Raw genomic sequence first — 288358 nt, forward strand, 5'->3', positions numbered from 1 at the left:
AAAGGGAGGGTGTGTGTGTGTGTTGAAAAAATTCTTCAGCCATTCAGATGTCTTAAACATTTTTTTTTCTTTTGCAAATGATTTGCACAGTTGAGATTACATTACATCTTTTTTCCTGCGTTACAGCATAGCCATTATTTTGTAGATACTGGCAGAGAGTGAATTTCTCTTTAGATTACTATCCAAATGTTTTAAAATTCAAGACAGATTGAAGAAATGCACAGGTTTTGATGGCACCTAGATTTTGTTAAAAACGGATGGCGTATTTACTTTGATATTGGTAAGATAAATTATTAAATAAAGTAAGAAATAGATTTATACAAGTGCACTTACAAAACAGAACTTCCATGTTCCATTAAAGCCACCAAAGCAAAGGCCAACTTTTGCAAAAAAACCATGACATCATTAAAAACTAAATTATCAGCATGCCTCTACTGCTGTAAAGAAAATTAAAATCGTCACTATTGATAATTGATACATAAACGTCACTGCAACACACAGCAGAGGAGATTTGATTTTGTTATAATTTTTTCTAAATAGAATAATGGAAGTCGTTCTCAGAACAGTGACAGGAAACTCTGTACATGTCTTGGAAAATAACATTGATGGCAGATTTAAATAGCTGAATTAATATGCTGTGTATATCCAACAAAATCCAGGTGGGTGGCAACTTTAATTTTATTAGAACTTCACGAATGTTAGAAATGTGATACAGTACTTGGAATACTACTCTTCATGATGCACCAGTTTTAAGAGGTATAATAATATAAATAATAGGAATGCTGGAAGAATAAGTCTGAAGTTCATAGATAATGTCAACACATATAATTCACATTAAATAATTAAATTATTAGGCACTGAAAGTAAAATTTGGACGATACTGACGCTAACATAATAGCTTTAGAACTGGAGAGGTGTAAGAACACAATACGTGATATAAAAGACCTGACATTTTAGTAAAGTTCAATGGTGTCAATTGTTTTTAGGTTAAGGAGGTGTATTGAGTGGCAGAAATACAATGTAATGCATAGACGTGAAAAATAGCAATGAATCCTAATGTCCAGAAGACCTCTTAAAATATGAGGTCTGCACTTTAAAATTTGAGAGATTTTCCAAATATAAGCGATTTCACAATTTTGGGATTTATTATGTGTTGCTTTAATAAAAATAAATGTTGCCTTATTAAAAGAGTAATGGAGTAGGCTTAATGCAGTAGGGGTATTGCAATTATTATTCAGAATTCTATCTCTGCACTTACATTTGCTTGTTTTTGAAAGACATTATACCTGATGTTGTTTGAAGTACAATAATTGCGTGTGTGTTTTTTTTTACTGGAATGTGACACAGAAAGCAGCCATTCTTTGGTTAGCAATGATTGTGACCAAGCAGTGGCAGGAGAACACACATATAAAAAAGGCACAGTACTCTTAAATAATGTGACACAGAAAGCAGCCATTCTTTGGTTAGCAATAATTGTGACCAAGCAGTGGCAGGAGAACACACACATAAAAAAAGGCATTACATATGCATGCTTTCGGAGCCAGTGGGTCCTTCTTCTGGCAGAAGGGTTGTAGGGGAAGGAAGAGGGGTAAAGGAGGAGTAGAGAGGTTTAAGAAAAGTGTCAAGTTCGGAAAAGTCGCCCAGAACACTAGGTCTGACCCTGGGTCCTAGGTGACTGTGGAATTGAATCAGACATGGGGTTCTGGATGACTTTGGAATTGGCTCAGGCGTGGGGTTCTGGGTGTTTTTTTCTGGACTTCTTTCATAAACTTCTCCATTCCTGTTACTTCACACCTCTTCCTTCCCCTTCAACCCCTCTGCCAGGAGTAGTAGTCACTGGCACCCAAAGCTTGCATATGTAATGTCCTTTTTTATATGTTTTTTCTCCTGCCACCACTTGGTGAGGAATTTTTTATTCATCCAATTACACTATATTTTCAAGAATCTATTATTTTCATTGATATAGTAGCAATTGTGAAGAGCAGGCATGTTGAATGTGGTGTTGCGTAATGTTCAGTCTTAATTTATGAGTGTGTTATTGGGTAGGCTTTACTCTGAAGGAAACTTGCGTAATGTTCAGTCTTAATTTATGAGTGTATTATTCGGTAGGCTTCACTCTGAAGGAAAAACAATGTAATAAAAAGGCCTTGTCATGAAAGAATTTACTTGGAATCTGCAATTGTTGCACTTATTTTGTTATTACTTGTCAGTGATTTGCACTAATGAGCTGCTTTCTTGGCTGTGTCTGGCTGTACCATTGTTTTGCTGATGCATAAACAGTCAGCTTTTGCTCACAGCTAGTGGAGATTGGCTGTTGGGTAGTCAAAGCTGTGCACATCCAAAAATCTTTGTTGCACTCACTGTAATCAGCTAGGAAAATATTGTTACACTTGTAAAATGTTTATTGTAGCACTTCAGTATAGTTTTGAAGTGAAGGGACATATTGTTTAAGAGCAGCATTAAAAACAACCACCACCAAGGTGACACAGAAACAAACTTCCAAATCCAAAACACAATAATGATCTGTACCACTTTTAACAACAGAAGAAAACTGCTACATCCAAAACCACACACACACACACACAAAATAGAAGCAAAAAGAAGAAATTTAAAGATTGAGACCATCACAGAAAAAACAAATCTGAAATAAATGACATCTAAAAACGTATCACAAACGTAAGCTGTGCTGTGAAAAAGTGTGTCGAAGTCGCAGAAACATAACAAGGTGCAGGTTTTACAAATGAGCAGAAGGAATGGATTAGCAGATGTCAATACGTTTATAGAAGCATAATGCCATGATATGTCCAAAATATAGAGATATAAACACAGTTTGACAGATTCTTAATTTAAGTAAATAAATTGCATTTATGTACATGTAAAGCAGTTGTGCCAGTAATGTGGAACATATATAAAAGCGTAACTAAGTTACATAAAGTAGTCATATCTGAAAAAACATGGCACATAATTTTTAGATACAAAACAACTGGACTGATTTTCACTTTTTAAAGAGATGGTATGCAATCAAAACAGTGTCTGTTTTTTAGTGCAAGTCAATGATTCAACAAATCTTTTGAATTTAGCTGGGAATTTTCATATATTTCAAGTTCTTCTGAAAAGTTCATTTTGTGCCCCATGAAAAATTATGCAAAATTTCCATCTTAGGCAAGGTTTGGAGGGGAAGTGTTGGTTTCACAATTTTGAGATGTTCTGCAAAAGTTGTCTTATATGAGTTATCACTGTCTTGGTTAAACAAGTATCAATGAAAGTGGGTCTTAAATACCTTCCCTGTCTGTCCTATATAAATACTGAGCCACGTACATTACATTGCATTTTATACACCAAGGATTTGAAAAATTTGTTAGTTGAAGGTTTGTCATTATGTATGAAGAGCAACTTGGTAGCATTACTTGTTGTAAAGAACACAGTGTTGCCTTATTTTTGAAACAAATTAGCTATACAAAATGAAATGCTACCTATAAATGGTATTGTACCCTATTTCTTAACAGTAAGATCATTTTTATTGAGTGTAGAGGAATCTATAATCTTGTTGGTATTATTTGTATCAAATTTTTGCACAAGGTCTGCTTGATATCCAACTTAATTCTCTCTATCAATTGCAGAAGGGGGTAGAGTCATCTCAGTAATACAGTCAATCATAGTGTGAAATAACACCAATTTGTGCTTAAGGGGGTGACAAGAAGAGGCATATATGATGTTATCTGTTGTGATAAGCTCCTATAAACATCAAAATTAATTTACCATCTACTAAACAAAGTGCCAGGTTGTAATGTCTCTTTCTGCTGTAAGTTATATGAGGATTCGTGAAGTTAAATTTCATAAATCTATCTTTCATAAAACCTTCATAAGAAACAATTACAAATAAGCGATATTATATTTGCAGGTTGCCACATTAAACTTTACATTCTGATTGAAAACGAGTGCCAGGCTCCCTACAAATAATATCAGATGCATTAGCGTAATAAAATTTATGCAAAGAGGCACCTGAGCTATAATAAATTGTATCACTGAAAATAGTCACTTTATGATAAAATAAATCTTGTGATTTGATGCTAATTAATTTTGATAGTATTTTTAAATAAGTTCTTCTGCTCCGCCTTTGTCGTATTTCCTGTGGAAATAAGAAGTTTAAATGCGCCGCTTAATGGCGGCCAACTTTCTCAGTCAAAGATGATTGCACCTGCAAAAAAAAAAAAAATATGCTACTCAAACTCTTGCGTTTTAACAAATGTGGCGTGTGCTCCTTAAATGATTACTCTGCACTCCAGATTAGCTTATTATATTTTCGTAACTATTTTACACATCAATTGTGTTCTAGTAATTAAACAAGAGAAAGACTAAAGCTATCACAATACAGTCGTAGCTTCTGCATTCAAACAATAGCTAAGACACAAGAAAAACAAAGATTCTTCAGTTTACACGTATGATCTTATTTCATGGAGAATAATGTCTTCTTTTCTATTATCAGAATCGATAAATTGTCTTTAAAGTTATTTCGTCACTTTGTCCGTATCACAATTAGGCATTCAAGTTCACATAACATTACGCATGTATAGTTCTTTTGTCATTATTTATATTGTTCATGTCAAATATATGGAAAGGGACACTGTAAGGTCCATAAAACTAAATTCATTATGTTGATTTTCTATTTCATATGTAACTTTAATTTTAAGGTGGAAGCAGTTCAGTGACTCACTAAGTGATTTGATGTCCTTCACATGTTTTAAATACAATAAAGTTATCATCAGCATAATGTCTGCAGAAGGAAATACTATTGGCTGGAATGAGGTGGGAATTACAAAAATGTATTTCAATATTATTATGAAGATAGATAGAAATCCAGCAAGGTAATTCCCCACAGCAAGACCCTCATCTTGTTGATACGCTGACTTTGATACTGAAGTAGACTTATTCTTGACAGTCTTACAAATTCTTAATTTCATTTGGATTCAATTTCTTGTGCTTGGAGAAATTGTTTTCAGTAATGGGGATTATCTCATGTATGGGAATGATAGACATTTATAATATCAAAAGATATTTAGCCATGTACTACTTATTACAATCTTCAGAAAGACTCGCGAAGTAGTTATGCTATAATATTTTATTTTTTTATTGCAACAAAAATCTCATATTAACATTGAATCAATAACAACAGAACTGTTATATATAATCAAAGAATAAACAATCTGTCCTTTGTGCACACCGCCACAGAATAATGCTATCCTTCACTATGCGTTTACGGATGTTCTGCTGGCGACTCCCGCAGATGCAAGTATATGGCCGCAGGTCAATCCAGCTACACAAAAATGATAAAAATACCAGACACAGAGTTAAAATTAAAGATAAAGTGAAAACTACGCATGATTCGTGAAATTTCTCCAGCATAAAGAGTATTCCATGAGTTTTCGGTTAACATCGACTTCTTGCCATATTTCGGTGGGCAACAATTGAGCCGTCTTCAGGTGCCTTTTGTAGCCCAGTAACTCAGCCATTGCTGAGCATTGTACCTTTGCAGAACATTCCATCGATTACTCACTCAGTCATAGAAATCCTGTCCCCAACAAGATCCTTCTGGGATTCAATGGAAAAACGTATGGCACAAGATCATTTAACGTGATTGTGAGCTTCCAACTGGACAAGGCGTGTGACCCTGTGATATATTTAATTTCTTCAGAAAGAAAACATTTTATGACCAATGATATATCTAGCGCTATTTAATTGTATTCACTTTGACTTCTGAATTTTAACTCCAAAAGTGCACATTCCGACAGAGAGCACGCATACGTAGTACCTCATTACACATGTTTGTGCGACGTAGATGGACCCATATTTGAAGAGGGCAAATAACTCTACAGAGGTTGCTCATGTAGCGGCTGTCTTAGCACATGCATTTTCGCGTCAATTTTTTTGTATAAAGGTAGATGTGAACTAGCAGTCTCCACTGCAAAACACGTGCCTGAAGGTGGCTGAATGGTTGGCAACCAAAATATGGCAAGAAGAAGAAGCAGAAGCAGAGTACTTGTGGTGTGCACACGAGGGTTTTAAGGCTAGGCTGAGGTGTCCTGATGATCACTCACCAGTCGACGTGCAGGCAGGGAAATTAGGACGCGCTCAGTATAAAAAAACTTCATCTATCAAGATATTAGCAGTAAATTTTCAGTGTGTTCGGAATAAAGTTCCTGACTTTACTGCCCTCCAGGAAGCATGTGGCGGGCAAATTATTCTCGGGACTGAGACCTGGCTGAATCCTGAGATAGGAAGTTCTGAAACATTCAGTGAAGGTTGGAACGCGTATCGGAAAGACAGATTAGACACCGTAGGAGGTGGTGTCTTCATTACAGTTGACAAAAATATTGTGTCTACTGAGGTCAAAGTAGAGTGTGATTGTGAAGTTATCTGGACACGTTTAACAGGGCTTGGGGAAATGAAGTTAATTGTGGGGTGTTATTACTGGCGACCAGGTTCCACCGTGACAGTTCTAGAATCATTCAAAGGGAGTCTACATTCTGTATCGCAGAAGTACCCGGATCATGCTCTATTAGTCAGAGGCGACTTCAACCTACCTAATATAGACTGGGATGTCTATGGATTCATTACAGGTGGTACAGACAAGCCGTTGTGTGAATTACTTTTGAACACATTATCCGAAAACTGTCTTGAGCAGCCAAATCGACAGCCAACGCATAATGGAAATATTTTAGATCTGGTAGCCACGAACAGACCAGACCTCATTGACGGTGTCAGTGTTGAGACAGGGATTAGTGATCATGATGTTGTCATTATGACTACGGTTACGAAAGTTAAAAAGGCTAGGAGAGTATTATTTCTAGAAAGAGCAGATAAGCAGTTGTTAGCATAACACTTAGTAAATGAATCGACTGCATTTATTCCGGTACGATGGACGTGGAAGAATTATGGGCAAATTTTAAAGACATTGTAAATCACGCATTGGACAAGTCTGTGCCAAAATAGTGGGTTACGGACGGAAAAGACACACCGTGGTTTAACAGCGCAATTCGGAGAATGCTCAGGAAGAAAAGACAGTTGCACTCGCGGTACATGAAAGATCGGTAGAATAAGGACAGGCAAAAGTTAGTAGAGGTTCATGCTGGTGTAAAAAGAGCGATGCGCAAAGCATTCAACCACTACCACCGTCATACCTTAGCAAAAGGTCTAGCAGAAAACAAAAGGAAGCTCTGGTCTTACATAAAATCGGTAAGCGGGTTGAAGGCTGCAGTCCAGTCACACACTGATCAGTCTGGCCTGACAACAGAAGACAGCAAAACGAAAGCTGAAATTTTAAATGTAGCATTTAAGAAATCTTTCACACAGGAGGAGCGTACAAACATACCGCCGTTTGAGTCTCGTACAGATTCCTGTGATAGACATCCCTGGGGTTGTGAAGCAGCTGAATGAGTTGAAAATAAATAATCGCCAGGTCTTGATGGGGTTCCAATTCGGTTTTCAGAGAGTACTCGACTGCATTGGCTCCTTACTTAACTTGCATTTATCGCAAATCTCTTGCCCAACGTAAAGTCCTGAGCATCTGGAAAAAAGCACAGATGATGCCTGTATATAAGAAGGGTAGAAGGATGGATCCTCAAAATTACAGAACAATATCCTTAACGTCAGTTTGTTACAGGATTCTCGAACATATTCTCAGTCCGAATATAATGAATTTCCTTGAGACAGAGAAGTTGCTGCCTGTGCATCAACTACTCGCCCTTTTTTCACATGATATCTTGCAAACCATGGATGAAATGTATCAGACAGATGCCATATTTCTTGACTTCCAGAAAGCATTTGACTCGGTGCCCCATTGTAGACTCCTAACTAAGGTACGAGCATATGGGATTGGTTCCCAAGTATGTGAGTGGCGCAAAGACTTCTTAAGTAATAGAACCCAGTACATTGTCCTCGATGGTGAGTGTTCATCGGAGGTGAGGGTATCATCTAGAGTGCCCCAGGGAAGTGTGGTAGGTCTGCTGTTGTTTTCTATCTACATAAATGATCTTTTGGATAGCAATGTGTGGCTGTTTGCTGATGATGCTGTGGTGTACGGGAAGGTGTCGCTGTTGAGTGACTGTAGGAGGATACAAGATGACTTGGATAGGATTTGTGATTGGTGTAAAGAATGGCAGCTAACTCTTAATATAGATAAATGTAAATTAATGCGGATGAATAGGAAAAAGAATCCTATAATGTTTGAATACTCCATTAGTAGTGTAGCGCTCGACAGTCACGTCGATTAAATATTTGGGCGTCACATTGCAGAGCGATATGAAGTGGAACAAGCATGTAATGGCAGTTGTGAGGAAGGCGGATAGTCGTCTTCGGTTCATTGGTAGAATTTTGGGAAGATGTGGTTCATCTGTAAAGGAGACTGCTTATAAAACACTAATACGCCCTATTCTTGAGTTCTGCCCCAATGTTTGGGATCCCTATCAGGTCGGATTGAGGGAAGACATAGAAGCAATTTAGAGGCGGGCTGCTAGATTTGTTGCTGGTAGGTTTGATCATCACGCGAGTGTTACGGAAATGCTTCAGGAACTCATGTGGAAGCCTCTAGGGGAAAGGAGGCGTTCTTTTCGTGAATTGCTACTGAGGAAATTTAGAGAACCAGCATTTGAGGCTGACTGCAGTAAAATTTTACTGCCACCAACTTGGTGTCACATTTTGCGGAAAGACCACAAAGATAAGATAAGAGAAGTTAGGGCTCGTACAGAGGCATATAGGCAGTCATTTTTCCCTCGTTCTGTTTGGGAGTGAAACAGGGAGAGAAGATGCTAGTTGTGGTACGAGGTACCCTCCGCCACGCACCGTATGGTGGATTTAGGAGTATGTATGTAGATGTAGGTGTTACCCAGCAGCAATCCTGAGCCTTCATGGAATTCACATTGTGTAACTTAAATAACAACAAAATCTGTTGGAACATATTTCCTAACTTAATCTGTATATATGTATTTTAGAAAAATACCAACTGAATGTGTCACAACTGTCGTTAAACATTTTTGGATATTAAAGAAAGATAATAATTGTGTGCTTACCAAAGGCAGACCTACTCATAATTCATTGTTACGTATTGTCTTGCTGAACATGTAGGTCTTAAGTGGGATACTGTATGTGGACATATTAGTGCACATGATATGTAAAGAAAGAAGACTGATGGTAGAGGTTCCACACAAACATTATGCACATGATTATTGCCCCACCAGTCTGAGCTGCTCAATATAGTCGTAAGCTTTTCAAAATAATATTGCGATGCAACAAGGAACTGAGCTCACATTTGCGAGGACATAATTGCAAGTCCCCCTATGGCTATCCCAGATTAGTTTTTCTGTGGGTTTTCCTAAATTGGCTTATGCCAAATGCCAGTATGCTTCCTTTGGAAAGGGCACAGTTGACTTTTTGTTGCTCTTCTCACAGTTTTCATTTTATTTGTTGATTTTGAAATACTGTCATTAACTGATTTGTCTTTTTCTTGTTGTATCTACTGTGTGTATGTCAAGTGCTGTTCGTAGGTTTCAGTACTTTCTCACTGTTTTATTACTCTAAAGGATGCCTACAGCTCTATTACTCCGTTGTGATCCACAGCTTGTTTTGGAGAATTTTTCTTTTCCTCTTCGTTTTTGTAAATGCTGTACTGAAGTTTTTTGAAGAACATTGTATTTTTCATCTGTTCCCTGAACTTGAAGAGTGTCTCAATATTACTTTAAATATGTTGATGTTTTGTTGGCTGAAAAGCTTAATATCTCTTTCTATCTTCTGTTTGTGTGTTTAAATTTCCATATACTTCAGGTAGTTGTCCAAAAATGATCAGAAAGTCCTGTTTGAAGAACCTTTGTTATATATGCATATTTGTGATAATATTATCAATAGTTGACTCTGGTTCCAAAAGTTGCTCTTGTAGGTTCCATTACAGTTGTCTTCATATTGTACTGTATCAACAACTCCTCAATTTTTTTTCTTTGTGTGTCTTCCCATATCAATGTTAAAATTACCACATTCTATACACAGTCTTTCACTTTCTTTTTGTTCTAGTATATTAGACGTTTTTTGAGGTAAGTATTTATTTTGCCATATGGTGATCAGCAACCACAGAACCTCTTTAACTCGTTGTGCACAATGCCTGTAATTTCAAAGCCTTTTTCTTTAGTTGTAGGTAAATTTCTGTATGTATTGTACATACTGGTATCATAATTCTCAGGTGTAATAACAAATTCTGGTGCTACTCCTCCACCCTCATATTCTGATCTACATAAATAGTTAGCAAGAACACAGTCTTTTACAGTAAATCTACATATTTCATTTTGAGAGAGAATTTCAAATACATTTTTCTAGTAAGTTATTAAACAAAAAACATCACATTTGTTGCTGTGGTACCATAAGAAAAAAGTGGGCTGGTCTTAGCTGCACTTGATGCTGCATTGACCAATTCAGTAATTTCTTAATGACAAAGTGGTAATAATGAGGATGGAACAAAGTAAACTCAAGCTGTATCTCTACAGTAGACATTCAGGAGCATGAGAAACAAATAAAAGACTAAATTTTGAAGATAAGGATTGGTACTACTGATCTATATCCAGAAACCGATATCGTAAATATTCAAATGTGTAGTATGTTTCAGCTATTGACTGACTAATTTTCAAGTTACATGTTACGCTATGGTAACTAGTTTGAGTGGGACTATATCATATGTTAAGGATACTGTACAGTATGAACATGGGCATTGTTACACAAATTACTGAAGCATCTTACTTTGAGATAGCCATAAGGTTTTAGACATTTTGGACTGATAATTCTGATGAATATGTTCCAAGGATAAAATAGTTTATATTTTTATTCTGGCCATTTGAACACAGTTCACTTTAACACCCTCATCAGTCCCAACTCCAGAATATACTTCCTTGTCGTATAAGACTGTAAAATATTTATATTTCAACACTTTGTTGTGCTGGACATTATCTTGCACATCAGAGAAACATGCTGAATCACCATCAGATTCCAGCACCATTTCATTTTCATTTCCCGATTACTTTGGCCCAGACTAAAGTAAGAGTATATTTTTAAACAAGTGCATTATTTTGCAAAATTGTTAAATGACCGAAATTGAATTTCACATTAATGACAGTTTCTGGCCTTATTACTTAATACAGATGGAATGCAAAATTATACTCACTATATCTTTAGCCTAACTGATGTGAACACTCCAGGCCAAAGTTATTGGGGTGTAACAGCTGTTAAAATACTTACGATTGACATTGAGTCTAGCATTACCAGTACAGTCTAATAATGTAAAATCCAGGATGGAGTGTAACAATACCAGAGAAGGAAAGTTGCTACTCACCTTATAACAGAGATGCTGAGTCATGATAGGCACAATAAAAAGATTCACACAATTAAAGCTTTTGGCCATTAAGGCCTTTGTCAGCAGTAGACACACACACACACATATATATATATATATATATATATATATATATATATATATATATATATATATATATATATATGTTGCACACACATCTGCAGTCTCAGAGAGCTGAGACCACACTGCGAACAGCAGCACCAGTGCATGATGGAGTGGCAACTGGGTGGGGGTAACGAGGAGGCTGGCGCGGGGAGTGGGAGGAATAGTATGGTGGGAGTGGCAGTCAGTCAAGTGTTGAAGTTTAGACAGAGGGCAGGAGAGAAGGTGGGGGGAGGGAGGAGGGGTAAGCAGTGGAAGGGAGAGAAGTAAAAGAAATTAAAAGACTGGGTGTGGTGGTGAAATGAAGGCTGTGTAGTGCTGGAATGGGAACAGGGAGAGGGCTGGATGAGTGAGGACAGTGACTAACGAAGGTAACGCTCCTGGCCTCAACCTAAGTTAGTCGCTGTCCTCACTCATCCAGCCCTCTCCCTGTTCCCATTCCAGCACTACACAGCCTTCATTTCACCACCACACCCAGTCTTTTACTCCTTTCCGCTACCTACCCCCTCCGCACCTTCTCTCCTGCCCTCCATCTAAAGAGCAAAACTTGACTGTCTGCCACTCCCACCATACTATCCCTCCCAGACCCAGCCTACTCCTTACTCCCAGCCAGTCACCACTCCCATCATGCACTGGTGCTGCTGTTTGCAGTGTGGTCTTAGATCTCTGAGACTGCAGTTGTGTGTGCAAGTTGCATTTATGTGAGTGTGTGCGCGTGTGTGTCTGTGTGTCTACTGCTGTCAAAGGCCTTAATGGCCGAAAGCTTTAATTGTGTGAATCTTTTTATTGTGCCTATCGCAACTCAGCATCTCCGCTATATAGTGAGTAGCAGCTTTCCTTCTCTGGTATTATTACCAGTACAGTATTACTTCAAGGAACTCAGAAGCTTGTAGATCATTCTCTCACAGTAAATGCATAAGAACTTGTTTACTCCATGCTAAAGATTAATTTTAGCAGGGGAAAAAATTTAAAACTTTTTCTGACCAGTGGACCAAAGTTACCCACAAAGGGCAAAAATAACTGCCCTTATAGTACTTATACTGCTGTTTTTTTATTGCTCATGTATTCTACATTTTGGTGCAGAATTTTGAGCCTTATTTCTTTTTCCTTAATGATAAAATTCTCAGTCTGTTTGATTTCGTGTTCACATTTCTCACCATTCCCCCTCCTCCGTGACTGTGCTATAAAATATAAAAAATCAACAGACAAATGCTGAGATGCCATCTTTTTCCTTACTGAAAATGTTGTAGGCACTATTTCACTTGACTTTCCTTTTCTCTTTCGTGCAATTGCTGCTTGCTGATGGTCATCAGCTTCATTGTTTTTTGTGTAATTAGTTCCCACGATATATGCTCGTCTGCTGAAGTGGATTTTGGGTTTTTATTGACTGTCTATAATGTTAATATATTACAGTTCAGCTCAGTCTCCTATCATATTAATGTAAAGAATAAAATGCCGTAAGTTTTGAAGTAAGAAAACAGAGAAGAATAAGTCAGAAACTTATGAAAAATGCATCTGAAAATTGTTGATGACTATTCATGCTGTAGTGGCTTAATACACTACTGGCCATTAAAATTGTTACACCACGAAGATGACGTACTGCAGACGCGAAATTTGTTGTTGTTGTTGTCTTCAGTCCTGAGACTGGTTTGATGCAGCTCTCCATGCTACTCTATCCTGTGCAAGCTGCTTCATCTCCCAGTACCTACTGCAACCTACGTCCTTCTGAATCTGCTTAGTGTACTCATCTCTCAGTCTCCCTCTACGATTTTTACCCTCGACGCTGCCCTCCAATGCTAAATTTGTGATCCCTTGATGCCTCAAAACATGTCCTACCAACCGATCCCTTCTTCTAGTCAAGTTGTGCCACAAACTTCTCTTCTTCCCAATCCTATTCAATACCTCCTCATTAGTTACGTGATCTATCCACCTTATCTTCAGTATTCTTCTGTAGCACCACATTTCGAAAGCTTCTATTCTCTTCTTGTCCAAACTAGTTATCGTCCATGTTTCACTTCCATACATGGCTACACTCCAAACAAATACTTTCAGAAACGACTTCCTGATACATAAATCTATATTCGATGTTAACAAATTTCTCTTCTTCAGAAATGCTTTCCTTGCCATTGCCAGTCTACATTTTATATCCTCTCTACTTCGACCATCATCAGTTATTTTACTTCCTAAATAGCAAAACTCCTTTACTACTTTAAGTGTCTCATTTCCTAATCTAATTCCCTCAGCATCACCCGATTTAATTTGACTACATTCCATTATCCTCGTTTTGCTTTTGTTAATGTTCATCTTATATCCTCCTTTCAAGACACTGTCCATTCCGTTCAACTGCTCTTCCAAGTCCTTTGCCGTCTCTGACAGAATTACAATGTCATCGGCGTACCTCAAAGTTTTTACTTCGTCTCCATGAATTTTAATACCTACTCCAAATTTTTCTTTTGTTTCCTTTACTGCTTGCTCAATATACAGATTGAATAACATCGGGGAGAGGCTACAACCCTGTCTCACTCCTTTCCCAACCACTGCTTCCCTTTCATGCCCCTCGACTCTTATTACTGCCATCTGGTTTCTGTACAAATTATAAATAGCCTTTCGCTCCCTGTATTTTACCCCTGCCACCTTTAGAATTTGAAAAAGAGTATTCCAGTCAACATTGTCAAAAGCTTTCTCTAAGTCTACAAATGCTAGAAACGTAGGTTTGCCTTTTCTTAATCTTTCTTCTAAGATAAGTCGTAAGGTCAGTATTGCCTCATGTGTTCCAACATTTCGACGGAATCCAAACTGATCCTCCCCGAGGTCTGCATCTACCAGTTTTTCCATTCGTCTGTAAAGAATTCGCGTTAGTATTTTGCAGCCGTGGCTTATTAAACTGATAGTTCGGTAATTTTCACATCTGTCAGCACCTGCTTTCTTTGGGATTGGAATTATTGTATTCTTCTTGAAGTCTGAGGGTATTTCGCCTGTCTCATACATCTTGCTCACCAGCTGGTAGAGTTTTGTCATGACTGGCTCTCCCAAGGCCGTCAGTAGTTCTAATGGAATGTTGTCTACTCCGGGGGCCTTGTTTCGACTCAGGTCTTTCAGTGCTCTGTCAAGCTCTTCACGCAGTATCGTATCTCCCATTTCGTCTTCATCTACATCCTCTTCTATTTCCATAATATTGTCCTCAAGTACATCGCCCTTATATATAAACCTTCTATATACTCCTTCCACCTTTCTGCCTTCCCTTCTTTGCTTAGAACTGGGCTGCCATCTGAGCTCTTGATATTCATACACGTGGTTCTCTTCTCTCCAAAGGTCTCTTTAATTTTCCTGTAGGCAGTATCTATCTTACCCCTAGTTGAGATAAGCTTCTACATCCTTACATTTGTCCTCTAGCCATCCCTGTTTAGCCATTTTGCACTTCCTGTCGATCTCATTTTTGAGACGTTTGTATTCCTTTTTGCCTGCTTCATTTACTGCATTTTTATATTTTCTCCTTTCATCAATTAAATTCAATATTTCTTCTGTTACCCAAGGATTTCTAGCAGCCCTCGTCTTTGTACCTACTTTATCCTCTGCTGCCTTCACTACTACATCCCTCAGAGCTACCCATTCTTCTTCTACTGTATTTCTTTCCCCTATTCCTGTCAATTGTTCCCTTATGCTCTCTCTGAAACTCTGTACAACCTCTGGTTCTTTCAGTTTATCCAGGTCCCATCTCCTTAATTTCCCACATTTTTGCAGTTTCTTCAGTTTTAATCTACAGGTCATAACCAATAGATTGTGGTCAGAGTCCACATCTGCCCCTGGAAATGTCTTACAACTTAAAACCTGGTTCCTAAATCTCTGTCTTACCATTATATAATCTATCTGATACCTTTTAGTATCTCCAAGGTTCTTCCACGTATACAACCTTCTTTCGTGATTCTTAAACCAAGTGTTAGCTATGATTAAGTTGTGCTCTGTGCAAAATTCTACTAGGCGGCTTCCTCTTTCATTTCTTAGCCCCAATCCATATTCACCTACTATGTTTCCTTCTCTCCCTTTTCCTACACTCGAATTCCAGTCACCCATTACTATTAAATTTTCGTCTCCCTTCACTATCTGAATAATTTCTTTTATTTCATCGTACATTTCTTCAATTTCTTCGTCATCTGCAGAGCTAGTTGGCATATAAACTTGTACTACTGTAGTAGGTGTGGGCTTCGTATCTATCTTGGCCACAATAATGCGTTCACTATGCTGTTTGTAGTAGCTTACCCGCATTCCTATTTTCCTATTCATTATTAAACCTACTCCTGCATTACCCCTATTTGATTTTGTGTTTATAACCCTGTAGTCACCTGACCAGAATTTTTTTCCTCCTGCCACCGAACTTCACTAATTCCCACTATATCTAACTTTAACCTATCCATTTCCCTTTTTAAATTTTCTAACCTACCTGCCCGATTAAGGAATCTGACATTCCATGCTCCGATCCGTAGAACGCCATTTTTCTTTCTCCTGGTAACGACATCCTCCTGAGTAGTCCCCGCCGGGAGATCCGAATGGGGGACTATTTTACCTCCGGAATATTTTACCCAAGAGGATGCCATCATCATTTAATCATACAGTAAAGCTGCATGTCCTCGGGAAAAATTACGGCTGTAGTTTCCCCTTGCTTTCAGCCGTTCGCAGTACCAGCACAGCAAGGCCGTTTTGGTTAATGTTGCAAGGCTAGATCAGTCAATCATCCAGACTGTTGCCCCTGCAACTACTGAAAAGGCTGCTGCCCCTCACACGTTTGTCTGGCCTCTCAACAGATACCCCTCCGTTGTGGTTGTACCTACGGTACGGCCATCTGTATCGCTGAGGCACGCAAGCCTCCCCACCAACGGCAAGGTCCATGGTTCATGGGGGGAGGACGCGAAATTTAACCAACAGAAAAAAGATGATGTGATAGGCAAATGATTAGCATTTCAGAGCATTCACACAAGGTTGGCGCCGGTGGCGATACCTACAACATGCTGACATGAGGAAAGTTCCCAACCAATTTCTCATAAACAAAAAGCAGTTGACTGGCGTTGCCTGGTGGAACATTGTTGTGATACCTCGTCTAAGGAGGAGAAATGCGTACCATCGCGTTTCTGACTTTGATAAAGGTCGGATTGTAGCCTATCACAATTGTGGTTTATTGTATCGCAACATTGCTGCTCGTGTTGGTCGAGATCCAATGACTGCTACCAGAATATGGAATCGTTGGTTTCAGGAGGGTAATACGGAACGCCTTGCTGGATCCCAATGGCCTCGTATCATTAGCAGTCGAGATGACAGGCATCTTATCCGCATGGCTGTAACGGATCGTACAGCCAAATTCCAAGACAACAACCATCTGCACGAACAGTTGGATGACATGCAAAATGGCTAAGCAGGGATGGCTAGAGGACAAATGTAAGGATGCAGAAGCTTATCTCACTAGGGGTAAAATAGATACTGCCTACAGGAAAATTAAAGAGACCTTTGGAGAAAAGAGAAACACTTTTATGAATATCAAGAGCTCAGATGGAAACCCAGTTCTAATCAAAGATGGAAAAGCAGAAATGTGGAAGGAGTATATAGAGGGTCTATACGAGTGCAATGTACTTGAGGGCGGTATTATTGAAATGAAAGAGGCTGTAGAAGAAGATGAGATGGGAGATATGATACTGCTTGAATAATTTGACAGAGCACTGAAAGACATAAGTCGAAACAAGGCTCCAGGAGTAGACAAAATTCCATTAGAACTACTGATACCCCTGGGAGAGCCAGCCCTGACAAAACTCTACCATCTGGTGAGAAAGATGTATGAGACAGGCGAAGTACCCTCAGACTTCAAGAAGAATATAAAAATTCCAATCCCAAAGAAAGCAGGTGTTGACAGATGTGAAAATTACCAAACTATCAGTTTAATAAGTCACAGCTGCAAAATGCTGACGCGAATTCTTTACGGATGAATGGAAAAACTGGTAGAACCCAACCTCGGGGAAGATCAGTTTGGATTCCATAGAAATATTGGAACACGTGAGGTAATACTGACCCTACGACTTATCTTAGAAGAAAGATTAAGGAGAGGAAAACCTACATTTCTAGCATTTGTAGACTTAGAGAAAGCTTTTGACAATGTTGATTGGAAGACTCTCTTCCAAATTATAAAGGTGGCAACGGTAAAATACAGGGAGCGAAAGGCTATTTACAATTTGTACAGAAACCTGATGGCAGTTACAAGAGTCGAGGGGCATGAAAGGGAAGCAGTGGTTTGGAAGGGAGTATGACAGGGTTGTAGCCCCTCCCCGATGTTATTCAATCTGTATATTGAGCAAGCAGTAAAGGAAACAAAAGAAAAATTCGGAGTCGGTATTAAAATCCATGGAGAAGAAATAAAAACTTTGATGTTTGCCGATGACATTGTAATTCTGTCAAGGATAGCATAGGACCTATAAGAGCAACTGAATGGAATGGACAGTGTCTTGAAAGGAGGATATAAGATGAACATCAACAAAAGGAAAATGAGGATAATGGCATGTATTCGACTTAAGTTGGGTGATGCTGAGAGAATTAGACACTTAAAGTAGTAAACGAGTTTTGCTATTTAAGGAGCAAAATAACTGATGATGGTCGAAGTAGAGAGGATATGAAGTATAGACTGGCAATGGCAAGGAAAGTGTTTCTGAAGAAGAAAAAATTAGTTACCATCAAATATAGATTTAAGTGTCAGGAAGTCGTTTCTGAAAGTATTTGTATGGAGTGTAGCCTTGTGTGGAAGTGAAACATGGGCGATAAATAGTTTGGACAAGAAGAGAATAGAAGCTTTCGAAATGTGGTGCTATAGAAGAATTTTGAAGATTAGATGGGTAGATCACATAACTAATGAGGAGGTATTGAATAGAATTGGGGAGGAGTTTGTGGCACAACTTGACTAGAAGAAGGAATCATTTGGTAGGACATGTTCTGAGGCATCAAAGGATTGCCAATTTCGTATTAGATGGCAGTGTGGAGAGTAAAAATCGTAGAGGGAGACCAAGAAATGAATATACTAAGCAGTTTGAGAAGGATGTAGGTTGCAGTAGGTACTGGGAGACGAAGAAGCTTACAGAGGAAAGAGTAGGATGGAGAGCTGCATCAAACCAGTCTCAGGACTGAAGACCACAACAACAACACAACTAAACAAGGCTTAAACACTTCCATTTTGAAGTAATATTTGAATTTTGAATCTCTGTTCCCCTCTTGTTTACTTGTATGTAGGATCTAATGACTCTGATGTGATGTGCTTTAAATCAAACTACTCCAGTATAAGCCAGCATCTTGTGAAACTTACCATCCACATTTGTTGATTGTAATAGTGGTGATTTTACTTGAGTTGAGAGACAAATACATCCTGGTATTGCTGTTCATTAAACCCATAGTGGTACATGTTTAGGGAGTGGAGGGCTGAGTTTATTTGACCATAAGCTATGAGGAGCTTCTGGTGCCTCTCGTTCCTATCAGCAAGGAAGTAACTCCACCATACAGATTCAAATTTAATAGACTCTTCTGACCAGGACCCACAATGTTGTCGGAAACAGAGATCTGTATAAGTCACAACTGGCAATGCCAACAACAGTTCACTTTCTGGCATCTGGCAGAGAAGAAAGAAGGAAGGTCATTTATCAAAACACTATGATTTAATAGCTCTAGATTATTGGGCTGTCATTCTTTCTCAAGCTTAAGTAACTCACTATTATATTTACGAAACTTTAAAATTCTAAAGTGATTTGCGATACTTAGATCTGAATTTTATGATTCTGAAAACTGTATTACTTTAAAATTGACTGCAATTCTTAAAATGTTTCAATAATTTGAAAACGAACTCTGTGGCCAGAAAGCATATCATGGTAAGGTCTCCATTGATTTTAGTGGCTCTAAATTTCTTAAGCCTTGAAATTTGAAAATCATTCTTAATTAACAATACATCTCACTTAAAGGATATGTAGATATACTTCCCTTATCAGCCTTGGCCACAAAGATGCACACACTCCACCACAATGACGTAGTGCACACAATACTGCACAGAGAACCAATCATACTAGCCACTCAAAGGACACCCAGTGTCTATCTAATACATTCCAATCTGGGCCACTAGCATACTTAGCTACAACTGGAAAGCACTACTAATACTTGCCTGTGTATGTGATAGTAACTTAGTACTAGGCAGTCACGGGTTTTCAGCACTAGCATTTGTAATAACAACTCGACTTAAACAGGTAGAAACATGCCTAGTCTTACATGAGTAATAAGTAATTTAAAAACCGTTCACACACCAGAATCGTACAAATGCGTGTTTTGACCATCACACAAAGTGCCGAATGGATGGCATAGTAATAAGCATCCCTGGCATAGAGAAACAGTGAAAGAGTTGAAAACATGTCACCAGGTCTGGATGGAATCACAGTTTGGTATTACAAAGAGCACTCTGCAGCATTGGCCCTGTACTTAGCTTGCAAATCTCTCACTCAGCACAAAGTCCCAAGGACTGGAAAAAAAGCGCAGGTGACTCCAGTATAGAAGAAGAGTAAAAGAACGCACCCACAAAATTAAAGACCAATATCCTTGACATCTTTTTGCTGCAGAATTCTAGAACGTATTCAGAGGTTAAAAATAGTAAATTTAATAACTTGAATAAAACATATTAATGTTCCACAATAATTATTAAGAATCGATGGAATATTCTGTAAATATTATATTAAATATCCTATAGACCAAAAAGCTTATGCCCACAAATCAGCACGGTTTCACAGAGCATTGCTTTGGTGAAACTCAGCTTGCCCTTTTCTTACTTGATTTTCTGTTAACTACGAATGAAGGATAACAGGCAGATTCCATATGCAGCGATTTGCGGTTATTTGCTGATGATCTACATCTACATGACTACTCTGCAATTCACATTTAAGTGCTTGGCAGAGGGTTCATCGAACCACAATCATATTATCTCTCTACTATTCCACTCCCGGACAGCGAGCGGGAAAAACGAACACCTAAACCTTTCTGTTCGAGCTCTGATTTCTCTTATTTTATTTTGATGATCATTCCTACCTATGTAGGTTGGGCTCAACAAAATATTTTCGCATTCGGAAGAGAAAGTTGGTGACTGAAATTTCGTAAATAGGTCTCGCCGCTGGGGATTTATTATGTGTAAAAAAGTCAACAGCTGATGGTCCTCTCACTGAAATCTTAACAGATTTTGTTTGCAGATAAGCACTCCTAACTTCAGTCTTCAAGCAGGAACACAACAGGGTAAGACACTGATCACTCACCAAAAGACTAAGCGACCTGGTAGCTGGAGGGTACCAGCACAACCTCACACAGCAAGCAACATAATTACAATTTAAATGAACCAACTGTCCAGTTCAGAAGCTGCCTCAGCACAATGTACACAGTTTTAGCCAAACACATGTCATGCCTCAGTCTGACTGACTATAAACCATACAACCAAAGTAATTGACTCAGATCCCAATTCTGCAATGTGATAAGGACAGTAGCAACCTACACTGGTAACAGCCAAGGTGAAAGACAAGCAATGTATAACACCACCACAATACCAATTTGCACTTGCTCTATTCATCACAGAAATCCTTGCTAGCATCCATTGTCCATGTGCTTATTTTACACACAACGTAATTACGTTATGACTGATGCCTAAGTGAGTGTCCTATCAAGAAACTGCTCCTTATAGTAAAAGTTTTGCCAAACCAGTCCTGACCTGACATATTTTATTGAATATCTCCTGATTCCGAATTTTACCTCTCCACACTATTTTTCATATTCTCGTGTAGTACTGCATTTCAGATGGTTTAAATTTTGTTATTCTCATTTTCTAAGTGTACAAATGGCTGTTCTAGAGACTGATGTACTCAGAAATGTGATAAAACCCACTGTTTTCATTATCAAGATTTGTTAGTAACTATTAAATTCCTCCTTGTGGACAATATTTCTTAAAATGCCATTTTTTCTTATTCTTGCTTCAGTTGGCTTGTGTAATTTCATTTACTGAATCCTATTCATTCATGTACTGAATTCTGTTGAATGCTTCTCATAACAAATGTGAAAAAAAAGTCGCCAGAAAACTACAAAATCACAAAGAAACAGAATGGCTGACTGGAATTTACCTTCAGCAGACGATGTTCTAATTCTGTCACTAGACACACATCTGTTCAGTACCTACTACAGCCATGGATTTTTGCAACTTGAGAAGACAAGAACAGGGTGCAGCCAGCCTTTTGATGATACCTGAGTGAGAAGTGGCTCCGAGGTCCGGGAAACTCACAGTGGCTGGTAATCATCATTCCAGCCCTAAACATTCAATAGCATATGTGAATGGTGAATGATGCTATTGATGTTGTTGGTATTGAATGGGCCATCTGGGCTGGAATGTAGAGCTGGTAAGAAATTTTAGTTATTACTGCTGGGTACGTAGATAGTACCAAGTATTTATTTTAATGTTCAAAATTTCAATTTTGTTTAATACGCCTTTAATGGTAAAAGTTGTTTCATCGCTTTAATTGCTACGCCCCTACATATACAGGTGGAAGTTCAGGTGCTGTGCCCATAAATACATAGGCTCACTTTTCGATTTCATATGCTAGTTTTCTGTGCTGCACTGGGGTTTTGCATCCACTTTTCTTATGCTGGAATGAAAGTAAGTGAGATGATATACTGTTTCTGCTGACAACTTATTAGGCAGATTTGTGTTGTGTGTAAAGGTTGAAACCATACATATTTGAAGTTATTGTACGGCACTAGGGTGAAACAAAAACAATAATAAAACTGTTGCATGGTGTTAAGTGGAGCCCAGTTATCACATTTTTAATGATGTTTAAGTGTAGTTAAGATGGTTTACGTCGGGTGCCCAACCTTTCAGCTTACATGTGCGACCCTAGAAGAAGGCAAGGGGAAGAAGAAAAGTTTTGGGCCACATATAATAATAATTGTTTGGGGGGGGGGGGGGGGGGGATGAGAAAATAGCATCATGTGGTGGATGTTTTAGCTTGAAAATATTCAATTTATCATAACTGCAATTTTATGGATTCCCCTCCCCCCCTCCTCCTCCCCCGATCATGTAATAGATCCTCACTTATTGGGCCACATTGATACTTGATTTGGGCCACATTGAGACTGGCTTTGGGCCATGGGATGAACACTCCTGGTTTAGGTATTAGGGTTTTTTTGTATGATATCAGCAAAATGAAAATGTTGCCAATTTTGATAGTTGTGAGGAGATGAAGATGACTAGGTGAAGCAGTACGATTGGATCACTGGAGCGGAGTATATGACATCTGTGCTTGAGAAAGTTCATTTTGGGTCTTTGGTTTTCATGGTTTTGATTTATGAAGTACAGGGTGTGGCAGAAAAATGGGCCAATTTAGATATTGTGAAATAGGCCAACGATTTTATTATAAAACATTGTCATCCGCAACAAAATCCTTACGTATTGCCATTTCATGCACTTTTCATGTTTTGAAAATTATGTTTTCTAGATGGCCACCTTTGTTACATTGATACCCAGAGAATCTGTGCTGCAAATCATTGGTGGCATGTTCTAACATCTGTATAAGAACGTTTCTGATTTGTGCCTGAATGATGTCTTTCAGTTCCATACTTGTGTGTAGAGGTCTAGCATCCACACTTTGTTTGAGCAATCTCCGAAGGAAGTTAGTCAGGTGGTCTTTACGCCATCCAACGTCAGATATCCATCAGACCGACGAGAATGTTGGCCGACAGCATTGTTTAGAGGCCAGTGACCCATCTCAAAATTACACAGTTTGCGTAATTACCTTGCCCAGTTACTGGTAGAAAAGATCGGTAAAACAGATCTCAGGGATGCTGAAATAAAAGTTTGATAAAGTAAATGCCAGTTGAACAGTAGTAGAGTTTGGCTGTGGCAACCAAACAATTTGTTGGCAATTCTCCTTCACTGCAGCCCGAAAAAGTTCTAAAATGCAACATAATAAATTGAGATGTGGCATTAGTGGAAGAGGAAAGTAGTTTTTCAATTCAAACATGACTGTTGTAATTAAATTATTTAACCAAAAGTTACAGATAGGAGAGCGGCACTTACATTGTTTGAAACAACCATCGAAAACAAACGAGAGAGAGCTTTACTTTTATATAATCCAAAAACAAACTATGGTGCCTGCCTTCAACTTGCTTTACAGAGCGTAAAGTTTCAATATATAAACATTTGTCTGGAACATTCTTTATCAGAAATGCAAAAAAATACATTCCTTACATTAAATCGTGACCTTTTCTCCTTACTTTACAGATTTATTCACACAGAGAAAATTTATTCTTAATTTATGTTAGCCTTAATTAAACAATTGGGGCATATTCTATTAATTATTCAAAAAGCAACATTTCATGGTTTAAGGGGTGTTGCTGGAGTTTGCAAGGATTATTGTCGCACCAGTAAAGGCAGTGTGGTGGGTGTCCACTGCACTGACAATGAGATGAAAATGTGTCTTTTCACTCACCCATAGGTAATTTAAATGGTCTTCATTGTTCCCAAGTTTAGTCAACAGTTCAACAGCAAGAGTCATTCACTTCTCATAATCAGTTTCATTTAACTGTCACACAACATGTACACTGAGGTGACAATAGTCATGGGATACCTCCTAATATTATGTCGGTCCTCCTTTTGTCTGGCATACTGCAGCAACTCAAAGTGGCATGGACTCAAAAAGTCTTTGGAAGTCCCCTGCAGAAATATTGAGCCAGGCTGCTTTTGTAGCCATCCATAACTGTGAAAGTGTTGTCGGTACAGAAGTTTGTGCACAAACTGACTTGTTCTAAATGTTCGATGGGATTCATGTCTGGTGACCTGGGAGGCAAATCATTTGCTCGAATTGTCCAGAATTTTCTTCAAACAAATCGCAAAAAATTACGGCCCAGTGACATAGCATTTTTCCATCCATAACAATTCCATCATTGTTTGGGAACATAAAGTCCATGACTGATCTCCAAGTAGCTGAACATAACTTTTTGCAGTCAATGATCGGCTCAGTTGGTTCAGAGGATACAGTCATTTCCATGTATCTACATCTACATCCATACTCCGCAAGCTACCTGATGGTGTGTGGCGGAGGGTACCTTGAGTACCTCTACCAGTTCTCCCTTCTATTCCAGTCGCGTATTGTTCATGGAAAGAAAGATTGTCGGTATGCCTCTGTGTGGGCTCTAATCTCTCTGATTTTATCCTCATGGTCTCTTTGCGAGATATACGTAGTAGGAAGCAATATATGCTTGACTCCTCTGAGTAGGTTTGTTCTCGAAACTTCAACAAAAGCCCGTACCGATTTACTGAGCATCTCTCTTGCAGAGTCTTCCACTGGAGTTTATCTGTCATCTCCGTTATGCTTTCGCGATTACTAAATGATCCTGTAACGAAGCGTGCTGCTCTCTGTTAGATCTTCTCTCTCTCTCTCTCTCTCTCTCTCTCTCTCTCTCTCTCTCTCTCTCTCTTCTATCAACCCTATCTGGTACGAATCCCACACCGGTGAGCAGTATTCAAGCAATGGGCGAACAAGTGTACTGTAACCTACTTCCTTTGTTTTTGGACTCATTTCCTTAGGATTCTCCCAATGAATCTCAGTCTGGCATCTACTTTACCGATGATTAATTTTATATGGTCATTCCATTTTAAATCACTCCTAATGCCTACTCCCAGATAATTTATGGAATTAACTGCTTCCAGTTGCTGACCTGCTATATTGTATCTAAATGATAAGGATCATTCTTTCTATGTATTCGCAGCACATTACACTTGTCTACATTGAGATTCAATTGCCATTCCCTGCACCATGTGTCAATTCGTTGTAGGTCTTCCTGCATTTCAGTACAATTTTCTATTGTTACAACCTCTCAATATACTACAGTATCATCTGTAAAAACCCTTAGTGAACTTCCAATGTTATCCACAAGGCCATTTATATATATTGTGAAGAGCAACGGTCCTACGACATGCCCGTGCGGCGCACCTGAAATCACTCTTACTTCGGAAGACTTCTTTCCATTGAGAACGATATGCTGCATTCTGTTATCAAGGAACTCTTCTTATCCAATCACACAATTGGTCTGATAGTCCATATGCTCTTATTTTTTTCATTAAACGACTGTGGGGGAACTGTATCAAGTGCCTTGCGGAAGTCAAGAAACATGGCATGTACCTGGAAACCTGTGTCTATGGCCCCCTGATTGTCATGGACGAATAGCACAAGCTGGGTTTCACATGATCGTCTTTTTCTAAACCCATGCTGATTTCTACAGAGTAGATTTCTAGTCTCCAGAAAAGTCATTATACTCTAGCATAATACGTGTTCCAAAATTCTACAACTGATCGACATTAGAGATATAGGTCTATAGTTCTGCACATCTGTTCGACGTCACTTCTTGAAAACGGGAATGACCTATGCCCTTTTCCAATCCTTTGGAATGCTACGCTTTTCTAGAGACCTACAGTACACCGCTGCAAGAAGGGGGGCAAGTTCCTTCACGTACTCTGTGTAAAATCGAACTGGTATCCCAACAGGTCCAGTGGTCAGCAGTCTTTCCTCTTTTGAGCTACTTCAATTGTTTTTCTATCCCTCTGTCATCTGTTTTGACATCTACTATTTTGTCATATGTGCGACAATCTAGAGAAGGAATTACAGTGCAATCTTCCTCTGTGAAACAGCTTTGGAAATAATTTCGGCCTTTAATCTGTCATCCTCTGTTTCAGTACCATTTTGGTCATAGAGTGTCTGGACATAAGACCAAAATTTCTTAGGATTTTTTGCCCAGTCAGTACATAGAATTTTACTTTCGAATTCGTTTAATGCCTCTCGCATAACCCACCTCACACTACATTTCGCTTCGTGTATTTTTTGTTTGTCTGCAAGGCTTTGGCTATGTTTATGTTTGCTGTGAAGCTCCCTTTGCTTCCGAAGCAGTTTTCTAACTCAGTTGTTGTACCATGATGGCTCTTTTCTGTCTCTTACAATCTTGCTTGGCACATGCTCATCTAATGCATATTCTACGATGGTTTTGAACTTTGTCCTCTGGTCCTCGACACTCTCTGTACTTGAGGCAAAACTTTTGTGTTGAGCCGTCAAGTACTCTGAAATCTGCTTTTTGTCACTTTTGCTAAACAGAAAAATCTTCCTACCTTTTCTAACAGTTCTATTTACAGCTGAAATCACCGATGCTGTAACTGCTTTATGTTCGCTGATTCCCTGTTCTACATTAACTGTTTCAAATAGTTCGGGGCTGTTTGTCACTAGAAGGTCTAATATGTTATCGCCACGAGTTGGTTCTCTGTTTAACTGGTCAAGGTAGTTTTCATATAATGCACTTAAAAAAATTTCGCTGGATTCTTTGTCCCTGCCACCCGATATAAACCTTTGATTCTCCCAGTCTTTATCTGGTAAATTAAAATCTCCACTCAAAACTATAACATGGACAGGAAATCTACTTGAAATATTTTTCAGATTTCCTTCAAGTGTTCAGCCACAACAGCTGCTGAGCCAGGGGGCCTGTAGAGACATTCAATTAGCTTATGTTTGAGCCTGCTTTAACCGTGACCTTCACCCAAATTATTTCACATTTTGGATCTCCGTCAATTTCCTTTGATACTATTGCACTTTTTATCACTATAAACATGCCTCCCCCTTCACTGTCCAGCCTGTCTCTGTGGTATAAATTCCAATCTGAGTTTAGAATTTCATTACTATTTGCATCTGGTTTCAGTCAACTTTCCATCCCTATGTGGACATTGTGGCCGTTTATAAATGAGAGCAGTTCTGGGACCTTTCTATAGACACTCCTGCAGTTTACTATTACCACATTAATATTGTCATTCTCTGTTGCGTTTTGCCTTCTGCTACCCCCCCCCCCCCCCCCCCCTCATGTGCCTCCTCAGACCTCGCTGAGGGAGCAGCCACATGTACACTCACAGGCAGAGCGGGCGATGATGAGCCTCCACATTGACCCTCTGCCTCATGCAACACGAACGTCATGGAACCTGACACTCTTCTTGGGGAGAGAGTGGCCCAACCGCACCCGGTACCTGCGAATATGTCTTGACAGCGGGGACCGTGGGTGAAGCATTTAACACCTGAGGTGTAGCATGCGATGCACCAGACTGCCGCCACACTCCGAGGCAGCAGACTGAAGACAGCTGACTGCGGCCATCAGCACGTTCAGCTGTTCGCGAACAGTCGCCAGCTCCTCCTGTGTCCGTACAGTCACACATTGTATTCATCCTAAGAAATCAATAATTTCCTGTAGAGAGTTAATCAGCTTTTATCTAGACTGCTAATTCACTAAAGGCGGCTGATAACTGACGAAACTGTGGTTAGTAGACACTTCTTGTTGGAAACAATGAAAATAAGCACTAACTGTCTCTGGACTGTATTCAAAACAAACCCGAAATCTATGGAACACTAATATTGGTACTCGAAAATTAAAGCTTCCCAAAAGCAAAACACATGGAAAAAAGAAGTAACAAATAAGAAAAACACAATTAATTTTTAAATTTACGTAGCTTGCTGCACAGGAGATGTGAAGCAGATGGCAATTACAATGACACTGGCAGTACTGGCGCAGTACTGTAAAAACAGGACACACATTTATACAGCCACCACCAGTTTGCATAGTGCCTTGTTGGCAACTTATTTCTATGGCTTCATTGTGTGTGCATCACACTCGAACCCTACCATCAGCTCTTACTAACTGAAACTGGAACTCATCTGACCGGGCCAGAGTTTTACAGTCTTCTAGAGTGCAACTGATATTCTGACTAGTCTGTGAGAGGTGCTGCAGGTGATGTGCTGTTAGCAAAGGCACTTGTGTCGGTCATCTGCTGTCGTAGACCATTAATGCTACATTTTGCGACACTGTCCTAATGGATATGTTCATCATACACCCCATATTGATTTCTGTAGTTATTTCACACAGTGTTGCTTGTCTGTTACGCAAAAACTGCTGCTCTCGGTTATTAAGTGAAGGCCGTTGGCAACTCAGTTGTAACTGGTGAAATTTGGTATTCTTGGCACGCTCTTTCTTGGCAATGTGGATATTGGAATGTTGAATTTCCTAATGATTCTGAAATGGAATGTTCGACATGTCTAGCTCCAGTTATCATTCCGTGTCCAAAGTCTTTTAATTACCACTGTGTGGCCATAATCACCCAAGTACAAAAGCTCCACCAATGCCCTGCTCTTTTATACATTGTGTATGCAGTACTGCCGCCATCTGTATATGTGCCTATCACTATAATGTGCACACCACAACTGGAATTCCCATTACTGCTGCAATTTGTCTCACTGAACACTTTGGACTGTTGATTACAAGATTTTGCACCTCATCTTGCACCAAACCTCAAGGCCTTCAAGGCGGTTTCAGCCTAAATGCACTTTCTTTTGTTCCAAAGTTGTTCACCCATAACCTCATTGTATGTGCTGATGGTAGAGGAACATTCTGTCTAAGATTGGTATGGTGATGATATTCCCGACCACCAGCAGCAATAGGGTTAGTTTTCACAAAAGATCTTCACAGCAACAACACATTCAGGCCCCCTCCTGTACTTCATATCAGCAAATGGCATATCTACCTGAAATATGTGAATAACATTCAGTGTTGTCAATAATACCATTCCACATCTAGAGACTAATTGAAAGAACCCACTTTTCTGCCTCACCCTGTGTATATGATACACGAGAATGACACAAATCAGTAACAGAAACAAGTAAATGAACACAGCCACCTCAGCTGTATGGTCAATGAATAAGAGTGCCGTGCAGTGGGCCTAGGTTCAATCCCAGCCAGGGCAGATATTTTATCCACTCAGAGCTGGGTGTTGTGTTGGCCTCATCATCCTTTTATCATCATCGACATGCAAGTTGCCCAGTGAGGCATCAGCTGAAAAGATTTGCAACACCCAAGAGAGAGATTAAAAAAAAAGAATTTTAATGTTGAAATGATACTTGCTAAGTGAAGACAGGACCAAAAGAATGATAGAGATTTGACTCAATAATCCAACTTTGGTATACTTGGTGGCTCTGATTAAAGCATCCCCCTTTTTTCAGTTCCTTACTGCATGTGTGGTATATTAATGCTATATTTTAAAATTTGAATTGATTGCTTGACTGACTCTGTATCTTGTTAAGTAAGGCATTTGAGAACGGTGTGTCAAAGAACTTATTCAATCTTGAACATCTAGCTTTTAAAACAGTTGAGCTTATAATGTAGACACTATAACATGGTAATCAACCATGATCATAAACAAGCAAGAAGAGCTGCATGGAGAAGAGAGGTGTGAGGTAACAACCCTTGCCTCCCTGTCCAGGGCCATGTATCTGTGATAGAGGAACAACCCATGGATAGCAATTGCTGAACTATTCTGGAGTTGTGGGAATCACATCTGAACCATGTGATGGATAATGATTAATCTCTTCATTCATTTCAAAATAAGAAAACAACAAGTAACACATAACAAAAAGCAAAACACAGTACACAAAACATTTTGTAACGACTACCTATAATTGCTTGCTGAAGTTGGCAGCCTCATAAACAAGATCCTACAGGAAAAATAAAAGTCTTTTTTATGTATTTTGCTAATTATTTATATCTTAAGAAATTGTGTAAATGGGCAGCATGTCATCATATCTATCTTCTTTTTTTCTAGGAAAGTGTACTGTAATAGAAAAACTGACTTGTCAATATTTTAGCAAGGTGTAGCAAATATAATCTATGGTACATGCAGTTAACTAATTGTAACTTTGAATGAATTTGTAAGTCTGCCTGTCACTGTAGTAGAAAAGTTATCAAGGTTTATTTTACCTCTGTGTACTACTTAAGAAGCGCTAAGGTACTGTCTTGGCACAGGTAGCACTAAGAATTTACAGTTGGGACAACTTAACTGGCATAGTGGTAATACATTATGTACATAAACATTCTTCAAGAATCTATCAGTGAAAACTGTATCAAAATCCCTACAGTAGTTCTGACATTAGCCTTCATTTACACATAGGCAGAAAAATGCAGAAGAGAGCTTTAATTTATAATTTATACAGAAGGAGAAATGTGTAGATGTACAGATTGTGGAAATGATAATTTCATGTGGCTCAATGGACTGGTGGAAGTCTTTCAATTGGACACCGCTGTGGTTCTTCCACTAAATTTCGATTATGTGATAAGTCACACAAATCGTGAAGGCTGTAAATCTAACTAAATACTTGGGAATTACAATTACTAATAACTTAAATTGGAAAAATTACATAGATAATGTTGTGGGTAGAGCAAACCAAAGACTGCAGTTCATTGGTGGAACACTTTGAAGGTGCAACCTGCTTACTAAAGAGACTGCTTACACCATGCTTGTCCGCCCTATTCTGGAGTATTGCTGTGCGGTGTGGGATCCATATCAGGTGGGACTGACATATGACATCAAAAAAGTTCAAATAAGGTCAGCTTGTTTTGTATTATCATGAAATAGGGGAGATAGCAGCCATTAAAAAAAAGTCATTTTTTGTTGCGACAGGATCTTCTCATGAATTTAAATTGCCAGTTTTCTCCTTCAATCGCAAAAACATTCTGTTGGCACCCACCTACATAGGAAGAAATTATAATCACGATAAAATAAGAGAAATCAGGGTTCGCACAGAAAAACTTAAGTGCTCTTTTTCCTGCGCACCATTTGAGAGTGGAACGATAGAGAGAAAATTGCAGGTGGTTAATTGAACCCTCTGCAGGAACTTTATTGTGAATAGCAGAGTAATCACATAGATGTAGATGTACTGTGGAGTCCATAACAAACCACAATTATCCAACCATGGATAGGGAACCTACAGTTTAATGTGAAATAAGAACTGCCAGTTGTTTCTGATAGTTTGTCACATCATTGAGAGGTGAATGGTAGCTTAGAAAGCAGACTGAAGTAATGGTGGCCTGGCTGGGTCCTGCAACTTATTAAATTACAGACACATGCTTACTGCTACACCTGCAGCCCTGACGTAGATGTTATTCAAGTTTCAATGTTCTCTGGAGTTTTGGCAACTGTTTATTGCTTTTCCTATCAGATCCCCCTACTCTGAAACTGACCAATTAGCATCCATCATTGCCATGAGATGTGACTCCAGATTCCAGTTGAATATGGAACAGATAACAATACATAAATTACACATTTATCATACTTAGCAGTTAATAATTATACACACAAATCTTCTTTGTGAATCAGTCCATCTATTAGTGAAAATTGTATCAAAATTCCTAAAGTAATTCCTAAGATTAACTTGAATATACAAACAGAAACTGCGGTGGTGGACTGTAATTTATAATATGTGTAGACAGATGTGGGTGGATGTGAGACAGAGCAGTAGCAAGTTTGTTAACAAGTAAAGCTTTAAATTGTTTACCAGTACTAGTTGATTAAGAGAAAAGTTTTAGGTTGTTTGCTAACAGTTATTATATGCATAATTAACATACTGTTTGCCACAAGGCTGCTCCCACCCACCGCAGACCCTCGCACAATGTACCCACTGGTGCCACAGCACCGTGGCCTGGCAATGAAACATCCATCACTATGCATGTGGCAGTCAACATGTAAAGTTGTACTTCCCCTACCTAGATATGTGAGGTATCATTCCACACCACGTGATATTTTACCAGGGTGGCGACTTCTGGAAAACCTGGAATTCTGAGGAACTTATATTTTACCTGGAAAAATCAGAGAAATCTCAAGGAATTTCATAAGATGTTGAAGAATTCTGCATTTTTACCCAGCACTGAAACTGGATGTTATTGTATTTTATAAAGTACAAGTTTTAAAAATACTCAATATCTCAAAGTGTGTTAAATATATGAATATCATTTAATATAAATTGTCAGTGTTGAAAAAACTGTGGTTAAGCTTCTGTTAATGGAGTGTGGTATATAACTGAGCTGAGATAAAAGTCATTATTGTGGTACACTTCCCCCGACACCATATTCCTGCTCATACCTGGAATTATCGCAAGACTTCAGTGACAGTGGGTGGTACTTAAGAAAAAAAATCACAGTAGAGCTGTGTATGGATAAGCACAGTAGGCTCCTGGTATTTTAGATTATTATTCACATGATATATGGTGAGACTGCTATGGCTTCAATGACAGACTACTTTATGAGTATACATTATAGGACTATCATCCCAGTATGGATTAAACTGGAAGGTCTATATGCATTTAAATGAACTTCAAAGAATATACTGGAAAGAAAGCTGAATAGCCTTTGAACTTTTTTCTGTTAAATGTTTTCCTTTTCCCCCAGAAAAACTGCGAATGATTTATTGATTCATGAGATAATGACTGGGTGTTAACCAATTATTTCTTATTTCTGCAGTTGCGATCTAGAAGGCGTGTCTCCATTGATAGTTTCAGGAACCTTCTTTGTTCTTGGCAGACAAACAAGGCCATTGGGGGATCTTATATAAAATAATAACAGAAAATAAAATAGAAAGAAACTTCCACATGGGAAAAATATATTAAAAACAAAGATTCCAAGACTTACCAAGTGGGAAAGTGCCAGCAGACATGCACAATGAACAAAACACACACACAGAATTACTACCTTTCACAACCGATGGTTGCTTCTTCAGGAAAGAGGGAAGGAGAGGGAAAGACGAAAGGATGTGGGGTTTAAGGGAGAGGGTAAGGAGTCATTCCAATCCCGGGAGTGGAAAGACTTCCCTTAGGGGGAAAAAAGGACAGGTGTACACTCACACACACACACATCCATCCGCACATACACAGACACCATAATAACAGAAAAGACACATTCACAGATGATTTTGGTAGGTTACTACCTAATGAAGTATTCACAGCTTTCCGGATTAACCAGTTTCAGGTAACCACTTCCCTCTGTAAGTTCACTGTCATATCTCACATTTCTTAGTGTCCATTTCTCTGTGACCATAGTATATGGTGGGACATGATCATGATGTACACCATTAATCATTGATATTATTGGGTTCTTTCTCTTTCTTACAGACATTATCACACATGTATCCACATTGAAAGAGTGCTGCCATTAATTACACCAAGTGAAAATTTTGTCCAAGTCTTTCTACACTTTCTTACAAACATACGATGTTGACACTTTTCTATCGATAACAGCGTCACCAATGAACATCTTACAATGCTCCCAAGCCTATCTAATAACAATGCATATGTTACACATTCATCATTACTTAGCTGTTATTAGTTGTACACACAAGCCTACCTTGTCTGATAAGTGGTTAGTGCATGTTGAGAATGTTTTAAGTCTATATTTCCCATTCGCACAACTGATTTAGTTTCATTTCTTTTGAACATTTGTCATCCAGTATAATGTACTGGGTTCTATTAGTCAAATATTCCTCAGTCAAGTTACATTTCTGCACAAATATGCTGCATTATCATATATTGGTTTGTAACCAACATTGTGGTACATTGTCAAATGCTTTCTGAAATCTAGGAAGATGTAAACTGTATGTGAACTTCAAAATTTTCCCAGCGAATTGAATATTGAAACAAATTTTGGTCATTTGTCATTCAATTCATACAATGATGTTTCAGCTGGGCATCTGCCAGTCACCCTAATGTGAGCCATCAAAGAAATCCTTAGTTTCACATTATGAAGCATGCTGGAAGTATTCTGCATCAAAATCAGTTTGACAGATGGACCACACTACCCTCACTGGTGTAACTGGGACTCAGCTGTCCTCTGTGTTGCTCTGGCCATTGGCACACATTGTTATCTTCAATTTGAATCCACACATCGACAAACTGGTAGCTGCTGTCACAATTCATCAGATTTTCTTTCATAATGGAATTCCAAAAAGATGTTGCTGTGGTCAGAATCATTGATTTATCAAACTCCATTGACTGTCAAATGCAAATAAAGTGTTTGACAATAGTGGATTTGTTGGATTGCAAAAATTGATTGCAGCGTTGATTTTTAGTGCAACGTTCCTTCACGGTGCATGTGATCATTTAGGTGGGCACACTCTTTTGGCAAACTATCTAGGTCTGAGACTTTGTGAGCTCTCACCAAAGTGTTTCAAGCACACTTGTAATTTGCGATGGGTGATGACAACTTGATGCTTTGTAAATACAAATCAGTCTATCTGGTCTTCCTAAGAAACACAGGCAACCATCTTTATCTATTTCCATTGTGAACTGGATGTTGTTATGAATGGAGATGAAGTGATGTAGAAATTCCATTAATGTATATTGTCTATGAGATGTACACTCCTGGAAACTGAAATAAGAACACCGTGAATTCATTGTCCCAGGAAGGGCAAACTTTATTGACACATTCCTGGGGTCAGATACATCACATGATCACACTGACAGAACCACAGGCACATAGACACAGGCAACAGAGCATGCACAATGTCGGCACTAGTACAGTGTATATCCACCTTTCGCAGCAATGCAGGCTGCTATTCTCCCAAGGAGACGATCATAGAGATGCTGGATGTAGTCCTGTGGAACAGCTTGCCATGCCATTTCCACCTGGCGCCTCAGTTGGACCAGCGTTCGTGCTGGACGTGCAGACCGCGTGAGACGACGCTTCGTCCAGTCCCAAACATGCTCAATGGGGGACAGATCCGGAGATCTTGCTGGCTAGGGTAGGTGACTTACACCTTCTAGAGCACGTTGGGTGGCACGGGATACATGCAGACGTGCATTGTCCTGTTGGAACAGCAAGGTCTCTTGCCGGTCTAGGAATGGTAGAAAGATGGGTTCGATGACGGTTTGGATGTACCGCGCACTATTCAGTGTCCCCTCTACGATCACCAGAGGTGTACGGCCAGTGTAGGAGATCGCTCCCCACACCATGATGCCGGGTGTTGGCCCTGTGTGCCTCGGTCGTATGCAGTCCTGATTGTGGCGCTCACCTGCACGGCGCCAAACACGCATACGACCATCATTGGCACCAAGGCAGAAGCGACTCTCATCACTGAAGACGACACGTCTCCATTCGTCCCTCCATTCACGCCTGTCGCGACACCACTGGAGGTGGGCTGCACGATGTTGGGGCGTGAGCGGAAGACGGCCTAACGGTGTGCAGGACTGTAGCCCAGCTTCATGGAGACGGTTGCGAATGGTCCTCGCCAATACCCCAGGATCAACAGTGTCCCTAATTTGCTGGGAAGTGGCGGTGCGGTCCCCTACGGCACTGCGTAGGATCCTACGGTCTTGGCGTGCATCCTTGCGTCGCTGCTGTCAGGTCCCAGGTCGATGGGCACGTGCACCTTCTGCCAAACACTGGCGACAACATCGATGTACTGTGGAGACCTCACGCCCCACGTGTTGAGCAATTCGGCGGTACGTCCCCCGGCCTCCCGCATGCCCACTATACGCCTTCGCTCAAAGTCCGTCAACTGCACATACGGTTCACGTCCACACTGTCGCGGAATGCTACCAGTGTTAAAGACTGCGATGGAGCTCCGTATGCCACGGCAAACTGGCTGACACTGACGGCGGCGGTGCACAAATGCTGAGCAGCTAGCGCCATTCGACGGCCAACACCGCTGTTCCTGGTGTGTCCGCTGTGCTGTGCGTGTGATCATTGCTTGTACAGCCCTCTCGCAGTGTCCGGAGCAAGTATGGTGGGTCTGACACACCGGTGTCAATGTGTTCTTTTTTCCATTTCCAGGAGTGTATGTTGTCTATGAGATGAAAGTATCATCCATATACCTCCAAAATACGTTTTTATGGAGGATTTTTAGGAGAGCATGCTTGAATCAGCTGTCCTTAAACCAAATGTATTTTGGAGATATGTGGATGGTTCTTTCATAGTATGGCCTCATAGAGAAGATAAATTAACTCCTTAATACTTGAATAAATTTCTAGATGAAAGATAAAAATAAAAAATTGTCACACTTTAGAGGTACCCGAAACACTCACACAGTGCTGCACTTGTTAGAAGTGTTGCTAGCTTCATTCAGAGGTAGCACCTGCCGGCATGGGTGCTCAAAAACATTTGACCTACCAATTATTAGTACAACAATGTTATAATGCGAATTCACATCACTTGGCATTAAGGGTTAATGGAATTTCTACATCACCTCATGCCCTTTTATAACATCATCTGGTTCACTATAGAAGTAGAGAAACATGGTTGCCTGCCTTTCTTGGAAAGCCTTTTCATGCTGATATATGTTTACAAGTGTCATTACCCATCGAAAACCATGAGCATGCTTAAAACACTTGCACACAGAGCTCACACAGTCTAAGACTCAATAGTTTGCCTAAAGAGTTCATCCACCTAAAGACAGCATTCAGGCAAAATATATATTCTACCCAGCAAATTAACAGGGCACTGTCAGTTAAAACCAAGAAGCAGAAAGTGAAGAAAGAGGAGAACACGAAGGTAAAATCTTTAGCTTTTCTTCCTTTATTTGGCAACATTTTGTTTAAGATAGCAAGAATAATTCATAGATATCAGGTGAAAGTGGTTTTTGTGCCAACCATCAAAGACTGCAGGCCTTCTGGGATAATTTGTTACTGTGTAATGTTGGAATTCACAGAATACTTTCTCAATGTGGTATAGCTTACATAGGTCAGACCATACCTATTGTGAAAGAACCCTGCTCTGAAATCAACATACACTTGCCTTTTACAACCAAGGAAGTCCACTATTGCCAAAAATTGTATTTCCACTGAACATTAAATGGGTTATGTATGATAAAACAATGATTCTGTACAGAGAAACAACTTTTTGGGACGCCATTATTAAAGTATCCATGTAACTATGTTTTGTAAACTGTTGTCACCAGTTTTGTAAAGGCCTTGCCGCTACTGCTGAGGAGGCCGAGTTGTCACTGTTGTTACAGTAGTTCGTGAAACGGCTTCTGGTGCAGCACACCACTAAGACAATTTCTCCCTGCCACTATTACACAGTTATACCACAGGCTCAGGTAACAGGGCAGGGGAACGAAGGTTCTACAACACACTGACAAATTAGTAACAAAGTCAAACAAGTGAGTTAAAAGTGTGTGCTTATCTTTGTGACTTGTTGAATAATGAGGCCTGCAACACTTCATGTAATTAATTAATGGAAAGTCTCATATAAAGATGTGAAACAAATACTAACAAAGAGATAGAGGGGCTGGCCAGTACTTACCTCAGCTCAGTACAGCCGATAGATACACAAAAAACAACCGAAAATTTACATTCCTAGCTTTCGAAATAAATGTTCCTTCATCAGGGAGGCGAGAGGGGAAAGAATGGGAAGAAGGGAAAGTGGATTTAGTTGCTCACAACCCAGATTATGAAGCAACAGGGAAAGGAAAACAGGGAGGGTAGCAAGGATTGAGGCATGGTTGTCAGAGGGAAGCCAAGGATATTCTATTGTAAGTACTGTGTCAGCTTCAAACCAAAGAGGATGCATACAGAAGTTAAGAGGTATATAGTATAAAGATGTAGGATGAAAAGATGCATGAATGGCTAAAGAGGAAAGGGAAAGAGGAGAAGACTGAAGAGTAAATGGGAGTGAGGTTGTTTAATGTAGGTTCAGTCCAGGGGGATGCCGGGATGAAAGGATGTGTTGGAGTGCAAGTTCCCATCTCCGCAGTTCAGAGGGACTGGTGTTGGGTGGGAGAAGCCAAATGGCACATATGGTGTAGCAGGTTCCTAGGTCCCTAGAATTGTGCTGGAGGGCATGCTCCGCTACTGGGTATTGGATGTCTCCTAGGCGGACAGTTCGTCTGTGTCCGTTCATGCGCTCAGCCAGTTTAGTTGTTGTCATACCAATGTAAAAGGCTGTGCAGTGCAGGCATGTCAGCTGATAAATGACATGTGTAGTTTCACACGTGGCCCTGCCTTGAATTGCGAAAGGTTTTGCAGTGGGTTCGGTTACAGGGGTAGGAACCACTGGGTAGAGAAGGTAGTCTGGGAATATTAAGGGTTTAACAAGGATGTTACGGAGGTTAGGGGGGCGACGAAAGGCAACTCTGGGTGGTGTGGGGAGAATTTTGTCAAGGGATGATCCCATTTCAGGGGTTGACTTGAGAAAGTCATATCCCTGGCAGAGTAATTTATTGATGTATTCGAGGCCAGGATAATATTGGGTGACAAGGGGGATGCTTCTGTGTGGTCTCAGAGTAGGAACATTGTTGTTGGACGGGGAGGAATGTATTGCTCGGGAGATCTGTTTGTGGACAAAGTCTGCAGGATAGTTGCGGGAGAGGAAAGCACTGGTCAGGTTATTGGTGTAATTGTTGAGGGATTCGTCACTGGAGCAGATACATTTGCCACGAATACCTAGGCTGTAGGGAAGGGAGCGTTTGATGTGGAATGGATGGCAGCTATCAAAGTGAAGGTACTGTTGTTTGTTTGTGGGTTTGATATGGACAGAGATGTGGATGTAAGCTTCAACAAGATGAAGGTCAACATCCAGGAAGGTGGCTTGGGTTTTGGAGAAGGACCAGGTGAAATTCAGATTGGAAAAGGAGTTGAGGTTATGGAGAAAAATAAGGAGTGTTTCTTCACCATGAGTCCAGACCACAAAGATGTCATCTATAAACCTATACCAGGCCAGGGGAAGCAGCTGTTGGGTCTTCAGGAAAGCCTCCTCCATGCGGCCCATGAAGAGGTTGGCATAGGACGGAGCCATCCTGGTTCCCATGGCCGTTCCCCTGATTTGTTTGTAGGTCTGGCCTTCAAAAGTGAAGTAATTATGGGTGAGGATGAAGTTGGTAAGTGTGATAAGGAATGAGGTTTTTGGAAGATCTTCGGGTGGGCGTTGGGAGAGGTAGTGCTCAAGGGCAGAGAGACTATGGGTGTGTGGGATGTTTGTGTAAAGGGATGTAGCATCTATGGTGACAAGAAAGGTTTCAGGTGGGAGAGGAGTGGGAATGGATTTGAGGCGTTCTAGGAAGTGGTTTGTGTCCTTGATGTAGGATGGAAGTCTGCGGGTGATAGGTTGGTGGTGTTGGTCTACCAGAGCTGAGATACGTTCTGTTGGGGCTTTGAAGCCTGCTACAATGGGATGGCCAGGATGGTTCTCTTTGTGGATTTTGGGTAATAGGTAGAAGGTAGGGGTACGTGGCTCAGGTGGAGTGAGTAAGTCTATGGAAGCCGTTGTGAGACCTTTTGAGGGACCTTGGATTTTTAGGATTTTCTGCAGCTCAGTCTGGATTGAGGGAATGGGATCCTCGGTAAGAGCTTTGTAGGTTGAGGTGTCGGAGAGTGGCGACACAGAGGACAGCCGAGATCCACAGCTACATGAGGGAGGTCGCTGCCACCGGGTAGTGTGGTACATCTGTCAAAATTATTTTGACACATGCATGAAATATTGACAGCACACTATATATTGTGGAATGGGGGACGTCTTCATCACTCTTTGATGATGGCTCACCTGAGGACGACTGGCATATGCCCAGTTAAAGTATAGTGGAATGTATTGGACAACCACTGGCTGCAAGCCCAAACTGGTTTTAACCATCCGTTTGGCGGGAAAATTTTAAAATTCACATCAGACGACTTTAAGGGAGGAGTGGCCTCTTATGTGAAGTTTTGATAAGCTAAGTGGCTAAGAGCAAATTTTTTAAAGTTGTTTAACCTTTTTGTGAAATGTGAGGACCATGGCATAATACCAAAATTTCCCAGGGTGATACAGTCTATTATGGCTGCCACTGCATGGAAGATAACAGAGAAACCTGGTAATGTTACTGTTGAGGAAATGATTTGCTGTACAAAATGAAGGCTGGGCATAATTTCAGAAGAACTGTACCAGTTACATTTAATGGTTGCAACACATCTTTGTTCTGTATCATGATGTTGGGTTGACAGAGTATCTTTTCTTTCTTTATTTGTTTATTTATTTATGCATCTGTAGACAATCAGGATTGCATGGATGTTGTCAACATAAGTAAATACAATAGGTACACAAATTTATAATTATCACAATCAGAATTCTGGCGTTATGGCCAGCCTCCCTGGACATTCTTCATGTGCAACACTACCAGTACGCTGGAATTCATTGACTAGGGTCTTGATAGCAAGCCTGGTAGGGCCTGTTTTCTGGAATCGATGGGCAAAGTCTGTCCACATCTGTTATTCCATAAAGAAGAGCAGAAACAACAGCGATTCGTTCTTCTTTGGTTAGCATTCTGTTGTAGTACCTGCAAGAAACAAATATTCCGTTACTATATCACTGAAATGTATAGTGACTTTAGAATCACCTTGTATTTACATCATTCCAAATAATCCTTGACGGTATAAAAACACTTTTCCAATAGATATTTTTTTAGCAATTTCCTTAAGTTATCTATTTCGCTTGTGTCTCTGATCCCTTGTGGAAGATTGTTGTACAATTTAATTCCGTCATATAACATGCTATTTGAGTTTTTGATTTGTTTTTCCTATAGAGGTGTAAGTGTTGTCTTATCTGGTTTCATGTGCATGTATGCAACTGTTTATCGGGAATTGGTCAATGTGTTTTTTTTATGTGTATTACTGTCTGCAAAATGTATTCACATGGAACTGTCAATATACCCAAAGATTTGAATAACTCCATGCAATTGGATCTATTGCTACTTTCCATTATGATTTTTACAGCCCTTTTTTGCAATTTAAATATTGTTTGTCTGTTCTGCTCTGTTGTTCCCCAGAAGGATATGCCTTAACTAGTTATAGAGTGGACATACACAAAATATGTAGTTCTAGTACACAAGCTACACACACTGAATTTATTATCCTAAGTGCATAGCATGCTGAAGCTGTTCGCTTTCCAAGTACCACAGTGTGCTCGGTCCAATTTAGTTGAGAGTTGACATGTATGCCTAAAAATTTTGTTGATGGTTCACATTCTATGTGCTTGTCATTAACTTTTAGCTTGGTACCCATTTGGTTTTCTGTTTAAGTGGAAACTAATACTGCGTTTTTTTTTTTTTTTTTTTTTTTTTCTTTCCATCTATGGTTTAATTATTAGTCTCTATCCACTGGCATACATGCTGAAGTGTTTTCTTAGCTTTTTCATTGAGCACACTTGGTGACTCAGCTTTGACTAAGATGTTACTGTCATCAGCAAACCATACTGATTCACCATGTTTGACACTTTTTGGAAAATCATTGATGTATATTAAAAAGAGGATTGGGCTCAGCACACTTCCTTGGGGGGACTCCTATATTGGTGTATTCTGGGCATGAAAGGTATGATTGGAGTTAGTTTGAGTGATCTCCACCTGTTGGACCCTGTTTTGCAGGTATGAATGAAACCACATGTTTGTTGCTCCTCTTACTCCTAGTGCCTTTAGTCTGTTCGGCAAAATTGTGTGGACTACTATGTCAAACGCTTTGGTCAAATCAAGGAAGATTCCTCCCTGTTACATGGTCCCCTTTGTCTAGTGCTTCGAGGATAACGTTTGAGAAAAGAGCTACAGCTGAATTTGTGCTTTTGCCAGCCCAGAGAGCAAATTGCTCTTTACTCAGAAGATTGAACTTTGTTAAGTGCCCCACGAGCCTGTTTTTCATTATGCTCTCTATGACTTTTGAAAAGGATGACAGTAACGAGATTGGCCTGTAATTTTCTATGATTTCTGGGTCACCTTTCTTATATATAGGTAGAATTTTTGTATGCTTTAGTATGTCTGGGACGCAACCTGTGGAGAAGGATTCATTGATGATGTGCACTAGGGGTCTTTGCTGTTGTCTATGCAGTTCTTCAGTAAGCACACAGGTTCTTCATCTATGCCTTCAGAATTTTTACATTTTAGGTTACTCACAACATTGCATACTACTCCTGCTGTGGTTGGTCGTAGCATCATTGTCTGTGGTATTTTGTTCAGAATTTGTAAATGCTTTGTTTTGTTGAACTTCTGTTGTAGTTTGGTTGCTATGTTGCTGAAATCCTGATTGGCAAAGTTTGCTAGTTTTTTGGGGTAATTTATTTTGGTATCATTGTTTTGAAACTGCATGTTAGTGGCTTTAGTGTTTTCCTATTATTTTCCTGTTTGGTGTTTATCTATGCTGCTTTGATTTTATTATTAGCTTTTTCTATAAATTTGTCTTTTTGCTACCTTTTAGCTGCTAACAATACTTTTCTATATATCTATATACAGGGTGTTTCAAAAATGAGCGGTATATTTGAAACGGCAATACAAACTAAATGAACAGCGATAGAAATACACCGTTTGTTGCAATGTGCTTGGGACAACAGTACATTTTCAGGCAGACAAACTTTTGAAATTACGGTAGTTACAATTGTCAACAACAGATGGCGCTGCGGTCTGGGAAACTCTATAGTATGATATTTTCCACATATCCACCATGCGTAGCAATAATATGCCGTAGTCTCTGAATGAAATTACCCGAAACCTTTGACAACGTGTCTGGCGGAATGGCTTCACATGCAGATGAGATGTACTGCTTCAGCTGTTCAATTGTGTCTGGATTCTGGCGGTACACCTGGTCTTTCAAGTGTCCCCACAGAAAGAAGTCACAGGGGTCCACGCCGCCTCCTGTATGTTTCGGATAGCCCAAAGCAATCACACGATCATCGAAATATTCATTCAGGAAATTAAAGACGTCGGCCGTGCGATGTGGCTGGGCACCATCTTGCATAAACCACGAGGTGTTCGCAGTGTCGTCTAAGGCAGTTTGTACCGCCACAAATTCACGAAGAATGTCCAGATTGCGTGATGCAGTAATCGTTTCAAATCTGAAAAATGGGCAAATGATTCGTTTGGAAGAAATGGCGGCCCAGACCAGTACTTTTTGAGAATGCAGGGACGATGGGACTGCAACATGGGGCTTTTCGGTTCCCCATATGCGCCAGTTCTGTTTATTGACGAAGCCGTCCAGGTAAAAATAAGCTTCGTCAGTAAACCAAATGCTGCCCACATGCATATCGCCGTCATCAATCCTGTGCACTATATCATTAGCGAATGTCTCTCGTGCAGCAATGCTAGCGGCGCTGAGGGATTGACGCGTTTGAATTTTGTATGGATAGAGGTGTAAATTCTGACGCATGAGACGATACGTGGACGTTGGCGTCATTTGGACCGCAGCTGCAACACGGCGAACGGAAACCCGAGGCCGCTGTTGGATCACCTGCTGCAATAGCTGCGCGTTGCCCTCTGTGATTGCCGTACGCGGTCGCCCTACCTTTCCAGCACGTTCATCCGTCACGTTCCCAGTCCATTGAAATTTTTCAAACAGCTCCTTTACTGTATTGCTTTTCGGTCCTTTGGTTACATTAAACCTCCGTTGAAAACTTCGTCTTGTTGTAACAACACTGTGTTCTAGGCGGTGGAATTCCAACACCAGAAAAATCCTCTGTTCTAAGGAATAAACCATGTTGTCCACAGCACACTTGCACGTTGTGAACAGCACACGCTTACAGCAGAAAGACGACGTACAGAATGGCGCACCCACAGACTGCGTTGTCTTCTATATCTTTCACATCACTTGCAGCGCCATCTGTTGTTGAAAATTGTAACTACTGTAATTTCGAAAGTTTGTCCGCCTGAAAATGTACTGTTGTCCCAAGCATATTGCAACAAACGGTGTATTTCTATCGCAGCTCGTTTAGTTTTTATTGCCGTTTCAAATATACTGGTCATTTTTGAAACACCCTGTATGTGGCACACTCTTGTATAAGTCTATGTTCCTGTGATATCCATTTCCATTCTTCAATGAGAGCCCATGATAATTTTGGAGAGTCTGTGGTAGGGCAAGATGACCACAAACACTACTGTTAAGTGACCACACATATGCACAATAGGGTTTATGTCAGAATTCATTCCATTTCTTCAATGTACGACCTTGGCAAGACATCTCTGCTGATGCCTGCCACATGGGTCCTGGCATTAGAAGGATTCCAGAGCCACCACTTTATGCTGCAGTCACTATGCAATCCAACAGGACCTGCTTTATGGACTGCCTGATAGTAAGGCGACCACAGATAATGTTAAGATCTGTATGGAGGTCAACACTGAAGTCTGAACATCAAACAATCTTGGCTCGTTTCGCCAATGGCTAAGTTGCCAGTTGACATTGGAATAGCAGACCTGAATGTGAGTTGCATGATGTTATCATGTCAAGTGGAGTCCTTGAACAGGATGTCTGGGTCATAAGGTCCTTTCCCATAAACTGTTTATTACAGTGTTATCGGAGACAGCAGCTCCAGTGGCCCTTCTGAGAATACCTTTCAGTGCCCTGGCAGTATTCATATGGTACCACATACAGAGATGGCCAGACATTGGTCCTCATTTGGGGTTGTAATGCATCAGTGATCTTGTCCAACCTGTCTCCCTGCAGCATGTTTACATCCAATGGATGGGCAGCTGATTTAAGTGTGCTTACCTCAAAAACCTTCATAAAAAGGTTGGCCACCAAGGGAGAAAAAGGCCTACCCATGGCAGTGCTGTAAGTCCGTTCAAAATATTCTGGTTGATTATAAAATAGGTTGAGGAAAGAGCATGCTAAAACAAAGCTGTCAAGTCCACCTGAAACTTATTATCAACTAGTGTCGAAGAATGAGAGGTGATACCACATGAGTGCTGACTAAACAATCCAAACTGCTTACACAGAAAGTTCCTAGTCTATTGACAAAGTCACCTGAGTTATCTGTGTGATGTGAGCATCTGCCCATCAGTTGTCTCAGTAAAGAAGCATATGTAAGAGCTCCAATGTTGCTCACTACTGGACTTCATGCATTTTTGGAAGGCCATACTGTTTTGGTGTTACAAATCTTAACCTCTTGAGGTGAGGAAGAGGAATTCAAACGTGCAGAAGTTTTTTGCTGCTCACTTCCTGAATGGTAATAATCAATTGTCCTGTAGGGAGAATTACTCAGCAGAGCATGCATCTTATCATCATGCACATTACAAGGTAGCAAAATGGTTGCATTACCTCTCTCAGCTTTTGGTACTACTATGTTCAGGTCCTCTCGTAGATTTCTTAGAGTGACCCTTTTTTTGGCAATTAAGTTACTGCATTGAGAAGAAGCCATCTAAAGAGCACAGCAAGTTTCCCTTTTCACTTCTTCTGAGGCATTCAAAGGGAGACATCTTCAACACCACTCACAAAACTCATACAGACGGTTTCAAATCATCCAAATTTTTCTCCATGGGATGGGTAATGAAATGTCATGCAGTTACTTCTTGTAGTGATGGCTGATAAGGCAACAGACAATCAAATTTTGACATCATCTGAAAACTTGCATCCTTATGGGCCCAGCTGAACTAGGTCAAAGATAATAACACTAAAATACACAAGTACAGTATGGTTTTCTCTAAGTCAAAAAGAGCTCTATTTACCTCACTAATTAACTGTGAAACATGGGAGGATGTTTAAAGAGAAACATCTATAAATGGGAAGTTATCAAAGTTTCTGTCAATGTTTAAATTCAGATTTGGAGAAGTATTTCCTTAAGTTCTAAGAATCACCAAATCATGAACAATAACAGCTAGGTAACCAATGGGATAAGGAAATCCTCTGAAAGCCTGAAGCACCTTAGCTCAGTGAAAAACTACTGTAACAATTCAGCATTTCGTAACTGTATCATACATACATAAAGATACAGGGTGTTTCAAAAATGACCGGTATATTTGAAACGGCAATAAAAACTAAACGAGCTGCGATAGAAATACACCGTTTGTTGCAATATGCTTGGGACAACAGTATATTTTCAGGCGGACAAACTTTCGAAATTACAGTAGTTACAATTGTCAACAACAGATGGCGCTGCGGTCTGGGAAACTCTATAGTACGATATTTTCCACATATCTGAATTTAAACATTGACAGAAACTTTGATAACTTCCCATTTATAGTTGTTTCTCTGTAAACATTCTCCCATGTTTCACTGTTAATTAGTGAGGTAAATAGAGCTCTTTTTGACTTAGAGAAAACCATACTGTACTTGTGTACACTCCTGGAAATGGAAAAAAGAACACATTGACACCGGTGTGTCAGACCCACCATACTTGCTCCGGACACTGCGAGAGGGTTGTACAAGCAATGATCACACGCACGGCACAGCGGACACACCAGGAACCGCGGTGTTGGCCGTCAAAGGGCGCTAGCTGCGCAGCATTTGTGCACCGCCGCCGTCAGTGTCTGCCAGTTTGCCGTGGCAAACGGAGCTCCATCGCAGTCTTTAACACTGGTAGCATGCCGCGACAGCGTCGACGTGAACCGTATGTGCAGTTGACGGACTTTGAACGAGGGCGTATAGTGGGCATGTGGGAGGCCGGGTGGACGTACCGCCGAATTGCTCAACACGTGGGGCGTGAGGTCTCCACAGTACATCGATGTTGTCGCCAGTGGTCGGCGGAAGCTGCAAGTGCCCGTCGACCTGGGACCGGACCGCAGCGATGCACGGAAGCATGCCAAGACCGTAGGATCCTACACAGTGCCGCAGGGGACCGCACCGCCACTTCCCAGCAAATTAGGGACACTGTTGCTCCTCGGGTAACGGCGAGGACCATTCGCAACCGTCTCCATGAAGCTGGGCTACGGTCCCGCACACCGTTAGGCCGTCTTCCGCTCACGCCCCAACATCGTGCAGCCCGCCTCCAGTGGTGTCGCGACAGGCATGAATGGAGGGACGAATGGAGTCGTGTCGTCTTCAGCGAGGAGAGTCGCTTCTGCCTTGGTGCTAATGATGGTCGTATGCATGTTTGGCGCCGTGCAGGTGAGCGCCACAATCAGGACTGCATACGACCGAGGCACACAGGGCCAACACCCGGAATCATGGTGTGGGGAGCGATCTCCTACACTGGCCGTACACCTCTGGTGATCATCGAGGGGACACTGAATAGTGAACGGTACATCCAAACCGTCATCGAACCCATCGTTCTACCATTCCTAGACCAGCAAGGGAACTTGCTGTTCCAACAGGACAATGCACGTCTGCATGTATCCCGTGCCACCCAACGTGCTCTAGAAGGTGTAAGTCAACTACCCTGGCCAGCAAGATCTCCGGATCTGTCCCCCATTGAGCATGTTTGGGACTGGATGAAGCGTCGTCTCACGTGGTCTGCACGTCCAGCACGAACGCTGGTCGAACTGAGGTGCCAGGTGGAAATGGCATGGCACGCCGTTCCACAGGACTACATCCAGCATCTCTACGATCGTCTCCATGGGAGAATAGCAGCCTGCATTGCTGCGAAAGGTGGATATACACTGTACTAGTGCCGACATTGTGCATGCTCTGTTGCCTGTGTCTATGTGCCTGTGGTTCTGTCAGTGTGATCATGTGATGTATCTGACCCCAGGAATGTGTCAATAAAGTTTGCCCTTCCTGGGACAATGAATTCACGGTGTTCTTATTTCAATTTCCAGGAGTGTATTTTAGTGTTATTATCTTTGACCTAGTTCAGCTGGGCCCATAAGGATGCAAGTTTTCAGATGATGTCAAAATTTGATTGTCTGTTGCCTTATCAGCCATCACTACAAGAAGTAACTGCATGACATTTCATTACCCATCCCATGGAGAAAAATTTGGATGATTTGAAACCGTCTGTATGAGTTTTGTGAGTGGTGTTGAAGATGTCTCCCTTTGAATGCCTCAGAAGAAGTGAAAAGGGAAACTTGCTGTGCTCTTTAGATGGCTTCTTCTCAATGCAGTAACTTAATTGCCAAAAAAAGGGTCACTCTAAGAAATCTACGAGAGGACCTGAACATAGTAGTACCAAAAGCTGAGAGAGGTAATGCAACCATTTTGCTACCTTGTAATGTGCATGATGATAAGATGCATGCTCTGCTGAGTAATTCTCCCTACAGGACAATTGATTATTACCATTCAGGAAGTGAGCAGCAAAAAACTTCTGCACGTTTGAATTCCTCTTCCTCACCTCAAGAGGTTAAGATTTGTAACACCAAAACAGTATGGCCTTCCAAAAATGCATGAAGTCCAGTAGTGAGCAACATTGGAGCTCTTACATATGCTTCTTTACTGAGACAACTGATGGGCAGATGCTCACATCACACAGATAACTCAGGTGACTTTGTCAATAGACTAGGAACTTTCTGTGTAAGCAGTTTGGATTGTTTAGTCAGCACTCATGTGGTATCACCTCTCATTCTTCGACACTAGTTGATAATAAGTTTCAGGTGGACTTGACAGCTTTGTTTTAGCATGCTCTTTCCTCAACCTATTTTATAATCAACCAGAATATTTTGAACGGACTTACAGCACTGCCATGGGTAGGCCTTTTTCTCCCTTGGTGGCCAACCTTTTTATGAAGGTTTTTGAGGTAAGCACACTTAAATCAGCTGCCCATCCATTGGATGTAAACATGCTGCAGGGAGACAGGTTGGACAAGATCACTGATGCATTACAACCCCAAATGAGGACCAATGTCTGGCCATCTCTGTATGTGGTACCATATGAATACTGCCAGGGCACTGAAAGGTATTCTCAGAAGGGCCACTGGAGCTGCTGTCTCCGATAACACTGTAATAAACAGTTTATGGGAAAGGACCTTATGACCCAGACATCCTGTTCAAGGACTCCACTTGACATGATAACATCATGCAACTCACATTCAGGTCTGCTATTCCAATGTCAACTGGCAACTTAGCCATTGGCGAAACGAGCCAAGATTGTTTGATGTTCAGACTTCAGTGTTGACCTCCATACAGATCTTAACATTATCTGTGGTCGCCTTACTATCAGGCAGTCCATAAAGCAGGTCCTGTTGGATTGCATAGTGGCTGCAGCATAAAGTGGTGGCTCTGGAATCCTTCTAATGCCAGGACCCATGTGGCAGGCATCAGCAGAGATGTCTTGCCAAGGTCGTACATTGAAGAAATGGAATGAATTCTGACATAAACCCTATTGTGCATATGTGTGGTCACTTAACAGTAGTGTTTGTGGTCATCTTGCCCCACCACAGACTCTCCAAAATTATCATGGGCTCTCATTGAAGAATGGAAATGGATATCACAGGAACATAGACTTATACAAGAGTGTGCCACATACAGGGTGTTTCAAAAATGACCGGTATATTTGAAACGGCAATAAAAACTAAACGAGCTGCGATAGAAATACACCGTTTGTTGCAATATGCTTGGGACAACAGTACATTTTCAGGTGGACAAACTTTCGAAATTACAGTAGTTACAATTTTCAACAACAGATGGCGCTGCAAGTGATGTGAAAGATATAGAAGACAACGCAGTCTGTGGGTGCGCCATTCTGTACGTCGTCTTTCTGCTGTAAGCGTGTGCTGTTCACAACGTGCAAGTGTGCTGTGGACAACATGGTTTATTCCTTAGAACAGAGGATTTTTCTGGTGTTGGAATTCCACCGCCTAGAACACAGTGTTGTTACAACAAGACGAAGTTTTCAACGGAGGTTTAATGTAACCAAAGGACCGAAAAGCAATACAATAAAGGAGCTGTTTGAAAAATTTCAATGGACTGGGAACGTGACGGATGAACGTGCTGGAAAGGTAGGGCAACCGCGTACGGCAATCACAGAGGGCAACGCGCAGCTATTGCAGCAGGTGATCCAACAGCGGCCTCGGGTTTCCGTTCGCCGTGTTGCAGCTGCGGTCCAAATGACGCCAACGTCCACGTATCGTCTCATGCGTCAGAATTTACACCTCTATCCATACAAAATTCAAACGCGTCAATCCCTCAGCGCCGCTAACATTGCTGCACGAGAGACATTCGCTAACGATATAGTGCACAGGATTGATGACGGCGATATGCATGTGGGCAGCATTTGGTTTACTGACGAAGCTTATTTTTACCTGGACGGCTTCGTCAATAAACAGAACTGGCGCATATGGGGAACCGAAAAGCCCCATGTTGCAGTTCCATCGTCCCTGCATCCTCAAAAAGTACTGGTCTGGGCCGCCATTTCTTCCAAACGAATCATTGGCCCATTTTTCAGATCCGAAACGATTACTGCATCACGCAATATGGACATTCTTCGTGAATTTTTGGCAGTACAAACTGCCTTAGACGACACTGCGAACACCTCGTGGTTTATGCAAGATGGTGCCCGGCCACATCGCACAGCCGACGTCTTTAATTTCCTGAATGAATATTTCGATGATCGTGTGATTGCTTTGGGCTATCCGACACATACAGGAGGCGGCGTGGATTGGCCTCCCTGTTTGCCAGACATGAACCCCTGTGACTTCTTTCTGTGGGGACACTTGAAAGACCAGGTGTACCGCCAGAATCCAGAAACAATTGAACAGCTGGAGCAGTACATCTCATCTGCATGTGAAGCCATTCCGCCAGACACGTTGTCAAAGGTTTCGAGTAATTTCATTCAGAGACTACGCCATATTATTGCTACGCATGGTGGATATGTGGAAAATATCGTACTATAGAGTTTCCCAGACCGCAGTGCCATCTGTTGTTGACAATTGTAACTACTGTAATTTCGAAAGTTTGTCTGCCTGAAAATGTACTGTTGTCCCAAGCACATTGCAACAAATGGTGTATTTCTATCTCTGCTAGTTTAGTTTGCATTGCCGTTTCAAATATACCGGTCATTTTTGAAACACCCTGTAGATGTCAGATAGTGATAAAGGCTCATGTAGGGCATACACATTATTGAAACTGTCAAAGTCCAATGAAAAGTGCCCTGAATAATGGGATGAATGATTGTTTCCACTTTGTTTTCAATACCTGTTGGAGATTTCAGTTCTTTTTATGTAGATAATCAAGAATGTAATGATGTTTTGTTGTGTACTTAATTTTGTGAAAGATGAAGGTATAATTTGGTAATATACTCAGTCCACAATTATTGCTCAATGGATAATGGCAAATGCACAAAGTCACGTTCCCTTATTTCTTTTTAGCAGTGTATGAGCATACTTAAAACTACACGCAGAGCTCACAGTCTCAGATCTACATAGTTTGCCCACCTGAAAACAATTTTATGGGAATATGGATATTGTACCCAACAGATTAACCGGACATATTAGTTAAAAACCAAGAACCAGAAAGAACATTCAGGCAAAGCCTTTAGGTTGTCTTCCTGTTGTTGGCAGCATTTCGCTTAAGACAGAAAGTATCCTCTGTAAATTTCAGGTGAAAGTGGTTTTCCATCCACTATCTAAGACTGTACACTACCTGGAACAAACGAAGGAAATTTGTTACTGTGGTAGGCCAGAATTTACAAAATACCTTGCCAATGTGGTATGGCTCATGTAGCCCAGACAACATACACCGTTAAATGATGCTGCAGTGAGCATCAACAATGCACTTGCCTCTTGCATCCAAGCAAGTCCGCTATTACTGAACATTGTATTTCTACTAGACAATGGAATATGATAAAACAATGATTCTGACTGCAGCAACTCCTCTTTTTTATTTTTTTATTTTAGGGTTCCATTAGTAAAGAATCTGTGGAAATACACCGGGTGGAAAATCTGATGAACAATGACAGTGGTTGCCAGCTGGACAATGCAGGGAATGTTATCATCCCCACAATTTGCTCAGCTTGAGGACAACATAGTACACCAATGTGGAATTATTTAGCTCATAATGTACATTTGTAATCATCTGGTTTGCATACAGGAAACATGTCAAAAATGTATAATACAGTTTTAATGGTTTTTACACTAACAAATAATAGCATTAAAATAAATAACAACATGGTAATGATATTTCTTGGAATATATAAGACATTACCTTCTGCTCAAATTTCCATTTCGTTCTGCATAAATTCATCCACTGAGTAATAACATCTTTCTTTTAAGGGGACCTAATTTCATCTGCATTAACTTGTACCCTTTTAATTTATTACAAATTTCCATTCCCGTACCTCCTTTCGCATCTACGATGTTTGCCATGACTGTGTCAATGCACGATCGCACTTTGCTTGTAAAGCTGTGTTACAAAAATGATGACTGTGCACACATTGCTCTGCAAAAGTTCTGGACACTGAAGGGTTTGAAAAAGGCATTGGTCTGATAACTGCCGTGGGTCTGGAGCAAATGATTCGGAAATTCAAAAAGATGAAGCCCACTTCCATCTGACAGGATAAGTCAGTACACAGAATTGTCAAATATGGCAAATGGAAAATCTACACACAAATCAGCCAGTACCACTTCATCCTGAAAAGGTGTGGGTTTATGGCATGATTTATCATAGGATGATATTTTTTGAAGGGACAGGTGCTTCTGGTCCTGTTACCATCACTGGTAAGCGCTATGAGTGTGTTTTGCGCAACCATGTCATTCCAGGTCTCCAACAGCATGGATGGGATCATTTATATGCAAGATGGCAAACCTCTGCACATTGCAAATCCAGTTAAGAAGCTGAAGCACCATTTCCCTACAGCCTGAACATTACCCCGGAAACACTTCGATCAGTTGTGGAATGTGCTGTTTCTTGATTTCAACTTGTTGCAGAAAATGGTGGACAGCATATTGAACATATTTTGTGCCAGTCACGGAAATTAATAATCTGATTTGATTGGTGCTTTTCATGTGGTTTTTGGCCTCAGGACAATTAAAAACCGATGTGAGTGATACTTTTTATGTGGTTTTTGGCTTGAGGACAATTAAAAACCAATTTTTCCTATCCAGTGTGATATGACCTTGCCGTGGTGGATGGGCTTATGCAACTAACAATATCACACATGTACACCCATGCACACCGAGTAGTACAGTTTGTTTAATGTCAGACTTATACCTTAGGCATTGTTGTATGATTCACTTGTCATTTATAGTCAACCACTATTCAATTATGATGCTTACAGTGCCATCTATTGTGACATTTTGTAACTATTTATTTTTCTTCTGCTATGTTTGCACCCTCTTCTATAATATTCCGTTGCAATTTGACGTCATTCTGACCAGTGGTGTTATTTCTACAGCAGTTTGAAAGTTTAACTTTAATTATAATCGCTCTGTATATGTAGTATCCACACTATGTTTGTCGAGTTACCCCAAAAAACAACACCTTACTTAATAATGGATTCAATGTAGCTTGTATATGCTACTTTATGTGTGTCCATGTCAGTTGCAGTTGATAATTCTTGCACTGCAAATGCAAAGCTGCTCAGTTTGTTTGCTACGTATTCAACATGTACCTGCCAGCTCAAATTTTTATCCACATTTAAACCTAAGAATTTGACTGAGTCAACTTCTTGTATATCTTGTTTGTCATGAACAGTCTTAGCTGTGGCAACATAGAGAACAATCGAGTTCCGCAATTCCACCAGTGAAGGCATTGCCTCTACATCTACATGACTACTCTGAAATTCATATTTAAGTGCTTGGCAGAGGGTTCATCGAACCACAATCATACTATCTCTCTCCAATTCCACTCCCGAACAGCGCGGGGGGAAAAACGAACACCTAAACCTTTCTGTTTGAGCTCTGATTTCTCGTATTTTATTTTGATGATCATTCCTACCTAAGTAGGTTGGGCTCAACAAAATATTTTCGCACTCGGAAGAGAAAGTTGGTGACTGAAATTTCGTAAATTGATCTCACCACGACGAAAAACATCTTTGCTTTAATGACTTCCATCTCAACTCGCGTATCATATCTGCCACACTCTCTCCCCTATTACGTGATAATACAAAACGAGCTGCCGTTTTTTGCACCCTTTCAATATCCTCCGTCAATCCCACCTGGTAAGGATCCCACACCGCACAGCAATATTCTAACAGAGGACGAACGAGTGTAGTGTAAGCTGTCTCTTTAGTGGACTTGTTGCATCTTCTAAGTGTCCTGCCAATGAAACGCAACCTTTGGCTCACCTTCCCCACAATATTATCTATATGGTCTTTCCAACTGAAGTTGTTCATGATTTTAACACTGAGATACTTAGTTGAATTGACAGCCTTGAGAATTGTACTATTTATCGAGTAATCGAATTCCAACGGATTTCTTTTGGAACTCATGTGGATCACCTCACACTTTTCGTTATTTAGCGTCAACTGCTACCTGCTACACCATATACCAATCTTTTCTAAATCGCTTTGCAACTGATACTGGTCTTCGGATGACCTTACTAGATGGTAAATTACAGCATCATCTGCGAACAACCTAAGAGAACTGCTCAGATTGTCACCCAGGTGATTTATATAGGTCAGGAACAGCAGAGGTCCCAGGACGCTTCCCTGGGGAACACCTGATATCACTTCAGTTTTACTCAATGATTTGCTGTCTATTACTACAAACTGTGACCTTCCTGACAGGAAATCACTAATCCAGTCGCACAACTGAGACGATGCCCCATAGGCCCGCAGCTTGATTAGAAGTCGCTTGTGAGGAATGGTGTCAAAAGCTTTCCGAAAATCCAGAAATACGGAATCAATCTGGGATCCCCTGTCGACAGCGGCCATTACTTCGTGTGAATAAAGAGCTAGCTGCGTTGCACAAGAACAATGTTTTCTGAAACCATGCCGATTAAGTATCAATAGATCATTCCCTTCAAGGTGATTCATAATGTTTGAATACAGTATATGCTCCAAAACCCTACTGCAAACCAACGTCGATGATATAGGTCTGTAGTTCGATGGATTACTCCTACTACCCTTCTTAAACACTGGTGTGACCTGAGCAATTTTCCAATTTGTAGGTACACATCTATCAGTGAGCGAGCAGTTGTATATGATTGCTAAGTATGGAGCTATTGTATCAGCGTAATCTGAAAGGAAACTAATCAGTATACAATCTGGACCTGAAGACTTGCCCGTATCAAGCGATTTGAGTTGCTTCGCAACCCCTCAGGTATCTACTTCTAAGAAACTCATGCTAGCAGCTGTTCATGTTTCAAATTCTGGAATATTCCATTTGTCTTTCCTGCTGAAGGAATTTCAGAAAACTGCTTTCAATAACTCTGCTTTAGCGGCACAGTCGTCGGTAACAGTACCATTGGCACTGCGCAGCAAAGGTATTGACTGCGTCTTGCCGCTTGTGGACTTTACATACGACCAGAATTTCTTCGGATTTTCTACCAAATTTTGAGACAATGGCTCAGTAATGTGGTCCATCTCTCAATGTGATTTTGACGCACACATGGAATAATTGCAGTACATTATATAGTGTAGCATGGAGGACGTATTCATCAGTCTTTAATAGCTTACCTGGGAATGACTGGGAGGTGAACCACTGAACTATTGTGTAATGGATTTAGATGACCAGCCCGCTAGTCTGAAATTTGCTTGAACACATAATCTACTTGTTCTCTGCATCTTGTGTTTGCAAGATATTATACCTGTCTCACAAAAGCTTTGCTTCAGATGAGTGGTTTTCCTGAATCAATATTGATTAATCGAGAGAAGATGGTTTTGCTCCGGATACGTTATAATGTTTGAGTTTAGAGTATACTATAGGGTCCTGCAACTGACAAATGTGAGCGATGTTGGTCTGTAATTCTGTACATCTTAAATATGAGCTGGGAAAGGGGCTAGTCCACAGCATTTTAATGCAAAATCTAATTTGAATTCTGTCTAGGCCTGGTGCCATGTTCACTTTAAGCAGTCTTAAATTGTTTTCCAATACTGGTGGTGCTTGTATCAATAGCTCTCATTCATGATGCTGTGTGATGGCCAAACATTGGTACAGTAGTAAACTCATGCATAAAAATATTTTAAATTTGGAATGTAATGTTTTTGCTTTCTATTTGTTGTCTTCAATTTTACCTACACACGGGTCTACAGGAGATTGAATGGAAGTTGTGGATCCATTCAATGACTTCACTTATGACCAGAAATTCCTACAATTTTCTGATAATCCTTCTGCCATGCTGTGACTGTGAAAAATGTTGTAGGCTTCATGCACAGTCCATCTTACAGATGCTCGAACTGCTATTAAATTTTCTGTTAATTTCCTGTAATCTCTTGTGTAGTAATAGTATATTAGTCTCTGTTTTATATCTGAATGGTAACATTAAACGGAGATGCACCTACATTTATTATTACTGTACTTGGTATATATCTATCTTGATAGCATTTCATAATGAATGGTTTCAAATAGCAAGTGCTTCAGGAAGCTCAGTCTTCAGTGGCTTCGTTTAGATTTGGCAAACCCAGGGTTTCTGATCTGGGACGGGTCAGTGCCATCAGATGTATGGAGCATTTAGCTCTAGGCATACTTCAGCAACCACTGCAAGGCAGTGATGTAACATTGTGCGTTGCCGAGAATGGTGCCCGTGGCTTCAGAGTACAGATCACATGGATGATACAGGCATCTATATAAGAAATCTCAGTGCTTGAAAAAGCTAAATAGTGAGCAACTACTGGCAAACCTGCTATGTGCCAGTTGTATTAAGTTTATTCATACAGTGTGGAAATCTCTCTGGCTCAGTCTTTATTTCCCCATCTTGTGGGAACTAATAGCAACAGCCAACTAAAAAGAATACTCTTAATGATTCTGATAGACCATTGGTCATTTGAAATGCTTAATAACCAAAGAGAAGCAAGAATGATAGCCCTCCTATTGCCATTAATTAAAAGTGTCAGTGGCTGTTTGCGATGAAGTAGGCAAATTCCTTGGCTGTAACTGCTGCCTGAGCTACTCAGATAATCGCTTAGTATTGCTTAGCAAATGCCTTGTGCTTAAGTAAGAGAAGAGAATACAGGATGACTAAATACACATTGTATGGATAGTTGCTGTAGACATAAAAATCACCCCCCCCTCCCCCCCTGCCCCTAGATCTGTAAAATATTATGGAGTCATCCTCAAGAAGGAGGGGGGGATAGTGAAAATGTGGTTATTGATGCAGATTCAGGCCATCCTTTCTAACAAAAATGTGCACCTGACAAAGCAAAGTTGCTGATGAACCTGTAGTTGACTCTGATCAGCATAACTTCATCTGAACTTGCAACACAAGTACAATAACACATCAAAAAGAAAACTTGCCTTAATTGAAATCAGTACCATAAAAACAGGATAAAACAAGAGAGGATTAATGGAACACCAGGAAAAAAGACCAAATGTCACCTGCTACATTAAAGAAGAGGACTATGTGATGCAATCTGTGATCTGTTTGAGTGAACCCTCTACCCCATCTTAAATATTCATAAAGAGAGACAAAAACCCAATGAATAAACAAATGGAATATGAATGAGCTTCAAACTAAAATTGAGTGATTGAAACTGTAAGCCAGGGGAATCTCTGTGGCTGTGCCTACAGGTATACATTTTAAACCAAAGGACACATGTGTCCATTGATTGCATTCCCCCACTGAGGACCTCAGTTGAAATATGGCTAAAGCCAGATTTGCTACTTATGTAAATTATGCACACCACTGCACTCTGCTCATGACTCACAACTGCTGTTCAAGTGGCTGATATGAAAGTTTACATTCATCATAACATTACAAAGTGTAATATTTATTTGCTGTCCAATAAAGCTCTGGGTAGAGAAGTTCTCTTTGACCATATTTCATGACTCTTCTAAACACTCCTGCTTCAAAGAGTTCAGTGCTAACAAAGTACTATGCACCTATGGGAATCCATGCATCCTGCCCCAGATGTTGAGTTGCTGAGAACTTCATTGGGACTGAAAGATCTCGATTTCTCAATATGGATGGTGATATGTACCCCTGTACTGCAACTGGATCATTTTCTGCCATTGACATCTCATTCTGATGTGCTGCCTTTGCAAATGCTGCACTCATTTATTTATTCATTCACACACTGTTTTCTGTAAATCAAGGATGTAGAACAAAGCCAGAGAAAAGATTACCCAATTAACAAGCATAAGCAAGGAATGCTGGTGACTTCTCTGATTTATTCACATTGATGACTGTGGGAATTACTTCTAGACTAGTTTATATAAGTACCTGGCAATGCTTCACAATTGCTAAATATGTGTGCGATTTGGATGCACATCCTAATTTCTATCTAACATCCACTCTCTGCCTATTTCTGCCTCCTCCCCCCCCCCCCCTGTCTTTCCCATCTCCTTTTATTCCTCCTTTCTCTTTCCATAATCTTCTCATCCCTCTTTTTGTCATTCTCTCCTTCCCCCTCTCTAAGTCACTTAAAATGAATGAGCAAATCGGTTGGGATCATTAGTATATGGAGTAAGAGAGAGACTTCTGAGGCTGCAGAATCTGTGAGGATAGTAGCTTCAATGACAGTATATATTTATATACCTTATTAAAAATCGTGTAGCCTCATGGAGCCTGTGTCTATCTGAATATTTATTACAGCATCTTGTAAAAATTTAAAGTAAATTAGTTAATAAACTTTCCAAGATTTTTGTTAAAGACCTTTCGCTTTTATTACAAGGGTGCCCATACTCAGGGGCAAGGGGGCTGTGTACACTCTCCCCCTTTCCAGATCTCAGGGAAAGGTAAAAAAAAAAAAAAAAAAAAAAAAACGATAATGTAGTCAAGAAAACAAGTTAAAAGTCAGTATTTTGCTGATTTTTAACGCGGTCAGAACTAGAATTTTTTTAACGGTTACTTAAAAGTAAATATTAATAATTTAAAATACTCCATATCCTTAGGTCTAACACCACCCTGCCCCCCCCCCCCCCCACCCCAAAAAAGAAACTGCCACATGAATGCCCTTGCCTTCATGTAACATACTGGTATACAGATTTACATACCATATGTATTCAAAATATGCAGTCTATGCCTGCCTGAATGATTATTGGAATAATGCGTAAAAATCTGAAAATCCATCAAGAATGGTTCAAGATTTTTGGTAACAATGTTAAACTATGACTTGTCTGTATAGAGTAGTGTAGATGATAGGGGAAAAATAGCTACTCTGAAAAAAAAAAGGCACTGCTCTTTATAAAACTTTAAATAGACAACTATTATCTGTCTAATACAAATATTAGTTATGCAGAATTCACACCCCAAGCCAAAATATTCTTTCTCTATGTTTTTGAATATTTGGGGATTTTCAATTTCCTGCCCAATGTTTACTGTCCACCTATTAAGGGTCTTCAGCACTAGAGTATACAGCTCCATTATGAACCCTAGAGAGGGACATATACGAAATTTATTTCTTCTTCCTGTTTTGTAGGTGTGAAATGCAGATGTCATCCTAAATTAACTGTTGTAATTAGCAGTAAGTACCATTGTCCTTGGTGTTGCTGTGATCCTCAGTCTGAAGACTGGTTTGTTGCAAATTTCCCTGTACTCTATCTTGTGCAAGCCTTTTCATCTCTGAATAACTACTAAATTCAACATCCATTTGAATTTGCGTACTGTACTTGTCTCCTGGTTTCCCTCTGCTATTTTTACCACCCACACTTCCCTCCATACTAAATGGTCAGTTCCCTGGTATCTCAGGATGTGTCTCATCAACTGGTCCCTTCTTTGAATCAAGTTATAGCGCAAATTACTTTTCTTCCCAATTCTATTTAGTACCTCATCATTGGTTACACTATTAGCCCCTCTAATCCTCAGTATGCTTAGGTAGCACCATATTTCAAGAGCTTATATGAAATATGTATAGGATAACCCAAAAGTCGATTAACATTTGAAAATTCAAAAGGTCTTGGGGTAACGTAGGTAGATAGGTAAAAATTGACACACATGCTACAAATAAAATGGGGGTTTTATTGAAACGAAAAAATGTACAAAATGACCAACATATGGCGCTTCATATGATACAAAAGCAATAATTAATTACTAACAAAGAGATAGAGGGGCTGGCCAGTACTTACCTCAGCTCAGTACAGCCAATAGAAACACAAAAAACAACCAAAAATTTAAGTTCCTAGCTTTCGTAATAAATGTTCCTTCATCAGGGAGGAAAGAGGGGAAAGAAAGGAAAGAAGGGAAAGTGGATTTAGTTACTCACAACCCAGGTTATGAAGCAACAGGGAAAGGAAAACAGGGAGGGTAGCAAGGATGGAGGCATGGTTGTCAAAGATATTCTACTGTAGGTACTGTGCCAGCTTCAAACCAAAGAGGATGCATACAGAAGTAAAGAGGTGTATAGTATAAAGATGTAGGATGAGAAGATGCATGAATGGCTAAAGAGGAAAGGGAAAGAGGAGAAGACTGAAAAGTAAATGGGAGTGAGGTGGTTTAACGTAGGTTCAGTCCAGGGGGATGGCGGGATGAAAGGATGTGCTGGAGTGCAAGTACCCATCTCTGCAGTTCAGAGGGACTGGTGTTGGGTGGGCATGCTCCGCTACTGGGTATTGGACATCTCCTAGGCGGACAGTTCATCTGTGTCCATTCATGCGCTCAGCCAGTTTAGTTGTTGTCATACCAATGTAAAAGGCTGTGCAGTGCAGGCATGTCAGCTGATAAATGACATGTGTAGTTTCACACGTGGCCCTGCCTTGAATTGTGTATGTTTTACCAGTAGCGGGGCTGGAGTAGTTGGTTGTGGGGGGATGCATGGGGCAGGTTTTGCAGCGGGGTCGGTTACAGGGGGTAGAAACCGCTGGGTAGAGAAGGTAGTCTGGGAATATTGTAGGGTTTAACAAGGATGTTACGGAGGTTAGGGGGACAACGAAAGGCAACTCTGGGTGGTGTGGGGAGAATTTTGTCAAGGGATGATCTCATTTCAGGGGTTGACTTGAGAAAGTCATATCCCTGGCAGAGTAATTTATTGATGTATTCGAGGCCAGGATAATATTGGGTGACAAGGGGGATGCTTCTGTGTAGTCTGAGGGTAGGAATATTGTTGTTGGACGGGGAGGAATGTATTGCTCGGGAGATCTGTTTGTGGACAAGGTCTGCAGGATAGTTGCAGGAGAGGAAAGCACTGGTCAGGTTATTGGTGTAATTGTTGAGGGATTCCTTACTGGAGCAGATACGATTGCCACGAATACCTAGGCTGTAGGGAAGGGAGTGTTTGATGTGGAATGGATGGCAGCTATCAAAGTGAAGGTACTGTTGTTTGTTGGTGGGTTTGATATGGACAGAGGTGTGGATGTGAGCTTCAACAAGATGAAGGTCAACATCCAGGAAGGTGGCTTGGGTTTTGGAGAAGGACCAGGTGAAATTCAGATTCGAAAAGGAGTTGAGGTTACGGAGGAAATTAAGGAGTGTTTCTTCACAATGAGTCCAGACCACAAAGACGTCATCTATAAACCTATATCAGGCCAGGGGAAGGAGCTGTTGGGTCTTCAGGAAAGCCTCCTCCATGCGGCCCATGAAGAGGTTGGCATAGGATGGAGCCATCCTGGTTCCCATGGCAGTTCCCCTGATTTGTTTGTAGGTCTGGCCTTCAAAAGTGAAGTAATTATGGGTGAGGATGAAGTTGGTAAGTGTGATAAGGAACAAGGTTTTTGGAAGATCTTCGGGTGGGCGTTGGGAGAGGTAGTGCTCAAGGGCAGAGAGACCATGGGTGTGTGGGATGTTTGTGTAAAGGGATGTAGCATCTATGGTGACAAGAAAGGTTTCAGGTGGGAGAGGACTGGGAATGGATTTGAGGCGTTCTAGGAAGTGGTTTGTGTCCTTGATGTAGGATGGGAGTCTGCGGGTGATAGGTTGGAGGTGTTGGTCTACCAGAGCTGAGATACGTTCTGTTGGGGCTTTGAAGCCTGCTACAATGGGACGGCCAGGATGGTTCTCTTTGTGGATTTTGGGTAATAGGTAGAAGGTAGGGGTACGTGGCTCAGGTGGAGTGAGTAAGTCTATGGAAGCCGTTGTGAGGCCTTGTGAGGGACCTTGGATTTTTAAGATATTCTGCAGCTCAGTCTGGATGGAGGGAATGGGATCCTGGGTAACAGCTTTGTAGGTTGAGGTGTCAGAGAGTTGACGCAGTCCTTCTGCCACATACTCCACACGGTCAAGTACCACAGTTGTGGAGCCTTTATCCACCGGTAGGATTACAATAGAGCGGTCTGTTTACAGCTGCTTAATGGCACGGGATTCAGCTGGGGTGATGTTGGGGGTTGTCGGGATGTTCTTCAAGAAGGACTGGGAGGCAACACTGGATGTGAGGAATTCCTGAAATGTCTGCTAGGGATGGTTTTGGGGGAGGGGAGGAGGATCCCATTGAGAAGGCGGTCGAAACTGTTCTAGACAAGGTTCAACACTGGGTCTAGTATTTGGGCACTGTGTTTGGGTAGTGAAGTGATATTTCCAGTTGAGGTTCCGGGTGAATGAGAGGAGATTGTTAACCAGGGCAGTGTGGTTGAATTTAGGTATGGGGCTAAAGGTTAAGCCTTTTGATAGAACACATGTCTCTGGAGGAGAGAGAGATCTGTATGAGAGGTTTAAAACTGAATTGGGGTTGGTGATATGTGGCATTTGACTGTGGTTATAGTTGAGATTTGGTCTGTGTGGGGTATGTGCTGGGATGGGGAGATTGAGTAGGGTGGCTAGGCTAGGTTTGTTGGCTATGAGGGGGGGTTTGTTGACGGTTCTGTTGTGTTTGGTGAGGGATAGGGAGAGGGACCCCAGTTCTTAGGTGTTGCACTAGCACTGTGGATAGTTTTTTCAGGTTGTGTGTGGCATGGGACTCAAGTTTGCAGCTGGCTTCTAGGATGATGTTCCTGAGTGTGTTCTCCAAGCAAGGGTTTGAGTTGCCTTTCGTCGTCCCCTTAACCTCCGTAACATCCTTGTTAAACCCTACAATATTCCCAGACTACCTTCTCTACCCAACAGTTCCTACCCCTGAAACCGACCCCGCTGCAAAACCTGCCCCATGCATTCCCCCACAACCACCTACTCCAGCCCCGCTACTGGTAAAACATACACAATTCAAGGCAGGGCCACGTATGAAACTGTCCGCCTAGGAGATGTCCAATACCCAGTAGCGGAGCCTGCCCTCCAGCATAATTCTAGGGACCTAGGAACCTGCTACACCGTATGTGCCATTTGGCTTCTCCCACCCAACACCAGTCCCTCTGAACTGCGGAGATGGGTACTTGCACTCCAGCACATCCTTTCATCCCGCCATCCCCCTGGACTGAACCTACGTTAAACCACCTCACTCCCATTTACTTTTCAGTCTTCTCCTCTTTCCCTTTCCTCTTTAGCCATTCATGCATCTTTTCATCCTACATCTTTATACTATACACCTCTTTACTTCTGTATGCATCCTCTTTTGTTTGAAGCTGGCACAGTACCTACAGTAGAATATCTTTGACAACCATGCCTCCATCCTTGCTACCCTCCCTGTTTTCCTTTCCCTGTTGCTTCATAACCTGGGTTGTGAGTAACTAAATCCACTTTCCCTTCTTTCCTTTCTTTCTCCTCTTTCCTCCCTGATGAAGGAACATTTATTCCGAAAGCTAGGAACTTAAATTTTTGGTTGTTTTTTGTGTTTCTATCAGCTGTACTGAGCTGAGGTAAGTACTGGCCAGCCCCTCTATCTCTTTGTTAGTAATTGTTTCACATCTGTGTATGAGATTTTCCATTAATTATTTAAAAGCAATAATTAGCATAATTGATTTTTAGCAAAGATAATGTTCTTCATAACAAGTGCTCAATATTTTGGCTGTCATTCATCAACAATACCTGTAGTCGAGGGGCAATGTTGTAACAGCACTGTACAGGATGTTGGTAGGCGTGGTGAGATATTGCCGTCATATGTTTTCTTTTAGCATCCCTAATGAGGTTGGACAGTCATGGTAGACTTTAAACTTTGGGTAACCCCATAACCAATAATCGCATAGATTGAGGTCTGGAGACTTCGGAGGCTAAGCATGATAAAAGTGGTGTCTAGGCATGTGATCATCACAGCACAATGTGTGCAAAACACCTTTCACATTTGTTGTGATATGGAGTGGAGCACCATTCTGTGTAAAAGTTGTACCTTCCAGCACATGTTTATCAGCCAGGCTGGGGATGATGTGATTCTGTAAAATATCAGCATACCTCACATTGATCGTGCTGACAGTTTAGAAAGCAACATCACACATTTCCTTGAAGAAAAAGCGTCTGATTACAATTGTTGTTATAAATTCACACCTCACCATGACTTTCTTGTTGTGCAGTGGGTTTCCAATACAGTTCTAGAATGTTCAGTAGCCCAGCTTCTGCAGATGCAGACTTTACAATTGTGAAATGGGCTTCGTTGATCCAGCACTATGTGTTGGCCGGTTTTTGCACTCATTTTTGGTTTCAGTAAAACACCATGATATTTTAGGCATGTGTGTCAAGTTTTACCTCTGTATGTACATTATTCTGTGAATTAGTGCACTTTCAAATGTTAACAGACTTTTGGGTCACCCTGTATATAGGCATGTAAGTGTAAGAATTCCTAAGCTGCTGAAGAGGCTTCTGCAAGATGTTTGCTTATCAATTTTACATGATATTCTTATGACATTTCTGTAGAGTAAATACTTTTTTGACTTAAAACTGTGTTGCCCTAGAATAACATGCCATAACACAGTATTGAATTGAAGTATGTAGCAATTGTCTCTGCAGAATTATTAATCTATTTATTATCCTCTGGGATGTCTAGGGACTGCGTACTTGGAGATTTGTTGAGTGTCTAACTATTGATCTCTTTTTCTGGTACCTGTAACAGATTTTGATTTGTTTGAGAGATAATCATATGAATTTTTGTATGATTAAGGCTTAAGCTGTTGCCTGTGAAGAAGTTTTAATCCTGTTCTGTTATTTTCCTGGTGGTATGGATATATTTGGATCTTTATGAAGATACTCATGTCATCAACAATTATTACAATTTTTGGAGGTTCCTTGAATATCCCAGGTAAATCATTTATGCAAACCAAGAATAAGAGCAGGCCAAGCACCAAACCACAAAGGAACATCATACATGATATTTCCCCTCTCTGAATTTAATCTAATTCCTGCCTTATCATTTCCTAACGAGACCCTCTATCCTCTTTTGCTAAAATGTGACTCCATCCATGTGAGGGAAATGACTTCAACTCCATACCTTTTTTGTTTCCCTAACAGAATTTTGTAGTCTACACTTTCTCCACTGTCATGGGCATTAGGCAGGATCACAGAAAACAGCAGCAGGATAATTTTTCAATAGTTCTAAAAACTAAACTTAACTCCATCCAAACCATTCTCAGAAGGTCCAATGGTACGATCGACTGCTGTGTCAACCTCATCAGAGGCATCATTGAGTGCAGATATAGAAGGGTTTCTCTTTTGGAAAAGCATTTCTTTAAATGTTTTTAAAAATTAATAGAGAACTATTGTAGTTTTAATCTTGTTTTAAAGTCATTAAGGACAAAGTAAAACTGATTTCTCGCTAGCCAAGAAGTTTCCCACACTATGTTAGTACATGATAGCTTATAGTTGTGTCTGCTGTTCGTATTTTTTAAAGTTTGATTTATTTAAGTCATGTGAGATTTTAGAGTATTATGTAATACAAATAGCTAAATAATGTTAATTTACTGTAAGTGAAATGAATACTGTAAATAATTTGATTCATAGGTATTTTCCTGTAGGTCCATTTAAAAAATGTTTTTGTCATTGTGCCACACACATTTTCAAGAGGACATTAATTTGACTAAAGAGTTAATTGAAAAAATCAATAGAAACTGTGTGGTAGCAGTTGCACAAGCCATTGGGTGGTTGTGGTGGTATGGTTTTATGAATGCTAAAGTCTTTGGCTCTTCATCATCATTGTAGAGGATGTTGTAACTGTACTTGACACTTTCGTAATAAAAAATAATGGTTCGTGATGTACAAACCCGACCAAACAACAGTAGTGTTGTAGACAGGTGCAGTACGCAAATAATGTTCAACTAGGAGTTTAAAATTTAACATTGATGGTTTATTCAACTATTTCTCAAACTAAATAACAGGCTGGTAATTAATATTATTGCTGTTGTTACTAGAACCACACGTAATGGTAGAGATGTCATTATAAACTTAAAATAACCAGTAAGACTGCATGTGTTCTATGCCCAAATCAACACTAGTCACTATAAATGCAAGTCCATCAGAAACTTGATGAAATAATTGTAAGTGTCAACTGTTGCTAAAAGTAATTACACTCCCCACTAAACAGTATGAGTTACACCTCAGCTTGATATGAGAACCTCAGACAAAATAATTCTAAGTGTTGACCACTGCAAAATTGTCAGAGGTCCCTCTGAACCATTGTGTGAAATAGTTCTGTCACTAGTGTCATTCTGTAAAACTTCACGTTTGTAAATGGCTAGAGCAGCATAGATCCTGCTGTTCAACCAACTGCGGATGAGGCAAAATGGCCACTGCCATTTTATATGTGGCGTTCCCCTGCTCCCAAAAATTCCAAGAATTTACATCACTTAACATTTTAGACAAACCACTAGTCTGAATTACATCTTTTTATACAGGAATCCAATCTTAAAGCTACTTGCATCATTAAAAGTGTGCTGAAAACCTGATTAAAATGACATATTAACACTTAGTAATACATGAAGTAGTTTGCTCACAAATCTAAATCAAATGATTACACATTTCAATTGCAGTGATTTATTTTCAGTCTTTGCTCTCTGTGCCTTGAATAATTACAGTTCACACAAGTACAGTGCCTGTATCTTGTGGAAAATTGCATGCTCTTTTTACTGCTACAATCCACATTTATGTAACTTTAATGAAATTTAAATTACAGGCAAAACTATGCAAAATTCTGATTAAATAATTAGAAATAACCATACATATAAAACTTGCAGTCTAACTGTTGCATGTGAAGCATGTTTACATTTGCTAACACATACTGCCATCAGGTACCTGTCTTGGTTCATTAATTGTGCTGACTTTAATGAAATGTCTGATTAAATTGCCTTTCAGTGGCTACATAAGAGTATAATCAAGCACATAAATAGCTCACTCAATACTTATGGATAACTTCTATGACGTGTTAGCTCTATCCCTGTGGTAGTTCCATAATTACAGTAAAAATCCATTACAGATACGTTTTTGGGTCTATATCTAATTACAAATATCACTTGCATAGTTGATCTGTATTCCAGCTGAACTGTCTCTCTCTGCTCTAGAAGTATGTGCATTGTACTTCACTGTTAAGTAATATATTTACACTACATGTGAGTAAACACATGCAAAGATATATAGTCCTTTGAGCATGCTGCCAGGGCAGATGTGCTGTTCCATCCAGGCCTGTGCGAATCTTACCAGCTCCACATGCACTCAGTGCCTCGCCTCACACAGCCCAAACTTTTGTTTTCTATTCCTCTTCCAATCGTAAATTGCAGGTGTACATCTCATGAACCGCATTCGGGAGGACGACGGTTCAATCCCATCTCCGGCCATCCTGATTTAGGTTTTCCGTGATTTCCCTAAATCGCTTCAGGCAAATGCTGGGATGGTTCCTTTCAAAGGGCATGCCCGATTTCCTTTCCAATCCTTCCCTAACCCGAGCTTGTGCTCCGTCTCTAATGACCTCGTTGTCGACGGGACGTTAAACACTAACCACCACCACCACATCTCATGAAAACACTACTACTTTCTTCTGACTTCCTGTACTACTTTTCCTAAGTATGTACTTATTCATTACTTAATGTAATCTGAAGGAACTCTGGTAGAATAAAGTGTTCACTTCTTTTGACACTTGTAAATCTAAAACGAAAAAATGCTAGTGCTGCATAGAATTCAAACTTACCAGACTCATCCCTTTAAACGTGTGACTTCTGTCATGATACTGCTCTTTTTCCCTTTAGGAACAGCACCTATATCTTAGATGGGTTGATCCTACAGGGTGTTTCAAAAATGACCGGTATACTTGAAACGGCAATAAAAACTAAACGAGCAGCGATAGAAATACACAGTTTGTTGCAATATGCTTGGGACAACAGTACATTTTCAGGCGGACAAACTTTCGAAATTACAGTAGTTACAATTTTCAACAACAGATGGCGCTGCAAGTGATGTGAAAGATATAGAAGACAACGCAGTCTGTGAGTGCGCCATTCTGTATGTCGTCTTTCTGCTGTAAGCGTGTGCTGTTCACAACGTGCAAGTGTGCTGTGGACAACATGGTTTATTCCTTAGAACAGAGGATTTTTCTGGTTTTGGAATTCCACCGCCTAGAACACAGTGTTGTTGCAACAAGACTGAGTTTTCAACGGAGGTTTAATGTAACCAAAGGACCGAAAAGCGATACAATAAAGGATCTGTTTGAAAAATTTCAATGGACTGGGAACGTGACGGATGAATGTGCTGGAAAGATAGGGCGACCGCGTACGGCAACCACAGAGGGCAACGCGCAGCTATTGCAGCAGGTAATCCAACAGCGGCCTCGGGTTTCCGTTCGCCGTGTTGCAGCTGCGGTCCAAATGACGCCAACGTCCACGTATCGTCTCATGCGCCAGAGTTTACACCTCTATCCATACAAAATTCAAACGCGTCAATCCCTCAGCGCCGCTACCATTGCTGCACGAGAGACATTCGCTATCGATATAGTGCACAGGATTGATGGCGGCGATATGCATGTGGGCAGCATCTGGTTTACTGACAAAGCTTATTTTTACCTGGACGGGCTTCGTCAATAAACAGAACTGGTGCATATGGGGAACCGAAAAGCCACATGTTGCAGTCCCATCATCCCTGCATCCTCAAAAAGTACTGGTCTGGGCCGCCATTTCTTCCAAACGAATCATTGGCCCATTTTTCAGATCCGAAACGATTACTGCATCACGCTATCTGGACATTCTTCGTGAATTTGTGGCGGTACAAACTGCCTTAAACGACACTGCGAACACCTAGTGGTTTATGCAAGATGGTGCCTGGCCACATCGCATGGCCGACGTCTTTAATTCCCTGAATGAATATTTCGATGATCGTGTGATTGCTTTGGGCTATCCAAAACATACAGCAGGCGGCGTGGATTGGCCTCCCTATTCGCCAGACATGAACCCCTTTTACTTCTTTCTGTGGGGACACTTGAAATACCAGGTGTACCGCCAGAATCCAGAAACAATTGAACAGCTGGAGCAGTACATCTCATCTGCATGTGAAGCCATTCCACCAGACACGTTGTCAAAGGTTTCGGGTAATTTCATTCAGAGACTATGCCATATTATTGCTACGTATGGTGGATATGTGGAAAATATCGTACTATAGAGTTTCCCAGACTGCAGCGCCATCTGTTGTTGACAATTGTAACTACTGTAATTTTGAAAGTTTTTCTGCCTGAAAATGTACTGTTGTCCCAAGCATATTGCAACAAACAGTGTATTTCTATCGCTGCTCGTTTAGTTTGTATTGCCGTTTCAAATATACTGGTCATTTTTGAAACACCCTGTAGGAGTACCCTTTCTCCTTCCGTTTTTGGTAGGTACCCCCCTTTCTTATTCCTATCCTCTTATGGTACAGGACAATACCCTTCTTGGTGCCCATGTCCATGCAGTGTAGGTCAGCCTTTCATAGGTCTGCCTATCTGCCCTTTTTCTCATCCAATAAATGTCGGGTGCGCCCTCCATGTCCTTCTTGAGTAGTCCTCGTGGTTCATTGTCCTAATACATCTTTATGTATATTATTCTTAAATATTCTCTGGTAAAATTACAAATCTACTTTACACTCCTATTCCACTTTCTAATACTTCATCTAATACCTTAGAGTCCTCTTTCACTCCTCACTGCTACCATATAAACAGATATCATGCCCACACATAGTGGATGCTATGTTGAGTAGTACTTAAGATAGGTAAATAAATTAGTAAAATCAATGTGAAGTCAGGGCATCGCCTGACCGGCTCACGCGTTTCTCAATTGTCACATGTGATCAAAGGCCCTCGCCTATATTCCAAGAGCCAATGACTAACATTAAGAAGATTCTTTGAGAAGCTTTTCAGCATCACAGAAGAGGCAATGACCATGAAGTCGTTCACCTCCAGTGAACTGAAGTGAATAAATACGCAAGACGCAGTGGGCCCGACAGGAGTAGTTTTCAGTTCAGTTTCGGTGCTGAAGACCATCATGCAGGAAGAGACTACATCGTACACAGAAGCTTCAAGTCCGCCACTATAATGGAATAGGAAGCAGCAGCCTCGCCACCAGAAGACAGGAGTTAGAAGGTATTTAAAGACAGATTTTTACGTACCCAGGTGACTCGTGAGGACGGGAAGGAGACGGCCTCACATCAGCAGTCACCTGTGAGCTGGTGATGAAGATCTGAAAGCTAAAGACTGGCAAGCTGGAGTCTGTTGTTCGAGTCCGGGACACTGGCCTCCCCCCCCCCCCCCCCCCCCCCCTCTCCCGGGCCGCTCCGCTGGCCGGCGCACAACACTGACACACGCGGCCGCTTAGAAAAGAGAAACACTGTGACGCCACATTCGAGGTATCATCATACGATTCATGACTTCCTTCTCCATAATTAAACGGGCCACCTAATGATGCGCATCTCCAGTCAACTGGGCGAGATGGCGACACAAGATACACACCGCCAGGTGTAATCAGACGCCGGCACTCATGCAGCAAACGGCTTCGCAAATGACACAGCTGCCGTTCTCCCAGCCAGAACAATCCAGTAAGGAAACCTTTGTACAAATGTCTCAATAAAAGTTATCTTATGTAAAAATGCTGTTTCATTCTACCTCATGCCTGAGCCAAGGAAGAACCCACCCTGCCCACATGTTGTTAAGAGAGAAAAAGTAATTTATTTAGTGTTTGTCACCCTGATATAATGCTTTAGAATCAAATGCCCTTTGGAGTAATGCTCATCCTGACAATTGACTAGCATCAAAAGAGGTCACCCAGTTACATTTGGTGCCAGAGAAAAAACCCTTGGCTCAATATGAGGTGTGAATGACAGTCACTAAAGGTCCACAGTTAGTATTGTTTAATGTGAGAAAGGATAGAGGTTTGCATAGCAGTCGTAATATTTTCTTTATTTAGAAGTGTATTTTCTCTCATAATTTTAAGAGTTTGTCGAAAATATTTAAACATCTTTTTAATTCAGTGTAGTAACATTGTGTAACCAACAGCTTGTGAAATGATGACATGAAATCGTACAAAGTCAGAGTCCGCACCACAAGCGGTTTCTTTCTGAGAAAGCTATTCAGAGCGTAGTTAATCAAATAGCACAGCTTAAAAATGATAATAATACATGATTTAAACAATTGTGTGAGGTTAGGCAAACTGTTTCAATCCCTCCCACACTAGATTCTTCAGCAGCAGCCTTGGTACTTTTTTCAGGTAAATCTGGCGAGGACATAACAGCCTTTTTTGATGATTTAGTAGCAGTTGCAAAGTTAGGATCGTGGTCAGATGAACAGCTCTTACAAATGACAAAGTTAAGGTTGACAGGAGAGGCTAAAGCACACATTTTTCAAAAACGGAACAGCTATAGATTTTATAGGGAAAAATTAAACACTATCGTTCAGAGGCAAAACGAGTTGTTGGAAAGCTTTGCAGATAGGACAAGAAAAGTTAATATTAACACCTATCAGTTGACAACTACTGATGAAGCAAATAAAGTTATTTTACAAAAGGCACAAGATAGATCTCTGGATACATTTTTACGTGGGTTACCTCCTGAAATGTCCCGTTGTGGCAGGGCAGAGTTTCCTAAAAATTTAGTAGAAGCTGTGTCTGTGGCGACAGCTTTAGAAGAAATAGACATTGCCACCATATACAAGGAGAAGCAAAATGTATTTTCAGTGGGAGTATGATGTTTTAGGTGCAATCGACAGGGACATATAGCAAAAATTGCAGCCAACCCCAATGCACTAATTGTCAAATAGTAGGTCACACATTCAAGGAATGCAGGTCTAAGAAAATTATTGGAAATAGAAATCAGTTAAACTCAAACGGGAATGTCGGAGCCGCTGCCAGGCATTCCCAATAAAATTTCATGCCATTTAGGCAAATGTGAAGGCAGAATGCTGGTTATCTGCTACCATACAGGATAAACAGGCAAGGATACTGGTGGATACAGGTGCAAACGTATCAATAGTGAGTAATAATACATTGGAGAAAAGAAATACGACCCTCCAAGGTATAGATTGATTGGGGTAGGAGGAGGTACAGTGAAGTCATTAGGATGTACATAATTAGTTTTCTATATTCACGGTATACAATTTCAAGAAGGTATAGAAGTGGTAACAAAGGTAACTGACAGGTACGACACGATCCTAGGGCTGGATTTCCTGAATAAACATCACGCTAAAATCAACCTCAGACAGCAAACCATAGAACTTAGCGGAATAGTGTTTCAGCTAGGTGACACCGCTGCAAAGGGCCCGCTGCCGCAAGATTTCCCCAACCGGAAGGCAAAATCAACTACACTGCGTGCAACGTCCTTGAAGGTTGATTCGCGGGATAAGATACCATTTGGCTCAGGAAAACTTTTCTGGATGACCGTTGATCCCGAGGTACCTACAGATACAATGTGTCTAATAGAGCCATTAGAGGAAAATGAGGAATTAGATGTATCACATTGTTTTTTACATAGAAGTGTTGTACGGGTTCAAGACGTTGAGGGAGAAAGAAAAGTACTGGTACATATTGACAATTTCAGAGTGGAGGACAAAGAGTTGCATAAGGGAATATTAGTAGCTACAGTCAGTACTTTTGAAGAAGAAGATTTCATTTGGTCAGATATTACTGATGGTCAGAAACCAGACGCCTATAAAACCGCATTACGCCAGAAGATTGAGATTTGAAAGGAAATGATAGAGACATGATAGAAGGAGTTTTAGCTGAGTTCCAAGATTTATTTAAAGCAGAAGGTCCACTGCCAGCAACAGATATCACACAGCATAGGATCCCAACAGAAAAAAAGCCCCCCCCCCCCCCCCCCCCCCAGCTCCCAGTTTATAGGAAGTCTTACAGAGTTCCAAGTCACTTACAGTCAGTACTGGATGAATCAAACAAACTATCTCAGATGTTTATCCTCTTCCAAACATTACAGATATCATTGACGGTTTGGGTAACAGTAAATACTTTTCAACAATCGATTTACGTAGCGGATATCATCAATTGGAAGTTGCACCTGCAGATAGGCATAAAACAGCATTTTCTACCGCTGAAGGCCATTGGCAATTTAAAAGAATGCCTTTCGGTTTGAAAAACGCACCAGCAACTTTTCAAAGACTACTCAATGGAGTATTGCGAGGACTCAAAACTCAGCAATGTTGTGTATATCTAGACGATATTACTGTATTCTCCAAAGACATTAATGAACATGCTGTGTGTCTGTGTAACGTTTTTTAGAGACTTAGAAAAGCTAAATTAACATTAAATATGGAAAAATGTAGTTTTGCATTGACAGAGGTTACATACCTTGGGCATGTCATTAGTGAAAAAGGAATTAAAACAGATCCTTGATTAATTTCAGCAGTTAAGGACTTCCCAAGATCACAACGCGTTTAGGAAGTACAAAGTTTCATTGGTCTCGCATCGTATTACCAAAAATATGTTCAAAATTTTTAGAAATTGCCCGAGCCTTAACCCAATTATTGAAAAGGGTGCAAAATTTTATTGGTCTGAAGATTGTGAATCAGCATTTCAAACCCTTAAAGATAAGTTAATACACAGTCCAGTATTAGCCTGCCCAGATTATAATAAAGAATTTATTTTATCCTGTGACGCAAGTGGTCATTCAGTAGGAGTTGTTTTGAGTCACAATATTAATGGCGCGGAACACCCCATAGCCTATGCTTCAAGACAACTAACAACGGCAGAAAGAAATTATTCCATAACGGAGAAAGAATTGTTAAGTGTTATTTATGGCATCAAATACTTTAAATGCTACTTGTATGGTAGGAAATTCAAGGTTATTAGAGACCACACAGCTTTAAAATGGTTGCTTGTGTTAAAGGATCCATCTAGTCGTCTCACACATTAGGCCCTATGTCTTTCCGAAATGGATTTCGAAGTTTTCAATTTTTTTTTTTTTTTTTTTTTTTTTTGGTCATCAGTCTACTGACTGGTTTGATGCGGCCTGCCACAAATTCCTTTCCTGAGCTAACCTCTTCATCTCAGAGTAGCACTTGCAACCTATGTCCTCAATTATTTGCTTGACGTATTCCAATCTCTGTCTTTCTCTACAGTTTTTGCCCTCTACAGCTCCCTCTAGTACCATGGAAGTCATTCCCTCATGTCTTAGCAGATGTCCTATCATCCTGTCCCTTCTCCTTATCAGTGTTTTCCACATATTCCTTTCCTCTCCGATTCTGTGTAGAACCTCCTCATTCCTTACCTTATCGGTCCACCTAACTTTCAACATTCGTCTATAGCACCACATCTCAAATGCTTCGATTCTCTTCTGTTCCGGTTTTCCCACAGTCCATGTTTCACTACCATACAATGCTGTACTCCAGATGTACATCCTCAGAAATTTCTTCCTCAAATTAAGGCTGGTATTTGATATTAGTAGACTTCTCTTGGCCAGAAATGCCATTTTTGCCATAGCGAGTCTGCTTTTGATGTCCTCCTTGCTCCGTCCATCATTGGTTATTTTACTGCCTAGGTAGCAGAATTCCTTAACTTCATTGACTTCGTGACCATCAATCCTGATGTTAAGTTTCTCGCTGTTCTCATTTCTACTACTTCTCATTACCTTAGTCTTTCTCCAATTTACTCTCAAACCATACTGTGTACTCATTAGACTGTACATTCCGTTCAGCAGATCATTTAATTCTTCTTCACTTTCACTCAGGATAGCAATGTCATCAGCGAATCGTATCATTGATATCCTTTCACCTTGTATTTTAATTCCAGTCCTGAATCTTTCTTTTATTTCCATCATTGCTTCCTCGATGTACAGATTGAAGAGTAGGGGCGAAAGGCTACAGCCTTGTCTTACTCCCTTCTTAATACGAGCACTTCGTTCTTGATCGTCCACTCTTATTATTCCCTCCTGGTTGTTGTACGTATTGTATATGACCCGTCTCTCCTTATAGCTTACCCCTACTTTTTTCAGACTCTTGAACAGCTTGCACCATTTTATATTGTCGAACGCTTTTTCCAGGTCGACAAATCCTATGAACGTGTCTTGATTTTTCTTTAGCCTTGCTTCCATTATTAGCCGTAATGTCAGAATTGCCTCTCTCGTGCCTTTACTTTTCCTAAAGCCAAACTAATTGTCACCTAGCGGATTCTCAATTTTCTTTTCCATTCTTCTGTATATTATTCTTGTAAGCAGCTTCGATGCATGAGCTGTTAGGCTGATTGTGCGATAATTCTCACACTTGTCAGTTCTTGCCGTCTTCGGAATTGTGTGGATGATGCTTTTCCGAAAGTCAGATGGTATGTCGCCAGACTCACATATTCTACACACCAACGTGAATAGTCGTTTTGTTGCGACTTCCCCTAATGATTTTAGAAATTCTGATGGAATGTTATCTATCCCTTTTGCCTTATTTGACTGTAAGTCCTCCAAAGCTCTTTTAAATTCCGGTTCTAATACTGGATCCCCTATCTCTTCTAAATCGACCCCTGTTTCTTCTTCTATCACATCAGACAAATCTTGACCCTCATAGAGGCTTTCAGTGTATTCTTTCCACCTATCTGCTCTCTCCTCTGCATTTAACAGTGGAATTCCCGTTACACTCTTAATGTTACCACCGTTGCTTTTAATGTCACCAAAGGTTGTTTTGACTTTCCTGTATGCTGAGTCTGTCCTTCCGACAATCATATCTTTTTCGATGTCTTCACATTTGTCCTGCAACCATTTCGTCTTAGCTTCCCTGCACTTCCTATTTATTTCATTCCTCAGCGACTTGTATTTCTGTATTCCTGATTTTCCCGGAACATGTTTGTACTTCCTCCTTTCATCAATCAACTGAAGTATTTCTTCTGTTACCCATGGTTTCTTCGCAGCTGCCTTCTTTGTACCTATGTTTTCCTTCCCAACTTCTGTGATGGCCCTTTTTAGAGACGTCCATTCCTCTTCAACTGTGTTGCCTACTGCGCTATTCCTTATTGCTGTATCTATGTTGTTGTTGTGGTCTTCAGTCCTGAGACTGGTTTGATGCAGCTCTCCATGCTACTCTATCCTGTGCAAGCTTCTTCATCTCCCAGTACCTACTGCAACCTACATCCTTCTGAATCTGCTTAGTGTACTCATCTCTCGGTCTCCCTCTACGATTTTTACCCTCCACACTGCCCTCCAATGCTAAATTTGTGATCCCTTGATGCCTCAAAACATGTCCTACCAACCGATCCCTTCTTCTAGTCAAGTTGTGCCACAAACTTCTCTTCTCCCCAATCCTATTCAATACCTCCTCATTAGTTACGTGATCTATCCACCTTATCTTCGGTATTCTTCTGTAGCACCACATTTCGAAAGCTTCTATTCTCTTCTTGTCCAAACTAGTTATCGTCCATGTTTCACTTCCATACATGGCTACACTCCAAACAAATATTTTCAGAAATGACTTCCTGACACTTAAATCTATATTCGATGTTAACAAATTTCTCTTCTTCAGAAACGCTTTCCTTGCCATTGCCAGTCTACATTTTATATCCTCTCTACTTCGACCATCATCAGTTATTTTACTTCCTAAATAGCAAAACTCCTTTACTACTTTAAGTGTCTCATTTCCTAATCTAATTCCCTCAGCATCACCCGATTTAATTGGACTACATTCCATTATCCTCGTTTTGCTTTTGTTGATGTTCATCTTATATCCTGCTTTCAAGACACTGTCCATTCCGTTCAACTGCTCTTCCAAGTCCTTTGCCGTCTCTGACAGAATTACGATGTCATCGGCGAACCTCAAAGTTTTTACTTCGTCTCCATGAATTTTAATACCTACTCCAAATTTTTCTTTTGTTTCCTTTACTGCTTGCTCAATATACAGATTGAATAACATCGGGGAGAGGCTACAACCCTGTCTCACTCCTTTCCCAACCACTGCTTCCCTTTCATGCCCCTCGACTCTTATGACTGCCATCTGGTTTCTGTACAAATTGTAAATAGCCTTTCGCTCCCTGTATTTTACCCCTGCCACCTTTAGAATTTGAAAAAGAGTATTCCAGTCAACATTGTCAAAAGCTTTCTCTAAGTCTACAAATGCTACAAACGTAGGTTTGCCTTTTCTTAATCTTTCTTCTAAGATAAGTCGTAAGGTCAGTATTGCCTCACGTGTTCCAACATTTCGACGGAATCCAAACTGAACCTCCCCGAGGTCCGCATCTACCAGTTTTTCCATTCGTCTGTAAAGAATTCGCATTAGTATTTTGCAGCTGTGACTTATTAAACTGATAGTTCGGTAATTTTCACATCTGTCAGCACCTGCTTTCTTTGGGATTGGAATTATTATATTCTTCTTCAAGTCTGAGGGTATTTCGCCTGTCTCATACATCTTGTTCACCAGCTGGTAGAGTTTTGTCATGACTGGCTCTCCCAAGGCCGTCAGTAGTTCTAATGGAATGTTGTCTACTCCGGGGGCCTTGTTTCGACTCAGGTCTTTCAGTGCTCTGTCAAACTCTTCACGCAGTATCATATCACCCATTTCGTCTTCATCTACATCCTCTTCCATTTCCATAATATTGTCCTCAAGTACATCGCCCTTGTATAAACCTTCTATATACTCCTTCCACCTTTCTGCCTTCCCTTCTTTGCTTAGAACTGGGTTGCCATCTGAGCTCTTGATATTCATACACGTGGTTCTCTTCTCTCCAAAGGTCTCTTTAATTTTCCTGTAGGCAGTATCTATCTTACCCCTAGTGAGATAAGCTTCTACATCCTTACATTTGTCCTCTAGCCATCCCTGTTTAGCCATTTTGCACTTCCTGTAGATCTCATTTTTGAGACGTTTGTATTCCTTTTTGCCTGCTTCATTTACTGCATTTTTATATTTTCTCCTTTCATCAATTAAATTCAATATTTCTTCTGTTACCCAAGGATTTCTATTAGCCCTCGTCTTTTTACCTACTTTATCCTCTGCTGCCTTCACTACTTCATCCCTCAAAGCTACCCATTCTTCTTCTACTGTATTTCTTTCCCCCATTCCTGTCAATTGCTCCCTTATGCTCTCCCTGAAACTCTGTACAACCTCTGGTTCTTTCAGTTTATCCAGGTCCCATCTCCTTAATTTCCCACATTTTTGCAGTTTCTTCAGTTTTAATCTACAGGTCATAACCAATAGATTGTGGTCAGAGTCCACATCTGCCCCTGGAAATGTCTTACGACTTAAAACCTGGTTCCTAAATCTCTGTCTTACAATTATATAATCTATCTGATACCTTTTAGTATCTCCAGGGTTCTTCCACGTATACAACCTTCTTTCATGATTCTTAAACCAAGTGTTACCTATGACTAAGTTGTGCTCTGTACAAAATTCTACTAGGCGGCTTCCTCTTTCATTTCTTAGCCCCAATCCATATTCACCTACTATGTTTCCTTCTCTCCCTTTTCCTACACTCGAATTCCAGTCACCCATTACTATTAAATTTTCGTCTCCCTTCACTATCTGAATAATTTCTTTTATTTCATCGTACATTTCTTCAATTTCTTCGTCATCTGCAGAGCTAGTTGGCATATAAACTTGTACTACTGTAGTAGGTGTGGGCGTCGTATCTATCTTGGCCACAATAATGCGTTCACTATGCTGTTTGTAGTAGCTTACCCGCATTCCTATTTTCCTATTCATTATTAAACCTACTCCTGCATTACCCCTATTTGATTTTGTGTTTATAACCCTGTAATCACCTGACCAGAAGTCTTGTTCCTCCTGCCACCGAACTTCACTAATTCCCACTATATCTAACTTTAACCTATCCATTTCCCTTTTTAAATTTTCTAACCTACCTGCCCGATTAAGGGATCTGACATTCCACGCTCCGACCCGTAGAACGCCAGTTTTCTTTCTCCTGATAACGACATCCTCCTGAGTAGTCCCCGCCCGGAAATCCGAAAGGGGGACTATTTTACCTCCGGAATATTTTACCAAAGAGGTTGCCATCATCATTTAATCATACAGTAAAGCTGCATGTCCTCCGGAAAAATTACGGCTGTAGTTTCCCCTTGCTTTCAGCCGTTCGCAGTACCAGCACAGCAACGCCGTTTTGGTTAATGTTGCAAGGCCAGATCAGTCAATCATCCAGACTGTTGCCCCTGCAACTACTGAAAAGGCTGCTGCCCCTCTTCAGGAACCACACGTTTGTCTGGCCTCTCAACAGGTACCCTCCGTTGTGGTTGCACCTATGGTGCGGCCATCTGTATCGCTGAGGCACGCAAGCCTCCCCACCAATGGCAAGGTCCATGGTTCATGGGGGGGGGGCTGTATCTATAGCGTTAGAGAACTTCAAACATATCTCGTCATTTCTTAGAATTTCCGTATCCCACTTCTTTGCATATTGATTCTTCCTGACTAATGTCTTGAACTTCAGCCTACTCTTCATCACTACTATATTGTGATCTGAGTCTATATCTGCTCCTGGGTATGCCTTACAATCCAGTATCTGATTTCGGAATCTCTGTCTGACCATGATGTAATCTAATTGAAATCTTCCCGTATCTCCCGGCCTTTTCCAAGTATACCTCCTCCTCTTGTGATTCTTGAACACGGTATTCACTGTTACTAGCTGAAACTTGTTCCAGAACTCAATTAGTCTTTCTCCTCTTTCATTCCTTGTCCCAAGCCCATATTCTCCTGTAACCTTTTCTTCTACTCCTTCCCCTACAACTGCATTCCAGTCGCCCATGACTATTAGATTTTCGTCCCCCTTTACATACTGCATTACCCTTTCAATATCCTCATACACTTTCTCTATCTGTTCATCTTCAGCTTGCGACGTCGGCACGTATACCTGAACTATCGTTGTCGGTGTTGGTCTGCTGTCGATTCTGATTACAACAACCCGGTCACTTAACTGTTCACAGTAACAGACCCTCTGTCCTACCTTCCTATTCATAAAGAATCCTACACCTGTTATACCATTTTCTGCTGCTGTTGATATTGCCCGATACTCATCTGACCAGAAATCCTTGTCTTCCTTCCACTTCACTTCACTGACCCCTATTATATCTAGATTGAGCCTTTGCATTTCCCTTTTCAGATTTTCTAGTTTTCCTACCACGTTCAAGCTTCCGACATTCCACGCCCCAACTCGTAGAGCATTATCCTTTCGTTGATTATTCAATCTTTTTCTCATGGTAACCTCCCCCTTGGCAGTCCCCTTGGCAGAGGTCTACGATCATATCCTTGCAGGACACGGTGGACAGTGGACAACTGAAAGATGCATAGCAGAGCAATTTTGGTGGCAAACCAGAAAGCAGGATGTTGCACAGTACGTTCATAATTGCATTGCGTGTGCACAATGAGCTGAACTTTCTCGTTTAAAAATACCCTGGGCTTCATGTCCATTTCAAATCTGTGGAGTACATATCTATGGACCTTTTCATATAACACCGGCTGGTAATAAGTATGTTCTTACGATTATAGATCACTTTTCACGCTATCTAGCTATGGGGAGTCTCCCAGGTCGGGAAGCAAATACAGTTGCCCAAGCTTTAGTTAACAACTGGATACTTAAATTTGGTGTACCTGAAGCTATTATCACAGATCAGGGGTCTAATTTTATGTCTGAATAAATGAAACAGCTATGCCACTTACTAAAATTACGCACAACTCCGTTATACCCTCAGTGCAACGGATGCACAGAAAGAGTTCATCGGACAATTGGCAAGATGCTTAGTTGTTATGTTAACGAACAACATTCTAATTAGGATACGTGTTTACCAAGAATCGTGTCAGTATACAATGCCAAAATGCATGAAGCAACTGGCTTGTCACCTTATGAAGTGGTCTATGGGAGAAAAATTCCATCCCCTTTTGATGTAATCAGGCAAAAAAACGGAAAAGTTGGAGAAACAGTAAAAGATTTCTATCGAAGGATGAAGGATGTATGGAAAAAGGTTAAAAAATCCAATACAAAGGCTTTGGAATGACAGGAAGGATTAGGTAATGCTCAAGCTAAATATCCAAATTACAAAATCGGGCAGTCGGTGATGCTGTCAACCTCATACATTGCGAAAGCGAAAATGAAGAAATTGGTAACAAACTACAGAGGTCCTTATCAAATTATTGAGATCATGTCACCAGTCAATGTTAAACTGCAACTGCCCACCCGAACTACTATTGTCCACGTGAGTCGTTTAAAACTTTTTAAGGGTGCTCCAGATGTAATTCCTTCAACGATAGTGTCTGCTTTTCTGAAGGGTGGAGGAAGTGCCCAAAAAGGGAAAAGAGTGGCCATGCCAGCTCAACATACAGACATGGCACCATACAGTCTTCGATCAAAGGTGTGAATGTCCTAGTTGAATCATTGTAGACTATGGATAGTATACAAATGTAAATAATTAATAAATGACAATGGTTCAAAAAAAAAGTTGAACATAGAAACATGTAGATTTTGTAGTTAACAATGTATTCCTTCTTTTCTTTGTTTTTGTTTTTACTAGGTTGGTAGGTCTATAACCATGTTTGCTTTTTCAGGTAACGCCTCTTGCATAATAGATAACTAATGTTCATTCATCCTTCCCTCTAATTTATTGCCCAGAAAACGCCATGCAAGCATTTCCTACACAAAACCTATCCTACCTCAATGACTCCCTTGACATTTCCCTTCTGAAGTAATTAGATTTTGTTCATAAACTCACAGCAAGGCAAAATTGATGCCAATGTTTGATGCAACATGTCTTCAAGTTAAAAAGTGAACACAAAACTAAAATTATAATACTAGAAATGGGTATATCTGGAACCTTTGTGTTGGTGTTTCTGCTTTGTACAGTTTTGTTTCATTCAAGACGAAAAAATAAGCCAAATAATAATATACCATTCCTCAAATCCCTGTTAACTGGATATCACACTCTTAACTGGTATACTTCAGTGGTTACTTTTGAGTATTAGTGTATTAATTTTGTTTATTGTACTTCAGTCTGTATTAAACAGTCTCATGTTAAAATACACAATACTGTAGAATAGATATTCTTGCAATAACATAGGGTATATTAAACAGGTGTAATTTTCTAAGTGAAAAATCTATTTTTGTTTATTCATTGTCATCAAGATTTGTTACACTTATTATAACCATTTATGTGTGAACTATGTGATGCATGAGCATACAGTGCTTTATTAAAGTGATAAAGTATTTTCATCATACTTAATGTGAAGCGTGTGTAATTGTCTAAGTCGAGAGTTTGCATTGTTTGTGTTAGTGCGTTTGCCGTGTGAAGAGTGGAGAAATGTTGAGTGGTAAATTCGAGGGCAAATTTCTCCGAAGAGTGGAGGAATTTTGAGTGGTACTTAAGATACGTAAATAAATTAGTGAAATCAGTGTGAGGTGAAGTAGAAATTAGAAAATAAATGAAAAACTTAGTTTAGTTTAGAAGAATTACCCACTGGCAAACAGCAGGCAGAGCAGCAGAGGCAATGACCGTGAAGTCAGCATGTTCAGGAGAAGCCATCGCCCTCCCCACATAAGCGGAAGCTGTCGATTCAGCCGTCAGGGCATCGCCCAACCGGCTCACGTGTTTCTCAGTTGTCACATGTGATCAAAGGCCCTCGCCTACATTCCAAGAGCTGTAAATTCAGGCGTCAGGGCATCGTCCGACCGGCTCAACGTGTTTCTCAATTGTCACATGTGATCAAACGCCCTCACCTATATTTCAATAGCCAATGACCAACATTAAGAAGATTCTTTGAGAAGCTTTTCAGTGTGACAGAAAAGGCAATGACCGTGAAGTCGTTCACCTCCAGTGAACTGAACTGAATAAATACGAGAGACGCAGTGGGCCTGACAGGAGTAGTTTTCAGTTCAGTTTTGGTGCTGAAGACCGCCATGCAGGAAGAGACTACATCATACACAGAAGCACCAAGTCCGCCACTGTAATGAAATAGGAAGCAGCAGTCTCGCCACCAGAAGAAAGAAGTTAGAAGGTATTTAAAGACTGATTTTTACGTACCCGGGTGACTCGTGAGGATGGGAAGGAGACGGCCTCACATCAGCAGTCACCTGTGAGCTAGTGATGAAGATCTGACAGCCAAAGACTGGCAAGTTGGAGTCTGTTTGTTCGAGTCCAGGACACTGGCCTTCTCCTGCTGCGCCAATCCACTGGCCGACGAACAACACTGATTCACGTGGCCGCTTAGAAAAGAGAAACACTGGGACACCACATCCAAGGTATAACCATCCGATTCACGACTTCATACTCAATAATTAAATGGGCCACCTAACGATGCACGTCTCCAGTCAACTGTGTGAGACGGCGACACGAGATACACACCGCCAGGCGTAATCAGACACCGGTGCTCATGCAGCAAATGGCTTTGCAAATGACACAGCTGCCGCTCTCCCAGCCAGAACAATCCAGTAAGGAAACCATTGTACAAATGTCTCAATAAAAGTTATCTTATGTGAAAATGCTGTTTCATTCTACCTCACACCCAAGCCAAGGAAGAACGCACCCTGCCTACGTGTTGCTAAGAGAGAAAAAGTAATTTATTTAGTGTTTGTCACCCTGACATAATGCTTTAGAATCAAATGCCCTTTGCAGTAACGCTCATCCTGACAATTGACTAGCATCAAAAGAGGTCGCCCAGTTACAGCTATGTGTGCCTGTATTTACCAACTCCCAGTAGATACTATGCATTTTCTCAAAGGACTAGCGCAGCACTTGTAAATATATATTTGAGAGTGACAAAAAATAGCAATGCAGAACCATCAAATATCACAATGTAATATGTGCATTGACTCAGATGCACATATATCTTTATTCCCCTACATCCCTTGGCGGTTCTGGCATCACTTTGTAATTGTTCTGTTAGTGCTTAAGTATATCTTTGTGTGTATGTAGATGTGTGTGTGTGTATCCTGATTCATTGGCCTGTTTATGTGAAATAAGTTGAAGGTTATTGGAAACCATGGAAAATAAGGAGGACTTCAGCGATAGAAGTATATGCATATGGAAAGATAGACCGGTACTCAGAAGTGAAGTAAGAAAGGAAAAAGTAGAAACGGTTGCTAAGATCGAAGAAGAGAAAGCGGATAGCACCAAAGATAGGGAATCCCTTCCCACCCCCCCCCCCCCCTTTCCCAAGATCCCTACTTCACCGGCACTTGAGTGAGAAGCTGGATGAGGTATGATTTAAACGTCTCCTACAGAAGGGACATTCTCACTTTCACCTCTGAAGCTCCCAAAGAAAAATCTTAGCAACATCTATGGAATGACAAATGGTGAAGAGTCAGTTACACTTGTCTGCAAGGGTTGTCTGAAAGGTGGGGTGTGTGATTCTGTTAGTCATGCTTGTACTTACACTACCCATCCCTTCCAAAAATGATACAAACCCTCCCATTTACATTATATCTCACAAAGGGTAAAAATTATGTATCATGTTGTCACAATTATGTAATGATCATATAAACTTCCATTATCTATTAATCTAATATTCCTTGATTACTTTCAAAGAATAACTTAGGCAAAATTAAGGTGTAACTATACTCTGATGCTGGGATTTGAGATCACCGCTGACCAGAGCAGAGCATGCAGGCGACTTAAATACTTATTGGGCACTAAAAACTGAGTACTGGAGAACACAGACTGTTCTGGATGTAATTGCAGATATATCAAATCGGAATCCAACTGCTTTTAAGGAGCATATTATGAAAAAAGTAATAGATGCTACAGTCCTGACTCAATATAACAACAAAATTTATCACATTGATTACATAACATGGAACAGAAGCCCACGTAACCCATTTGAGACCATGAATAGTTATATGATCACTTATTGCTATTACTACAAGAAGCAGTATGGCCTTGATATCAATGACTTTCAGCAGCCATTGCTTGTCAGCCAAGTAAAGACAAGAATGCAGAAGCAATAGGATAGTATAAGAATTCAAGAATTGACTACAGAATAGTTTAAGATTTGAAGGGAATTCGTGCAGGAAAAATAGTGCAAAAGAAACACAACTAGGGATCCGATGGTAGTCACACCGCCCGTTAACACAGAACGTTAATGTCCCTGGGAGACAGATGTGACTCTGCCCAGATCCCATGGGTCTGACCTTAACCTCACTTGAGCAAATGGAAATTGGTACTTCTCGTTAAATTTTGTGGGAAAGTCTCCCCGCAACAAAACAATCACCACTTCCCTCAGTAACACAACATAAGGTAAAATTATTCTACGTTCTATTCTGTCATGGACAAGTTTGAATTCATCGCACAAGAGATCTATAACCTTGTTAGAATCATTAGGTTTGGAAAAAGCAACGGTTGCAACATTTCTGGAGATTATACTCTTGGTAATTTCTCGATCGATAATTAGCTCAAAAGGTTCTGCCAACCTACTTCCATTTATAACATCAAAGTTGGCTGATTTTTCTTTAAAATTTTGCTTTACATTATTTACTTACGAATTGACAGCTCGTGTAGTGACACCTCGTATACTAACACCTGGAATTTTTTATTGAGTATTCGATATTAATTCCTTAGGTCGCTCTGTGCTCTCTTTCAAGATATTCATTTCCTTTCTTACGGAATTAAATTTAACATTACATACATTTTCACAAGATGCTAATTTTTCATTAAGCTCAGGTTCTTTATTATTACTTTTGACATCAAATTATAGTTTCTTTGTAAACTTCAGAAGTCTCTCATTCTATCTCTGGTCAAAGACAGTAAACAGTTAATTTATGTGAGTATTCGAAGAACTAGTGAGTTCACTTTTTAAATCTAACTTCAGATTTTCTACCTTATCATTTAAAGAGTCAAATTCAGTCTTTAATAGAAAATGACTGTTCAGGGTTTCACTTTGAGAATTTAAACTGAAATGTACTAAACCTATTTCTCTCCTTAAAGCTTCATTCAGAGCATTTAATTTTTCACTTAGAGTGCCTGTATAAGCCTTCTGGTCATCCAACTTAGCATTGTGGTCATCTACTCTGGCATTTAGTTCTTGTCTCAAGGAAGTATTTTGAGCATTTAACTCTGTTCTTAAGGAAGCAATTTGAGTGTTTACAGCTACTGAATCTGCCCACTGGGCTTTAATTAACTTCACTAATTCAGACAAGTCTGGCATTTCCTTTTCACCTTGATGGCCGTGGTTTGTTCTGAAGTTTGTTGCTGTTCTTGATCCATAATCTTATTGATCTTAGACATAGTAATCATCTAAAAGAAAATTCACCACCAAGTACAATAACTACACTAACGGTTTGTGATTTAATCGTCCTCTCAACTTTACCAAAAAATTATTGTTTCTCGCCCACCCGGCATAGAGTTTTTGCTGCATTGGTGAGCAAATGCGTAATCATCACTGGTGGACAGCACTGGCGACGGCAGCGTCGGGTGTTGGTTTCAGCATCGTTGTTGGTGAGCAGACATGGAGCAGACACTGGTGAGCAGCAAGTGGTGCAGTTGGTGTTGGTGGCAGGTTACTGCGTCGGTGCAATGTACGTGTGTGAAGACTGCTTACTCCCCACACCCAATCTTCTTGGTCGAAAAGTTGAGGTCTTCTCTCCAGTTTTCTCCACTATTACTACATCAAGTCTTTTACAGCGTTGCACTCGCAACTTTCTTCCATTTGTTTATTGGACTCAATATGATTACTGGAAACAGTTCTCGTACATTGTTAGGCTTGGTTGCTATTGGAAATACCTAATATCTTATTTCTGTTTCTGTCTTTAAATTCCTGTTTTCTTTGCGGCCTGTCACTTACGTCACCACGTTCAAACATTTTTCGGATCACAAGAGACAGTGTGATATTGGGTTGAAAGGCACAGAGGTCTCTCAATTCAGTTAACATGCACGTTGTGTGTAGCTGATCCTTTTTCTGGGTAATCAGCTATGTCAATCTCCCACAACCTTTTTCTCCGAAGACTATAGCTGATTAAGGGAATTTATTAAAATACTTCTCTATCCTTGAAATAATTTTGGTACTTGTATAATACTTTTCAGTCAATCACTTCATATTTTCAACTTTCACAGATAATAACTTCTGCAAGCTAACTTATTCCTTACATGTTAGACTCATTACACTTATTCAAATAGCATACATGTGTCTTGTTTCATTCATAGCCAAGACATGAAGTAATTCAAAAGTCTCTAGTCTCAAGCGAGTCCAATAGTCTTTTTAGAATCACCACAGACACTAACACATCAAAGAATATGACATAATTATTAGTTGAGTTCTCCTCACGTCTTCTGTGGTACTGGCAGCAAACACTTCTCATCATCAGTGACCCTGCCCCTCTTACATATTTCTAATAACAAACTTCCAATCTGCACACAGAAACAGGTGGATCAGTAGAAACGTTCTCACTCTCCCGCACTCGTACCTAAAATATCAGGTGTTCGAGACGGTGGAAGGATGAGTGTTTCTAGAACTTACCCCAAAATTCTTGAGGCACTACAAACTCAATTATAGCACACTGTTTCTCATGCATTGACATAGTTACAGTACACATTGCCATGTTGCACAGTACAATTCAGAGGCCTCTAGCAGTAGACGGCATGAAGAATAAAGATGTAGAATGTTATTGAGATTTGCTTTATTTAAAAATCTGTAAAAGTTTTGACATAAAACATTCAGAGACATTACTTTTCAGCACCACCTTGTACATGTTTACATGATAATAAAGCAATCACTGTACCTACCTACAGCTTGCCACCATCTTCGCACCTGCAGGTGCACCTAACACACTTGCAGTAAGCACCATCATTTAGTTCAATAAATTGCTACATGTAACTGATGTCACCCACTTAACTAGTTTGAGAATCAGTTCCTAACAACAAGTTCATGCGTAGATTAGGGACTACTAACAAGGAAAGTATTTGCATTTGAACAAATATATCTGTATGGAATTTCGGTTACAGCTCCCTTACACACCTCTAATAGTGCTGGCAGATGTTGCTTTTCTGCAAGATGTCATTGTAGAAGCCAAATGCAATACAGGTATCTTGATTACAAATACAAGTGAAGACTTCAATAAAATGCTCAGAACAATATGAATGATTACAAAATCCACAGAGAATAAAAGTGAGTTGATCACATGTGATAACTGAACAGTCTGTAATATCAGAGGTGAATACCACATTAGTGACACTTTTGAAGTTGTCCACAGATTCACCAATATTTTTGCCAGCATTCTACCATGTATAACGAAACATTGGCCTATATGTTGTTGCTGCTGTGGTCTTCAGTCCTGAGACTGGTTTGATGCAGCTCTCCATGTTACTCTATCCTGTGCAAGCTTCTTCATCTCCCAGTACTTACTGCAACCTACATCCTTCCGAATCTGCTTAGTGTATTCATCTCTTGGTCTCCCTCTACTATTTTTACCCTCCAATGCTAAATTTGTGATCCCTTGATGCCTCAAAACATGTCCTACCAACTGGTCCCTTCTTTTTGTCAAGTTGTGCCACAAAATCCTCTTCTCCCCAATTCTATTCAATACTTCCTCATTAGTTATGTGATCTAATCTTCAGCATTCTTCTGCAGCACCGCATTTTGAAAGCTTCTATTCACTTCTTGTCCAAACTATTTATCATCCATGTTTCTCTTCCATACATGGCTACACTCCATACGAATACTTTCAGAAACGACTTCCTGACACTTAAATCTATACTCGATGTTAACAAATTTCTCTTCTTCAGAAACGCTTTCCTTGCCAGTGCAAGTCTACATTTTATATCCTCTCTACTTCGACCATCATCAGTTATTTTACTCCCTAAATAGCAAAACTCCTTTACTACTTTAAGTGTCTCATTTCCTAATCTAATTCCCTCAGCATCACCCGACTTAATTTGACTACATTCCATTATCCTCGTTTTGCTTTTGTTGATGTTCATCGTATATCCTCCTTTCAAGACACTGTCCATTCCGTTCAGCTGCTCTTCCAAGTCCTTTGCTGTCTCTGACAGAATTACAATGTCATCAGTGAACCTCAAAGTTTTTATTTCTTCTCCATGGATTTTAATACCTACTCTGAATTTTTCTTTTGTTTCCTTTACTGCTTGCTCAATATACAGATTGAATAACATCGGGGAGAGACTACAACCCTGTCTCACTCCTTTCCCAACCACTGCTTCCCTTTCATGCCCCTCGACTCTTGTAACTGGCATCTGGTTTCTGTACAAATTGTAAATAGCCTTACGCTCCCTGTATTTGACCCCTGCCACTTTCAGAATTTGAAAGAGAGCACTCCAGTTAACATTGTCAAGAGCTTTCTCTAAGTCTACAAATGCTAGAAACGTAGGTTTGCCTTTACTTAATCTTTCTTCTAAGATAAGTCGTAAGGTTAGTATTGCCTCATGTGTTCCAACATTCCTGCGGAATCCAAACTGATCTTCCCCAAGGTCGGCTTCTACCAGTTTTTCCATTCGTCTGTAAATAATTCGCGTTAGTATTTTGCAGCTGTGACTTATTAAACTGATAGTTCGGTAATTTTCACAGCTGTCAACACCTGCTTTCTTTGGGATTGGAATTATTATATTCTTCTTGAAGTCTGAGGGTATTTCGCCTGTTTCATACATCTTGCTCACCAGATGGTAGAGTGTTGTCAGAACTGGCTCTCCCAAGGCCGTCAGTAGTTCTAATGGAATGTTGTCTACTCCTGGGGCCTTGTTTCGACTCAAGTCTTTCATTGCTCTGTCAAACTCTTCACGCAGTATCTTATCTCCCATTTCGTTATCATCTACATCCTCTTCCATTTCCATAATATTGTCCTCAAGTACATCGCCCTCGTATAAACCCTCTATATACTCCTTCCTGCTTTCCGCCTTCCCTTCTTTGCTTAGAACTGGGTTTCCATCTGAGCTCTTGATATTCATACAAGTGGCTCTCGTTTCTCCAAAGGTCTCTTTAATTTTCCTGTAGGCAGTATCTATTTTACCCCTAGTGACATAAGCCTCTACATCCTTACATTTGTCCTCTAGCCATCCCTGCTTAGCCATTTTGCACTCCCTGTCGATCTCATTTTTGAGACGTTTGTATTCCTTTTTGCCTGCTTCATTTACTGCATTTTTGTATTTTCTCCTTTCATCAATTAAATTCAATATTTCTTCTGTTACCCAAGGATTTCTATTAGCGTCTTTTTTACCTACTTGATGATCTGCTGCCTTCACTACTTCATCCCCCAGAGCTACCCATTCTTCTTCTATTGTATTTCTTTCCTCCATTCGTGTCAATTGTTCCCGTATGCTCTTCCTGAAACTCTCTACAACCTCTGGTTTAGTCAGTTTATCCAGATACCAACTCCTTAAATTAGCACCTTTTTGTAGTTTCTTCAGTTTTAATCTACATTGTCCTATATACTACAGCAGATAGTTGACTGTAAAGGACAGAATGCATTTTCATGATAAATAATGCGTCACATAATTTTGACTCATGTAACTGGAACGTAGTTTAAGTAAGTCTTATTCTCTTGGCATATATTTTATATTGCCTAAGAATATACATGTCCAGAGGTTAGCTTAAGGCGGACTGATTTTTAAAACTACATCATTTCCTCCAGAGACTTCCATTAGTACTTGTTCATCCTTACATCCACATCAGGAGTCACAAAGTAATAGAGACTTTCTCAGCAAATATGGATTCAAAACTGACCAAAAAATATCTCCAGATGTTCTTTCATTATCTTCCCACTAACACTTGCATCTACAAAGACTTTAGTCAGCCGCCATTTCTTTATTTCCCTTGACACACTGGGTCCACACTTTCCATTTGGTTCTTGGAATCATATACAGTTTGTCTGCCAACCATCTGTCCATTGATGTAGCAAAATTGATCGTGTAGCTGTGTGTTGCACTGTTAACTGATTGTGGCATTGAGACAGTGTTTCTCTCCCCTTTTTGCATAGCGTTCTTTCTGAAGAAAGCTCATAAGTGAACTGACTCTGAACACAGTTCCATATAGAACCCATTTGGATGACTTCAGTGACAAATGTTTGAGCTATTTGAATCATCACTTCTTTGTTGTCCTTATCTTTTCAGGATTGGAGCATAGTTATATGGCGTGATGTTATCCTAAACTCATTTTTCAAATTAGCAATAAATACTAGTGATTATGTAAAGTTTGTGTGTCTGAGAGTTCTGGCAATGCCCAATGTTGTAAATGCCAATAATGAATGGAGGTAGAAATACATTCTTGTGCTCCTTCAGTACAGGGTATATTTAAAGATGCTTGTCATATGTGATGAAACGGTAGTCAGATGGCATAGTGGCAGGCAAAGGTTGAATTTGGCAAGGGATATTCAGCAGCCTCTAATGGATGACTGCAGAGGTTTGCAGATAAACGAATATCACAGGTGTGATAAGGGATCACAGGTGTGATAAGGGACATTTAAATGACCTCTCATGGGACTGTGGTGTAAATGTGTTTTCAGTCCAAATGCTTTCCTTGTAAGAACCCTGGAACATAAATAACACCCATCAATTGTTGTTGTTGTTGTGGTCTTCAGTCCCGAGACTGGTTTGATGCAGCTCTCCATGCTACTCTATCCTGTCCAAGCTTCTTCATCTCCCAGAAACTGCTACAACCCACATCCTTCTGAATCTGCTTAGTGTATTCATCTATTGGTCTCCCTCTATGATTTTTACCCTCCACACTGCCCTCCAATACTAAATTGGTGATCCCTAGATGCCTCAGAACATGTCCTACCAACCGATCCCTTCTTCTAGTCAAGTTGTGTCACAAACTTCTCTCCTCCCCAATCCTATTCAATACTTCCTCATTAGTTATGTGATCTACCCATCTAATCTTCAGCATTCTTTTGTAGCACCACATTTCGAAAGCTTCTATTCTCTTCTTGTCTAAAGTATTTATCATTTATCGTCCATGTTTCACTTCCATACATGGCTACACTCAATACAAGTACTTTCAGAAACGACTTCCAGACACTTAAATCTATACTCGATGTTAACAAATTTCTCTTCTTCAGAAACTTTCCTTGCCATTGCCAGTCTACATTTTATATCCTCTCTACTTCGACCATCATCAGCTATTTTGCTCCCCAAATAGCAAAACTCCATTACTACTTTAAGTGTCTCATTTCCTAATCTAATTCCCTCAGCATCACCTGATTTAATTCGACTACATTCCATTATCCTTGTTTTGCTTTTGTTGATGATCATCTTATATCCTTCTTTCAATACACTATCCATTCCATTCAACTGCCCTTCCAATTCCTTTGCTGTCTCTGACAGAATTACAATGTCATCGGCAAACCTCAAAGTTTTTATTTCTTCTCCATGGATTTAAATACCTACTCTGAATTTTTCTTTTGTTTCCTTTACTGCTTGCTCAATGTACAGATTGCATAACATTGAGGAGAGGCTGCAACCCTATCTCACTCCCTTCCCAACCACTGCTTCCCTTTCATGTCCCTCGACTCTCATAACTGCCATCTGGTTTCTGTACAAATTGTAAATAGCCTTTCACACCCTGTACATTGCCCCTGCCACCTTCAGAATTTGAAAGACAGTATTCCAGGCAACATTGTCAAAAGCTTTCTCTAAGTCTACAAATGCTAGAAACGTAGGTCTGCCTTTCCTTAATCTAACTTCTAATGTACGTCGTAGGGTCTGTATTGCGGTGTTCCAATATTTCTACGGAATCCAAACTGATCTTCCCCGAGGTCGGCTTCTAATAGTTTTTCCATTCGTCTGTAAAGAACTAATGTTAGTATTTTGCAGCTGTGACTTATTAAACTGATAGTTCAGTAATTTTCACATCTGCCAACACCTGCTTTTTTTGGGATTGGAATTATTATATTCTTCTTGAAGTCTGAGGGTATTTCGCCTGTCTCATATATCTTGCTCACAACATGGTAGAGTTTTCTCAGGACTGGCTCTCCCAAGGCTGTCAGTAGTTCTAATGGAATGTTGTCTACTCGGGGGGCCTTGTTTCGATTCAGGTCTTTCAGTGCTCTGTCAAACTCTTCACACAGTATCGTATCTCCCATTTCATCTTCATCTACATCCTCTTCCATTTCCATAATATTGTCCTCAAGTACATTACCCTTGTATAGACCCTCTATACACTCCCACCTTTCTGCTTTCCCTTCTTTGCTTGGAACTGGGTTTCCATCTGAGTTCTTGATATTCATACAAGTGGTTCTCTTTTCTCCAAAGGTCTCTTTAATTTTCCTTTAGGCAGTATCTATCTTACCCCTAGTAAGATAAGCCGCTACATCCTTACATTTGTGCTCTGCCCATCCCTGCTTAACCATTTTGAACTTCCTGTCGATCTCATTTTTGAGACGTTTGTATTCCTTTTTGCCTGCTTCATTTACTGCATTTTTATATTTTCTCCTTTCATCAATTAAATTCAATATTTTTTCTGTTGCCCAAGGATTTCTATTAGCTCTCGTCTTTTTACCTATTTGATCCTCTGCTGCCTCCACTACTTCATCCCTCAAAACTACCCATTCGTCTTCTACTGTACTTCTTTCCCCCATTCCTGTCAATTGTTCCATTATTCTCTCCCTCAAACTTTGTACAACCTCTGGTTCTTTCAGTTTATCCAGGTCCCATCTCCTTAAATTCCCACCTTTTTGCAGTTTCTTCAGTTTTAATCTACAGTTCATAACAAATAGGTTGTGGTCAGAGTCCACATCTGCCCCTGGAAATGTCTTACAACTTAAAACCTGGTTCCTAAATCTCTGTCTTACCGTGATATCATCTATCTGAAACCTGTCAGTATCCCCAGGCTTCTTCCATGTATACAACCTCCTTTTATGATTCTTGAACCAAGTGTTAGTTATGATTAAATTGTGCTCTGTGCCAAATTCTACCAGGTGGCTTCCCCCCCCAATCCATATTCACCTACTACGTTTCCTTTTCTCCCTTTCCCTACTACCAAATTCCGGCCACCATTGGCTATTAAATTTTTGTCTCCCTTCACTATCTGAATAATTTCTTTTATTTCATCACACATTTCTTCAATTTCTTCGTCATCTGCAGAGCTAGTTGGCATATAAACTTGTACTACTGTGGTAGGCGTGGGCTTTGTGTCTATCTTGGCCAGAATAATACGTTCACTATGCTGTTTGTAGTAGCTTACCCGCATTCCTATTTTCCTATTCATTATTAAACCTACTCCTGCATTACCCCTATTTGCTTTTGTATTTATAACCCTGTAATCGCCTGACCAAAAGTCTTGTTCCTCCTGCCACCGAACTTCACTAATTCCCACTGTATCTAACTTTAACCTATCCATTTCCCTTTTTAAATTTTCTAACCTACCTGCCCGATTAAGGGATCTGACATTCCACGCTCCGATCCGTAGAACGCCAGTTTTCTTTCTCCTGATAACGACGTCCTCCTGAGTAGTCCCCGCCTGGAGATCCGAATGGGGGACTATGTTACCTCCGGAATATTTTACCCAAGAGGACGCTATCATCATTTAACCATACAGTAAAGCTGCATGCCCTCGGGAAAAATTACGGCCGTAGTTTCCCCTTGCTTTCAGCCGTTCACAGTACCAGCACAGCAAGCCCGTGTTGGTTATGTTACAAGTGCAGATCAGTCAATCATCCACACTGTTGCCTCTGCAACTACTAAAAAGGCTGCTGCCCCTGTTCAGGAACCACACATTTGTCTGGCCTCTCAACAGATACCCCTCCATTGTGGTTGCACCTACGGTTCGGCTATCTGTGTCGCTCAGGTACACAAGCCTCCCCACCAACGGCAAAGTCCATGGTTCACGAGGGGGGGGGGGGGGGGGGGTTTACACCCCATCAATAGTTACATCAAAAATACTTTTGTACTTAACTGATCTGTATACCTGCCAGTTACAGTTTTAATTTTCAATCTAGTTACAGGGTACACAACACAATCTTTATTATTAAATTATACTTATTGTTATATTAAGTTGTTTGTTCAGATCCTATGTGCATCAATTGAGCTGAACAGATATGGTATGGAGGGGCACACCACCTTCTCTGTTGTCGTCATGTTTCCTGACCTTGGAACTGTTACTAAATGGTCCAGTAATTCCTCAGTTGGCCTCATGAGGCTGAGTGCACCCCATATCAGTCACAGTCCTCCCAACAAGAAAAAAAGCCTTGGTACCACAAGGAATCAGCTTGAAGTCTCCCACATGACAATCAGCCACACTGCCCATTCAGCTATGGAGGTGGACATCGATACTATTAAGGTGGTTAAAAAATGACTCTGAAGCATGTGACACATCATTGCTGGTGTTGACCAGGCAATTCACTTCAATACTGTTAACAGAAACATTTATGATTGGCTGAATTTTCTCTTCTGACTCCTTTTTTCAACTAGCAAAAATTGCTTTGTGGCTCAGTTTTGCTGTCTTTGCCAAAAATTAAATGAAAAGCTGCACAAAACTCAGGCTGATTCTCGCCTAGACTGCGTAATTTTCTGGCTACCTTATATTTTTCTGTGGTATCATCATCTCCATTCTGGGGTGTGCAGTGTAATCACTTAGTTGTCAATCACATTCATCTTTATTGAGCCACTCACTGTGTAAATCATCAATAACAAATTGTTCACTTTCATGAACAATGATTAATGTCTTAATTCCTTCACAGCTGTCAGAAATGTTTATACTATTATATTGATGATCAGATTCCAGTGTGTCTCTTACTGAATCTATAATAAGGTCCACTGCAGCAACCTCTACACAGTGGTAATTTCGTCAGTACATATAAGTTCCTTTTTGTGCCTGGCTCCTGTCCTTGCAGCCATAGGTTCCACTTCCAGTCTGTTATTAACTAAGCACTGTGACGCCACAACTGTCTCAGACTGTGCCATATAAAAATTAATATTGGCTTCGTTGTTTGCTGTTGATATTGACCCACTCACCTGTGTCCAGCTCTGCTGCTACAAATCTTGTTAAATGTCATTCATTATGATCTTTGTGATTAAATAAACACTAAATTTACATCTACAGATGGCGTACTTTGGCCCTGTCTTCTGTTTCCACCACAACTGTGCTGTCTCCAGCTTCCCCATAATTATTTGTTGCCCAAATTGGCATCAATAATACATATTTCTGACTCTTTGTCTGTGTTATAGCTGTTGCTATGATCCCTTCTCCTCATTCCATCTCTGGTCCTATTCATAGCAAATTTTGTCCTGCTCCCTTGTCAGACCTCATCCAGGAGAAAATTTAGTTATACAGCTGCTGCCTGAGTTGACTATTACTCTGCAACACATTGCCTTTCTGTCTCCCATTATACAGGCTTCTATTATTCATCTGATTCCGACTACAGGAATTTTGTTCGTAATTACTTATATCTCACTGGAAGTGCTCTTTCTCTAGTTTTGCACTTCCTGCCTTCTTTCTCCCATTACTGTTTTGATAACCATTTCCCTCATTTCGACAACGAAATTGTGTTATCCACACTCTCCACAAAATCAGGTATCAGTTCAGTGGGGCTATGGACTAGGTTCCACAGCAGGTAATCCAATGGTGCTTTTCAAAGTAGATACCTCTGTCAGAGTGCACAAGGGTTTGTCAAAATGCACCAGTTTCTGCAGTTTGGCATGGCAGAACTCATATGTACTTCCATGACTGCTGCTGAAGCATGGCCCATTTAGCAAAGCATTCTGCAACCACAGATGCTTTACTACCCCCCACCCGCAGTGTTTATTCAAGAGCCTTTCATATATATATATGTGACATAATCACAAAACAATGATACATTCTGGTTCGCTCAAATCAGGGCACTGCTATCAAATTGTCACTTGATAAACTTCATTTTCGAGTAGTCCTGTCATGTTTGATGAAGCAATCTTTGCACGATGCTACAAAGTCCACCATGTGGTACTTGTTTTCGCCAGTGAAGTACTTCAAATTTGGGTTTGCCACAAATTGCATATCTTCAGCACCCCCTCTCCCACCTTGATTCATTACTATATTACTTAATGTATTCTCTAAAGATGTAACCTCCTCCTCACTGATCTCAGCCTCCCTCATTACAGCAGTAGGCAGTTCTGTTGCAATTCCTGCCCGGTTCTGTATTACCTAGCCGACACTTTCGGTCATTGCTTTTATCACAGATTCTGTCTCTTTTGCTTTGCTCTCACACACCATCTGCACATTAGCTATCCTCTCCTCAGAATCCTTTACTATTGCTGTCACCCGATCTGCCAGCTTCTTTTCAACTTGACTGACCTTAGGTCCAATTCCTTTTAATGTACACTGGGATTTCATTGTCTGACCATTGAAGTCATTTTGACTTTTTATTTAATTTTCACCTAATTATCCCATAAACATAAACTCCCCCCCCATCTACAAGCCCTGGTGGGACCACTGGTACCATCAAATGGTGTGTCTTGCAGTGTGGGGTCAGTACACCACTCTCCTGGATGTTGTCACTTTTTGTAACCTGCAACCGGTATTGCTTGGTCAAGTAGCTGCTCAGTTGGCATCATGATGCTGAACTTGCTCCATCCCAGTCCTCCCTAAAAAAAAAACACCTGGCAATACCTGGAATCAAACTTGGGTCTTCTGCATGGCACTCATGTGTGCTGACCACTCAGCTACGGGGGCAGGCATCCGATGCTCCCAGTTTCTACATTATATTCATCATTTGTGCTCAAAAACCTTCTAACCCATGATATTTTCTTTCTTCCCCCTCAGGCCTAACTCCCAAGCTCACTCCCTACATGATCAGAACCACATTCACAAGGTGACTGCTTAATCCCCTCTGCCACAGCTAACAATCAGCAATGACAACATTAGAGCAACTACAGGCGCTTCTTGCACTTAATGTTTGGTCTGTAACTAAACTCTGCATGAGCGTGTGCGTGTGCGTGTGGGTGTGCGTGTGGGTGCGCGTGCCCTACGTTGTCGGGGAGTCCATACCTTTGCTGTTGCTGTTGAAATAATTACTTATATAATTTTATTTTAATGAGGTGGTAATTAAAACTTTATGACTACCTGACATGTTGTCCAAGCTGCCACTTTGCAACTGTGTTTGTAGTTACTTGGTACCTTTGTCTTTCATAAACATTTACCTTAACAAGGCCAACTGAAGATACTCTGGGATTGGTTAAACGGTGCTGTGGCTACACTGAATGTTTCTAGAAATTAACTTTGCAAGGAATCTTTTACCAGAAACATTCATATTTAGATCCTGCCATATACACAATTTGAGGTGAAACAAATCAGCCACACTTTACACTCATGTGTTATTGCTTCCACTCTGTTGAGCAACTCCTAAAGCTCTGCATTTACATGCTTGACGGAACATTTCTCCCAGTGCTTGTCATTTTGATCGAAGTGTGATATAATCTTCATAGTTGTTTGAAGAGCATTCATTATCAGCAATGCGTGTTGATATTATCTGCAATTATGTATTCGATGTTAGAGCCCAAACTGTTCGAAGCACCTTCAATAATCAGTACATGATTTTCTTTACCAAGATCTTTCCCCAGGCCCCCTAAACCACAGGTGACATTGCTGAGCACTGCACATCGCTTAAATTGACTATTTGCCTGTTATTTGCTACCCATGTCGTTCTGGCATTAGTTTAGACAATGGGCCTCTGCCAACTACTAACCTTAGCTTACACTTTTTCCCAGTCTGGTCAGGGTGTTTTTGTCTGCACACTTTTGTTCACACTTTCCAGAGCAGTGAAACTGTCAGTTGTCTAGACTAAAAATTGCAGACATAAAGCATCTCTTGAACTTCTTGTGTTTTGCTCCTCCTAAACAACTGCTTCACAACTTGATAACAGCCTGGACTGTATTGACACTCAACCATTTCTCACTGCTCTGCAGCAGTTTCTGACTTGTTCAGTGTAATATTTTTTATGCTTGTAAGGACTATTTAGCAATAGCTGTTCTATGAAAAACCAGGGTTATGCGACTTTTGTGGTTTTATTAAATAAAAACTGACTGACTTATGATACCAGTATATTATTAATGGGACAAACATGTATAAACATTCACTTAATGTTAGTTTACTAAATATTTTTCAATGAGATGTTATGTTACCTGTATAAGTTTAATTGCCCCTACAGCAGAGACTGAGATCAGGTTAAGTTGCATTTGCTACACAAGTATAATACACTTAGTAAAATATGATACTACTACTACTAGTTAATCTTATCCTCTAAATTGACGGAAAGCTCGTAAATGATCTATATAAAAACACTTTAGAAACTGACTACTGTTTACTACAACACTACAGCATTTAATTTTGTTGTCTTTGGAACTCTGATTATTACTGTTGCTTGACACTTAAAGCACAAAAATGTCAAATTTAGAGTCATTTGCAAGTCCTAGCAATCTTTTCAGTGTCATTTTTTGCCGCCACACTGAATCAAGTCAAGTGATAACTTCCTAATCTGGGCGCACCTTTTTAAAGACACTACTTGGAGGCATATCATCCTCTCAGACAGTTAAACGGATTGGACTTCTGGGGACATCTATAAACTTTCACATGGTTTTTTCTGTCTAGGCACATTTTGTTTTAGATTTTGAGATGGTGACATTCTGCCAGAAAAATACAAACAAGAGAATGGAATCCCTCAGGAATCTGTTGTAAGTGTGACAATGTTTGCTTCTGTAATCAGTAGTATTTAGTTCACAGCTAAGTGTCCCAATCCATCTCTCAACAATCAGTCTTTCCTTCTCAACCCGTATGGTCAGTCTCCCCTGACCTGCGGTTCTGGGTGACTTTTCCAAAGTCTTCCCCTTTTCCTAGACCTCTCCAGTCCTTTTCCTTCACCCTTCTTCCTTCCCCTTCAACCCGTCTGCCGGAAGAAGGAGCCACTGGCTCCAAAAGCTTGTCAATTCTAACAGTCTTTTATGTGTGTGTTCTGCTGCTGCTGCTTGGTGAATAGATTTTTTATCTATCCAATTAAATAATCCATTGTTTTTGTTTTTTGTTGATGACTGCTATATTCTTCTACTCCATTGAACTTCCAACAATTGCTCATAATTTGAAACTGATAATTAAGATACCGGAGGGATGTTTAGATTTAACGAGTTTTAAATTTTCGTCAGAGAAAAGTGAATGTGACAATTTTAACCATTCTCACAATATTTTTAATTTGCCCATACTAAAGATGAGGGACACTGATCTAAATTTTCAAAGCTCTTTAGAAGTTTCTGTGTCTAGTTTTTGTTAAGAGAATTTAAATATTTTTCACACTATAAACTGTAATGGCCAATGATCTAAAAGGACTGGAATATATGGAAGTGTTTATGGAGTGAGTCGTACATTTCTGCAGCAGTTCTACAACACTTCTGTGGGCAACTATGGATGCACAGTTGAAGGCTCAACAGGGCAGCCATATCAGAAAGTAATGACACTGTTCAGCATGGAGGAATTAACCTGACTGTGGGTGTTTAAGACCAAACCTTATTTCCATACTATCTGTTGAGGTTAGCGAGTCGTTACCACCCGTCTGTGAGAAGATCCCCAGCATCCATCATGCATATAGCTAACTATTGATCTCATAAGTACTGACATTCTATAATTTTTCTCTTCCTCCAATGGAGCAAGTATTCATGAAACAACTGCAAACAGCACAGCCATTTAGGATTAACACTAAGCATGGCCTATGGTTCTTTGTGCAAGCCACATTATTGTACGCAGCCCAGGGTGTAGTAGTTAAGCACCCTCATTGATAAGGAAGTCCAGAATTATTTTAGATATATTATAGTACAGAAATGATAGGTTGCAGTCTGTTTTATAGCATTTTGTAAGAGCACTGAAGCTATGCTATAGTTTACAGAGAGGGTTACAAACATGGGTATTAAATCTGCTACTCTGAATTATTTTCGAGATATATCATCACCCAATAAATAAAGCTTTTTTATGCAGCTTTATGTGCAATATTGAGGGAAATGAATCAGATGAAATGTTATTGTTGCACTAAATCTTCATCTGCATCGTTTAAGTGTGCTCCACGCCATCTGTGGCATGTACCCAGTAGATACACAAGTCTCAGGTGTCATCCTGCTTAGCACCAGAGCACATGAAACTAATGGAAATTAAGATGCAGTTAAAGATGCCTGCATAGAAGACAATGCTGGACAGTGTGCTATCATACTACATCCAGTCACTTCGGTGTTGAGATACTGGATCATGTGATAATGTGATAATGAAAGAAAGAATGGCTGCTGCTAGGATGGAGGAACAAGTAGCTATGAATGGTGAAGTAAGCAGTTTGGCCATGTTGCTTGTTCCTCTTGTGAGCTACTGAAGAGTTTTTATTTTAATGTCCTTCTGGATAGAACACTGTCCAATGATGTCAATTACAACTGTATGTGCCTTTACTATGTACGCTCCATTTTAATTGAATGTTTTTATATCAATTACAACAGAGCTGGTATACTAGCTGACCTCTAAATGATATAGGTTTCAGCATTTCTTGTTCTGTCTGACCTACTAAGTTCTTAGGCATCACAGTGGCTGATTCATACTTTTTTCTATGGGATTATCTGAATTTTATAGAACTACTACAGAACAAGTTTAATGGACTGAGTGCTTGTATGTGAGCAACAATAATACAAAGTGGATCAGATTTCACTTGCAGATTGAGTTTTAAATATTTTGACCACATTGGTTTCAAAGAGATTCATCTATAAATACCAAGACATTATTTGCTCTGGAGAAACAAAACTCATTTATGGAACCTTGTAGATAATATAGTTCTTAGGAAGTGAAAATTCATTGCAAACTGATATATATATATATATATAACTGAAATATAAATAAATAGATGATATCTGTAATCTGTTATGGTCTAATGAAATTACAACTATCCAGTCATAACTATGGATTCTTTGACTGCTCTGGGAGATGATGGATCAGAACTACAACATATGAAATATTAGTTCACTATATCACAGGAATGATAAAAAACGTAACTTAATTTTGCACAATCCATAGCCACAAGAATGTGCTGAATATTTACAACTGTCTTTGAAGATTAAAGTATCTAATGATGCATACATTTATTAAACTTCCTCCTAAAGTATACATATCACTAAGTTCTGAAATATAGTTCATTCTAAGGCATGAATAACACTTTTGTCCTTGCTAGGTAATGTCGTCTGCTGGATCAGAGGTCATGAACCGTGCAGATCCTTACTCTGCTGGGCTGTATATCGGCCTCCAAGTGCTCGTGCTGTATAGCTGGGAGCAAAGATGTGGCTTCACCAGTGCCAACTATTTGTCGGTATGGATTGTAGAAAAGACATCGATGCAAGCTGCGGACTTCAGTATGGCACCGTGATCTTTAGACGATACCGCATAATATCGTAATTGAGTAGTTTTATTAGTCAGAAGCTTCAGTGCAAAAACAGAAAAAGAAATTACAGAAAACAAATACTTTAAATGTGTTTGGGTATATCATCACAGAAGTGCACCATGGATGACCAAAAATGGTCAACCTCACCACCCTTCGGTTCTGTCTGAAGATTTCCCTTGGAGCAGGATGTGGGTCAGAGTCAGGAGCGGAGCAAGTGGCCTACAGTTTGCATTCCTCTGCGTTTGCAGCTGGTAGTGATGGCCAGATATAAAGTGAAAGCAATCTCATGGGGGCAGGAGAGAGATTTTCAGATGGCTGAGGCCAATGAGGATCATTCACTGCTGATGCTTTCCACTTTCTATCCTTGTTTTGGATGGAGTCACTTGCAGGATGTTGCTGGCTTTCATGAAGATTTTTCTGAACCTCTGTCTCTGTATGGTTGGTGGACAATCGTGCAATGGATGGCTAGGTTTGATGACCAGGTGAATTATTTCCACACTGACAGAAACTAACTTCACAGTGGATGTCTGAGAGTGCAACACCTTTCTTTTTTTCTCCTGCCATTTGTCCCTTTTAGTTTGGGATCACCTTTTTTTAGAATTTGACAAATTTTATTTTATTTTATTATTTAAATTTGTGGCCAGATGCTCTTACTGAAGCCATTGTCGTCAAGGTAACCTAAGGGCAGAAGTTGTTTCCACCATCTGTCTGTGCATCGAGTAAACTTCATTCTGTATGTCATCAAATTTTAACGGTTTGTGTATTGCATTCTCTGAGGCACGATTTGGGGACTGGCCCAAAATTTGCCCAAACAAGCTTGGGAAACCATCTAAAAATCATACTCTGGCTGGCCTGTGAGCAGCCCACAGTTGCCAGTCTGCATCTCAGATTCAATCCAGGCATGGCTCGCCTCCCAAGTTAATGTGCTGTGCATTATACTATGTTAGCTGGTCATGGGAAGCAATACTAGCTAAATGATGTATCTTTGTAAACAATGTGGGCCTCCTGCAGCAATAAGCCAGCACATTTTATTTAAGCAGTATCATCATGGTGAGAGATTAATAATTTTTATGTTGTATACATCTATCAAGAAAGTTATATTGTGAGCATCCCATATTGTTACAGGAGTGGGGGAATATTGTAAAATTACGCCCAGAAACAAATTCTTGCAGAGATAAAGATAAGTTTATGTACAGTAAAAAATGTTCAATGCCCACTGGTCTAAGCTGTCTTCCAGATTGTATTCACTACTCATTTTTTATTTGTTGTGTGTGTCCATGTACTTAGTCCACTGACTATTCATGTTCCAGTAGTAACAGGTGCAATCAAAACCTACATCAGACATTTCAAATGCAACATACTGCCGTGATAGCATGAAAACAATGTTAGAGATTCCATGCAGTGTATCAATGTAGACACAAAAAGTAAGTTCAAGAAATCAGCATGAGAAATAGCAGATATAATTTTCTAGCATGACATTCATTGATGTGTGTGTGTTTTCAGGGCCACAAATGGTAAACTGCAAAATGTCTAAAAAAGGTTTAACAAGCTATACCAGTTGCTTGGAGACACTGGATCATCATAGACATTGCACAGTTAACATACCAGATGTGGAGAAGCAATTGTTACAATAAGCAGACAATGGTTCCAAAATAAATGTGACAAATTGCAGCTACTGACTGAATCATCCACACTCTTGCAAGATCTGCATGAGCAGTTAGTCATTCTTATGACGCAAAGTGTGTGCCTAAGCCACAAAACGCAACACATCAGATGATTACATATCTGCCAATGAGCCCTAAGGCATAAGACACTACCAGGTGTACTGGTATGAAATGAGCGTTAAGATACAAATGTGTCGATGGGGAACATTTGTTGTGAACGAGCCTTAATTTTTTTTTTGTTTGGTTGGTATGACATCTGTCCACGATATTTAGTATACATCAAGTCATGGAACAAACAACAACGTATGTTTTCATCGTGTTAATGTCGAATTTTGTACCAGAAAGTGATGATTTGCGGAAAGCATTAATTTCGTGTTAAAAAAAGAGGTGCTGCAGAGTCGCATTGAATGCTTGTTGAGGCACATGGTGATCATGCTCTATCAGAAGCAACATGCAAAAGATGATTTCAATGGTTTCAATGCTTCGGAAATAATGATTTTGATCTAAGAAATGATGAATGTGGAAGACCACCAAAAAAGTTCGAAGATGCCAAATTGCAAGTAATATTGGATGAAGATAGCAGAGGCAAATAGCAGCAATGCTAAATATTGCACAACAAATAATTTCTGACCATTTAAAAGCTATGGGAAAGATCCAAAAGTGTGGAAAATGGGTGCCACATGAATTGAATGAAAGACAGATGGAAAACCGAAAAACCATTTGTCAAATTTTGCTTCAAAGACATGAAAGAAAATCAATTTTGCACCGAATTGTTACTGGCGATGAAAAAAGGATTTATTTTAAGAATCCTAAATGGGAAAAATCATGAGTTAATCCGGGACAACCATCAACATCGACTGCAAAACCAGATCGATTTGGCAAGAAGACGATGCTCTGTGTTTGGTGGGATCAGAAAGGTGTGGTGTATCATGAGCTTCTAAAACCCGGTGAAACTGTGAATACTAATTGCTACAGGCAACAAATGATCAATTTGAACTATGCATTGATCGAAAAAAGACCAGAATGGGCCAGAAGACATGGCAAAGTAATATTTTAACATGACAATGCACCTGCACACAAAGCAAAATTGGTTCAGGATACAATCAAAACACTTGGCTGGGAGCCGCTACCCCACCCTCCGTATTCATCAGACTTGGCCCCTTCCGACTACAATTTGTTTTCATCAATGGGACACGCATTGGCTGAGGAACACTTCGATTCCTACGAAGAAGTCGAAAATTGGGTGTCTGATTGGTTTGCTTCAAAAGATGAACATTTCTGTTGGTGTGGTGTCCACAAATTGCCAGAAAGGTGGTCAAAATGTATAGAAAGCAATGGTCAGTACTTTGAATAAAATGTTTTTACTTTTCAATCCAAAATTAGTGTTTCATTTTCAAAAAACCACTCATTTCATACCGGTACACCTGGTATTATTATTCGTTTCATATCAATGTGTGGATGGGAACTTTGGGTGACACACTCACAGAGCTGTGTAGGTTACCACGGCATTACCAAGTGCTGTTTATCAACACTTTTTGCACGGCAAATTGGAGGATGTTATCTTTGCGCAAAGCCATTGGTTGTGATTTATGCACACCAATACACCTCCCACACTCTATACTTTGTACAGCTGTACCTAATCCAAATGTATAATGAGTTAGTAGATCCACTGCAACCCCGGCAAAAATTTTCAATGGCAGTTACATATTATACAACATGATTCAATTCTAGCCCCACTCCCCCCCCCCCCCCCCCCCCCCCCACTAACTGTTAATATCAACTGACTTCAGCTGAGAGAACCTTCACTCTTACATGTGTAATGCTCATTCAGTGATATAACATTCAATACAGATACAGAGGGAGGGGAAAAATTATAGAGTTTTTATTTTATTGGAATAATAAATTCATACAAAAGTTTCAGTGACAACAACAGTACAAATATATAATTTAAAATGGACACAATTAACATCTAGTTTACAAGCTTATTTTAGAGCTCAGAATTTCTATATTTCGTGTATTCATTATATGAAAGTTATGGATTGGAAACAGAGATAACAGTAAGAACTTTAACACGGTATTGCCAATGAATACTCATTTTTTGGTGAAGAAACAGTAACATTAATATTTGAGAACAGCTTGTACTGCTTCCAGGCAGCGCCATTTTGTGGGAATGTAAAAAGGCTCGAAGATACATGGAAAGGGTGTATCAAAGCCCGTAACCCTTTGTACTGGTGCTTCCAGGTGTAGAAAACACTCTTCCTGTAATAAATACAATACAAAAGTTTGAAATATTACAAACATCTACTAACAGAGCAGAAACAAGTTCATGCTAACCTCAGTCTATAGTTGTCTCATTCTGCCCTCTCTCTCTGGCAGTATTGTAATGAGTAACACACATTACCAGGTCTAAACCAATACAGTAATGATCCAACAGAACATCATGAAAAATATGAGAGATAAAGAGTCATGTCATGAAACATTTATGGCGAAAAAATGTGGAAGCCCGTCACAAAGGAGAGAGCCTTAGTTGATTTCAAAATGGATCAATTTTGACAAAGGAATGTATACTGATATGAGGAGAGAGGAACAAGGAAAATGAAGAACAAGAAAATCCTGAAGTGAGATGACAGTAGAATGTCTTTATGCTCACATTGGTCCATTGTAATATGAGACATAATTTATGTCGAATGAATGACGATACAGATAGAGTAGCTTGGTTCCAGTCATAAGCTTAGCAGTTAAGCTTTACCAGGTAGCCATTGCTATGCGTCAGGCACTCTGTCCGTATTAGTATGGGTACCCTTCCTTTTTCACGTGCTTCGTCTGGTTTGAATTGATCGCTTATTTTTCTTTGATGTCATAAGTGCCGTTCTCTGTGTTATAGGTGTTTACGTCACTCTAAGCTGAAAATGCATTACTGTACTGTCATGCATTGTTTGTCGCATTCTGATAATGAGTATTTACGGCCTGTCGCCGCTCGTGGCATGACTTGCTTTTGTGCGCGCTACTGCCGTTTAAAAAAAAGAGGAATTGTCTCATTAGCAAAACAATGTCAAGAGACTGCTATTTGTTGTTACTTATACTGCTGCTTTCTTTCATAATGATCAACAAGAACCAAACAATACACTGTGTATGATAGAAGATGTTCTGAACAAGAGTTTAGCGAAAATTTTTCTCCGTTTGAAAATCTTTGCAGACGCCTCTTTAGTACATTACATTCTGCACAGAAATTAGAGTCATCTTAGATTTAAAATCTAGTCAATTGCCGTGCTTCATTTCTGACTGTATCACTATTAGGCATAAGAATAATATGAATATAAACATGACATGATATGTATATTCCTCCGCCTTTGCTGTTGTCTCACTCTAGTTTCGTAGTTTATTAGGCAGACAGGATTTAAATGAGATAGCAGCAAACACGAAAGAATACATGGCAAAATGTTTATATTCGTAATATTCTTATGGTGAAGAGACTACTGCATGTGATTCACAATTCATAAAAGTTCCTATTAGCAACCATCTCTTCTTACAAGTAGGAAAAAACTCAGAATGTAGAGTTGGCCATATTGACAAAAACCCGAGACAGACTTGCCAGTCGGATTTTCATAGTACATTGAAATGCTGCTACATTCGAAGATGAACAATACAGAGTTTGTATTTACTTCGCTGGATAATGTATGAAAATGCAGTGGTCAAAACTCGGGGCAGAGAAAAAAAAAGCACGTCTTCCACCTTTTCTTAATTTATTTACTGACGCAGAGGTTTTGGCGCCAGTATTTATCTTTGTGCCTGCAAAGCAAGCCTGTATAGCGCTACATATATTCGATGGCAGAAGTTAGTTGTGGCGGCACCTACCAACATTTTTCAGAACTTCCGCTTACTTTGCACTCGATTCTAAGCCGCAGACGGCTTTTTGGATTACGAAAACCGGAAAAAAAGTGCGGCTTGGATTCAAGTAAATACGGTAATTTCAGGTTGGAGGGAATGACATTACGGCTGCACAACAAAGGGTGGGGTATTGAGATTCATGGTTTTGCCTGTATAAGAGTAATTCTGAGTAAGGTGTTATGTATGAACAAGCCAAGAATGGTGTAGTCCCTAGTTAGTGGTTGCTATAAACTCTAGGCTAGAAAGATGTTAGAACTAGCCGAAATGGTTGTTTAATAGGTGAAAGGAACTGAGGGGATGGCCCCTTCGTACGCCAACCTATTTATGGGTCACTTAGAAGAAGCCTTCTTGGTTACCGAGGCCTGTCAACCCAAAGTTTGGTACAGATTTATTGATGACATCTTCATGATCTGGACTCACAGTGAAGAACAACTCCAGAATTTCCTCTGCAACCTCAACTCCTTTGGTTCCATCAGATTCACCTGGTCCTACTCCAAATCCCATGCCACTTTCCTCGACATTGACCTCCATCTGTCCAATGGCCAGCTTCACACATCCATCCACACCAAACCCGTCACAGGCAACAGTACCTCCATTATGACAGCTGCCACCCATTCCATATCAAACGGTCCCTTCTCTACGGCTTAGGTCTTCGTGGCAAATGAATCTGCTCCATCCTGAATCCCTGAACCATTAGACCAATAACCTGAAAACAGCTTTCGCATCCCGCAACTACCCTCCCGATCTGGTACAGAAGCAAATAACCAGAACCACTTTCTCATCCCCTCAAACACAGAACCTCCCACAGAAGAACTCCAAAAGTGCTCCACTTGTGACCGGATACTTTCTGGCACTGGATCAGACTCTGTTGTGGCTCTCCAGCAGGGATACAACTTCCTCAAATCCTGCCCCGAAATGAGATCCATCCTTCATGAAATCCTCCCTACTCCACCAAGAGTGTCTTTCCGCCGTCCACCTAACCTTCGTAACCTCTTGGTTCATCCCTATGAAATCCCCAAACCACCTTCCCTACCCTCTGGCTCCTACCCTTGTAACCGCCCCCGGTGTAAAACCTGTCCCATGCACCCTCCCACCACCACTTACTCCAGTTCTGTAACCCGGAAGTTGTACACGATCAAAGGCAGAGCCACGTGTGAAAGCACCCATGTGATTTACCAACTGACATGCCTGCACTGTGAAGCCTTCTATGTGGGAATGACCAGCAACAAACTGTCCATTCGCATGAATGGACACAGGCAGACAGTGTTTGTTGGTAATGAGGATCACCTGTGGCTAAACATGCCTTGGTGCACGGCCAGCACATCTCGGCACAATGTTACACCGTCCAGGTTATCTGAATACTTCCCACTGACACCATCCTATCAGAACTCCAGAGATGGGAACTTGCCCTTCAATATATTCTCTCTTCCCGTTACCCACCAGGCCTCAAACCTCCGCTAATTTCAAGTTGCCGCCCCTCGTACATCACCTGCCATTCAACAACATCATTGCCTCTGTACTTCCGCCTCGACTGACATCTCTGCCCAAACTCTTTGCATTTACAAATGTCTGCCTTGTATGTATATGTGTAGATGGATGTGTGTGTGTGTGTGTGTGTGTGTGTGTGTGTGAGAGTGTGTGTGTGTGTGTATACCTCTCTTTTTTCCCCCCTAAGAGAAAATTTTCCAGGGATTGGAATGACTCCTTGCACTCTCCCTTAAAACCCACATCCTTTCGTCTTTCCCTCTCCTTCCCTCTTTCCTGATGAAGCAACCTTGGGTTGTGAAGGATTGAAATTTGTGTGTGTGTTTGTGTGTTTTTTATTGTGTCTATCTAGCAGCGCTTTCTCATTTGGTAAGTCACAGCATCTTTGTTTTTATATATATCTTTCCCACATGGAATGTTTCCCTCTATTATATTCATATCATTAACTTAAGTTTGATTTTTATACAAAGGCAACAAGCTCTGCTCTGGCTGTAGAAAGTTTATTATAACCACATCCGATTTCGCGGCAGTTTAGGCGCATCTTCAGGTGATCTTAACAGGGGCTGGAAAGGGAGTATTTTACAACTTTTCTTTTTACACAGGCTTAGTGAATACAGTTACATGGAGCAGAACATACCCACACATTAACTACTTACATAATTGTGTCTACACCATTATGTAATGCTTTTCTTGAGGCCTCTCCCCATTATGCACATCAATGATAATATTAAAACCTACTACAAGTGTTTGCCAAATAGATAAAATGGGGTGTCCCTAAAACAAAATAAAAAGACTATTTGCTGTGGAGAGAGTAAAAAAAGCTCTTCAAAGCATGCTAAATTGTATACAAGCACCAATAAAAAAGTACCATAACATCAACTGGAGGTGATATGTGCAAATGCATTTTCCTCATGGTTGCTTGCACAGGGCTCTACTTAGTTCAGCGAGCTGATACTATGGTATGTTTTTATTGGTGCTTAAATAAAATTTTGCATGCTTTTAAGGGCTTATTTTACTCTCTCTGTACCAAACATTCATTTTATTTTATTTTATTTTAGGGACACTTCAGTTTATCTATTTGGCGAATGCTTCTACCAGGTTTTAATTTTAACAGTGACATGTTAATTTTAACAGTGACATGAAGGACGACCAGAGACTTCAACGAAAAGCATTAAATAATGTTTTAGACACAATTATGTAACTACTTAATTGTGGGTCTATTCCCACCATGTAATAGTTTTAATAAAGCCTGTGTACAAAGAAAAATTGTGAAATACTTCCTTTACAATCCCTGCTTACATCACCTGAGCATGCGCTCAAACTGCCATGAAAATGGTCATGGTTTCAATAAACTTTCTACAGCAAAGTGGTGTTTGTTATCTTTCTATAAAAATGTGGACATTTGGATGTGGCTGCCTGCAATTCAAGATATGTACTTAAGTTTGAACTGGAAAGTAATGATGCAGATATACTTTTTCATGCAGGCAGTGGTTACACCTCTATATTCATGGGTTGTATTTTCCAGTTTTGATCACTGAATTATTGACTTAACAAAATGCATTGTGAAGCTGGTTGGGGTTCCATTCCACACTGTTATCTTCACGACATACCAACCTCATTCAACAAGCAGTTAACGAATAATGTACAAATGAGCACTGAAGAGCTTAATTCTCAAAACAGAATTGCAGAAGGAACAGAGAAGATAATATGAGTAAATATCTAAGCTTCAGTATGGAGCCACTAACAGTGACTAACAAACTAGGATGAAATGCCTCTACATCTTCATCGATGCTCCACAAGCCACCATCCAGTGTGTGGCAAAGGGTACCCTGTACACTAGTAGTCGTTTTCTTTCCTGTTCCTTGTAAATAGAGATACGGAAAAATGACTATATATATATGCCTCTGTATGAGCCCTAATTTCGCGAATCATATATATATATATATATATATATATATATATATATATATATATATATATATATATAAAAAACAGAAAGAAACCTCCACATGGGAAAAATATACTAAAAACAAAGATTCCAAGACCTACCAAGCGGGAAAGCGCAGGCAGACAGGCACATGAACAAAACACACAAACACACACACAAAACTACGAGCCTTCGCAACTGGCAGTTGCTTCGTCAGGAAGGAAGGAAGGAAGGAGAGGGAAAAATGAAAGGGTGTGGGTTTTAAGGGAGAGGGTAAGGAGTCATTCCAATCCCGGGAGCGGAAAGACTTCCCTTAGGGGAAAAAAAAGGACAGGTGTACACTCGCACACACACACACATATCCATCCAAAGTTCCACTTTGTATTCATCTTCCATTTTTCCGTAATCTACCATACATTTTATCCTGCCTAATTATACTCAATAATACGTAATTTACTTCCAAACCATAACCTAAAATTTTCAACGCTTTCAACATAACCGCTGCTATAAAATCCATTGTTCCAAGTTTACAAACATTTCGTGTAAACTCGTGAATACTATTTCACGGCTTCAGTTCCTTTCACCCATTACACAACCATCTCAGTTTTTTTCCAACAACTTTCGTTTTATTTCCATTCCCGTTTTTTCCCACAAAACCGATCATTTTCTAGCAGCTTCCCACAGGTTTACACGTTATTATTTCTTCATCAAACAATTGTTAGCCTCATTATCATAACCTGCCAGTACATAACCAGTCCTTTGAATACATTTACACACATATTCTTCGAGATTTTATTCAAAAAATTTTTTTCGAATTTTATTTTTTCGCAAATTATTTCTTCGAAACTTTTTTCGAAAAATTTTTTTTGTCGAAATTTTCTTGAATTTCTCGAAATTTTCTTGAATTTCCCCACCCTTTAACGTGATCTGGAGACAACATAACTACCCAACCTTTGCACCCATTGTTGTTCACCAACCTAAGTTCAGCACATGATCAACATAGCTCATCTCAAACCAACACTTTTTCGACTTTTTTCACACCTTTATCTCTCCCTATATAAATCTCTCTTTACTTTCACTTTAACCTCATATTACCCTTTCCACCTACCAATACCATGTCAACCTCACAACATCCCTACAACGACCCCATTAAATTTTATTTACATTCCCTCCGCAAACATGCCTTCACCCTAGCCAGATTACGCTCCCATATTTTATTTACTCAGGCTTGTCTGACATTTGGCATTACTCCCAAAGGCCTCACACTTAAAGTTCCCATCTCTGGCTGCAATCCTTCTTTCCATCAGTCCTTATACCAGTTCCAAACAGCACAATCCATAGCCCTCACCCGCCTAATCCTTCACCTATACATCGACTCGGCCAATGAACACACCCGTCAACTCCTATCCCAAATCAAAGTCCTCAATCTTTCCTCTCCCGCATCCACACCGGCTGTACATAGCATCCTCCTACAGGCCAACCGCAAATTAGAACAACATGCCACCCTCCACCTCAAAAAACTATCCAATCTCCTGGTTTCCCACCTCCGGAAAAAACCCACACCCTTTCATTTTTCCCTCTCCTTCCTTCCTTCCTGACGAAGCAACTGCCAGTTGCGAAAGCTCGTAATTTTGTGTGTGTGTTTGTGTGTTTTGTTCATGTGCCTGTCTGCCGGCGCTTTCCCGCTTGGTAAGTCTTGGAATCTTTATTTTTAATATATTTTTCCCATGTGGAAGTTTCTTTCTGTTTTATTTACATCGTCATATATATATATATATATATGCCTCTGTATGAGCCCTAATTTCGCGAATCTTGTCTTCATGGCCCTTACGCGCAATGTATGTTGGTAGCACTAGAATTGTTCGGAAGTCAGCTGGCCGGTTCTCTAAATTTTATCAATAGTGTTTCTTGAAAAGAGCATCCCTGCAGGGATTCCTATTTTAGTTCCCGAAGCATCTCCAGAACACTTGTGTGTTGTTTGAACCTACTGGTAACAAAGCTAGCAGCCCGCTTCTGAACTACTTTGATTTCTTCCTTCATTCCGACCAGGCGTGGATCACAAACACTTATGCAGTACTCAAGAACAGGTAGCACCAGCATCCTATATGCAAACTCCTTTACAGGTGAACCACTCTTTCTTAAAATTCTCCCAATAAATCGATGTCGACCATTCACCTTCCCTACCACAGTTGTCACAAGCTCTTTCCATCTCATTTTGCTCTGCAACATTACACCCAGATATTTATAAACAACTTGACTATGACAAGCCAGACACTGGTAATACTGTAACTGAACATTACAGATTTGTTCTTCCTACTTGTCCACATTAATTTACACTTTTCCACATTTAGAACTAGCTGTCATTGATCACACCAACTAGGAATTTTATCCACGTCGTCTTGTGTCTTCCTACAATCACTCAACTTCGACACCTTACCGTACACAACAAACAATAGTTTCCTGCCCACCCTGTCTGCCAAATCATTTTGCTTGTATTTTTGTTAACAGCCTGCAGTGGGACACTATGTCAAAAGCTTTGCAGGAATCTAGAAATATGGAATCTGCCTGTTGCTCTTCATCCATAGTCTGCAGTACATCATGTGAGAAAAAGGCAAGCTGAGTTTCGCAAGAGCTATGCTTTCTAAAGCCTTGTGATTTGTGGACATTAGCTTCTCAGTCTCAAGAAAGTTTATTACATTCAGACTCAGAATATGTTTAAGGATTCTGCAGCAAACCAAAGTTAGAGATATTGATCTGTAATTTTGCAGGCCTGTTCTTTTACCCTTCTTATAAACTGGAGTCACTTGCACTTTTTTCCAGTCACTTGTTGGGACTTCGTGCTGGGTGAGAGATTCACAATAAATGCAAGCTAGGTAAGGAGCCAATGCCATAGAGAACTCTTCATAAAACCAAACTGAGATTCCATCTGGGTCTGGTGATTTATTTGTTTTCAAATCTTTCAGCCGTTTCTCTATCCGAGGGATGCTTATTACTGTGTTGTCCATCTAAGAGTCTGTCTGATAGTCAAATAATGACACGTTTTTACAATTCTCTCGTGTGAATGATTTCTTGAATGTGGTAATTAAGACTTTCGCATCAATTTTGCTATTTTAACTGCCACACCAGATTGGTCAACAAGTAACTGAATGGAAGCTTTAGGCCCACTAAGCGATTTTACATAGGACCAGAATTTTCTCAGATCTTTTGCTAAGATACGATTATGGTAGTTGTATGCTTCGTGCATAGATCTTTTCACAGATGAATGAATCTACTAACCTTTGCTTGTCATCATTTGTGTGTTCTCTTTTGAACCTGGAGTGTAACAGCCTCTGCTTCCTCAGCATCTTCCGAAACTTGTTATTAAACCATGGTGGGTCTTTCCCATTCTTTATACACTTACTAAGCACATAACTCTTCAGACCACAATTTATAATTTGCTTAAACTTTGCTCATAAATCCTCAAACTCTGCCCACAAATTTTCCCATAAATTCTATACATCCATCTTACTGGGACTAAGCGATATCAATTCACTATCTAAGTGCCACAGCCGCTTATCTGCTCTATTTAGCAGAAACATTGACAAGGTTTAGACTATTTGTAGCTACATGAGCTTTGACATTTCTATTGCATGCGAACTGCAGAGCTAGCTGTTACAGACAGTTTTCAGACAACTGTGTTCAAAAGTATTTCACATGACTGACTGTCTGTACCTCCCACAATGAATCCATAGACATCTGTCTCTACTCAGTAGGTTAATGCCACCTCTAACTAGTATTGTATGATCTGGGTACTTCCACATTACCGACTGTAGACTTACTTTCAGTGACTCTATAACTGTCACATTGGAGTAGGAATTAATCTGTTTTCGTTTACACCTGTTATATGTGGCCAGATAACTTCACTGTCACGCTCAACTTCGACCTCAATAGCGACAATGATTTTTATCAAATGCAATAACCATTCCCCCTCCTATGGCCTCTAATCTTTCTTTGCGATATATGTTCCATGACTCACTAAATATCTCGGAGCTTTCCACTTTGAGTTTCAGCCAGCTGTCGATCACAAGATAATCTGAGAGCAAGAAATTTCCTGGATCGCAATAAATTTGGGAACTTTGTTATTAATATTTCGACAGTTTACTAAAAAAATTTTGACAGTCAAAATGTCTTTACTCTGAACATTATCTGGCTTCCTTTGCTGCGAATCAACTGGTGCCTGTTCATCAGAACACCTCAAACTACTATGTAGCCTAAAAAACCCTTATGTGCACTCCAAGTACACTGCTACCTGAGCAGTTGCTTCCATTGTGTAGCGCACCCTCCGATCAAGGGGAGTCCTACAAATCCCCACATGACAATGTAGTTCTAGAAATCTTCAGCAAAGATCATCAAAGAGTCAACAAAGCCTTTGGTTGAGACCCTCCACTTGGCTCCAAACTGAAGGACCCCAATCAACTCTGGGAACAATGCTGCAAATTGCGAGCTCTGCTTGCGCCCCATGCTCAAAGCCAGCAGTCTTCACCACTTCCATCAGCCGCGTGTATCAACTGGGGATGGTCTCAGAACCTGTGTGATAGGCATCATCGGGGCCGATGTGAGCTACAACTTGCAGAGGACTGCACCATGCACGCTTGATAGCCGCAGGCAATGTCACCTCCACATCTCAGATGAGGCCTCCCTGGCAGACATACCAAGTGCACATTGGTTTTCTTTCCAGCCATGAATGCTGTCTGTCTAAGGGGCTCCATAACATGCCCAACACTGGAGCTCCTGATAACTATTAACCCCTCTGCCCGTGTGCCTGCTTGGACCCTGCTGAAGGAGCAGCCGCCTGTCCATGTCAGGCCAGGCAGCCAGTCTCTAAATTGTTTCTCCACTTCGAGCAACACGAATGTATTACCACCCATCACTCACCCTGCTGTGAGGGCAGATACATGGCGTCGGGTACACTAGGAGGTGCCTCGGAAGCAGAGGCTGTGGGCCGTAGCATGGCACAGTCCAAAGCATGACTGACAAAGAATGACTCCCTTCTAGATGGATAATTTCTGAGTGGAAATCAAATTAGCTCAGAAGACAGTGACTGCAAGCCTGAAGGCATTAGACAATGGAGGATGGAGGAATAGCCAAGTTTATGGAAATGGAGGCCAGCCGGTAACGCTGCCACCCATCAATCCGCTATAGTTGAGTGGTTGCCTTATTTTACTTATTGTTCCATCCAGGAATTTCCATTATTGTTATACCAACAATTGTCAACAATGTAATTACCCAATTATTGTGTTTTAATCAGTTTCTAATGATGGTCTTGTAAAATTATAGAGCAAAAGCAGTAAAAATAAAACATACTGACTGCAACTTGCGGCTGTCCTGATAAACTTAGTTGGAAATACCACCAGAGGACAGACCTTTACACATGTTTGTTGTTAATAGGTCCAAAATTACAATTACTTTATAGTGCACAACATTGCTTAAAGTATGCCAAAATGGCACAATACTAAGAGATAGTGGGGACAGCTACATTCAACCAAAGAAACATGTCACTAGTGTAGGCAATGGGTTGCATTTAAACACTTGTTAAACAAAAGTAAAAGTCTTCTTATTGGGAGTTTCTACACACAGCTCTTTTTCTTTAACAAATTAATTCCTTTTCATACAAATACTATGTCATTTTTACATAAATATGGTAATATTTATTTTTTGGTAACAACTGTTTAATCAATGATATCTTCTTGGGTTAAGAGAGGTTCTTCCCACCATTTTTAGCATTGTGCGTAAAAATATGCATTACAGGCTTCAACTGTGCTAGGTTTTAGTTGTGCCTTATTTTCCAGGGTAGGTTGTATTTCCTTTGGCTTCCAGTCTATGTATGAAATTAAGTCATTCACTGCCATACAAAATGCAAAAAGATAAGCTTAGTTAAACTTATTTCTTTGCTTTGCAAAACTTACTGAGACATTTTTGATTCACTATCAAAGTGATACAATCCCTGCTTCCATTTCTTGCTGCAGATTTGACAACTTTGATCTGTAATTTACTGTCAACATTCAATGTGTTAAAAGGAGAAAAACTTACAGTAATCAGTTCTTCCTCAAAATTAGCAGAGTTCACATTTTAAAAAAAGTGTCTTGGAATGACACATCAAAATTTAGCTTGGGATTTATTGGGGATCGATTATTGAAGGAACTTCTAAATAGCAACAAAGTCACAGAGAGGCACATTGGAAGTAAAACATGAATCTATGAAGTTTACAGTTGCATTTATTAAAAGATTGTAGAAAAGTGTCCAGTAAACTATCCTCTAGTTAGACTTATTTGTTGTCTGGGCCCAAGAAATACTGAGTCAAATGAAAAGTCCTGTCTCAAGAAAATGGGGATGATTTTCATCAACTTGGTGGACAGCAACAATGATTGTTCAGACGAATGTGACAGCCCGCTCCTGCGGTATAGAAATTTTGTACAATCTGATCCATGCACCACTTTTTCCACTTTTGATCCCATATCCCAGAATTCTAAATTGGATTTTTTAAATATATTGTTTGAAAATATCAGATGTTGTAAAAATTATGCTGATATTGTCACATGGACAAGCCTCCATAGACAGAGGATTCTTAGTAAACAAAATGTTGGAAGATGTAGAAAACCTAAAGGAGTGTTCTTAAATTTCATTGAGAATAATCAAATACCACATCAGTCTCTATGGTGGCTTACTAAAAGTGGAAATATCGAAAGAGCTTGTGTGTCCAGCAAGTAACACTAGGCAGAGAAACATGATGTATCTTTACATCTAATGGATTCTCTATTACACAAAGGCTATTCTGTAACAACTGACAATTTTTACACATCAGCTGGATGGGCTGATTATTTGGTCCAATGCAGAACAGATATCTGTGAAATTCTTGAAGCAAGTCGACACAATATTGAGTCTCAGTGACCACACCTGAAGATGGCGGCCAGATGGATCGCCGAAATATCGTGTATTGAAGATACATACCTGTGAAGAGCATAATCATATACGATGCCGGGAATATCTAAGGGATCACACCTACTGACTGTGTTTGCAGCCATAAAACTTAAAAAGGGATAAATCAGAGCTTTTCAAAGAGGTGAAGTCATAGTCCTAAAATGGCAAAAACAAATTGCACTTTTAGCACAGTTCTGAACCCATCATTGAATACAATAGAAACAAAAGACAATGAAAAAAATAAACCTCAACTGATATCTGATTACAACGATAAAATGGGAGGATTGACAGAGCTGTTCAAGAACTTTCTCATTACAAGACCATGGCAGAAACAGCAGAAGAAAAATTACAACAAAAAATTTGGCATCTTATTGGTCAGTATCTAACAAATTTATTATATTCCAGAAAATTCAAACATGAAGAAAACGATTTTGGTATTTGGGATGAAAGTAATTGAGATTTTTGAAAAAATACATACAAGCATTACTTCAACACACACAAGACACATACAAGACAGATATCCCACATACTTCTGCCAGATAATGCTCATGTTTCTGGAAATCAGCAATTTTATGCATTTCTGTGTGTTTTCATATACTGCCACTTTATAAATAGATTTTTATCAGCTTGATATAAATTTCCTCAAAATATGTATCTTGAAACCATTTATTTGTGACATTACGAGAACTTGGAACTAATTTTCAAATGTCAGAAAAATCACTTGATGTGAAGTAATTATTAAAACAAATGAAAACCTGCTCTTGTACAGAAACATTCAGGTGGGTCATAAGAAGCAGACAGCACATCTAGACATCAACTTATCAAGCTGTGTGAATCATGCAATTTGGGTGTTCAACAGTTGAATACCATGTACCATACATGAGAGAGTTATGACGTCAATGAATGGTTTAATGGTGGATGTTTGGAAAAATTTATGTCAAGTTCCCAAATTTAATCAGCCATGTGACCTGCCTCCAAGTTGATATTCATGATGAACAAGATCCTAGGAGTAGTTTTTTCACTATTCATGTTATAAGTACGATTAACTGACACTCAGATAAATATTTTAAAATACTAAGCAGAAAAAACAATGTTATTAATAACTAATTCTTTACCTGTATTGTTGCAGCTAATTCAGCACCAAAGCCACATGTCAGTGGAGCTTCATGTGCAATAACCACACGGCCTGTTTTCTTCACAGACTGAAACAGGAAATTTTCAATTTCATTTGTTTTTAATGTCATGAGAAAGTCCAGTAACTAAAGAATGTCATAGGTAAGTGGAAGTCCATGCTACGATTCTAACAACAAACATACATGAGTTCGAGACTCGCTCTGGCACACAGTTTTAATCTGCCAGGAAGTTTCATATCAGTGCACACTCCGCTGCAGAGTGAAAATCTCATTCTGGAAACAAACATACATGTTCTATTGCCCCCACCTCCCGCCCCTGTGCAAATCTATCAACACATTCATACCACATTACATGCAAATTCATTATTTGAATGATAATTTTCAGTATGCTGATTACAATGGCACATTAACTTTTCAGGAAACTAGGTTAATTAAAAGTAATGAATAACTGAAATTATCATAATGGTACGTAATGGCAGATATTGACTGAGCTAATTGGGAGCTTTGGATATTCTGACACCAACCATTACGAAGCTAAGACTCCAGATTTTAAAGTAACATATTTTCATTTTCCTGTAACTAATTAACTTAACAGATAATTGGTATTGAAACTAGATAACCCAAAACTACCATTTTTTGTGCCATTATACCTGTTTATTTCCCAAGGTTACCTCTATACTTATGTTGCCCTGAAATTTCTCAACAGTTACAGTTAAGCCACTAATTAAGAATTAGCACAATTTATCATAATTTCAAATATGGCAATTGTACTCATAAACAGGTAATTCACAGCATAGGCATACAGAACAGTTTTGTGAACTTTTTTACTTTATTAGCTAACCATTTATGATGTAAATTTTATTGGTGTGTATAGCTCATCCACTCCAGTACAATTTCAACCACACAGTTTTATAAACAAATATACAGTTTCCAATGTTACAGAATATCTTTATGCTAGTTTATAAATAGCTCTTCCCTCCCAAAAATCTGCAGCCTGCTGACAGCACCCATAAGACTAACTTCTCTTTGTTAGTATCCACAATCACTTAGTAAAGTTGATGCAGTTTTTTCAGCACCTGGATGCAAGTTTGTGTTTATTTTGATCAAGTTTTAGATTAAAGGAAATAAGAGCCTGTTGGCCATCATATTTGGGAACAATATTTATGCATTTTTTCCCTTGTTGACAACACATCTGTGTGATATAACTGTGCAAACTTATTTGGTTGTTGGGAGCATAGACTGTGTTTAACAGACTTCACTTCATAAATGCTTTTTTCAACAAAAAAAAAAAAAAAAAAAAAAAAAAAAAAAAAAAAAAAAAAAAAAAAAAAAAAAAAAAGGGGTCAAATGGCTCTGAGCACTATGGGACTTAACAGCTGTGGTCATCAGTCCCCTAAAACTACTTAAACCTAACTAACCTAAGGACATCACACACATCCATGCCCGAGGCAGGATTCGAACCTGCGACCGTAGCAGTCGCGCGGTTCCGGACTGCGCGTCTAGAACTGCGAGACCATGCTTTTTTTTCCAGTGCCACATTAAATGTTTACGGTGATCTTAATAACAAACACTGTTTAATTGTTTGCTTTTATAAATTTGAATTATCAGACGAGTTTCACAATAAGTGACCTTTGAAACTCATTGATTGGATGGTCTAGCCTGGTTATCTTGATATACGAACAGAAACTTTAGTGAACTAGTCGTTGTCCTACTGGTTGACAAAAAGTAATAACTGTGTATCCAAGTGAAACTAAAAAACAGTGCTGCTGCACCCATTATTGCATAACATTGTTCAATAACCTAGAAGTTTACAGTGTGGAGTCAACGAACTTAGGTGCTACTAAGAACAACAATGCCATGAGGGTCAAACATGGTTAGTTCTGTTTCACACTTATTCAGGATGACCAAGTGATTACAATAGACATTGAGAATGATCTCCAATGAGAGCACAAGATGAATATAAACTGAACATGTCTACAATGAAGACTGAAGCAGTGGCGTTGAAAGGAAGTGAGCAAATTTGTGCCATGGTAAGTATTAACAACAAAATAACACATGTTAACAAATTCTTATATCTTGGCTGCAACATGATGTTGCTTCCAAGCTACGAAAGTTTTTGTATGGCATGATAAAGAGGAACTTCCAGAATAACAGACAATAGACACTACTGAAGTTTGTTCAAGTATTTTTTATTTTAACAAATATAACAATACAGTGATCTATAAATAAAAAAGATGCCTCTTTCATAAAAAAATAACAAAATTCTGCATGGCAGTACCAATATTGCTTTACTGAAATAAATGTTGGACACTAATGAAACAATAGATCAGAAGAGCAGAAAGGATACAAATGAGATTTCTTAGAAATGTGGTGAACTATATCTAACTGGACAGGAATTGATTTGACAATATCAGAAGTAAACCTAGTGGAGAAATAATAAAATGCAGAAAGAGTGGGAGAACACGTGGCAGCATAAGAAGGGTCAGGATTCCACAGATTTTGTTGAACTATGAGTTGAAACATGGTTGTGGCATGATGTCATATGATTTTTAACTTTAAATTCTCTTTTGTAATTCTTTCTCCCAAATAAAATTTAAGCACACACTTTCAGTATTCTACACAATGATTTTCACCTTCTACAGTTTCATATTCTGGCAGCCGGCATATCTTTCAAGTAAAATTCTGGATCTTCTATTTTGAAATGTCATACACTATAAATATAACCTCCCCTTATTGTTTCAGTGCCTTTCATGCTTTGATTAAACCAATTCTGTAATTAATATTTTTGCAAGTTGCGTGGGAAGAGAAGACATCACCCATTCATCCCTAGTAATCACCCAAATACATGGGCTTGATATGTTTTTCCATCAAGACCACGAATATGACCAAAATTATTTAACTCATTGTATAACACATTGCAGCGTGGTTTTTCCAGCAGGAATGTATAATTTATTCACTTGATGGCCAGAGCTAGAGGATACTCATGAGTGCAATTGTGTGCGCACATGCAAACAGGCCAACATTGGCATTATCACTGCCACAGATGTTCATCTAGCAACACTGACTGTTACTACATAGTGAACGCTGTGCAGCTCGTGTCATTATTTGTTTTTACAAGTGTGTATGCGCATAAACACGCGCACGCGCGAACACGCGCGCGCGCGCGAACACGCGCGCGCGCGCGCCCACACACACACACACACACACACACACACACACACACACACACACACACACACACACTTGTAAAAACAAATAATGACACGAGCTGCACAGCGTTCACTATGTAGTAGCAGTCAGTGTTGTTAGATGAACATCTGTGGCAGTGATAGTGCCAATGCTGGCCTGTTTACTAAGAGTCTGCTTGTTGAGGTAGTGGAAACTCTATTAAGTAAGGAACTGTGGCCTTATCTGATGTTATGGGGGAGCTATAGGGTTCACAATAAAGCACTGCCAGAGCACCACTTACATGTGCAGGTGTTAGTGGTAACACTATGAACCCCTATTGTGGAAAGGCATTGGCTTCCTGAGAGCTGAAGCACGTACAGGTCTCATTGTTTTATGGATATTTTTTGCATTGCCTTATTGACTACGTTTCGTTGCTTTTATCTCCTGCATCTTCCATTCTTCAAGGTAGACACTGCAGGGTACACTCCAGACACGAAGATCCACACAGCAATTAACACACTTCAGAGAAGATGAGCTAACAAATCCTTTGTTGGTTTATTACATTTACAGCAAGTGGCTTCTCTTTTACATTCTATTTTGGTGCCCAAAACATTGATGTGTAAAACAGCACATTGGGCTGGGTATAGAAAGCCCCACATTCAAGCAAATGAAATTGGTCTTTATGTGATCTGTAAGTGTTATTCTTCTAAAAATAACAATAAAGGTATTGGATTTTACCAATTTGACATCTTCCCTTTTCGCTCATCAATCACACCAAGCTTTGGCCCAATCATCCTATAGATTTCTTTGCGAATACCTGTTCCAGCTCACATGCCCACTGGCGGTCATAAGGCACAGGTGGACAGACAAGCGACACACTGGCTGTCAAACTGCTAGGCCACAGTCTACACCATGCTACTTCACTGGTATAGCACATGCAGAAAGGATTGGCCACATATCTCACGCACGTGCAGGATGCGTATAAATGGACCACCTGGCGAGAAGCTTCTCTTAGCTGCATTTGCCCACAAGTGAGCCGATGGGTGCCAAGGACTGCCTGCAACCTATGGGGTAGAGTTAGAACAGCTCTATCTATAATATCCCTGCATAACACAACATCTTTGCTATAGTTTAGGGTGCCGTGTAGCTCTGTTTCGATGGCATATTCTCTAGGTCATTTAGCTGTTTTGAGGTTTGTTGCTTGTTCGGAACTAGATGTTTCAACTAAAAGTGCTTCATTCCTCAGTCATTTAGTAGATTAAAAAAATTCTTTTTTGCAGTAACTATATGCTGAAATATTTAAATAATTCCTATAAAATAGGGACTGGCAATATGAGCCCTGTCATTGAGTTGGGCATTGATACACACCAGCAGTGCACCTATTCCGCTGGGAGGTAATTTGACTAAGTTCAAGAGTTTCACCTCAATTCCAGAAAAAACTTTGGAAACAAGAACCCAATTGCTAGGATAGATAGAAACTGTCTGAAAAGCTTGTAAGGGTGTCGCAGGGTACGTTGTACTGAGAAATAAGTTTCAAGAAAAAAAATTCAATATGTTGCGCTGTTTCTGAGCTACTTAGCATTAAGTTAGCCAATCACTACATGTTTTTGTTGTGGTCTTCAGTCCTGAGACTGGTTTGATGCAGCTCTCCATGCTACTCTATCCTGTCCAAGCTGCTTCATCTCCCAGTACCTACTGCAACCTACATCCTTCTGAATCTGCTTGGTGTATTCATCTCTTGGTCTCCCTCTACGATTTTTACCCTCCACGCTGCCCTCCAATACTAAATTGGTGATCCCTTGATGCCTCAGAACATGTCCTACCAACCAATCCCTTCTTCTGGTCAAGTTGTGCCACAAACTTCTCTTCACCCAATCCTATTCAATACTTCCTCATTAGTTATGCAATTTTGTCATATGATGACATGATGGAGACCGTGGCTATTGTTTGAAGACAAATGTTGATGGTGTTAGGACAGCAACCAGCCTCATCAGTTATGTGTTCTACCCATCTAATCTTCAGCATTCTTCTGTAGCACCACATTTCAAAAGCTCCTATTCTATTCTTGTCCAAACTATTTATCGTCCATGTTTCACTTCCATACATGGCTACACTCCATACAAATACTTTCAGAAACGACTTCCTGACACTTAAATCTATAAATTTCTCTTCTTCAGAAACGCTTTCCTTGCCATTGCCAGTCTACATTTTATATCCTCTCTACTTCGACCATCATCAGATATTTTGCTCCCCAAATAGCAAAACTCCTTTACTACTTTAAGTGTTTCATTTTCTAATCTAATTCCCTCAGCATCACCCGATTTAATTCGACTACATTCCATTAGCCTCGTTTTGCTTTTGTTGATGTTCATCTTATATACTCCTCTCAAGACACTGTCCATTCCATTCAACTGCTCTTCCAAGTCCTTTCCTGTCTCTGACAGAATTACAATGTCATCGGCGAACCTCAAAGTTTTTATTTCTTCTCCATGAATTTTAATACCTACTCCGAATTTTTCTTTTGTTTCCTTGACTGCTTGCTCAATATACAGATTGAATAACATCGGGGAGAGGCTACAACACTGTCTTACTCCCTTCCCAACCACTGCTTCCCTTTCATGCCCCTCAACTCTTATGACTGCCATCTGCTTTCTGTACAAATTGTAAATAGCCTTTCGCTCCCTGTATTTTACTCCTGCCACCTTTAGAATTTGAAAGAGAGTATTCCAATCAACATTGTCAAAAGCTTTCTCTAAGTCTACAAATGCTAGAAACGGAGGTTTGCCTTTCCTTAATCTTTCTTCTAAGATAAGTCATAAGGTCAGTATTGCCTCACGTGTTCCAGTATTTCTACGGAATCCAACCTCATCTTCCCCTAGGTCGGCTTCTACTAGTTTTTCTATTCGTCTCTAGAGAATTCGTGTTAATATTTTGCAGCTGTGGCTTGTTAAACTGATAGTTCGGTAATTTTCACATCTGTCAACACCTGCTTTCTTTGGGATTGGAATTATTATATTCTTCTTGAAGTCTGAGGGTATCTCACCAGATGGTAGAGTTTTGTCAGGACTGGCTCTCCCAAGGCCGTCAGTAGTTTCAATGAAATGTTGTCTACTCGGGGGGCCTTGTTTCGACTCATGTCTTTCAGTGCTCTGTCAAACTCTTCACGCAGTATCGTATCTCCCATTTCATCTTCATCTACATCCTCTTCGATTTCCATAATATTGTCCTCAAGTACATCGCCCTTGTATAGACCCTCTACATACTCCTTCCACCTTTCTGCTTTCCCTTCTTTGCTTAGAACTGGGTTTCCATCTGAGCTCTTGATGTTCATACAAGTGGTTCTCTTATCTCCAAAGGTCTCTTTAATTTTCCTGTAGGCAGTATCTATCTTACCCCTAGTGAGATAAGCCTCTACATCCTTACATTTGTCCTCTAGCCATCCCTGCTTAGCCATTTTGCACTTCCTGTCGATCTCATTTTTGAGACGTCTGTATTCCTTTTTGCCTGCTTCATTTATTGCATTTTTATATTTTCTCCTTTCATCAATTAAAATCACTATTTCTTCTGTTACCCAAGGATTTCAACTAGCCCTCGTCTTTTTACCTACTTGATCCTCTGCTGCCTTCACTACTTCATCCCTCAAAGCTACCCATTCGTCTTCTACTGTATTTCTTTCCCCCATTCCTGTCAATTGTTCCCTTATGCTCTCCCTGAAACTCTGTACAACCTCTGGTTCTTTCAGTTTATCCAGGTCCCATCTCCTTAAATTCCCACCTTTTTGCAGTTTCTTCAGTTTCAATCCACAGGTCATAACCAATAGATTGTGGTCAGAGTCCACATCTGCCCCTGGAAATGTCTTACAATTTAAAACCTGGTTCCTAAATCTCTGTCTTACAATTATATAATCTATCTGATACCTTTTAGTATCTCTAGCGTTCTTCCATGTATACAACCTTCTTTTATGGATCTTGAATCAAGTGTTAGCTACGATTAAGTTATGCTCTGTGCAAAATTCTAACAGACGGCTTCCTTTTTCATTTTTTAGCCCCAATCCATATCCACCTACTACATTTCCTTCTCTCCCTTTTCCTACTCTTGAATTCCAGTCACCCATGACTATTAAATTTTTGTCTCCCTTCACTATCTGAATAATTTCTTTTATTTCATCATACATTTCTTCAATTTCTTCGTCATCTGCAGAGCTAGTTGGCATATAAACTTGTACTACTGTAGTAGGTGTGGGCTTCGTATCTATCTTGGCCACAATAATGCGTTCACTATGCTGTTTGTAGTAGCTTACCTGCATTCCTACTTTCCTATTCATTATTAAACCTACTCCTGCATTACCCCTATTTGCTTTTGTATTTATAACCCTGTATTCGCCTGACCAAAAGTCTTGTTCCTCCTGCCACCGAACTTCACTAATTCCCACTGTATCTAACTTTAACCTATCCATTTCCCTTTTTAAATTTTCTAACCTACCTGCCCGATTAAGGGATCTGATATTCCATCCTCCGATCTGTAGAACACCAGTTTTCTTTCTCCTGATAACGACATCCTCTTGAGTAGTCCCTGCCCGGAGATCCGAATGGGGTACTATTTTACCTCCGGAATATTTTACCCAAGAGGACACTATCACCATTTAATCATACAGTAAAGCTGCATGCCCTCGGGAAAAATTACGGCCGTAGTTTCCCCTTGCTTTCAGCCATTCACAGTACCAGCACAGCAAGCCCGTGTTGGTGATGTTACAAGACCAGATCAGTCAATCATCCAGACTGTTGCCCTTGCAACTACTTAAAAGGCTGCTGCCCCTCTTCAGGAACCACACGTTTGTCTGGCCTCTCAACAGATACCCCTCCGTTGTGGTTGCACCTATGGTACGGCTATCTGTATCACAGAGACACGCAAGCCTCGCCACCAACAGCAATGTCCATGGTTCATGGGAAGGAATCACTACATTGCATGCGCAAATTCAAAGGGGGCGCCAGATATAATTTGTATCAGATGTTCTCATAACGTAGATGGTTCGATCCTTACTACTGCCCAATTTTAATTTTTGAGTTGCTTTCTTGTTAGATTTTAGGAGACCAATTGAAGAACAACATTGGCGACACCGTTTTTGGCGAGCCACTTGATTTGCATGCAAAATGACTTTATTGGTTAACTTCAATGCTAATTACTAAGAAGTGGCACAATGCACCAAATTTTTATCTTAACAGTTATTTCTCACCATAGCGTGCTCTGCTTTTCAAGCTGTTTCTGACCACACTGTATAACAGGTGCTGCAAGTTTCTCTAGAAATTGCCTACTAGTGACTGTTCAACCTTAACAGCCATGCAGCCCATTGGTGTGCAGCATATTTTGAGATTGAAGTAAGTTTTTTTTTGTTTTTTAAAAAAAGAAAGGTTTATACCATCCTCACAATCTGGGCGGCTAAGAAGTTCCCTGTTCATCATGACATACAACATCAACATTCCATCGCTGCAGAAGCTTGTCCAAAGCTTACAGTTACAGAGGACTGGTGGCGCTTAACACTTTGCAGCTCAGGGAACCTGTGTTTGTCAAGCCTATAATCAACAAACGAATGCTGATCTCCCGGAGCTGCTCATCATTTAGAACAAACTGGGAGTACATGTGGCTTTATCAAAAGCACCACAGATGCGGTGAGCATTACCTCCCCCCCCCCCCCCTCCCCACTTACACACACGAATCCTTTAGTCATTTTTACTGGAAACTTCTGAAACAGCGCGTCGATGCGTGTCGAGGAGGGGGAATGCTGTGAGTTGTGCTGCACACACTGTAGGAAACCAGTTGGCATCACTGGTTGCTGTGCTGCGTGTTGCCAATTCAAACCCAACATCAGGAAATATTTGTTATTTAGTTATCAATTCTGGAAGATTCTCAACCTTTCTTGTGTCTGTAATATTTGCCGATCCTGGAATATTTTATGTGTGCATAAATAAGAGCACTTTCCATCCAGGAGGCAGCTCTGTTCTGCAAGTATATTGGTGTCCATAATGAATGTGCTTTCAGTGCTAAGTGTTGATTTCAGATTTGTTATCGCTTGTAGCTACAATGTGACAACATACATTACTAATGAAGGACTTACCTTGCTTACTGTGTCCACATCCCAAGGAAGAATGGAAACTAAGTCAATGACTTCACAATTCACATTCATTGTTTTCTTTGCTATTTCAGCTGTCTCCCTCAGAACATGTATCTGAGTACCCCATCCAATTAGAGTCACTGCATCCCCTGGAATGCAATAACCACAAATTCAAACATTAATGATACTACACAAAACCATTAGTATATCAGTTACTAAGACAAACATCTCATTCAGAACAATTGAAACATTGCCCGTTTTTCTTTCAGTTGATACTGAAACAGACAAAAATACGCTGGAAAGTATGGACACTGTTTGGACCCTTTTAAAGAGAAAGCACAACTTTGTTAGTGTACATGAAAAGTGGATTTAATACTTTCTGCTAGAAATAAAACAGCTGTTTTGTTGCTCTCCCCAAGTGAGACCCAGAATAAAGGGAGGAAACAGTGGAGCATGTTAACAAACTTCCTTTTATTTCTTCTTCTCCTTCTTCCAAAGATGGGAGCCCTCCATGCCTGCACTATAATGGTGACCACGGCACTAGAATGGTGACTACGTCACTTCTGCAATGGGTTAGTATTTCAACTGATGGGTCACTGGATGTAGGTCTGTGATGTTCTATATACATCTGGTTCACACCACCCACCGATTCAAGCCAATCGAAAGATAGCAGATAGAAATGTTTGAAGATAGTGGGTTAAGAGCAGAGAGGGAGTAAGTTCCATGGCAAATAGCATGAGAAAAAAAACCACTGCTACAGTCAGGATGAGCAATAAGGGCAGTTGGTGAACTTGCTTGCCACCTGCAACAGATCATCCTGGTATCATGAAACTGCTTTTTACTATTGTCATTGTTCATGTTCGTCACAAAGATGTCAGTCAAATCATTGCGACAGAGCCATGCAGCGTTGTGGACACCTCTTGCTGAGCTCTTATCTGACTTGACTAAGCACAGCAGCAGACCCAGGTTGACTGTGGTGTCTTTTCTGGCATCACTCCTCTTTGGCTGAGCTACGAGCTGTGCCTCCACCTCCACCTCCCCCTCCCCCCCCCCCCACCTAAAGCCCCTCCTCCCCATAGTGGTTGCAGAGCTTGACTGGTGCGACTTCGCTGTCTGCTGAGACATTCGGCTGCTACGTCTTCCTGTGCCACATATTTTGTGGGAAGTTGTCAGACGCTACAGGCAACTGTGCGATGTCCCACATTATTTCACTGTGGACATCACTCGTCATGCCCTGTTGCCACCGATTGATTTTGGCCGCCATTTGGGCCTCCCACAGTGGGGTGACTGTGGTAGCTGGTGTCTTCTTAACTAGCTGGGCAGCAAAGATGAAGACAAGCATCTCTTAGTTGGTGGTGCTCTCGCTCTCCTTCCACTCTATGGCTGGAGTGGTGGTGGGGGAAGACTCCCCTTCTGTTTTGGCATAGAGACTGTGTGTAAGTACTGCACACAGTTGCCAGCAGGTCGCCTACATTCTGCACCCAGCGCATCTATGAAAGCAGCCCTCTCTCCCACTATGGCAACTGTGAAGCTCGCAGTTACCTTCTCAACAATTGCAAACAATGTGGTGTGCTTGTCGGACACAGGCAGTGCCTGACGCCTTGCTGCTTGCTACTGGTCCTCCCCACCACTGTTACTGGTGAGATATTCCAGCTGTTTGTGGGCAGTGGAAGGAAGTGCTGTTGTCGACTTGTTTCTCATATGTGCTGTCTATCGAGTACATAGGCTGCTGCCATTTTCCACTTCATCAGCATATCTTCTGGGCTGGAGCCATGGCCTGTTGTCTGAGACTCGCTTGTGGCCCAAGAAGGCCTGGCTGCCATGCCAGATGGCAACAAATGGCCCACTACATAAGGTGTAATTCTATGCTGTTTCTTTTCTTCTGTCACAGGTGTGGCCATTGTGCTCATGTGAGCACTTGACACACCTCAGTGAACTGTGACGCTACTTAGCCACATGGCCCTCACCTTGGCACAAGGACTGAGGTTTAGGACCCAGGTCTCGAGGGAAAACTTCTACTCTGATGAGGAAGCCCAGGAGCTTCCACAGCTTGAACATTTTGTCAGAGTTTCCTGCTGTTTGACCAATGATGATAAACAGTGGTGGTCTCTTCTTCATTGTCTGGTTGTGTCTCTTGATTGCTACATCTTCAAAGCAAGCACACAGCAACCTTTTCTAGACTGGCTTTCCGCCGCAAATCCAAGGCAACTCCCAGAGGCATGTCTAGGTTGCCTTCTCTTGCTGCGTTGGTGGCGAGTTGTTCTTCATGGATGGTGCCATGGTGCGAGCAGCCACAACACTTGAATGTCATGAATTCCGACAACTCACTACCTACAGCTCGAGCACAGCATCTGAGTCAACAGATCGCTGAATTCGAGCACGCAGCAGTCAACCATCTTGTTGTACAGCTCTGTCCATCCTACACCTCTGCACTGGGTATATGCAGAAGGGACATGTGTACAATCAGCTGTCTTCTTGTGTCAATCGGCAAGCTTGTGGAGGAGCACTACCGACAACTTGTTAACTGAGTCAGCTTTCCCTTATCTGGCCCCTTCCCTCCACCCATACTTCAGTGCAAAAATGACAAATTTTCCTTTCATCATAAGAATGACATTAACAACAAGTTTGTGACCATCACAGTGTGAGTATGCCTTCTCAGCTCAGCAGTAGAGTGTGGTACAGCTGTTGGTGCACTCACTATGGCTACTCAGACTGAACTCTACTTCAAACTTCATCAGCAGTTCTCCCAAGTATATTGCACAGTTGAGTTTATATACTGCTGTTTGTGGTCAATGTTTCAGACGACTGGTACATGAGATTTAGAAACTTGATCTCTATCATAATCTTTGCCCAAAGGCAAAATATAGGTTTCAGTTTCTGCACAGAAATCAATGGGAAGTTTAAAATACAGCTTCAGTGATTCTTGTAATATGTCACACCTTCCCTGGATGTGACATACCACTTTTGGTTTAGGCGGCAGCAAAAGCAGTGGAGAGTATATAATGCATGTTGGAGGGGAGGCAGAAAACAGTGCAGTCATTGCCATAATGCGGAAAGAGTGTGTGATTTATCCAAGTTCCAAAAAGCCATGATCATTAGCTTTCAGGCCGAAGCATTTCTAAAATGGCTATATTTTTAAACTGTTTCAAGTATACCATGCATGGCAAAACCAATGCTGAACAACTGTGGTGCACTAATGCTGAATGCTGTTCATAGGTGAGATGAAGGTTGGAATTTGCACACCAATATCGCAACTGGTGGCCTTTGCAGATGACAGATGAATAACGGTGTGTACGGTGTGAGATGTATGAAACAGATACATTGCAACAATTGTCGGATGGGGACCAGGCCGGACGGCATTCCCTTGGTGACCTCTTCATTCTGGAGGGCACAATGGATCAACAGAAGTATGTTCTATCCTTGGGGATCATGTCCACCCCTACGTGAAGTTTGTTTTCCCTCAACACGGTGGCATCTACCAGCAGGATGATGCGATATGCCACACAGCTCGCACTGTACATGTGTTGTTCGAAGAGCACCAGCATCAGTTAACTATAATCCCTTGGCTACCAAACTATCCAGATTCAAAACTAATCAAGAGTCTGTGGGACCACCTCAATCATGCTGTATATGATGTGGATCCTGAACCAAGAAACCTGGCACAGCTGACGACAGCGCTGGAGTCAGCGTGGCTCCATATCCATGTTGGTACCTTCCAGAACTTCATTGACACTCTTCTTGCATGTCCCACAGCAGTCTGTGCCGCAGAATGCCATTATTCAGGCCTTTGACAGGTGGTAACATTAATGAGACTGGGCAGTGTATATTGGTGCAAAGTACATTAATTATTTTCCTGTTTAAAAATTTTATACCTTTGTTCAAAAAGAGAGAGATGAAGTTTGATTTGTGGGGCACTTAACTGCCCTGTCCTCAGAGCCTGTATAAAGTCCTAATTTTTCCCACAGTCTGATTTTTTTTCTTTGTAGTCAAATCTAGTCACTTGTCAACACAAACACCCAGTCCCGGGCACAGCAAATACCCAACCTGGTTGGGAATTGAACCTGGGATCTCGTGAGCCAGAGGCAGAAAAGCCAACCACCAGACCACGAGCAGTGGGGGGAGGGGGGGGGGGGGTTGGTGGCAAGAAACCATAGGCAGAGAATTTGAGAATATCGAGCAAGGTAACCAAAAAATTTATTCCTTCATCTTTATTGAGTGTGCACAGCTGTAGAATATGAACCAGTTTAAACTTCAAGTAATGTATCCTTGTACCATTTCGAAAGAGAATGGATTATGAACCCTTTTTCTTCCAAGAACCTACAATCATCGGAATGATTTCCATGGCGTGTTGGAAAACTGGCTAACACTACATCTGAAAGATGATGATAAGACAGCACAATGGCTGTATGACTTACTACCACAGAGATAAGTGGGAGTATCTCAATCATAGCTTCCCATAGAGGCGGTTAGAATGCAGAGGATGCACTAATAATGCCTGCCTAGATTTCCTGACTTAACCCACTGCGAGTTTTTCCTGTGGGACTTTCTGAAGGATATCTTGTCTATGCAACTATTTCCCACATACCTTGATCTTCACCTGTAGCTCAGGTGATTTACAACATGTCTAGCGGAATGGTGCAATGTTTATAAAATGTTGTATGTTTTCAATCTTCACATAGATTTGCAAATATAAGGAGCAGTCAAGTGAAAATATGACAGATGGAAAAAAGTAACTAAGCCATATACAATTTCAAAATTAACTGCCATACCTGTTAATACATTTATCTCACAAGGCAGTCAATGTCTTCATGGGAGAATGTTTGCAATTGCCTACGGAACCATAGCTGTACCCAGGTGTGCTGTTCTTTGTCCAAAGTAAATTGACAGTTATGAAAGTCTTTCTTCGGGGCATCAAAAATATACGAATTATATGGGGAGAGATGTGGACTGTATGGAGGATGTGTATGGGCTTTCCAGCCAAACTTCTGCAAGATGTAGGCCCGCCCACAAGTTGCCAAGGTTGTTTTGTCTACAATGGAGAAGTTTTGCTGGGAAGCCCTTACACATCCTCCAAGAAAGACATCTGTAACCATCGATTTGCATAAAACAAAGAGGTATACTCTGTGATACCATCATCGTTCTGTAGGCAACCAAAAACATTTGTCAATGAAGGCATTGACTGTCTTCGCTCACAATGGGGTAAAAGTATCAGCAGTTATAATGATTACTTTAGAGTTTACTTACATTTTTCCCAATTGTCTTGTTTCCATGAGACTGCTCCTTATAAATACAAGTACTGAAATTATGTAAGACACATTTATGGTAAAATATAACTTGTCACTTAGAGTGAAACTACACTACGACAAATGGCACACAATCATGTGATTATTTCTGAAAGATGAGTTATTTATGAAGCAGCGGATGGCAAATGGGCTGTAGTGATGGTAACAAACTAATTCTGTAAACTTTTGTTATGTAGAGTGTAACACATTAGAATGCCTTATGACAACTGATTAATTCTTCCCATATTCATCTCATGAGGAAAAAAATTGTATTTGAAGGAGGTATAATTGACTCTGACTGAAACTTTCAGACACATCCAGGCAAATTCCTTCTGTGAAACACGACTCATCCAACCAAACTGATTTCTTATGTTGCTCCATAGTCCACGTTTTATGATTTCCACACCACATTTTTCTGTTACAAACATTTGCAACACTGGTAAGTGGTGTTGGAACTCCAGCTCGTCACGAAATTCCCTGCGTCTGGAGCTCCATTTATGTTATTTTGGGGCTGAAAGGCTCGCAAGTGTGACATTCAGTTCTGCAGTGACTTTTGCAGTTGTCTTCATATTCTTCATCATGGTCCCCTTGAATGATCATCTGGCACGATTACACGAAACACAATTTCGTCCATGTTGTGACTTAGCAGATGATGTTTTTCCACTTTTTTGGGATATGGTATAAATCTTTGATACAGTTCCTCTTGAAATACCAAACACTTCGGCTACCTTGGCTACAGATGCACCTACCATACGAGCACCAAAAATTTTTCTATGTTTGAATTCACTTAGCTCTGACATAATGCACTCGCAACTCCACAGAACACTTGCAACGGATTGAGGACACTGGACATGGGCCGTTCTTGGTCAAATACTACAGTGCAGCTTGCAGGCTTGGCTAGCACATTAATTTATGTCCAAGCATGCACTTCTCTGGTGTTTCCACATTTTTGTCCAACCCCTGTATGTATATGGTACCAAAATGATCATGGGAGATGCTTTATAATTAAAAGCAAAACATGACTGGTAGAAAATAGTCTTCAACTGCAGTAATATTAAGACAGAAAACTCAGTAGCAATTTATATTTCTAATTTCTTTGTAACACACACATGCGTAATTTTTTTATACAACAACTAAAAGGAGATGACAAGATTAGATGCTGACATTTCCCTTTTGGGGAAAAAATGGTGTGCATAGGAGCTTGATATTGCACTCATTTCCAAATAGAGTCAGTGAGGTACATGCTATGAAGCAGTTGTCAAACTCAGAAGTAATGAGTTTTCTGCTGCTGTAGAATGTTGCTAATTTTATACTTGAATATAGATCTACAAATTTTGAGTAAACGTGATGAGGTTAAATTGCTTTCAAGAGTTCACCAGACTGAGTATATGTCCAGAGGCAATCCATTTGAAATTGCATACCTTTATATACAAAATAAGCAATGATCAAAGTGAAATACAAATTGCAAATACTTTTATTGATAATTTCACAACTGCAATACCATCTGAGCAGCAATCGCTAAGTTTTACAATGACGAGCAGAAACTATCATTAGGTGTTACCTACACAGACAAACAAAATGTGCCAAGATTATATGAAATGATAGTTTCTTAGAATACTGCTCTGTTTAGCAACTTAATTAAGCAATGTGATATGTAACACATCAATTAGGAGAAAGTAAAGGATTAACTGAAAACATAATTAAATGTGTGTCAACGATGACACATTATTCCCCATCCCCAAGTAACTAACCTTCCAAAACAATATCTGCCTTCCCCAGAGGAAGCAGGTACTCATCAACCGGCACATCTTCAACTGCTGACCGATATAGCACCTTGGGTTCCAGAAAGATGCAAGGATCATTGTCTTTTATGCAGGACGCCAACAAACCTTTAGCCTTCGCTGCTCCCCGTGGCACCACCACCTAGCAGAAAGAGAACAAAAGTGAAAAGAGAGAGAGAGAGAGAGAGAGAGAGAGAGAGAGAGAGAGAGAGAGAGAGAGAGAGAGCTACTCAGTCCACCCAATAGCTACATAAGCAAGGAATTTGGATAGGGTAAGAAGTGAGAAGATATGCACAGGACATGACATGCCAGATTCTGTGATAACTTAAGTTTATTTTCTGTGTGCTCACACTCTACGCATTATCAGAGTATAGATCAGTATTCTACGATGTGATACTGACATAATACGGACATGTCAATTAAACTAACTTTTTATATTAAAAACAAAGATTCCATGACTTACCAAGCGGGAAAGCGCCGTTAGACAGGCACAATAAAATAACACACAAACACACACACAAAAAATTTCGAACTTTCGCAACCGGCGGCTGCTTCGTCAGGAAAGAGGGAAGGAAAAAGAAAGATGAAAGTATGTGGGTTTTCACGAAGCAGCCGCCGGTTGCGAAAGCTCGAAATTGTGTGTGTGTGTGTGTGTGTGTGTGTGTGTGTGTGTGTGTGTGTGTGTGTGTGTGTGTGTGTGTGTGTGTGTCCTGTCTACCAGCACTTTCCCGCTTGGTAAGTCTTGGAATCTTTGTTTTTAATATATTTTTCCCACGTGGAAGTTTCTTTCTATTTTATTTACATCATTAAATTAACTTTTTTGCTACACGATTAAACCTGACCTCAACATTTGAGTGGCAACCCATAGTAATAATAATAACAATAAATAGAGCCTGCCTTTTATGTAATTACATATTCTGTTTCTTTATATGTAGTTATAAGAAAGACTAAAATTATGGTGAATTATACCGAAAGGATCCTTATTTCAAAGTTTTAAGTTAAATATTTTGAGTTGTAATACATATTTCACACTATATTACATAATTTTTCATATTTTATTATTATTGTGGGTTTATTACAAATTTTATAAGTCCAGTACATTTTCATTACATAGCAAAACAGGAAGAAAATTAAGTTTTATTATTGTGTTTCTCAGACTGTTGTCTATCCCATAACATCAAATCTAAATTGCACCAGTCATATACAGACAACAATGAACTGTTTTAAATGCTTTCCTTTCTTGCTCTACATCTACATCTACATCCGTACTCCGCAAGCCACCTGACGGTGTGTGGCGGAGGGTACCCTGAGTACCTCTATCGGTTCTCCCTTCTATTCCAGTCTCGTATTGTACGTGGAAAGAAGGATTGTCGGTATGCTTCTGTGTGGGCTCTAATCTCTCAGATTTTATCCTCATGGTCTCTTCGCGAGATATAAGTAGGAGGGAGCAATATACTGCTTGACTCTCGGTGAAGGTGTGTTCTCGAAACTTCACCAAAAGCCCGTACCGAGCTACTGAGCGTCTCTCCTGCAGAGTCTTCCACTGGAGTTTATCTATCATCTCCGTAACGCTTTCGCAATTACTAAATGATCCTGTAACGAAGCGCGCTGCTCTCCGTTGGATCTTCTCTATCTCTTCTATCAACCCTACCTGGTGCGGATCCCACACTGCTGAGCAGTATTCAAGCATTGGGCGAACAAGCGTACTGTAACCTACTTCCTTTGTTGTCGGATTGCATTTCCTTAGGATTCTTCCAATGAATCTCAGTCTGGCATCTGCTTTACCGACGATCAACTTTATATGATCATTCCATTTTAAATCACTCCTAATGCGTACTCCCAGATAATTTATGGAATTAACTGCTTCCAGTTGCTGACCTGCTATTTTGTAGCTAAATGATAAGGGACCTATCTTTCTATGTATTCGCATCACATTACACTTCACTACATTGAGATTCAATTGCCATTCCGTGCACCATGCGTCAATTCGCTGCAGATCCTCCTGCATTTCAGTACAATTTTCCATTGTTGCAACCTCTCGATACACCACAGCATCATCTGCAAAAAGCCTCAGTGAACTTCCGATGTCATCCACCAGGTCATTTATGTATATTGTGAACAGCAATGGTCCTATGACACTCCCCTGCGGCACACCTGAAATCACTCTTACTTCGGAAGACTTCTCTCCATTGAGAATGACGTGCTGCGTTCTGTTATCTAGGAACTCCTCAATCCAATCACACAATTGATCTGATAGTCCGTATGCTCTTACTTTGTTCATTAAACGACTGTGGGGAACTGTGTCAAACGCCTTGCGGAAGTCAAGAAACACGGCATCTACCTGTGAACCCGTGTCTAAGGCCCTCTGAGTCTCGTGGACGAATAGCGCGAGCTGGGTTTCACACGATCGTCTTTTTCGAAACCCATGCTGATTCCTACAGAGTAGATTTCTAGTCTCCAGAAAAGACATTATACTCGAACATAATACGTGTTCCAAAATTCTACAACTGATCGACGTTAGAGATATAGGTCTATAGTTCTGCACATCTGTTCGACGTCCCTTCTTGAGAACGCGGATGACCTGTGCCCTTTTCCAATCCTTTGGAACGCTTCGCTCTTCTAGAGACCTACGGTACACCGCTGCAAGAAGGGGGGCAAGTTCCTTCGCATACTCTGTGTAAAATCGAACTGGTATCCCATCAGGACCAGTGGCCTTTCCTCTTTTGAGCGATTTTAATTGTTTCTCTATCCCTCTGTCGTCTACTTCGATATCTACCATTTTGTCAACTGTGCGACAATCTAGAGAAGGAAGCACAGTGCAGTCTTCCTCTGTGAAACAGCTTTGGAAGAAGACATTTAGTATTTCGGCCTTTAGTCTGTCATCCTCTGTTTCAGTACCATTTTGGTCACAGAGTGTCTGAACATTTTGTTTTGATCCACCTACCGCTTTGACATAGGACCAAAATTTCTTAGGATTTTCTGCCAAGTCAGTACATAGAACTTTACTTTCGAATTCATTGAAAGCCTCTCGCATAGCCCTCCTCACACTACATTTCGCTTCGCGTAATTTTTGTTTGTCTGCAAGGCTTTGGCTATGTTTATGTTTGCTGTGAAGTTCCCTTTGCTTCCGCAGCAGTTTTCTAACTCGGTTGTTGTACCACGGTGGCTCTTTCCCATCTCTTACGATCTTGCTTGGCACATACTCATCTAACGCATATTGTACCATGGTTTTGAACTTTGTCCACTGATCCTCAACACTATCTGCACTTGAGACAAAACTTTTGTGTTGAGCCGTCAGGTACTCTGTAATCTGCTTTTTGTCACTTTTGCTAAACAGAAAAATCTTCCTACCTTTTTTAATATTTCTATTTACAGCTGAAATCATCGATGCAGTAACCGCTTTATGATCGCTGATTCCCTGTTCTGCATTAACTGATTCAAATAGTTCGGGTCTGTTTGTCACCAGAAGGTCTAATATATTATCACCACGAGTCGGTTTTCTGTTTAACTGCTCAAGGTAGTTTTCAGATAAAGCACTTAAAAATATTTCACTGGGTTCTTTGTCCCTGCCACACGTTATGAACGTTTGAGTCTCCCAGTCTATATCCGGCAAATTAAAATCTCCACCCAGAACTATAACATGGTGGGGAAATCTACTCGAAATATTTTCCAAATTATTCTTCAGGTGCTGAGCCACAACAGCTGCTGAGCCCGGGGGCCTATAGAGACATCCAATTACCATGTCTGAGCCTGCTTTAACCGTGACCTTCACCCAAATCATTTCACAATTCGAATCTCCGTCAATTTCCTTCGATACTATTGCACTTCTTATCGCTATAAACACGCCTCCCCCTTCACTGTCCAGCCTATCTCTGCGGTATACATTCCAATCAGAGTTTAGGATTTCATTACTGTTTACGTCTGGTTTCAGCCAACTTTCTGTTCCTAGTACTATATGGGCGTTGTGACCGTTTATTAATGAGAGCAGTTGTGGGACCTTTCTATAGATGCTCCTGCAGTTTACCATTAGCACATTAATATTGTTATTCCTTGTTGCATTTTGCCTACTCCTGCCTTGCCGCGTCTCAGGAGGCGTCTTGTCGGGCCTAGGGAGGGAATTCTCTAACCTAAAAAAACCCCATGTGCACTCCACACGTACTCCGCTACCCTCGTAGCCGCTTCCGGCGTGTAGTGCACGCCTGACCTATTCAGGGGGACCCTACATTTCTCCACCCGATAGCGGAGGTCGAGAAATTTGCACCCTAGCTCTCCGCAGAATCGTCTGCGCCTCTGGTTTTAAGCCTCAACACTTCACAATGTGTGACAGTCATTTGCATGTAAATTAACCATAGCTCCGAATGCGTTTTCATTGTCATCAAACATGGATTTCTATTGACAGTGCTTTACCCACTGATGATGACAAAGTCCTCTGTCAAACTTGTGATAAACGTGTAGGATATACAATGAAATTTCAAATTAAACAACATTTACAAAGCACTCTACATATTAGGAGTAAACAATGGAATTCTTCAAAGAAACAGATTTCACTTAACACAGTTGCAGGGGCAGCCTATATCATCTAACAGTGAATTTTACAAAGAACTGTGTTTTGTACTGGGCAGGGAACATACCCTGGAACAAACTTGGGGCATCTGAATTTAAACATTTCTTAGAGAAATATTGCAACTGCAACATCCCTGATAAGCCCACTCTCATAAAGAATTATCTAGAGTCCTTCTATGCTGACATATTAGAAAATAAATTGGGCTGACATTGGCACATCACCTATACGGATTTCTGCTGATGTAATGATAAGCTATGTCATCACTAATCTAACTGTGAGTGAGTTGGACTCTGACGCTGCATCTAAATCCTATTTAATTTATTGTAAAACAAATTTGGAGGCAACAAATAGTACAATAATTACTAGATTCATTAATCATAGACTTTCGGTACTATGATCAGATGGCATCAATGGACATAGGGTCATATTTATGTACACAGATTAGTTTCATACATGGTGAAAGCAGCGAAATCATTTATTACATTTTATACGAACTTAATGCATGTTACAAGCATGGCTCATGCAGTCCAATGAGTGACAGGGAGAGTTAACATCTATTCCCAGAAGACACATATCAGCAATGAAGAAGGTTTTCTTGAAATGCCCTTTTTATGTAAAATGCTACAAGGAGTGACTATATGATGTACCTCTGCCTCCAGAGTCATTGACAAGAAGGTGGACAACATGGATTGAAACTGTGATTTTCTACCATAAGCACTTCAAAGCTGTGAAGTCAATGATGAACACTACTTCTGATCCTGCAGTGTCTGTGAGTGAATCCTTGTCAGCATTCAACAGTTCTGAAGCACTCCGTTCAGTTTCATACATCACAAGTCACTTCATCTGGTTTACAGACACTATCAAGAAACTGGAGACTTCAAGTATGCCTCTCCGAGAGACTGTGGGAATAACAGAAGATGCAGTTCAGGTCAGTGTTATTCCAGGTAAAGTGGGTGGTGTACAAAACCCACTGAGAATATTATTCCTAGCATAATCTCTCTGTATAAATATGCGCCACTGACTTCTTACAAAGTTGAGTGATCTTTCTCTACTTATAGAAATATACAGTGGAATCTTGCTTAACAAGCATCTCCCGTAACACACAATTTGCATAACAAACAAAACAAACTGTAAAAAAAAGGACTCGTTTAATGAGTGATGAAAATTTAGTGTGACATCACCAGCGATTCACGCACAGTGGGTGAAATGTTGAACAATATATTAGCAGCGGGACATGGAAAATGTCTTTAGTATGTATTGCAGTCTGGGTTTAGCGCTCTTCCTGCTACTGTCTTCATGCAGCTTGTGATCACAAAGTTTTCTAAACTAGTGTTCACACAATGTCTTTTTGTGTGCAAATTTTAGTAACCTTCTTAGAAATGTCCCAAAAATAAAGCTGCAAGAAGACAACCACAAGAGAAAGCTAATTTAGCATGCACAGACAATCTGTCTACATCAACTACTTGCACTACCCTTAAGAACAAGGACAAGGTTAAGGAGATAGATGCTTCAAAGAGAGTGACAAGAGTATCTAAACGACGGTTTCGTATTCTCGACAATGTCGAGAGGTTGCGATAGTATTAACATCATTTGTGAGGAGGCAAGAATGATTTTCACTGACCTCGTTAAGAAGATGCCAGGATCATCAGTGGCCGAAGAGGTGTTTAAGGGAAGCTGTGGGTGGTTCAAGAAATTTAAGGAAGAACCAGCATCCACAGTGCTGTGAGGCACAGCGAAGCAGCCAGCTCCGACACAAAGGCAGCAAAGAACTTCATCAGCAACTTCAAGATGCTCGTAGATTCTGTGGGTTATCTACCACAACAGGTTTTAATTGTGACGAGACAGGTCTATTCTGGAAAAAGATGTTGAAGCATACCTTTATAACAGCAGAGGAGAATGCATTGCTTGGTTACAAGCCAATGAAAGACCGTCTCACACTGTTATTCCATGCTAATGCAAGTGGCAATTTGAAAATTATCAACTGCTGCTTGTTTACCATTCAGAAACTCTACAAGCCTTCAAGAAGTGTAAAGTCTAGAATATTTTTTATGATTGTATCAATGAAGTACTTGGTTCTTTGGTGAGGAAATATTTGCTTGAGATGAATCTGCCACTCCATGACTTGCTTGTTATGGACAACGCTCCTGCCCATTCTTCAGGCCTACAAGACCACCTCCTTGAAGAATTTCAGAAATATCACTTCAACATTGTTGTCTGCATCAAGATTATCAAAAAGGCATGGGAAGGGATTACCAAGATAACTCTCACTTCTGCTTGGAAGAAGCTTTCGCTGGAGTGCATTGATGAATGTGACACTCAGGCATTTGAGTTAGTACCTATGGAGCCCCTAGCCAACAAGATTGTGTCTTTGACAAAGAGCATGGGACTAGAAGTGGATAACAATGATATCGATGAGCTTGTGAAAGATCACAACCAAGAAATGATCACTGAACAGCTTATGGAGTTACAGTGCATTTAACAGCAGAAGTTGTGGAGAGGTATTCTTCAGAGGAGGAGGATGCGATAACAGCAAAGCAGAAATTTTCTGGCCCAATAAGAGAAATGCTGAATGCATGGAAATCAGTCGGACTGTACACCTATAGATAACTTCCTGGCCAAAAAGAATTAGTTGTGTATCGTGAATAATAAATAAAGTACATAATACTGTACATATAATTTTCTTTGAATAAATGGCATGAACAGGATAAAACTTTCAGTACTTTTTCTGCATGGAGCGCATTAGTCTATTTTATATTAATTTTTATAGTATAAATTGTTTCACTTAACAAATGTTTCACACTACGAGTATGATTCTTGGACAAATTATACAAGGTTGCACAGTACTATCAGACAAAGACCATGTATGGTAACAGAACATTTGGAAAAGTACAAGGTGTACAACTTTGCTTCTGCCGTTTGCCGATAGGTGGCGACAACGGTAAGTTGCGTTGAAAGAAACAGGTAGCAGACGTCAGGCAGTTAGCTTAGACCTCAGTCAACATAAGCTCATTCAAACATTAGTCGATTTGTCTCTGCATCATAAAGTTGTTCTTGATTGAAAATATCAGTTTACGAGCCTAATTCTCGTCATTTGCGGGAGGTGTTATTGTTTTATTTCAATATGAAGAAAACACTGGTCGAGTCTCATCGAATGCTCTAAAGTACGTATGGTAAGGATGCTATTGGTGAAAGAATGTGTCTCGAGTGGTTTCAATGCTTCAAGAGGGGTGATTTTAACGTCATAGACCAGCATAGTGGTGGAAGAGAAAATGTTTTCGAAGATGTAGAATTGGAGACATTGCTGAGTGAAGACTCGCATCAAACTCAAGGCTATGGGCATGATTCAGAAAGAAGGAACCTGAGTCCCGTGTGAGCTGAAACCAAAAGACGAATGGCGTTCGTGAACAGTTGCTTCAGAAGCAAAACTGGAAGGGATTTATGCATCGCATTTTGACCGGGGATGAAAAATGGGTTCATTACGATAACCCTAAATGCAAAAAATCATGAGGATATCCTGGCCATGCTCTCAAGTAGACGGCCAAACCGAATATTCATGGCTCCCAGATCATGCTCTGCATTTGGTGGGACCAGCTCAGCATCATGTACTATGAGGTGTTAAAACCAAGTGAAACAATCGCAGGTGCTCGTTATTGAACACAATTAATGTGTTTGAGCAGAGCATTAAAAGACAAACAGCCTCAGTACAGCAAGAGGCACAATAAAGTGATTTTGCAGCACGACAACACTCGACTCCACATTGCAAAAGAGGTCAAAATTTTTTTGGAAATGTTAAAATGGGAAGTCATATCCCACCCGCCGTATTCCCCAGACATTGCTCCCTCTGATTATCACCTTTTTAGATCAATTGCACATGGCCTGGCTGACCAACACTTTCTATCTCATGAAGAAGTCACAAATTGGATCGATTCGTGGATTGCTTCAAAAGATTAACAATTTTTTCAACACAGGTTTTGTACACTGCCCAAAAGACGGGAGAAAGTAGTGACCAGTGATGGAAAATACTTTGAACGATACATGTGTAACCAATTTGTTTCATTAAAGCCTCAAATGTTGGGAAAAAAATTGTGAAAGCAAAAGCACCTTATATATTATAATTAACTGTGCAGTCTGTTACAGTGTGACTTAAATACTTGAATAGGAGACACTTATACTTCAGTTCTTTGTTGCAGAGGTGAACTGTTTAAGAATTAATGCAGATAGTTGACTAGACTGTCTGTGAAACTTACACTTTTCCAGAGGGAAAAAAAAAGAAGAAAAAAAAATTCTTTTTAACATATAATTGCTTCTTATATGTTTGTTTATATATTTCAACAATTTTGGTTACATATTTCTTAGTTTGATATTATCTAAGATCTAGGCTATAATAATAATAATAATAATAATAATAATAATAATAATAATAATAATAATAAACAGTTTGGCACAGCATTTGCAGTCCACAAATCTATCAGCGACTCTGTCATTGACTTCCATTCTGCCTCAGAACGTATATCAACGCTCTCCATCAAATCGGCCAACAAAGCATATACCTTGATCAACGCACACGCACCCACAAATAACTATAACAAGAAGAACCGCCAGAAAGTGGACGACTTCTGGAATGACCTTGAAGAGACAACAAACAAAATTGCCAAACACCATGTAATAATCTTGTTAGGCGACTTTAATGCACAATTAGGTAAAGAGAAAAAATACAGGAAAATCACCGGAATCCATACAGCTCACAAGAGAACTAACAAGAATGGGGAAAGATTGATAAGTTTTTGCGAAAATTTCGGCCTTCTAATTATGTCAACACAATTCAAAAAACCGAATAAGAAACTTTATACTTGGAAGTCGCCCAACACAATGCTGGGTGAATTCCAGATAGACCATGTGGCCATCTCCAAGAGTAACACAGCAGAAATTCTGAATGTGAAAACAAGAAGAGGATTTTTTGACTCAGACCACCATCTTCTACAGATAAAGGCCAGATTACAACCCAATAGAAAAAAGCCAAAACTAAACAACATGCTGAGACCAGACCCCGAATACATAAAACTCAACAAGGAAAACATCTTACAGGAAATTAGTCAGACAAACACCACAAACTGGACGAACTTATGGACCTTCTCAAATCCACGATGAAATTGGGTCAACCTCCGAGAAGGAGAAAACACAGGTGGTGGAATATAATATGTGGCGAAGCATTAGAAGAAAGGACCAACGCCTGGAAAAACTTCAATAGTCGCAAAACATCAGAAAAATCGCAACAATTTCTAGTAATCCGAAAAACTATTCGGAGGGAAAAAAGAAATTATGACAAACGGAAACTAGATGAGATAGAACAAGACTTTAAGAAGAACAACATCAGGAATTTTTATAAGACGTTTAAAGAACATATTTCAGGATACCAGCCACCCAATCTTTGTTTCACGAAACCAGATGGTTCACTAGAAGAATAACTGCCAAGTCCTCACAGACTATTTCAACAAACTTCTCAACTGCAAAAGACCCACAGAGGATATTCACTATGAGACGTCTACACCAAATCCCGACGCTAAACTGCCAACCATCAATGACATAATAGAAATTATCAAGACACTCAAAAACAATAGAGCCCCAGGAGAAGATGGAATTATTGCAGAACTATGGAAACTAAATGATGAAAGATTAACAAGAAAAATTCACAAAATCATATTAAACATTTGGGAAGCAGAACAGATCCCTTCTGAATGGAAATGCGCTCTCATCCATCCACTCCACAAAAAAGGCGACAACACTGAACCAAATAATTACAGGGGTGTCTCACTTGTACCGGTCACATATAAAATCCTATCAAAAGTTCTCATGAATAGATTAGAAGAACAAGCTGACCCACAGATAGGAGAATACCAGGCTGGTTTTCGCAAGGGACGATCATGCATAGAGCAGATCTGGAATCTGAAAATGATTCTCCAGATGAGAAACACCCGAAACACAGTGGTTACTTTTGTAGATTTTAAAAAGGCCTACAACTCAATAGACAGATTAGCGCTCTGCAAGACGCTGGAAGAGTTCAGCATTGACAGAAAGACAAGAGCAATCATTCGGGAAACATTATCTGACACAGTCTCCAAGGTTAAACTTATGGGGGATATCTCGGATCCATTTGAAATCCAAACTGGAGTGCGACAGGGTGACGGACTTTCACCATTACTCTTTAATATCATCCTTGAAAAAAATTATCAGGACATGGGAAAAAGAAGCCAAAGGAATCCAAATTGGCATTAGAAAAGACAATAGATTCAATGTGAAGTGTTTAGCTTTTGCGGATGACCTTGCAATCCTCACAAATAATAGAAAAGAAGCCACTAACGCCATAGAGAAGTTACACGAAATCGCACAAAGAACTGGCCTGCAAATCTCATATGAGAAAACCCAGTACATAGAAAGATTGCCACAAGACAAATTGCCTATTGTGACAACCCATGGGAAAATCGTTCAAGTACCACATTTTAAGAACCTGGGAGAAATCATCCAGCCATCAGGGATCAACCTAAAGGCCAATGAGGAAAGAATAAAAAAACTACAGAAAGCATATAAACTCACGTGGAACTATTATAACCAAAAGTCCATATCCATTAACGCAAAATTGAGGCACTACAACACTGACGTACTTCTGGAGACACTGTATGCATCTGAAACAACACAAATAGGTGGGCAAACTAAAATCAAAGAAATAGAGAAACAAGAAAGGAAAATTCTCAGGAAAATTTTTGGCCCGATACAAGAGCAAGGAATCTGGAAGAAGAGACCAACATCAGAATTATATAAATACACAGACAGGATTACGGATACAATAAGGAAACGAAGAATGCAGTTCTACAGACATATCCACAGGATGAATGAAAACAGAATTTCAAAGCGAACTCTTAAAGTCATCAACTCAGGCAGGGGAAAAACAAAATGGATAAAAGAAGTTGAAGAGGACCTCAGACAAGCACACATAACAGTAAATGATGCAGAAAATAGAACTGAATTCAGGAACACCATCAAAAAACATAAATTTGACACCACAACACAGAAGAGACCAGGATGCAAATGGACAGCGGAGCGAAAGAAACAACACAGCGAACACATGAAGAAAATTTGGGCTCAGAAAAACAAACAATCATCATAAAGGAATTCAAGTTCAAACGCTCTCTTAAATGGGAATAATAATAATAATAATAATAATAATAATAATAATTAGTTTGCATTATTACAAACTACAGAGGGCTCCAAAATGCAAAATGAGAACTAATGAGGAGATCTACAAAAATATACAGAAAACATCAGAAGTAACGGCTACAAAGAAGATTAATATTTTTTGGAAACCTCTACTGAATGAATGAGAAAAGGCTCACGACATAAATATTCCTGTATTTCTGGAAGAAGAAATTGACAATAGCGCGGATTACAGACATAAGGAAATAACTAGAAAGAAACAATATCAAAGAATCAGAAATAACAGACAGAAACCTTTTTAAGAATAAAATACTAAATTTAGAAACTTTCAATATAGAAGAAATAAGAAATCGGGAACAACATGGACAGAAGAAAGGAAAAGACAACATGGGGAGAAGATGAAGGAGTACTTAAAAACTATAAACAACAATGAAAAAAGAGGAATTGAAATTTTTTCGTGTGCCTAGGTGGTAAATATGAAAACAGTAATAAACTGATCATGATGGCTCAAAAGACCTAGATCTGTGAGGTTGGACTTGAAACTGGTTTGAAACGGCAAACATTAATCAAAACCAAAGAAATTGGATAGCAAACAAGAACCATTCAGTGAACCATTTTCTACAGCCTTTATGGCACTTGCATGAACTTCCAGAATTCAATAAACATGATTTTCTTACAATTTCTAGTGACCTCATGGCTGTGAATCTTCCTCAATATGTCCTCAAAAAATAGAAATTTTCAATGAATGTATCGGCCTGACAAGTTCATGAATCTGGAAACTTCACAATAACTGATTTGATCTAGAAAATAAAAGCTATTTTTTTCCAGGAGTTAAAAATCTTTCACAGAGTATAGCCTATACTAGTTGCCTCAGTAAATGCTCATGAAGATTATATCCTACTGGATGAAATCAGTACATCTTATGTTTCGACTCCCATGTTAGCTAGATGTTGCAGTTGCTAAGAAACTGGACTTTTATAGAAAAAAAGGCTTGCAGATAATAACCCTTATTTGGGTATAAATTTCCTCCAAGTTTTCTAGATCAGTTCGGCCAAATGCTGGGATGGTTCTAATGATAAAGCCACAGCTAATTCCTTTTCCTGTTCTCCAACTTTAATTAATGTACTGTCTGTTGCTATCTTACAACATTAACCGACCTCCTTTTCTTGAAACCTCTATCTCCTGGTCATACAAGTAAACTTCCATCAAGGTTCACTCACCACTAAATCAACACAGCAGAAATTTTTGGAAATTTGTAGTAAGATCTTATGGGACCAAACTGATGAGGTCATCGGTCCCTCGACACAGCAGACAGTTGGCCTCAAGCTCCATTTTGACACACATTTTATGTCTGGAAGGTTCAACACCATTCTAATGTGAAATTTTGAATATCGGAAGAGTTTTTATAATTCTGAATGTTTAACTTATACCTAAACTACATGCTATACGAGGTCTGTAACCGTGAAGCACATGCGATTGGCAAATAAATATTTCCTTGAAATCAATTAATAATAGTTCATGTGTCACACCTAAATCTGGCATTCCATGTCCAACATAACATTGGAACACAAAAATCCAAAGAATATAAGTACTACTGTGTTGGAACATTATTAATGAAAAATTGACTGCTATTGATGAAATATCAAAAATCATTGAAATTAAGTTCACCCAACACCATTCAGCACTTATAAGAGATTAGAGTTTTCTCACTGTCAGAAGCAAGCAATATAAATAAATGTTAAAGTAATCTTACATGAAGCCTGTGTACTCGTTTTATTTCACAGCTATCCTCCATCGTCCAAGGTTGTCACAGATGTGACACAATAAATGCAACAACATATATTTAATATGGAAGTTAATTTCTCGGTCTCTTTGTTTCATATCACAAACATTGCTATTTAGAATCATCTTACGATATGTAGCAGCTTACACTATCAACTAGTAGTGCTTTTACATAGTGATCACTGACCTCTTAATTCCTGCTGGACGTATTCCCTTCCTCCAACCACTTTATCCACAATACGTTCCCACCATTTGTTTTGCCCATTCTAAGCCATTTGTTTTGCCCATTCTAAGCCTGCCATCAGTGTGAATGTCCCTACTTACAGGGGGGAAAAGAGAAGAAAAGTAGCAAGAAAGACTAGTATTTAACCTGCCAACAATGATGGTTGGTTTGGTTGGGTGATTTGGGGCAGATAACCAAACAGCAAGGTCATCGGTCGCATTGGATTAGGGAAGGATAGGGAAGGAAGTCAACCATGATCTTTCAAACGAACTACCCCAAGAATTTGCCTTAAGCGATTTAGGGAAATCACGGAAAACATAAATCATGATGGCCGAACACAGGTTTGAACCGTCACTCTCTCGATTGCGAGTCCAGTGTGCTAACCACTGTGCCACCTCACCTGATCAACAATGATATCAATGAGAATTAGTGAAGTCTATGATAACGATGGAGAAAGAAGTCAGATTTGTGCTCTTCCAGGTAGTCATTCCAGCATCACTATCAATAAATTTAAACAAGCCTGGGCAGCTGAAGTGGCATGGCATTGTTTAAAAAAATCAACACTCCTTATTTAAATCCAAGACATCCACAAAAAATCAATTCACAGAACTTTAAAAATTCTTTGTCTCTTTCACAGTAGATATCTGCTTAATCTAGCTTTACTGTATGATTAAATGATGATGGCGTCCTCTTAGGTAAAATATTCCGGAGGTAAAATAGTCCCCCATTCAGATCTCCAGGCAGGGACTACTCAAGAGGACGCCATTATCAGGAGAAAAAAAACTGGCGTTCTACAGATCGGAGCATGGAATGTCAGATCCCTTAATTGGGCTGGTAGCTTAGAAAATTTAAAAAGGGAAATGGATAGGTTAAAGTTAGATATAGTGGGAATTAGTGAAGTTCGGTGGCAGGAGGAACAAGACTTTGGTCAGGTAAATACAGGGTTATAAATACAAAATCAAATAGGGGTAATGCAGGAGTAGGTTTAATAATGAGTAAAATAGAAGTGCGGGTAAGCTACTACAAACAGCATAGTGAACGCATTATTGTGGCCAAGACAGATACGACGCCCACGCGTACTACAGTAGTACAAGTTTATATGCCAACTAGCTCTGCAGATGATGAAGAAATTGATGAAACATATGATGAGATAAAAGAAATTATTCCGGTAGTGAAGGGAGATGAAAATTTAATAGTCATGGGTGACTGGAATTCGACAGTAGGAAAAGGAAGAGAAGGAAACGTAGTAGGTGAATATGGTTATGGGCTAAGAAATGCAAGAGGAAGCCGCCTGGTAGAATTTTGCACAGAGCATAACTTAATCATACCTAATACTTGGTTCAAGAATCATGAAAGAAGGTTGTATACATGGAAGAACCCTGGAGATACTAGAAGGTTTCAGATAGATTATATAGTCGCAAGACAGAGATTTAGGAACCAGATTTTAAACTGCAAGACATTACCAGGGGCAGATGTGGACTCTGACCACAATCTATTGGTTATGAACTGTAGATTAAAACTGAAGAAACTGCAAAGAGGTGGGAATTTAAGGAGATGGGACCTAGATAAACTGAAACACCAGAGGTTGTACAGAGTTTCAGGGAGAGCACAAAGGAACAATTGACAGGAATTGGGGAGATAAATACAGTAGAAGAAGAGTGGGTAGCTTTGAGGAATGAAATAGTGAAGGCAGCAGAGGATCAAGTAGGTAAAAAGACGAGGGCTAGTAGAAATCCTTGGGTTGATTTATTTGATGAAAGGAGAAAATACAAAAATTCAGTAAATGAAGTAGGCAAAAAGGAATACAAACATCTCAAAAATGAGATCGACAGGAAGTGAAAAATGGCTAAGCAGGGATGGCTAGAGGACAAATGTAAGGATGTAGAGGCTTACCTCACGAGGGTTAGGATAGATGCTGCCTACAGGAAAATTAAATAGACCTTTGGAGAAAAGAGAACCACTTGCATGAATAGCAAGAGCTCAGATGGAAACAGAGTCCTAAGCAAAGAAGGGAAAGCAGAAAGGTGGAAGGAGTATATAGAGGGTCTATACAGCGGTGATGTTCTTGAGGACAATATTGTGGAAATGGAAGAGGAGGTAAATGAAGATAAAATGGGAGATATGATACTGCGTGAAGAGTTTGACAGAGCACTGAAAGACCTAAGTCAAAACAAAGCACCGGGGGTAGACACATTCCATTAGAACTACTGACAGCCTTGGGAGAGCCAGTCCTGACTAAACTCTACCATCTGGTGAGAAAGATGTATGAAACAGGCGAAATACCCTCAGACTTGAAGAAGAATATAATAATTCCAATCCCAAAGAAATCAGGTATTGACAGATGTGAAAATTACCAAACCATCAGTTTAATAAGTCACAGCTGAAAAATACTAACGCGAATTCTTTACAGATGAATGGAAAAACTGGTAGAAGCTGACCTCGGGGAAGATCAGTTTGGATTCTGTAGAAATGTTGGAATCCGTGAGGCAATACTGACCTTACGACTTATCTTAGAAGAAAGGTTAAGGAAAGGCAAACCTATGTTTCTAGCATTTGTAGATTTAGAGAAAGCATTTGACAATGTTGACTGGAATACTCTCTTTCAAATTCTGAAGGCGATAGGGGTAAAATACAGGGAGCGAAAGGCTATTTACAATTTGTACAGAAAGCAGATGGCAGTCATAAGAGTTGAGGGGCATGAAAGGGAAGCAGTGGTTGGGAAGGGAGTAAGACAGTGTTGTAGCCTCTCCCCGATGTTATTCAATCTGTATATTGAGCAAGCAGTCAAGGAAACAAAAGAAAAATTCGGAGTAGGTATTAAAATCCATGGAGAAGAAATAAAAACTTTGAGGTTCGCCGATGACATTGTAATTCTGTCAGAGGCAGCAAAGGACTCTGAACACCAGTTGAACAGAATGGACAGTGTCTTGAAAGGAGTATATAAGATGTGCATCAACAAAAGCAAAACGAGGATAATGGAATGTAGTCGAATTAAGTCGGGTGATGCTGAGGGAATTATAATAGGAAATGAGACACTTAAAGTAGTAAAGGAGTTTTGCTATTTGGGGAGCAAAATTACTGATGATAGTCGAAGTAGAGAGGATATAAAATGTAGACTGGCAATGTCAAGGAAAGCATTTCTGAAGAAGAGAAATTTGTTAACATCGAGTATAGATTTAAGTGTCAGGAAGTAGTTTCTGAAAGAATTTGTATGGAGTGTAGCCATGTATGGAAGTGAAATATGGACGATAAATAGTTTGGTCAAGAGGAGAATAGAAGCTTTCGAAATGTAGTGCTACAGGAGAATGCTGAAGATTAGATGGGTAGAACACGTAACTAATGAGGCTGGTTGCTGTCCTAACACCATCAACATTTGTCTTCAAACAATAGCCACGGTCTCCATCATGTCATCATATGACAAAATTGCACTAATGAGGAGGTACTGAATAGAATTGGGGAAAAGAGGAATTTGTGGCACAATTTGACAAAAAGAAGGGACCAGTTGGTAGGACATGTTCTGAGACATCAAGAGATCACCAATTTAGTACTGGAGGACAGCGTGGAGGGTAAAAATTGTAGAGGGAGACCAAGAGACAAGTACACTAAGCAGATTCAGAAGGATGTAGGCTGCAGTGGGTACTGGGAGATTTAGAAGCTTGCACAGGATAGAGTAGCATGGAGAGCTGCATCAAACCAGTCTCAGGACTGAAGACCACAACAACAACATCTGCTTAATTATCTTAAGAGCATCATATAACAAATTATAAGAAACAGATGACGAGAAAAGTAGGATATTTTGATTCGGAGCAGTTTTCAGTTCAAATGACATTTACAAATTTACTACACATTGACTCTATTGTACCTTCTCTGTTTTTAAGTTTATACAGAGGTGCTATAAAAGGAGAAAAATCAAAATATGTCCATGTACAAATCTAACAATTGAAAATTCAGGGTGGAAAGTAATAGTATTATGAAAAGGAAACTTGCTGCTCACCACGTAGCAGAGATGCTGAGCCTCAGGTACAACACAAAGACTCTGACAACATCAAAAATAGACACACACACACACACACACACACACACACACACACACACACACACACACAACTGTAGTCTCGGGGCAACCTGTGTGCCTGTCATCTATTTTTGATGAAGGCCTTACTGGCTGAAAGCTTCATTTGTGACTGTCCTTTTGTTGTGCCTATTTGTAAGTCAGCATCTCCGCTACATGGTGAGTAGCAACTTTCCTGTTCATAATCTTGTTACGTGTACAAATCTAGTTTGCCTTGTATTATTTAAAGTACTGTCCTTTAATGTATGTATTTTTTCAGCAAATGATTACTGATGTGACAACATGTAGCATCTAAGGTGAATTTATTTAAAGTATCACTGTATCTCCTGCCCCATTATTTCAGTATCAGCACAATGTTCCTTTCTCTTGTTATTATGCTACTTTGTTCTGGCTCTTAGCTGTATTAAGCCACTTCCTAGAATGACATCTGTTCATTTTATTCTGTGGGCGTTTTATTTAATTTCATTAAAAGTTTATTGAACAAAAGACAGAAATGTGGAGATAACACTCAAAAGTTATCACAATAAAATCAGACTGCCAATTTTTAAAATTTAGTATGTTTCATTATAGAAGGGGAGAAAAGGATGACAAATATTGCATTTATGTGAATTGAAAGCACACTTTCTTTTACCATATGCAGTATTCAAAATTTGGGTGCATATAAGATATGACAGCACATTACGCTTGAGTACAAACTTGAATCCGTCATTCAAGGCAACATCATTGGCATTTATCTGTTGTTTCTCATGGCACAATGCACTGTTGCAATTCTCAACTTCATTTCATTATTATTGGTGTATTACTACATAGTGTGTTTGCATTACATAATCATGAAATGGAAGGCAAGCAGAGAAGATCATCATATGAAGCTACTTTCAAGCGTAAAATCATTCTTTACACTGCAAAATAAGCTAACAGGGCGATGGGATAAGCCCAGTGTAGCTGAGAGTAACATTTGCTTATGGAAGAAACAAAAATTGGCATTATTTGCAACTACTATTACTAGAAACGAATTCACTGGTCTACACAAAGGAAGACATCCTGATGTTGAAGTAAAAGTTTTGGAATTCATCCATGAAAGGAGGAACAACGGACAACCAGTGACTTGAGATACCATAAGAAACAAAGCAAAAGAGGTGACTGCAGTTCTTAATATGCCGAGGCATGAGTTTAAGGCTAGCTGTGGATGGGTTGATCGTTTTATGAAATGCGTGGGCTTACTTTATGATGCTATACATGCTAAAAACTTCCTCACAACTCTGAGAGAAAACTTCAATAATTTCAGCAGTATGTCATCACATTTAGGAAAGAGAAGAATTTTTTGATGGGCCAAATAGGTAATACTGATGAGACACCAATATGGTTTGATATGCTACATAATCACATGATTGATGAACAGGGGACAAAAGAAATTACCATCAAAACATCTGGGTGAGAAAAACAGCACGTAATTGTAGCACTAGGGATCACAGAAATTGGCACAAACATCCTCTTTCTTAATCTTCAAGGAGAAAACAAACCTCTAAAACCCGTAAGAATTAAAATCTGTTTCCCAATGATGTCATTTTTCAAAATCAAGAGAAGGGATGAATGATAAACTTTCATGCTTTACTGGTTCCAAAATATATGGTAATTCCATCCTGGTATGCTTTCCAAACTATCATCCATGCTTTTTCTTGATGCATTTCATGGTCATCTCACTGATGATGTAAGAAAGAAGATCCAAAGTCAAGCCTGACCTTGTTATTATTTCTGGAGGAATGACTTCTGTGTTACAACCTCTGGACATTAGTCTCAATAAACCTTTCAAAGATTATGTTCAGAAACAGTATGAAAAATGGTTTTGCAAACCAAACTGTGAACTGATTCTGAGAGGAAAGATTAAGTGTGCTGTGCCCCACACAATTGCACACTGGGTTTCGCCTGCCTGGGAAAGCACTGAAGCATCAGCGATCATAATATATTCCAAGTACTCTAGATGACAGTGAAGATGACATGCTCTGGAATGATACTGAAGATGATGGGGAAAGAGGAAATAAATCTGCTTCTGTTGTAGACTCCTCCACGGATACCAGTAATGATAACATTAGTGAATAATGATGAGTAATACCTCTTACTTACAGTATGTTTGTTTTGCATATCATGCAGCTAATCAAGTTAGTTGTTCTTTTCTAATAATGACTGTTTCACTCAGCAATGGGTCATTTAAAATTGGTGTTCTTTTCATAGTTCACTTACACATTCATTGTTGTGTAAAATAAATTTAGTCTACCAGTGATGCACCAACAAACTCTTTTTTTTCTATTTTAATTTTTAAAATTGTGATACATAAATATGGTAATCAAAAATTTTATATATTAAAAAAAACAAAATAAAAAAGAGATCACAAGTTATCAAAACACAAATTAGTGCAGAGAAATACAGAGAGCCTTGTACAACAGCATTGAAAGAATGCATACATTTTCAAAATAAGAGAGCCTTGTACAACAGCATTGAAAGAATGCATACATTTTCAAAATAAAGATAGGTTGCCTAACTATAAAATAAGCAACACGACACTAATTCTCTCTTAGATAGCTGTGATAAGAGAACAATCTCTCTCTCTCTCTCTCTCTCTCTCTCTCTCTCTCTCTCACTCACTCTCTCTCTCTCTCACTCACTCTCTCTCTCTCTCTCTCTCTCTCTCACTCACACACACACACACACACACACACACACACACACACACACACACACAGTTGCATCTACAAAAAAGTACTAAAAACACTCATTAGGAGGTTATGGACTGTCAAATCTATTGAGAATTCTCAAGTAAGTGTTAGATGGTTTTGCAGACTCTCACAATACATAAACAAGCATCTCAGCATTAAAGATGTCTGCTGCATAAACTAATTGTTTTAAGTGACCACCACAGATGATAACCAAAATGATTTAAGTTGAGCGTATGTTGAGACCATGGGACTGGTCCTCTCGTATCCTAAACCCTGTAACATAACGAAATTGTTCAATAATGACTCTCAGGTCTCTCACTGGATCATGTTGTGTAAACCTTACAATATTTCTTTGACACAACTTCAACATTCACAGGCAGTAGTTGCCGTAAGTAGCAACGGCAAGTGCCCTCAGTCCGATGGAGTTCTTCAAGAGGCCTCATAGAAAGTTGCACATGTATGACCAAAGTGATTTTAATGTGTCCTGAGTCACACACTAAGCTGTGTTCTTTCACAAGTGCATTATGTCGCTGTCACTGTTCTGCTGTCAATTTTGGTTAGCGTCCTGGCCACAATGACACTTGACAGCAGTACCGGTTACCCAGTGCACATGCCCAAAGCCACAGCCCTGTTTCTGGTAAGGGATTTGGAGATGATACCATTTTCTATGTGGAAGCTTCTCTGACAGGCACACATTACTCTCAGATGAGGCTTCTAGAAGAAGATTATTGCAGTTATCTATATGAAGTTACTATCTGAAAAAATCTGCATAAATAATCAAAAATAATTTAAGTGGATAGATAAAAAATCTACTCACTAAGCAGCAGCAGAACACACAAAAAAGATGGTTGTAATTAGGCAAGCTTTTGGAGTAAGTGGCTCCTTTTTCAGGCAGAGGGGTGACGGAAAATGAGGTCTATGAACAGGGGAAAGTCACCTGGAACTGAGGGCCAGGGGGGACTTACCACACGGGACGAGAAGGAAAGATAGATTGTTGGGGACGGCATCGGACGAGATTTGAAGACCTTACAGAGTAAAGGTGTAAGACAGGGTAATATGCAAGACAGAGATTACTGCCCAAGCATCATGTATGAGTTGTTAAGAGTGAAAAGCTAAGTACGAACAGAGGTGGGAGGGAGGGGGTGAGTCGGTGAAAAATGTATTGGTAAGCAATGAAAGATGTACAACACAAAAACTGAGTTAAGAAAAGAGTAGATACTGTGAATAAATACACAGATGGAAGAAATTAACGTAAATTAAGGCCAGCTGGGTGACAAGAACTAAGGACATGTTGTAGCACTAGTTCCCACCTGTGGAGAATCCAGATGACATGTGTGGTGAAACAGGTGCCGAGGTCACGGTTGTCATGCTGTATAACAGCTGGTATATGACATGTCATATGGGGTGTTAAGGAGGTTGGCCAAGCTCGGTTTGTAGGAGATTGGTTGTTGATGGTGCGGCTGTTTATAGAGCTGCAGAGGGGCAGGAAGGAAAACACAACTGTTCAGGTAGTTTAGGAGATGCTGGGATACCTTTCTGAGGAGAAGTCTGACATGTCGTTGCAGTTTGAAGTTGGCTTGATGGTTGATACCATCCAAGAAACATGAGGGGCAGATAACTGCAGGATTTTGTAGGAGAGAAGTCTGGTGGAATGGAAATTGGCTGATGAGGTATACAGGTCACAGATTAGCAGGATAAGAGATTGCTGTATTTGAAACTGTAAAGGAGCCTGATGTAGAGTAGGATTACATAAAAAACAGGGGCTTTCAATGTTAGGACATTAACAACAATTACACTGTTACTTATGAATTTGCATATAACAATTTATGGTTCATTACACTGCATGGACTATTCCCGATAGCCTTTCACTGATCCATTTGCAAATCTGACAGCTATTTTCTTTCTCGCCCTCCACTTATCTTGTTTACGCATAATTATTTCACATTTTTGTGGATTTGTTTTTCAGCAAACCACTAATGTCGACTTTTATTGCTGTCTCTTACATCACTTTAATTGCCAAGCTAAGTAGTTTACATTTTCTTCTATGACTTTTGCTTTCTGTTTACCCAGTTTTTAAAATTTTGTCTGTTTTCTGGGCTTCCCAATTAATTTTTTCCCTTTTCTTTCCCTGACAGGACCCATAGCAATTACAGAGATAGCAAAGGAATGGCTTCTGCTGGTCATAAGAGAACTAACTGAGTACTTTCACAACTGATGTTGGTAGCCTGATGGCTTTGTGATTTAAATGGTGCACCGTATTGAGAAGTTTGAGTGTAACCACCTGTAAAACAATTTCCTGAACAGAAGTGCTGAGTAACGTCTTGTTTGTATTTAAGGTACATAAGGCATGAGGGGCATGTGGCAGGGAGAGATTTTATACAGAACAGGTAGAATTGTCAATACACATTGTGGGCATGATTAAGCAAATTAAACCAAAGTTGATTCTGTTCACCATACGTATGAATCAGTTGTTTATCCCATGGTTTTGAAAGTTGATTGTGTATTACGAAGTTTTGCATAAATAACCATGGGTAGCTTGATAGAGTTGTTTGTAGCATGTGTCTTAGTTCTCAAGTGTCTGTAGTGATTGTAGAACAAGGTATAGGTGGAAGCTATGCTAAGCTCTGGCAATGTGCCAGAGATTTTTGCTGCCTCATGGCCCATTGTATTGCCAGATTGAACTGATCCACATATGATCTTATTCTGTTGTTGTCAAAAAGATATTTTTTGCTTGTATATTTTAGCTCTACCTAAGTTCTTTCAGGCTACAGAAAATTATATTTATTTTATTGTAAGTGATTTATGCCCTGTTAATTGAAAATTTTGATGTTAAATAAATTAATTGTTAAACTCCACATCTCCAAAATCCCAACCCTAACCACACTCCACCTAAACCCTATGCTACATCATTAGTTGCGCACCTGCAGCTTCTACTCCCACTACACCCTGCACTCCTACTTTCTACATGCTGCAAAAGTTTTGTAATCCTAACCGCCCAGAATGACCTACAGCAACTGGTTATTGTGACGCCCACCAAATTTCTGCCATTGTGGAATGACCCCACCAGCTTATTACCTGTAACATACCCTCCTATATAAAAGATACTAATTCCTCCACCCTCTCCACAGATCCTGCTTCTGCTTCTTTTATCACCTGCTCTGCTCATCACTGTCAATGCCACCTCCCTCTACACTAAAATACGCAATGCCCAGACCTTGGTGTTATTTAACATTACCTAAACTAATGCTCGACTTACTCCATACCAACTACCTCATTGCTGTTCACCATGACCAACTATATCCTCACTCCCAATTACTTCTCCTTTGACAGAATCACCTACAGACAAATGGGCACCTGCAAGATACCATCCTACGCTAACACATTCATTGGCCATCTAGAGGAATCCTTCCTAACCAAACCCCTCACCGGGCTTAGATTCACTGATGACATCTCTGCAATCTGGACTGAGGACATGCTATCCAGATTCCTCCGGAACGTCGACATCATCTCTCCCATTCGCTTCACCTGGTCCTCCTCAGCCAACAAGCCAGCTTCCTCAATGTCGGCCACTACCTCAAAAGTGGCTACTTCGGTACCTCCATTCACTTCAAACCTACCAACCACCAACAATACAGGGTGTATCAAAAAGAATCATCTGATTTAAAAAATCTTAACTATTATGTTATTTTGAGATATGTGCATGAACAGTATGCCATTGGAAAGAACAAACTCTTTGAGTTTTACCAACAGGAATGCGGGAATTTTTAAATCAAAGGATTACTGAATGGTAGATCAGTCACACTGGACCAAATGATTCAGCTTCACATTACTGGCATCCTAGCTCACCTGACCTGACTATATATAGATTATTTTCTTGTGGAGCTTTATAAAAGACTGCTTATGTGCCTCTGTTACTAACAACAATGAATGAATTGAGACATCGCTTAACAGCAGCTGTGGAAACTGTAACTCAAGACATGCTCACTGCTGTGGGGGGAAAAAATCTGAGTACCGCATTGACATGTGCCATGCATCTCAAGGGGGCCATACTGAACACCTCTGAAAAGGTATGGAAGAAAACTTTTTAAATTTCCCGTTCATCAAAAAACAAAATTCATTGTATATGGTTATTACTTTCAGAAATACAGACATGCCAAATCGGATGATTCTTTTTTTGGTACACCCTATATTTCTGCCACCCACTTCACAGACAGAAGTTCCTTCTGAACAACCACAGCCATGACTGTTTCACCTGAAGTGAGAAGCAGTCCATTCCAAATATGCCTAGGATCTCACTAAGGTTTTCACAGACCGTAACAACACTCCCAACCTTGTCCAGAAACAGGTCCACTGTGCCTTCTCTCACATCCCCATCCCCAACATACCCAGTGTCCAGCTACAAAGTACCACCTAGGACTGGAGCAACTAAATCTCATTCTCTGCCAGTGTTTCGACTGCCTCATATTGGGCTCTGTTAATAGCCATCAACTCTACTGTAAAATCACTACACGTTTCCAGCAATGAATGGTGTTCTCGACTGGTGGGAGATGTAGAAGCATAATGCGTCCTATCCATGGTTTTAGAGCCATCAGTCTAAAAGAAGATAGCACCAAGATGCTCCTGAAGAAATGAAAGAAACACGTACTAATGTGGGGTGTGCAAGAAAACTCGGGAAATACATTCTAAGGAGGATAAGCACAGGTTCTGGCAGACAGTTGCGAGGCGCCTGCCATCTGACCTGAGGACAGGTGTCAGCAGGTCAATGCCCTCATATGCAAAAAGAATAGGATTGACAGATGATCAGGAAACTGATGAAAGGCAATTGCATAGGTGAGCAAGAGATGGTACTGTCGGAACTGAAGAGTGAAGATCCCTGCTTCAGCAAGTAGACTGTCAAGAGACTAGTCCAGAAGGTGGCAGTGGCCATCTGAACTCGACAATGATGGACTGGGTCTCACAATCTCAAAGCTGAAGATGCTGCCAAACCGTAAAACTGGCAACCATAGTCCTAGCATGAATGGACCAAAACCCAGTAAATACAAAGGAGAGCAGCATGATCTGCACCCAAGAGGTGTGTGCAAGGAAACAGTATGTTAAGCTTTCACATGCAGCAAGTCATTAGTTGTCAAATGTGGGGCAGCCATGTCAAAGAGGAGACCAGAAACCAGGATTGGGCAACAACGTCCAAGCACTTCTCACCCAAGTTCTGGGTGAAGATGGACGATGGTATGATGACAAAAATGCACGACCCACCTTTTTGGAGGAGAAAAATGAAAACAAAGGGAAAGGGCGCAAGCAGAGGCATGTCAGATGGCATCCTGGAGCCAACATCCAGCCAAGGAAGCAGAGTGGGAGCTGTATCAAATGCAGGGGTTGACCAGTGGCCCGACAAGAGGCCACTCGTTCACTGATGGCAATGAGGAAGAATGTGACAGTCAGCATGGAGCATTGTGGGATGCTGTTATTTTGGACCAATGGAGAGCTAAGTGAAGTACCAACCCGAACCCAGAACAACTGTCTGATAAAAGCTGATGAATAAAAACTAATAAGGAGCTTCCAAAGCACCATCCATGGAGGGTATGTAAAATTTGATGGTGCCAGGTAGTGTCATACAACTTATTTAGGTCACAAAATTCTGCAGTGAGCCATTGGCATTTAGAAAAATGTCTGTCAGACTGCCTTTTCCAACATAACCAGATGGTTGGTTGGTTTATTGTCCCTCCTAGAAACCACACTCTGAGGTTCAAGAACCCAGCATAATTGGCAGGCAACAATTCCCTCAAACAGTTTGAAAAGCATTGGTGAGGACAATCAGCCAGTAACTGTCGAAGGATGTTGGGTTTTTGCCCGGCTTAAGAAGAAGAATGATGATACTATCTCGCCATTGGATAGGCAAGACACCAATGAGCCAAATATGGTTGAAGATCATGAGGAAATGGAGCGGTTGAGTAACAATAAGACGTATCCTCTGATTGTGAATGGAATCAGGGCCCTGGGTCATGTTATGAGATGAGGCAAGAGCATGAAGCAACTCCCCGTCAGTAAATGGTTCATTGTATAATTTGACATGCCAAGAGGAGAAAGAGAGTGGGATCTTAAAATTTGTCACTTTGTCATCCAGAAAGCAGCTGCTTAAGAGGAGGATGCTTGTTGCAAAGCGTTCAGCAATAGCTGATATGTCAGGACAGAAATCAATCTGACGGAAGAGACCCGTTACAGTTGTGAATCTTTTCTGGACCACCAGACTGCAGAATTTGGCCCACACGTGGAATGAAAAGGCATAAGTTTCCAGGGAGGAGACTTAGTGCTGCCAGCATTTCTTCTCACTTTGTTCAAATATATAGCGAGCCTTAGCACAAAGATGCTTAAAGTGATAAGGTAGGTCTGAGAAAGATGCCATCTGAAACGTTGCAAGGCTCTTCAATGATCCTGAACAGTTGTTGCAATGTCTTTGGTCCACCACGGCACTGACTGGCAATAGAGGAGACCTATAGAAAAGGGAATAGCAATTCCAGCGGTGTGGGTGATCACATTCAAGTGTAACACAGCCTCGCTGATACACTCTGACGAAATGGGGGATGAAGGTAATAGCAGAGCCATACAAATGCCAGCTGGCTCTTTGAAGCACCTAACGTGGTAATCGGTCTTGTGGCAGCAAAGAAGTGATAGGATAATCAGAAAGATCAGAAAGTGGTCACTTCACAAAGATAGTCATGTAGCGAAGCCATGAGAATGTGGGAAGAGATCGTCAGACTGATAGCTGAAAAGGTACAATGCATGTAACTCAAGTGATTAGGAACCAATGTTCCTTTTAGGGCAACACACATTGCAGAAGAGGAGGAAATAAGGTGTTGTAGTTCTGGCAGGTTCCTCTTAATGATCACATTATGGGTGTCCAGGTTAGACGCGAAGGGGCCAGGACGGCTGGTTAAGCCCAGGATCTCTGTCTGCCACCTATGGGAATGGAATTACATAAATGAGCATTGGTTCAGAATCTGACAGTGTGGGGAAATATGGTGGCTCTGCGGTCCCCAGAGTAGCCTTGTCTCATTCTCCTCCCACTCCTTCGCAGCCTTTGATGGCTTGAATTCTTGCAAGGGCCTATCCGTGATGGGTGTGGGGACAGTTGAAGAGTGCAAGCCCTTGAGTTCACAGGCTGCAGTTCCTTCAACCATTGACTGATGTCAGGCCTCTTTATGGGGGTTTCTGGGGAGAGAAGTCCCAAGAGGAAGAGACAGTCAATAGATTTATATTCATGTATTTCATTTTCTTTCTTGAAGACTGAGCAAACCAGTGAATGTGGAGGATGGTATTCTGTGCCATTGATGCACAAAAGTGATTGTTCTCATGAACTACCTTCGTGGAGCGAACATCCGCAGTTACCGCACTGTGGGTCCACTGTGCAGCAGGATGACACATGCCAAAAGTGTAAGTTTCAGAAGAACCTCATGGGTGGTGGGACCTAAGGTTTCCTATCACACCTGCACATTATGACTAACTGAATATAGCTCCTGTCTGTCTGGAACGTAAGGTCTTTGTGAAAGATGAATCCTTGGACCATATTCAAATCTTTGTATGGATCAATGGTCACTGGTATCTCAACCAGACGATCATATGGCTGAGGAGCTGTAGACTGTGCACTAGAGGGCACTTTAATCAACAGTGATCCAGTGCACATTTATCCCAATGTCCGCCTTCATATCCGAGTGGTCAGCGAGGCAAAATGCCATGCAGAAGGCCCGTGTTCGATTCACGGCTGGGTCGGAGATTTGCTCCAGAAGTTAGACCATTACGGAATACAAGGAGTAGCTCACAATTGGTTCACCTCTTACTTTCACAACAGACAGCAGAAAGTCTGTGATGTGGAGTCTGAGTGGGGTACAGTCAAATGGGGGGTGGGAGCCACTCCTATTCCTTATTTATAAAAATGATATGCATTCTAGTATTATGGGTAATTCTAAAATATTTCTGCTTACTGGTGACACTAGACTGGTAGTAAAGAATGTTGTGTGCAACATTGGTTCAGTTCAAATAGTGCAGTTCGTGACATAAGTTCATGGCTTGCAGAAAATAAACTAACACTAAATCACAGTAAGACTCAGTTTTTACAGTTTCTAACACACAATTCAACAAAACCTGACATTTTATTTTCACAAGACTAAAGAAAGATCAAGACACATTTAGAGGATCTATTGACCTGGAAAAACTGTTCAACAATGTCAAATGATGCAAAATGTTCAAAATTCTGAGGAAAATATTGGTAAGCTATAGGGAGAGATGGCTAACATACAACTTGTACAGTAACCAAGATGGAATAATAAGATTGGAAGACCAAGAAAGACGTGCTCAGATTAAAAAGGATGTAAGACAGGGACGCAGTCTTTTGCCCCTATTGTTCAATCTATACATCAAAGAAGCAATGATGAAAATTAAACAAAGGTTCAAGATTGGAATTAAAATTTCAAGGTAAAAGAATATCAGTGGTAAGATTTGCTGATGTCATTGCAATCCTCAGTGAAAATGAAGAGTACAGGATCTGCTGAATCGGATGAACTGTGTATTTAGCACAGAATATGAATTGAGAATAAATCAAAGAAAAACAAAAGTAATGAGAGTAGCAGAAATGAGAACTGTGAGCAATTTAACATAAGGATAGATGGTCATAAAGTTAAGGAATTCTGCTACCTCGGCAGCAAAATAACCCAGGACAGACGGAGTGAGGAGGACATCAAAAGCAGACTAGCACTGGCAAAAAGGGCATTCCTGGCCAAGAAAAGTGTACTAGTATCAAACATATGTCTTAATTTGGGGAAGAAATTTCTGAGAATGCACATTTGGATCACAACACTGTATGGAACTGAAACACCGACTATGGGGAAACCGGAGCAGAATAGAATCAAAGCATTTGAGATATGGTGCTACAGATAAATGTTAACATTAGGTGGACTGATAAGGTACGGAATGAGAAGGTTCTTCACAGGATCAGAGAGGAAAAGAATACAGTATATGAAAAAACGGACAAGAAGAAAGGACAAGATGTACGACATCTGTTAAGACATCAGGGAATAACCGCCATTGTACTAGACGGAGCTGTGGAGGGTAAAAACTATAAAGGAAGACAGAGATTGCAAAACATCCAGCATATAATTGAGGGTGGAAATTCCAAGTGCTACTCTGAGACAAAGAGAGTTGACACAGGGGAGAAATGCTTGGTGGATCACATCAAAACAATCACAAGACTGATGACTCAAAAAGTGAACCTTTACATTCAGTAAAGAAATACTATTCATTGGCAGTGTGACATAGTATTCTTACATGAAAATAAGTACTGACATCATAAAGAATAATCAATCAACGAATTACTTGCATTTGTTTACAGAAACATTGATTCTCCTATGAGCAATGATTCAAAAACTAGTTGTGGAGTTATAAGCAGTAAATCCAACTGTCTGCAAAATTCCTGTGTATGAATTACAAATTTTAGATGAACATGGCAACAAATAGTCTCAGAAATGTAGATAAGCTGAAAGTGTGGTGAAAAAAGAAGATTAGAGAAGCAGTATTATTCAACATGCAGTATCAGTTGTGTATTATATTACCTTAAGTCCTGGTGCATGTGCGAAGAATGCCTCTGGGCTTTGGGAATGATAAAGTCCACCATGTCCAACAGCACCACAAGGTGCTCTTATAGTAAGACTGCCACAGTGGAACTGATTGCCACTGCGATACCGACACTTTGCAGCCTCATTTACTATCTGAAAACATAGAGAAGCTGCATTTACTTTCTTTCATAAAAATAAAGAACAAAAGCTGCAACAAGATCCACAGCCAAATTAAACCTTTTTAATGGCAATAATCTGCCATACTGGCATTTGTACTTTGCATCAAAAGACCCTTTTAGTTTGTCTTTTTCGCAAGTGGCCAGTTTCAGTTGTGTAGTTATTTTAAAGCACATGGTATAACCTCCCACATGGACATATTTAGGTTACCGTCAATGAGAGAGAGAGAGAGAGAGAGAGAGAGAGAGAGAGAGAGAGAGAGAGAGGGGGGGGGGGGGAATACACAGGTTGATATCTATCACATCAGATGACTAAATATGAGAGGAGCAGTTCTGTAATCTGAACACTGCACATACCTTCAACTTCAATCATATGTATTATTATCTGAGGTGGCCACCTAAACAAACAATTTATGCAGTAGGCTTTTTTAACACAAAGAGAGATGAACTCATCAGTTTGTCATGGAAGTCTGCAAAACCATATGACACTAAATTGAGGTTTTTCATCTGACAGTCCATAATCCAATGAGTATCCATTTTGCTGTTGTTGATGTGGTCTTCTGTCCAGAGACTGGTTTGATGAAGCTCTCCATGCTACCCTATCCTGTGCAAGCTTTTTCATCTCCAAGTAACTACTGCACCCTACATCCTTCCGAATCTGCTTAGTGTATTCATCTCTTCGTCTCCCTCTACAATTTTTACCCTCCACACTGCTTTTCAGTACTAACTTTGTGATCCCATGATGCCTCAAAACATATCCTACAAATCGATCCCTTCTCCTAGTCAAGTTGTGCCACAAATTCCTCTTCTCCCCAATTCTATTCCGTGTCTCCTCATTAGTTACGTGATCTACCCATCTAACCTTCAGCATTCTTCTGTAGCACCACATTTCAAAAGCTTCTATTCTCTTCTTGGCTAAACTATCTATCATCCATGTTTCACTTCCATACATGGCTACAACCCATACAAATACTTTCAGAAATGACTTCCTGATACATATCTATACTTGATGTTATCAAATTTCTTTTCTTCAGAAATGCTTTCCTTGCCACTGCCAGTCTACATTTCATATCCTCTCTACTTTGACCATCATCAGTTATTTTGCTCCCCAAACAGCAAAACTCATCTACTACTTTAAGTGTCTCATTTCCTAATCTAATTCCCTCAGTGTCACCTTATTTAATTTAACTACATTCCATTATTCTCATTTTGCTTTTGTTGATGTTCACCTTATATCCACTTTTCGAGACACTGTCCATTCCGTTCAACTGCTCTTCCAGGTCCTCTGCTGTCTATGACAGAATAATGAAGGTCATTCAATAATAAGAGAGACAAATTGGTCTGGAGAAAAAAGTGTTTATTTTTACAAAACAATACTTTTCCTACTTTCCAACCTGCAAAAAACTCTGTATTTTGATGTTTGAACCAATTTCCCACAAACTTTTTGAAGTCCTCGTTGTCCTGGAACCTCTTCCAACGTAACTCCTCCTTCAGTGCACCAAACAAATGGAAGTCACTAGGTGCCAAACCAGGACTGTAAGGGGGGTGAGGCAGTACTTCCCAGCCCATTTTGTTGATGGTTTCACGGGATACTTGATCAATACGAGGATGTGTTGTCTTGCTGGAGAATCACACCTCTCCTCCAAGATCTGTGACATCTCTCTCTAATGGCTGGCTTCACCTTGTTTAAAAGCAAATCTAAGTAGTATTGGCTGTTCATTGTACACTGCTCTTCGAGATAACCTAAAAAAACTGGATCTTCAGCATCCCAGAACACTATAAACATGACTTTTACTGCTGATGCTTGGGTTCTGAATTTTTTCTTGACTGGTGAGTTGGTGTGCTTCCATTCCCTGCTCTGTCTTTTTGATTCTGATTCATAACAGTGAACCCAAGTTTCATCACAAGTTAAAATTTTGTTGAGGAAGTGCTTGCCTTCTCTTTCATAATGTTCCTTTATCTCTGTGCACACTCATCAAACTTGCTTCCTTGTGTAGCTGTGTCAACTCCTTTGGGATCCATCTTGAACATGTTTTGCAGTACTTCAGCTTGTTACAGATAATGTTGTGAACTGTACTAGCACTAACTTGAACCTTATCAACTATCATTAGCACAGTCACATGGCGGTCGGCACAAATAATGTCATCAATTCGACTTTCAAGCAAGGGAATTCAAACTGCAGCTGGTCAGCCAGAACTGTGTTTGTCAGTCACTGAGTCGTGAGCACTTTTGAACTGCTCTACCCACTTGTAAAAATTTGGACATTTCATAAAACCTTCATTATATACTTTAGACATTCTACAGTATATATTCACTGGTTGCTCACCTTCAGCAAGTAAAAAACGAATAACAGAAAGTTGTTCGCATAATGTTGAGGTTTCAAGTGGACTTTCCGTCTTGAAATGTATTTTTGAGGTTATAAACTAAACAATGCTGATACATCAGCTGATCAGGGCTCATCCCAGTGATGCCAACTTAAAGAGCTGTGAAAGTACCGAACTGTTCCTACTAACAGTTTTCCCCCCAGACCAATTTGTCTCGCTAATTACAGAAAGTACCTCGTACAATGTCACCAGCAAACCTCAAAGTTTTTATTTCTTCTCCATGGATTTTAATTCCTACTCCAAATTTTTCTTTTGTTTTCCTTACTGCTTGCTCAGTATACAGATTGAATAACATCAGAAATAGGCTACACCCCTGTCTCACTCCCTTCTCAACAACTGCTTGCCTTTCATGCCCCTCAATTCATAATTGCCATCTGGTTTCTGTACAAATTGTAAATAGCCTTTTGTTCCCTGTATTTGATCCATGCCACCTTCAGAATTTGAACGAGAGTATTCCAATCAACATTGTCAAAAGCTTTCTCTAAGTCTACAAATGCTAGAAACGTAGGTTTGCCGTTCCTTAATCTATCTTCTTAAGATAAGTCATATGGTCAGTATTGCCTCACTTGTTTCAACATTTCTATATAATCCAAACTGATCTTCCCCAAGGTCAGCTTCTACCAGTTATTTCATTCATCTGTAAAGAATTCGTGTTTGTATTTTGCAGCTGTGATTTATTAAACTGATACTTTGGTAATTTTCAGACCTGGTAACACATGCTTTCTTTGGATATTTTGCCTGTCTCATCAATCTTGCTCACCAGACGGAAGAGCTTTGTCATGGCTGGCTCTCCCAAGGCTATCAGTAGTTCTAATGAAATGTAGTCTACTCCTGGAGCCTTGTTTCGACTTATGTCTTTCAGTGCTCTGTCAAATCATTCAAGCAGTATCATATCTCCCATCTCATCTTCTTCTACTGCCTCTTTCATTTCAATAATACCGCCCTCAAGTACATCGTCCTCGTATAGACCCTCTATATACTCCTTCCACCTTTCTGCCTTCCCTTATTTGCTTGGAACTGGCTTTCCATCTGAGCTCTTAATATTCATGCAAGTGGTTCTCTTTTCTCCATAGCTCTCTCTAATTTTGCTGTAGGCAGCATCTATCCTAACCCTCGTGAGATAAGCCTCTACATCCTTACATTTGTCCTCTAGCCATCCCTGCTCAGCCATTTTGCACTTCCTATTGATCTCATTTTTCAGATGTTTGTATTCCTTTTTGCCTGCTTTATTTACTGCATTTCTATATTTTCTCCTTTCATCAATTAAATTCAGTATCTTTTCTGTTATCCACGGATTTCTACTAGCCCTCATCTTTTTACCTAATTGATCTTCTGCTGCCTTCACTATGTCATCTCTCAAATCTACCCACTCTTCTACAGAATTTCTTTCCCCCATTCTTGTCAATTGTTCCCTAATGCTCTCTCAAACTCTCAACAACCTCTGGTTGTTTCAATTTATCCAGGTCCCATCTCCTTAAATTTCCACATTTTTGTAGTTTATTCAGTTTTAATCTACAGTTAATAACCAATAGATTGTGGTCAGAGTCCACATCTGCACCTGGAAATGTCTTACAATTTAAAACCTGGTTCACAAATCTGTGTCTTACCATTATATAATCTATCTGAAACCTTCCTGTGTCTCCAGGCCTCTTCAACATAGACAACTTTCTTTCACGATTCTTAAACCAAGTATTAGCTATGAATAAATTATGCTCTGTGCAAAATTCTACCAGGTGGCTTCCTCTTTCATTCCTTATCCCCATTACATATTCACCTACTACTTTTCCTTGTCTTCCTTTTCCTACTATTGAATTCCAGTCCCCTGTGACTATTAAATTTTCATCTCCCTTCACTGTCTAAATAATTTCTTTTATCTCATCATACAATTCTTCAATCTCTTCGTCATCTGTGGAGCTAGTTGGCATATTAACTTGTATCTTGAGAGTATCCATATGAAGGTGGAATTTGAACATACTTTGAACATTAGTTATGAGTCTGTGGCCTGAGAACTTTATAAAATGTTCTTTCTGTTAACAACCTAAAAATGAACGTTTTCATAGGACATAGTTTAATATGGCACTTTGTCCTTTTCAGTGTGAGGAATATGACCCAAGCTACACACTGTGGGATATGGAACAAAACATCAGGATGAAAACAGTTTTATTTTTGTGTACTAACACTGCGAGACAAGTAAGTACATGAGATGCAAATGTTATTAAATTTTTTCTTTTTGTTATTTCGCTTTTCTGCTCATCATTTATGAGCATACAAAAAGTAACTAATATTCCAGTTATTCTAGCTCCTAAAAAGAAGATAGTCTGATTATCTGTGCGAAGTCCCATCACAAAATGGACAAATGGTGGCACTGCATTTTGTTGAAGCATGACAAGCGATTAATGCAACTATCTCTCTCTCTCTCTCTCGCTCTCTCTCTCTCGCTCTCTCCTGAAAAAAGTATATCTATCTTAAGGAGTGTTCCCACTCATCCTTTGCACAGAAAAGATCATCCATGTACATCATTACCAAAAATGCAAGTAAACAGAACAAAAACATTGTATAAATTGGCCACTAGCATGTGAGTAGTTCTTTGTAAATACCTGATCAAAAGCGGGAAGGATGTAGTCAGCAAACTGTATTTCTGCAATTGCTGTTGCTCCAACATTTGCAAGACCTATTCCAAAGCCTACAATGCCCTGTTCACAGAGAGGAGTGTTGAATACTCTATCTTTGCCATACTTTTTTTGTAGGTCCAGTGTGCAACGAAACACTCCACCAAATGCAACATCTTCTCCAAACACAACTGGGGAAAAAAAAGAAAAATAGTAACTGCAACATGTTAAAGTGAACTTAATATTAACTTTGTAGTAGTAACAGGTAAAAAACATAATACAGTTCTCTTTTTGTTTTAAAAATTACCACAAGATATGATTACAACTACTACCTGCTTCAGAAACAAACTGGCTAACTTCAGAATCTGTATCTAACAAGTTGGATAAAATGAACAAAGCATCCATAACAAGCAGTGTCAAGTTCACAAGAACTTGACTTTTACCATTAGCAATAAATGCCATGATGATATATGAAGAGATGACTGTAAAATGTGAAGTTGTTTTCTTTACATAATACACAACACTTCAGTGCCATTACTGCATGCAAGAATAGCCTATTGTTACAGGGGGTAAAAAAATAAAAAATAAGACACCACTGTCTTCAAGTCTACACAATGTGAGAGACTTCTACATGCAAACAATGCTATATTTTCTTTCTTAATTTTATCTAGAAGTTGCTCCATTTTAGCTTATTATCTTCAGCTAACACTCGTATTTAAACAGTTATTTAAAGTAAACTGAAAGTAATTTATACAGATTTAGAAGAGTAGAGTCATACCTGCAGAGGGATCCTTATTGAGTGTTATATCCATTGCACTGTTAATTGCCTGGAACATATTCATCTTCAGCGATTTCCCTTTTAAGAGAAAAAAAGTGAAATAAACACAAGTCAGTACAGTATGATAGAGAACACAAAGACTACTGACATCAATATCCTGAAGTTTGCCTGTTATGGTATTCCAAATAATATGAAACAAAATTTTCCATGTATGTCTAGTGAAGGCTCTTAATTTTCTTAGGGAGGAAAATATATATATTAAAAACAGAGATTCCAAGACTTACCAAGCGGGAAAGCGCCAGTAGACAGGCACAATAAAATAACACACACACACAAAATTTCTAGCTTTCGCAACCAACGGTTGCTTCTTCAGGAAAGAGGGAAGGAGAGGGAAAGACGAAAGGATGTGGGTTTTAAGGGAGAGGGTAAGGAGTCATTCCAATTCCGGGAGTGGAAAGACTTACCTTAGGGGGAAAAAAGGATAGGTATATACTCACGCGCACACACAGACACAGACAGACAGACAGACACACAGACAGACATCCATCCATACATATACAGACACAAGCAGAAATATGTCTGCTTGTGTGTGTGTGTGTGTGTGTGTGTGTGTGTGTGTGTGAAGTGTGCGCGCGCGCGTGTGCGAGTATATACCTATTCTTTTTTCCCCCTAAGGTAAGTCTTTCCGCTCCCGGGATTGGAATGACTCCTTACCCTCTCCCTTAAAACCCACATCCTTTCGTCTTTCCCTCTTCTTCCCTCTTTCCTGAAGAAGCAACCGTTGGTTGTGAAAGCTAGAAATTGTGTGTGTGTGTTTGTGTGTTATTTTATTGTGCCTGTCTACCGGTGCTTTCCCGCTTGGTAAGTCTTGGAATCTTTGTTTTTAATATATTTTTCCCATGTGGAAGTTTCTTTCTATTTTATTTACATATATATTTCCCAGTTATAATTATGTAATTAGTAGATATTTGGGAGCGTTAACTGTGTCTAGACTAATGCAAATATTCAGATTTCAGTCCTTGGCGGGTTTCGGGATTTCTTCCCAGCTGTCTACATCTAAATACATAGTCTGCAAGCCATCTTATTGTGTGAGGCAGAGGGTCTTTTGTGTACCACTATCACTTCCCCGTTTTTCCACTCCTGTCACATATGGTTCGCAGGAAGGACAACTGCTGATAAGTCTCAGTGAAGCTTGAATTTCTCTAACTTTATCTCCATGGCCTTTTCACGATATATAGACAGGATGAAGCAATATGTCGTATTCACTCTTCTAGGAACACACATTCCTGGAATTATACCAGCAGACTATACCATGATGCGGAACACCTCTCTTGCAGTGTTTGCCTATGGAATTGACTGAGCATCTTCGTGACACATTTGCAACTACTAAATGGACCTGTAATGAGATGTGCTGCTCTTCTTTGAATTTCCGCTATTTCCTGTATCAATCCTATCTGGTACAGATCCATGACTGATGAGCAGTATTCAAGTATTGGCCAAATAAATGTTTCTTATGCTCCAAATAAATGTTTCTTATGCTGCTTCCTTTGTTTATGGACTACGTTCCCTGAAAATTCTTCCAATATATCTCAGTCTGTCATCTGCATCACCCACAATCAATTTAATGTGGTCATTTCACTTCAAACTGGTCAATACATGTACTCCTAGATATTTTATGGAAGTAACTGCTTCCAGTGACTGTTCTGTAATCACATAACCATACAATAAACGGTATTTTTATCTCTCTATATGCACTATGTTACATTTGTTTATGAAGGAGGTCAAATACCTCTCCCTACGTTCCAATGTTTTCATCACAGGAATACTGCAACACACCATTTTACACATCAAGAGGTGCTTGTCTTTCACTGAAACTGAACCTGAGCCAGTGGGACTCACTTCGCCTGTTTTGGGGAAACCTATTTTTGTCTGGTGCTAGGAGGAGGCAAACACAAGGAGGCAAGCACAAAAGAGTAGGGATCTAATCTTTGGCAGTTCAAATGTATGGCAAATGAAGGTACTCCTCAGGTAAATCACAGCAAGGGACAGGAAAGAACACCAGATGCACTCAATGTTTATGACTAGGGACCTCATTCAGGATGTTGAAGAGGCTATTCCAGCAGCCATTGAGGGAACAAGGTGCAACTAACTGTAGATTATGGTGCACACTGGAATGAATGATGCCTGTTGTCTGGGTTCTGAGGTCATTCTTGTGTCATTCCAGCGATTAGCATAGAAGGCTGAGAAGACCCGTCTTGTGTATGGAGTTTCAGTGAAGCTCACAATTTACAGCACTGTCCTCAGACCTGATCATGGCCCTTTGGAGTGGAAGGACTGAACCCGAGACTTCAAAGGTTCTGTGACAACCCAGGCTGCGACTTCCTGGACTTGTGCCAAAGGGTTGAGTATTGTAGGGTCCCCCTAAATAGATCGGGTGTGCACTACACATGAGAGCTGCTTATCAGGTAGCTGACTTCATGTGGGGTGCACACAAGGGATTTTTAGATTAGGCGACTCTCCATCCAATCCAGATAATGATATCTGTAGGAAACCCAGAAGTATCAGTGTAAGATTGAAAGAAATGCCTCCCACAGGTGAGAGTATTAAAATCCTAATGGAAAAGTGCCAAAGCATTCACAACACAGTGCCAGAGTTTGAAGCTCTCATGAAAAGCAGTCAAAGCTTGAGTGATACTTGGTACAGAAAGCTGGTTGAAATCTGAAATTGATAGCAGTGAGATTTTTGGGGAAAATTTAAGTGTATATCAAAAGGATAAGCAAATGGGAAACGTAGGTTGTGTATTTGTCACAGTAGACAAGAAACTCAAATCCATTAGGTACAAACTGAAGTTGCATTTGAGATTGTTTGGGCAAGACTCCGTATCAGGGGTGGGCATAAAATGACAATTGGATCCTTCTATCGCACACCAGAGTCATCATCTGATGTAACTGGAAACTTCAGAGAAAACCTCAGTTCACTTATACGTAAGTTCTCCAATCATACTAAAATATCGGTGAGACTTCTATCATCCAACAATTAATTGTGAAAATTAGTTTCATTGGTGGTGGGCGCGATAAGACATCATGTGAAACTTCACTAAATGTGTTCCCTGAAAACTACCAAGAACAGATAGTTAGGAACCCCACTCACGATAGAAATATATTGGATCTAATGGCAACAAACAGACCTGACCTCTCTTGGGGTGTCCACATTGAAACTGGTGTCGGTAACCATGAGGTGGTTGTGGCAACAACGATTACCAATGTATGTAGGACAACTAAAACAAGCAGAAAGATATATATGTTCAGTAAACTAGATAAAAAATCAGTAGTGTCATATCTCAATGAGGAACCTGAAACTTTCAGTACAGAACAGGGGCATGTAGAAGAACTCTTGCTCAAGTTTAAGAGAATAGTTGACCATGCAGTGGGTAGATGTGTATCCAGTGAACAGTTCATAATGGGAGGGAGCCTCCATGGTGTACAGTCACTGTAAAGAAACTTGTAAAGTAACAGATATTACTGCATAATAGGTGTAAAACAAAGCAAAGGGCTATAGATAGAGAGATGCTGAATGAAATGTGTTTGGCTGTCAAGAGAGCAATGTGTGATGCCTTCAGTGACTACAGTAGAGAGAATATTGTCAAGTGGTCTTTCACAGAACCCAAAGAAATTATATTCATAGGTAAAGGCTGTTAGTGGCACCTAAGTTCATGTCCAGTTACTAGTGCATGAGACAGGAACTGAAATTGAAGGTAGCAAAGTGAAAGTTTAAATGCTTAATTTTGTTTTCAAATGTTCCTTTACAAAGGAAAATCCTAATTAATTATCCCAATTTAATTCTTATACCACTGAAAAAAATAAATGAAATAAGTATAAGTGTCAGTGGTTCTGAGAGAGAGCTGAAATTGTTAATTTGAACAAAGTTGCAGTCCCCCATGGACACACTGTCAGATTCTGTACTGAAATTGCGGCTGAGTTAGCACCTCTTTTAACTATAATCTAGATCATAGATCTCTCGAACATAGCCAGATTTTGGAAGAATGTACAGGTCACACAAGTCTACAAGATGGGTTGCAGAAGTGATTCACAAAACTACCATCAAAAATCCTTGACATCCATTTGTTGTAGACTCTTAGAATATATTCCGAGCTCAAAGATAATGAGGTATTTCAAACAGAATGACCTCTTTAACCAGGATGGATTTCGAAAATAGTGATCACATGAAACATGTGAAACTCTCACTTTACTCACATAACATACTGAAAGCTTTGGATCAAGGCAACCAGGTAGAGGCAGTATATTTTGATTTCCAAAAAGCATTTGACTCAGCACTGGAGCTATACTTATTGTTGAAAGTATGACCATATGGGGTTCCCAAGTGAAATTTGTGACAGGACTGAGGACTTTCTAGTAGGGAAGACACAGTATGTCATCTTAGGTGGAGAGTCGTCGCCAGATGTGCACAAACAGACCTGGAGTGTGCCTCAGGGCAGTGTGTTGGGACCCTCCCTGTCATATTGTGTATTAATGGCCTTACAGACAATATTAATAGTAAAATCAAGACTTTTTGCTGATGATGTAATTATCTACAAAGATGTGCTATCTGGAAGAGACTGCAGAAATATTCAGTCAGATCTTGATAAGTTTTCAACATGGTGCTGAGAGTGGCAACTTGCTCTAAATGTTTCGAAATGTAAAATTTTGCACTCCACAAAACGAAAAAATATGCATTGTCCTATACTATCAATGAGTTGCTGTTGAAACTGGCCAACTCGTACAAATACCTGGGTATACATGCTGCTCCACAGCTCTGACAAATTTGAATGACACCCTTGTGTTTCATAATTTGACAAAAGCTGCATAAAAGGCTATTTATTCACAAACAAGCCAGACTGGCACCCATCTTTGGCAGCAAATAGCAATATTTTGAAACTTTGTACTTTTATGTTTTCTAAAAAGGTTAATGTCACAGTTTTTAAAAGCTTCCAAACATTCTCATTTGTTATATCTAGCTCCACAATGATCGAACTTGTTTGTGAATAAATAACCATGTTTTGATTTGTGAATCAGAATGATGATGTTCAAATACTAATATTCAGTTGATAGGAACATTCAATACTGCAGATTCCCAGATAATATACCACTGTTGCCATGTTCACTGATCTCAAATTGGGTGTGATGTGGGCAAGTGTGTGGTACTGGACTCACCCTGAAATCTCGGTTGTAGTGACAGTCTGATCTATAGTGTAGCTCACGGGCAATGTTATATTTGAAAGGGATAACCTGGTTTTGAATTGGTGAGCCAACAACTGTGAATGCCAAATAAACAACATAACAGTCTGATGAATGTTTATGCAAGCCATATTTGACACACCTTTCATTATAAAAATTAAAACTGCAAAGTAAATTTAGAAACCTATATTAGATTATAGACATATATCTAAAAACAAAGATGATGTAACTTACCAAACAAAAGTGTCGGTATGTTGATAGAGACACTAACAGATACAAACACACACACACAAAATTCAGGCTTTCGCAACCCACGGTTGCTTCATCAGGAAAGAGGGAATGTGTGTGTGTGTGTGTGTGTGTGTGTGTGTGTGTGTGTGTGTGTGTGTGTGTGTGTTCCTGCCCCTTTTCCCCCCAAGGTAAGTCTTTCTGCTGCCGGGATTGCAATGACTCCTTACCCTCTCCCTTAAAACCCACATCCTTTTGTCTTTCCCTCTCCTTCCCTCTTTCCTGATGAAGCAACCATGGGTTGCAAAAGCTTGAATTTTGTGTGTGCTTTTGTGTCTGTTAGTGTCTCTATCAACATAGCAACAGTTTCGTTTGGTAAGTTACATCACCTTTGCTTTTAGATATATTTTTCCTGTGTGGAAAGTTTCCCTCTATATATTCATATCATTAATTAGAATATAGACAAGTATACAGTGAGTGTTTTGATGAATATTATTTACATATGCTGTACATAAACTATGAAAAAAGGAGAGGGTCCACTACATTAATTCTATCATAATTTACCCATCAAGTTCAAATAACTAGGATGAAACTATGCATCTTTCAAATTGTAGTAAAAAGATACTCTCAACAACTAATATGGCACACTTTTAAAACAAGACTTTCTAGCAATTATTCTGCATTGAAATCAAAGTTTGTTTTTACTAAGAAAAAGTATTACCTTAAAATATTGCTTGCATGATAAATAGTTAGACAGCAGCATTTGTACTTATAGCATATTGTTATGTGAATGATCTACAGAAAAAACAATTAACCAAATAATTACTAAAATACAAGATAATATATGAGGAGGAATTCAAAACAAGAATGTTATATGTCCAAGTCAACAAGATAGCATATCTTTCATTAGTACTGTTTCCTAACACTACATGTTGCTATTAACAACAAGCATAAAGATGGCTAGACTGACACCATCATTTAAAAAAAGCAAAAGTCTTTAACAAACTACAGAATTTAACACATTCCAACAGATGAGACAAAACCAGGCATACACAGCACAAAATTCTGATAGTTAACATGCTAACTGCCACAAGGCAGTTACCACCATCCACAGCATAGTTTCATACCAGATAACATACGCTGGTGGTGGAACTTCCATAACAATGTGTGCGGCAGTCAATGTGTTAATCAGTTTTTTTTTTTTAATGTTACAGTTTCAACTGATCTTAATATGACAGTAAAAACATATCAAGTCATTCTGATTAGCATGAAGAAAGCTGTGCAATTTGAATACGACACACACACACTAAAGTGTTGGTGCATTTATTATTGGATAATCCATGAGTTCGTATTTGTCTTAGGTGTGAGTAGTGTTGTGTATAGGTCTGAAGGAGAAATTCAATGGCTACTTGATCTGTGCTGCACTGGGCAATGACATGAAGATAATTATTACATTATTGCAGCAATTTGGCTTGATTGTCAACTACATGAGGTGCCATGCTTGTATTGCAATTATGAAGTTGACTGGGGTCTTGAACTCTCATATCAGGGACCTGTACATGTGATGGTGTCACCATGACAATATTTGGTGATTCGTCTGACAGGGGACCTAGTTTGAGAGATCTAGTTGGCCACCAGGGAGATTGTTTTACTAACATATTACTTTTGTTATTGATCCTCTTTAAATTTTTTTGAGCACGAGACAGGAGTCAGTGGGAGAAGTGTGTTAGATTGATTATTTTTTGTAGGGTAGTATACTCTGGGCATGTGAAGTACAGGGGCAAAGTAAGGGGCCTGATGTGTTAGTGGTGATCGTCGAATCTAAATCTGGGAAGCATCAGCATGCGAGGGGTGGTTCTTGGGTTGGTTTGAGATTGTGGGGATTGTTATTTAGGCACTGGGCTTCCAGAATGTGTTTTCCAGGTGTTGCATAGTCAGAGTAATGTAAGAATTAACTTGTGGGGCTGATGGAAGATTATAGTGATGAGGAGTGGATTACTGTCACGTCTGATGTATTTTCTTCTAATAGGCTTTCGAGGAAAATGGGTTTTGAGCATTTGGCAGTAAGAGCGAGAGGGTCAGAGAGAGAGAGAGAGAGAGAGAGAGAGAGAGAGAGAGAGAGAGAGAGAGAGAGTGTGTGTTTGTTTGTTTTGGCTTTTTGGTATGAAAGGCTTTGTTTGAGCTATATAGGTCAAGTGAAATTCACAATACTGCATTTTGGATTGGTTTCTTCGTATCAATGGCTTCATTTCAGCAATGTAGGTAAAGTGAAATGTGGGATTCTGTGGTTTTTGTGTTTGTAGCACTCTGTCAGGTGTTTGATACTGTGGATAATATTTGTTTTGGGGTGGTACTGTTTTTCATATTGTCATATATTTAGCTTGTCCCTGCCCTAAACCCCCATTTTCTCTCAGTTGTTCCATTAGTTTCACTGTGTTCCTGGGGTGAAATACTCTCATTTCATTTTTATTTTTGGTAGCATGTGTTATGTAGTGACATTATGATCAGCACATTGGATATGCTGCAAATATGGGTACCCGCCTTCTCGATGATGTCATGGGTTAAAGGAGACAGGTGGAATATGATGCTTCAGTAATGCCCTACATTGGAATGGGAAGTGAAAATCAGATCAAGTTTGTGAAATCAATGAAAGCAAAGGTGAAATAAGGGTTGTGGTATAGCATAGCTTGAGGTCTATGGCATTTGCTTCACTGTAGCCTAATTTCCTGTCCAACTAAGACAGACTTTGGTAAAGCTGAGACATGACAGACCATCAAAGTTCTTATGTACTGAATGTATTACTCCTATCATTAGTCACATGATCTCTATTTCATTACATTCACAGCCCTACTCTGCAAACCAATGTGAATTTCACTGCAGGGGGCACTTCCCATAGTATCACATAGGCTACTATGTTTTTTTTTTTCCTGCTCCAATTACATATGCTTTTAGATTTTTTATCGATCTCTTGTGCCTTCCTTCCAGTGTGTAAATGTATTCTGAAACACTAAATTAAACAGTGACCGAAGAAATATTTTAAATTGCCAAGAATCAAATAATTTTGAAACAGATCTGATCATGGATCTGCAGTGAACAGCAACTCGGCCACTTATTCAATAAAATAATTTATGATATATTCTCTTATTCTGCCCATCTCCTACCTAGGACTACATGCACTAGCAACACTTTCTTGAAAGAGCTAGGAGCAATCCTCTGGAGTTACAACAGCTCATGCAGAAATTAAACAAAAAGCTCATATTTATCATTACTGTTCAGTTAGTTGCTAACTAAGTAATGTTCGAACACAGTGAAATGAAAGTGTCAATTCTACCAAGGATTTAGCAGTGTTATGTCAAAACATTTTTCAAAAGTCCTGATACAAGAACGAAACAAAATGTACACAGATTTGCATGAACACCAACCTGCTGAGGTGATGCTCTTCTCTTCAAGACTTTTTCTGTTCAGTTACCCCTGCACAAATCAACAGTTCACGTTGCCAAGCCTATTGTCTGGAACACGTCACACGAAGAGCCAGTCGTGCAGATGCTGATTCAGTTGATAAATCTACCAAAGGGAAGAATTACATTCCACTGACACAAAATGAGCTTTTAACTGCTGTGCTGTAACCCTCAGTTCTGAAATGTACTGTATGTACAATGGTTACTAGGTTTGGGAGTTTGACGCATTTAATAGGAATATCTCAACTACAGACGAACTATGACCACTCTATATTTATATATATTCATTCCTTGTACGGAAGTTCCTGAGAGTTATACGGTTCAATGCATTGCACAGCGTTTCCCGTACACAGTATCGGTGGCTTGCAACGTCTGTCTGTTTGCCAACTGTGCGAAGCATTTTAAGGTAACAGAGTTGGTTCTATGTGAGAACAAAGTATTTGGAAATTCAATGTCATTTCACTGCGGCAATTCTTGTTGAGAATCTCCACATAGTGATCCCGAAGACGCCTCGCGGCGACTGAAACTCACGTTGGGTACCACCTCATCTATGTATTCATCTAACTCACTTTTTATATTGTTTTCCGGTTTTAATAACACATATTATCAGGTGGAAATAGCAGAAGACGATTCTTTTGTACGATAAATCTCAACGATGTTAATGTTACAATTACATTCCGTGCTGGTGTCTTCCGAGATTACTAATATTTACAACTTTGTTTTTGTTATGTTTCAGGCACAACTGCATATTCCATTCTGCTATTCAATTACATTTACGTATGCTACATAAACATCGAGCTGCTTATTGTTAACAAAAGCTACAAAATATATAAACAAAACAGTTCCCAACTAACTCTAGTTTTCAACACAACAAAGTGATAATTTGCTGCGTTCCATGGAATATTCATTCGTTGACCACAGTCTAACCACCATGTACAACTGTTCCGATATTAACCTTTATCCGACGTTATTCCATCAGGATAATACTTGAAGTGCGACGACTTCCGTATAAAAACGAAATTATAGCACTGCGTTAGAAACTTATTGCTACTCGTAGCTAAACACTTCAACGCCCTCATTGCGAACACTCCAAACTGCACTCAGAAATCAAAACGTGTCGAGGATGTGGTGCTGCCCGCTGCGGATGTGCTTCTGCAGCACTGAACCGCTGCCAACCTCCCAGTACCTTACTGTTATTATGGTATTTAATAAAGTTTGTCTTGAGATTATATACATATGGTGTGAGTGTGTATGCGTATTATACGAAAATGTGCTCGATATATGTCCCAAACATTTTGCTCTGCAGAAGTTTGTTTACTTGGATGATGTACAGGTGCAGAATACCATACGCCCTCCAACATTTAATGATGTCTGCGCGGATATCCGCACAAAAGGAACGTTATTCGATAAATCACGGCATATGTGGTGTGAAAACACAACAAGTTCAATCTACTGCTCGCTCGTCATCTGTCGGTGTAGAAAAGACATTTTGGGAGCAAGCGAGGAGGCTATTGTAACCTCAAAGTTTATTTCATTTATCAAAGAATTCGCAATGGATAAAATTCTGTGTCCTGTGTTCGCAACTCGTGTTTGCAAACAGAACGCAAGAAGCAGAAAGACCAATCAAAATGGTGTATGTAGACAGCAGCAGCTTAAGAGAAAGCAGTTTTCGCATATAAATTTAGTTCGCGAGTTGCAGGTGGAAATTGACGATTAGCTTAATTATTTCCGGTGAAATTGGAAACATATAATTCCCCTTTGATGTTCAGAGCCTGTCATATAATACTGAACAGGCAACAGAAAGAAGCTAAAGTAGTTAGAATTCTCAACTGCAATTTCGAAACGAGCTTTGAGTGAAATCATACCCAACACATTTGAAGCTATGTACTCTGTCTTGAAGCAAGACTTCACGAAGGCAGAAAAATGTATCAATTCTGTAATAAATCAATTCTGACATGTTATAAATAACATTTTTATGGTTAGGGTTTTGTAAAACTCAGTATATTCTTAGAAATTATAGGTGTAGCCAATGAGCTGTAGTTTAGTTTGTTTCTTAGCAGGAATTTTCACTGCCTGAAGACTACCAACAATCTGTTGCAGGCTTTTGCGCCAAAATGTAACTCCGTTCTGAATTCTAGACATGGATTCGTAATCTAACCAAAAAGTCTTACTTCTAGTATTATGGTTATGCATTCTACAGCTCACCCCTAATTCACTTTCGTTGTGCAAACAAGGCAGCCCTTGAGTGCAAGGTCACAAGCTCAGTCTTTCGTATGGCTAATTTGAAAGTTGTCAACAATTTTTTTTTTTTTTTTTTTGATTCATCAGTCTTCTGACTAGTATGTTGCGGCCCGCCACGAATTCGTCTCCTGTGCCAACCTCTTCATCTCAGAGTAGCACTTGTAACCTACGTTCTCAATTATTTGCTGGATGTATTCCAATCTCTTGTGTTCCTCTACAGATTTTGCCCTCTACAGCCCCCTGTAGTACCATGGAAGTCATTCCCTGACGTCTTAACAGATGACCTATCATCTTGTCTCTTTTCCTTGTCAGTGTTACCCACATATTCTTTTCCTCTGCGATTTTGTGCAGAACCCTCCTTTTTCCTTACGTTATAAGTCCACATAATTTTCAACATTCGTCTGTAGCATCACATTTCAAATGCTTCGATTCTCTTCTGTTCCAGTTTTCCCACAGTCCATGTTTCACTACCATACAATGCTGTGCTCCAGATGTACAGGAATTTTTACCTCAAATTGAGTCCTATGTTTGATGCTACTAGACCTCTCTTGGCCAGGAATGTCCTTTTTGCTAGTGCTACTCTGTTTTTGATGTCCTCCTTGCTCTGTCTGTCATTGGTTATCTGGCTGTTTAGGTAGTAGAATTCCTTAACTTCATGACCATCACTCCTGATGTTAAATTTCTTTCTGTTCTCATTTCTGCTACTTCTCATTACTTTGGTCTTTCTTTGCTTTATCTCAATCCATATTCTGTACTCATTAGACTGTTCATTCCATTCAGCAGATCATGTAACTCTTCTTCACTTTTACTCAGGGTAGAAAGATCATCAGCGAATCATGTCATTGATATCCTTTCACCTTGAATTTTAATTCCACTCCTGAACCTTTCTTTTATTTTCATCATTGCTCCTTCAGTGTACAGATTAACAGTAGGGGCGAAAGACTACATACCTATCTTACACCCTTTTTAATCCAAGCACTTCGTTCTTAGTCGGTCATGCTTATTATTCACTCTTGGCTCTTGTACATATTGTATGTTACCCATCCTTCATTATAGCTTACCTCTGTTTTTTTTCAGAATTTTTAACATCTTGCACCATTTTACATTATCGAACGCTTTTTCCAGGCCGACCAACACTATGAATGTGTCTTGATTTTTCTCTAGTCTTGCTTCCATTATCAGCACCATAGTGAGAATTGGCTCCCTGGTGAATTTACAATTTCTAAAGCCAAACTGATCGTCATCTAAGACATCCTCAATTTTCTTTTGCATTCTTCTGTATATTATTCTTGTCAGAAACTTGGATGCATGAGCTGTTAAGGTGTTTGTGCGATAACTCTTGCACTTGTCAGCTCTTGCAGTCTTTGGAATTATATCGATGATATTTTTCCGAAGTCAGATAGTATGTCGCCAGACTCGTGCATTCTACACAGCAAAGTGAATAATAGTTTTATTGCCACTTCCCCCAATGATTCCAGAAATTCTGATGGCATGTTATCTATCCCTTCTACTTTATTTGATCATAAGTCCTCCGAAGATCTCTTAAATCCTGATTCTAATACTGCATCCCCTTCCTTTTCTAAATCGGCTCCTGTTTCTTCTTCTATCAAATCTGACAGGTATTCTCCCTCATAGGAGCCTTCAATGTATTCTTTCCACCTATCTGCTCTCTCATCTGCTTTTAACAATGGAATTCTCGTTGCACTCTTAATGTTCCCACTCTTGCTTTTAATTTCACTGAAGGGAGTTTTGACTTTTCTATATGCTCATTCAGTCCTTCTGACAATGATTTGTTTTACGATTTCTTCACATTTTTCATGGAGCCATTTCATCTTAGATTCTCTGCACTTCCTATTCATTTCATTCCTCAGCGAATTCTATTTCTGTATTCCTGAATTTCCCTGAACATTTTTGAACTTTCTTATTTCGTCGATCAGCTGAAGTATTTCTTCTGTTACCAACAGTTTCTTTGCAGTTACTTTCTTTGTACCTATGTTTTTCTTTCCAAATTCTGTGATTGCCGTTTTTAGAGATGTCTGTTCGCTTCAACTGTACTGCCTCCTCAGCTATTCCTTATTGCTGTATCTATAGCCTTAGGGAACGTCAAGTGTATCTCATCATTCTTTAGTACTGCTCTATCCCACTTCTTTGGATATAGATTCTTCCTGACTAATCTCTGGAACTTCAGTCTACTCTTTATCACTAATACATAGTGATCTGAATCTATATTTGTTCTTGAATACACCTTACAATTCAGTATCTGATTCTGTAATTTCTGTCTGACCATGATATAAGCTAACTGAAATCTTCCTGTATCACCCACCCTTTTCCAAGTATACCTCCTCCTCTTGTGATTCTTGAACAGAGCATTCGATCTTGCTAACTGGAATTTATTGGAGAACTTTATCCTCTGTTATCTCTTGTCTCAAGTTAATGTTCTCCTGTAACCTTTTCTGCTACTCCTTCCCCTGCAACTGCATTCCAGTCCCCCATGATTACTAGATTTTCATTTCTCTTTCCGTAATGTATTATCCTTTCAATATCCTCATACACTTTCTCTCTCTTTTCATCTTCAGCTTGCAGCATTCGGCATGTATACCTCAAATATCATTGTCAGTGTTGACTTGCCGTCCATTCTGATAAAAACAACCAAAATCACTGGGCTGTTCACAATAACACACTCTTTGCCCTACCTTCCTATTCATAACGAATCTTACTTCCGTTCTTCCATTTTTCTGCTTCTGTTGAAATTACCCTTTACTCATCTGACCAGAAATCCTTGTCTTATTTCCATTTTTCCTCACTGACCCCTACTATTTCTAGATTGAGCCTTTGCATTTCCCTTTTCAGATTTTATTGCTTCCATACCATATTCAAGCTTCTGACACTCAACGCCCCAACTGATAAAACGTTATACTTTCACATCTACATCTACATTTTTACTCCGCAAGCCACACAACGGTGTGTGGTGGAAGGCACTTTAAGTGCCACTGTCATTACCTCCCTTTTCTGTTCCAGTCGCGTATGGTTCGCGGGAAGAATGACTGCTGGAAAGCCTCTGTGCGCGCTCGAATCTCTCTAATTTTACATTCCTGATTTCCTTGGGAGGTATAAGTAGGCGGAAGCAATATACTCGATACCTCACCCAGAAACGCACCCTCTCGAAACCTGGACAGCAAGCTACAATGCGATGCAGAGCGCCTCTCTTACAGAGTCTGCCACTTGAGTTTGCTAAACATCTCTGTAACGCTATCACGCTTACCAAATAACCCTGTGACGAAACGCGCCGCTCTTCTTTCGATCTTCTCTATCTCCTCTGTCAACCTGACCTGGTATGGATACCACACTGATGAGCAATAATCAAGTATAGATCGAACGAATGTTTTGTAAGCCCTCTCCTTTGTTGATGGACTACATTTTCTAAGGACTACATTTTCTAAGGACTCAACCTGGCACCCGCATTACCAACAATTAATGGCTGTTAGAAGGGGGCAAGTTCTTTTGCGTACTCTGTGTAGAATCGAATTGGTATCCCGTCAGGTCCAGTGGACTTTCCTCTTTTGGTTGATTTCCGTTGCTTTTCTATTCCTTGGACACTTATTTCGATGTCAGCCATTTTTTCATTTGTGCGAGGATTTAGAGAAGGAATTGCAGTGCGGTCTTCCTCTGTGAAACAGCTTTGGAAAAAGGTGTTTAGTATTTCAGCTTTACGCGTGTCATCCTCTTTTTCAATGCCATCGTTATCCCAGAGTGTCTGGATATGCTGTTTCGAGCGACTTACTGATTTAACGTAAGACCAGAACTTCCTATGATTTTCTGTCAAGTCGGTACATTGAATTTTACTTTCGAATTCACTGAACGCTTCATGCATAGCCCTCCTTACGCTAACTTTGACATCGTTTAGCTTCTGTTTGTCTGAGAGGTTTTGACTGCGTTTAAACTTGCAGTGAAGCTCTCTTTGCTTTCGCAGTAGTTTCCTAACTTTGTTGTTGAACCACGCTGGGTTTTTCCCGTCCCTCACAGTTTTACTCGGCACGTACCTGTCTAAAACGCATTTTACGATTGCCTTGAACTTTTTCCATAAACACTCAACATTGTCAGTGTCGGAATAGAAATTTTCGTTTTGATTTGTTCGGTAGTCTGAAATCAGCCTTCTATTACTCTTGCTAAACAGATAAACCTTCCTCCCTTTTTTATATTCCTTTATACGGCTTTATGATCACTGATTCCCTGTTTTGCACTTACAGAGTCGAAAAGTTCGGGTCTGTTTGTTATCAGTTGGTCCAAGGTGTTATCTCCACGAGTCGGTTCTCTGTTAATTGCTCGAGGTAATTTTCGGATAGTGCACTCAGTATAATGTCACTCGATGCTCTGTCCCTACCACCCATCCTAAACATCTGAGTGTCCCAGTATATATGTGGTAAATTTATATCTTCACCTAAGACTATAACATGCTGAGAAAATTTATGTTAAATGTATTCTAGATTTTCTCTCAGTTGTTCTGCCACTAATGCTGCTGAGTAAGAAGGTCGGTAAAAGGAGCCAAGTATTAACCTAGCTCGGTTGTTGAGTGTAACCTCCACCCACAATAATTCACAGGAACTATCCACTTCTACTTCACTACAGAATAAACTACTACTAACAGCGACAAACACGCCACCACTGGTTGCATGCAATCTATCCTTTCTAAACACCATCTGTGCCTTTGTAAAAATTTCGGCAGAATTTAAAACATAAATTGCAAAATTCTCACCCACTTCAGGTATTAAAAATCCGCTATTCCGCTAACAAAACTCAATGAAATGTCACTTGACACTATTAACAACAGGAATATTGATTGCAGTGGAATTCCTCTTAAATATGGTTCAGCTAGGGTCTGGACCAACACGTAATGTTACTATTTCAACTCTAATTGAGGTAAACTATATCAAAATTTAAAAAAAAACACTAGTCTTGGTGTTCTGCTAACAATCTTCAAATCTCTACAAAAAATCGAAAACTCGCCATGAAAATAAAATAATTCAGTATCCACAAAATCCTAGTTAGAACAAGACTCATCCAACACATTCACAGCCATTACTCTATGCCTCAGAGAACGCCTTTATTAACTCTTGCACCCATTTTATAGGAATGCTACAAATACACCATAACTGGAACCCCAACTGTTGTAGCTTCAGTCCAATTGCTGAAGTCAACCAATACTTCTTTGATTCACAATTCACAGTCCTCAGAAAACACATAACCATATTGCAAGTATCAATATTAAACTGATACTCTGCTAACTGAAAATTCATCACTGTGACAACTCTTCAAAATAAATCGAGGAGTGTAATAATTTGAAATCACTGTATAGCTGTTGCTGCAGTCTTACTCCAAAATAGAGACACTTTCAGTCATACTTCCAAAATTCTGGGAACTTCCAACCTACACCATAATGGATACAACTGTTCAACTAATTAATATCGATAGCTAGCCACATCAGATCAAGTTAGCTGACAAACACCAAGTACTCACAAACTCTTAGGTGTTTCTCACTGCTCTTTGATAGTAACTGCCTTTCTTGGGCATAAAACTGTAGCTGAACCATTTCATTGACAAATGTACAGCGTCACCATTATTACTTAACAGTTATCAATGAGCAATTTACAGCCGTTGGTCGTTCTTCTAGTGGCCAGCTGGTGCACGATGATCTCTGGCTCTAGCACTCTGCAGTTGTTACTGGACTGACAGTTGATCTTTGCTGCTACCTCCCAAATATCCTGTGCAAGGCACACAAGTATCTGCACAAACACGTAAGACATACATTTCATACATAAAGTTACAAAGTTTTATATACTCCTTTTCCACATTTTATCTTGTGCTGTTTCAAAAGAGTGAAACGAAACCTAAAAAATTACATCGCTAAAACGCGTGAAATTATTCTCTCACAGCACTCATTTCATTCTATTTCAAAGCATGTGTACCATACATGTAATATCAATTTAAAATTTAAACTTTCCAGTTATTTGTTTTTCTACACTTATCATTCTAATAGTCCACCTGCTTAGCTGAATGGTAACGTGCTTGCTTACCATGCGGCTAGCCGAGGTTTAATTCCTGAGTGGGCTGGAGATTTTCTCCACTCATGGACTGGGTGTTGTGTTGCCCTCATCATCATTTCACCCTCATCACGGCGCGAAAGTCGCCCATTGTGGTGTCGACTGAAATAAGACTTGCACTCGGCGGCCGAACTTTCCTGGTTGGATGTCCCGGCCAACAGTGCCACACAATTATTTAATGTTTTTCATTCTAATAGATAATGAAATTACTATTAAATCAACATCCTAACTGCAAACAAGCGTTGATATACATCACTGCAGACATGTTGAAAAATGTGTGCCCTGACCGGGATTTGAACACATATCCCGAATGATGTATATCAACGCCTGTTTGCAACTAGGATGTCGATTTAATTATCATTTCATAATACAGAAGCTGCACGGTCATCAATGGTATCTGTTCTTTTGGGAAGAGATACTACCTTCATATATAGCTAATAGATATCATTGGTGTGGTATACTGCCTCCTCGCAGGTTTTTCTATGCAGTGAAATCATGTTAGCCATTACTCGTTTTAGGAGAAGGTGGACTATCCTATAACTATGATTGGAGTTTAACTTGAATGTACATAACTTGTAGACAAGCACCAGATCTATCTATCAATACACCCCCCCCCCCACACACACACACAATTCCCAAAATTCCTATTAATTAATCAACAATCAAAACAAACTAGTACTCAAACTAAATGTTTTAAAATCTGGCACTTAATAATCATAGTGGTGCCCCATGGCATCAGTGAGGGGGACAACCTCCCACTGACCCACCGTAACCAATCTCTTTCTAATATTCACGAGGCCTTTGTGCTTCTATTTCAAATTCTTTGAATTTATTCTTTTGGATGTTGCTTGTCCAAAAGCTTGCAATCATTTCCAATAGGTCTTGGCTTCTTAATCGTTTTAATTACACCCTTGTTACGATTAAGTTTCGCACTTACTTGTTATTCTTTGATACTATGATTAAGAACTATTCTAATTCTCATTTATTTAGTTCTTTCATTACAAACGAAAATAGTTCTCTGCATATTTCACCCTGTAAACTAATACCATTACAACAATCATCTCTCACATTTTCTTGAGTAAACACAAAAAAGTTTTAAATACATCGACTTCCTCACCATTCTTAGTCTCTGTTGTGGTGTCCTGTTTCTCAACATGGAATGCCTGAACACAGGATACCACATACCATTTTATCTCACTCAGATGATATTTCCCAACCTCTTTATCAGATCCAAACTCAGTTACTATTACTGTTGTGGGATGGAGCACTGCTTTTATCTTAAATGACTTTATGGAAATGGTAAAACTTTTTGATGCTTCAGTTTTAGTTACACCTTTCCCAATGTGATTTCATCGTTATTAAATCCCCAACATTGAAGTTATGCATTCTTAATTCTCATTAAGCCTCTTAGATCGAATTCCACATTTTTACATGGACTGCCATTTACAAATCTTTCCATTTCATTTTTCCATTGTAACCCACTTCATGTGCCTTAGTGCACAATACATCTTTCCCAAACGACCTAACTCTTTCATACTCTCTTGCTCAGATTATCTTGGTGCGTAGAAGAATGCTATTAACAAATGTTGTAAATCCTTCTTTTGCATAAAAATTTTAAATTCATCTGATAAAAATGGAACACAATTATTGGATATCAAATTGTCTGATTTTCCTAACTTAGGCAAATAGTCTTTGTGTGGAATATGTATAATAGCTTTCCTACTTGCTGCTTTCACTGGATAAAACTTTACTAACTTGGACCAAATTCCCAAAATCAGAATTACAATTTCACTCCCCCACAACCATTGACTAGGGGGTGGTAGATGTCTATGGCCACCAGGTTCCAGACATGTTCTGGTGTTATGGTTATTCCTGAATCTTATACCTGCCATTTGTATACTTTGCTATTGACAAACTTTAGAAGACTTCAACTCTTTTCTGATCTTCCTACCTATCCTCTTAAAGTAGTAAAAATTCTGAATATGAGCCAGACACTTCTTTACCCCAAATTGATCATACTTTTCATGAATTACCATATTAACTGGTTAACATGCGATCTCAGAATACAAACCCTTCATCATATTCTGCCTGTTCTGACTGAATAAAGCCCCATTTTGGTCTAGACATTGTTATTTCAATTTACTCGTATCAACCCCCAGGGATAACTTTTTTCTGACCCTTGTATAGGTACATAAGGAAAGGCCCCAACAAGCTACAACAAAAATTTAAAAACAATGATAATAATCATTAGCACGACGTCTGTAAGCGTCGATGGAGAAATATTTTGCTATGCCGGATGGTGAACAACAAATGATAAAAACTCCATTCAATTTTTTTGTCAATTATTACATAGACTCGGTCTTTAGTTCTCATAGCTAGAAGACATACTTCTTGTGATACGATGTGTTGGCTGAAAAATAATCCTATAAAAATATGAAGTTTGAAAGTTCGTTTTTGCGCAAAACCACGAAAGTTTTCTTTTCTTCCGTGCATTATCCCAATGTCATGTCAACAAGCTGCATGCATCAGAAGAGGAAGTCCGATTAGGAACTAGTATTATACACACGGTGAAGAAAGAGAAAAACTTATGGCAGAAGAAGACGAATATAACCAAGGATACCAGATTCGACGTAAGTTCACCACACCACTGGTTCACAATTAACGAAATTTGTGAATTAAAAGAAAAGACAATTTATTCACTGCAAAGTTCATAAAAACCAAATATGTCCATAGTACAATTAATTTGTTAAATTATATATATAAATTAGCACAACTGGCGACCTGGTGAAATGACATTGAGAAAGCCATGAAAACAGTTGCGTAAATTATTCAAAATCATTTATGACATTATATGAGACATTTTTTTGCATGTACTAGTTATTTTCAAATTTTCATGTACAACCTCACGACTGGGAGCAAAATAACCAGAGCCAAAAATTGTTATGGATAAAGTTACCAATTCAAAATGAAACCAAAATTGAAACCAGAATTTATGGAAAATTTTAGAAATACACTATTTATTTAATCACAGCAAAGGTAAGACCGCTACGCAACCACTTGCTTAGCTATGCTTGGTAGTGTCTCCTGCATAGTAATTAGAAATCCCTTTCCTTAATTTTACTTCCTAAATGTATTGTAATGAATTTTTCAGAAATTTTATGAAATGATTAGCGATAGAAAAGTTTGAAATTTTTGTGTCATAACATTTCGTGTGTCATAAAAGTTGTTGTTGTTGTTGTTGTTGTCATCAGTCCTGAGACTGGTTTGATGCAGCTCTCCATGCTACTCTATCCTGTGCAAGCTGCTTCATCTCCCAGTACCTACTGCAACCTACATCCTTCTGAATCTGCTTAGTGTACTCATCTCTTGGTCTCCCTCTACGATTTTTACCCTCCACGCTGCCCTCCAATGCTAAATTTGTGATCCCTTGATGCCTCAAAACATGTCCTACCAACCGATCCCTTCTTCTAGTCAAGTTGTGCCACAAACTTCTCTTCTCCCCAATCCTATTCAATACCTCCTCATTAGTTACGTGATCTATCCACCTTATCTTCAGTATTCTTCTGTAGCACCACATTTCGAAAGCTTCTATTCTCTTCTTGTCCAAACTAGTTATCGTCCATGTTTCACTTCCATACATGGCTACACTCCAAACAAATACTTTCAGAAACGACTTCCTGATACATAAATCTATATTCGATGTTAACAAATTTCTCTTCTTCAGAAACGCTTTCCTTGCCATTGCCAGCCTACATTTTATATCCTCTCTACTCCGACCATCATCAGTTATTTTACTTCCTAAATAGCAAAACTCCTTTACTACTTTAAGTGTCTCATTTCCTAATCTAATTCCCTCAGCATCACCCGATTTAATTTGACTACATTCCATTATCCTCGTTTTGCTTTTGTTAATGTTCATCTTATATCCTCCTTTCAAGACACTGTCCATTCCGTTCAACTGCTCTTCCAAGTCCTTTGCCGTCTCTGACAGAATTACAATGTCATCGGCGAACCTCAAAGTTTTTACTTCGTCTCCATGGACTTTAATACCTACTCCAAATTTTTCTTTTGTTTCCTTTACTGCTTGCTCAATATACAGATTGAATAACATCGGGGAGAGGCTACAACCCTGTCTCACTCCTTTCCCCACCACTGCTTCCCTTTCATGCCCCTCGACTCTTATGACTGCCACCTGGTTTCTGTACAAATTGTAAATAGCCTTTCGCTCCCTGTATTTTACCCCTGCCACCTTTAGAATTTGAAAAAGAGTATTCCAGTCAACATTGTCAAAAGCTTTCTCTAAGTCTACAAATGCTAGAAACGTAGGTTTGCCTTTTCTTAATCTTTCTTCTAAGATAAGTCGTAAGGTCAGTATTGCCTCACGTGTTCCAACATTTCGATGGAATCCAAACTGATCCTCCCCGAGGTCTGCATCTACCAGTTTTTCCATTCGTCTGTAAAGAATTCGCGTTAGTATTTTGCAGCCGTGGCTTATTAAACTGACAGTTCGGTAATTTTCACATCTGGTCATAAAAGTAGCCATATAATTCTTGACAACAAGTAAATTGTATGTTTAAATTTCTATAATATATTTCAATTTTCGATTTTTCAAAATTTTAATTTTTATATTCAAGAAAAATTGCACAAAAATCAGTTGCCATTACTGCTGACAATGGCGAAAACGCAATGAGCTAATATGGCGTAAAACTGCAAGACAGAACATCTGAAGTACCAGCGCCATGTCTTCCACACTTAGACGTATTACATAGATCAGAGATGAACATAACTGAAGTAACAAGTGCTAGTGAGCTTTCACAGAGTTCTAACTTTGATGATACATTGATGACAATAGATGAAACTACATCAAATATCTCTGTGAGCAACATTCTGCTCGTAGAGGAGAACATAGAAAGTGAAGGTAACCTGATTTTTGACGACACTTTACTGTGACCTATTACACGAAATCCAAACGTCAATTAACAAAGAGCCATTGTTAACAATCAAAGTACATTGATAGCAACCAAAACAGCGCACTTGCTGCTATACTTCAAAAACTCGATAGCTTGAGCACAGAAATAAAAAATGCAAACACCAATAACACCAATTTGTACACAGACATAAATACAAAATTTGACAGTTTGTCGCAAAACCTTACCATAGTCACACAAGACATAAACAACATAAATCAAGGGGAAAAACATGTTTTAAAAGATTTGCAGGATACAATCACACAACAGATCAGTGATTTGGCTAAGAATTTTCATGAGGAAATGAGTGTATAATTTAAAGACACAGAAAAACAGCTAAAGCAAAGACATTACGGAAATAAAACAGAAATTAGACACTCTTAACGAGCAGAATGATACAGTAGAGCAACAAATAAAAGCGATTAAAGACACACACAACCTTGGAAGCTACACAAACACAGTTAACTTCCACAGTAAAGAACATTTCTACTGTAGTGAATAAACTGCTTAAGGATTACGAAAATATATCAATAGCTATTGATGAACTCACTTGAAATCGAAGCAGTCTGCGCCAAAAAGGAAAGAGTCAAAATTAGTGAAAATTTATTTGATGTAATTTCAAAAGCTGAAGCAGGTACTTTGGTCAAAACCAATATCGCAGTGGAAAAAGCAGCGAAGGAATGGAGATTAATCAATGATGTAGTTGAAAAAGTTATTCAGCAAAAGGAAAATGACATTATCGATCAAGGGAACATCAATTTGCAAGCTACAGAACACAGGATACGCAATTACGTAGGTGAAAATATTATAGAGGCACAAGCTGTACACATAAACAAAGAGCCAGCCACAGCGAACCTAAATATTGTATGCGCACAGATCATTCAGACCCTACAAATAATGCCAGTAGTAATGATAGAACACAAAGTGTAAGTTTACAGTGTGTCATACCAGAAACCAGTACCTATGAGAAATATAAATAATTATGACAGCTATGTAAACACAGCACAAAATGCACACAGCTTGTCCACTATATATGCTGAGGAAGGTCTATTAAGGCACCATCAATTCCCAACATTTATGAGTGAAGGTAAGAAGATGAATCCTGTTGTATTTATTAGTGCTTTTCGACATGTTTTTCCTAGAAATTGGACGGAAGCACAGAAGATCAGGTTTGTTGTTCAGTACGCACAAGGCGATGTACTTTTGTGGGTGACCAAGGTAGCTGAGCGTTTTGAAAGATATTTACAATTTGAATGGGCATTTCTTGACAAATACTGGTCAGAAGCCATACAGGAGAGACTTAGGCGAGAGGTTTTTTAACCCTGCGCCTATTAATAGCAAATATGGTAGCTTGTGAGGATATTTTGAGAAGTATCTCAATAAAACACGTTACTGGACGAATCCTATTTCTCATGTTGATGTTTCAAAAATTTTAGAAAGTTGTTTGGTATCACACATTCGTCAAAAATTAATTACTACACCTGAGCACGACACAGATTATTTTCTATCCATTTTATATTCAGTCGATCTAATATATGAGGCAAAAGTGATAACAAATAGAGCATCAGACAGCCAAATACCATAACAACATAACTCAAATGGTCAATGCAAAAAGCCAGATGGAAACATACAGCAAGGCTGGTATGCGCAGCTGCAAGGATACATTAACTGTGGTAATGGATACAGGACTGTAAATGGCAGGAACAAGAGATTGAAACAAAACATTCTGTGTAATAGTGATGATTACCATCCACAAGTTAATTTCAGTCCCTCCTCTCAAAACTATGCATCATGTGTAAATAAAAACAGTCAGTCATACCAAAGGCCGGCGGGCGGCAACAACAATAATATGCCACATGCCATACCACAGCCAGCAAAATCACAATACGGCAACATTCCACAACAGCCATACGAACACACGAGGAGGCACGTTACGAACTGGAAATGATACACATGGGCGAAACAATCACACAGTACAACTGACAGAAATTGTTCCATGCACAGAAGTAGATCAGACTACACTGCAGGAAAACCTGAATTGGTTGTAGTTGAGCTCCATACTACAGACCTTACAAACGATTGGGGCAAATCAGATTTTGAAACATGTTTTGTACGATTCTATGAGCAAGGAGACATAAAAGACGACCTGTGCCAACATGAACTACGACCGACGAAAAAAAAACTACAAGAATAGGTGCAAGCAGTAGTCAGGGCGAAAATTTTTGGTATAGACACACAGTTAATACTTGATACAGGGTCCACGACTAATTTAATGTCTGAAGCATTTTTCACTGAATTAAAAAGATGGAATTCCTGTTCTGCCAGTACAAAACTGCAATGTACAAACTGCTACCGGCAGCAAAACCAAGTTAGTAAAACACCAAGCTCTTATCACTATGCACATTGAACAATTTTCTGTGCAGTGTAATTTCTTAATAGTAGACAAACTTATTGTCAACTGCTTGATAGATATGGGCACATTTAGAACCTACAAAACTCAAATAGACATAGGTAATGGTGAGTGCCATTTCCTTGTGAAAGACTGAAGATTTTCTATCAGACTGATTATCACACCGGAGAGGTATGGCACAGTAAACCCAGAACCCCACGTCACTGTACAGTATTCATAACACACCATATATTGTGTGAACAAATGTGATAACGAACACGATACCGACACTGAAGTTAACCAGGCATTAGTAGAGCAAAAACTGTCTGGATCAAATATTCTAGATGCTACACAACAAGAGCTTTCTAACTTATTTCTTAAATTTGCAAGTGTTTTTAATAATAATCCGGGAGTAATTAATGATTACAAACATAAACTTAATGTCTATCCTCATGAACCATTTGTGTTATGTCTTACCCTATACTATGGGCAAAATGTGAAGCAGTTAAGCAGGAAATCAATAGAATGTGCGAATAGGGAATCATACAGCCATCATTTTCTCTATATTGCAGCCCAATATTACCACTTAGCAAACCTGATGGATCAGTATGACTAGTTTTAGATGCTAGAGGCATAAATAAAATCCTAGTACCAGTAAGAACAAAATCAGATAATTTAGATGTACAGTTAATAAAATTTCGAAACACTCCATGGGGGCTTATTTACAATGCAATAATTTTAGTAGCTGTGCATCCGGTTACAAAGTCTCGTAACCATTTGGCCCTGACTAATATTAGTGCGCAATCAGACTGCATAAAATAACAATAAAGAATGAAAGGAAATTTCCATTAACACAATTCATTAATTAAGTCCTGTGCAACTACAAAACCTACGAAACAACAAAGCACAAGTGTAAGTGTTCTGTGTGTGGTAGTGTGATCCAACATACATGTATCTGGCACGGTTCTTCCTCAATACGAGAAGATATTTTAAACACCATTTACACTAAACTAATTGAAAAACCAGAATTACACGTCTAATACATTAACACGAGCCAGATGCTTTGTTGACTGAACCTGTGACCAAGAGGCATTGTCATTAAGGAAATGTGATTTTTTTTGCCTCCATGTATATTGACGAAAAATACACTGTGATCGTTGCAACATCTTCCATCTATACATTACACCAACCGAACAGCATCTACTGTCTCGCCCAACAGAACAACAACTGCACATGACATGCTCTCACTAGCACTGCTCTAGACACCCTCTCAACAAGTACTGCCCACCGCAACCTCTGAACTACTACTGCTCCAGTGGAGGCGGCGGAATGATAATCTTTGGCGCAATGTCTGGCGCTGTGACTCAGTGTAGCCACCTTTGAATTGCCCCTCCTCCACAGGCTAGAATTTGATGGTATTTTTGCCAGCATTGGTGGTGAAAATACCACCAAATTTGTCCAAAAAATAAGGTCTAAAATAAAAAATGTTATCAATAAGTAAATATTACATAACTAAATAAATTTTGGCTTTGCATCGACCCTTCAATAACCTAATATATAAAATACAGTAAGGAATAAAAATGCTTGTGGACATGTGATTTTACATAATAGTTTACACAGCTATCATTTGTCAGAGTGGTTAAATAATTCAATGAATGACACTAGCAATGACGAATAGGTGCAGGTAAGAGTCTCATAACATTTCATAAACAGTAAATACACAAAAAATCACTTTATACAAATATTCACATTAAATCTTTTCAATAGTTCAATAAACAAGTAGCACTCCTCAGAGTAGTTGACAGTTCCAACAGTAGCACTCAGCAATGGTCAACAGGTGCAAATAGCAGTCCCGTAACATTTCATCAGCAGTATTTAAACACCTCCAACAGTGGCACCCAGTAATGGGGAGCTGGCGCAGACACCAACAAGTGACATTGTTTCAGTAGAAGCAGTTTCATTAGTGGGACCCAGCAATGTTGAGTAGGTGCAGACAGCAACAAGTGATATTATCTCAGTAGAAGCAGTTCCATCAGTCGGCACCCAGTAATGTCGACAGATATAGACACCAACAAGTGACATCATTTCAGTAGAAGCAGTTCTATCAGTGGCACCCAGCAATGTTGACAGGTGCAGACAGCAACAAGTGACATTATCTCAGTAGAAGCAATTCCATCAGTGGCACCCAGTAATGTTAAACAAGTGCAGGTAACAGTCCATAATATTCACTATCAATAATTAAACAGTTCATCAATCAGCAGAAATTAAACATTTCCAAGTGGTGCCCATCAATGTTGAACAAGTGCATGTAACAGTCCATATTATTCACTATCAATAATTAAACAGTTCATCAGAGTTCATCAGCAGAAATTAAACATTTCCAAGTGGCTCCCATCAATGATAACAGGTGCAAGCATGAACAACAGTTTGAATGCACACACAATTGCTTTTACAAAATTATTATCAATGCTCTTACACTAAATATACAAATTATAATAAACACACAAATGATACCAGATAATTGTTATATTAACTATTACAAATACGCAAATATCAGTAAACCCATAATATTTGTGGGTGTCAGTGCAAGCCACAACAAACACGTAAACTAATATTTAGGAGGTAGGTCAGTACCAATTATTTGGAATTAGGAAAGGAAAACACACTCACCTATCTTTGTAATTGAATAGTGTTAACTGTGTAAAAGCAATTCTGTCAAAATTTGATGTTCAACATGTGTATCAAGTAGTAGTGGCAACAGTGTATAACAGTCAATAATAGTTAGCCAACATCGTAGTCATCATGCCAAGACCAATGTTTGCCAAGCCAAATCAAAATTTATGGTTGCTGGACAACTGTCAGTGTGCCAAGATATGCAAATACTTCCTCTCTCCAAAAGAAAGTGTATACTGCTTATTGATTTAACAAAGTGTGTGTATAGACAATCTTCCTTCCACTTGAGTGTTCTAGTCTGCCACCTTCATCCCCCTTGTTCCATATAAACCAACAAAAAAATATGCTCCTCACTTACTTTACCTCTTATCCACCAAAACTCCAAAAATTATCAGCATCACATAATCTTAATACTTCAATAATACCTCTTACGTAGATACATGTAAACCTTATCATCAATATCATTTACCTTACCTCTTCTCCACCAAAACTCCAATAATTATCAACATCACACAATCTCAATACCTCAATAATACGTTTTCAATATGTCGATACATATAAACCTTATCACCAATATCGTTTCACTTCCATAACAACTCTTTCCTCTAGTCAGTCTCCTTGAACAAGTACAGATAAAATCCTGGTGCAAACTTCAATTCATCATCCCATACAATCCGAAGGCACAATGTCCACACACAACCTCTGTGTAATCCACCTGCCCCAATCTTCTACTCATTATGAATTATAAAATACATTTTGGTTACCTTGTCCATCATTATATAAAAGAAATGCATACATGACCTCTAACAACCTTTCGTTTGAATAACTTTTAGTAAGTAAGTACAAGTGCGGAGTATGAATGATTACATAAGACTTTGAATGAATAAATCGTAATATTTCACAGTGTGTACACCACTTCAAGAATCATGACAAAACAGAAGCAAACATGTGGAGTATTTTTTTTGTGTCAAGTGTCACTTGCTATTTCAATTACTCATGAAGAATGCAGTGTAATAACTGTGAATGGTCTAAACCTAGTGTTGGTATTTCATATCGTTAGCTTCCTTTCTATTAGCATAAATTTATACAGCTTCCATAAACCCTCCAGCTCATGTGACTTCAATGAAGTTCCTTGTACCAGTGTCGTTCGTAGAATTATAGAAGTTCATTTTCTTATCTTAAAATATAAAGCACTGAGCGTAAACAAAACATGCAATAGCGAGTAAATATAGCAGTAGAGAACAGAATGTCAACAAGTGGATGTAGCACCATCCCTACAACAAGGCTCTGCCAAGTGAACAATCTATAATTAATACCATAGTGTGACCTTAGCTCCATGTTTGTACACAGTATATCAGCATTTCTATACACCAAATTATAGAGTAGTTATGACAATGAAACAGAAATGTGTAAATATGCAATCCATATGCAAAGCAGCAAGTATATATCTTACATAATAAACAGGTCATTAGCATCATATCAGCATAAGCGAATAAATGTTCATATGTAATCTTAATAAGTAAACATGAAGGCGCAAGCAGATAAATCACAAAGTATAACTTACATAGATAACCATATCAGCACAACTAATGAGGTGACAGTTTTAATTTAAATAAATAGGCACAGCAGGCACATAATAAAAAATATGACCTCAGTGAAAAAGCAGAGCAGCCAAGCGATGCATAATATACATAAGTAACAACCCTGTTCATTAATAAATCATTGTCAAAATCCGTTAACACAAGGTATAAATCACGTAATCGCAAGCAGCAAATTACGTATAAAATACATACCTAAGTAGAAATATGAGCCCTGAAAAATAAACTCAATTAATAGTTACCTTTTTAGTTTATTACTTTCTTCTTCGAAATTACATTCTTCCTGAAATTTTCTCGATAGCAGGTCCTCTTAACGTCAGACATACAGATAATTTACCTGAAGTTCTTAAATATTTTATACAACTGTATCCTGGAAAAAACTGAACGTTAATAACATAATTTATCAAGTTACTATAGCTTTATACTTAATTTAATCGGGGAAATTAGACTGTGTATTTGTTTATGGCTGTCAGTGCATTCGCACTGAGCGCTCGATCAGCTGTAGGTACGCGTGACGTAGGAAGTAATTGTTTGCAGTCAACGACTGCCTTGTGCGGCGCGCAGACTGACTGTCTCTTTGAGTATGTGCCGCCGCCAAAACACGGCGCGGTATCCTTATATTCTCTGCGTGTTTACGTGTAACTGTTAGTTTCTCAAAAGTATGTCATTCCACAAAAATGTTAACGTATTCCCTTAGAGCACCGTGATTTAAGAGTTCGACAGTGTTATCATGAATAATTTTGTGAACTCTATATGGACTGTTATAAAGCAGAAAAAAATTGCGATACAAGCCTTTTCCTTTGTGAGACAAACGATGAGACTTAATTAACACCTTTTGAGCAACTGACAAAGTTTTTAGACGACCAGGACGTTTAGCTGATTTCTCTCTTCTAGCATCGCAGATCCAATATTTTGTAGAGCCAGGTTGACAACTTCAGAATGCCGCAGTTTCCGTGTACGCGGAAAAGGAACGATTTCAGAAATGTGATTTGGCAGTGCTTTATTTTTTAGTATCATATAGGTGGTAAAGAAGTTGAATCATTAGGGAGTTCATTCAGAATGTTTTGAAAAATATGAAGATACTGATTCCACATTCTGTGATGATGATGACAATAAAGACGACACAATTTATTGATTTCCTTCATCCATCTCTCTGAAGCGTCAGATTGAGGGTGAAAAAGTGAAATGAAAATTGGTTTAATCTTACGACGCCGCAGAGTATGAAGCCAGATTTTAGAGTGAAACTGTGATCCATTATCTGATATAACTTTATCAACATGACCCACTTCTTTATGAAAATGTTTGATGAAAGCATTAGATACTGAATGAGCTGTTGCTTTGCGTAAAGCTGTAAAACACACATATTTTGATTTAAATTCCACTGCTACCAAAATGTACGCAAAACCATTAGTAGAACGAACCAATGGACTGAACAAATCGACTGCAGCCATCTCCTTTAATTTCGCTGGAATGATAGGAAACATCGGTGCTCTGTGAGAAATAGTTGGCAGCTTAGCCTTTTGACATAATTTGCATTTGGCAAGAACAAATCGAATACGTTCTTCCATATTACTGAAGTAGCAGTTTTTTCGTAATTTATGAAAGCATTTTCTGGGCCCAAAGTGTGCATAACTGAAATGTTTATACCAAATCAATTTATTAACCCCTTCATCAGGAATGCAAACTAACCAAACAGAGTTGTCAACTGATTTTCGTTTAAAAATAATATCATTGCGAACTGAATAATACTGTCTTATCGCTACGCTTTCCTTTGTCATAAGGCTCGTATCTATTGTCCTCTCTGTTTCGCCTGTCATTATCAAAATTACCGCTATAACGTCCGTTCCGATCATTATACCCTTTCTCTGAAAAATCTATTGTCATTACTGTTACTGAAAAAATTACAAGAAGTCCCATCATCGTTGTCATACTCAAGTTCATGTAGCAAAGTCTTAAAAGTTTCAATGTCGTCTTCACATCTTCCGGCTAAAGCAATGTGTTTTATCGATTGTGGCAGCTTAGTTATACAAATGCGAATTAATTCAGTCGAGCTATAAGGGTTGGAGAGGAATTGATTCTTTCGAATCATGTCTTCAAAGTATTCTGCCAGCATGCAGAACTCAGACTGTTTAAAATTACGCTGCTTAATAAGACAATGTTTGACTCTGTCTTGCGTGTTATCGGACCAATATGCCGATATAAATGCATGATAAAAATCATTTAAATTATTACAATCTCTAATAAGTGCGTGCATGCGCATTACCTGTTCGTTTTCTAAATATCCACACATAAATTCCAGTTTGTGAGTTAGTGGCCAATTTGGTGGAAGTGTGTACATAAATTGATCTAACCATGAACATGGATGTATGTCATTCTTAGAACTGCAAAAGATCTTAAATTTCCGAACAGTTAAAAAGTGTTTATAGTCAAAGTTTTCGCCTCGTGGCGACAAAGACCTACCGCATCTGTCCCAGGTCGAATGTCGATAGTTGTCAAGTTCGCGCGCCTGGCGCTCTCTTGTTGCATCTCGTAAATGAAATAAATTATTTTCTTCAAAATGCGCTGCTATCGGTGATTCTAAATTTCTTCTACTGTCTTTTCCTACGATTTCGCTTTCAATTTGTGTAACTTGCTTTCGTAACGCCTCAAATTCCCTTTTAACACGTTCATTAAATTTTCCCTGATTTTCAACATGTTTATTTATATTCTGGTACTCTTCTGTTTCTGCAAATGGCAGCGAAGCTGTATCATCTGAATCTCTGTCCCCATTTAAACTAAGACTTGTCAATTTATCTGAAATCTCCTCAACTTTTTCCGATAAGTCACCTATTTGTTCTTCCTGATTATTTATGTCTTCCATAAGTGTTGCGATTCGGGTTTCAGTATTGACACATTTAATACTTAACTGTTCATATTGTTGTGTTAGGTTATTTATTCTGTCATTTGGTAAGGATTCCTAGATTCTTTCAAATATTTCTTCCTTGTCATGTACATGTTGTAAATTTAACTCTGAAAATTTTTTTACTATCACACGATCTCTTTCTTCCTGTTCTCATCCTGTTCCTTTTGTCTAATTTCTATTGGAATTAATCTATTATTGTGAGCATTCAAAATCGGATGTATTTCTTCATTAATTTCTTTCTTTAATTCATCTTTCATGTTTTTAAAGCATGTCCCTATTCATGAGTCTAACCATGTTTCCATTGTTCCCATATCAGTTTTAATTGTTCCTATTTGTGAGTCTAACTGTGTTGCCAATGTTCCCATCTGTGATTCCAAATTTAATATAACACCCATCAACTGCTCAATATTAACTGGTTTAAAATTCTTTTCGCCCCTAACATTTCCCCTTAAAACTAACTCCCTTCATCATAGCTGTAAAGCGATCTGTGTTCGATACTGTTCCAGAATCTTCTGTCGTTAATCTAGTATTCTGAAAATTTTTTGATTTCGAAAAATTTTGAACTGATTTCCCGGCTTATTAAATTGTTTTCTACTTCATTATTCATGATACTGTTCTCCTGTGTTGGCGAGTTCACCATGTTAACAATTTCGTCATTCTGACTATCCATCATTTTTACCTTTTTCATCAATCACGTAATCATTTACAAAACATACAAAACTTGTCACTACACGAAAGTTACACACAATGTAACACTTTATCACCAACAATACCATTCACACGAATGCTTCCCGACAAACACGGTTAATGAACAATTAAAATCTTCATAATTGCATAAAATTGTCAAACCCATATACGAGATATCGAAAATTAAATTCTGCAAAAATACCATTAGAAGAATGACAAGACAACTACAAATGTTCAATTACCAAATCTACACATGCAATATAGACTACAATTACTAAACTACAATTAGTACAACAATACTACTGTCTGCTATTTTTACTGTCAAAAGAAATCTAAGGGACGTTCCTGGCAAGGTCGCCATATGCATGGGGGCTTATTTATAATGCAATAATTTTAGTAGCTGTGTATCCGGTTACAAAGTCTCGTAACCGGTTGGCCCTGACTATTATTAGTATGCAATCTGACTGCATAAAATAAAAATAAAGAATGAAAAGAAATTTCCATTAACACAATTGATTAATTAAGTCCCCTGCAACTATAAAAGCTACGAATCAACAAAGCACAAGTGTAAGTGTTCTGTGTGTGGTAGTGTGATTCAACATACATGTATCTGGCACAGTTCTTCCTCAATACGAGATATTTTAAACACCATTTACAATAAACTAATTGAAAAACCAGAAATACTATAATTGCACATAGAAACCAGAATTACACATCTAATACATTAACACAAGCCAGATGCTTTATTGACTGAACCTGTGACCAAGAGGCACTGTCATTAAGGTCATGGGAAATAATTTTTTTTACCTCCATATATATTGACGAAAAATACACTGTGATCGTTGCAACATCTTCCATCTATACATTACACCAACCGAACAGCATCTACTGTCTCACCCAACAGAACAACAACTGCACATGACATGCTCTCACTAGTACTGCTTTTGACATTCTCTCAACAAGTACTGCCTATGGCAACCTCTGAACTACTACTGCACCAGTGGAGGCGGAGGAATAATAATTTTTGGCGAAATCTCTGGCGCTGTGACTCAGTGTAGCCACCTTTAAACACCAAATATTTCAGCACCCTCGACATTAAAAAATCTTACTGGCACATAATGTTAGAGTTATGAATTTCAAGTTCTACTCTTTGGCTTAAACATTAGCGCAGGCGTATTAATATCAACTTTGTACAGGGTCTTAGGACCAGAATTGCTAAGTAAGGTTACCATTTATGTTGACGATATGTTCACAGCCATATCAGTTTGGACAGAATACATCAGTATAATGGAAAAAGTATGTTAGAGATTTACAAAGTAACAGCAAATCTTAAAAAATATAATTCTGGCAAAGAACAAGTAAAATTTGTAGGACATCATATCAGAACAGGGTATATTAGCAGACCCAAAGAAACTATATGCCATACGCAATTGCCCACCCCCAAGGAACAAAAAACAATTGAAAGCATATCTAGGACTAACCTCCTTTTTTCGAAAATTTGTACCACATCAACTTATGAGTTGCGATGCCCTACTTGACCTGTTGAGAAAGAATAAACTTTGGATATGGGATGAGAGATTCCGGGAGGACTTCACCAAAATTAAAAATACATTAACATCAGCAAACATTTTGAGTTATCTTGACATGTCTAACGACTTTTGTTTAAGCACAGACACCTCGTCTCAAGGGCCGGGGGCAGGTTTGTTCCAGATAGAAGAAGAAGAAGGAAAAACAGTACCCAAAGTCATCAGCTTTGCCAGCAGAAATTTATCAAAGGCAGAAAGATAATATTCCGTATCAGAACTGGAAAGTTTAGCAGTAATTTTGGCGTTTAAGGAATTCCAGTGTTTTCTTTGGGGTAAAAACACTAAGGTCTATTGTGACCACCAATCATTACCTTTTCTCTTAACATGTAAACTGTTACACCAGAGACTAGTGAGGTGGTGTCTGTACCAACAAGAATTCAATTTTGAAGTAATATACATAAAGGCAGTCAGAATAGTATCACAGATTACTGCAGAGACTGCAGATCGAGATTACTGCAGAGACTAGACGAGTTTAGTGAACTGTCTGACTATGATTCAGAAGTCCGAACATTGCTGTTGCAAAGTAATACACAAAAATCAGACTACAAAAATTTTTGTAAACAGATGAGAATGATACAATATCAAGACAATAGGTGGAAAAAGGTAATACAAAATCTCAATCAGAACACAAACCACAGGTAAGTAAATTGTGTCAGATATACAAAGGCGTTTTGCTTCACCAGAAGCATGAAAGTTCTTACCATTCGTGTGTATGCCTTCCAGAGGAATATATTGACGAATTTATCAAACGCATACACGAAGTATGGGGTCACTACGAAGTAACAGAATGTATCGACAAGATTTCCAAACTTCGTTACTTTCCTAATTTACAGTGACGTGTTTCACAAATATTAAAAAAGTGTGATATTTGCCAAAGAAAAAAACCATTCAATATGTCAAAGTTTACAGAACTACACCCTGTACTAACCAAAGCTCCACAGGAAATGGTTTCTCTGCATATCGCAGGCCATATCCTAGAGCAAAAGGAGGCGTCAAATTTATAATAGGTCTCTAAGATATTTTCACAAAATACATAAACTTTATGCTGTCAAAACAACTACAGCCAGTAGCATCATAAGGAGAATTAAAGAGGATTATTTAAGCAGAGTAGGGAAACCCAAAGCAATATAACAGAGAATGCAGCCTATTTCGTAGGAAGAAAATGGAAACAATTCATGAATACACAGGGCACTAATCACATCTTGGTAAGTTTGCTCTGCCCAGAAGCAAGTCCCTTGGAGAGGGTGTTTAAAGAATTCAATAGATTTATAAGGACATATGCTCATAATAATCATTGACGATGATGTGAATACATGACTCCATTTATGCAAATAGTAAACAATCTCCCCCACTCTTTCACAGGTTTCACTCCTAATGAACTGATCCACTCTTTCACAGGTTTCACTCATAATGAACTGATGTTTAACACAAAGCAAACTGACGAATGTGAATCACCCATCCCAAAAATTACCTACTAAAGAGTTAACTTTACAGGATAAAATCAAATGAGCAGTAATTACCCTGGAGGATAGAGCATAATACAGAAGGAGACTATACAACAAAAAGTTAAAACGAGCTACACATTTTTTGAAGGGCAACGAGTCCTCTTGAGAACACATCCCAAATCGACAAAGATCGGCAAGTTGAATAAAAAATGGCAATTACTATACTCAGGGCCATATATTATTGCAAAAATACCCTATCCTGGAACTTATAGTTTGGTATATGTAATAACACCCTCACAAAGACTAAAAAGCTTTTCACAAGTAGTGACACAATATCACAGCAGTTATCTTCTCACAGAATGTATTTATAAGTAATTTCGTAGTTTTATAAGTAAAAAAATTATTATGTGTATTTTTTGGATAAATGTGTATAGACTTAAGTAATTTTCTTGTTTTGTAAGCAAAGACAAGCATTTGACTAGAAGGAAGCGTAAAAACACAGCTTGACATGAAGTAAAATGCAAACTGGAGCAGCGTAGGACTCAGGTGAGTGCGCTCAACAATGCATGCTTATGTCAGTACTAGGGAAGAGATATTGACCTTGCACAAGCACAAGAGGCTAACTCTCGGCATGTCCAAATAGGAACACGAAGTTGCACAAGTATAAAGCGCAAGTTCAAAATAAATAATACAACCTAACAGCTATTTTTTCTGTGAGGGAGCGAAAGAATATAATATTACATTTTTATCAACATGCGAAGTTGCATCAATAATGAAATATATATATTGTAATTAGGATTAAAAGAAATCATTACAATGAAACATACAGGACCTGTTAGCTAACAAAAGGATAATACATTGTAGGAGATGTCAAACTAACTTTATTTGCAGGGCAAATTAATAAAAGGAATACAAATGCTAGTAAAAAATGTATAAACAAATAAGAATTAAATATGAAAAAGTCTGTGAATGAAGGTGATGACCAAGTATAAGTGTGGCCTATGAGCTATGAAACACAATTAGTTTTTGAGTTAGTTATAAGTTTTTTTATACTGCATCGACACGGCGCAGAAGAAGAGATTTACAACGGGTGTTAAAGGTGCGGAGAAGAAGAGATTTGCAATAGGTGTTAAAGGTACCAAATGAAAAAACAGGCCACACCTCAAAGAAATGACTTAGTTATTAGTATGTCTATGTGTATATTTTCGTCATCAAGCAAATAAAGAATAAGAATATACATCGTTGCAGTGCAACTACAAACCATTTTCCTGTACCTACTGACTACAAAGTGCACATAAACACTAAGGCATGTGACCTCAAATAAAACTAATCTATTCATATTGCGTCACATGCGAATATAAACGACAACATTTTCACATAATCATAAAAGGTAAGCATAATGTAATGCAAAAACGTTTGTGTTACGAACACAAAGCTACACGTAAACAATTATAAGCAACACAGTGGTATATAGTACATGAATCATTAATACGTTTCAGTTCCATGAAAAGAGAATTCCCTGATAAGTGATTTAAGAAAGAACAAATAGCATTCACTTAGTAATCCATAAACCAGTAGAATAGTATTCCTTATTCCCTGCTCAACGCAGGAGGCAGCGCCAAAGTGTAGCTATGCCAGCAACATGTAATGTAGAATCCTGATGAAAATGTTTTTCTCTGTTTCTCCCTAGGAAAAAAATGTTGAACTCTCATAAGTGATGTATGCATGACTGGAAAATAAAATGTAGTAACACGATGTAATGGAATGCAAATAAGTTACTTGTATTTATATACAAAGGGATTTTTTTTTGAAGCTAACAAACTAACTATACTATCTAGCAACTGTCACTGAAAAAGGAATTTTGTAATGTTTTAGTATTTAAGAAGTTTCTACGTTTGATAGAAATAATGGGTGGAAAGTCAGCCTTATATGTAAACCATTGTAATATGCATGTTATGTCAAAATGTTCATGTTAATTTTATGCGTATATCGAGTCATATGTAAAAGGTGAACTTGAAAAACTAACAGAAAAGGAAAAATCCTCAAGGACTGAAACAATTCTCACACCAAAGTGAACGACGAAATAGATGGTGATAACCAAACGCCTGTGCAATAGTGCAATGAATCAATTATAGTAATGTCACTCTATACAAAGTCTGATACATTAATCAGCAAACTACAATTGTGGAAGCATCACTTACCTTGATGTTGGGTGTTGATGTGTAGTATTCACCTCACTGAAAATGTGGATATGACAGAGAAGATCCTACCTGGGCCGTATCAATGGTGTATCATTCTTGGAGAGTAAACGCACATGCGGTGCACTCACAAGGGAAGATCATGCCACAGCAAATTATTCGACAGATAGTGTGGCAGTCATTGTGAAAGTGACACTAGAGCAGGAGTGGAACCTCGAACAACCATATACAATAATGGGTGGAGCATTAACGGCTCTTGCACAGCCAACAAACGTATTTTGTATGTATGCACACAGAGACTGGCAATGTTGCCAAAAGGACAAGTAGCCACTCTAGCAGTGCTCTCATGAAAAACTTAATAAATTATCATTTCATATGTAAATAATGAATTTCCTGTAAGATAATGTGTAAGCAAGACAAGCTGACATCTCCAACCCAAAATACAAAGTAAAATACGCCGACAAATAAAGATCATTGTACCCCTATGAGCAAAATTTAAATTTAAACTGTACAAATGTATACAAAACACTGTGCGCCTCCATCGCATGTCTCTGCACAATGTGGGGGCAAATTTCCAACCATGATAATAATCATTAGTTCGGCCTCTGTAAGTGTCGATAAAGATATATTTTGCTGCGCCAGAAGGCGAATAACAAATGAAAAAACTCCAATTATTTTGTCAGTTATTACATAGACTCTGTCTTTAGTTCTCATAGCGAGAAGATGTACTTCTTGTGATATGATGTGCTGGCTGTATAATAATCCTATGAAAATATGAAGTGTGAGAGTTCGTTTTTGTGCAAAACCACGAAAGTTCTCTTTTCTTCCGAGCATTATCCCAATGTCATGTCAGCAAGCTGCTGCATCAGAGGAGGAAGTCCGATTAGGAACTAATATTATACACACAGCCAAGAAAGAGAAAAACTTATGGTGGAAGACGATGATTATAACCAAGGATACCAGATTCGACATAAGTTCACGACACCACTGGCTCACAATTAACGTAATTTGTGAATTAAAAGAAAAGACAATTTATTCACTGCAAAGATCATAAAAATAAAATACATCCATAGTAAAATTAATTTGTTTAATTATATATTTTTATATGTATAAATTTGCGCACCCTTCCTAATCATTCATATTTCTGGTGATATTCCTCTATTGTGTGCATCTTCATTCTCAATTCTTTTTCTTTTGCCAGACATTCTACTTACACACTTTAAAATGACTTCCACTTTCTAAACAATATCTCCCTCCATACCTAATGACTGATGGGATAATGCATCTGGTACTTTACTTTACTCTCCCTTCATGCATCTTATTTCCAGACCATACTTGTGTAAGATCAATGCCCACCTTATCAAACGAGAATGCAATAATTTCTTGGACACTAAAAACTCCAGACCTAAACGGTGTTAGTATATTATAAACTTACGGCCATATAATAAATATTCAAACATATTTTCTGTGCAAACGAGAGCTAACATCTCTTTTTTGGTTGTAAAATAACATCCTACTTGCAAACATTAAGGTTATGTGACTTTTTTCACCATTTTCTCCCTGCTGTCCTTGAAACACTTCACTACCAATGCCGTAATCTGAAGCATGTACCGCCATACAAAACTCTTTATACAAATCTGGATGTCCTGATGGATTAGCATTACATAATTCATTCTTATGAGCTTCCCAGTCGCTCTGACATTCCACAACCACTGCATTTTTAACTTCAACAAAACACTGAAATTGACACAGTCCATAATGTGACCTGAAATATAATGTCTATGGAAACGATTTCAGCTGTTACTTATTCCTAGGCTCTGGAAATTTTCGAGTAGCATAAACTTTTTTTCAGGATGTATACCTATTGGGCTAACAATATGACCTAAGAATTTTATCTCACTGCATCCAAAATGTGATTTTGCAAACATGATGTTGCTCCACACGCCAATCACCTTTGTAACACTTCTTCTATCGACTGAACATATTCCTCCTATGATCTCAACGCCATCAAAATATCGTCAACAGAGGCAGATACTTTTTATAATAACTTGTCTCCCATTGCCAAATCCAAGACTCTTATAAATTCTGCCACTGACACTTTCAATCTGTAAGGTAAAACTTCAAATTTCTAGGACCTCCCATTGAATAAAAACACTGTACATTTCCTAAATTCCCTTGGTAACTTGTCCTGCCAATAACTGGATGTCAAATAGCTTAAACTTAAATACTTATCATCATGGAACCTCACCGACATCTATTCCATAGGTATTGGTCGATTACATTTGATTTCTGTTATTTTCTTCACTGCCTGTGGAAAACCGCTATATCTTTCCAAGATTCCCTTGCTAACTTCACCTGTCAATAACTGGAAGTCAAATCGATCAAACTTAAACACTTCACACCACGGAAGCTCACTAACATCTGTTCCACAGGTATTGGTCGATCTCATTTGATTTCTATTATTTTGTTTACCGTCTGTGCATCTAGCACTAACCGAATATCTCCGTTAGGTTTCTTTACCGCCACTACAGGATTTTTATACAGGCTATCCGATCTCTCTATTATCCCCCAGTCTAGCATTCGATTTATTTCAGCTCTAACTGCTTAATGAACACTCAAAGCTACAGGGTAAGGAGATTTAAAATTATTTAATACCTTTTAATTTTGAGTTAACATACATAACCAGCAGTTACTCGAGGTCCCTCGCTGGAAGCCAACTCATTCCTATCAGAAGCATTTTTAATTCACCTGCTTGCTCTTTGGTTAAACCAGAACAAGCTACACACTTTTTATCTACTTGCTTTTCCAATTTACATTAAACTTTATTTTTCTTTCCTTCTTAATCATCCCTCATTCCATCAACTACACCCTGGTTAATATGGACATTCCAGCTATTCAAATTTTCTGTATTCCAATCCTGTTCATCATTTTCTTGTTTTACCCATTTGTGCTCTTACTGTAAGTAAATCCAATGTTATACAATGCATTTTTAACCAGTCCTTCCCCAATAGTGCTGGTAAGCTTATATCTACTACAACCAATATAGACTATTGCAAAATCAAGGATGATTATTGAATAATAATAAAACCTCTTCTTTTATCATTTTACATTTTGTATGTGTTAATCCTATGACCTGCACATTGATTTTAGGGAAGGATGAACAATTCTAACTATCTTTGTTCCTTTCCCAGGTGTCCTTTGATATCAAACTAACTTGGCTATCAGTATCTATCATAAAATCTGCTAACTGATCGTTAACTACACCTTGTGCTACAATCGAAGACTCCTTTTGTACCTTCCTTTTCTAATGTCAGATCTTCACTTAATAATTGCTGGTCACTGTACCTGAGACATGCGTTCCTGACCGCTTCAGTCCCCCTTGTCAGTCCTGCCATTAGAATGGGTTGATGACTTTAGTCACTTCTTCAATAAAAATACCTCTTCGAGATTGGGCATTGTTCTAGTTACTAACTTGTTCTCTGTTGGTTTCATTACATGAATCTATTTTCCAATTATCGTTGCAATTATAATTGTTTGTACTAACGTTTCTATACCGATTCTTTCCACTGAGTTTCCTTTGATTATTTCCCTGTATGGCGCATGGACATGTGCTTGCCACAGAAATGTATACACAGATCAGACCAACCATGCTACCAATTGTACTTAATGGGACATAATTAATGTCATCTCCCCTGAAGAATTATTCTATGTATTTTACAGTTACGTATTTTCAAAATTCACCAACGGGCACTAATAGCTTTTTATCTCATAAAGATTCATGTTTAAAACATGAGTTTCAAGCTACTTTTCGTGTCTGGATACATTGCAATTAGTTTCTGTTGCCAAGACAATCAGAGATGCTCGCATATATTACTAAACAGTCAAGTGTGCAATAGCATTAAGCATATCTCTAATTCGTGTAATGTAACTGTCAAAATAATTCGCTTTTCATATTTAACTTTCAATAAACTTTAAAAACTGTAAAGAATTTTCAGATTAACTTTAACTTTTCACGCTCTTTTCAGAAAAACTCACTCTGTAGCATGAGAAGAAATTAATCACATATTTAAGAAAAAACAAAAACAAACTGAGCAGTGATATGAAATTCCAATGTTTCTTGGTTGCATATTATTTAACCCTTCATCTCTCCTCTTTAGCTGATTAGGATCTTGATTCAGTTTTGATAACCAACTTGCAGAATGTACGCTTCCAAAATAAAAATCTCTAACAGCAGGTTTTTATCTTTTCGCAACAATTATCTTCTCCATTGGTTTATTGACAATTCTTGCCAATACACATCGTACGGTATACAACGACTGACTTCAATGGAATACAGACACGAACTGAGCAAAATTACAATAGTAATAAGTTCTTTTTCGTATTGACAATGTTATAATTTATTCTGTGTCAAAAATGCTAGCCCTGTGACGTCGTTCTCTGGTGTGGCATGGCTGTCGGGTCGGTGCATACAGCAACCAACTTCCATAGCTGATGTTACCATGGTGCTCCCAGTCTGCCATCGTTGTTTCAGTGTCTTCGAACACATGGAATATAAGAACACAAAAAACACTACACAAAGTACATCTTCTACATAACTTTAACCTATTATATTTGTAAGTATTAACTACAAAACTCGTTAACTACATGGTACTTCTTACGTTACAGTATTCTTGCCGCAAGATCATAGATCGAACAGCTGGAAGGCAGGGCGGATCAGCAAATAATGTGCGATATTCAGTCCAAAATATCAGCACATCTGATAAAACATTCCTTGCAGAGTTATGACAGTTATTACTGTAAGGGTTCAATCCATTCTGTTCCCACATATTTGGTTTACTTTAACCATTTGATTAGCAGTTATTGTTATTATTATAATTATCATAAGTGTAATGATACCCAGTTTCTTTCCTAAAAATTGCACTGTCCTTCCTATTAGCATAAACAGTATCCTTAACAACAACACTTCTGGAATACCTTGTCTCAGTTCTATTCCTCGATTTATTTAAATGTTCCAACCAGTCTAACAATTCTAATAGAGTTTGTACTTGTGCACATCTTCCACCTGTTATACATTCTCGAACTGTCAGGTCTCATGAAGAATAATTCAATTAAGTGTACTTCATTAAAAAGTTTATCCAAGCACAATACCTAGTTCAGATGGTAGTCCACCCCAACTGTCCTTATATCTTCTCAGACTAAATAATTCAGCCTTCAATGTTGTTTGATCATTTGAAGACCAGTGTTACTACTAGCAACACACACACCTGACCGTTCTTTAGCGTAACTGACAGGTCTTAAAGGCACTCACTCCCCTATTGAGCTTTTAATAAAATCACAATGAAGATGATACGTTTTGCTACCTTCTTAGTTACATGTACAACCTTTATCAAAAATTCAAAATGTTTCAAATTTATTAATTTTAACAGAAGATTCAGTGATCTATTTTATTGCTATGACAGCGCCCATAAATGATATAGATAGAAACTCTATCTTTATGTTACAAAACTATTGTAAGTAGGCTGTTTAGGTTTTTATATTGATAACGCCATGTAGCGCTCTGTATAAAAATCTCTGGGTGTGCTGTGGGCAGTCTGTGGCTAGTTTGCATTGGTGTCTGCCATTGTAGTGTTGGGCAGCTGGATGTTAACAGCACGTAGCATTGCGCAGTTGGAGGTGAGCTGCCAGCAGTGGTGGATGTGGGGAGAGAGATGGCGGAATTTTTGAAATTTGTAAGACTGGATGTCATGATCTGCTATATACATTATGATGTTTGAACACTATTTAGGTAAATAAATTGTTTGTTCTCTATCAAAATCTTTCATTTGCTAACTATGCCTATCAGGAGTTAGTGGCTTCAGTAGTTTGAATCTTTTATTTAGCTGGCAGTAGTGGCACTTGCTGTATTGCAGTAGTTCGAGTAACGAAGATTTTTGGTGAGATAAGTGATTTGTGAAACGTATAGGTTAATTTAGTCAGGGCCATTCTCTTGTAGGGATAACTGAAAGCCAGATTGTGTTGCGCTAAAAAAAAAAAAATATTGTGTGTCAGTTTAAGCACATTCTTGTATAATTTTTCTTGTTCATAAGCTTTCAACTTTAGATCAAAAATAATCCAGTCCTTAATATTTTCTGTAGTTTTAAATATATAGCTCACTCTTAATTCCTGTGATTTTATCAGTTTAATGATTTTGAAGTTAAATTTCTTTAACTCGTAATATTTGGATTACATATTCTGCGTTCATTTGTCACTCAAGAATCTCTGATTTTGACAATTCTTTTCTACCTGTGAATATTCCACATATTAGATCTGGCTTGTTTCTGTCATAAGGAATGATTTCTCTCAAACAACAATTATTTAGTAACAATAGGCTAAATGAGAATGCAAGGGATAGATTTGCCTTTTAAACAAAATAACTCTTTATTTATTCTCTTTAATGACCACACACTGGCACTAACGTCCACAAGTGATCACATGACAAATAAAAGTAAATATCCACTCTAAAGAAAGTGAAGTAAAAAGAATCAAACCTTAATCCTAGGAGCTACCACCACTTTTAACTAAATCTAAAACATAAACTGCAAAATTCTTAGCCACTTCAGGTGTTAACGATCCTCGATTCTGGTAACAAAACGCAATGAAAATATCACTTGCGACTCGTAACTACAGGAATATTGGTTGCAGTGGAATTACTCTTGCATATGGTTCAGCTAGGGTTTGGACCAACACGAAATGTTACTGTTACAACCCTGAGTGAGGTATACTTTATCAAAATTAAAAAAAAAACACTGGTCTGGGGGTTCTGGTAACAACCTTCAAAACTCTACAAAAAATCGAGAACTCCACTTGACAATAAAATAATTCAGTATTCACAAAATTCTACTCATGTATCGCCCTAAACACTAAATCCATTCAATACATGCATGGCCATTACTCTATGCCTTAGAGAACTCCTTGTCAACTTTTACAATTAATCACAATACCCAGTTTTAGGTGTACTACGAAAATGCTATAACTGGAACTCTTAGTCAAATAGGTTCAGTCTGATTGCTGAAGTTAAACAGTACTTCTTTCATTCATGATTCACAATCGTCAGAAAACTTGTAACCGCACTGCAAGTAACAAACTTAAAGCCTCACTCTGCTAATTGAAAATGCATCACTGCGATAATTCTTCAAAATGAATCGAGGAGCACAATAATTTTAAATAATTTTCAGTTTTTAATATCCTGCTGTATACCTGTGCTTTAATCTTTCACCAAAATACAGACACTTTCAGTCATACTTCTAAAATTCCTGAAATTTCCTATCTACACCATAAATCGATACAATCATTCGATTAATTAATATTCAAAGCTAACCACATCAGCTGAGGTTACCTAACAAACACCAAATACATATCCCATCCTTCCAACCCTCTACACACAAACTTCCTCTTAAGCATTTCTCACTGCTCCTCGACAGCACCTGATTTTCCTCGTGCATAAAAACATAGCTTAACCATTTCGCTGACAAATGTATAGCGCCACAGTTACTCCTTAAAAATTATCAATGTGCAATATGTAGCTGCTGGATGTTCTTCTAGCAGCCATCTGTTGGGTGGTGATGTCTGGTTCTAGCATTCTGTGGTTGTCTCCAGGCTGACAGATGATCTTCGTCGCCCTCTCCTGAACGTGCTGTACAAGGTACTCAGCTAGTTGCACAAATATATATAAATTACATACAGAAAGCTAAAAATGTTTATATATTCGTTTCCCAAATTACATTTGTCTTCTGTTTTTTCAACAGAGTGAAAGGAACCCTAAAAAAATTACATTGCGAAAACGTGTGAAATCATTTTGTCCCAGCACATAGTTTTGTGTGTTCAACACAGTATAACGGTGTCTGTGTGGAATAGAAGAATGATTCAAAGACAGATGAACCGAAACAAATATATCAGGGGAAAACATAAAGATATATAGTTGGCCACTTCCAGTGAAAGAGCTGCAAAAAAAATAACCAATTATGTTGTTTCACCAAAAGGGAAAGTTGTATTGCTGTAGAGACACCTTTAAATAGTAGCTGAATTTTAACTTTAGCGGAAACATAAATGCATTATGTTTGTTATAAATAATATTCACAAATATCGAAGAGAAATTAAAATGATGATCTAGTCCGTAGCATTTTTGTATCCTGTTTTTGAAGGAATTAGTTTTTGTAATATAAGTAATAAATATTGTTTCCAAAAGCTGAAGAACAATTAATAGGTGATGTAGCTTACAGCATTTTGTATCCTGGTTTAGAAAAGTTTTTAATCAGATCGAAGTTGTGTGATTTTACTTCATTTATTAGTGTTTCTTGATAAATATGTATACCTCTATATTCATTCATCTCCCAAACATTTCTTTTTATCTTAACATTTTCATTTTAGTCACTATTTATGTTCTAGAGCAATAATAATAATAATAATGAACAACGGTGGCGGCTGCCTTGGTTTCTTAGTGCAACACTCTAAACATCCACTTGTCAATTTCATGGCGGATCTCATATGGAAACAGTTTTAAAATTTATTGAAGCAATTCGCTGAAATTAAAGTGCCCAAGCAAATCGCAAAAGAAAATTTGCACAACTTTTTCTTATAATGTAAATATGTAAGCAAATTCTAGCAGGAGTTACATGTTAGTTGACACGTGCATCCAAATTTGGGCAATATCGGTCAAAGTTCCATCTCCTATTTACAGGTTTACGCACATTTCATACCTACACAATTCTTCTATTCACATGCAACGATCGATCTGCGCATATGTTATGTACACAGGCTTTGGCGCAGACAGATCTTTGCTTGTTAATGGGCCTTCAACATGACTGTCGTACTACGGACTTCCACAAAAGTGAAGAAGTTTACCGATGGAGCGTGAACAACTCCACTGAAAATATCTATAGTGTGCCCACAATATGTTTCTGACTATATTTCTGTCTCTATCCCCAGTGGCGGCAAACATTTCTCGTTGTGTATTCACATCACTGGCAACGCTACGGGTCTGTTACATTATGTCTGATGTGGAGCAAACTATAACGGTATGCCGTGCTGCATTATTAATACAAATTATACTACTAGATTCACGCCAAGAAAGTGAAAGGTGTCGGCATCGTTGGTGGACGAAAATACGTTATAGAAGAACTGACATGAATAACTTGCTACAGGAGCTGAATGGGAAGATATCTCTGGTTTCCCTAATTTCACACAGATGTCATCTAATGATTTTGAATTTCTGGCAAACATGGTAGTGAAATGTGTTAAAAAAATACGCACATTTCAGTAAAGCAATTACAGCCAATCAAAGAACTGGAGTTACTCTTAGTTTTTTTTTTTTGGCATCTCAGAGCATTGCATTTTTATTTCACATTTCTAAGGAAATAGTGCCTAAAATTTTTGGAACACTGGCGGAAGTACTGAAAGATTATATAAAGGTAAGTAAATGAAACATGTCATTTTTGTTTTGTATGTTACGGCAGAAATCCCAAAAATCACTTCTTCTATAGTGTTGTAGGTAACAGGATTGGTAATGAATGTGCTAGGAGAATATAATTGTTGATGTGCCTGACACATCCACACCCAATGATGACTCCAAACTCTCAAAACAGGCCAGCTGCTCTCTTATCGCCACATCATTCAACTTTGCTATAGGTTTTTTTCCGTGCACCTGTGGCAGTTTCCACAGCTAGATGCCACATGCTGGCTGTAGACGCTGCATTCGTCACTAAACTCTTTTTCCTGTGTTTTCAGCACTTCTGCTTATAATTGGGAAGCAACTGCTTGCTTCCGACCCATTCATCTTAATTTTCTCGGTGGAGGAATCGTCATAGAAGAGCCAGAAATTTCCTCTTGATCATTGTATTAGTAGTAGTAGTAATTTATTCATCTGTAGATCTCTTTTTACAAGTATGTTGTTGTTGTTGTCTTCAGTCCTGAGACTGGTTTGATGCAGCTCTCCATGCTACTCTATCCTGTGCCAAGCTTCTTCATCTCCCAGTACTTACTGCAACCTGCATCCTTCTGAATCTGCTTAGTGTATTCATCTATTGGATTCTCTCTACGATTTTTACCTTCCACGCTGCCCTCCAAGCTAAATTTGTGATCCCTGGATGCCTCAGACATGTCCTACCAACCGGTCCCTTCTTCTTGTCAAGTTGTGCCACAAACTCGTCCCCAATTCTGTTCAATACCTTCTCATTAGTTATGTGATCTACCCATCTAATCTTCAATATTCTTCTGTAGCACCACATTTCGAAAGCTTCTATTCACTTCTTGTCTAAACTATTTATCATCCATGTTTCACTTCCATACATGGCTACACTCCATAAAAATACTTTGAGAAACGACTTCCTGACACTTAAATCTACATTCGATGTTAACAAATTTCTCTTCTTCAGAAACGCTTTCCTTGCCATTGCCAGTCTACATTTTATATCCTCTCTACTTCGACCATCATCAGTTATTTTGCTCCCCAAATAGCAAAACTCCTTTACTACTTTAAGTGTTTCATTTCCTGACTTAATTCGACTACATTCCATTATCCTTGTTTTGCTTTTGTTGATGTTCATTTTATACCCCCCCCCCCTTCAAGACACTGTCCATTCCGTTCAACTATTCTTCCAAGTCCATTGCTGTCTTTGACAGAACTACAATGTCATTGGCGAACCTCAAAGTTTTTATTTCTTCTCCATGGATTTTAATAACTACTCCGAATTTTTCTTTTGTTTCCTTTACTGCTTGCTTAATATACAGATTGAATAATACCGGGGACAGGTTACAACCCTTCTCACTCCCTTCCCAACTGCTGATTCCCTTTCATGCCCCTTGACTCTTATAACTGCCATCTGGTTTCTGTACAAATTGTAAATAGCTTTTCACTCCCTGTGTTTTACCCCTGCCATCTTAAGAATTTGAAAGAGAGTATTCCAGTCAACATTGTCGAAAGCTTTCTCTAAGTGTACAAATGCTAGAAACATAGGTCGGCCTTTCCTTAATCTATTTGCTAAGATATGTCGTAGGGTCAGTATTGCCTCACGTGTTCCAACATTTCTGCGGAATCCCAACTGATCTTCCCCGAGGTCTGCATCTACCAGTTTTTCCATTCGTCTGTGAAGAATTCGAGTTAGTAATTTGCAGCTGTGACTTATTAAACTGATAATTCGCTAATTTTCATATCTGTCAACACCTGCTTTCTTTGGGATTGGAATTGTTATATTCTTCTTGAAGTCTGAGGGTATTTCGCCTGTCTCAGACATCTTGCTCACCAGATGGTAGAGTTTTGTCAGGACTGGCTCTCACAAGGCTGTCAGTAGTTCTAATGGAATGTTGTCAACTCTGGGGTCTTGTTTCGACTTAGGTCTTTCAGTGCTCTGTCAAACTCTTCACGCAGTATCGTATCTCCCATTTCATCTTAATCTACATCCTCTTCCATTTCCATAATATTGTCCTCATTCACATCGCCCTTGTATAGACTCTCTATATACTCCTTCCACCTTTCTGCTTTCCCTTCTTTGCTTAGAACTGGGTTTCCATCTGATTTCTTGATATTCATACAAGTGGTTCTCTTTTCTCCAAAGGTCTATTTAATTTTCCTGTAGGCAGTATCTATCTTACCCCTAGTGAGATAAGCTTCTACATCCTTACATTTGTCCTCTATCCATCCCTGCTTAGCCATTTTGCACTTCTTAGCGATCTCATTTTTGAGACGTTGGTATTCCTTTTTGCCTGCTTCATTTACTGCATTTTTATATTTTCTCCTTTCATCAATTAAATCCAATATTGCTTCTGTTACCCAAGGATTTCTACTAGCCCTTGTCTTTTTACCTACTTGATCCTCTGCTGCCTTCACTATTTCATCCATCAGAGCTACCCATTCGTCTTCTACTGTATTTCTTTCCCCATTCCTGTCAATTGTTTTTTTATGCTCTCCCTGAAACTCTGTACAATCTCTGGTTTAGTCAGTTTATCCAGGTCCCATCTCCTTAAATTCCGACCTTTTTGCAATTTCTTCGGTTTTAATCTACAGTTCATAACCAATAGATCGTGGTCAGAGTCCACATATGCCCCTGGAAATGTCCTACAATTTAAAACCTGGTTCCTAAATCTCTGTCTTACCATTATATAATCTATTTAATACCCTTTAGTATCACCAGGTTTCTTCCATGTATACAACGTTCTTTTATGAATCTTGAACCAAGTGTTAGCTATAATTAAGTTATGCTCTGTGCAAAATTCTATAAGACGGCTTCCTCTTGCATTTCTTAGCCCCAATCCATATTCACCTACTACGTTTCCTCCTCTTCCTTTTCCTACTGTCGAATTCGTCACCCATGACTATTAAATTTTCGTCTTCCTTCACTACCTGAATAATTTATTTTATTTCATCATCTGCAGAGCCAGTTGGCATATAAACTTGAACTACCGTAGTAGGCATGGGATTCGTGTCTGTCTTGGCCACAATAATGCATTCACTATGCTGTTTGTAGTAGCTTACCCGCACTTCTATTTTTTTACTCATTATTAAACCTACTGCTGCATTACCCCTATTTGATTTTGTATTTATAACCCTGTATTCACCTGACCAAAAGTCTTGTTCCTCCTGCCACCGAACTTCACTAATTCCCACTATATCTAACTTTAACCTAACCATTTCCCTTTTTAAATTTTCTAACCTATCTGTATGATTAAGGGATCTGACATTCCATTCTCTGATCCGTAGACCGCCAGTTTTCTTTCTCCTGATAACGACGTCCTCTCGAGTAATCCCTGCCTGGAGATCCGAATGGGGGACTATTTTACCTCCAGAATGTTTTACCCAAGTAGATGCTATCATCATTTTACCATACAGTAAAGCTGCATGCCCTCGGGAAAAATTATGGTTGTAGTTTCCCCTTGCTTTACTACCATATAGAACATGTCAAAGTATTTACAAGTTTAGAGCAATTTAAAATAAGCTAATCCATATACGCATATACTTACAGACTTCTAGCAGGAGACAGTCATTAGATTTTCCTCCTGATGTACAATAGTTTTTTTACAAACAACATATTAAATAATGTAATGCCACACTGTTCAATCATATCTCACTATCAGTCACTGCACACACTATACACACATTGTTTCTTAACACTTCACTCATTCACTCACTACACACACACAATCACACACACACACACACACACACACACACACACACACAGACACACACACAGGCGATCTCTGGGCCATTTTCTGTATCACAACTTCCCATTTGCTATCCTGAAAAACTGAGACAGCATCCCTCCATAATGAGTGAGATGTCGAGCTCAGAAAGAGGAAGAGGTGTTAGTATGGTGCTGTGCATAGCTTGAGGGGAGAATGTTTCTAGAAAGGAAAAAACCATTAAGTGAAGGTGTTACATGGAATGTTGGATGTTTTGTAGTCATCATCATTATAATTATTTAGTTGCATAAGATTTTTTATCAAACCCCTACTCTGTTTTATCTAAGTAATCCTTCCATGTATAAAATGTATTGCATAACAGGTACTTTTTAGCTGCTTTTTTAAATAAGTTTATTTTTGCAACTTCCTTAATCTCCTTTACTAATTTATTGCTCAGTTTTATTCCTTAGTAGACAATGCTGTTTTGAGTTTTATGTTTATTTTTTTGTCGGTAAATGTAAGTTGAGTCTATCTCTTGTTGCATGGTCATGGACAGAGCTGTTTGTGCAGTAATTATGAGTGTTATTTTTTATGTGTACAACTGACTGATAAATGTATTCATGTGGTTCAGTTAAAATCCTCAGTGTTTTGAACAGATGTTCTCAATGAGTTCGACTAGTATTTTTGGTTATTATTCTTATGGCTATTTTCTGGAGTTTGAAAACTGTGTTGATATTTTGTGCATTTGTTCACTAAAAAAGAATGCCATAGCTAAGAATTGAGTGTACATATGAATAATATGTAACTAAAGGACACTGCATGTTACACACTGACAATACGGTTGTAAGAGCATAACATTCTGATGACATTCTGTTTGGAAATACCTTCGTGTGTTCACACCACTTCAACTGAGAATCAATATTGATTTCTAGAAATTTGGCATTTGTTACACAGTCTATCTGCCATCTCCATTTAATTTATTATTGTCATTTTTCCTCTTCAAACTGAAATTCATGGCATTAGTTTTATTTATGTTCAATGTCACTTTATTGCTTATTGACCAATCATAAACTTCCTTGAGAGTTTCATTTGCTTTCTCAGCAAGGAGTTCTCTTATTTTCTCAGTGAGTGTAATATTGCTGTCATCAGCCAAGGGAATTTTTTCACTATGAGTAACACTACTGGAAAAGTCATTGATGTATATCAGGAATAGTATTGGTTCTAGTTTGCTACCTTGTGGATCCCCTATATTAATGTATTTTGTTTCTGATAAGTGTTTTACTAAACGTTTAGATCTATTTGAAGTATGTGTTATCTCTGCTCTTTGTACCCTATTTGCTAGGTATGATTGGAACCAGTCATTAGTACCTTACTTCCAAAGCTGCTAATTTATTTAATAGAACCTTGTGGTCGATTGTATCAAACGCCTTAGAAAGATGCAAAAAATATGCCTGTGACACACTCATCTTTGTGAAGAGCATATAGTACAACTTTTGTGAATTCTGCTATGGCTGACTTTGTATTTTCGTCACTTAAGAAACCAAACTGTGATTCGCTTAAAAGATTGTATTTATTCAGGTAATTCATTAATCTGTCTTTCATACTTGCTTGACAGCAGGGAAATGGGCTGGTAATTTTCTAAGTATTGTGCATTACCTTTCTTAAGCAAAGGTACAACTCTTGCCTGTTTTAGCTGCTCTGGAAATGTCCCTGATGTGAAGGATTCATTTATTATATTTCTTAAGGGTCCTTTTATAATCCCTATGCATTGTTTCAGTACACACATTGATACTTCATCTAAGACTACTGACTTCTTATTTTTTAGTTTTTGAACAGTTTTATTGACTTCATTCTTTGTGTTTGGAAGTAACGTCATTGTATTTAGTGCAACTTTATTTACAGATTTTTTGGGGGAATTTTTGTTGTAAGTTCTCTGCAATACTTGAAAATTAGTTTGCTACGTGTTGTGGGTCATTTATTACCTTATTCCCCTCCCTTAGCAGTATGTTATTCTGCGTTTGTTTGCCCCTCCCCGTTTCCTTTTTTATAACATCTCAGAGTACTTTGCTTTTATTCTCTGCATTATATATTATTTTGTCATTAAATGACTTTTTGCAGCAATCACCACCTTCCTATAGATCTTTTTGTGTCTATGATGAGGACTTCTTAATCCCTGAAACTTCATGACGGATTAAAACTGTGTGCCAGACCTAGACTAGAATTTGGGACTTTTGCCATTCGTGGGCAAGTGCGCTGCTATCTGAGCTACCCAAGCACGACTCACACCCTCTCCTCACAGAATCTCGGTCTGGCACACAGTTTTAACGTGCCAGGAAGTTTCATATCAGCGCAAACTCCACTGCAGAGTGAAGATCTCATTGTAGAAACATCCCCCAGGCTGTAGCTAAGCCTTGTCTCCACAATATCCTTTCTTCCAGGAGTGCTAGTTCTGCAAGGTTTGCTGGAGAGCTTCTGTGAAATTTGGAAAGTAGGAGACGAGGTACTGGCGGAAGTAAAGCTGTGAGGACGGGCTGTGAGTCGTGCTTGGGTAGCACAGATGGCAGAGCACTTGCCCACGAAAGGCAAAGGTCCTGAGTTCGAGTCTCGGTGTGGCACGCAGTTTTAATCTGCCAGGAAGTTTCATATCAGCGCACATTCCACTGCAGAGTGAAAATCTCATTCTTAATACCTGCTGTTCTCCATCTGTTTTCGTGAGATGTTGATACAGACATGTATACTTTTGAAAATGCCTTTCGGATTTCAATTTAAACAATGTGGAGAATTTAGAGAATTTGATATTCACATTGGTTTCCTTATGCATTTCATCCCATCTCTGTTTTTCTAGTTCTTTTGAAAAATCTTATATTTTGATTTCTGATAGATGTCGTTTGTAGGCTTGTAGTTTAGGGAATGATTTGATGCCTGATTTTACTGTTGTTATTTGACAGAGGTGGTCTGATAGTCCATTACTGATGCAGCCATTGTAGTAACCATTGTTGCACTATTGATCAATAGGGATGTGCCAAAACTTTGAAGGATGTTTATGTAGGTGCCGCCGATTTCATTTATGATATTAGTGTTGATGATGATGTCCCTGCACAGAATTATGTTGTTCTTTGTACTTGAGACTTTATCTAGAACTTCTGTTAATTTATTGAAAAAAGTGTCCACACTACCACTGGGAGATATATACAAACACAAAATGATTAATTTCTTGGTGATATCAAGCCCTGTTAATTCAATAGCTGATATTTCAATGTGTTTGTCTTCACTTACTGCACTGAGGTCAGTCTTGGTTTGAACTGTGTTCCTTTTCTGATATAAATGCGTGATCCTCCACCCTTTGAAGTAGTTCTGTAGTAAGAGTTTGCCCTTTCATACAGTGATAATACTACATGTTGGATTTCTGCGTCTCTACACCAGTGCTCAGTAATACAAAGTACTGTGCATTTAAAAGATTTGAGCTCAACTTCTAATAGTAGTATTTTATTTTTTATTGATTGCATGTTTTGGTGGAGGATTCTTAAGTCTGTGAAATGCCCCATGTTACCCTTTCCAATGGTTTGTTTTTCTTTGTAACATCTGGTATGTGTTATATTTGAAGTGTTAAAATCTGCCTTGTGAGTGATTGTTTCAGTGTTTTTTAAACTGCTGGAGATACACTTTAGGCAGGGGAAACTTTTGTCTGGATTTATCCTAAAAGAGACCTAATTTTCCTACCTATGACAACAGGTATTTGGCCATGTTTGGCCCGAGATGCACCCCTTATACTTCCATGCATCAGCTGTACCAATCTTCCCTTCCAAATCTCATTTAGGTGTATTCCATGCCTAATGAAACCCCATCTGTAGATGGGTACCAGAGAAACATGAGCAAATTTGGCTGTCCTCAGAGCCATCCCTAACCCCACATTGATTCACCTTACAGCTCCATCAAGGTGTGGTCGATCATGACGCCGGGACAGCTCAACAAAGTGTATGTTGGTGCCATGAGTCAGTGAAGCTATCTTGTCCAGGTCATCACCTATGTTTTATGCCCCATCCCTGTCCAAACTGTTTGCCACCCCACCCACTATCACTACGTGGTCCTCTTTTGTAAAGTCCTTACATAAAGACCCTAGGTCCTCTATCACATGACTTAGCCCTGCATTGGGCTTGAAGATACTGGTGGCCTGGTACACTGCCCCTAAACTTTCCTGTAACTGAGAGCCTACACCTCACCTATTGCTACAGCCTAGCAGCAGCGTGTTCTTCTTCCTAACACTTTGTACATTCCTAGGCTTCTTGGCCTCAGTTGAAGTGTGCTGCACATTTCCTGTTCCTCGTTCTAACTGCGGCTCTTCTCCACTTAACTCTGGCAGGGGTAGATACTTGTTTTTGGTGTTGATGATAAAACTGTCAGATCAAGTTCTCTTTCTTCCAATTCTCCTACCAGCTGCCACTTCCAAACCACCCTCCTCCCTCCTATCTCTCTTGACCCTTATCAGTTCCTTCCTTGATTCCTCCAACTGCGAGTGAAGGGTACAGATTTTCCTTTCCTGTTCCCCAATCTAAATGTTCCTATCCCATACTCTGCAGTTCCAAGAGAGAGCCTCTTCTGTTCTCCCAACATTTTCCCCACTGCATCACCCCCCCTCCCCTCTGAAAATATTTCCTATAAGATTGGCAACAAAATCCTCTACTCACTACCCTATAACAGCTCTCACATTTATCACACATGGTCTGTTTCAAAAGAATAATTAAGTTTAAAGAATGTTTTAAATTTATCAAGGATGCAAGATTGGCTGTGTGTAAGCAAAAAACGACACAAAGGTCTTATGTGCGGTGGTTGTTGTTTTTGTACTGAATTATAGATACAATGACAGAAGAATGAATTTGTAATTACTTTGCTTTTAGAGAATTTACGTTATCAGGCGTTTTTTTTGTAACGTTTATAACTCGGAACATTTTGGCCTACATCGCGTCTATCTAACTAGTAAACAACACGAAATGTGTTAGTTAAATACAATTTAGAAACGTTTAATTACACTTTTATTGCCACAATAGACACTGATGAAATTAGCAGCTGTCTTTTTTAAACGAATTTTGTACTATCAAGAAAACTTGAATAGAATTTCTTGCGTTTATGTCACGCAAAAGTTTTGGTTATGTCGCGATTATCGGGACGTCAGCTTTTTTTTCAAGAACAAATTCTGCTGGGACGCTAGTATTCAGTTGTGTGACAAGAAAGGGCACTACAGCAAGTATACAAAACAAAGAAAATTTAAACTTGACACTATTTACTATTAAATAATTTCTTTTAGCGGACGAAGAAAATACCTGTGATCTCGCTCGGTGGCTATCTTGATGGTCTATCGAGTTCTCCCTCTGGAAAAGTTAGAAAACCTGATATCAAATTTATTTTTTTCAGATGCTGGCGACTGAAAACGACTGGCGTGAAATAGCATAAGCGTTCTCACAAATATTTCACTTTCCCTATTGTGTGGGAGCAATTAACCAGAAGCCCATGGTCCTACAGTGGACTGTTGCCAGTAGGAGCGAATTTTAAAATTACATAGTGTCATTTAGCATTATGCAGCTTACTGTTGTTGATGACACCTACAGCTTTTTGTAGGCGGAGATTGGCTGCCATGGAAGAATTTCACATGGTGGTGTATACAAGAATGGGACTGTAAGTGAACTAATTAAAAAATTAACTGAACTTACCACAAGCTGAATGCTTGCTGGGATGGACAAGGGCCCTACCAAACGTTACCATCACGTTTTCCATCACAGGAAAACGTTATGAAACCATATCCAGCAAGGAATGTTCAAGATTCAAAAGAAAGAATTTTTAATGACCTACTGGTTGTAGAGAACACATTTAGTATTATTACTTTTGTTTTTCATATCCTTCTATAACATATGTTGTTGGAACCAGAGAAGGTAGGAACTGTAACCTTTACAGCCATGTGTCTCCACAATTTCTGAAGAAAAAATGCTAATGCAAGGAACCAATACAACACACAAGGAAATTCCAGTGGTATGACTTACAGACAGGTGACGTGATCCCAGGCACATGGAGATAGGATGACTCTGTATTTATTTTTACTGCACCACGAAGTATACCACAGGAATCTTCTAACATGAACAAACAAATTCAAGACGCGTATGCAAATTATTTTTCAAGCCCACAATCAAGTGTAATGTGGCGAAATAGCTATGTATGAATTTTATTGTACAGTATGAAATACAAAAAAAGGAAGCATAATTTTTGTACTTTATTTTGCACAGTATCTCTAGTTTCCTGTGGCACATGAATATCATTAAGGAACTGTAGAAACGGCTAGCTAAACCAGTTTATTTTGTGTACAGTGTCCACACCACTGCCAGATGTTTTGCTCAATACTGCCTTCCTCTTTTTCCTGACAATACATGATAACAAGGAACTGTATTTTCTTTCCTACTCAGTCTGTACAAAATGTAGCAGCAGTTCAGGAACTTAGAATCTTTACTGAACAGTGATCATATGAGATTAAATAGGCTTCATTTGTGGAATATGCCACAATAAAAATTTCTGACTCTACACACTGTGAATAGATGGCTAGCTAGAATTAATATAAAAGAAATTTGTAAATACAGTGAATGCAGTGTTAATAGATGTTATAGTTACTAACAGCATAAAAAGCTACAAAATACAAAATATATTGAAATAGAGAATACAGTGATTATAGTTACTTAGTGAACACAGTTGACATACAAAGCTACTAAATACGAAGTACACTGAAATTTTGAATAGATTGATTAAAAATTTGATAAATTAATAGAAACAATGCACAACAACTTTCTTTAGATAGTAACTGCAGCTGTTATTTTATGAGTTAATAACCATAATGCACTTGTTAATTGATAGGCCTAAATAAGCAGAATAAACAGTGAGCATACTTGCTTTTACTAATTGATCTGATAACTAGTTGTACAGTCTTTCTGTAAGAATTATTAATGGTATGGCCTGAGCGATTTGTGATACATTATTGAAGATTTTTTGAAGTGTTCACTTTGTGTGAATTACACTTTTGTTAGCCTGTACCTTGATATGTCATAATCTGCCTTGTTTATGGTGTTCTAGTCAAGAATTTAATCCCTGACAACACCTTCAGCTTTTTACAAATGGATACAGACGTATACGTGCAGGTTTACAACTGTCTGATGTGAGGTGAACAGAGTAGTGTCATCAGTGTGCCATATGACAGTACAATTTATGTAATGAGGTTTGTCACTGATAGAGATGATGAAGAAGGAGAGTACAAGAACTGAGTCCTTCAGTTTACAGTGATATGCTGCAACCATAAAAAATCAGCACTTGTCCAGTGTGCTTGATGCCATGAAATTTATTTTTTCGATTGTTCCACAATGCTTACAGTCTGGCTCATGTCATGTCACATCTCTGGTGTAAAACAATGCATGTAGTCCAATTAAAGACGACTTGATAGTTTACTTTTTCCCAAAAGATTTAATTTGTAGCGTTTTCTCAATTTAAGCAATTTTTAATAAACACTCTTTCTCAAAATATCGATAATTAATGTCTGATATGTGCAATGATAACTTGAATTTTGTGTACAATATGTAGAGAATAGTACCAATGAAGAAAAAAAGCTACAGAAACAGAAAAAGAATTACATCTCTGAAAAGTGTAAGCTGTTAAAGATATAAAAAAGAAATATAGCGAAACAGGTGATAATGATACAAACTGTATCTGTATCGACCTTCAAAAGAAGATACCAACTCCAAAAGTAGGAAAATCAAAAGCTTACTACATGCAGCAATTACAGACACATAACCTGGATATTCATGGTCTTAAATCCGAAATGGGACATATGTGCATGTGAGATGGTGGGGTGAGGAGCAAGCTGGAAGAGAATGCCAAGAGATAGCTTGCTGCCTTCTTAAGTACATCACTAATCTGCCTCCCAATGTGTAACACTTAGTAGCCTTTAGTTATGACTGTGAAAGGCAGAACAAAAGCCATTTGATGGTCAGATTTTGTCTTTATTTCCTGAGAAACACCCAAGTTGAAACAGTGACACACCATTTTTTGGTGTCAGGCCATTCATACAGTGACTATGGCCAAGATTTCAGGCTCGTAGAAGTTAAAGTGAAAAAGTCCAGAGATACACATCTGTCCCAAAAGACTGGATGGACTTGGTTGCATCTTCAAGCTGAAAGTTTATTGTAAAACCTATGGAAGCTGAGGAGTTCATTAATATCCTGCAATTCAACACTTTCTTTCCAAAAGTAGTATAAGGAATCCAAGGAATGCAAGTTCTTCATTTCATTTCACCATTCTTCCGGGTCCCAGGTTCGATTCTCGGCGGGGTCAGGGATTTTCTCTGCCTCGTGATGACTGGGTGTTGTGTGATATCCTTAGGTTAGTTAGGTTTAAGTTCTAGGGGACTGATGACCATATGTGTTAAGCCCCATAGTGCTCAGAGCCCACAACTCTGTTTTACAAGAACACATCAGAAAGCATTGAAGCATTCAAAGCATTTTCAGATGAGGTCGCCTTCATGTACAGCTTCCAGTTCTTCAGCTGGCGGGTATTAAACCTAACCTGAAGAAGAAAAAATATGACAGTCTTATGGAACTTCTCCAATTTTCTCCACCAGTCCATCATCAATTCCATATTGGTATGCTCCATAATATGACAATGGAAGCAACCACACCAGTTTTTGAAGAAGAAGAAGAATCAGATCCTGAAAACATTTATCATATAGACACTGAAAATTAGGTTGTGGTATACATAAGAACTTTTCAGTGTACCTGTAACTTTAAGTTAAAGTGTGTTTTCACAATTATTTATAATAATAAAAGAATTACAGTCAGCGACTGCAGTCATTTTACCTTTCTGTTTCTTTAGAAGTAAAGGGATCTAAGTGATGTTCTCTTGAAGGAAGTGCAAACATTGTATCTTAAAAATTATTTTAAAAATCCCCAATATCAAGAAAATCAAGAAATGTTTCAAGTGGTATTGATTGTCTAAGAGCTGAATAATAGTTTGAAAAATAAAAAATATAATTAACCTTTTTATTCCACATAAAAATAATTTTTCAAACTTTGATTGAGTCAAAACTACTAAAATTGCGCTTTGACCTCTTGTATTCTAGGGTTCACATATCCAGTTGCGCCCTCTTTTCATTTTGTAAGGCTATATGACAGGTGGGTTTCGTACCCAACGATTTTTATCTAAGTTTTTTTATTACTTTTAATTCATTTTACTTGCCTATTCATGGAAGATAGGACCATTTCCTTTCCTCTCTCTGTTACTAACTGACTGGTTTCTTGTTGTTTTCTAGAAAATCTGGTGATTCCCCAGAGTGAAGCTTATCACTGACATTAAATAAGTTCACAACCAATACTGTTTTTATTTTAAAGCAAATCGAAACCCTACCACAATGGAATGGAATAATTTTTAAATAGTAATTATATTTTTATGTACCAAGCACCAGTAAATTGTCAAGTGACATTAATTATCTTGAAATAAATTTAAAAGGAGCCGAACCTCACTACTTCAGTGACATAAGTTACAACTCATTCATGGTGAAATCCTTGTAAATATATGTATAATTGTAGCTTAATCTACTGAAAGCAAGAATGTATAAAAACAATATTTCACACATGAGGAGCATATATTTCTGTTGCTGCCGGTTGTTATTATGGCACGCGCTTTTCTTGACACATAGCAATTTTATGTGGTGTCTACCGATTTGCATTTACTTTTATATCATTCAACTTTCTAATACACGAATATTTTGGTAAATTAGTTTTGCTTCAAAAACGAACATGTTTAAGATGCTTGTCATGCTGCTCAGATGTAGTAACGGTTATGGAATTGGTTTCTTCTGTATTTGGAGACAGTTTTTTCTACATCTACATACATATTCCTCAAGCCACCGTACAGTGCGTGGTGGAGGGTGCCATGTACTACTACTGGTCGTTTCCTTCCCTGTTCCACTCGCAGATAGAGAGAGGGAAAAACGACCACCTACCTGCCTCTGCATGAGCCCCAATTTCTCGTTTCTTATCCTTGTGATCCTAGCGCAAAACGTGGCAGCAGGATCATTCTGCAGTCAGCTCCAAATGTAGGGTCTCCAAATTTTCTCAATAGTGTTCCTCGAAAAGAACTTTGCTTTCCCTCCAGGGATTCCCATTTGAATTTCTGAACCATCTCCATAACAGTTGTATGTTGTTTGACCCTACTAAATCTAGGAGTTCACATCTGAATTACTTCGATGTCTTTCTTTAACCCGACCTAGAATGTATGCGAAACACTCTAGCTGTACTCAAGAATAGGGCGCATTAGCGTTCTACATGCTGTCACGTTTACAGATGAACCAAGCTTTTCCAAAATTTTTCTAATAAACCAAAGTCGACCATTCGCCTGCTGTTCCACAATCCTAATAGCCTCGTTCCATTTCATATTGTATTGTAAACTTTACAATCAGATTTTTAAAAATGACTCGATTGTGTCAAACAGGACACTAATAATACAGTATCCAAACATTTTGGGTTTGTTTTTCCTACTCATCTGCATTAACTTACTTCTTTCAACATTTAGAGCCAGCTGCCATTCGTCACACCACTTACGAATTTTGTATGAGTAATCATCCTACAATCACTCATATTCAACACTTTCCGGTACACCATAGCATCATCAGCAAACAACCGCAGGCTGGTGCTCACCCTGTTCACTACATCATTTCCATATATAGAAAATAATAGCAGTCCTCTTGTTTTTGACATATTGTTATCGCATCTGTGTCATTTTACCTAGCTTTTTTTGGTGTGTTACATAATATGTCATTGCATCCCACACAAGTTTCCCACATTCCAAATTTACTGATATGGCTGGAAGTGTAGTCAACAAAGCTCCACATTGTTGAGTAGAAATAAAATGATCACGTGGAATTGATGGCTGGGAGGCCCCATCCTGGGAAGTTAATGGGCGACATGCGTGTCGGTGATGATGAAATCACGATTGGAACAACACAACATTCAGTCCACGAGAGGCCGGGAACCGAATCCGGGCCCCCTGCATGGTAGGCAAACACATTACTACCCAGCTAAGCATGCTGACTGTTGAGTAGATGTAAGATGACATCCTGCAAAAGGTCACGTCTCCTGCCGTTTACCAACCATTTCTTAAAACAAAACGACAGCCTTCAGTAAATATCTCTAGGCTACAAGAGAATTGTAAATAAACTGTCCTGCAACGTGCCAGTACATACCTCCCCAGAGTCCTTGGAAAATTATGAAAGACACACGTGAAGCCTACTTCTTCTTGTTGCTGCAATCTATTGTCTTACACATACTCCTGTTTGTGAAACAATTGTAGAAACCAATGTAAGCAATTACGATTCGCTTTCGCTTTCACAATAGTGCGCTAAACTCAACAGTACAATATGGTGGCTGCTTGTCGTGCTGCTACCTCATTGGCTGACCAAAAGGAGATAGAGTATCTCAACTGTTACGTTGAACTGTGGAGAAACCTTGACGTTTAGAGACATGGCACTCCATTGATGGTCTGTGTGGAAACCGCCACTTGAAATGCACTGTGAATTTTTTTGACGACATGATGTAACAGCCAGTGTTAATTGGCCTTTAATGGACAAAGCAACTTCATCACGGGTATTCTTGATCATTTTGAGTGGTAAACTGGTGCGAAGTAGAACAACATTTCAAAAGATCGTTATTTATTTGCTTGAAAAAATATAGACTTACAAAAGCATTAAATAATATTTATGAAAGAATGGTTAAGGCTTGTTTACCTTATACATTAGGTTTTTGTTGCATGTTGTACAAACTCTGGTTAACAGCTGGTTAAACTCTATTCAAGGAACAGCGTGGGAAATGTTTCGTCCAACGCCTAACCAGAGTCTAAACTCGGGATGACTTATGAATTGGCGATTTCGGGTCGCGTTAGCGAGTTTACGTGGAGAGTGGTTTGTTAATTGGTTGGTTTAAGGGGGATGGGGATGGGGAAAAGGAAAAGAAACTGAGGCGGCATCCCAGTTATTTTGAAGCACACAATGTTTCTGAATTTATATCTAGATTTCGTCTGTCAAGGGAAGTTGTACTTCATCTTTAAGATCTTGTAAATGAGAAACTGGAACATGTGATTGACAGATGAGACTATTTCTGTGCTTCCTAACATACAATGCTTACTTGTAATAATATGCATTTTATATCAGTGCTTCATGAATGTTATACTGTCATGTTGTTTATAGAAGTGAGGTGCATAAAAATGATAATTCATGTCAAAATTGTCTTGTTTAGCTGACATGTGTTAGAATTGCTGCAGTACTAGAAGCAACTAGTTTGTTTTATTTAGCATACAGTGCCAAAATAGACCTAATCACATAAAAAAACCACACCAGTCACCAGTCTTGGGCGCTGTTTGTATAACACCAATTTTAGTGTTAGGTAACAACATTATGAATTTTCATGTGACAAAACATGTGATAGAACATTTATATCCTGAGTTCACTCGTCCATATTATGCCTATAGCAGAAAATATTGTTCACTCTTATCTCCCTTTGGGATAACAACTTTCCATCTTTTAGTGAAAATAATTAAAAATTTTCTCCCATCTAGTATTTCCCTCATAAGCATGTAAATTATTTGTACTTGTTCAAGTTAAGTTTAACACAGAAAGATTAACAGTTTTTTAAGGATAAAGCTGAGCTTTCTCAGCTATAGAATGTAGCTGTTGTGTTTCTCAATTTCTGTATTATTCACATAAGCACATCTGTGTTTCTCACGAAATAACAGTTATCTGCATGTTACAAGAGCGATACTTGTCATTCAGATAACAGGAATTTTTAGTTATTGATCTATGGACTATATGGAAGGAGTGGTTGGCAACCTATGTTTTTATATTTCTCTTGAACTGTCATGACAAGAGTACAGCCAGCAGGGTTATTAAGAGGATGTGTCTGACAATGGACAACATGCATGAGAAACAGTTTTGTTAATGATTTCAGTTCTCTTTTGGAATTATCAAAAAAAAAGGAAACAAACAACTGTGTGTGGATACATATATTTTTATTCTGAAATCATTTGTTTTAATTTTTTGTTTCTGATAGTAATTTTGAGCTTTACACTTTATGAATAGATTCAGTTATTCCTCCTTTTTTCTGGATCTAGTCATGCTACTTTTGAATCAGGCCCATCTGCATCTCTGCTAATTCTTTCACATTTGACAATAGCTATTTTTATTCTGGAAGCAAAATTGACAGTACTAGGTTGCAAATATTGTAGTAAGCAAGCGAGAGCTTAGTGGAGGTGTCATATCTCCAGTTACTTTCTTGTCCCGCCCAAACTACTTATAGCTGCTAGAGATGATTCCACAAGAATAAGTTTTTGTATGAAACAGTTACTGTTCCTTGAACGTTTAGGTGAGACAATAACAACAGTCTTCAGTTTGCATGTGAGGCAAGGGTACGTTTCTACCCCAGCAATATAAAAAAAAGATTGTAGTTGCTCATTGTGAATAACTGCTACTTATTCTTCGTATATGCCCCCAATGTAATTATTAATAAGTACCACATTGCAGAAACAGAATTTTTGTATATGCCCAAAAACTACAAAAGTGGATACAAAATAGGCTTTAATAATTCAGTAAAGATACTTTCTGTAGAACACCCACTGCTCTAACGAATTCAGTGTAAAACATAATTACCACAGCAAGTTAATCAGTGAGTAACACCTCTTTGCATTGTTGGCCAAATCAATCTCTATTATGTCTGTGCTGAATCAGTTGTTGGACACTCTAAAAAGACCAGCTGTTTCATAAAGCAGGTGGCATTTCGCAATTGCTACTATATTATGTGCATAGTAACTATTCATCACCTATGATACAGCTTCATTCGAAGGTAGGATATCTTGCTTAGAAATGTTGCATCTGAAAAGAAGTGACTGTGACGTCTTTCTGTTGACAGTTTTATCCAATCATGTATTTTATTGTACACAATTTGGAACTTACGTTTCAAGCTCGGAGCACTACCATCCTGTAGAAATTTCTACCTTTTCTGGGTATAGCGTTTATGTGTTTCTTCCTTTTTAAAAAAGCTGTTGTAGCTGCTTTGTCGATCTATGTGAAGTTGTTTGTAAATTGAAATTGTTGAATATTTTCCCCCTACTGTACTCAGAAATTTAGAAAGATCTCTTACCTGTCAAACAGTAAATATCTGATTCCTTAGCTAATTTCAAGATATTTCGTTATGCCATAAGCTTAGTTAGATTCCACAAATGTTAGTGGCAAAATAATGACTATACTCTCTGTATAGAAAAAAATGGAGCAACCATGATGTTCTCATAGGTTAGTCAATACCAGCAACTAAAAATTAATAAAAAACAAACAAGTGAGAACCAAATTCTGTTCTTCAAACCACTGTCTGCATGGCATGAGAGCTTTGTCATGTGTGCAACCACTTTTGGATTCCTCTAATTCTGGGGTTTTCTTCGGTAGAAATTCCGGACAGTAAACATTTTCTGGTTTAGAAAACTGCAGAGAATTTTTTAAGATAGAAATTTAAAAACTGACATTTTGACACCCATTCCCACACAGTCCCCTTAAATATGATCCTAAGCACTGACAGACTGATATAGACTTCAGTACTATGCTATTATCTCTAATTATCTAGCACAAACTAAATTAGATCTGTAACTAATTAATGAGATAAATACCATGTCACAGAAAGACTCTATTAATAATATGTGTTTTGCAGAGCCGTGTTCAAATGACAAGCAGTACTGTTCAATCAAATAATTCTCTTACCACAAATCCTATGTAATCAGTTACAATTCTCAAGTGACTAATATTTAGTGCATCTTTCCAAAGTTTTTCATAACAGTTGATGTGAATATCATGTAGGTGAATAGCCCACCTGGCTAGCCATGTGGTCTAAGACACTGCCTCCTGAGCGGGAAGGTGTGCCAGCCCCCGGCACAAATACGCTTGGCAGATTAGTGTCGAGGTCCGGTGTTCCAGCCAGCCTGTGGATGGTTTTTATGGCGGTTTTCCGTTTGCCTCCGCAAATGCGGGCTGCATCCCCTTATTCTGCCTCAGTACATCATGTCGGGGACTGCTACACAAACAGTCTCCACATACGCGTACACCATAATTACTCTGCCATGCAAACATTGGTGTTACACTCGTCTGGAATGACACGTTCCCAGGAGGGTTCACTGGGGGCCGAACAGCACAGTAACCCTGGGTTTGGTGTGGGGTGGTGGTGGGCTGAGTGGACTGATGTAGCCTGTTCTGGGGTTGTGCACCACAGAGGGCTATGGACAGGATGAAGCCTCTCTGTCGTTTCTAGGTTCCCAGTTCAATACATACATGTATGTGAATGGTGGATGCCAGGTTACGATGACAAACACTGGTGTCAATATTCGAAAGGGCTGTGTAACATATCTTTAATAAAATCTCACAGGTGAAGTCTTATGCCTGCCTGAATAGACATTAAGGGGCATGACAATAATAATAATAATGTCAAGAGATATTCCTGGTTATGGACTCCTATGTAATAGTTCATAGCGCTATTTGACTTAAGATTGTTTGCAGATCTATGCAACTGAAGTGAAGAAGTAGAAAAACTATTTATTTTAGTTGTACATATAAGAAAACAAATCTACAGGAAATTAACATATGTAAACCACTTAAGCGATGCTAATCTTTGTTCTATGAAGTTGTTATTATTTTATCTATGAAAGGTGACATTAAATTGTTTCCTTCTTATCTTTCTGCTATCAAAACAATATACATCTAATTGTCTTAACTGTACTTTTTTTGCCAATAATAAGCGAACCATTATGTTTAAAATATTATTTTAATTTGAAAAATGATCTAACTTTCAGGTTTCCTGTTATAATTATATCATGCGAGTATTCTGAGCATTTACAGAGAGTTGGTAGTGATTTGCATGGTGATGCAATGATCAAGCACCATAAGCACTCTGTCATTATTTTGTCATTAGAAATCAATCCTGCACCTTAGTTCGAAATCTGATTAACATTTTTTATGAACATTAACTATGTACAAGTGAAGCATTATATGGTCTGTCCAGACCCACATAATTTCTAGCTTTTATACTGATAGGATGTACTGCAATTCAATTAATGTAATTTTTTTTACTTGTAGACGCAATCACATGTCTATGGCACAGTCATAACCGGTTTCGGCCATATAATGACCATCTTCAGATTCTAAAGGCGACATGCACTGAACACTGGTTCATGTGTTGCCAATTTTTACAAAATAATCAATCGCACAGTCCATAGACAAAATGTCGTTTTTTCCTAAATTAATGTATATTAATTAAGTCTTATGAGCTTTCATTTTAACAGTTCTCCCAATAGATACACGAAATGTTTTAATGCTTTATTGTTCCAGTCAATGACCAATATGAGCTTAACGGATCGTGGTATGGAGGCGCAATGCCCAAAAATAATTAGTATTCTATCAAGTATTCGTCTGAAATTCGCTACAGTGACCCTGACATTAATTGTCAATAATCACAAACCGTAAATAACAAACACTGACCATGCAAAACTGATGCTGGTACAGTAGAGCATCGATTATCCGAAGTAATTGTGTTTGGAAAACTGGTTTGTTCGGATAATCGAACTGTACATGTTTATTTGCCAAAATAAGTACTGTACAGTAAATTTATTCATAAAAGCAGGCATTTCTTTTAGTATTACAAAGTAACATACAAAGGCAGCTTTGGTAGGAATATATAGTATGTGGCACAGTTTATTAAACAAAAAATATATACATATTACATACGCATTTTGCATGAACAATACACACAACATACATAATTAACGTTTAAAAAATCCTTTATTTTGGTCTGTCTAAGCAAGCCTACACGCTTACGAGGAGCTAAGTCACGTACTTTTTTCATAAGAAATATATGAAAGTGGTCACTTTCATCTTGGGCTTCAAACCATCGCAAGGCAGTATCTAAACAAGTGAACGCCTCAGAAACTGTTGGTATACTTTCATCTCCACTTTCTGGAGCACTGAATGATGAGATGCTGGCGACGCTATCTTTATCAGTGACGACGTTTACAATCTCGCTGTCCTGCATGATTTGGTGTCCTGGATCTGCATCATCGATATTAATCCATTCATGAACGTCTTCATCATCACATTCGTGACAACCTATTTCTTTTAGACACCTAGAATTTCTGACATATTCTGTTCGTCATTTTCAATCATACCTTGTGAATTTTCTTCTGTGTCCAAAATTTTATTCCAGGCTTTCTTCAAATTCTCTTCCTTTACACTATTTTATGCTCCGCTGATCATGTAGGACGTGTCTTTCAAGTCAATATTCTTATGATTTCTTAAGAGACTTTCGTCTCAATCCTCTTCTCTTTCTAACAATAACTTACGCAACAGTTCTTTCCTGTTATGTCGTTTGAAAGTCTCAATAACGCCTTGATCCATGGGCTGTAATAATGAGGTTACGTTAGGAGGAAGAAATATTAACTTTATGAACTCGTATTTTTCGTTTAAAATATCACATGACGGATGAGTTGATGCAGTGTCAAGGAGAAGTAGTGCTTTCTCCCTCTTCCCATTCTTTAGCTGATGAGCTTTTACAGAGGGTACGAAAACGTCCAGAAACTACTTCATAAAAATCGTACTATCCATCCAGGCACTCTTTTGTGAGGTGTACACAACAGGCAAGGCTGACATATTAACGTGTTTGAAACAACGCGGTTTTTTCCTTTTACCAATGACGAACATAGGCAGTCGGTGACTTCCAGTAGCATTAGCACAATCCAAAGCTGTAATACGGTCCTTGCTTGTTTTAGGACCAGGTGCTGCTAATTCATGTCGTGAAACAAGAGTTTTTCTCGGTAAGTTTCGTCAGCATTGTAAACGTTCTCGAGAGCATAATCTTCTTCCCTTAATACGTCCGTTAGTTTGACTTTGAAAGAAACAGCTGCTGAAGAATCAGCCGACAGATTTTCTCCCTGTACTGTAAGCTCACGAATGCCGTGTCTTGTCTTGAAGCGTTTTAACCAGCCCGTGCTCGCTTTGAAGTTCGAAGGCCCTCCAAGTTTTTCGTTGAACTGCATTGACTTCTCACACAAATTGGGACCTGAGATAGGTTCTCCTTCCGATCTCTTTTGTGTAAACCACTTGTAAACAAGATCATTTAGATCTGTGTTAGTGGCGAGCTTCATAGTTTTACGGCTTGTTGATCCACCAGTAGAATCAAGCATAGCTATAAAATTTGCTATGCTCGTCTTTTTTTTATATCCGTAATTGTCATCTTCCCCACCTTGTATTCATTGGATAAAGTGGTTGCAGATTCACCTTCTTCTAACATTTTAATAATCTCGTACTTTACACTCATAGAAAGAACAACAGGTTTACGTTTAAGCATATTGTATCGTCTAGTTCACTTCTTCACGCAGCAGCACACAAGTGGTCGTAACAGAGAACAGAAGGTGACTGTTTGCACCGTGCAGGGTTGTGATATCCAGACAGCGCGATTCTCGTACCAACCTCATGAAATTCTCGTATTTTAGTAAAAATTCTCGTACGTTTTGAAAATTTTTTATTGGTAGTGTATATATACTACAAATGAATAAAACTATGAACAAGAATTTGTAATTATGAAACAAATTCGATGTCTACATCTTCTTCTTTCTGTTTCGTTTTATAAAGAGTGTCCGACGTCATTTTCTCGTACATTTCATGTGTTGGCTCAAAAGTTACACATGTTCCGTTGTTTCCTGGTCGTTCTTTAATGCATTCAGAGGCATGAAGTGCTCCATTCCATGTACTGGTTTGGAGTCTGTTCCTAATTTTGGTTTTCATGAGGTTTACTGAAATTGAACATGAAACTTCTATAACCTGACAAGTATGAAATCATATTATTAACTAGTTACTTGCTTAATTGCTTTGCATACCTTAGAAAAACCTCTTTCGCAGTCTGCATTTGAATGTGGTAAACTCGAAATTGAGTGAGCAAAAACAGTCAATTCCTTAAATTCTTCAGATTCATTATTTAATATAGTCCACATTTTATCCGGTGATTGTTCCTTTTATAGTAAGTCTGGGAGACAAGCCAAAACCAGAGGGAGACGCCTCCACTGGTCATCTGTAGGTTGTGCTAAATCGAGATCTGAGGGAAGAATTATACGTGGCAAGAGTTCCATTACAGGCATGAGTGAAGGTGTTGTATCTCGGAAACTTTGTGACAGGGCATTTGTAGGTTTGAGTGCCGCTAGTTTGAACAGCACTTTATCTTCCATATTATACCGTAATTTGATCTGGCACGAAGCTGTCTGTAATATTTGAGAATTAATAGCTCTCATTACGTATGCCACACATAAACACACAAATGTATAGAAAACAATAAAACACAAATTATATATGGTTTCAGGCAAACGAAGTGTACTCACCACAAGAAAGTTCCTGCGTCGATGATAAAAATCCTTGATAAGATGTGGGTGATACTTTATCTCTGGTGTGCCAACGTTTTTCAGAATTTTCACACCCAAATACAATTGTGAATCTTCCAGATGATGAGCTGAATTTTTTGGGTCAACATCACTGAGATTTTTTCCCATGATATAAGTGCACTTCATGAAATACAGAAGTATTTCTGTATAGAGACCTCTAATCTTGTCATGAAGGTCAACGATTTCTACTGTTTTAGACTGGAAATACTCGTTGAAAGTAGTAAATTTTGGTAGAATCCACTGTAAGAACATATAATACATTTTTGCAAAGGAGTCATGTAAACCGTTAAAAACTTGTTCAGCACTTAGAACTCTCTCAGAAAGCCATTTTTGGTTAAAAAAATAGCATTAGAGCATCCCAGTTTTCCAGCACTGTCCTAACAACCGAGATCATTGACAGCCAAGGTGTCAGTGAAGGATGTAGTAATTTGTGTTGTTCCAAGTTTAAAAATACCTGGAATAAAACATAATGTTTAGCCTATTTCCACACGATCGGACGTAAAATAAAGTCTATGAGATATAAAATGCTACAATACCTGAAATTCCTTGAACTCTTCCTGCCTCTTTGCACTGAGTTTGAAAAAAAGCATAAATATTCCTCGCGAGGTCCTCACAAGATCTTGGAAGGTTCTTGCACGCCTCGCTTGCGCATATATGCACCGAATGACAACACACTTCATTACAAAAATTCCCGGGCAGCTATCTCGGAATCTGCTTGCTACAGAATTACTTACTCCCACCATAGTATTACAACCATCTGCTCCAAAGCCAATAATGTTGGCAAATGGAATGTTATGCTGTTGAAATGTTTTTACTACACCATTATAGAGATTTTCTGCAGTAGAAGCTTTCTCAACATTTAAGTCTCCATCTTCATAAACTTTATATAGCTCCCAAAACTTACTTTCAATACAACCTGTAAAAGGAGGACTGATACAAAGTGGTAACTTCACAGGAAAATTTATTTTAAAATGAATTTGGTTATTATTTCAAAACTAGCTCTTATTATTACTCACCTGAATCTTTGTCATAAAAGCGGATCGGCACGCAGGAATTTTTCACAGTTCCGATATCGATGGACTCGTCCGTCATTATGCTAAATTTGGCGTGTTGTAGTTTTTTCGCCAACACTTCTTTGTGTGACGTCCCAATAACATTAGATACAATGGCACGTGCTTTGTGCTGTTTAAGAGTCATTGCCTTTGCAATATCCGAGTCTGGAAAAATATCTTTTTACAAACTGGATAAATGGTCAGTAGCTAAAAATGCCACATTATGTTCTGCTAAGAATGCTGATAATTTGATTTCAGCTTTAGCAACCTTCTCTTAACTGGTTGTGCGTTTGTGACAAATTGTGCAACTGAAGGCTGTCGCACGGTAGCAGACTGCGCCGTGTTTAGGTGCTTCTTACTTCTGGAATGGTTTTTAATATTCAGGATTTCGGAAACCATGCTGGTATGCATCGCACCCTGAGCGGATCACTATCGCGCACCGGCCAATTACGTAAACCTGGCATATGTAGCCACTCATGACGGAATTTTTGTTGTCGATGGACAGGCCGTTCTGTCTTCGAGATTTCACCTCTTTGTAGACGTGTTTTCTCCGGCGTTCACGAAAGTTTCGTGCTTGTGTTTTCATATTCACTGTCACTTCCCATTTCTCCACTCACAGCAACACACAGTAACCCGAAACACTTACAAAAGACACTACACAGTAAATGAATTCAGCTAAACGTACTCGTAATGACTATACGCGAAATACGCGTTTTTATGAGTATCGTTTGTTGAAGACGTAAAAATACCGTCTGATGAAATGTGTTTCGTTTGTACTTAACAATTCCACAGTATTGTAGGGTAACTAGGTCTACTGTTAATTGCTTTCCAATAATATTCATTAAAGTTCTATTTAGTGCTTTGCTCTATTTCTGAAACTTAACAATTCGAACTGAGTGAAATATGTCATGCAAAGCATTCGATATTGTTGTTGTGGTTGTTGTTGTGGTCTTCAGACCTGAGACTGGTTTGATGCAGCTCTCCATGCTAATCTATCCTGTGCCAGCTCCTTCATCTCCCAGTACCTACTGCAACCTACATCCTTCTGAATCCGCTAAGTGTATTCATCTCTTGGTCTCCCTCTACGATTTAAACGCTCCACGCTGCCCTCCAATGTTAAATTTGTGATCCCTTGATACCTCAGGACATGTCCTACCAGCCGATCCTTTCTTCTAGTCAAGTTGTGCCACAAACTTCTCTTCTCCCCAATCCTATTCAATACCTCCTCACTAGTTACGTGATCTACCCACCTAATCTTCAACATTCTTCTGTAGCACCACATTTCGAAAGCTTCTATTCTCTTCTTGTCCAAACTATTTATTGTCCATGTTTCACTTCCATACATGGCTCCACTCCATACAAATACTTTCAGAAACGACTTCCTGACACTTAAATCTATACTCGATGTTAACAAATTTCTCTTCTTCAGAAACGCTTTCTTTCCCATTGCCAGTCTACATTATATATCCTCTCTACTTCGACCATCATCAGTTATTTTGCACTCAAAATAGCAAAACTCCTTCACTACTTTAAGTGTCTCATTTCCTAATCTAATTCCCTCAGCATCACCCGACTTAATTCGACTACATTCCATTAGCCTCAATTTGCTTTTGTTGATGTTCATCTTATATCCTCCTTTCAAGACACTGTCCATTCCATTCAACTGTTCTTCCAAGTCCTTTGCTGTCTCCGACAGAATTACAATGTCATCGGCGAACCTCAAAGTTTTTATTTCTTCTCCATGGATTTTAATACCTACTCCAAATTTTTCTTTTGTTTCCTTTACTTCTTGCTCAATATACAGATTGAATAACATCGGTGACAGGCTACAACTCTGTCTCACTCCCTTCCCAACCACTGCTTCCCTTTCATGCCCCTCGACTCTTATAACTGCCATCTGCTTTCTGTACAAATTGTAAATAGCCTTTCGCTCCCTGTATTTTACCCCTGCCACCTTTAGAATTTGAAAGAGAGTATTACAGTCAAAATTGTCAAAGCTTTCTCTAAGTCTACAAATGCTAGAAACGTAGGTTTGCCTTTCCTTAATCTTTCTTCTAAGATAAGTCTTAAGGTCATTATTGCCTCACGTGTTCCAACATTTCTGCGGAATCCAAACTGATCTACCCCGAGGTCGGCTTCTACCAATTTTTCCATTCGTCTGTAAATAATTCGTGTTAGTAATTTGCAGCTGTGACTTATTAAACTGATAGTTCGGTAATTTTCACATCTGTCAACACCTGCTTTCTTTGGATTTGGAATTATTATATTCTTCTTGAAGTCTGAGGGTATTTCGCCTGTCTCGTACATCTTGCTCACCAGATGGAAGAGTTTTGTCAGGACTGGCTCTACCAAGGCCGTCAGTAGTTCTAATGGAATGTTGTCTAATCCCGGGGCCTTGTTTCGACTTAGGTCCTTCAGTGCTCTGTCAAACTCTTCGCGCAGTATCGTATCTCCCATTTTATCTTCATCTACATCCTCTTCCATTTCCATAATATTGTCCGCGAGTACATCGCCCTTGTATAGACCCTTTGTATAGTCCTTCCACCTTTCTGCTTTCTCTCTTTGTTTAGAACTGGGTTTCCATCCGAACTCTTGGTATTCATACAACTGGCTCTCTTTTCTCCAAAGGTCTCTTTTATTTTCCTGCAGGCTGTATCTATCTTACCCCTAGTGAGATAAGCCTCCACATCCTTACATTTGTTCTCTAGCCATGCCTGCTTAGCCATTTTGCACTTCCTGTCGATCTCATTTTTGAGACGTTTGTATTGCTTTTTGCCTGCTTCATTTACTGCAATTTTATATTTTCTTCTTCCATCAACTAAATTCAATATTTCTTCTGTTGCCCAAGGATTTCTACTAGCCCTCGTCTTTTTACCTACTTGATCCTCTGCTGCCTTCACTACTTCATCCCTCAGAGCTACCCATTCGTCTTCTATTGTATTTCTTTTCCCCATTCCTGTCAATTGTTCCTTTATGCTCTCCCTGAAACTCTGTACAATCTCTGGTTTAGTCAGTTTATCCAGGTCCCATCTCCTTAAATTCCGACCTTTTTGCAATTTCTTCAGTTTTAACCTACAGTTCATAACCAATAGATTGTGGTCAGAGTCCACATCTGCCCCTGGAAATGTCCTACAATTTAATACCTGGTTCCTAAATCTCTGTCTTACTATTATATAATCTATTTAATACCTTTTAGTATCTCCAGGGTTCTTCCATGTATACAACCTTCTTTTATGGATCTTGAACCAACTGTTAGCTATGATTAAGTTATGCTCTATGCAAAATTCTAACAGACGGTTTCCTCTTTCATTTCTTAGCCTCAATCCATATTCACCTACTATGTTTCCTTCTCTCCCTTTTCCTACTGTCGAATTCCAATCACCCATGACTATTAAATTTTCGTTTCCCTTCACTACGTGAATTATTTCTTTTATCTCATCATACATTTCTTCAATTTCTTCGTCATCTGCAGAGCTAGTTAGCATATAAACTTGTAATGCTGTAGTTGGCGTGGGATTCGTGTCTGTCTTGGCCACAATAATGCGTTCACTATGCTGTTTGTAGTAGCTTACCCGCACTCCTATTTTTTTATTCATTATTAAATCTACTCCTGCATTACCCCTATTTGATTTTGTATTTATAACCCTGTATTCACCTGACCAGAAGTCTTGGTTAGGTTAGGTTAGATTAGTGTTTGACGTCCCATTGACAACGAGGTCATTAGAGACGGAGCGCAAGCTCGGGTTAGGGAGAGATTGGGAAGGGAATCAGCCGTGCCCCTTCAAAGGAACCATCCCGGCATTTGCCTGAAACGATTTAGGGAAATCACGGAAAACCTAAATTAGGATGGCTGGAGACGGGATTGAACATTCGTCCTCCCGAATGTGAGTCCAGTGTGCTACCACTGCGCCACCTCACTCGGTCCAGAAGTCTTGTTCCTCCGCCCACCGAACTTCACAATTCCCACTATATCTAACTTTAACCTACCCATTTCCCTTTTTAAATTTTCTAACCTACCTTCCCGATTAAGGGATCTGGCATTCCATGCTCCGATCCGTAGAATGCCAGTTTTCTTTCTCCTGATAACGACATCCTCTTGAGTAGTCCCCGCCCGGAGATCCGAATGGGGGACTATTTTACCTCCGGAATATTTTTCCTAAGAGGACGCCATCATCATTTAACCATACAGTAAAGCTGCATGCGTTCGGGGAAAAATTACGGCTGTAGTTTCCCCTTGCTTTCAGCCGTTCGCAGTACCACAACAGCAAGGCCGTTTTGGTTAATGTTACCACGCCAGATTAGTCAGTCATCCAGACTGTTGCCCCTGTAACTACTGAAAGGCTGCTGCCCCTCTTCATGAACCACACGTTTGTCTGACCTCTCAACAGATACCCCTCCGTCGTTGTGGTTGCACCTACGGTACGGCTATCTGCATCGTTGAGGCACATAAGCCTGCCCACCAACGGCAAGGTCCATGGTTCATGGGGGGGGGGGGGAGGTTGATGTTGTTAGCTTATTTAATTTATTTTCCAGGGCCAGGCTTTCAACTAAGCCTCATTCACGACTTTTATCGTTTTGTCATGTCGGTAGTTTGGCGCTCTCTCTCTTGCCTGAAATTTGTTGATTGACAGAGACTGCACGGATTCGTAACAGTTTCCGAGCATTTTTAAAATATAACAGATGAATTGATTATTTCCCAAACAAATGTGTGTAATGTATATTCGGTAAAAAAATTTGGACCCGCCTCCATAGCCACACGACTTGGTGTGGTTGGTGTGGTGTCACGAGCCACGAACCCGCAACTACTAAGGTCGAGTTCCCCCGTGGGCATTTTTGTTTCTGTGTAGTCTGTACACTAAGTTAGGATAGGATAGGGTAGAGTAAGTCGTCTGTAACGACTCATCGATCGGATTAAATGCAAAAAAAAAAGTTTTAGACAAAATTCTCGTATGTTCGTGTACGATATTCACTTTTGCCTCGTACATCGTACAAATGACGAAATTGTCGTATGCGTACGAGAATTCTCGTACATATCACAACCTTGGCACCGTGAGAAGCTCTGCTTGGGGGCGCGCAATCCTTCAAACTGCGCGGAGCGGCACGCCTCAACTCCAAGCTGTTGCTGTGAACAGCTTTGATACTGTCGCTACTTCTACTGCCAGTGCCAAGCCGATAGAAGTGTGCTGATTGTTGCAACAGAGCGACTGGCGGTTTGGCCGGTCAGCAGCGCGTTGTGAAGGCAGAAGCAATGTTCAACCAGCGGTGGCCCAGTGCGGCGACTACTGTGGGAAACTTGGTTTGGGAGTGAGGGCGATGATGGACGGTAGGGTGGGAGAGTAACAGGTGCGAGCGAGTACACAGTTCGGTTAAGCGGTCGTTCGGTTGACCGACGCTATACTGTATTTCTAAATTTTATAGCATTCTTCTAGAAATCAATTTGGCCACTAACAAAGATGCATCCACCACTGAAAATGGTTGTCTGCTCCAGTTAGTTTTAACCGTTTTCTTTTTAGTGATTATTTTCAATTTTCATCTAAAGTCAACTAGTACTCTTGCGTGAGCAGACGCGTCATTTTGGTTCCCAGCGTAGGGGGCGGAAAAATCATTTTACGTGAATTATATGTTTGTTCTCTTTTTTACGTATCCAGTCTGTGGGAGGACGAACTAATTTACAAATCTGGAGATACTGCGTAAGGATGGAATTTTAATGTTAACCGGGGCTTATCCCGGAAAGAAGAGAATTATTCCAGTCCTTAAACACCATGCTGTAAAAAATTTAAGACGCCACCGTTGCTAACCTGCCTTTGTACTTCGGCTACTTCTTTCATAATTCTTCTGGCTCATGAAATAGAAGATTTGTAAAGATCAAACAATGGAAAATCCAGGATGGAATGTAACAATATTATGAGAAGGAGAGTTGCTACTCACCATATAGCGGAGATGCTGAGTCTCAGATAGGCACAACAAAAAGATTTTCACACTTAAATCTTATGACCAATGGCCTTTATCAACAAGAGACATACACAGACACACACACACACACACACACACACACACACGAACGCACGCACGCAAACGCAACTCACACACACGTCTGCAGTCTCAGGCGGTGTAGTTTCAGTCGCCTGAGACTGCAGGCGTGTGTGTGAGTTGCGTTTGCGTGAGTGTGTGTGTGCGTACGTGTGTCTATTGTTGACAAAAACTATTGGCTGGAAGCTTTAAGTGTGAAAAGCTTTTTGTTGTGCCGATCTGCGAATCAGCATCTACGCTATAAGGTGAGTAGCAACTTTCCTTCTCATAATATTTGTAAAGAGTTACTTTCACTATCGTTCATGTACAAGATTGTTTTACAAAGCATTGTTGTATCAGAAGTTACCAAAATGGATGCTCTTGCACAGCGTGTGGGCAAAATGGACAGTTATCTATTCTCTATCTCTGTACTTAAGCATCCATCTTATCTTTCGTAATTGTATATCATTTTCTGCAGTGTTTACGTGTTTCTTTGTTGTGTAATTATTTCGATTTGTGCAAATAATTTTAACTTCTGCGGTTTATTATGAGATTACAAAAAAAATCGGAAAGCCTGAAAGCACGGACACAAATCAGGAAAAACAAAATCAGACACCAGTAGATGCCGACAATGCAGTCAAGCCGACTAAGCAGAAGGAAGATTCTTATACAGAAATTTCAGAATCTGGAGTAGAAAATGTAAATGGCTTGTTCGCGGGAGGGGATGTACAATCGTAAATGTGCGAACCGGTCATGCAGGCAGTAAGGTTAGTTTACCCATTAGACGATTTGATTGCGCGAATTACTTCGAGTGTCACAAACATTATCAGAGAACAAAGTTTAGATATTGCCAAAAACAACAGAAAAATTTTTTAGCAACGAAGTTCAGTTATTGTGAAAGATTCGGAGAGAACCAAAAACAAACAACAACCATCTGACGAAATTGTTAATAAATTCAGACAATCATCCGAAAGCACTGAAAATGAATTCAGACAACGATCTGAAAGCATCGAAAATAAATTCGGATAAGAATCCTAAAATTTAAAACAGCAAAATAACGCAATCTCGAATCATTGGTGCATAAGGTTGGATACAAAGCTCGATGCCGTAGAGGAAGGTATAAATACACGGATCACAACACTGGACGAAGTCAAAACAGAAGTTTTAAATTTAACTAAGACGTTCCGCGAGGTATCCCATATAATGAATAAATCACCAGATGATGTCACAAAAATGAAACTCAAGTAATCCGAAATTGAGACTAAGTCTCGAAGTTCACTAACGCGGTAAATAAGTTGTATCTTGAGCAGGATCAGATGCAGGACTCAAGTGTCATTTCATAAAGTGTGATTTTTTTTCAGACTGAACTACAGTACTTGGGTCAGGTGATAAACAGTAAGGGTGTGCATGCACCCCCTCCAATTTCATTTGCTTGCAATCCGTGACCTCCTGTTCCTCGCAATGTATCTGAAATGCGGTCAGTGCTTGGAAAGTTGACATAATACATTCGTTTCATTCCGAACGCTTCACAGATCGCGGCCCATTGCAGTGCTTGCGTCGAAAAACTGTGCCTTTCGTGTAGACCAAAGAGTGTCACGACGCATTTCAGAAAGTCAAAAATTCCTTGCTCTGTGACAGATATTAGTACATTTTGATCCTGCCAAACCAGTGATTTTTCAAGTAGACGCTACCTCTTACGGAATGGGCGCTGTGCGTTCACACAGAACTGGTGCACAAGACAGACCTGTTGGTTTTGCCTCAAAGCTGTCAACTCCAACTCCATGCAATTATTCACAAATTGAAAAAGAAGCTCTCGCTATTGTATCTGGCGTGACAAAATTCCATCACTATCTGTTTGGTCGCAAGTTCTATTTAGCGACGGACCACAAGCATTTGCTGTCCTTGTTTTATCCGTCAAAGCCGGTTCCTGTTCAAAAATTGCAACGATAGGCTTTGCTTCTATCCCAGTATCTGTACGAAACAGTGTACAGACCTGTTGCAAAGCGTGGCATTGCTGATTGCTGATGCCCCTTTCTCTCCTTCCGATCGGCTCCGACTCTTGATTTTGATTCCTCTGGCGCATCTTGTTGCCAGATCGATGCACAGGACCCTGAATTGCTGCATTCCTCTCCACTGAACCACAAAAAAATTGCACAGGTCACGGAAGTGGACCCTGATCTGAAGATTTCGTTGCATTACATTCTCACGTCTTGGCCTCGTTCATTGAACAGCACCCAGAACTCAGCTGTGTGCCGATATTTTGCACGTCGGCATAACCTTTCAGTTCAACAAGTTGTGATCTTAGTACAATCTGTACAATCTGACAATGGACAATCGCGTGCGCTCATTTCCACGGTGTTGCAAAAGGAGGTGTTACAACTGCTTCACCAAGGACATTGGGGAATTGTTCGCATTAAACTGTACTGTACTTGAAAGGACATGGACGCCCACATTGAACAGATGACGTCACGCGAGGACAACCAGTCAGCTCCGCTACAGACATTCGCAGCTTGGTCTAAGACTCAATTGCCATGGCAACGAGTGCACACTGACTTTCCAGGACCGTTTTGAAACACTCGTTGGCTCATTGTGATAGACTCTTTTAGGAAGTTCCCATTTGATGTGCCTATGGTAGGTAAGTTCCTAAGGGACAAAACTGCTGAGGTCATCGGTCGATGTGCCTATAAACTCTACCACGATCCGTAGCACCATTCAAGTGTTGTCCTCAATTTTTTGCGTTGAAGGATTGCCTGAATTCATTGTTACCGACAACGTGCCTCTGTTCACGACACATGACTTTGAACAGTTTTGTGAACGAAATGGTATTCGTCATTTAACAAGTGCTCCTCTCCACTCCAAATTCATCTGAAAAGCAGAACGCTTCGTACGCACTTTTAAACAACAGATGGCTAAGCTTCGCAGCTCCCACACACGAGAACAGACTTTCTCGCCTCCTGTCGCTCCCACCCACGCGACGGACTAACACAGGCGGAACTTCCGCATGCCCGCCAACATCGGACGCTGCTTCACTTGCTCCACCCACCGCAGTATCCGGCGCCGCCATCATCCGCAAGTATCGCTTTGCACCGCATGATCTTGTTCTTTACAGGGTTTTTGGCAGACGTCAGGGCTGGGAGCGAGGCGAGATCCAGGAACGCATTGGCGCGTTGCACGTCCCGCTGCTCCATGATTCTTTCACTTTTCTTCCCTCAGATTCACGGCCACGCGGGACCAAGCGGCCTTCGCAGCTGGCCGCCGGTGACATCACGGCACCCCAGGACGAGGCAATGGGCGTCGCGCCCTCGCCTCCGCCGTCGCCACTCTCCGACCATCACCGTGCCACCCTATGTGGCCGAGCGGTTCTAGGCGCTTCAGTCTGTACCCGCGCGACCGCTATGGTCGCTGGTTCGAAACCTGCCTCGGGCATGGATGTGTGTGATGTCCTTAGGTTAGTTAGGTTTAAGTACACTACTGGCCATTAAAATAGCTACACCACGAAGATGGCGTGCTACAGACGCGAAATTTAACCGACAGGAAGAAGGTGCTGTGATATGCAAATGATTAGCTTTTCAGAGTATTCACACAAGGTCGACGCCGGTGGCGACACCTACAACGTTCTGACATGAGGAAAGTTTCCAGCCGATTTCTCATACACAAACAGCAGTTCACCGGCGTTGCCTGGTGAAGCGTTGTTGTGATCCTTCGTGTAAGGAGGAGAAATGCGTACCATTACGTTTCCGACTTTGATAAAGGTCGGATTGTAGCCTACCGCGGTTGCGGTTTATCGTATCGCGACATTGGTGCTCGCGTTGGTCCAGATCCAATGACTGTTAGCAGAATATGGAATCGGTGGGTTCAGGAGGGTGCTGGATCCCAACGGCCTCGTGTCACTAGCAGTCGAGATGACAGGCATCTTATTCGCATGGCTGTAACGGATCGTGCAGTCGCGTCTCGATCCCTGAGTTAACAGATGGGGACGTTTGCAACGCAACAACCATCTGCACGAACAGTTCGACGACGTTTGCAGCGGCATGGACTATCAGCTCGGAGACCATGGCTGCGGTTACCCTTGACGCTGCATCACAGATAGGAGCGCCTGCGATGGTGTACTCGACGACGAACCTGGGTGCACGAATGGCAAAACGTCATTTTTTCGGATGAATCCAGGTTCTGTTTACAGCCTCATGATGGTCACATCTGTGTTTGCGACATCGCAGTGAGCGCACATTGGAAGCGTGTATTCGTCATCGCCATACTGGTGTATCACCCAGCGTGATGGTATGGGGTGCCATTGGTTACACGTCTCGGTCATCTCTTGTTCGCATTGACGGAACTTTGAACAGTGGACGTTACATTTCAGATGTGTTACGACTCGCGGCTCTACCCTTCATTCGATCCCTGCAAAACCCTACATTTCAGCAGGATAATGCTCGACCGCATGTTGCAGGTCCTGTACGGGCCTTTCTGGATACAGAAAATGTTCGACTGCTGCTCTTGCCAGCACATTCTCGAGATCTCTCACCAATTGAAAACGTCTGGTCAATGCTGGCCGAGCAACTGGTTCGTCACAATATGCCAGTCACTAACACTGATGAACTTTGGTATTGTGTTCAAGCTGCATGGGCAGCTGTACCTGTACACGCCATCCAAGCTCTGTTTGACTCAATGCCCAGGCGTATCAAGGCCGTTATTACGGCCAGAGGTGACTGTTCTGGGTACTGATTTCTCAGGATCTATGCACCCAAATTGCGTGAAAATGTAATCACATGTCAGTTCTAGTATAATATATTTGTCCAATGAATACCCGTTTATTATCTGCATTTCTTCTTGCTGTAGCGGTTTTAATGGCCAGTAGTGTAGTTCTAAGTCCTAGGGGACTGATGACCTCAGATGATAAGTCCTATAGTGCTCAGAGCCATTTGAACCACCATCGCCGTCGCCGTCATCGCCCAAGGAGACGCCCTCAGGACTGGACGTGTATCCTGAGCAGTGTTTTCTGGGAGACATTCCTCTGGTCAGTACGCCGTCCTTCACAGCTACGCCTCCCGGTTCATCTCTACATTCAGCTTCCTGCCTCCCCCTCCCTCGCATCTCCATTGCATGACAATGGTGCGGCGTATCGGGAGGGTGGGGTTGGGGGGTGGGGGTAAGAAGAATGTGCCGGCGTACGCCTTCGCCAGCACACTGGCCGGCACTAGGAAACATTGTGTAGCAGGCGCTGACCTAGGCGCGCCTATGACAACAGAAGACCAGGACATGCCCCCAGGCTACACGCTGATAACGCCCCCTGGGCGGCGTGCATACAGGCCTCCGCCGCCGTCTGAGCTGTCTCAATCGCTCAATCTCGCAATCTCAGTCTCTCAGTACGTCGAATCGGGACTCAGTTCACATTGCACCATAATATGTCGGACTGTGCTCTAGTCTTCCACAGTGATAATCGTCGCTTCGCACATTAGCTAGCTGTGAGGGAATGTTACTCATTGTATATAGTTCTGATACGGCCACGACAAGATTCAAGAATTAGTACGTGTTTTTGTTTGCAGTTAACCACAGAACTTCAAAGTAGACATCACTGAAGTTAAGTATTCGATTGGTTCTTGTAACAAAGTGTATTTTAACCACATGTGCATTTTGTGTTGTAGTGAGAGGAAACCGGCCACCGACCTATCATACCATCCTCTCCTCATCCAGACAGGAGCCACAAAACATTACAGGAACGCAAAGCCACAACGTAAACAATCCTGAGTTTATATTCAACTCTCCAGGCTATTCAGTGGTTTCCTTCATCTACGCACTTCTCAAAAAATGTTGTCTTGGCTTCCTCCACCCTACAATTTGTTTACGCTAACCAATGAGGAGGCATTTACAACTTCTCATGGCAAAAGTCATCCACTTTGTGTAAGGTGGTGACAAAGAGGCGGCTGAAGGAGGAAAGAAGTTCTATTCACAAAGCTGCTAGCCACTTTACACAGCAGGTAGAGCTGGTATCGACGTCTTTCAGTTGCTATTCACGGTTGGGTAAAGTTGTAGGTTCTTGTGCAGCCGTTGACTGGAGTATGTGATAATTCGTTTTCGTGGGGTGCAAGCTAGATCAGGCATAGTCACATCAGTATATCAGCTTGCAATTGGACGAGTTTCTTTTATTGTGACTAGGTACAGACCTTTAGAGAAAGGGCTTTGTTGTTAGTGAACTCATAATCAGGTAGTTTTTGGTGAACTGTTTAATGTGGGGAATTTGTTCAGGATAACATGTTGGTGCAATGCACGTCAAACGGGGACCAAAAACATTCTGCTTGCTTTGAGCGCACTGCTATTTCAGACTGTGTTTGTTTCACTGAGAAGAAATATTAGCCTCTGTATCGCTGTCATTCTACACAGTATATTATCTTGGGGTAAATGAAATTGAGATTGAATGTCGCACCATTCTCTTAGTACATCATTGTCAACATGGACTACTCCTGCTATATCACTTTGTTTATAGTTTACATTTGTATGTGTTATGCAATTTAATCATTAACTGTTGCATAGGCTGGGCTTTATGATTGAAATAGATTACATGTTCGCACAACGCAGCAGCGCATAACCAGCCTCTTAGACTAGGACAGAGCCATTTAATCAATTTGTAGTTGTGTTTTTTGCCCTCTGGCGATCGGACAGTAACAAATAAATGTCGTTTAACAATGAATCTGACTTTGCAATCCTGTTACCACAAATCCATGCCAGTACACCGCAGTTGTTCTCTCTCATGCGGGGTTAGAACAGTTGTCGCACGTGAAGTTGCAAGGTGACAGTGCTCTTACTCTCACATCTAAAAGTAATTCAGAATATGATACTGGTGATACTGGCGGTATCTTTTTTCACAATGTGAAAAAAGAAAAAAAAAAGATTCTTTGAACATAACCTGATTACAAGTGTTAGTAAAATCAGATATAAGGAGATTCATACGAAGAAAACAGTTAAATATTACAAATTAATTTTAGTTTAATAACTCATCTTAAGAAACAAAAAATTATATAAATTGTTTGGTGAAAGTTTTGACATACACACGAGATTAAGGAGAAGAGATCATAGAAACACAACCTGCAGAATAAGAAGTGTCGCGTTACTGATAACGAAAGTATTTTCTGTAATTCCTTATAATAGATAAATATTGTTTGAGCAACCTAGAAATCCACGCAAATAGTGTCAAAACGTTAATTAGTTAATTACATATTCCACAGATTATTTGCACTATTTCTATAGCAAACTAATAAAAAATTAATGAAAATGAACATATTAGCCTTTAACATTTTAAAAGTGAAACACACATCTAATTACAAAGCATATATCTTTTCTTGGATATTACAAATGCTAACAGTGATTAATTAAATTTTAGCCCATGAAACAGGAGTTGTGTTTTCAGATTAGCTTTTTAATTTTGAGCCGCGTGGGATTAGCCGAGCGGTCTAGGGCGCTGCAGCCATGGACTGTGCAGCTGATCCCGGCGGAGGTTCGAGTCCTCCCTCGGGCATGTGTGTGTGTGTTTGTCCTTAGGATAATTGAGGTTAAGTAGTGTGTAAGATTAGGGACTGATGGCCTTAGCAGTTAAGTCCCATAACATTTCACACACATTTGAACATTAAAAAAAATTGATTTGCTGTTTGTCAGGCATGTTATGTTGTTGGGTAAAAGATCAAAGATTTCTACGCTTGTATAAGAAACTTTAGCTGATGCCAGCCTCCCTTTGTATTTGACGAGAACTGGCAAGCGGATTTATTGCAATGGTTGCAAGAACGGCTATTTCTGCAGCTCCTTTTTTGAAGGAAAACTTCCAGTCTCGCGAAATCTTTTAATAGCATTGACAAAGGTGGTAAGAGGTGGACAGCGACTACCTCGGGACTGGTCAGCATTCAGTTCCGCTACTCTCTATGCATTTTGGTAAGATTAGCGGTAAATTGAGAACATTTTGATCCATTTTTCGTTAACAGTTGGTATTGTGAAAATTGTTTACGCTTCACGAACGTTGAATGTTTTCGAGCAACACACTTTCCTCATAACAAACTCGGTTTACATAGACAGTGTTTCGACTGCCCTTCAGGTAACTCCTGCGAAGGGCAGCACATTACTGACGACGTACATTTTGTCTCGATTACACACATGTCCGTCGAGAGTAGCATAGACCTCACGTGCCTACTGCCTCGGAGGCACAAGTTACTGGGGACAGTGGCGTGGACTTCCATGGTCTCTCTCTCTCTCTCTCTCTCTCTCTCTCTCTCTCTCTCTCGCACACACACACACACACACACACACACACACACACACACACGCACACACACACACACACACACACACACACACACACACAAAGGTAAACAAAGCTGATGCCTGTCTCGCGGTTAACTGAAATCGCGGAAACTCATTCCTGTTTGCTTCATGAGCCTCTGGTCCATTGTTCCTCTAGGTGAATAGAGGCGCAAGTATCGTTAATGGAGTAAAAGTAATTTGAAGTGACAAAGTAATGTACCTCGCACAGTAGATACGCTATGTTATCAAAAGTATCCGGACACCTGGCTGAAAATGAATCACAAGTTCATGGCACCCTTCATCGGTAATGCTTGAATTCAATACACTGTTGGCCCACCATTAGCCCTGATGACAGCTTCCACAGACATACGTTCAATCAGGTGCTGGCAGCTTTCTTGGGGAATGGCAGCCCATTCTTCATGGAGTGCTGCACTGAGGAGAGGTATCGATGTCGATCGGTGAGGCGTGGCACCAAGTCAGCGTTCCAAAACATCCCAAAGGTGTCCTATAGGACTCTGCACAGGCCGGTCCAGTACATGGATGTGCATTATGAACAGGTGCTTGATCGTGTTGAAAGAAGCAATCGCCATCCCCGAATCGCTTTTCAACTGTGAGAAGCAAGAAGGTGGTTAAAACATCAATGTAGGCCTGTGTTGTGATAGTGCCAAGCAAAACAACAAGGGGTGCAAGCCCCTCCATGAAAAACACGACCACACCATAACACCACCACCTCCTAATTTTACTGTTGGCACTACACACGCTGGTAGATGACGTTCACCGGGCGTTCGCCATACACATAACCTGCCATCGGGTCGCCACACTGACCGTGCTCGAAGTCCGTGAGTTCCGCGGAGCATCCGGTTCTGCTCTCTCACGATGTCTAATGACTACTGAGGCCGGTGATATGGAGTACCTGGCAGTAGGTGGCTGCATAATGCACCTAATATGAAAAACGAATGTTTTTGGTAGTGTCCGAATACTTTTGATCACACAGTGTATAAATGAGTGACGATACTTCGAGAGTATTCACCAAACTGAATATTTTTATGGATTTCCAGCATGATAGTTTATTAATGAGACAACAACTTTAGTTAACCATTTTGACGTAGAACACAATCCAAATTGCAAACTCCAGTTTTTTTTTTAGTTGATGACTAGCTTTGGGTTACTTGAACCCATTTTCTATCATCCAAACAGACAAAATGGTAAATTCCGTAATGTTTTGCATACTGTTACGGAATGTATCGCCGGCCGCTGTGGCCGAGCGGTTCTAGGCGCTTCAGTCCGGAACCACGCTCCTGCTATGGTCGCAGGTTCGAATCCTTGATGTTCTTAGGTTAGTTAGGTTTAAGTAGTTCTAAGTCTAGGGGACTGATGACCTCAGATGTTAAGTTCGAAAGTGCTTAGAGCCATTTGAACGGAGTGTACCATTTTGTTTCTTTGGAAGATTCGCAAACTAGTCATCAATTAAATATAAAAACTGAAGCTTGAAACTTTTGTTGTTTTCTACATCAAGCGAAATAATTGTTTGTCGTCTGCGATTGTCACTGATGTTTGAAAAAATTTAGTGGATCGCAATTTTTTGCTTCATGATACTGTTTGTTTTGCAGTTTACTGTCATCTCCATTGCAAAAAAAAAAAAAAAAAAACAGAATACACAGTCAATTTAGGTTTCACTATGATTATAAGACAAATGTTTTTGTTTACGGGAGTGAGTTTACACTGTGTTACTTTTACTCGCTGCTATTTGAACCCTTTTGTCTATTAAAATTGTCCATGTGTTCCTACTGCCACGTTACTCTTCACACTACTTTACTCTTGCCATCAGGGTTCGTTCTGTTTGTCTGCCACAGGCTGCTCCATTGTCTGTTTCCAACGTGTCTTTTCATGGTGCTTTTGATGACTCGAAAATTCTGCGCCGACTATAGCTCTCATCCCACTAGACAGCTGTGTGTTCTGCACTCGCACCACTACCTCATTGTTAGTTCCTGCGCGCCTCCGCTGTGTCATTTGCGTTTCTAATCGGCCTACCAGACTTCGAAAAACGAGAACAGGAGTTTTGTATGTATATCCGACACTAACTGTGATGTTATCCCTAACCTGCCGTCGGTGGTTGCAATATTGGGGACCTCAAGATCTACTCAAAACCGACCTAGTACCGTTACCTAAAAGTGCAACGCAAAAGAATGCAAGATCTACAGGACAATTAGTTTTATCAGTCATGTTACGAAGGCTGTAACGAGAACCACAAAAGGAGAACTGAAAAGAAAATCGAGGAAAGTACTGAGGAACGCCAGCTCGGGTGCAGAAAGATTAAATGAATAAGAGAAGCTCTAGGTTGTCTGAGGATGCTGTTTCGTCGAAGACTGACATTTTCAGATCGTGGCTGTGTACAAAGTAAACATTGATTCTTCAAAAGAAGAAGACAGTAATCAGACACTATTGATAACGCTATTTTTTTCACATAAATAGCGTCGTAACCGGATTCGAACGGAATGGTTCATCTTGAGAAGGCAATTCACATCGAGGTGCACATTTGGTGAAGTTTAAATAGCTGTTCGGTTCTTTATTCTCTTTGTGGTGAAAGATACTTGGGATGGTGGTGCCCCACATTAAAAACGATGTCAGAAACGACATATCCGAACATAACTATCCTTCATAGAATAGGATAGTTACGATTAAACAGGTCGTTTCTAACTTAGTTTTTTACCATCTCACGAATTTTTCACCTCAAGGAAGATAAAGAGCCCAAAATAAATGTAAACTTAAAAAAGTGCATCGTGATGTGAAGAGCCTTCTGAATATGACCTGTCGGTTCTAAGCCGGTAACGGCGCTAGTTATGTGAACAAGTATTATTATGAGCAGTGGGCGGTTGCTATCTTCTTCTCTGAAGGAATCAGCCTATATGTCCGTGGATGACTGGAGTAAGAACGATAGAAATGAACAAGGAGGTGTGTATTGGTTTTATCGACCGCGAGAAGATTCTCGATAAAGTCAACTGGACTATTCAGCTAAGAATTTTAAAAGGTGTTGGTATAGACTGTAAAGATAGAGGTTAATAAGGAAGACGAATACAAAGCAAAAAGTGGCTGAGTAGAGAATGAGCAGACGGAAGAGATGAGTATTAGAAGGTGGTTGGTAAGTAAGGATGTTTACTGTCTCCGTAGCTGTTCAACATATATGGAGGAGAACTAATAGGTAGCGCCGTAGTGGATGCAAGAGCCATTGTAATTTTACGAGATTTGATAAGAACTGTAAGACATGCGGATGATAAAGTAGTGCTCAAGGAATCAGAAGAGGAGCACAGAAGATACTGAAGAGCGTTACTGCAAGAAGAGACGAGCATTATGGTGTCGTTATAAATAAAGGAAAGATAAAGATGATGAGAATAAGCGAATAGGAAGCTCTAATTAACACATCGTTAGACGAAAAAAAATCCCTTCTACACCTGGGAAGTATAACGACATGGAGCGGAAGCTGCAGAGCAGAAATAAGAAGGGTATCTATGGGAAAGAGAGATTTGAAAAGGTGAAGTAGTTACTGACATCTAGAAAGATTTAAATGGAACTGAGGAAAAGTTTTGCTAATTGTTTTGTTTGGAGTGTAATGTTATATATCTGTGAACCATGGGCAGTTACGAAGAAAGAAGCAAGATATTTAGAAAGTTTTAAAATGAGACTATGGAGAAAAAGGTTTAAAGTAAAATGGTCTGAGAGACTTAAGAATGAAGAAGTAATGGAAAAATATAGGAAGCAAGAGGATTGTTGGAAGTTATCGAAAAGAGGAAAAAATCTTAGCTGGAACATATACTGCATAGGAACTGCCTGCCACAAATAATTATAGAGGGGAGAGTGGAAAGAATTAAAGGGAAGAGACGAAAAAAGAGTTGGAATGATGGACGACATTAAGAGGACGAGCATACAAACAGATGAAGAAAGATGCTCAGGAAACGAAATGACGGAGAGACTCCAGTTGAAGCTTATCTTAAGATAGATAGTCTGAAGAAGAGACAGAAGCCTGTAGTCGACTATCATTTTGTCATTGTTCAGGTTGTTCGTTAGTATTCACTACAGTCTTTCTAACTGGCGGTGCTGGTACTGTAGACATACGTTCTTCGACTTCTTATTTTGAAATTACAGGTTGCTGGAATAAGAATGCGTTGGGACGAGTTTAAATTTTACACAGTCTGTAAACAGTTACGAATTCATATCGAACTGCATCTCTGGGATTTCAAATAAAGATTTAGATTAGGAAAAAGGTTTTCAACAGAGTGAACAGAACATAATGGGAAAGCAAGGGTATCCAATACAATTAATACAAGTAATAACATGTTTTTATCAGCACACAGAAATTGCAGTAAATACAGATTGAGTGAGGAAGCACTAATAAAGAACAACAGATTATTTCGGCACCTAATGTACTCAATATAAATGTATACGAAATGACATTTTTTAAACAGTAGAAACGGGTAGTTAAATAAAGTGTCCGTTATTACCTGGACACACACACACACACACACACACACACACACACACACACACAAGTACTCTACTCTTTGCCAATGATCAATTAACTATTCAGAAGACAAAATATTACCTCCATTTTGCAGTATATTGCCTAAATCAAACATGTAAGGACTATCATCTAAAAATTTAGTGGAAACATTGAAGTAAGGCCTTCAAGGGGAAATTTCAGTGTGTCCCAAAAATAATACTAGGTTGTAAGAGGTCCATAATTAAAGAATTTGTTGCTAGCGCACTCGAGCTGATGTAATTTCGATGTATTGCTCACGCGCTGCCTGCGATATGTAAGCTGTAAGAGAATCTGAGACCAAAGAGGAGTGTTGACTGCAGTAAGAACTGTTAGTAGGAGTAAGTTGTTGCTAGCGAGCAGTCTGGTGTATCGTGTTGGCTGGGCTGGTCGTGTGCAGCGATGGCGGAGCCTGAGCGTTGTAGGATAAGGTAAAAGCAGCGTCGCGCATATGTAGTATTGTTACATCAAGTCCCATGTAAATGTTTTTAAAAAAATGTATTAATAATAATCTCTCATAAAAAGTAACTTTTGACATTCATCTCAATTTAAAGAATTCACTAATTTCCCCAATCCTTGTCCATCCCGATTATTGAAAAGAAAAATCAGTTCTTTCCTTTTATATAAGACAAATCTATCGGCCAGCATTGCACTTAGCTGCGCCAGGAAAGTTTCTTATAGGAGCAGATATATACGCGTTATCCGGCGACCTAATTAAGGTAAGATTTTTCAGCTTATTCAGAATGATGTATCAGGGCCATGACGCAGCATTGCTAACGTCCAAAATTTACCAGGTTACATTGACTGTCAATTATTGAAAGGTTATAAGTGACCCACATTTTTTTATTGGGAGATTAGTCACATTTTATTATTGATACGTTACGAAATTTTCCTGTTTGTAGGTTGGTTATACTGAATGTGAACGACATAATTATATTTTTTTACTGTTGAGAGGTTTAGGAATTTTTCTGTTTTGAGGTTACACTAAATGAGAATATTATTCATATTATTTTATTTTGTGGGGAGGTTACACTTGTCGACAACCGGCCAGGATCGTATTTTTGTGAATTTCTGAGAAGTAGTCAGCATGCATGTCTGCTCTTATTTACTTAATATTAAAAGTAGTTTGCATCTGGCGCAACGCATTTACTAATTTGTCACTTTTTCTTTCACAGATCATCGGCAATTTATTGCTCTTTGTTGTAACTGTATTTGTTCCATTTTTGTTTTGTCTTTGTTTGATTTTGTGCTTAACTTTGAGCTGTGAAAATGCCGCGAAAAACTGCTAACAGTACATCGCGAGTCGTAATGTGTGAAAAAGCCGACTTTAATAATTTGACTGATAATACTAGCGACACTCAGTGTCTTGATGATAATCGTCCAGTTACAATCAGTGCATACCGACCACCAGTAATGATTATAATCTAAATGATGAGCAAACAAATTCAATTGTGTCCACTGTAAATTTAACGACAATTGATGACGCGGCATTTTCCGTGACAATGAACGCTGTCCAGTTTGACACGGCTGATTTGCAAAATTTACTTAGCGAACAGATAATTGTTTCTAATGAAGGTGACCAATATAGACAAAGCACGCCAGATTTATTTGATTCCGCTGTAGTGACCAACAATGCATATACAATTAACAAACCTTTTCGTGAATCAGACAATGACCAAATGGTTACACAAAACTTGACACATGCAGATACACCATCACACAGTACAGTGAACAGAGTCGCTAATTTTGGCTGGGATCAAGTTATGGCATTATTACTACAACTCAACGAAAAATTCGACAACCATTTCTAACAACTTAATGAAAAATACGACAACCATTTTAAACAACTTACTGAATCGTGCAAACAACATAATGAAAGTTTCAAACAGTCGAATGAAAAACACGACAACCTTAATGAACAGAACAAACAACTTAGTGAACAGATTACAGCTGTTACCGTGGAACGTCATGTTGCTAAAGAACAATTACGTGAGGAAATTAAGGCTTGTGCTAGGAACAGTAGTGAAGAAATTAGATCTGTTGCACAACAGTTAGGTAATACACATATAGCCACAACGAAATTACTTAGAGATGAAAGTAGTGCAGTCGCTAAACAATGTTCTGAAAACGCAACACAGTTACGCGGCGAATTTAAATTAACGTCAGCAGAACTTTGACGCACTGTGGATGCGAAAGTAGACACGAAATTTGACCAACAGAAGAACCAAATTGACGAACGTTTTAAAGTGACAGAGATGAAAAATGTTGCAGTCTTTAACACGTCACAGCATACGCCACATTGTGAACGTTTGTCACATTCACACAGCCAATGTAATTTAGGTAATTTACAGAGTGTACGTGACTTAGATTCCGAACAGTCACAGACAAACAGATTATCATACAATCCTGAACCTGCTCAGACATACAGAGACGATAATTTTGATTTAAGTACTTTCTATCCGTGAGAAAATTTAAGGTTTTTAATAATGGCAAAACGCAGGTTCACTCTGTGGATTGGATACGACAGTTTGCTTTTGTATTTTCACCAGCTTGGCCTATAATGCAGAAACTAGAATTGGACTGGATACAACAATTTGCATTTGAATTCTCACCGACATTGCCTGTAACACAGAAACTAAAATTTATTTGCAGCGCGTAAGTGACCTCAGGGGATCCATTACACTTCGATGAATATGTGCCGTAGAGTGCACAGGGCCCCGAGCCGTAGTAGTGCTATTTCATCTTTAGTTTTCTGCACTGCTGCCTTCTCTTTTACTATCCTTTATATCTATCAAAACAACTCTTCAACTATCTATCTGTCTGGGACTGGGAATGAGTAGAGAAAATCTGATATGACAAGTTTTACCGAAAGTGACAGTTTTCATTAGAAACTCCTGAAATGACAAGAACTACCAGCGTAATTTCAATAAGTGACAAAATTTTTAATCATCAGTATCGTCAAAATTATCAGCAACAGCAAACACATTTTGGTTACAAAAGAGGTTTCCCCCACAACAGCAACAAAACCAGCCGGTTAACATACCTAACCAACAATGTAGTCTGCAAGGTCAACCAAGCTTTAATGTTTCGCCGCCTACACGTATAGGGTCGGCTCCACCAAATACTAGTAACGCACAGCAACAAGGAAATCACTACGTACAGAAAACACACCATTTCATCTCATATCGCAATGCGCCGTATAGCAACGATTATTATGACAGACGTAAAAGTAAAGAGCACAGTTTTCAGCGTAACAGTCGGTCTTACCAGCAGCAGAATCATCGGCAACAACAGTTTATCATGAATGAACCAGACAGTAGATATCATCCCAAACGTAATATGTGAGGGAGAAATAACAGAACAGTACAAATAGTGGAAATGCCGCAGCATCCTCCCGCAAATAACAGCACGTCAGACAGAATTTGACTAGATACAGCACAGATTGAACCTTCCAGCAATGTAAGCAATACTTTTGATACACAGACTCTTGTTCACGAAAATGTTATTACTTTTGACGACATCCGAGACACTCTTTTGCATGAAAAACCAGTTATTCAAACAACCATTTCCCACCCTGTCATTGGTGTAAAGATTGGATCATCCACATTTTCAGCAGTAATGGACTCTGGATCACCTATGTCAGTTATAAACGAGGAAACTTTCAACGAATGTAACGAAGAGAATACTTATCCTACCTTACCATTAGGCAAAACTAAAATAAAAGGAGCAGTATCTGGTAAAGCAGTAGATGTAAAATTACAGACACACTTATCATTTTGTATTGCAGGTCATACGTTCCACTCAAATTTTTGGATTGTTCCCTTATTGACAACAGACGCTATTTTAGGTACGAATTTTTTGGTACAACATGACGCAGTTATTGACTTTCAAAATTCCTATTTAATGTTAAAGAATGAAAATGTACAACTGGCATTAGAATTTCAGCACGCTTTATCTGCAGACGAACAGGAAATTAATCGAACAGAGGTCATTTCTGCATCACGTAACAGACAGTCATTTCACATTGTTCACAGATACGTTCGTACACAACAATAGGCCAGACGAAGCCGACTATGACATTATGCAAATGATTTCTGAGAAAGTAAAGCAAAGCTGTGCAAATACAGACGACGAACGCACAGAGCTACGCAAAATTCTTTTACAGCAAGCTCCAGTTTTTGACAACATCCCTGGTACTATGTCCGGTTTCATGTATGAATTGCAAGTTAAACAGCACGACACATTTAAAGCTAAACATTATCCCATTCCGTATATTCACAGAGAACAGGTTAAGAAAGAATTGCAAGCTATGCTTGACCAAGGTATTATTGAATTGGCAGTTAGTCCGTACATAAACCCGCTCCATATTGTTAAGAAAAAGGATGGATCACTTCGACTCGTACTTGATTCGCGTCACATCAACGACATTATTATTAATGGAACAGATCGCCCACAGACACTAGAACTTCTACAGAAATTTCATGGTACTGCTGTATATTCCACATTAGATTTGAGATCGGGATTTTGGCAAATTCAGCTCCATCCGAACTGCAGAAAGTACACAGCATTTCTCTGTTTTGGTGACTGTTATCAATTTTGCAAATTACCGTTCGGTTTAACAATTTCTTCAGCAGCGTTTATTCGCGGTTTGAATACTATACTTCCGACAGAACTTAAAGACAGAATCACAACGTATATAGACGACATTCTTATTGCAGAAGCTAACTGGTCTGACCACAATTTGATTCTGGGACAACTGTTGGAAACTTTTCGTGCACGAGGACTGACAGTTAATCTTAGCAAATCACACTTTGGCAAAACTTCTATAAAATTTCTTGGACATGTAATTTCAGCAGAAGGCATAGCGCCTGACCCGGAAAAACTTCAAGCTTTACGTGACATTACTGTTCCAACGACAAAGAAACAATTACGCAGCATTCTGGGATTAATTAACTTTTTCCGTAAATTTATTCATTACTCTGCTTTAGACACCCCTAGATTATGCCAACTGACGGGTAAAAACACTATTTGGTCCTGGGATAGCCAAGCGCAGTCTGAATTTGTCAATCTGAAACAAGCTTTGTTGAACGCAGCACTTTTATCACACCCAGATCCTACCAGAAATTTTTCCATTGCCACCGACAGTTCTAACATAGCTTTAGGCGTACACATTTTTCAGGAAATTGAAGAAGACGGTAATACAGTAATTAAAAACATCGCCTTTGCAAGTCGCATTCTGTCACCTGCTGAACGTAATTATTCTGTTACAGAACTTGAAACATTATGTCTTGTATGGGCATTTACCCGATTTATGCATTTTCTTTATGGAAGACATACTACCGTTTACACAGACCACAGAGTTATCCAGTTTTTACTTTCCGCTAAATTTACACATGACAGATTAAGCAGATGGAAACTTTATTTACAGGAATTTAATTTTACAGTTGTTCACATTCCCGGTACACAAAATATTGTAGCAGACGCACTATCCCGTTCTCTCAGCAATAATCAGCAAGACATCGCAACCAACTTCTGCCAAGCAAATTCTAGCGTCATGTATATTTAACATGTCGCATTTGAAAATTTCATTTCATCGTCATTACGAGGTATAGCACAAGAGCAGAGTAAAAACAACGTATGGAAAGAAACTAAACACCTTTGGCAAGATAAGAATAACGTTACCATTAGAAACCATTACACGGTACGCAATAACATTCTGTTTCGCCGCTCTCACCCTGACAGCAACAACTGTTTATTATGTATTCCTGACGAGCTTGTTAACAAATTAATTTGGTATACTCATTTAAGTTACGCACATTATGGAGCCAGGAAATGTTTTCTTATACTGAGACGGAACTGTTATTTTTGCCAACATGGAGAAACGTATTCGACGAGTTTTAGCGTCATGTAAAATCTGCCAGAAAGCTAAATCAGACACGACTTCACATATTCCTCCGTTACATCCCATTGTACCTGTTAAATTGAGACACATGGCCGCTGTAGACATTTTTGGACCGATTCCCAGAACTAATAGAGGTTTTTGCTACATCTTTGTCGCTGTTGAACTCACTTCGAAATTTGTGACCTTCACTCCGTTGCGCAAAGCTACTGCTAAATCTATTTCGAATGCATTTATAAAACATATTTTATTTCATGTAGGGCATGTATTGAAAGTAATTTCCGACAATGGACCACAATTTCGATCTGCGATATGGACACGTATGTTACGAGCTAGAAACATTTCTCCGATCTATATATCCAAGTATCACGCTTCTTCGAACCCTTGTGAACGACTGATGAAAGAAATTGGTAAACTGTGTAGAATGTACTGCCATAAAAGACATATTGATTGGGATACACACATACTCTCATTCCAGGATGTAATTAACTCCATACCAGATGAATCTACTATGCTATCTCCGACTGTTATATTGAAAAATGTTGAACCACCTAACAAAATTAAAGAATTATTATCCTTTCCTACATCTCGTCGACTACGCCACCATGAAATAATTGAGATTGCGCTCAACAACATCAAACGTGCCGTAGAGCGCCGGAGAAGACAGCAAAAACAGGTTTGTACACGCCGTGACTTTCACATTGGACAGAAGATATTAGTACGCACACACTATTTATCCAACAGAGGAAAGAGTAGATGCAGTAAATTTGAACTTCTATACGCAGGTCCATACAGAATTCGCAGCATTCCTCATCCCAATGTGGTACATGTTGAAACTTTGAGAACCAGAAAAAGCAAAGGCAATCACGATTTCTCCAATATTAAACCCTTTATTGAATGAACATACTTTATGATTTATCACATTTTAATGCCTTTTCCGGTTATTGATATGAACACTTACTGATGATTATCATCTTTTTTCCTGGCAAGTGCCCGGCAAGGTAAGGTTAGCAGGTCGCTTTCCTTGTTATATATCAGACTGTGCACATTTTCGATTTTTTGTGTATGTATGATTGTTTTCCTATCGAAAGTAGAATTTTTGTCTGTATGCACTATGAAATGTTTAAGATGTAACAAACACCAGTTGACATTGACATTTTGCATTATGATATCTCAACATCTTGACTCTTTTACATTTTTTGCTACTACATTATGATACTGTGTGTACATTTTTTGCACTCTAAAATATGTTTTCTGTCATGCTATGCTGTATGCTTAATTATACCACTAGAAACAAGTTTTCATATAATGAGTATATGATTAAATGCAAGATATTAATCCTTATTCATCATTTTCAGAAAGCAATACCGTGTAAAAGAAATAAATTAAACCACCACAGTGGTTTACTACGAAATGGAAATTTCACAACTGGAATGAAGGAAAGAAAATGCAATATCTTGTCATGAAGAGTAAATGGATCAGAATTAGCAAGCATTAACCAGAAAATATTATACACATCGTATGATAGCAGTCTTGACTAATTATTTTTCTTTCAGAATACAAGGCGATTGATGCAGACTGTCAGACAGAACTACAGATGTTAATTTTAGTGATGAAATATGCTAGAAGTAAGAAACTCTATACTACATGAAGTAATGAATGATAATGAACAGTTGTATGAAGTAAATGGTAATATGAATATGCATAATGAAGTGTCTATTTTTTGCAGATGATAATAAATGATAATGAATAGTTATATAAAGAATATGCTAATATGAATAATGAAGTTTTTCTTTGCAGATGATGATAATGATGAAGTTTATATATTTACTGTTAGTTAAGAAATGCTATGTAGTTATTTAAGTATTTGTTGCAGTTCCTTTTGACAGTATGTATTATGTCGCACAGTATAATGACTGAATGTTTTGGAAAATGCAGCTAGAGTGCATACATATTAAGTACACGTTTCATTACCTGTTAATTCGAAGTTCACTATTTTTCAGCATAATATGCATTTCTTCTTTCAGCTCAATAATCCATTTTGTATTTTTTCCAGGAGAAACTTTTCATGACATAATATGCTATAAGTAGTTAGTTATTAAACCTGTTCTAGTACTTCCTTTTTTTTACCCAGTTGTGTCTATCATTTCTGAATGTAATGACATATACTGTACTTATTTCATAACCTTGCTACAGCTGACTCATGACGAATGACGTTAATAATCCTTATTTCCAGCAATAAATCAAAATCAAATATTTTCATGCCCCAGCAATTAATTATCGATCCCAGTGCAATGCATTACTAGCAAAAAAAATTATTACGAGTCCCAACTATTACCAGTATACAACTAAATAATGCTACCAGTTTAAGATATATTTTTAGTCCTAAAGATAATGCAAATTTTCTGTGTATTGATTCCATTATGTGTATATATTATTGGACTACCGACCTTGAGTAATAGTTCCAATGTCTTACATTTTAAATATGTCTTATGTCACTTACATGATATCGTATGTAAACACCAGTAATTTGATGCTACACTCAATAACTCCTGTTTTAAATGATGACTTGTGAATAACACTGAATGTTTTGTAACACTATATGAATACTTTGTCACTGGCCAGTGAATGCCACTGATTCAATCAGACGACTTATGAATAGTGTTTTGTAATACTCAATACTTACTACATCTTTAGTAACTAGCCAATGAGTGCCAATAATTGTTCATATCGGTTGATACACTAGCGTAATTCTATGATGACTAGCAGAAGACTTAATGTGTCCTTCACCTTCTGATCTAATTACCAGCAATTACTGCAATATCCGTTTATCCTGTCCATCCTCATGATCATGGAGCACTATATTGGTTTTGGCACTAATTCTACGTTGCTGTAAGAGTATGGATTCTACAAGAATATGGTGTTGACATATCAAGCTGTCCACCACCTTGAACGATGGAGATGTTATTATGGTCCTACTGTTTGGTGTACCTAATGTACTACCAAAATGATAATATTGAATATTAGTACAACATTTCAGTGTCTTGGCTACACTGATAAATACTTCAGGGAAGAGAACTTCAGATTGTCTCACTTGGTGTTGTGCTTCTGTAGAAAGATATGGACTTTCAGTGCAGCTACGTGCAACCTACTGTGCTACAACCATGATGCAATCCTTCCCATTCCTTTCCTAGTTTTTATAAAATGGTAAAGACTTATACAGTGCGTTAAAATTTTTGTAAAACGATAGACACTTATACAGTGTGTGTGCACTTCATTTCATTTGTTAACAAGATCAGTTGTCCTAAATATGCTCTACAGTGCGTGCTCACTTTATTTCACTCCTTGATATGTTTATTTGTTGTAAAAATTCTAAAGACTTATACAGTGAGTGTGCACTTTATTTCATTTCTCAATTTGTTTAAATACTTGCAAAATTTTAAAAACTTTTATAGCGCGTGTGCACTTTATTTCATTTGTTAATGTGATCAGTTCATGTAAAAATGCTAAACACTTATGCAGTACGTGTGCACTTTGTCATTTGTTAATATATTTTGTACTCATTGCGTAAATACTTTGTCATTTCTGAATATGTTTTGTACTCAGTGCATGTGCACTCTATTTAATTTCTTAATATGTTCTGCACTTATCAATTATATATATACTCTGTGACTGTAGACACAGTAACTAAATAGATTATAGAAAATTTTGTTGCTCATGGCAAGTCCAATTGATTCACCATCGCTGCCAAATTATTGCTCCCCCAGTGGAGGGTTATGTAAGAGGTCCATAATTAAAGAATTTGTTGCTAGCGCTGATGTAATTTCGATGTATTGCTCACGCGCTGCTTGCGATATGTAAGCTGTAAGAGAATCTGAGACCAAAGAGCAGTGATGACTGCAGTAAGAACTGTTAGTAGGAGTAAGTTGTTGCTAGCGAGCAGTCTGGTGTATCGTGTTGGCTGGGCTGGTCGTGTGCAGCGATGGCGGAGCCTGAGCGTTGTAGGATAAGGTAAAAGCAGCGTCGCGCTTATGTAGTATTGTTACATCAAGTCCCATGTAAATGTTTTTAAAAAAATGTATTAATAATAATCTCTCATAAAAAGTAACTTTTGACATTCATCTCAATTTAAAGAATTCACTAATTTCCCCAATCCTTGTCCATCCCGATTATTGAAAAGAAAAATCAGTTCTTTCCTTTTATATAAGACAAATCTATCGGCCAGCATTGCACTTAGCTGCGCCAGGAAAGTTTCTTATAGGAGCAGATATATACGCGTTATCCGGCGACCTAATTAAGGTAAGATTTTTCAGCTTATTCAGAATGATGTATCAGGGCCATGACGCAGCATTGCTGACGTCCAAAATTTACCAGGTTACATTGACTGTCAATTATTGAAAGGTTATAAGTGACCCACATTTTTTTATTGGGAGATTAGTCACATTTTATTATTGATACGTTACGAAATTTTCCTGTTTGTAGGTTGGTTATACTGAATGTGAACGACATAATTATATTTTTTTACTGTTGAGAGGTTTAGGAATTTTTCTGTTTTGAGGTTACACTAAATGAGAATATTATTCATATTATTTTATTTTGTGGAGAGGTTACACTTGGTATTTTGTGGAGAGTTTACAAGGTGAACAGCCGGTAGAGCATTTTCTGATGTTGGGCTGCGATATTAGCTATGGCTATGAAAGCGTCACTAATAAATTAAGTCTCGAATATCATGTGGAACAGTAAACATAACACTCCACGAGAAGTATATAAAGCTAAAATTTTACAGAGTAATGGCTGCGCACTTTCTATTATACGGAAGTGATTATTAGACATAAAGTAAGAAAGACAAAAGAAAAATATAGTCGGCTAGAATGAAATTTTAAGGAAATTTGAAGGATGTACACTCAGAAATAAAATACAAAACAATGTCGTTAGAGAAAAAACAAATGTATATTGTTTAAATGAAAAAAATAGAGCAAGGGGCGTTAAATGGAAACAACACATCGACGTAATGGAAGACGGATAAATTAAAAAAGTAATCAATTTTAAACTCGTTGGAAATAGAGATTAGGACGTCCGCTGAACAAAAGAAGACAAAACAGAAAATTCCTGGCAGATTAAAACTGTGTGCCGAACCGAGACTCTTATTCGGGACCTTTGTTTGGAAGGTAGGAGACGAGATACTGCAGAATTGAAGATGTGGGGACGGGTCGTGAGTCGTGCTTGGGTAGCTCAGATGGCCGCCGGCACGGTAGCTCAGCGTATTCAGTCAGGGGGCTGCTTGCCCTATGTAATAATAATAATAATAATAATAATAATAACTGAGTAAAGGAATGAACGATCAACTTGAACGGAGGCCATCTGACGTCCTATGTTGTCCTAATCATCTTCATTTCATCCCCCATCAATGAGAAAGTCGCCGAAGTGGCGTCAAATCGGAATACTTCCACCCAGCGAACGGTCTACCCGACGGGAGGGCCTAGTCACATGGTATTTACATTTAAAGCCGACACGGTAGCTCAGCGTGTTCGGTCAGAGAGCTGGTTGGCCTCAGTAATAAAAGACTGAGTGGAAGGATCAACATACGAACTGGACCGGATGTCATGTGACGTCCGCAACGACCAAACACAACGATCATCAAAACCGAAAAAAGGTGATAGAGCACTTGCCCACGAAAGGCAAAGGTCCCGAGTTCCAGTCTCGGTCCGGAACCAGTTTTAATCTGCCTGGAAGTTTCATATCAGCGTACACTCCACTGCATGGTGAAAATCGCATTCTAAAGACAAAACAGATTTCCACTTTCCCGTCTATAATTATTTGTTGTAGATAGTGTCTGCTCAGTATATGTCTGAGACAAGATTTTTTTCCTCTTTCTGATCGCTTCCAATAATCTTCTTTCTTTCCCAGTTTTGATTAACTTCTCTGTTTTATTGATTATTCTTCACTATTATGTCTGACAATACATTTCACTTTAAGCAGTTTTCTCTATAGGCACATTTCAAAACTTTCTAAATATCTTTTGCCTTTCTTTTTAGCTGTCCATGATTCAGTGCCGTATAACACTACACTCCAGGCACAACAGTTAGTAAATCTTTCCCTCAACTCCAATTTGAATTCTTCTAGATTTTAGTAAGTGCTTCGCCTTTTCAAATGCTCTCTTTCCCGTAGATATCCTTCTCCTGACTTTTTCTGTGCAGGTTCCATTCCAGTCATTAAACTTCCCGTGTATAGAAGGAATTTTGCTTGTTCTATCTTTTTTCCGTCTAAGAATCACTGGAGCTTCCTACTTGCTACTTCTCACTTCTTTTGTCTTTATATATCTTCATGGATCGGGGAAGAAGACATGGAAGAAGAACAATTTAATGCTGGGACAGTCATTTTACTCATATCGTGGCTTCCATTCATATTAGCATGTTCGTGGAAATATTTCTATTCGGAACGCTGCACTATAAAACCTTCAGATCACTTCTAGAGATGTACATTTGAAACGTCCCCTTTGAACAATTATACACGAATGTGCTTAAACTGACACACAATAGTTTTTAGCGCAACGCAATCTGACTTTCAAAAATCCCTACAAAAGAATGGCCCTGACTAACATTAACCTATACATTCCAAAAATCACTTACCTCACAAAAATCTTCGTTACTCAAGCTACTGCAATACAGCGAGCGCCACTACTGCCAGCTAAATAAAAGATTCAAACTACGGAAGGCACTAACTGCTGATAGGCACAGTTAGCAAATGAAAGATTTTAATAGAGAACAAACAATGTATTTACCTTTATAGTCATAATATATATATATCAGTTCATGACATCCAGTCTTACAAATTACAAAACTCCGCCATCTCTCTCCCCACGTCCACCACTGCTGGCGGCTCACCTCCCACTGCGCAACGCTACGCGCTGTTAGCATCCAGCTGCTGCTGCCCGACACTACAATGGCAGACAACAATGCAAACCAGCCACAGACTGCACACGGCACAGCCAGTGATTTTTATACGGAGCGCTATGTGGCGTTACCAATAAGAAAACCTAAACAGCCTACTTACATAGCCCCCATGCTCCCCACAAAAAAATTTACAAATTGTTTTGGGCAGTGGCCAATACAGGTTTGAAAATTTTTTTCATAATTACAATAACAAAGAAATGAAATGCACACACTTATCGATACAATGTTGGTCAAAAGCTAAAATTTTCTCACAGTCCATAAAGACAGTCCTGATCATTCATCAAAGTAAAATTGCAGTGTTTTTCTCAAAGTCTGAGTAGTAAAAGAAAATGCACTTGGAAGTAGTGGATTTCTAAGCAGTCTTGAAGAAGTAGTGTTGTCCTTCCAACGGACAGACAGTGCTGACTCTTGACATGCAGACAGTTAATGGGGCACAACAGAGCAAACCCACTGTAGTCCTGGTAGAGATTACGGTATTGGTGGGTCACCAGAGGTGCAGACCCACTGCAGTCCTTGTAGAAATAATGGTATTGGTGGGTCATCAAAGGTGCAGACCCACTGTAGTCCTTGTAGAGACGGCCAGCAGCCATCTGTTGCAACTGTGCAGGTGCACAATCACCATTGAAGAGTCTTGCAGATAATATAGCAAGTCCATAACCACCACTTGTGCACTCACAAAAATTGTTTTTGAAATGTCCTTACAACCAGTAATGCTGTTATCCAGTCCCTTACTGAATTATGAACACACGTGCAAACACTATCAGTCCCTACTTCTCACATATTGTCCATATACAATGACCAACAGAAACGTGTGCAGTGGAATGTAATTTACAAGTTACTTAATTTGATGAACTGGTGTCAATTACAATTTTATAACATGAAAATACAATAACAAAGGAACAAAATACATCTTTAAAGAACATAACAATACAGAGAACATTTGCAGTAGTACAGGCTTTACAAAAGAATCGAAATAGCAAATACATCAGTGTTACAAAATGACGACGTAAGTACATACATAAAAGATCAGAATAACTTTTGAAACATCAACTTCACACATGAGCATTAAAACAAAACACAATAAATAATGTCTGAACATATTTACAAAGAAAATAACATAGTATTTGAAAAATTCTACAACATAAATCTTATTAGCTAAACACATAAAGACAGGAAAAAGACAAATACACAAGGGTACATAAACACATAGAGGGATAATACGAAAGGAAAGGACAGGGTTTGTTTTACTGCAGTATTTTGCAAACAAAACTTTCTTTACTTCTCGGAGATCTCCCTTCGTTCTTCATTATTTCCAAAAAGTCCTATCTATACCTGCTTTCTGTACTTTTCTCATCCTCTTTCAAAAATAGTTTTTCTCCACTATACACTACTTTTTTTGGCCAAATCATTTTCATATAGCTTCTCAATGCTTCTCTTCCAATTCATCATAGTTAGTTTCTTATATAGTCTACCCCCTCTTAAGCTAACTTAAATCTACTGAGCTCAGATGCTTAACTAAGGGACGAGGCAATGCAGCTGCACAAAACAATTTACACAAACAACAATGATAAAAAAATGGAAATTGGCAAAAAAAGGCAGCAATATCACAAGTAATATAAGGCAATGCGCAGCAAACAAGAAAAATAAATCAGTAATAAAATTGGCTTATCCTAGTAATACAAAGTGACATTCAGTAGCACTATGAATGGCAAACAGCCGCAGCAAATGCTATAACTTATACCTAAACATGAAAAAGCTACAAGCAGAAAAAAATAGTACACTAAAGACAACAATGCAGATAAGGGAAAGATATAATCACATCTTAATGGCTATGTAATTAAAGTGGTGCACCACAACTTATTCTATGAAATAAATTACCAAGTACTTGAAAAGAAAATTATGTATGCAGTTCCTGTTACTAGTTCCTTCTTATTGTTCTTTCCTTTCCAAGTGCTCCTTTTTTTTTTTTTTTTTTTTTTTTTTTTTTGTGAAGAATGTGGATCATTAAATTATTATTTAACAGATCTGTTGACAGAAAGTTTTCACATTAGCAAATGCATTTACTTTTATTTTATAAAACCAATGTTGTAACACAGCTGGAAAACAGATATCAACTGAAATAAGCAATAATGCAAAGTAAAGAATAAAAACATCATTCAATAGCTATTTGGCATTTCATAAGTCAGAAGAAGTTCTCTCAACTCTCGTAGAAAGACACTTGTCATAATCAGGTGTGCAGATGTAAGAATGTTTCCGAGAAATGAGCGTGTCGTATTTGCGGTGCTTTCTACAAAGGAATGTCAATAGCGAGGATAACGGCATCTTTCTTTCTTTTTTTTTTTTTTTTTTTTTTTTTTTTTTTTTTTTTTTTTTTTTTTCACCTGTGCCTCTGACAGGCACACACTAATGGCTTTCTTTTGTCAGGTGGTTGTCGCGCAGCTGGGTGCCCACGACGCATTACATGCAGGTGGTCACTTAACTGTCTTATCGAAATATTTACGACACCAGTTTCCCCTACAGTGGTAGTCTCATATAAAAAAATTCACAGGTCAAGAATTTGCGTTACAAATATGTAGAAACAAAATCCTTTAAATAGAATAGTGTTCAAATAATTTTCGCCACATAGTGATACATTCACGCATATACACTCATTTTATAACTCTTAAAGTACGATTCTCGGTTTTCAACATCCTTTCTCACAAATCAGAGTCCCTAACCACTACTCTTTATTCCTTACCTTATTCGTCGACACTTCTTCAATATTTCATCATAATAAATAAGTAGCATAATCAAATTCCTCAAATAGCATCAGCTTAAACATACCTCAGCAGTATAATTCACATTGTCGTCGTAATAATAACATCATAACACCTCAGTCAAATTCTCAAAATCGTCGTAGCTTCCTCCAATAATTTCAAAACCTAAAAAAATTCTCTGCTCATGTCAAAAGTGTCATCTACCTCAAACGTACTTTAAAACTCGTGATCCCATACCAAATATGTCATTCATAGCTCTCATAGTATCACAATGTTTCCGAAAAAATATGAACAGTTCACAATATACAACTTCGTAAGTGTGAAGTTATCCAACTGTGTAATTACGTAAACATCTGTCACTGATGTAGTATAATAAATGTTTGTTTCTCTCAGTTAAATGATCAGATAGCTGTGTAATTTATGTGTTGGATAAATACGGTACCGATGTGTAGAGTTGTATAAGCAAATACCATATTAGCTAGGGCTCCTTGTGCTTGCCAAACACATGGTACACAAAGCAAGCGTGTACCCCCCTGACGATTAATGTGATTATATCCTCAGGTGTTACAGATTACAGCAATGGAATGAAATGTATCACAGAAAACCTTTGTATCATTGTACTTCAAATATCTTTAAAAATAAATGTTTTAAGTACAAAATTAATCACTCAAATACGTGTAAGGGTAGCGCTAAACTGTGCGTCTTGTTGTAAGGTAATCTCTGTGGAAGTGTCGTAGTTATCGTCCTCAGAAAACTAAGTTCTGCAGAAGTCAATGTACTTACCTCATGATAAACAAAAGTGAAATGCTTTGCGTATAGATATCGTAGTTACTACGCTTATTGCCGTGATGAAGTAAGTACTGTACTGTAACGTATTGTTGTGCTACAGAAAAGGCTGTCTCATTGTAGCTATACCACAAAAGTTACTAGTAAAACATGTTTTACTTTCCAAAATTATTCAGAAAAACTGCAGATATAAAACAGATACACCGCAAAAGCAACAATGTAAATCATGTCACATATTAGTAGCGTCGTGATATAATCGTGTAGCTATCAAAGAAACCAAATGCTAAGTCATCTTTAATCTCACAGAAAGAACTTTAAATCCAGAATTTATTTTCAAGTAAACCAAAATGTTGCATTAAAATCTCATTAGCAGTACTGGTAACTGTTCTAAGTATGTCAGCCTTATAGTCGTTACGTAATCGTGCAACTAACAAGCAAGAATGTACACACACAATAACACTGTGTCGTGTGTTCACTATGACAATGCATTCGTAATTTCTGTTTAAATAAGTTCTCTTGGTTCTTGACTGGATATTTAACTTCAAACATTGTTGCATGTTAACAGATTCTGAGTCTGACAAAGCATACTGGTAACGTGAAATGAAAAATTTTATAGCAAAGACTAAGTTAAAAAGCAGATTATCTTTCAATAAACGGTTTTACATGTGAAATGTGGTGTAAACCTTTACTCTTCCTAGTACGCAGAGTTTCAACTTCAACGCAATTATCATGTGGTATATGTCGGATTCTGTAAGGTCCATTGTAAACTAGAAAGAATTTGTGACTCAAGTGTTTCTTCTTATGTGACAATGGATGAGCCTTAATGAGAACTTTCTGACCAATATATAATTTCTTTGCATTTGCTTTACCATGTAATTTTTTTCTTTTGTCTGCAGCATAATTTATATTTTTAATAGCCAAATCAATTATGTCTTTGTGTCGAAGTTTACGTGTATTCGGAAAAGGTACAAGCTCTCTGATTCTGTTAGGTGGTTCTTTATTCTTCAGTACAAGAACAGGTGGTAAAGCAGTGGAGTCATGAGGCATTTCATTCAGCACGTTTTGAAATAAGTGTAAATATCTGTCCCAATGCTGATGCTTTCTGTGACAATAAAGTCTGCAAAGCTTATTGATTTCTTTCATAATCCGTTCAGACGGGTTACAATGTGGTGAGTACAATGAAATAAAAACAGATTTGATTTTATGGTTACGAAGCATGCGTGACCAAACAGCAGATCTGAATTGCGGTCCGTTATCTGAAATTACTTTACTAACGTGTCCAACTTCACGTAAGAAATTTCTAACAAAGGCGTTGGATACAGACCGTCCAGTGGCTTTACGTAACGGAGTGAAAGAAACAAATTTTGAAGTAAGTTCAACAGCGACTAGAACGTACGAAAATCCATTAGATGTTCTGACAAGCGGTCCCAAGAGATCAACAGCAGCAAATTCTTTTAATTTAGAAGGAATGATAGGAAACAATGGAGCACGATGAGTGACAGTAGATGGTTTAGCCTTTTGACAAAGTTTACAAATAGACAAGACTCTTCGAATTCTCTTTTCCATATTGTTAAAATAACAAGTCGTTCGAAGAATATGATAACATTTTCGTGGACCAAAATGTGCATAACTGAAATGAATGTACCAAATGAGCTTATTAACAAAATCGTCTGGAATGCAAAGTACCCATAGCTTGTCATCAACAGTGCATCGTTTGAACAGTATGTTGTTTCTAACCAGATAATAATGCCGAATCTGTGTGTGTATCTTTTCATGCCATTTACTTTTGATGTCTTTCCAAATCGGATCATTATCTTGTTCATGAGCAATGTCCTTTAAAGATGTGGTGATGAAGTTTTCAAAGGCGACTTTCTGGATGTAAAGAATACTAAAATTTCTCTCGAGGTTGCTTTCTGTGTTACTTTTCTCGAGCCCAGCCGGTGCGCGTGACAGTGCGTCCGCAACAATGTTCTCCTTGCCGGGAATGTAGACTATTGTGAAGTGGAATTCTTGCAGAAACAATGCCCAACGTTTTAACCTGTCATGATTTAATTTTGAAGACATAAGAAATTGTAATGCACGATGGTCACTGTATACTTTAACGTGCTTACCATAAAGAAAGAAACGGAATTTGTTAAATGCCCAAACGATAGCTAAAGCTTCTAATTCAGTAACGGAATAATTTTTTTCAGATTTTGTTAGCACTCGGCTAGCAAAAGCAATGGTTTTCTGAACAGTAATGTCATTTTCTGTGGCTTCTTGAAATAAATGGGCACCAAGACCGACTTTAGAAGAATCCGTGCTAAGGCAAAAATCTTGTGAGAGATCTGGATGAGCTAGTATTGGCGCGTTAAGTAACGATTCTTTCAAAGAATTGAATTCCAACTGTGCTTGGTCGTCCCAGTTCCAAATAGTATTTTTTCCAGTGAGGGAACAAAGTTTTGGTGTAACTAGAATTTGCATATTCAGAAAACGACGGTAAAAATTTACGAGACCTAGAAAACTGCGGACTTGTTTTTTTGTGGATGGAACTGGAATGGCTCTGATTGCTTCTAACTTTTCAGGATCCGGCTGGATGCCTTCAGAAGAAATAATATGTCCCAAAAACTTCACTTTTGTCCTACCGAATTCAGACTTTTCCAAGTTAACTGTAATTCCAGATTCTGCAAAGATATGTAACACGCTGTTGAGGATGCGATTATGTTGTTCCCATGAGGCTTCTGCTATCAGAATATCGTCCACATATAAGGTGATGTGACGTTTTAAGAGCTCAGGTAATATGGAATTTAGCCCGCGAATGAATGCTGCCGAGGAAATGTTCAAACCAAAAGGAAGTTTCCGAAACTGATAACAAACGCCGAAACAAAGGAAAGCTGTATATTTTCTACATTCTGGATGAAGTTCGATCTGATAAAAGCTGGATCTGAGATCAATGGAAGACAACACTTTTACACCATTAAAATTTTGAAGTAGTTCTTCCAACGTTTGCGGCCTGTCTGTTTCACGAATAATGATAGTATTGATTTGTCTCGAATGTAATACAAGCCTGATCGATCCATTTTTCTTCTCAACAATATGTAATGGATTGTTGTATGATCTTACTGCAGGCTCAATAATGCCCTCGTCAAGCATAGATTGCATTTCTTTTCTAACACGGTCCCTATAATGTGCTGGAATTACGTATGGTCTAACACAAAATTTAGTATGCTCACGAACACGAAATTGGTATTGAAATTCCTTGATTGTTCCTGTTTTGTGATTAAAAACTGTGGAATGTGCTTGTAAAATCTGAAAAAGGTCCTGCCTATCAGTGTCATTACAATTCTCAATTGTTTGAATTTTATTCTGAATTAACTCATGAGTTTCAATTGTGCCATCGATATCATCCCTGTCAGTACTCGCAGAGCGACTGTTAGTGTCTAGTTCCGTAGAAAATTCCGAACTGTTGTCTAACAGAAGGTAAAGCCGATTAGTTTCCTCGTCAGGGTTTGAGAGCCAATCTTTAAATTTCAAAGCTATTGACTTACCTTCTTTCTCTAAACTTATTTCAGCATCGTGAAAGTTTAAGATTGCTTTGTTTTCATTCAAAAAGTCTACTCCCAGTATAATTTCCGTCGACAATAATGGAACAATAAGAAAATTCATAGAGAAGCTGTGGCTTTGACAAAAGAATTCTAAGTTGGTTTGTTGGCGTACATCTACACTTTTTCCAATGACTGCACCTTGTAATTTAATCTTGCGTAACGGAAGTGTGGGGCAATCTTTCGATTTGCTGCATTTACTAAAAGCTGTTTCACTAATTACTGAAATGGGACTGCCTGAGTCAAGTACTGCCGTAAATTTTACGTCATTTACTGTAATGTGAATCACAGGATATGCAATGTTGTTATGTTTTACGTCCTGTTCCTGGAGTAAGATGTCCCTAATGTCTTCCATTTTAACGTAATTACTAGCTACGGCAGCTGCGTCATCAGTTTCATAAGTACGTTTTGAGGCTGCCAGCGGTATGAGTCATTGCCTATTGTGTCTTTGTTGGCGCGCGTCGTTATTGGGATTTGGAGACCTAACTTCTACAAATTCATCTTGTCGAGAAGGCCCTGCTCTGTTTGATTCCCGCCAGTTCTGCTGCAATTCAGGTCTGTCGTTACGATCATATCGTGTGTCGTCATGTCGGTAGATTCCATAGTTTCTTTCTTGTCGGTCACGTGGTGGAGAATTTCTCCCTGAATCGTAACTGCGCGCTGGACCGTTGCGTCTTAAGTTATTCCGTCTCCCTTGATAATAATTATTTTGGTTTCCATATTGTATGTTTCTCTGATTGTCTCTGTGATAGTCATTACCGCGGAGAGGTGATCTTTCCCTGTAATAATTACTACTCTGCCAACGGTTGTCATACGGGTGGTGTCTGTTTTGGTCACGATTTACGTTGTACGAATAGCCTTGTCGTGTATTATTTCTGTCATCGCGGAATTGTGACAGGTGTGACCTGTAATTGTTGTGCTTCTGCTTTCGCGTTCCGCGATTGTCAGTGTCAATTTCCAGTTCTTGTAACAGTCCCTGAAAAGCTTCAATGTCGTCTTTGCATCGTCCTGCTAAAATAATCTGTCGTAAATGTTCAGGTAATTTGATTAAGCAAATGCGGATGAGTTCTGAGGGGCTGTATGGGTTTGAAAGATACTGATTCTTATGTAACATGTCTTCAAAATATTTGACAAGACTGGAAAATTCAGATTGTTCGAAATGTTTCATCATTATGATGCTATGTTTTACTCGGTCTTGTGTAGCTTGAGACCAATATGCTGAGAGGAAGGCATGATAAAATTCTCCTTCACTATGACAATCGTGAATGACCGATCGCATTCTTACAGCTGGTTCATTCTCCAAGTAGCCACACATAAATGCTAATCTGTGCTCTAATGACCAGTTGGGAGGAAAACAATGAGAGAATTGATGGAGCCACGCTTGTGGATGAATGTCGTTGCCAGAATTCTTAAATGTTTTGAATTTACGTGCAGTAATGAACAGCTTATAGTCAAAATCATCGTGTCGGCGGGTAGCATATCGTTCATTGTTACGTCGTGTCGGCAGTTCCATCTCAAAATTCGGTGCACCTTGCCAATTTCTTTCACAATTTCCCAAATGCCCTGTGTTATTATTTTGTGGCTTTTCCGTATTTATAAGTCCCTCTTCCCGTGTTGGAGCGCGACTGTCCTCTGAAATACGTAATTCTTGTATTACCTGTGTCAGCTGATCTTGCACTTCCCGAATTTCTCTTTGGTGTTGTGTATTAATTTGATTCTGCTTTTGTTTGAATTTCATAATTTGTTCGCACCCTTCTGTATCATTCAGATCATCATCTACCTTTGTAGATAAGTTAGTGAACTGATCTGAAAGTTCGGCTACTTTCTCCGATAGTGAACACATTTCCTCAGTGTGTTTTTCTGAACCAAGTTTCAGAGTGTCCATTTGTGATGAAATCGAATCTACTGTGACCTTTAAGTTTTCCTGAGTTCTTGCAAGTTGCGTAACCGAATCGGTGGATGCAACTGAGTCCATTTTAGCTTGCAAGGTGTCGTGATTTTCACGAACAATAGTTTGCAGTTCTTTTATGGCTGCTTCATGATTCTGTAATGCATTTTCATGCCGCGAAAAAATAGGTTGAAAATGCTCACAAATTTGTGTTTTAACGTCATTACAGATTTTTTGGCATTTCGATTCAATGTTATGTAACTCAGTAGTTAAATCTTCACGTGTTTGTTCAAGTGTGGTGTCTAACTTTCGAAGGTTTTGTTCCATTGTGTCTAACTTTTGAAGCTTTTGCTGTGTTTGTCTCTGATTTTGTTCCAAGGTGTCTAACTTTTGAAGATTTTGTTCCATTGTGTCTAACTTTTGAAGATTTTGTTCCATTGTGTCTAACTTTTGAAGATTTTGTCCCATTTGTTTCTGGTTTTGTTCAAGCGTTGTGTCTAACTTTTGTAGCCTTTGTCCCATTTGTTGCATTAACTGTAATAACAGTGCACTGGTGTCTGAAACATGTTCCTCAGTGCTATTCGGCAATGCATTTGAACCGGCAATATTCGCAGTTTGAAAAACAGAAAATGAGTCTTGACTTATTTGAGAAAACGGTGAGGACGCAAAATCTGAATCTACAGTATTTGCAAGATTGTGTCCTGTCATTTCGCAATCCTGAGGCGAGCTGTTGCCGACCGATCGATCGATAATACTTCCCTGTTCACTAATTGTTTCACTTCCTACACCATTATTTGCAACCCGCTCCATTTCCTTATGCGCTATTACCAAATTACTACTTTGAACGTTAGTGAATTCATTAGATGGTGACGCTAACACACTGCTTTCGTCTTCACTGTCATTTCTCAGTTTACTTTGGAGCCTAGTGTTACGTTTTTCACACGCCATTATTGTCACAATTTTTCACACGACAACACAGAAAAACACAATTTGAAGAACAAAAATAAGAGAACACATTAACATAGCACTGAAAATAATATCTAGTTAATTGCAAGCGCAGCTGCGAAATACTTCGTGCAAAACTACATGCATGCCACAACTGTTTTACTGTACAACAATGAAAGACTGCAACTACAAAGGAAATTCTCTCTATGATAAGGCGCTAGCAATAAACAAAGGCTACACTAACTACACAAACTACAAGGAAAAAAATCAGAAGATTCCAGTGAGGTATCCTCGGCTAAGGGTCGACATATGAAACGTCCCCTTTGAACAATTATACACGAATGTGCTTAAACTGACACACAATAGTTTTTAGCGCAACGCAATCTGACTTTCAAAAATCCCTACAAAAGAATGGCCCTGACTAACATTAACCTATACATTCCAAAAATCACTTACCTCACAAAAATCTTCGTTACTCAAGCTACTGCAATACAGCGAGCGCCACTACTGCCAGCTAAATAAAAGATTCAAACTACGGAAGGCACTAACTGCTGATAGGCACAGTTAGCAAATGAAAGATTTTAATAGAGAACAAACAATGTATTTACCTTTATAGTCATAATATATATATATCAGTTCATGACATCCAGTCTTACAAATTACAAAACTCCGCCATCTCTCTCCCCACGTCCACCACTGCTGGCGGCTCACCTCCCACTGCGCAACGCTACGCGCTGTTAGCATCCAGCTGCTGCTGCCCGACACTACAATGGCAGACAACAATGCAAACCAGCCACAGACTGCACACGGCACAGCCAGTGATTTTTATACGGAGCGCTATGTGGCGTTACCAATAAGAAAACCTAAACAGCCTACTTACACATTCGTCGCGGCGGCCAATAGTCAACTGACTTCAAGCCTCCAGTGTTTGAGAAAGACGGCAGAATATACAGCAATTTAATGAGGCCATGTAATACACTGAAGCTCCAATGAAACTGGTACAGGCATGCGCATTCAAATACAGAAATAAAACAGGCAGATTACCTCGCTGCGGTCGGCAACGCTTATATAAGACAAGTGTCGGGCGCAGTTGTCAGATCGGTTACTGCCGCTACAATGGTAGGTTATCAAGATTTAAGTGAGTTTGAACGTGGCGTTATAGTCAGCGCACGAAGATGGGATACAGAATCTCCGAGGTAGCGATGAAGTGGGAACTTTCTCGTACGACCATTTCACGTGTGTACCGTGAATATCAGGAATCCGGTAAAACATCAGATCTCCAACATCGTAGCGGCCAGCAAAAGATCGTGCAAGAACGGGACCAACGACGAATGAAGAGAATCGTTCAACGTGACAGAAGTGCAACCCTTCCGCAAATTGCTGCAGATATCAATGCTGGGCCATAAAAAAAGTGTCAGAATGCGAGCCATTCAACGAAACATCATCGATATGGGATTTCGGAGCCGAGGGTCCATTCGTGTGCCCTTGATGACTGCACGACACAAAGCTTTACGACTCGCCTGGGCCCGTCAACACCGACATTAGACTGTTGATGACTGGAGACATGTTGCCTGAGAGGACGAGTCTCGTTTCAAATTGTATTGAGCGGATGGACGTGTAAGGATATGGAGACAACCTCATGAATCCATGGATCCTGCATGTCAGCAGTGACTGTTCAAGCTCTTGGAGGTTCAGTAATTCTGTGGAGCGTGTGCTGTTGGAGTGATATGGGATCCCTGATACGTCTTGATAAGACTCTGACAGGTGACAAGTTCGTAAGCATCCTGTCTGATCACCTGCATCCATTCACGTCTATTGTGCATTCTGACAGACTTGGTAAATTCCAGCAGAACAATATGACAAAAAAAGTTCAAATGTGTGTGAAATCTTAAAGGATTTAACTGCTAAGGTCATCAGTCCCTAAGCTTACACACTACTTAACCTAAATTATCCTAAGGGCAAACACACACATCCATGCCCGAGGGAGGACTCGAACCTCCGCCGGGACCAGTCGCACAGTCCAGAACAATACACCTCACACGTCCAGAATTACTACAGAGTACCTCCAGGAACAGTCTTTTGAGTTTAAACACTTCCGCTGGTCGCCAGACTCCCCCAAACATAAATATTATTGAGCATATCTGGAATGTCTTGTAACGTGCTGTTCAGAATAGATCTCCACCCTCTGGTACTCTTACGGATATTTGGACAGCCCTGCAGGATTCGTGGTGTCAATCCCTCCAGCACTACTTCTGACATTAATCGAGCCCATGCCACGTCGTGTTATGGCACTTCTGTGTCCTCGCAGGGGCCCCACACGATATTAGGCACAAGTACCATTCGCTTTGGCTCTTCAGTATATGTCAAACAGATTAGATCCTTCAGCCGAAACATGATTTGCACACGGTATGTAACACTACCGTTATTCCATACAACAAACTTGTTCTACAATGAAGCTACATCAAAAGGACCTCGAGATAAAAGGACGTGAGCCATACAGGCGACACCAAATGGTGGAGGCTAAGAGACCAGGAAGCACTAGTGTACAGTAAAATTGTGCTTTTACCTGTCAAAACCGCATTGGGCTAGTTAATGTTGGCACCACAGAGAAATGTGTTGCCAGAAAAGCAGGATGTAAATATGCATTTGGACGGAATAATTGTGGTTGAATGTGATGAAAAGAAGAAATATTTTTAGAAATGGCAAGGTAGTAAAAAAGATGAAAGTCTGCATGCGTACATGGTCACGAAAAGAGAGACAAAGAGGATTACGTCAAAAACAAAAAAGGCCATTATCTAGAGCTGTATTATTTTGAAAGCTATGTGAAGAAAAGGAAATACATAACTGACCAGTCACACCAGTAAGTGCTGTGAAATTAACTAGGACACCGAAGAGGATAAGAAACATGTAGGCATCTGGGTTAGTTAAAATACCTTCTGAAGTTTGGATTGTGCTGGAACTCCATCACGAATGTCGTCCTGCGTAACTTATTTCTTCAGTGTGGTAATGAATGTCAGATACGTACCATCTCATTGGCTGAAAATCTTAACCAGTCCTACCCTCAACTGTGGCCCAGTCGAATGTTCCATCAGAAACATAAGCGCCTCCTGTCACATACGTTCAAGACAAACAATCGGGGAACATCGTATCCACATCATCGTCAACCAGCACGATGCCAAGCAGTGTGAAGGGATGTGGTTCAACTGACGATATTTTTACTGCTCCACAACTATTTGAAAAAGTATCGAGAGAATGACACATATTTGAACATTGCTCTCCCAGAGGTGCATAATGCTGTTGATAGCATTACTAGAAGGGTCAA

At 39.3% G+C, this 288358-nt stretch overlaps 1 protein-coding gene across 3 annotated transcripts; it reads right to left on the reverse strand.

Moving 5' to 3' along the window:
• Nucleotides 1-40323: 40323 nt before the first annotated feature.
• LOC126354482 (2-oxoisovalerate dehydrogenase subunit beta, mitochondrial) lies at nt 40324-182348 on the reverse strand. 3 transcript variants are annotated; one of them, XM_050004200.1, is made up of 8 exons: nt 181846-182059; nt 171971-172048; nt 171181-171383; nt 166021-166176; nt 135831-136002; nt 128801-128946; nt 119503-119589; nt 40324-40658 (listed from the first exon to the last, which is right to left on the reverse strand). In XM_050004200.1, the coding sequence occupies exons 1-8, from the start codon at nt 181967-181969 to the stop codon at nt 40521-40523; spliced, it is 1104 nt and encodes a 367-aa protein (XP_049860157.1). In that variant the 5' UTR covers nt 181970-182059; the 3' UTR covers nt 40324-40520. The 3 variants fall into 3 exon arrangements, with proteins under 3 accessions (XP_049860157.1, XP_049860156.1, XP_049860159.1); XM_050004199.1 differs by lacking the exon at nt 40324-40658 and adding an exon at nt 105999-106389 and having other exon boundaries at nt 181846-182348; XM_050004202.1 differs by lacking the exons at nt 40324-40658; nt 181846-182059 and adding exons at nt 105999-106389; nt 180855-181839.
• Nucleotides 182349-288358: the final 106010 nt, after the last annotated feature.

This window comes from Schistocerca gregaria, chromosome 3 (assembly GCF_023897955.1).
Source record: "Schistocerca gregaria isolate iqSchGreg1 chromosome 3, iqSchGreg1.2, whole genome shotgun sequence".
Taxonomy (NCBI): Eukaryota; Metazoa; Arthropoda; class Insecta; order Orthoptera; family Acrididae; genus Schistocerca; species Schistocerca gregaria.

What these genes read in the sequence shown, in the direction of transcription:
- LOC126354482 (XM_050004199.1), bottom strand. Translation starts at nt 181,969, where the DNA reads ATGAGGGCGTTGAAGTGTTTAGCTACGAGTAGCAATAAGTTTCTAACG. An exon ending in TGGAATAACGTCGGATAAAG is followed by an intron (nt 172,049 to 181,845) that starts GTTAATATCGGA and finishes TTCTCTTAAAAG; the next exon opens with GGAAATCGCTGAAGATGAAT. An exon ending in CACATGCACCAGGACTTAAG is followed by an intron (nt 136,003 to 166,020) that starts GTAATATAATAC and finishes TCTTTCTGCTAG; the next exon opens with GTGGTGGTGCCACGGGGAGC.